This window comes from Dama dama, chromosome 12 (assembly GCF_033118175.1).
Source record: "Dama dama isolate Ldn47 chromosome 12, ASM3311817v1, whole genome shotgun sequence".
NCBI lineage: Eukaryota > Metazoa > Chordata > Mammalia > Artiodactyla > Cervidae > Dama > Dama dama.
In genome coordinates this window covers 35,149,412-35,376,461 of record NC_083692.1, presented here as the reverse complement: position 1 = coordinate 35,376,461, position 227,050 = coordinate 35,149,412, and the positions used below count along the sequence as shown (strand labels likewise).

Sequence of the window (227,050 nt, the reverse complement as noted above, 5' to 3'; positions counted from 1 at the left end):
CCGCTCTGCAGCTACGTGGCCCTCGCGGGTATCGGAGAAAGGACGGATGGAGGAGAGGGGAGTCAGAGGTTGCAGGGCTTTTAGTTGTTTTTCATTTGCAGGGCTTTTTAATGTCCTTGTTTAATTACATAAATCGGCTGAACTTAATGAAATATTTTCTTCGCTTAAAGTTTTAAAGAAAATTTTATTATCACACCAAATTCCTCCTTAAATCAATATTAGTTTTATTACTTGTTACTTGCCTTTTTTTCTCGTCTACTTTAAAAAATAGATATAAAGTAATTACATTCAAAAGCATAGGTTTTTTTTGTGTATAATTTGATGAGTTTTGCTAAATGTAATCAGCTGTATAACCACCAACCAGTCAGGATATGTGAGCATTTTCATAATCTTTGAGTTCCTCAAGCCCCATTCTAAATCTTCTGGCGTTTAGGTGATCACTCTTCTGATTTCTGTCACCTTAAAAATAGGAGTGGTAGGTACTCTTTCCTGTTTGCCTCTCTCTCAGTGTATTGTTTGCAAGATCTGTCCCTACCTTTGCATGAATCAGCCATTATTGCTTAATACGATGGTACCCACCTAAGCCAGACATCCTAGAATGTGAAGTCAAGTGTGCCTTAGGCAGCATCACTAGGAACAAAGCTAATGGAGATGATGGAATTCCAGTTGAGCTATTTCAAATCCTAAAAGATGATGCTGTGAAAGTGGTGCACCCAATATGCCAGCAAATTTGGAAGACTCAGCAGTGGCCACAGGACTGGAGAAAGTGAGTTTTGATTCCAATCCCAAAGAAAGGCAATGCCAAAGAATGCTCAAACTACCACACAATTGCACTCATCTCAGTATCAGTATCAGTTCCGTTGCTCAGTCATGGCTGACTCTTTGCAACCCCACGAACCACAGCACGCCAGTCCTCCCTGTCCATCACCAGCTCCTGGAGTTTACCCAAACTCATGTCCATTGAGTCAGTGATGCCATCCAACCATCTCATCCTCTGTCGTCCCCTTCTCCTCCTGCCCTCAATATTTCCCATCATCAGGGTCTTTTCAAGTGAGTCAGCTCTTTGCATCAGGTGGCCAAAGTGTTGGAGTTTCAGCTTCAACATCAGTCCTTCCAATGAACACCCAGTACTGATCTCCTGTAGGACGGACTGGTTGGATCTCCTTGCAATCCAAGGAACTCTCAAGAGTCTTCTCCTCTCACATGCTAGCAAAGTAATGCTTTAAGTTCTCCAAGCCAGGCTTCAACAGTATGTGAACTGTGAACGTCCAGATGTTCAAGCTGGATTTAGAAAAGGCAGAGGAATGAGAGATCAAATTGCCAACATCCATTGGATCATCCAAAAAGCAAGAGAGTTCCAGAAAAACAGCAACTTCTGTTTTTTTGACTATGCCAAAGCCTTTGACTGTGTAGATCACAATAAACTGTGGAAAATTCTTAAAGAGATGGAATTACCAGACCACCTGATCTGCCTCTTGAGAAAATGTATGCAGGTCAGGAAGCAACAGCTAGAACTGGACATGAAACAGCAGACTGATTCCAAATAGGGAAAGGAGTACATCAAGGCTGTATATTGTCACCCTGCTTATTTAACTTATATGCAGAGTACATCATGAGAAATGCTGGGCTGGATGAAGCACAATCTGGAATCAAGATTGCCTGGAGCAATATCAATAACCTCAGATATGCAGATGACACCACCTTTATGGCAGAAAGTGAAGAAGTACTAAAGAGCCTTTTGATGAAAGTGAAAAAGGAGAGTGAAAAAGTTGGCTAAGAACTCAACGTTCAGAAAACTAAGATCATGGCATCTGGTCCCATCACTTCATGGCAAATGGCAAAACAGTGGAAACAGTGGCTGACTTTATTTTGGGGGGCTCCAAAATCACTGCAGATGGTGACTGCAGTCATGAAGTTAAAAGATGCTTGCTCCTTGGAAGAAAAGTTATGACCAACCTAGACAGCATATAAAAAGCAGAGACATTACTTTGCCAACAAAGGTCCATCTAGTCAAAGCTATTGTTTTTCCAGTAGTAATGTATGGATGTGAAAGTTGGACTCTAAAGAAAACTGAGCACTGAGGAATTGATGCTTTTGAACTGTGGTGTTGGAGAAGACTCTTGAGAGTCCCTTGGACTGCCAGGAGATCCAACAAGTCCATCCTAAAGGAAATCAGTCCTGAATGTTCATTGGAAGGGCTGATGCTGAAGCTGAAGCTCCAATACTTTGGCCACTTGATGCAAAGAACTGACTCAGTTGAAAAGACCCTAATGCTGGGAAAGATTGAAGGCGGGAAGAGAAGGGGACAACAAAGGATGAGATGGTTGGATGGCATCACTGACTCAATGGACATGAATTTGAGTAAACTCCAGGAGTTGGTGATGGATGCGGAGGCCTGGCGTGCTGCAGTCAATGGGGTCACAGAGAGTCGGACACAACTGAGTGACTGAACTAAACTGAAGTTTTTCATTGAGTAACTTGTTGATGGATATTTGAATTGCTCCAGTTTTCAGGTATTATGAATAAAGTGGCTGTAAACAATCTTGTACAAGTCTTTTTGTGGGCATGCTTTATTTATCTTAGAGAAATATAAATATGGATTTTTTTAACTGTTCTAATTAACATAGTATTAGTTTCAAGTGTACAGTATAGTGACTCAATATTTCATACGTTATAGAATGATCACTACAATAAATCCAGCTACCATCAATCACCATACAAAATTGTTATAATATTATTTATTATATTCTATGATGTTTGTTTTGTAGTTGAAAATTTGTACCTCTTAATCCCCTTCACCTATGTGGTCCATTCCCCCCACTCCTTCTCCTGACAACCAACAGTTTGTTCTCTGTATTTATGAATCTGTTTCTGTTTTGTTTATTCACTTGTTGTTGTTTTTTTAGATTACATATATAAATGACATTATATGGTATTTGATTTTCTGTCTGATTTATTTCACTTGGCATATTACCCTCCAGGTCCATCCATGTTGCCACAAATGGCAAGATTTCATTCCTTTTTAATGGCTGAGTAATATTCCATTGTACATATGTATACCACATCTTAGTATACCCACTCAACCATCAGTGGACATTTAGGTTGCTTCCATATCTTGGCTATTGTAAATTAGCTACATATTGCAGTGGACATAGTGGTAGGGCTTCCCTGGTGGCTCAGTGGTGAAGTATCCACCTGCCAAGCAGGAGATATGGGTTCAATCTCTGGGTCAGGAAGATACCTGGAGAAGGAAATGGCAACTCACTCCAGTATTCTTGCCTGGAAAAATCCCATGGACAGAGGAGCCTGACAGACTACAGTCCATGGGATTGCTAGGAGTCAGACATGATTTAGTGACTAAACAACAACAGCAAACATAGGCATACCTATCTTTTCAAATTATGTTTTCATTTTCTTCAAATAAATACCCATAAGTGAAACTGTTAGATCATATGGTAGGTCTATTTTTAGTTTTTTGAGGAAACTCTGTACAATTTTCCATAATGACTGCAATAATTTACATTTCAACTAACAATGCAAAAGTGTTCCCTTTTCTCTACATACTTGCCAACACTTGTTATTTCTTATATTTTTGATAATAGCCATTCCAACAGGTGTGAGGAGGTAGTTCTCTGTGGTTTTGATCTGTATGTCCCTGATGATGATGGTGCTAAACACCATTTCATGTGCCTATTGGTTATCTGTATATCTTCTTTGGAAAAATATCTATTCATATCTTCTTGTTTAATCAGGTTATTTATTTATTTATTTATTTGATGTTAAGTTGTGATTCCTTTACATATTTTGGCTATCAATCCCATTTTGGTTTATCTTTTGCAAGTATCTTCTCCCATTCATTAGGTTGCTGTTTTGTTTTGTTGGTTTCTTTCACTCTGCGGATTTTTAGTTTGATGAGGTCCTCTTTATTTATTTTTTGTTTTTATTAACCTTACCTGAGGAGACATATTCAAAAAACATTGCTAAGAAGAGAGTCAAAAAGGTTACCACCTATGTTTTCTTCTAGGACTTCTGTGGTTTCAAGTTTTATATTGAAATCTTTAATCCATTCTGAGTTTATTTATTTATTTCCATGTTTTGGCCACACCATGTGGCATGTGGAATCTTAGCTCCCTGGCCAGGAATCGAACCTGTACCCCCTGGGCTGGAAGCACAGAATCTTAACCACTGTACCACCAGGTGAGTCCCATTCTGAGTTTATTTTCTTATATGGTGTAAGAAAGTGGCCCAATTTCACTTTTTTGCAAGTAGTTTTCCACTTTCCCCAACACCATTTATTGAGAATATCATTTCCCCATTTTTGTTCTACACTCCCCATTCTTGCCTCCCTTATAAATTAATTGGCCATATAAGCATGGATTTGTTTCTGGGCTCTCTATTCTGTTCCATTGATCTATGTGCATGGTTTTGTGCCAGTACCATACTATTTTGATTACTGTAACTTTGTAGTATAATTTCAAGTCTAGGAGTGTGATGCCTCCAGCTTTATTTTTCTTTTTTAAGTTTGCTTTGGCTACCTTTTAATTACGAATGAAGTTTCTATAGACATTCTTGTACAAGTCTGTCTGTGAGCATGTTTTATTTCTCTTGGGGAAATATAGATGTGCTATTTCTGAGTCATTCTGGGTATGCTTACCTTTATAAAAAATTGCCAAGCAGCCTTCGAAAAGTGGTTGTACCATTTTACACTCTCACTAATGATGTTTAAGAGCTCCCATTGTTCCACATGCTTGCCAATGTTTCGAGTTATCGCTCTTTAATTTTAACCCTTCTAGTGGGTATAAAATGGTATTTCATTCTCATTTTGTAGTTCCCCAGTAACTAATGATGATGAGCATTTTTTCATGTGTTTATTGACTACTTTTGTATCTTATTTTTTCAAATTCCTGTTCAAGTCTTTTGCCTATGTTTTTAAAATTGAGGGTTATCTTTTAAAATTTAATTGTCTTTTTAGTATCCAATTATAGAAGTTTTATCTATTCTGAGTCCAAGTTTTTTTTTCAGATATATGTATTGTTAATAATTTTCCTTTTTTTAAAAGGTTAACTTTTTAAAACAACAAACCTTTAATTTTAGAATAGCTTTAGATTAACATAAAAATTACAAAGATAGTAAGGTGAGTTCTCATATGCCCCACATCCATTTCCTCCTGTTACATTAGTATGGTATATTCGTTACAATTAATGAAATGATACTGATACATTATTATTAACTAAAGTCCATATTTTATTCATATTTCCTTAGTTTTTATCCACTGGTCTTTTTCTGTTCCAAGATAGCATATTACATTTGGTCATCATGTTGCATTAGACTTCTTAAACTATACATCTTCTCAGACTTTTCCTTAGTTTTGGTAACCTTGACAATCTTGAGGAGTACTGGTCATGTATTTTGTAGAATGACCCTTAATAGGAATTTGTCTGATGTTTTCTGTATACTTGGACTGGGATTATGGCTTTGGGAAAAATACCATAGAGGTGAAGTACCTTTCACATCATATCACATCAAGTATATAATATCAACATGACTTATTACTGTTAATGTCAACCTTGATTATTTGGTTGAGGTAGTGCTTGTCAGATTTCTCCAGTGTAAAATTACTCTCTTTCCCCCATTCCGTACTATACTCCTTGAGAGGCAGTATGAGCAGACCACACTTAAGGACTGGGAAGTTATGCTTCTTGAATACAAACTATGAACATAAACAGTTTGAAACTATTCTACATGGGAAATTTGTCTCTTCTCCCCAATTATTTGTTTAGGCAATCATTTACCTTAGAAGTTGTGGTCATTTATTTTACACTTTGGGTTATATGCTAATACTAACTTTATTTTGTTGCTCACATTGTTATAAATTCAGCCATTGGTAGCCTTTTCAGTTTGTTCCTCCATCACCTGGAACACGTCCCCATTGTTGAGGGTTTTTGTCTGTCGTTTGTCTGTTTTTGTTTTAGTATTACTTTACTTTCTGACTCTACAAGATGCCCTGTGCGTGTGTACTCAGTCACTCCGTCATGTCTGACTCTGTGTGACTCTTGCGGACGGTAGCCCGTCAGGCTCCTTTGTCCATGGGATTTTCCAGGCCAGAATACTAGAGTGGGTTGCTATTTCCTTCTCCAGGGGATCTTCCCAACCCAGGGATTGAATCTGTGTCTCTTGCATTGGCAGGCAGATTCTTTACCACTGAGCCAACTGGGAAGCCCATAAGATGCTCCACGTTCATCTTATATTTTCCTTGCCCACTGCTGGAATCAACCATTTCTGTAAGGAACACTGTTTCCTCTGACTGGAGCATCGTGCTAGAAACCAAGATCTGGGCAGTAGTTATACTCTTTGCTGCTAGGGAGTTTCTCAGGTGATAGAATGAAGGAATATACCTGTCTAGACTAACATATGTATATACATATCTATAAGTATTTCTATATATAAACATCTGTATATATTAAGCTAATCCTGAGTTCATGCTGATGTCTCCAACTCTAATCCATCACCACATGGATCATTCTAGCCTCCTCCCCTTGCTTATCTGTAACCTCCCACCCTTACAGTAGAAAACCTGGCTCTGTTGGTTGCCTTTGCATTTTCTTAGCATCATTGGTGAGCAGAGGGTTTAAGTTTGATGAAGTCTAATTTATAAATTTTTTCTTTTATCCTTAATGCTTTGTTTCCTCTCTGAGAACTGTTTGCCTAACACAAGGTCATAAAGTTTTCTCCTATGTTTTCTTCTTGAAACTTGATAGTTTTAGCTCTGATGCTTAGATATGTGATTCATCTTGAATTAATTTGTGTGTGGTATCTCCAATCTTTTCTCACTTTTTTAATACATTGTCCAACATCATATATAAATACAATTCATATGTATGGCTGTTTGTGGAAAAGTTCCCCCTTTAAAAGCCTTGGGTCATATTTTGGAGTTAACTAAAACTAAAACATTTTAGTACCTTACGGCATATAAAGCAAAACATGACATATGGAAGGATGCGGCCATTGCGTGTTCAATCCCTTTAGCAGCAAGCGTGAGACTGGCAGCCTTGGTGAGAACAATTTCAGCTAAAGGATGGTGGCATAAACCATACGGCAATGATGCAGCTTCAGTGGAAATTAGTGAAGGCTTCCCTGAGAGCTCAGTTGGTAAAGAATTCACCTGCAATGCAGAAGACCCCAGTTCAATTCCTGAGTTGGGAAGATCCCCTAGAGAAGGGATAGGCTACCCACTCCAGTATTTTTGGGCTTCCCTTGTGGCTCAGCTGGTAAAGAATCTGTCTGCAATGCCGGAGACCTAGATTTGATCCCTGGGTTGGGACGATCCCCTGGAGAAAGGAAAGGCTACCCACTTCAGTATTCTAGCCTACTGAAACACACACAGAGGGTATAACAGAGGGCTTAGCCATTTTAGTAATGGAAAGGATTTTGAAGATTAGTGACTTGTCCAGAATCTTACAGCTAACTAAGTAGCAGAGTCAGAACTCAAACCAAGGTATTTTCATTTTCCTGGTTGGAAACACAACTTGTTTAATGTTGATTTGAGAATGGAAAAGAGCATAGGCTTTGGAGTCAAATGGAAGAGTTTTAAAGTTGTTACTTCACATTGGGCAAGTTTTCTGCACTTCTCTGAATCTCCATTTCCTAATCTATCTCTTAGGAAAATATTGGGAAAATTAAACAAAATAATGAATTCCAATTCTGCTTTCTACCAAGATGCTGGCAAAGTAAAGTTACTAGCTCCTTTCCCCAAGATTAATCTCAAAGGACCTACAGAGAGAGAGAGAGAGAGAGAGAGAGCAAGAGAAAAGCAAAGTTGGCTGCCAAACACCCAAATAACATGGAAATAGAAATTTCTGGGACCATATGGCTGTTCTGAACTGGTGTTTATGGGACAATGCATACGGCATGGGGCAGGACACAGCGGAGGATAAAATCAGAGAGAAATTGTTTGGCTTTTGCATCATCCCTATTCTCTTGGAGCAAACTGCACCTGCTTCTATATAGCAGCAGATACAGAGAGAAAAATAGAAATAGAAATCTTAACATAAGCAAATACCTTTGAAATATTTGTTGTTATTTAAAAACTGCAACCAAAGGAAAAGGAAAACGTATATTTAAACTAAGCTAGAATGAAACTGTCTAGATAGTAATAAGATGTGGAAGTTTGAAGTAAAGAAAGAACAAGTGATATGAGGATGTCATAAAGTTCTTGTCTACTATATAATTTTTTAAGTGGAAAACACAGGAAAAAGTGAGATAAATTGAAATTGCAAATTAAGGTGACAAAATGTTATAAATATATCGATAATTACAGTAAGTATAAATAGAGTAAACAAGTCAGAAGATGGTTGGGATTTTGGAAATCCAGATGTATTCTGTTTAAAAGACATATTCCCAAAGTAACACATGGATATTAAGAATGAAAAATAAAAGGATGGTATATACTACATCAGGCTTCCCTGGTGGCTCAGTTGGTAGAGAATCTACTTGCAAATGCAGGAGATACGGGTTCAATCACTGGGTTGGGAAGAGCTCCTGGAGAAGGAAATGGCACTCCAGTATTTTTGCCTGGAAAATCCCATGGACTCCTGAGTCTGGCAGGTGGTCCACGGAGGTCCCTAGAGTCGGATACAGCTTAGCAACTAAGCCACCGCCACCACCACCACCACACATATTACGTCATGCAAAAACTAACCAGTAGAAAGCTGGTACATTGTTAAGAATGGAGAAGATCATGGTGGACTGATAAAAGATTCTGTTCACCAAGCTAGAGCAGCGTTGAGACACACATAAAAAAAGCGAAGGTGTTAGTCAGTCAGTCTTGTCCAACTCTTTGTGACCCCATGGACTGTAGCCTCTGTCCATGAGATTCTCCAGGCAAGAATACTGGAGTGGGTCGCCATTGCTTTCTCCAGGGAACCTTCCTGACCCAGGGATCAAACTCAGGTCTCCTGCATTGGAGCCAGATTCTTTACTGTCTAAAATCAACCAAGTTAAAACTTAATTCTTTCTAAAAATTAAAATAAATAAAACTCTAGCAAAACTAATTCAGAAAGAAAAATATTATCATGAATGAGGATACACAAAGGGGACTATACATACTATCTATTACTGTGTAACAAATTGTCCTTAAATATGTAGCATACAATGACAACCATATTACTTGTTCTTGATTCCATGGACCAGGAATTCCAGCAGATATCCATGGGAAAGTTCATCTTTGCTTCATGTCTGTGGTTACAGCTGAGATGGCTTGGTTAGGTGCTGGCAAGGATGGATGGAGTCTCTCTTTTCATTCTCTCATCTTGCTTTCCCAATAGAGCAAGAAGCTTCAAGATGGTCTTGCCCACCTGTGTGGGGTCTTGTTGCTGACCATCAACTGGAGCCACCCTTTCTACATGGTTATTCTCTTATTTTCCAGCACATTATTCATTTGGTCTCTCTCCAGCAGACAGTTTTGGACTTCTGTGCATGGCAGCTAAATTCCTTCTCAGCAAATGTAGAAGACCTCTTAAGATCAAGGTTTTGAAGTCCAAGAATGTCACTTCTGTCTTATTCTATTGGTCAAAGCAAGTCACAAGGCCAGCCCAGATTCAAGGAGGTTCAATCTTGTGGGAAGGGTAGCAAAGTCAGGTTCATAGGAGAGTGGACACAGGGAGGAGCAATTCAGTGGGAGCCAGTTTTAGCAATCTCCAGAAAGGCATAATTACAGATAAAGTTCTAAAAAGACAAGAAAAGAATACCATTAAGACCAACATGCCAATTTTGGGAACTTAGATTAATGAATAAATTCAATAGAAAGCTTAAATAAATATTCCTATAACCAATTAAAGAAGTGAAAACTGTGGTTACATATGTTCCCATAAAGAAAACAGCAGGCCCAAATGGTTTTATAGATAAGTTCCATCTAACAGATTCCTCCTCCAACTCAGTTCATAATAAATTCAATAAATGGAAGGAAGCTTGCATAAAAAAATGCCATTTTCCTTACTAAAAATAAAATCAAGAACCTGCAATTTTCCCACTGTAAGTGGTGGCAGTAACTACATTTCTCTGAAATATATCAACTTTTTAGGATCTTTAGCCTACACGGCCAGTCCATTGATTACTTGTAACTGAAACAAGTCTGGTTTATGTTCAAACAGGACTTTATTTTAAATGCCAGGGTATTATGAAGGAAAATGCCTGTCATACTGCATTTCTTAAAACATTTTCTGTTCTAGAGAAGGCCTGCACAGTTCTAGTTTCTTAGTAAAAGAGCCATTTCTTCCTGGGGTATGTGAGATAACTCATTCAGAGAAGGCCATCTAAATGGAGATGTGGCTTTACTCTTTCAATAGCAACAGGATAATCATATTTTCAGGCAACATAACAACCTCAATACTTAAGAAAAATGTACATATGTAGTCAGCAGAGACGGGTTCAGGTGTGTAGTATCATCTCATTTCATTACAGTAAAATGGAAAATTCCTGGCCAAGAGTTAAAGCTGGATTTCAGTCTTAAACCATACCAGGGTTCCATGCCTTCACTGCCAAGGGCCTGGGTTCAATCCCTGGTTGGGGAACTAAGATTCCACATGCAGTGGGGCATGGCTAAGAAAAAAGTATAGGACAATGATTGCAAATCTTAGACATATTCATGTTTATTTTGGGGAAATGGTGGCTAAAAACATTAGTTCTCCCAGATGCAAACCACGGGAATGATATCTATTTACATGCATACTTGATAGAGTTGTATAAAGGATGAAATGAAAATAATACATGTGACAATGTTCCAAAAACTGTAAAGTCTGTATACATAAAAACTGATGTTGTTGTTAAAGTACTTTTAATTGGAAAAAAGAAGGAAATGATGATTACAAGTGGCAGTCAATTTATGCTATTTTTTGAAAATTATTTATTAGGCTCTTCTGATAGAGGTCTTTGGAAAATATATGTTTCCTAACAGTTGTTGTCTGGGGATAATTGTTTCTTTTAACAAATTCAAAAATCATGCTGGTAGTTTCAACAAATACAATAGGAATGGAAGAAGATAGCGAACCTCTGGAACAAAAGAAATTATTGAACTTCTATGGAATTTTATTTATCTGTGTAATATTTAGGCACTTCTAGGTTAAACTACATAATGGAATTAGCCAAGGCAGCAAGTTCTTTTAGCTGAGATTTTTGCTATCAGAAGGAGACATTCTTCCCAGTTTCAGAAACATTTTTAAGTCAATAAGTACAAGTCTGCAAAATTCTTGTCCTTTCTATAAAATTAAACTTTGCAACACTTATGATACATTCAATGTAAAATAATGTTGACTTAAATTCAGAATGGTATCTTAGTGCTGAAAATTAATGAATAAGCAGTTATTGTAATTGTAGAAACCCTAAAATAAAAAACTGTCAAGAGGTTGTGGAAAAGAGTCACAGTGCCACTTAAAAATATATCAAAATTCTATTAGTATGTATTCTAGGGTAAATGAATATGCATAGAAGAAGGAATGCTGTAAATAAATTGGTAGTTTTCTGTGTGGCATGCAGAATTATTTTTAACTGGTGACACTGTAAATTAATATAATTTTGGGGGAAAGCATTTTGGCAGTATGTACCAAGAGCCACAAAATCTTCAGAGACTTTTTGACCCTGAAATGCCACATCTGATGGTTTACCACAAAATCATGCCTAAAGACATTCACCAGTTCCCTGAAAATGAAAAACCGGAAGCTATTTAAATGTCAACAATAGAGGAATGTGGTGATTAAGAGTCTAATCTACATGATGGCTTATTATGCAATCACTAAAAAACGTAACTGTGAAGGCCAAACAACCACATAGAAAAATGCAGAGGGTAATTCCCTGGCAGTCCAATGGTCAAGATTTTGTGCTTTCACTGCCAAGGGCCTGGGTTCAATCCCTGGTTGGGGAACTAAGATCCCACATGCTGATCACTTAATCAGCTAACCAGCAACTGCTATTGAATGCCTTCTATTAATGTTTAAACTAAAATTACTGAAATTTTAATGAACACTAATAACCTCTGAATGTTGTACTGTTTTCAGTTTTAAAAAAGGATATTGAGTGTTTTTTTTTTTTTAATTTTTAAATGAGTACAATCTCAGTTGGATACTGATGAATTGTGCCCTCCATAAGAACCTCCATTCTTCTAAGAAGAGGATTCTGCTTCTATCTGAGCAATAGCATTATCAATGAGGCTTTAAAAAATACTCACATAAGGAAAAAAACTGAATGAAATGGGAAAGTACCATCAAAGTAATATGTTTTAAAAGAAAGCAGAATACAAGTTATAATATTGTTTTAATCCAGTTTTAGAAAGTAAAAATATTTATATCTAATTATAATAATTGTTAATAGTTAATACGATCTTGCTTTCCTGGTAGCTCAGCTGGTAATGAATCCACCTGCAATGCAGGAAACTCTTGTTCAATTCCTGGGTTGGGAAGATCTGCTGGAGAAGGGATAGGCTACCCACTCCAGTATTCTTGGGCTTCCCTGGTAGCTCTGGTAAAGAATCCACCTGCAATGCGGGAGAGCTGGGTTTGATCCCTGGGTTGGGAAGATCCCCTGGAGAAGGGAACAGTTACCCACTCCAATATTCTGGTCTGGAGAATTCCATGGACTGTATGGTCCACTCACAAAGAGTCAGACACGACTGAGTAACTTTCACTTTCTTTCTTTTGTGCCAGACAGTGTCCTGAAAGTGCTTTACCCATTTAATCCTCACAAGAACATAATAAAGTAGTTAAGGTTAGGAAACTGAGATACAGAGAGTGTAAGTAATTTGCCTTAAGTAACCTCCTCCAGATCACACATAGAAAGTAAACAAAAAACATTTGAAGGAAATATAAAAATATTACTAATTCTTAGGTCTAGAGAATAGATAATTTTCATTTTCTTCTTTGGTTATATATTTTCCTATTTTTTTCTACAATGAATCTACATTGTTTTGTAATCACAGTGTTTAAAAATAAAATCTTGAAGTTTTAGAATCCATAAAATTGCTCAATATATAGTAAGTGGAGTGTTAAAAGTCAATATATTTCAATGAGCATGCAAAGAGCATTAGCATTGACTATTTGATGACTTTTTCTTGTAGCTTGAATGGGGAAATGAGTTTACTTAGGAAGTGCATAGACAAAATCAGAATGTTCTTTTCAGTGAGTGTAACAAACCTTAGGATTACAGTTGGACCCTATTTCATGCATATATCCTCCCATGGGAATATACACTATTTTAATTTTGCACAAAACTTCTCCAGAATGAATCTAATGTGTATGTATTAATCTGATTCTGATCTAAAAGAGCATTGCAGAATCAGCAGGACTGTTATACGGTAGCTGGTTTTCTACTTTAAGTCCCCACTATAAAGAACCACTACTGGTCCCTATCTAAAGGAATACCACTTCTTTGTGTGTGTGTGTGTTTTGTTTATTTTTAATTGGAGGATAATTGCTTTACAATATTGTGTTAGTTTCTGCCGTACATCAACATGAATCAGTCATATGCATACATATGTCCCCTCCCTCTTGAACTTCCCTCCTACCTCCCACCCCAACCCACCCCTCTAGGTTGTCACAGAGCACTGGGTTTGAGCTCCCAGCATCATACAGCAAATTCCCATTGGCTATTCTGTTTTCTGTATGGTAAGGTATATGTTTTGGAAAAGGAAATGGCAACCCACTCCAGTACTCTTGCCTAGAGAATCCTGTGGACAGAGGAAGCTGGTGGGCTGCTGTCCATAGGGCTGCACAGAGTCGGACATGACTGAAGCGACTTAGCATGCATGCATGCATTGGAGAAGGAAATGGCAACCCACTCCAGGGTTCTTGCCTGGAGAATCCCAGGGACAGGGAAGCCTGGTGGGCTGCCAAATGTGGGGTCGCACAGAGTCAGACACGACTAAAGCAACTTAGCAGCAGTAGCAGCAAGGTATAGGTTTCCGTGCTACTCTCTTAATTCATCCCACCCTCTCCTTCCCCCACTGTGTCCATAAGTCTGTTCTCTATGTCTGTGTCTCCACTGGGGATACTATTTCTTAATACCTTAACTATTCGGCTATAGATTTGAATCCACATCTCTCTGACTTCAGTGTTTATGTTCTTTCTGGAATACCAGGCTGCTTCTCAAAATACCATACCATACAGTTTCTCTTTGGCTTCTTCTTCTTCTTTTTAATATTTAGCTTTATTTATATATTTGGCTGCACTGGGTCTTAGGGCTTCCCTGGTGGCTCAGTGGTAAAGAATCTGCCTGCAGTGCAGAGCCACAAAAAAGTAAGCTTGATCCCTGGGTCAGGAAAATCCCCTGGAGGAAGGCATGGCAACCCACTCCAGTATTCTTGCCTGGAGAATCCCATGGACAGAGGAGCCTGGCAGGCTACAGTCCATGGGGTCACAAAAGAGTCAGACATGACTTAGCAACTAAACAACAACAAAATTTCAATGAAAATCTAAAATCAAAATTGAGATCTGCTATACTGGATTTTGAAGCCTTGGTATAAAAATAGAGCGTAAGGTGTACATTTTTTTATATTGATTCTCCACTTTTTAATGTGGCTATTAGAAATATTTAAATGGTGTATGTGGCTCAAATCACATTTCTATTGGAAAATGCTGTCATAGTTTATGAGAAACTTGGCCGTTTTAAATATCAAGGAGAATGGAATGTCTCACTCCCTGTGAGTTACTTCGACACAGGGAAGCAACCTCAATTTCCAATCCAGAGCTTCAGAAAAGAGGTAAATGGTAGTTTCCAAAGAAACAGGTGATCAGACTAGAATATTCCTAACAGAACTTTGAAAAAGGTGTCCAGCTGGAGGAGGCCAAGGCCATGTAAACAGTGTTTCTCCCCGGGCGATTCAGCTCCTTTCCTTTGGAATGATCAACTGCTTTTTTACCAGCATCCAAAAGAAAGACCACTTTTAATTATAATACTGAGAAATAAAATGCAAGACACATTGCTATCAAAAATAAGTAGGAACGACAAAATTAGCATTAGATGGTTGCAACTATAAACTGGCAAAGTCTTTCTGGAAAACAAGCATAAGAGATGTTTCCCAATCAGTCTTACTTGCTTAAGTGTGGGTAATATGCTGTCGTGTGTGACTCTTTGCAGCCCCATGCACTGGGGCCTGGCAGATTCCTCTGCCCATGGAATTTTCCAAGCAAGAATACTGGAGCGGGGTGCCATTTCCTACTCCAGGGGATCTTCCCAATCCAGGGATCCAACTCACATCTCTTGTATCTCCTGCGTTGGCAGGTGGATTCTTTACTACTGGCACCGCCTGGCTAGCCTGTAAGGGTGGGTAAAATTTCACTTTATTATTTACACTGTAAGCCATTGCTTTGGATCAGTGTTTTCCACCAGATGCCATTTTGAAATTAAAAAAAAAACTCATTCAAACTTTTCTTATTCTAATTATTGCTGCTTTTTTTCCACAAATCATTAAAATTTACTGATAATTCTTTACTCAGAAACTGAGAAAACATAACAGAAATGCACTTAATAGGTTGATTGGAAATTTTATTTGTAGATGCTTTATATAAAGTGACAAATATTTCATTTTTTATGGTGATGTGAACTCATAAAATATGATTAAAAACACTTTTAAAATAAGCTCTGTAGAATTTAAGCACACATCTCCAAAATCATATCTGAAAATATGTAAATACAGAGCTGACAGATTGCAAAGATTTCAAATTTCATTGACAAAGTCTGGAAGGAAATGCAAAATTGTGTGCACTTCTTTTGTATTTTAATTTCTAACTAGTGTTATAACAATAGCTTTTGTACAATAAATAATAGCTTTAAAATTCATGCAAATAGCTGAATCTATGTCCCTGAGGATCTGATTAAATGGTCAATTTTTTAGTTATTTAAAATAAAATATCTTTCTTAAAAAGAAAATGGTTTAGTTAATTGCTGCATAACTTATTATGTTTTATACATTACAAATCATTCTATTCTCATTAGTTATTTAAGCTATTTTGTTTCCTGTTGTAAATAATCCTTTAGTTAGCACATATTAAAATGTCAATTTTGGGTCAAGTTTTTTCATATCACAAAATTGTTTCTTTATTTCCTAGTTTTTAAAATGCGAGAGGAGAGTGGTGTAATTTTTAAAAACCATTTTTTTTAAGACTGAAAGAAGTAAAAATACCTGTCAAACAGTGCAAAATATATACATTTACCCCACCCCACCCCCACCTGTCACTCCCATCACTGTCATCTCCATCTGCATGTGATCCCTTTCAGTGTATTCAAATTCCTGATCACTTCTATGGAGAGCATCTCAGATAGGGAATTACTGAGTAATAAAGGATCAAATAACATAGAAATGATAGAAACAGTAATAATATCACATGTTGAATCTTAAAAAATCAAACTGGTGAATATGGCAAAAAAGAAGCAGACTCAGAGATACTGCTTTGTTAAAACAGAAGTTGAACGGTTCTATGAAGAACTACAAGACCTTTTAGAACTAACACCCCAAAAAGATGTCCTTTTCATTATAGGGGACTGGAATGCAAAAGTAGGAAGTCAAGAAACACCTGGAGTAATAGTTAAATTTGGTCTTGGAGTACAGAATGAAGCAGGGCAAAGGCTAATAGAGTTTTGCCAAGAGAACACACTGGTCATGGCAAACACCCTCTTCTAACAACACAAGAGAAGACTCTACACATGGACATCACCAGATGGCCAACACCAAAATCAGATTGATTATATTCTTTGCAGCCAAAGATGGAGCAGCTCTATACAGTCAGCAAAAACAAGACCAGGAGCTGACTGTGGCTCAGATCATGAACTCCTTATTGCCAAATTCAGACTTAAACTGAAGAAAGTAGGGAAAACCACTAGACCATTCAGGTATGACCTAAATCAAATCCCTTATGAATATACAGTGGAAGTGAGAAATAGATTTAAGGGACTAGATCTGATAGACAGAGAGCCTGATGAACTATGGACAGGGGAGGTTCGTGACATTGTACAGGAGACAGGGATCAAGACAATCCCCATGGAAAAGAAATGCGAAAATGAAAAATGGTTGTCTGAGGAGGCCTTACAAAGAGCTTTTAAAAGAAGAGAAGCAAAAAGCAAAGGAAAAAAGGAAAGATATTCCCATTTGAATGCAGAGTTCCAAAGAATAGCCAGGAGAGATAAGAAAGCCTTCCTCAGCAATCAATGCAAAGAAATAGAGGAAAACAACAGAATGGGAAAGACTAGAGATCTCTTCAAGAAAATTAGAGACACCAAGGGAACATTTCATGCAAAGATAGGTTCAATAAAGGACAGAAATGGTATGGACCTAACAGAAGCAGAAGATATCAAGAAGAGGTGGCAAGAATACACAGAAGAACTGTACAAAAAAGATCTTCATGACCCAGATAATCACAATGGTGTGATCACTCACCTAGAGCCAGACATCCTGGAATGTGAAGTTAAGTGGGCCTTAGGAAGCATCACTACAAACAAAGCTAGTGGATGTGATGGAATTCCAGTTGAGCTAATTCAAATCCTAAATGATGATGCTGTGAAAGTGCTGCACTCAATATGCCAGCAAATTTGGAAAATTCAGCAGTGGCCACAGGACTGGAAAAGGTCTGTTTTCATTTCAATCCCTAAGAAAAGCAATCCCAAAGAATGCTCAAACTACCACACAATTGCACTCATCTCACACGCTAGTAAAGTAATGCTCAAAATTCTCCAAGCCAGGCTTCAGCAATACGTGAACTGAGAATTTCGAGATGTTCAAGCTGGTCTTAGAAAAGGCAGAGGAACTAGAGATCATTCGCTGGATCACCAAAAAAGCAAGAGAATTCCAGGAAAACATCTATTTCTGCTTTATTGACTATGCCAAAGCCTTTGACTGTGTGGATCACAATAAGCTGTGGAAAATTCTGAAGGAGATGGGAATACCAGACCACCTGACCTGCCTCTTGAGAAACCTGTATGCAGGTCAGGAAGCAACAGTTAGAACTGGACATGGAACAACAGATTGGTTCCAAATAGGAAAAGGAGTATGTCAAGGCTGTATATTGTCACCCTGCTTATTTAACTTATATGCAGAGTACATCATGAGAAACACTGGGCTGGATGAAGCACAAGCTGGAATCAAGATTACTGGAAGAAATATCAATAACCTCAGATATGCAGATGACACAACCCTTATGGCAGAGAGTGAAGAGGAACTAAAAAGCCTCTTGATGAAAGTGAAAGAGGAGAGTGAAGAAGTTGGCTTAAAACTCAACATTCAGAAAACTAAGATCATGGAATCTGGTCCCATCACCTCATGGGAAACAGACGGGGAGACAGTGGAAACAGTGTCAGACTTTATTTTTTGGGGCTCCAAGATCACTGCAGATAGTGACTGCAGCAATGAAATTAAAAGACGCTTACTCCTTGGAAGGAAAGTTATGACCAACCTAGATAGCATAATTAAAAAGCAGAGACATTACTTTGCCAACAAAGGTCTGTCTAGTCAAGGCTATGGTTTTTCCAGTGGTCATGTATGGATGTGAGAGTTGGACTGTGAAGAAAGCTGAGCGCCGAAAAATTGATGCTTTTGAACTATGGTGTTGGAGAAGACTCTTGAGAGTCCCTTGGACTGCAAGGAGATCCAACCAGTCCATCCTGAAGGAGATAAGTCCTGGATGTTCATTGGAAGGACTGATGCTGAAGTTGAAACTCCAATACTTTGGCCACCTCATGTGAAGAGTTGACTCATTGGAAAAGACCCTGATGCTTGGAGGGACTGGGGGCAGGAGGAGAAGGGGACGACAGAGGATGAGATGGCTGGATGGCATTACCGACTCAATGGGCATGAGTTTGAGTGGACTCCGGGAGTTTGTGATGGACAGGGAAGCCTGGCGTGCTGCGATTCATGGGGTCGCAAAGAGTCGGACACGACTGAGTGACTGAACTGAACTGAACTGAACTGAGTGATTACTTTGTGGGGGAAGGGGAAACATAAGGGTGGGGATGTGTGAGATACAAACTGTTGGGTGTAAGATAGATTCAAGGATAGAACATGGGGAGTGTAGCCAGTTTTTTGTAATAACTGTAAATGGAAAGTAATCCTTAAAATTGTCTAAAATTATTTTTGATTTTTAAAGAAATTCAGGAAACAATAAAGGAAACTATTGGTGGCAAAACAGAAAATTCAAATACTACATATATACAATATATTCATATATATATACATATATAATAAATAGTTGCACAAAAGAAAACAAATGGAATAAGGTTGTTGTTTAGTCACTAAGTTGTGTCCTACTCTTTTGTGACCCCTTGGACTATAGCCCACCAGACTCCTCTGTCCATGGAATTTTCCAGACAAGAATACTGGAGTGGGTTGCCATTTCCTTCTCCAGGGGATCTTCCCGACCCAGGGATTGAACTCAAGACTCCTGCTTGGCAGGCAGATGCTTTACCACTGAGCCACCAGGGAAGCCCTGCAATGGGAAAACGTTTGCAATTAATATGTCAGATGAAAATTTGGTATCTAAGAGAACTGATAATACATTCTTTGGACAATAGCATCCAGTAGATAAGTAAGAATTTTATAAAGAAGGAAAATGAGAGCTACACATGAAGGAATTTGCCCTGTTCCTGAAGGAATTTGCCCTGTGACATCTGTGCTGAGTCTATGTGTTTAACAACTATCATATCTTATACTTTCTTTTATTCAGGAATTATGTGTATTTGCTATACGAAGTTTAGATTTCATGACTAAGTATATCATGTGATTTATATTGATAGAGAATGTATATATGAACTGTGATTTAATAGAGTGCTGGAAAATACTCTCTAAAATCGTTTTACTGGATCAAAGGATGTAGTCATTTTTGTGACTTTGATCACAAAAATGAATGATTTGAATGATTTCCTCCGTTGAAGACTGCATGCTCCTTCACATTGCTCTGTTAATAGGAACTGTTGTTATTTTGTGTTAGTGCTTCCCTGTAATTGTTTTCCAAGTGTTTCTTTGGGGATAAATTATTTGTTCATCTGTATAAAGCTAAGAAGATTTGTTTTTCAGTGTGGCTATTTTAGCATGTGTTCATAATATGGGAAGGAATTTAATAGTGAATTTTTAGAGTAAAGTCCTAGTACCCAAGGTATATTTTAGTGTGTGAGTTATTTATTAAATTTATCTCATAAATGTTAATCAGGTGGTATGTTTAACATAGTCTTATGTATTTATTATTAGTTAATCTAATTTTTTAGAAAAGAATTGCATTACATAAAATTAAAATTAAAAAGTTAAAATGAAAATAAAGAAGTCTCCCTCCTCTTCCCAACTATCACTTCTCCTCAGCCCCTAATTTGATTTTCAGAAATCACCTCTGTTAACAGTTTCTGCTTCATATTTCTTCAAATTTTGCAGAATCTATTGATATTCTACTATGAAAGATTAAGAATTTATCATGACCTAGCTCCTTTTTCATCTCTGGATTTTATTGCTTATTTTTTATATTTTTATTTTCTAGTGGCTGCCTTATTTACTTTAAATTACATATTTAAATAGTTAGGTCTTGATTTATCAAATTTCGTATGGCTTGGGTACCCTCAATGAAAAATGAGACTAATACCCTCCTTTTTACCTTTATCTACCTCTTAGTTTTTCTTAGTTGTAGTCATATGTGTCTGAGTAATTCTACTTTCCCTTTCCCATTTCTCTATTCAAACAGGTAACAGGCTCTGAATTTTATCACTTGAGGGGAGGTATAAGACAGGGAGAGAAGCAGAATTAGCCTGTAAAATTTGTCCTGGCTTTTGTTAACTCCACAGGCTTACACTCACTGAAGAGCTTAGGATTTGAGGCAGGCAGCATGCTGACCTGGAGAAGCGGGAGATGGGAGAGGCTTCTCCCCACTCCAAGAGGGTTGGGTGGTGGTGATAAGCTGTGTGAGACTCAAACCTGCTCCGTGGCGGAGTGCTGAGGAGCAGGCAAGGCTCAGACGAGGTAGCAGTGTCAGGTATCTGGGACGGGAGGACCCTAGCAAGGATCCCAACCTCCGCCAAGAATCCCATGCCACACATGGGACCTCAAAGGAGCAGAGACCTGCTGCACAGGAAACAATCACTTACTGAGGCTCTCAGCCACCTGGACGTGCAGATGACTAATGACTGGAGCGTCCCCCTTCTCGCTGCTGCTTTGGTAGCTGTGTACTTTGATGGGACCCGGGAGGTCAGAGAAACCCTAAGAATATCTGTGTTTACCTTTCCCATCAATCAGAACTTATGGGGGAGGTGGGAAGAGAAACAGTATTTTCAAGAGGTAAAAATTAAAGTCTAGACAGGAAAGTGATATTTCTTTCATATTTGAATGTGTTGCCTGAGATTTATCCCCTGCCACATAGTTTTTAAATTGTCATGATTTATGACTTGTATTTGTACCTCTGTAATATAATCATTAACTCTTCTGTGCTTTTGGGCATTTTTTGATACCCCAAAGTGAAAACTAATAGATAGCACATATGCTGATAAGTATTATTCATAGTGAACCAAATATTGTGCTTGGGCTAATTTAGAAGGAAACTGAGTCTTGTGACATTAAAAGTGTGCTGCTTAAATCTTTGCTTAATTTTTTCTGTTTCTGCTTAATTGCCACCGTGTTGTACAGCCTGATCCTGTGGATTTCTATTTTTACGCTGAAACGCTTCTTCAAGGAATTTTTTCCATGTATAGAATGTGAATGGTAAATTTTGAATTCCCAGATATCTTTATTTTGTCCTCATGCTTATTTAATAAAGTTAAACTTAATAAAATCTTCCCTTAGATCTTGGAAGGCATTATTTACATTTTGTCCAGCCAGAGATTAAGGGAAGTGAATTAGATTCTCTATTTCTTGTGTGTTTCCATTTCTCCTTATATCATCTATGATTTTTGCTTTATGAATATTGATACTATGTTCTTTGGTGCATAGATTTTATATCTCCATTGTAAATTTCCCCTTCAATACAGTAAAGTATCTTGTTTAATGGTTTTTTTGGCCCAAATTCTGAAGTTACTACAAATCTGGCTTTGACTTTTCTCTGTGGCACCAAAAATCTCACCAGAAAGCATCTTTCATGAATTGCCCTGATGGTTGCTTCACAAACAGCTCCTCTCTTAGAATTTGCTGATGCTGAGCCTCTTAGAAAGAACCTGGCTTGCTTTTGGTGTCCTAAGATACAATTAATTCCCTTTTGATTTCTTTCACAAAATTCAAAACCATTTACTTTCTATTTCCCAGGTAGTCCTCAAATTTTTTGGTACACTGATGATCCTCTAGTCATTTTTTACTGATATAGTTTTGTGTTTTAAAAAAAAATCTGTCATCGGAAAAAAAATCTGTCTTGAGATTCCCATGGCAGGTGGATGGGTATGGGGTTAATCATGTGTCAGAGTCTACACCATGATCTGGAATATTTCCTAGAGATTCTTAATAAACACCACATTTATAAGAATAAAACATTGTTCATTGTCTATACACTTTCCTCTTCCCTTCTTTATTCTTCAACATGCATTACATATGTACACAAAATCATTTAATTTATCATCTGTATACTTTTCCTTAGTATTCATTAAAATTCTCATTGTTTGAGTTCTTTTATTTCCCCACAAATGTAAACTATTAGAAAATGTGAAATACTGGAAAGAGCTATTTTTAATGAGGTATCACTAGTGAGCTTTCAAAAATTTCAGCATGCATTTTAAGACATCTTGCTGTTATATAGCCATTATAGAATGCATAATTCCATGGGGAGTTATAGAATCTATAGTCAGAATATAGTATAGTAATTTTTAAAAATGAATAAGTTCAAAGGTTTGCATAAATTACTTGTATATAATTTTATTCTTATACTTTCTGTACATTACCAGTTCTAAGGAACTTTACAACTAGCAGCTGATAGTATTTGCAATAAATCATTTTTTCTTTATATGCTAAATATACAAGGGCTTCCCAGGTGGCGCAGTGGTGAAGAATCTGCCTGCCCATGCAGGAGACATGGGTTTGATCCCTGAGTCAGGAAGATCCCTTGGAGTAGGAAATGGCAACCCACTCCAGTATTCTTGCCTGGAAAACTCCATGGACCTGGCAAGATACAGACCATGGGGTCACAAAGAGTTGGACACAAATACACAAGCAGAAAGTTATATCTTCAATTTAATTATAAATATATGTGATGTCATTATCTACCTCATCTTTAATCCTCATATTGGAAGGTAAATTCTTTTTCTTCTTTAATAGGAGCAATTAATTCACCTTCTTTGTTAGCTGCATCAGAATCTGTATTATCATTTTTCATTTTGGAAATTAATAATTGGAGTCCTTCTTCAAAGGATCAGTTGCAGTTCAGCAGACTTACCATGTGGTGGCATCCAAAAGCCCAGAAATCAGCATCACACAGAGGTATCAGGCCTGGATCTAAAAATTTAGGCAGACAGCTATCTTGTAGGTAGCAACAAGAAACAGAACAGACATATTAAAAGATGTTAAACATGTTCTGTAGCTTTATCGGAATTGTGGTTACACAGGTATGTGAAAGTGAAAGTCACTCAGTCGTGTCCAACTCTTGCAACCTGTGGACTAGTCCACGGAATTCTCCAAGCCAGAATACTGGAGTGAGTAGCCTTTCCCTTCTCCAGGGATCTTCGCAACCCAGGGATTGAACCCGGGTCTCCCGCATTGCAGGCGGATTCTTTACCAGCTGAGCCACAAGGGAAGCATATACATATGTAAAAATTCATCAAGCTATATATCTAAGATTTGTGCATTTTACTATATGTATACTATACCTTGGACTTCTCAGGTGGCACTAGTGATAAAGATCCTGCCTGCCAATGCAGGAGACATTAGAGACCCAGGTTTGATCCCTCTGTCGTCCCCTTCTCCTCCTGCCCTCAATCTTTCCCAGCAATCAGGGTCTTTTCAAATGAGTCAGCTCTTTGCATCAGGTGGCCAAAGTACTGGAGTTTCAGCTTCAACATCAGTCCTTCCAATGAACACCCAGGACTGATCTCCTTTAGGATGAACTGGTTGGATCTCCTTGCAGTCCAAGGGACTCTCAAGAGTCTTCTCCAACACCACAGTTCAAAAGCATCAATTCTTCAGCGCTCAGCTTTCTTTATAGTCCAACTCTCACATCCATACATGACTACATACATGACAACACAGACAGCTTCATAGCCTTGACTAGACACACCTTTGTTGGCAAAGTAATGTCTCTGCTTTTTAATATGCTGTCTAGGTTGGTCATAACTTTCCTTCCGAAGAGTAAGTGTCTTTTAATTTCATGACTGCAGTCAACATCTGCAGTGATTTTGGAGCCCCAAAAAATAAAGTCTGACACTGTTTCCACTGTTTCCCCATCTATTTGCCATGAAGTGATGGGACCAGATGCCATGGTCTTAGTTTTCTGAATGTTGAGCTTTAAGCCAACTTCTTCACTCTCCTCTTTCACTTTCATCAAGAGGCTTTTTAGTTCCTCTTCACTTTCTGCCATAAGGGTGGTGTCATCTGCATATCTGAGGTTATTGATATTTCTTCCAGTAATCTTGATTCCAGCTTGTGCTTCATCCAGCCCGGTGTTTCTCATGATGTACTCTGCATATAAGTTAAATAAGCAGGGTGACAATATAAAGCCTTGACATACTCCTTTTCCTATTTGGAACCAATCTGTTGTTCCATGTCCAGTTCTAACTGTTGCTTCCTGACCTGCATACAGGTTTCTCAAGAGGCAGGTCAGGTGGTCTGGTATTCCCATCTCTTTAAGAATTTTCCACAGTTTATTGTGATCCACACAGTCAAAGGCTTTGGCATAGTCAATAAAGCAGAAATAGATGTTTTTCTGGAATTCTCTTGCTTTTTCGATAATCTAGCAGATGTTGGCAATTTGATCTCTAGTTCCTCTGCCTTTTCTAAGACCAGCTTGAACATCTGGAAGTTCTCGGTTCACATATTGCTGAAGCCTAGCTTGGAGAATTTTGAGCATTACTTTACTAGCGTGTGAGATGAGTGCAATTGTGTGGTAGTTTGAGCATTCTTTGGCATTGCTTTTCTTTGGTATTGGAATGAAAACTGATCTTTTCCAGTCCTGTGGCCACTGCTGAATTTTCCAAATTTGATGGCATATTGAGTGCAGCACTTTCACAGCATCATCTTTTAGGATTTGAAATAGCTCGACTGGAATTTCATCACGTCCACTAACTTTGTTCGTAGTGATGCTTCCTAAGGCCCACTTGACTTCGCATTCCTTGATGTCTGGCTCTAGGTGAGTGATCACATCATCGTGATTATCTGGGTCATGAAGATCTTTTTTGTATAGTTCTTCTGTGTATTCTTGCCACCTCTTCTTAATATCTTCTGCTTCTGTCAGGTCCATTTCTGTTCTTTATTGAGCCCATCTTTGCATTAAAAACTGTCAATTGCATTTAAAACTGGATCATCCACAGCCTAACAATACAGTGGATGGATAAATCATGGATATACTCACATATTGGAACATTATTCAGAAAGGCGAATTAGGGAAGCACCGCTAAATGCATCAACATGGATAACTCACAATACAAAGTTAGGCGAACAAAACAAGTAACAAAGATCACTCAATATATAAACTTTTATATAAAGTTCAAAAATAGTCAAAATAAGCTATATTGTTTATGTACACATGCATAGGTAGGTAAACCTAAAGATGTACTAGCATGATTATAAAATTCAGGATAGTGGTTATTCCTTGATGGGAGAGAAGAGGATGGCATCTGCAGAGAAGAACACAGACAGCTTCAAAGGTCTTGGCATCATTCCGCTATATTTCTTCACCTGGGTGGAGGTTCCACGGGGGTTTGCTTTACATTTTCTCTTAAAGTATAAAAGAGGCAGATATAAAGTAAAAATCCCCAAAGTCAGTATTTTATAGTTCAGAAAGCTCAGGGGTTTATCCTCTGGCAAACTGAAAGTATTCACAAACACTTGACATTATATGTAGGGTTGGCAGATTTAGCAAATAAAAATAATAAACTATAGCAAATAGCTATAGGAAAGCTGGCTGGTGGCTCAGCGGTAAAGAAGCTACCTGCTGATACAGGAGTGCAGGAGACATAGGTTTGATCCCTGGGTCAGGAAGATCCCCTGGAGGATGAAATGGCAACCCACTCCAGTATTCTTGCCTGGAGAATCCCATGGACAGAGGAGCCTGGTGGGCTACAGTCCATGGGGTCGCAGAAAGTTGGACACAGCTGAATGACTGAGCATTCAGTATACATAGTAAATAACAATCAGGAAGCTCAAGGTGAATTTCTAGCTATTGTTTAATTGTTAAGTGGTGTATGAGTCTTTTGTGACCCAATGGACTGTACCCCACCAGGCTCCTCTGTCCAGGGGATTTCCCAGGCAAGAATACTGGAGTGGGTTGTCATTTTCATCTCCAGGCACCAAACCCTCATCCCCTGCATTGGCAGGCAGATTCTTTACCAGTGAGCCACCTGGAAAGCCCTGAATTTCTAGTAAACATCGACTAATTTTTTAGGATGAGTATATCCCCATGTAATATTTGATCCCATGCAGTATTTGACACACTCATGTTTAAAGGGAGAAGGCAATGGCAACCCACTCCAGTACTCTTGCCTGGAAAATCCCATGGACGGAGGAGCCTAGTAGGCTGCAGTCCATGGGGTCGCTAGCAGCCGGACACAACTGAGTGACTTTATTTTCACTTTTCACTTTCATGCATTGGAGAAGGCAATGGCAACCCACTCCAGTGTTCTTGCCTGGAGAATCCCAGGGACGGGGTAGCCTGGTGGGCTGCCATCTATGGGGTCGCACAGAGTTGGACATGGCTGAAGCGACTTAGCAGCAGCAGCAGTATGTTTAAAAATAATTCATTGCTTATCTGAAATTCACATATTATTGAGCATCCTATACTTAATCTGGCAACACTAATTATGTGGTGGCAACACTAATTACATGGCAAGTTACACAGTCAGAAGCAGTTCTTAGTGGCTCACTGAATGTACCCAGAGGAGGATCAAAGAAAAGGAAAGAGGAGGGAAAAAAGTTTTAAAATAAATTAGCCTGATTCTAAACCCCTATGTGGAAAACAGAGTGATGGATTTGCTGAGTTTAACCATTATTTCAATAGTTCAGAAATAATGAATTGACATAAGTTATTGAATGATTCCTACCAATGAAAAGCAATACCAGCAGCTATTTAAAAGAGCCATCAGCCGTGCAGCCCCAGTCCTTCCAGCAGATCCTCAGCTTCTGCTACACGGGCCGCCTGAGCATGAACATGGGTGACCAGTTCCTGCTCATGTACACGGCTGGCTTTCTGCAGATCCAGGAGATCTGCAACAAAAAGAATAAAATACTTAGGAGTATATCTACCTAAAGAAACAAAAGACCTATACATAGAAAACTATAAAACACTGATGAAAGAAATCAAAGAGGACACAAACAGATGGAGAAACATACCGTGTTCATGGATTGGAAGAATTAATATTGTCAAAATGGCTATTCTACCCAAAGCAGTCTATAGATTCAATGCAATCCCTATCAAGCTACCAACGGTATTTTTCACAGAACTAGACCAAAGAATTTCACAATTTGTATGGAAATACAAAAAACCTCGAATAGCCAAAGTAATCTTGAGAAAGAAGAATGGAGCTGGAGGAATCAACCTGCCTGACTTCAGACTCTACTACAAAGCCACAGTCATCCAGACAGTATGGTACTGGCACAAAGATAGACATATAGATCAATGGAACAGAATAGAAAGCCCAGAGATAAATCCACGAACCTATGGACACCTTATCTTTGACAAAGGAGGCAAGGATATACAATGGAAAAAAGACAACCTCTTTAACAAGTGGTGCTGGGAAAACTGGTCAACCACTTGTAAAAGAATGAAACTAGAACACTTTCTAACACCATACACAAAAATAAACTCAAAATGGATTAAAGATCTAAATGTAAGACCAGAAACTATAAAACTCCTAGAGGAGAACATAGGCAAAACACTCTCCGACATAAATCAAAGCAAGATCCTCTATGACCCACCTCCCAGAATATTGGAAATAAAAGCAAAACTAAACAAATGGGACCTAATGAAACTTAAAAGCTTTTGCACTACAAAGGAAACTATAAGTAAGGTGAAAAGACAGCCCTCAGATTGGGAGAAAATAATAGCAAATGAAGAAACAGACAAAGGATTAATCTCAAAAATATACAAGCAACTCCTGCAGCTCAATTCCAGAAAAATAAATGACCCAATCAAAAAATGGGCCAAAGAACTAAACAGACATTTCTCCAAAGAAGACATCCAGATGGCTAACAAACACATGAAAAGATGCTCAACATCACTCATTATTAGAGAAATGCAAATCAAAACCACAATGAGGTACCATTACACGCCAGTCAGGATGGCTGCTATCCAAAAGTCTACAAGCAATAAATGCTGGAGAGGGTGTGGACAAAAGGGAACCCTTTTACACTGTTGGTGGGAATGCAAACTAGTATAGCCGCTATGGAAAACAGTGTGGAGATTTCTTAAAAAACTGGAAATAGAACTGCCATATGACCCAGCAATCCCACTTCTGGGCATACACACTGAGGAAACCAGATCTGAAAGAGACACGTGCACCCCAATGTTCATCGCAGCACTGTTTATAATAGCCAGGACATGGAAGCAACCTAGATGCCCATCAGCAGATGAATGGATAAGGAAGCTGTGGTACATATACACCATGGAATATTACTCAGCCATTAAAAAGAATTCATTTGAACCAGTCCTAATGAGATGGATGAAGCTGGAGCCCATTATACAGAGTGAAGTAAGCCAGAAAGATAAAGAACATTACAGCATACTGACACATGTATATGGAATTTAGAAAGGTGATAACGATAACCCTATATGCAGAACAGAAAAAGAGACACAGAAATACAGAACAGACTTTTGAACTTTGTGGGAGAATGTGAGGGTGGGATATTTCAAAAGAACAGCATGTATGCTATCTATGGTGAAACAGATCACCAGCCCAGGTGGGATGCACGAGACAAGTGCTCCGGCCTGGTGCACTGGGAAGACCCAGAGGAATCGGGTGGAGAGGGAGGTGGGAGGGGGGATCGGGATTGGGAATACATGTAAATCCATGGCTGATTCATATCAATGTATGACAAAACCCACTGGAAAAAAAAATAAATAAAAGTAAAAAAAATAAAAAATAAAAAAATAAAAGAGCCATCAGTATTTCTGCTAAAAATTGCGTATCTCTCACTGCATCATCATCTCTTTTGATGATTTTGGTTAAAGATATCGTGGAAGATAACCTTGTTGATGCTCATTCTGTGACTAAAGTTTTTCTAATTCATAGACTATGACTAGTAAGAGTGGGAAATTGCAAGGGATGTTGTTTTGTTTTTATTCTACAAATATTCTCTGACAGCTCATCATGTACCAGGAACTCATCTGACACCCAAAGGACAGGATAATGAATGACACAGACAGTGTTTTCCTGCAAAACTCAGAGTCTAGGCCCTAAAGGACTATAAGTTGATGATAGATAGACAGACAGACAGAGAGATGGATGGATAGATAGATAATTATGTGCACTAGGGAAAACACTATCTAGCAATAGTAGATATCTGCTGTTTGCTGGCCAGCATTGCTCTTTCTTTTGGGAAATCACCAAACCCAATTCCATGTATTCAAATTGACCCCAAGCCCATGACCACATGCTTTCAAATTGTAGTGCTGGAGAAGACTCTTAAGAGTCCCTTGGGCTGCAAGATCAAACCAGTCAATCCTAAAAGAAATCACCCTTGAATTGGCAGGATGCATGCTGAAGCTGAAGCTCCAATACTTTTGGTCACCTGATGCAAGGAGCCAACTCACTGGAGAAGACCCTGATATAGAGAAAGATTGTGGGCAGGAGAAGTAGGGTACAATAGAGGATGAGATGGTTAGATAGCATCACTGACTGAATTCCAGGAGACCATGGAGGACAGAGAGCTTGGTGTGCTGCAGTCCAGGGGGTACAAAGAATTAGACATGACTTAGTGACTAAAAAACAACAAGTATGACCACAATTGATGAGGACTGATTCAAGGGTAGGAAAATAACCTAATCAGAATGAATGGACCCCTAAAAGACATTAGCAGAGGCTTCTCAGTAAACTAAGATCATGGCATCCGGTTCCATCACTTCATGGCAAATAGACGGGGAAACAGTGGAAACAGTGGCTGACTTTATTTTTCTGGGCTCCAAAATCACTGCAGATGGTGATTGCAGCCATGAAATTAAAAGACACTTACTCTTCGGAAGGAAAGTTATGACCAACCTAGACAGCATATTAAAAAGCAGAGACATTACTTTGTCAACAAAGGTCCATCTAGTCAAGGCTATGGTTTTTCCAGTAGTCATATATAGATGTGAGAGTTGGACTGTGAAGAAAGCTGAGCACCGAAAAATTGATGCTTTTGAACTGTGGTGTTGGAGAAGATTCTTGAGACTCGCTTGGACTGCAAGGAGACCCAACCAGTCCACCCTAAAGGAGATCAGTCCTGGGTGTTCATTGGAAGGACTGATGTTAAAGCTGAAACTCCAGTACTTTGGCCACCTGATGCAAAGAGCTGACTCATTTGAAAAGACCCTGCTTGCTGGGAAAGATTGAGGGCAGGAGGAGAAGGGGACAACACGGGGTGAGATGGTTGGATGGCATCACCAACTCAATGGATATGGGTTTGGGTAGACTCTGGGAGTTGGTGATGGACAGGGAGGCCTGGCGTGCTGCAGTTCACAGGGTTGCAAAGAGTTGGACATGACTGAGCGACTGAACTGAACTGAGCTGAACTGAGAGACTTCTGGGAAAAGTGAAGCATTCCCTCTTGTCTTTGGTTCCCGCCACTGTGTTGCTAGTTTGAGAGAAGCCATCCAGACCATCAAACCTTATAAGCAAAACAGAAAAAGAGACACAGATGTACAGAACAGACTTTTGGACTCTGTGGGAGAAGGCGAGGGTGGGATGTTTCGAGAGAACAGCATCAAAACATGTATATTATCTAGGGTGAAACAGATCACCAGCCCAGGTTGGATGCAGGAGACAAGTGCTCAGGGCTGGTGCACTGGGAAGACCTAGAGGGATCCGGTGGAGAGAAAGGTGGGAGAGGGGATCGGGATGGGGAATACATGTAAATCCATGGCTGATTCATGTCAATGTATGGCAAAAACCACTACAATATTGTAAAGTAATTAGCCTCCAACTAATAAAAATAAATGGGAAAAAAATAAAAAGACTGTCAGGTATACACCTCCAGATGGCATCAATTACATATGCAAAAGATGAAGTCAACTCCCAGAAAATCATCCTAGTGATACTGGAGCTGTGATTCAAAATGAACTAAAACTCCTCACAGACTTTTTAGTTAAGTTGAGGCAATACATTTCTTTCTTTTTTCTTTTTCTGCCGCTCCATGCAGCTTGTGGGATCTTTGTTTCCTGAATAGGAATAGAACCCAGGCCCACAGCATTGAAACCTTGAGGCTTAAACACAAGACCACTGGGAATTCCCTCAATTTGTTCATTTTTAAGGACAATTTGAGTTTTGGTTTTCTATCATTTGCAGCAATAGAGTCCTAACTGATACAATAAAAGTCTAAGAGGAAATAAAAGATTTCTCTTCTATTCCCCAAACTCATTTTATCCCCTGAAGATAATCACTGTTACATTTCTTTCAGACATTTGTTTACTTTTCATGTAAATAGGATTGTGTTCCACCATTTGCTTGTTTTAATCTTATGTTATATTGGGGATATCTTCATTTGTTGATGCAGAATATAAATATATAATCATCAATTTAATGTCTTCCACTGATAGAAATTAATTTTTCCTCAACTTTTGCCTTGATAAATAATACCTTTGTACTTATATCTTTGTGCATTTATGCAACTATAAACAATTCTAGAAATGGAAATCTTCTTTCAAAGGGAATGTACATTATAAGATTTGCCCTCCAGTATGATTACACCAATTCATAGTCTTCTCAAAAACAGAGTTCCTGCTCACGATTGCTAACCCTGTGTTTTGTGAAACTTCAGAAAATTTACCAAGATGACAATGAAAATCAGTATTATTTTCTTGATATACATTTATTTAATGCATGTATAACACATACAACACACATGGAGAGACCCACATATACTTGGGCTGTTTTATAAATTCACCGTTTTCCTATAAATTTCCCATTCACGTCCTTTGCCTTTTTCTCTTGGGTCATGTGTCTTCCTCATTGATTTGTCTTTATAAATTAAGAAACTAAAAAATAAAAATAAATGAATAAATTAAGAAACTAGACGCTTTTCTTACACATAGTTTGAATATATTTTTCCAAGTTTGTTTGTCCTTCAGCATTCCTTCCTTCCTTTCTTTTTCTTTCTTCTTTATTAAGTATAACATTTCAAACATACAGAAAACATGAGAGAACTATATAATGAGCACTTATTTGCTCACCATTTAACTTTAAAATGTTATCATTCTGCAGTTTTGCTTCACTTTTATTTTTTATTTTTTTTCTCCCCCCGCCCCCCTTTGCTTCACTTTTAAAAACAAAAAGAATAAAATGTCACAGATACATCAAAGCTTCTTTTTATATTCTCACTGATCCTGTTCCTCTCCACCCCTCCCCAGAGGTAATCATCACCTTGAAGGTGATGTGCACATATTTTTGAAGACCCTTTATATTCTTGAAAACCCTCTCTTGTGCACCAAAATTTTAAATATTTTCCTATGTCATTCAGAAAAAAAGGGGGGCAGGAAGGACAGCAATAACAAACTGTCAACAGTTGTTCTTAAGTTAGTCACATCAGAGATCTGCAGTATATTTTCTAAGATTAATTTCACATTATTGCAACAGCAGGGCTTGCAAAGGGCTTCCCAGGTGGCTCAGTGGTGAATCTGCCTGCCAGTGCAGGAGGCAAAGGTTTGATCCCTGGATCGGGAAGATCCCCTGGAAGAGGAAATGGCAACCCACTCCAGTTTTCTTGCCTGGAGAAGTTGTTGGACAGAGGAGCCTTGTGGACTACAGGCCATGGGGTCACAAAGAGTCGGACATGACTGAGTGACTAAGCAGGCATGCAAGACTTGCAGAGTTCCCATGAGAAACCTTTTACAAATATGCCAGGCTTCTGGTTAATGTTGCTGATAAAGAACAGCAAAGAATCTACCCATCAAACTTGCCTCAAATGAGGTTATGATTGGATATATTTATATAATTCTATGATTTATTTTGACCTCAGGAGAGGTCATTTTTCAAATGGCCATAGCACTCTTCTTGACCACTTTGAAGCATATGTTAATTGGGATCAAAGCCTACTATATAAATGGTAATGGTTATGGAGGCTGGGTTGTTTAGACTCACTTGAATATATGAAAAGAAGACATTTCATAAATAGAGTAATGAGACCAATGTATTCATGTCTGAACATTTTTGCAGAAAGAATTAAAAGACAGTTTAAAAAAAATCTTTGACTAATCTCTAGTCTTGAAAATATTCTGAAACTTCTATCTAATTGCTTATTTTTAAAACAACCCGTGGGGAATTCCCTGGTGGTCCAAGGGTTAGGATGCTGCACTTCCACTGCCAGGACCAGTTTTGATTCCTGGTCTGGAAAATATGATCCCACAAGCACAGGCAAAAATAAACAAATAAATAAGCCCAAATTATGCTTAGCATAAACAAGGGAGACACTTGTGATTTTGACAAGCATCTTAAACATCATACTTCTATACTTTTATTTTTTCACAGATCTCTTTTAAATATATATATATATAATTTCATAAAATTGTAAAAAGTTCATATAAATTGCACATACTGTGCATATCCTTCTGCAGCTCACTGTGGTTTTCAGGATGACTTCAAAATTTGTCCATGTTGATATGTGTATGAATAGATTGAGTTGATTCATTTTATCTATTCAATAGTATTCTATTTGTGAGTTTTATTTTCTATCTTAAGATTAATAAACATTTAGATTCTTCTTTTTTCTTCTTGTAAAAACAGTGCTGTATTGAATATATCTTCTTGTGCACATGTCTGAGAATTTCTCTACTTCATCTGACTCCAAGTGAAACTGCTGCTTTGTGAGTTCCACACCCCTGTAGAACTAGATACTGTCAAACTCTTCTTCCAAATGGTTGTATCATACAACTTCTATTTTCCCTGGAAAGTTCCTATTTACCCATATCCTTTCTGTCTCTGGTATTTTTATTTTGGAGTTGTATAATTTTAGCAGAAGTATATTTTATCAAGCTACTGTCTTGTGACTTGTAGCTTCTGTGTCCATGTATGAGTTGTCATGTTTAGAGGGTAGTTTTTGTCTTCTGGGCTTCCCTGGTGATTCAAATGGTAAAGAATTCGCCTGCAATGCAGGAGACCTGAGTTTGATCCCTGGGTCAGGAAGAACTCCTGGAGAAGGGATTTTTTTATTTTTAGATTAAATTTATTTTTTAAATTAATTTATTTTTAATTGAAGGATAATTGTTTTACAATATTGCGTTGGTTTCTGCTATACATCAACATGAATCAGGCATAGGCATACATATGTCCCCTCCCTCTTGAACTTCCCTCGAACTTCCCACCCCATCCCACTGCTCTAGGTTGTCACGGAGCACCTGATTCAAACTCCTTGCTTTACATAGCAAATTCACATTGGCTGTCTATTTTACACATGGTAATACGTATGTTTAAATGCTACTCTGTCTTTTCGTCTCACCCTCTCCTTCCCCCACTGTGTCCCCAAGTCTGTTCTCTACGTCTGCATCTCCTTCGTTGTCCTGCAAATAGATTTATCCATACCATCTTTCTAGATTCCATAAATATATGTTAATGTATGATATTTTTCTCTTACTGACTTACTTCACTCAGTATAATAGGCTCTAGGTTCGTCCATCTCATTAGAATTGATTCAAATGCATTGCTTTTCATGGCTGAGTAATATTCCTTTGTATACATGTACCACAACTTCTTTTTCTATTCATCTGTCGATGGCCATCTAGATTGCTTCCATGTCCTAGCTATTGTAAATAGTGCTGCAGTGAACTTTGGGATACATGTGTCTTTTTCAATTGTGGGTTCCTCTGGGTATATGCCCAGTAATGGGATTATTGGGTCATTTGGTAGTCTTGTTTCTAGTTTTTTAGGGAATCTCCACACTGTTCTCCATAGTGGCTGTAGCAATTTACATCCCCACCAACAGAGCAAGAGGGTTCCCTTCTCTCCACACCCTCTCCAGAATGTATTATTTCTAGATTTTTTGATGATGGCCATTCTGTGAGTGTGAGTTGATACTTCATTGTAGGTTTGGTTTGCATTTCTCTAATAATGAGCAATGTTGAGCATCTTTTCATATGCTTATTAGCCATCTGTATGTCTTCTTTGGAGAAATATCTATTTAGGTCTTCTGCCCATTTTTTTATTAGGCTGTTTTTTTTTTTTTTCTGGTATTGAGCTGTATGAGCTGCTTGAGTATTTTAGAGATTAATCCTTGTCAGTTGTTTCATTTACTATTATTTTTTCCTATTCTAAAGGTTGCCTTTTCACCTTGTTTATAGTTTCCTTTTCTGTGCAAAAGCTTTTAAGTTTAATTAGGTCACATTTGTTTATTTTTGTTCTTATTTCCATTACTCTTGGAGGTGGGTCATAGAGGATCTTGCTGTGATTTATGTCAAGAAATGTACTGCCTATGTCTTTCTCTAAGAGCTTTATAGTTTCTGGCCTAATATTTAAGTCTTTAATATATTTTGAGTTTAATTTTGTATATGATGTTAGGTGGTATTCTAGTTTCATTCCTTTACATGTAGCTGTTACAGCTTTCCCAGCAACACGTATTGAAGAGGCAGACTTTTGTCTATTACATATTCTTGCCTTCTTTGTCAAAGATAAGGTGCTCATGGGTGCATGGGTTTATCTCTGGGCTTTCTATCTTGTTCCATTGGTCTATATTTCTGTTTTTGTGCCAGTTCCATGTCTTCTGACTTTTTGTGAGTTTTTTAGTCATGTTTAGTTTTTGTAGCTATTGCAGCTAACTTTCAAATATACCTTTGCTGTTTTTCATTTTGTTTTATATGATGAAATTAAAAAAGAATAGTGCTAATGGCCCAGAAATTTGGTAACCCTGCATCATGATTCTTTCCAGACTGTACACTTCCTTGCCTGACAAATATTAAGGGGCTAACAGTAAAATTAAATTAAATTCAGAGAACTGTGATTTGAAAACTCTGCTAAACGTGATATATAATAACTGGACATTTTTCATGGAAAGGTTGTTGCTCACTGCATAGAACCGGCTTATCTAATGCAGTGTTAATAACTGTATCAGGTCCATGGTGAATAGCTAGTCGGTAGGGTTCCAGAACTGATGTTTCTTTCCCCCATCTTCCTCATCCTAATTTTTTTGATTAGTGTTCACTTTCTTTTCCTTTTCAGGTCAGTCATAATGTGTCAGGAAAGTTCTAGATGTCACAAAGCTCAGTTTAAAATTTTTTGCAGTGTAAGCTCATTCAAGGCACTAAACTTTCTTATACCATCCCAGCTAAAAATAAACTAAACTCCAGACCTGGGGATAACCAGATGTGACACGTGCTGAGCTGCCCTGTATAAATAAGCGATAAATCACAGAGTGAACAAGGACCATATAGCAGATGTAGTAAATCAGGAATGGCTTTTTGACACAAACTGATGGCATTTTTACTTCTTCTGGAGTAATCAGAGGCCTTTTGTTATTTTACACGCTCAATCTTTTTTTTGTGAAACATTGTTTCATAACAATATAAAATCTAACAACACTTTATCACATTATCACTAGGGGCGGGGGACCGGGGAGGTTGCTTTCTTTCACTATCTAAAATGTTCCTAAATGAAGGATTTTTGCCTCAAGATGTTCATTCGTCAAAATTATGCGTGAAGCTTTCTTTGAAGAGAGTCTAACTACTTTATAAAAGTTGAAATCTTGCACAAGGAAAATCATTTTGCTTTTTACTATTTCATGGTTTTTAGGAGGTGGCAAGGTCTTTAAGCCCATCTGTCCAGATGTGGGCTTTTTGATTTTGTTTTTTTAGCGAGAGTTGAAAGAAAACAAATCTTCACTCAAAACACATGGAAAAACATCCCTAGTTTACAAAGTCTTCTCAGACCATTTTCAGTAAGATATTCAGAATCCTATCCTTTCTACAGCAAACTGGAGGGCACTCTTGGTTACAATTTGTGTTGCAACTTCTCCTACTTAAATAGTATTTGTTGTGTCCGACTTTTTGCGCCCCCACTGACTGCAGCATGTTGGTCTTCCCTGTCCTTTACTATCTCCCAGAGTTTGCTCAAACTCATGTCCATTGAGTCAGTAATGCCATCCAACCATCTTGTCCTCTGTCGCCCCCTTCTCCACCCGTCCTCAATCTTCCAAACATCAGGGTCTTTTCCAATGAGTCGGCTCTTTGCATCAGGTGGCCAAAGTATTGGAGCATCAGTCCTTGCTAAGTCAGGTCCTACATCAGGACTTATGTATTATCTTTTGAATATTTAAATCTTGGAACTCACTGTTCCATAAATCTATGCTTGTCATTTCATCTTCCCTCTGTCTGATTCCTGACCTTCTGTCGACTAAAGCTCTCAGGTGAAAAGGGGAAACTCGTATGTATTAATGTATTTAAGATGCACTTAATGCCTTAAATTGCTTTTACTGTCATCTTCAATGATATATATAGAAAAAATTAATAGATCCTATCTTTCACATTGGGAACATATAAATCAATCCTGCTTGGTAGTATGCATCTCTCTGTGCTCACTAATAAACTCATAGAAGCTGATGGTTGGTATTAATCTCTAATTAGAGAAGCACATACTCACATGTCATTCTGAATGGGGCATTTAATTTGCTTCTCTGATCTTGCTCACTTTATTGTCCATTAATCAATACATGATGATTATATATCTTGTCATAGAGAGTATGGGGTGGTAGAATAACATGGGGTTTGGAGGAGATTGCTTGGAGTTGAGTCCAGGCCTCTGATTTAGCTCTGTGACCTCAGGCAAATTGTCTGATCTCTCTGAGCCTTAGATTCTTCATCAGTTAAACAAAGTCATTTCAGTTATTTTATAAGACAGTTATGATGATTAGATGAGATAAAACATGGGAATAACTAAAAAAACCTTTAAAAAGTTTTTGATTATTGAAAACTTCAAACATATTCTAAGACTGAGAGAAGAGGTTCATACCCTGATGTACCCACCACCCTGCTTCAACACTCAGGCATTCATGCCCAGTGATGTTCATCTATGCTCCATTCAGCCACCCTCTTTCCCCAATATTATAAAACAAATTCCAGATATTGTATTTCCATCCTTAAATATTTATCTTTAAAAAAAAAGCATAACTAGAAAACCATTATCATATTTCTAAATTTAACAAATATCCAGTCATTGTGCATTTCCCCAATTATGTAATTTTTCTACAATTATTTTGTTTGACTTAGGATCTAAATAAGAGCTACATAGCATTTGGATGGCCTGTCTTTAATCTACAATTGTTCTACAATCATTCTTTAATCTACAACAGTTCAATGTGGTAGCCCCTAGCCATATGTGACTGTTTAAATTTGAACTTAAATTAATTAAAATTAAATAAAATTAAAAATTCCATTCCTCAGTAGCAATCACCACATTTCAAGTGCCAAATGGCTATATGGATGTATGTGTGTGTGTGTTAGTCAATCAAGTCTGACTCTTTGCTATCCCATGGACTGTAGCCCACCAGGCTCCTCTCTCCATGGAATTCTCCAGGCAAGAATACTGGAGTAGGTTGCCATTTCCTTCTCCAAGGGAACTTCCCAACCCAGGGATGGAACCAGGTCTCCAAAATTGCAGGATATTCTTTACCATCTGAGCCACCAGTGCAGATATAGAACTTCTCCATCATTGCATAAGTATTATGGGACAGAGCTGATCTATAAGTCTCTCTTTCCTCTCTGTTCTGTGACTGCAAGGAGATCAAACCAGCCAATCCTAAAGGAAATCAGTCCTGAACATTCATTGGAAGGACTGATGCTGAAGCTGAAGTTCTAATACTTTGGCTACCTGATGCGAAGAACTGACTCATTGGAAAAGACCCTGATGCTGGTAAAGATTGAAGGCAGAAGGAGAAGGGGACGACAGAGGATGAGATGGTTGGATGGCATCACCAACTCAATGGACGTGAGTTTGAACACGCTCTGGGAGATGTTGAGGGACGGAGAAGCCTGGCATGGTGCAGTCCACGGGGTCACAAAGAGTCAGACGTGACTGAGCAACTGAACTGAACTGAACTGAATATAATTGTTGGAAGAAAACAAATCATTAGTCTTATAGAATTTCCTATATTCTGGATTTTTCTGATTGAATTCCCTTGGTGTCCTTTAACATAGTTCTTTGTCCTTGGTTTATAATTGGCGATTAGAGGTAGAAAGGAAAATCTGTTCCCCTGTTTTGTAAGCTCATGTACCACCATGTGACCTTAAGCACACAACCTTACCTATGTAAATGTTAGTTTCCTCATTTATAAAATGAGAATAATAACAGTACATATATCATGCGTGTGTGTGCTCAGTCACTGCAGTTGTGTCTGGCCCTTTGTGACCCTGTGGACTATAGCCCGCCAGGCTCCTTTGTCCATGGGATTCTCCAGGCAAGAATACTGGAGTGGGTTGCCATACCCTCCTCCAGGGGATCTCCCTGACCCGGGGATGGAACCTGCAACTCCTGCATCTCCTGCATTGCAGGCAGATTCTTTCCCCACTGAGTCACCTGGGAAGCCCTGTAAAGAGTATATGAGAGTATTATCAACATGGCACACAGTATGGATTAAGTATATGTTAGTCATTACTTGCAATACTATACTGATTATTAGGCAATGATTCTCAAATCCCAGTCTATATGGATTGGGTTGCGTTGAAATCCTCTACACAGGACTTTAAAGAAAAGTTTTCTAGAGATTCTCGTTCAGTAGATTGGAACATCGTCCTCCCAAATCTGTATTTTTTAATAAGTTCTCGAGGATACTGATGTGGTTATGGGTTTGGAAACTGATGACTCTATGATGTGTCAGCTTGACTACTCTGAACTACAATCTCCAGAATTTCTTTTCTAGTATGCTTCCCATTAAGGTGGATGACAGATTTCTTACGAGTCAGAGGAGGAAAGGGAAGAAGCAGCTATTTTGCAGCGTAAATACACCTTCTCCCAGTTATTCAATCAAATGTAACTTAGGTGCTACTGTGAAAAGATTTTGCAATTGTAATTAAAATCCCTAGTTAGTTGACTATAAATTAATGCAGAATGAGATTATCCTGAGCAGCCCTGACTTAATCAGTTGGAATACTTTTAAAAGAGGGCTTAATCCAGGCCCAGCTAGTTTCACTGGTGAATTTTATGAAACATTTAAAGAATTAATGCCAATGCTTTGCAAACACTTCTAAAATATAGAAGAGGAGGAAGCACTTCCCAGTTTACTCTATGAGGTCGATACTACCATGTTAAAACCAAAAACATCACAAGAGAAGAAAATTAGAGAGCAATATCTCATAGGAATAGAGACATAAAAGTCCCCAGCAAAATACTAGCAAACTGAATCCAGGAATATGTAGAAAGAAGTATATACCATAATCAAGAAATTTATCCCAGAAATGCAAAGTTGGTTTAATATCTGAAGTGAATTAATGTAATATACTTTACCAGTAGAATAAAGGACAAAGCCACATAATTGTTTCACTAGATATAGAAAAAGCATTGGATAAAATTCAATGCCCTTCATGTTAAAAGCATTCAATAGGGTGGGAGGTGGGAGAGAGGTTCAAGAGGGAGGGAACATATGTATACCTATGGCTGGTTCATGTTGACCTATGCAGAAACCAACACAATATTGTAAAGCAATTATCCTTCAATTAAAAATAAATAATTTTTTCTTTAAAAAAAATCAACAAACCAGGAATAGAAAGGAACTTCCTCAACCTAGTAAAGAACATCTACAAAAAACTCTCTTGGGAGTCCACACCTTCTTTTGTTCTTCTATTCCAAAAACTTTGCTCACATCTGATTTTATGCAGAGGCTAGGGATAGTCCAATGTCTGGAACTGGGTAAGACTGTCTTATAAGAGAGACTGTGAGATTCAGTTTTAAGACGTTTATTTGCCTATGGATAGATGCCATATTATCCACCCTAGTCTTTATTAATAATAAAAGTGATATTTAGACTCATCCCAGCCACTAATGCCTTGGACTCTATATTATTCCTCAATTGGCTCAGAATGAAGACAGGGAAGAGGGGGTGGTAGCCTTTGGTCCTTTTAAAGACCCCAGCATGACACAGTAGAAGGGATAATTTACAGACAAGTTTTAGACGTGCACAATAGTAATCCCCAGAGTAATGACTAGGATCTTAGACTGTTTTTCAGAAACTGGAAAGGATCCCAGAGATCATCTAACAGCTAGATTCTAACCCGCAGGGGTTAAGTAATGTGTACAAGACTACCCAGCCATCTAGTGACATATCACAAGTAGAATTCAAAATTTTCGTTCAGCCCACTATACTTTCCACCACACCCTGCTCCTTCCTTAGTATGCTGAGATAAAAAAAATGGCACATTAGCTATTTGTTATCATCTTATCTGCTTCCCTGAAGATCAGAATTTTGTCATGAAGAAATAAATGCACTTAAGTTAAATAACTTTCCGTTAGTAATAGGGCTTATCAGAGGTAGCCCTGGAAATGAAAAATAGTACTCTAATTTTAGTTCAAGGCTGTACTCATGAGATCATTTTTTTTTTTTTCTGTCAAAATGCCAAACTGAAATAAATAGGAGAGTAGAACAGCATGGAAATACAGCAACTGCAGCAGAGTTTGTGGCTGATATGTTAATTCAACTGACGATCTTTGGTTCCTTTTCTAGCATGATGTCAGTGTATGTTGTGGTACTAAAATTTCCTCCTGTAAGAATAGAAGGAAATAAGTAGAATGGGGTGTCACAGCTTAACTCCAAAGCCTGTGATCTTAATTAACTATGATATGTACTGCCTTCTCAGAGGAATAAGGTGCGGTGGCAAATGTTTAGACAATAAAATGAAAGTTTAGGTGAATATCTAGAAACAGTTAATTTAAATGTTATTCATAAAAGGATTTAGCACTTGGTTATGACAGATTTCTTTAAATAATCATCCCTGTGAATTTATTTTTGGTGGAAGCAACAGTTATGTAAAAGAAGCACATTAGATCACTGAGATGACACCAGATCTGTTCAACAGGCCAGAACTCTTAGATTTTCTACAAAATCTACCAATAAATTTGATTTCCTACAAAATAGATCTTTAATCCTATATGTTTGCTGTGATGAAAAATTATTCATTCTTTCATATGTAGTTTTGAGCATCTATTGAGTGTCAGGCACTGTTTTAGGCACTGGGAAAAGAGTTATAAATAGAACTAAGTCCCTGATCTCATTGAGAACAGGGTACTATGAAAAAATAAATATAATAAAATTCTTTATTTGCTGTTATTAGAGATAGGCATTAATCTATTTAATAAAGTTGCAATATTTGTGTCCTTAGAAAAGAAAAGAAAAGAAACTATGGTAGAATGAGTTTGGGAAATAATGCAACTATAGTTTCTTCTTAATGCTTAAAATTACACACTGGTTTATTAAAACCCCTAAGATATTAAACAATAAAAGAAACCCTTTAACTCCATTTTTCCTGAATTATTTGACCATTTAAACTTTTTTATTTGGGGAGAGGAAGGATAACACTTATTAACCTTCTGTAAAAATGTACCTTCCAAGGAAGCCAGTTTTAGAAAATACTGAACCATAAGAGCTCTTTGTATAGTTTTTGTTTTTATATGTTCTATGATTCTTTTTTAAAAACTAGAATTTATTTACAATATTGTATTAGTCTCAGATGCAGAGCAAAATCGTTCAGTTGTATATATATTTTTTCCAGATTATTTTCCATTATAGGTTATTATAAGATGTTGAATGTAGTTCCCTGTACTATACAGTAAATCCTTGTTGCTTATCTATTTTATGTATAATATTAGTTTGTAAGTTTTCTGATTCTATATCAGTTTCAGTTTTATTTTATATGGTTAAGTTTTGGAAGACAAAAATGGACCTGCACTAGCGCATATGCATAGTAATAATCAATTATATTCCAACAAACTCTATTGGACTTACTTTTTTTCTTACCTTTTCCAGGCTGATTTAGTTCTGTAAATCACTATAACTTTTAAAAAGTAGAGCTTAGTGACTAATTATAAGATTAGCACCTTGTAGCCACCATCCAGGTCAAGAAATATAACTTTTCTGGTCATCTTAGAAATCCCTTCCAATGCCACTTGCATCACAGTCCCTTCTCTTCCTCCAAAGTAACCATTCTTCTGACTTTCATAGTGATCTCTTTCTTGCATTTCCAAAAAATATTTATTTATTTGGCTGTGCTGGGTCTTGTTTGCAGCACTTGAGATCTTCCATCTTCATTGGGGCATTCATGATCTTTCATTGCCCCCTGCACTGGGAGTGAGGAGTGTTAGCCACTGGACCACTAGGGAAGTCCCTTTCTTGCATTGCTTTACAAAATAGTCTAGTTTTTCTCATTTAGAAAGAAAAAAAAACCCCATCTTGTTATGTCTTTTTAACCTCTTTTAATCTACGGGTTCTCCCTCTATCCTTTCTTTTCCTTACTATTTTGTCTGTTATAAACGCAGTCTGTTTGACGTATAATGTATGCTCAATCACTAAGTCACATCTGACTCTTTGTGACCCCATGGACTGTAGCCCACCAGGCTCCTCTGTCTATGGGATTCTCTGGGCAAGAATACTGGAGCAGGTTGCCATTTCCTCCTCCAGGAGATTTTCCTGACCCAGGGACTGAACCAGCAACTCCTGTGTCTATTGCTTTGGCAGGCGAGTTCTTTACCACTAGCGCCACCTGGGAAACCCCACTCAATGTCTAGATTCATTAATTTGTTGAGAGTTGCAAAGAAAAAAGATATATTTTTAAAATTTTAATTTATTTTTTAATTGGAATATAATAGCTTTACAATGTTGTGTTAGTTTCTACTATATAACAAAGTGAATCAGTTATAGGTATGTACATATCCCCTCCCTCCCCATCCCATCCCCATCCCACCTCTCTAGGTCATCACAGAGCCCTGAGCTGCGCTCCCTGTGTAATATAGCAGATTGTCTAAAGGCTTGTCTTTCTTTAGTGCTTGGAAATAATCTATTATTTATTTCATTCCATCCATTATTTCTCTTTTTGGAATTCCATAAGATGAATGTTGAACTCCTTGTGTTAATCCTCCATGTAATCAAAAGGATGATATTCTGTTTCTACAATTTTTCTTTCATGTAATACTTTAGATACATGATTGTATCATGAGATGCTTTCCTTCATCTATTGATACTATTTGGTTATCCAATGGAACGGTTTTTCCAGAAAAAGGTAGGACAAATGTTTGAGTTTTCCCTTTTACTTCCCCAGTTTTTGGTACAATGAATTGATTCTCTATTATGTTTTTTAAATTTTCAATGAGATTTAAAAAATATTATAATGAACCTAAACATATTTAAGAGATTTCAGTTTATTGCAACTCTTGCCCATTTATTTTTAAGATTGCACAGTGTGGCATCTTAGTTCCCTGACTAGGGATTGAACCCATGCCCCCTGCATTGGAAATGTGGAGTCTTAACCACTAAACTACCAAACATTTCTCTCTCTATTTTTTTTTTTTTTTTTTAAGCTGTGCTTCACAGTTTGTAGGATCCTAATTGCCCAGGCAGGGATCAAACCCGTGCCCCATTCAATGAAAGTACCTCATCCTAACCACTGGATTGTCAGGGAAGTTCCCAACTCTTATCCTCTTTCAAGGGTTTCCCAGGTGGTGCTAGTGTTAAAGAACTCCCTTGCCAAAGCAATAGACACAGGATCTATTGCCTGTTGGATCCCTGGGTTGGGAAGATCTCCTGGAGCAGGAAATGGCAACCTGCTCCAGTATTCCCGCTTGGAGAATCCCGTAGACAGAGGAGCCTGGCAGGCTGTAGTCCATAGGGTCACAAAGACTCGGAGGTGACTTAGCATGCTTCCTTTTTGATGCTCCAATTGTCCTGTGTTTGACTGTGTGAATCTTCAAATTGGCTCCTTGAACAAGATCATAATAGTTTTCAATAGCTCTCTTGCTGGCTAATATGTCAAGACGTTCCATTTTCTGCCCTAGACCTCAAACCTTGGAATCAGCCTTTTTCCTCAGGACTCCTAGTTTCTTGAATGGGAAATGTTTCAAGACCACAACATAGTTGCTATTTCTAAGCCTCTTTGGTAGAATATATACTACCTTACATATTTGCATTCATATTTCTATTTTAAATTCAGAACAACGTAGTTTTTACTTAACCTCTCCTATATTACATCTGTATCTTCTATCTTCCACACAAAGAACCCTGATTCTCAAGGTAACAGGGGATGATAGAGTTAGAATATTCCATAGTTTTCATTTACTTTTTCCCACCTTGGACAGCAAGGAGAACCAACCAGTTCATCCTGAAGGAAATCAGTCCTGAATATTCATTGGAAGGACTGATGTTGAAGCTGAAACTCCAAGACTTTGGCCACCTGATGCTGAGAACTGACTCATTGGAAAAGACTCTGATTCTGGGAAAGACTGAAGGCAGGAGGAGAAGAGGATGACAGAGGATGAGATGGTTGGATGACATAACCAACTCAATGGACATGAGTTTGAGTAAACTCTGGGGGTTGGTGATGGACAGGGAGGCCTGGTGTGCTGCAGTCCATGGGGTCACAAAGAGTCAGATAGGACTGAGCAACTGAACTGAACTGAACATAGTACCAACAACAGTTCCAGAATAACAATACTAGTTGTCTCAGAATACCAGTAGTAATACTGATTTTAATATTACTAATATTATCATCAATTACTAAAAAAAAAAATAGAAAAGCTATTAATATCTAACCTAACAGTGGTGCTTCTTTCTGTGTTTATGTAATGTTTAAAAAATTTGACTGCTTTGTGAGATTTCCTGACCCTGTTCCCCTCAACCATTTTTTATCTGGATCTTTTTACTTCATCCTCATTGTCACTATCCTGATTAATTTTTATTCTAAAGCCAGAGGTTTCTCCTCAGAGCTATGTCCTGGAAGGGAGGTTTTGTTGGTCAGCACTGAGAATTCACATGGGTGAGACTGTTTTTACCCTTTCAGGTCTTACCAGGACTTCGTTGCACTCATCTGTTATTGGAATGGATAAAACCAGTTTCAGTTGCTATTCTCAGATTTCATTTTCCAGCAAAATATCTGTTTCTCTGGGATTGTCCAGTTCTCTGGTCCATCAAATATCTGACTGATTCCCTTTATTCTCTTGCATAGACTCTAACTTCATGGTCTTGTATTTAGGTGATTTGGCCCCACCTGCTTATAATTTGTGTTTTGTGGGAATACCTAATTATCTTGTTTTGTTGTGAATATTATCCATGGGTTTTTAATTTTGCTTTCCAATTACTCTATTTATATTAGGGTTTTAAGAAGATTCAAAAACTATGCTGTTACTTCCTAGAGGCCCAATATAACTTTCCATGAATGGAAATTTAAGTATTTTTATATTACACATTTTGCTTTTTCAAGATAACTACTCTAAAATAATCTCAACCTTACAGAAAATTGTTAAGACCAAAATAAAAAATTTTAGTTTGCTCTTTACCCAGATTCTCTAGTCAGCTGTAAATATTTTGCCAGTTTGTCTTATTCTCTTTTATCTCTTTCTCTCTCAATTATTTTGTATGTATAGTAAATCCAGTAAAAATCAAGAAATAAAAACTGATACAAAACTACCATTTACTCCACGGCCTGCATTCAAAAGTAGTAATGTACCTGCAGTTCCCTTCTAATCCCAGATCCCTTCTAATCCATGATCCTGTGTTGTACCCAGTTCTATATGCCTTTAGACTCCTTCCTGGAGGATTTCCTCAGTTTTTCCATGTCTTGCATGATATCAACTTTTTAAAAGAGAATAAGCCAGTTATTTTGCAGAACATCTCTCAGTTTGAATTTGCCTTTTACTTTTAGTATGATTGGATTCAGATTATTCATCTTTTTGGAGAAGTACCACAGGCATGATGCTATGTTCTTCTCAATGCATTATCAGGAGGCAAATGAACACGTTAATTTGTCCCATTTCTAATAGTGTTGCTTTATCATTTCATTAAGACAATATCTGCCAAACTTCTTCATTGTAAAATTAACATCTTGTACTTGTTAATTAATATGTTATTAAGCAGTATTTTATGGAGAGCTATCTTGATATGATGTAAATATCCTGGTTTTAATGGCCATTGTTGGTTCTTCCCTAAACAAGTGATTACTATAATGACTGACAAATGGTGATATTCTAATTCCATCATTCCTTCTATATTCATTATTTTGCACTGTTCTGCTAGAAAATAAAGCTTCTATTCATTCCCATTTATTTATTTATATATATTTATATCAGGATAGACCCAGGATTCCTATTTTATCCAATAAGTCATAATCTGTCGCTACCATCATTCATTTTAAGTTTAAATCATCCCAGATTTAGTTAACGGAAACTCTGCAGTTTGGCTCTTTTCTAACAACTTCTCATCATTTTTGAGTACTTCCTTATTTTTATGCTCCACAAGATGTTCCAGGAACATATTGTACTTTCTCTGTCCCAGCCCCGAATTCAACCATTTCTTCAAGGACTCTTGGATCGTTTTAGTGGAGAACGATATTCAGAAGCTATACTTTGGCTGCTAGAAGTGCTCATTACTTCTAGGGGATCTCTTCTTCCAGGCCTAGTTTTCTTCCTTTCCACATTGAGAAGTCTAGCTTCCACTAGGTTGGTCTACTTACTTAACCATCCTGTATGCCATCAATCTCCTGGCCTAATAGCAGACTGACACATTAGCCTCCATTGAGGCCACTGTGTAGTAGAAATGAGCCTCTCCCAGCAGGCCAGCCCCACTGCTCTTCCCACTATAGTTTGTGAATTACATTAAACAAAGTAAATGAGATACTTTTTCTCAACTCATTCCTATTCTGTATGCAAAAGAGAGAATATGTGAAACTTGGGGCTCCACTTATATAATTTATTATAGTTTGAAAAACTCATTTTATGATAGAAATTAATGTCATAAATACTGTGACTCAAATTTTCTTTTCTGAAGTTTCTCATTTTGGGCTTTTTATGACATGGCGAGAATATTTGCTCAACTGCTTTCTAGGTATACATCAAACAAGCTGATAGATGAGACTTGACCAGCAGGAAACAAATACAGTGAAAATTTTTTAAAAATTCAGTTAGCCACAAAACTCACTTCTTGAATTGGAAAACTGATCTTAAAAAAGCTAACATGAGGACTTACCCAGCAGTTCAGTGGTTAAGACTCTGCAGGAGGCATAGGTTCTATCTCTGGTCAGGGAAACTAGGATCCTGCATGCCCTGTTTCAGAGCCAAAAGGCAAAAAAAAAAAAAAAAGTAGAGTAGATGATATTATCTCCATTTTACAGATATGATCACAGGCTTTTAGAGGTTACGCAACCTATTAAGGGTTGCCCAACTATTAGGTGGGAAAAACGGGATGTAAACTCCCTTTCACTATTTCATTCCTCTGACTTGGGAATGAATTGGGATTTTTCTCTCATCTCACTCCTGTCCTGGTTGCCAGATTACAAAGAGATTACAAACTTTTCCAAGTAGTTTACTAATTAGCCTGAGATCATTGAGTCAGCCCTAGCAGATCTCATTTTTTCAGAGTGGCAGAGGGTGTTTGTCCCCCAGTATTAATTTCCCCCTCATTCTACAGTAATAGAATGGTTAGCCTGGGAAATGGCTATCGAGAATAAAGTTCATTTCCTAGCCTAGTTGGCACACGGTAGTGGTGGTTTAGTCGCCAAGTTGTGTCTGACTCTTGCGACCCCTTGGACAGTAGCCTGACAGGCTCCTCTGTCCTTGGGACCAGGCAAGAATAACCGGAGTGGGTTGCCATCTTCTCCTTCAGGGGATCTTCCCCACCCACAGATGGAACCCATGTCTCCTGCACTGCAGGGGGATTCTTTACCACTGAGCCACCAAGGGATCCCAGCTGGCAGGTAGGTATAGTCATGTGATTAAGATAGCCATGGGTGACAGCTTCTAGAAACCTTCCTTCAAATGTGCCCCTTTGCCTGGTTTGGTTTGTCACTTCCTCCATGCTGCTGCCTGCGGCAGAGATCTTCCCTGGGATAATGAGAATTAAGCCTACACCCTAGGAATGCCATTAAGGTGGTGAGCTAAAGGGAGACTTCTGGGTCCCAAGGACATGATGGAGCAGAGCTGCTGTTCTAAGCTTGTGCTACAAAGCTCCAGGCTTCTAGTGGGGAGAGAGAGAAATTCTACCTTGTTTAACCCAATGATACTTGCCCAATCATATCCAAATTCAGTATCCATCTGTGGAATCCTAGTTGTCTTCCTAACATTCATTTAAGCCTTCTGGCATTAGGAACCTGCCCAGCAGTTCAGCAAGATTGACCACACACCTCATAACCAGAGGGCTCATGACTGATGACCTGTCAATCTGTGTTATTTCAATGTGCAGTGGTAAGTGTGATTGGTTCAGTGAGGATCACCTATGTCAATCAATTTATGCCTTTCCCCCTAGCCCCAGTGGCTCGTTCAGGCATGACACAAATAGTGCGATTTTTGGGTGGTGGTGGTTTAGTTGCTAAGTTGTGTCTGACTTTTGTGATGCCCTGGGCTATAGCCCGCCAGGCTCCTCTGTCCATGGAATTTTCCAGACAAGAATACTGGAGTGGGTTGCCATTTCCTTTTCCAGAGGAGCTTCCTGATCCAAGGATGGGGCCCACATCTCCTGCATTGGAGGCCCAAGTTTTTACTGCTGAGCCACCAGGGGAGAAGGATATAATCTTAGATGTAAACACAGAAACAGGTAGATTTTGCTAAACCAGGGTGAGGATATAGCTGGCTTGTGGACCAAAGTAAACCAAGAGAAATGAAGGAAAATGGTATTTTCCTTCAGTTTTGACCAACCTAAAGCCTGCCCAACTAGTGGTCTCTTCTGGAAAGTGAACCAACAAGCTTTCAGTTATATTAGTTAAGCTAATTTGAATTGGATTTTCTGTTATCTGCCTCCAAAGACATCTTTACTAATATACATTCCAATGGCTTCAGGATTATATCCTATCCAATTATGTAAATCAACACTTCCAGGGAAGTATTTTTGACTGAAAGTCCTAATTTAACAAAACATGTTCATATTGTTGACCTTGTTGCTCTATTTTCAAAACCTGGAAGGAAAAAAAAATCTTGAAGGATCCTTCTGCAAAGGCTGAGATGTCTGTGTTACAGTTCAAATGTATCCTTTCTGGAATCATCTCTTGATTTTCTTGTTGTTTTTATTTTTGTGGGGTTTGGGTTTTGTTTGGCCACACCCTGCAGCACGCAGGATCTTAGTTTCCCGACCAGGGGTGGAACCCGTGTCCCCTGCAGTGGAAGAGTGGAGTCTTAACCACTGGACCACCTGGGAAGTTCCATCCATGTTTTTCTTATGCTATTTCATTTCTCCACCTTTTTCTCTGTCCATTTTTCATATTGTTTCTGTACTGACTCCTTTAGTTTATTTTCTCTTCTAACTCCCTAAAGATCAGCATGTCCTACTGTTTAGCCCCGGGCCCCTGGTTTGATACGAAGCCTTTCTCAGAGGTGCTGCTTACTTTTAGGATTTCAAGTCATTTCTTCAGTTGTCTCTTTTTGTTTCATGCCTCCATTTCCACCTCTACTGGGAGTCACGGAGATACTTAAATACCATGTATCTAAAACTTAATTAAGTTTTCATCTAAAACTAGCTCTCTCTAAGAAAGGTTTTCTGTTTTTGCCTCTGCACCATCATTCTCTGTCTCTCAATTCCACAACTTGTCATCTTTATGTTCTACTTTCCCTCTTCTACCTCCTGTACCCTCTAACCAGGCTTCCCTGGTAGCTCAGCGGTAAAGAATCATTCTGCAATGCAGGAGACATAAGTTTGATCCCTGGGCTGGGAAGATCCCCTGGAGAAGAAAAGGGCAACCTGCTCCAGTGTTCTGGTCTGGGAAATCCCAAGGACAGAGGAGCTTGGCTGGCTATAGTCCATGGGGTCCCAAGAGTTGGACACAACTTATTGACTATACTACCACTACCTCATCACCAAAGTGTAGTTTCTTCCTTTGTGATGTTTCAAGGACCACTACCTGGCACAGACCTTTATAACCTCACATCTGGATAACTACATTTATTTTCTAACTGGTCATCCTGTCTCTATACCTCCAATCTATTTCATATGTGACTTTTGAAACACTGTCTCTTGCTAAGAAGCTTCAAAGACTCCTTAAAGTCTTTATCCTTGCATTTAAGGCCTCCCAAATTGGTACTTGGTGTGAGTGTACTAATTTCAAACAACAAAGTGTGTGGTGTACTAATTTCTTTCCAACTGCCACATTTATATCTTCTTTGCTCACATCCTTCTCCACTCTCTGAAATGCCTTCTTTCCTATCAGTTGTTTAATGTTGTTTCTCCCTTAAAGGTAAGCTCAAGTTCTGCTTCCTCAAAGAAATAGTTTTTAGGGTAGTAGGATAGAGGTCCCTCTCCAGTTCTTCCCTTTCTCTCCCCGAGTTAGACACATGTCAGGCTAGCCTTATAGAAGACATCCAGCCCTTTAGTAAATGTTCTAGCAACTGCAGAAAACACCTACAGGATTTTTAACCATACCCATGGATGATCTGATTATTTTGTAGATACCACAACCTGAGTGCAGTCCACTAAGTTCTCTTTTTTCTCTTCCCATCTTGAGCCTCCAGGGTTGGAAACCCAAGGGACTTGACTAGGTCAAAAAACTGACATTTGGCACAGAAGCAATGGGTTTCCGAAGTCAGGGAAAGGGAGTATGAAAAAAAGTTTGTAGCTACAGGAGAGGAGGCTTCTCTGATAAGGAGGTCAGGGAAGGGAGAGGTTGAGGTCTGGGTCCCATGAAAGAATTTGGGGAGTAGAAACTGATATAAGAAAACAGAGGAGTCACTCCTGTATCTCCAGTGCTTTTATTAAAGGCTGTTTTGCACATTCTTTCTATCTGTGTGAACTTGACCTGTCTCCAAATGGTAAGACTACTTGGGAACAAGTACAGTACAATCTCCTCCTTTCTAGAATATGAATATAATGTCACAGTCAGCATGCTGGCTGGAAAGAAATGGCACATTCAGCAGGTTTAGCCGAAGAGTTTAAGCAAGGACTATTGTCAGAGGTGTGAGCAGTGTTAAGACACAGCAAAGTACTGGTGATGCTCCCAGGGATTAGCAACAGCTGAGAGCTGTTACTACCATAGGTCTGGGAAGGCAAGAGAAGTGAGCAGTATTACTAGAGACCCAGGAAGCTAGAACCATGGAGAGAGACCACTTAGCAGTAGATGTGGCCAGAAAGTAACATGACCTCTGCTAGAAGCCCACAGTGTTGTGGGCAGTACGTTCCATATCTTCTTCCCTCCCTCCCACTATCAGGAGCAGTGCTTCTCTTGGCACTTGCCAGGGGAAAGCCACAGGATAAGGGAGTACAGGGCATGCGGTCCTTGGAGGTCATCCTTCTAAGGCACAGAAAGCGGGGCAGAGAAGAGCAGATAATGAATCTGTGGTGAGAGGACCAACCCAGAGTACCTCATACACTGGAGTTAGAAGAGCGATTGCTTTCTATTCTGAATCCCACAACATTTACAACTTACACCTTCAGTTCAATTTGCAACAAACATCTCCTGAGCACTTGCCGTAAATAGTAGATGCTTTGGGATGAAATTAACCTGACATGGGTCCCTTAGGAGCTCAAATCTAATGGGCAACCACTGGGACACTTGGAATTTGCTCTACCTTGGAGGGGAGGGGTTCAGGAGACTGTACATTTCATATTGCAGGAGTAGAGAGATGTGTTCAGAGATGTTTTCTCTTGGGAAGTGATTATGTCAGGCTCCATTTAGAATTAGAACGTTAGTTTGGATACTGTGGCAAATCAGGTAATGCCACAATGGCTTCTGCAAAAATCACCTCTGATCCTGGTGGTGTCAGTCTCTGTTCCCTGCTCTTATCTCTCTATATTCTTGTAACCTCACTTTTCTCTGTTTGCTAACTGCTCACCTCTTTGTATGTCTTACACAGATTCCCCGAGACAGGGTTATGTTGTTTCATGGTGCACCTATTAGAGTCCTATAAACCACTTCAAAGAGCAATATTGCCCTTATGTTTAGTCTTTAAATGAACCATTATGTTCTGAATAGCCAGGTCACATGATCCAATATGACAACTGTAATGAGCATCTGTAATTCATGGCTGCCTCAAACCTTCTGATTATTCTCTCTGCATAATCACAATTCTTCGCAGTAGAAATGCTGCCTTCTCAGTGTGGAACCATTTTCCTTTCCCCGCTTTCCTCCTTGTTAGGGTGCAGACATGTGGTATAAATTCTGCTAACCAGATTCAAAACTTTGTTTCCGAACGGAGTTCTATGCGCAAAGAGGGAGAGTGCAAGGTATGCATTTTGCCGCTGCGATCCTAGCAGTGGTGGTTCTGGAGCTGGTGAAGTAAACTGTAGAAACAAAAGCAGAGGTGGCCAACCACAGCTGCTCTTACTGTACATCCCAGTTCCAAACAGTTTCCCGGAGGATGAGGACTTGATGGAAAGAAAAGACCATCAAAACAGCTGTTGCTATCTCACAGCCAGAGGAAACTTCTTAAAATGCAAAGAGTCCTTCTGCCTCTGCCGTTGACAAGGGACAATGTGGCGGGGATTTTCTGCCATTCTAGGAGGAAGATGAGGGACAGACAGAGTAGAGCCCAGTGCATGGCAGGGTCCAGTCTGCATCAGCTTATTCCCAGCTGATTCAGAGATACACTGAGCCAGTCTAGCCCAATGCGCCCTCCGTCTGATGACCCCAAGGCACATGAGCACATCTAGCCAAGGTCAGCAGCATTGCCCAGATCAGCACAGGTCAGCTCATCCCCAGGTAACCTTGAGACATATATCGAGGTCAGCTCAGGTTATCAGACCTGCCCAGTTAAAACTGGCCAGTTCCCAGCTGAACCACAGATTCAAAAAGACTGAACTACTCATTGAGCTGGACCATGCCTGTGTCCCCCAGGACTCAAGGAGTAGGCTCTGCATTGATGAGATGCTCATATGGCCCAATACTACTGTCCCTGAGAGGAGCATCCATCCAGCTCCTGAAAGCCCCTGAAATGCTCACTGTGAACCAGTAGCACCTGAGAGCCTTCTGTGTCCTCATTTTACCACTCTGTGCAGGAATGGTTTGAAAATCATGCTGTTTTTGATCCCAGTTGGACTACACAGTTTCAAAATGTGAACACTTTGAAAATACCTCTTGCTTCTTCCTTAGGTCTTTTTTTTTTTTTCCCTAAATATTTATATATTTATTTGGCTGCATCAGGTCTTAGTTGCTACACGCAGGATCTTCGATCTTTGTTGATGGATCTTTAGCTGTGGCTGGAGAACTCTTAGTTACAGCACGTGGGATCTAGTTCTCTGACCAGAGATCAAACCCAGGTCCCTGCATTGGGAGCACAGAGTCTTAACCCCTGCATCACCAGGGAAGTCCCTCCCCTAGTTTTTAAAGATAAAGTTAGAGAAGTAAGTTGAAATTCTGTAACTGCTTCAGCACTTCTCCTTACTTGTATTCAAAGGCCAGTCAGACACAAGCCAAGGAAGGGACCTGAGAATAGGGAGATTTCTGTGAGCTTTGTGGGCAGGATAAGGCCTCCAGGACCACAGGACCATTGCCAGTGTTTTACTGATTCTTCTTCCCCACCTCCAACAAGGTCTGTGCCTGTTGCTAGTCACTAGTTAGGCTTTGGACCAAGTGATCTGGTGTGTTCTCTGCCATTTGAGGTAGCCGGCAGGGTCCTGGGAACGTGATGCTCTGTGTCACATGGGTCCCGGAGACACCGTACCAGGTGGTGGCAGCACAAGTAGGGGAATACAGACCTGGCCCAGATTATTCTGGATTTCTGTGGGAAATGATGTGCTTATATTCATAGTCATAGTTTTAATTATTATTATATACTACTCTATGCAAGAGAGAAAGAACTGGCCTCTGGAGTCTGTGCCCTTCTGGAGAAAGACATCTAGTTTTTCATAAGCTTAACTTCATTCAAAAAGAATTTAGAAAAGGCTACATGCTGTATGATTCCAACCACATGACATTCTAGAAAAGGCAAAAGTACAGATACAATAAAAAGATCGGTGGTTGCCAGGGGTTGTGAAGCTAAAAGGGATGAATAGGTAGGAACACAGAGGAATTTTAGGTCTGTGAAACTATTCTCTATGAAACTATAATGAGGGATACCATTTGTCAAAGCCAAACGAATGTACAACATTAAGAGTGAAATGTAAACTGTGGACTCTTGGTGATAATGATGTGTCTGAGTAGGTTCATCAGTTGTAAAAAATGGACCACTTCTGTGGGGGATGGTGATAAAGGAGGGGTATGTATGAAACAGAAACAGAGGCATGTGTGAAAGAGAACAGGGGTATATGGTAACTTTCTATAACCTTCTGCTCAACATTTCTGTGACCCTACTCTAAAAAATAAAATTTATTAATTAAAAAGTGATCTGAAATTTACAGAAGAGTTAAAAGTACAGTACAGATAACATTTTATCTTAAACCATTTGGGAGTATTGGAGTGGAAACTCCAGTTTCTACTCCAGTATTCTTGCCTGAAAAATTCCCATGGACTGAAGAGCCTGGTGGGCTACAGTCCATGGGGTTGCAAGAGTCCGAGAGGACTGAGTGACTTTCACTTTGGGAGTAAGTTGCCAACCTGATGACCCATTGCCTCCAAATAGTTCAGAGGTTTGTGCAGGACGTTCTATTTCATAGTCACAATACAACCATCAAAATCAGGAAATTAACATTCCAGATAGGAAAAGGAGTACGTCAAGGCTGTATATTGTCACCCTGCTTACTTAACTTATATGATCTGCATCATGAGAAATGCTGAGCTGGAGGAGGCACAAGCTGGAATCAAGATTGCCAGAAGAAATATCAATAACCTCAGATAGGCAGATAACACCACCCTTATGGCAGAAAATGAAGAAGAATTAAGAGCCTCTTGATAAGAGTGAAAGAGGAGAGTGAAAAAGTTGGCTTAAAGCTCAACATTCAGAAAACTAAGATCATGCCATCTGGTCCCTTCACTTCATGGCAAATAGATGGGGAAACAGTGGAAACAGTGGCTGACTTTATTTTTCTGGGCTCCAAAACCACTGCAGATGGTGATTGCAGCCATGAAATTAAAAGACACTTACTCCTTGGAAGGAAAGTTATGACCGACCTAGACAGCATATTAAAAAGCAGAGACATTACTTTGCCAGCAAAGGTCCGTCGAGTCAAGGCTATGGTTTTTCCAGTGGTCATGTATGGCTGTGAGAGTTGGACTATAAAGAAAGCTGAGTGCAGAAGAATTGATGCTTTTGAACTGTGGTGTTGGAGAAGACTCTTGAGAATCCCTTGGACTGCAAGGAGATCAAATCAGTCCATCCTAAAGGAGATCAGTCCTGGATGTTCTTTGGAAGGACTGATGTTAAAGCTGAAACTCCAATACTTTGGCCACCTTATGCAAAGAGCTGACTCATTTGAAAAGACCCTGATGCTGGGAAAGATTGAGGGCAGGAGGAGAAGGGGACGACAGAGGATGAGATGGTTGGATGGCATCACTGACTCGATGGACATGGGTTTGAGTGAACTCTGGGAGTTGATGATAGACAGGAAGGCCTGGCGTGCTGTGGTTCATGGGGTCACAGAGTCCATGAGTGACTGAACTGAACTGAACATGGACAATACTAACTAATCCTGAGACCCCATTGAATTTTACGAAGTGTCCCAGTAGTATATTTTAATGCAAAATAAAGGGTCCAATTCAGGGGGAGAAAAATTTAGAAGCCTTGAATCAACTTTAATGGATGCCACATTTGAGGAAAAATGATCAGAAATACAAAAGCTGGAAGTCATTAATAAAGAGCTGGAAATTTTCAACGCATTTTATGAGCTTAAAGAAATTGAGAAAAGGACTGAAAGAGAGAAATGTAAACACTTAAAAGAAGTTGAGCTGATGGTTGACGTTATAAGAGAGATTCAGTCTTTAGGATATGCATCAAAACATAAAATTTAAAGTAACTGCAACCAAAACAGCCTTCAATATACACAGCAAGAGTAAGAAACAATTTCAGAAGCACTGAAAGACGCTTTGATGAAAATTTTTATTTTTAAGGAAACATAAAGCTGCACTCACAAGAAAGGAAGAATAGAAAGGAAGAATGACAGACTGATCCAATAGAAGGAAAAAAAAGATGAGGAAATGGTAAAGTGCACTTGGAGCAAGGCTCTGGTGAGTGTGTGCTAATGATGAGCCACCAGGCTTCTGTTCTGAAAGACAACGTATGTCATGGGCACTTGGAATTGGATATGAGAAATGCTCTAGAAAATGTTCAGCTCCTAGAAGATGAAAAAAAGGGATTTTGAAGAAACGGATTGATGGGAGTTAAATACTTATTTAAAGCTTTTTGAAGAAAAAAGAAACCAAATGTACACAAAATTAATGAAAGAAGGTAAGTTAATTGATGCACTTAAAGGTTACATTAAAAGAGGACTTCCCTGGTGATCCAATGGTAAAGAATCCGCCTGCCAATGCAGGGGACACAAGTTCAATCCCTGGTCCAGGAAGATTCCACATGCCTTCGGGCAACTAAGCCCTCGTACCACAACTACTGAAGCTCATGCCTACAGCCTGTGCTCCGAATCAAGAGAAACCACTGCTATGAGAAGCCCTCACACGGCAACCAGAGAATGCCTTCATGCATCAGTGAAGACCCAGCGCAGCCATAAATAAATAAATAAACACATTTTAAAAAGAGCACATTAAAAGTTGGTAAATGTATAAGTGCCTTAAAGTTAGGGGGAAAAAAAAAAAGCAGGGAAAGGAGGAGGCCAATGGTCTGACTGAAACTCCAAGTTCTTCCTGAGTTGCATCAAGAAAAAGAAATGAATTTTCACCAAATAACCAATTTAAAGAGAATTTACCCTTTGAAGATAAAGGAGAATCTTTCCAAAGCAGATGTGAAGATGAGCCGTGAATGTGAAGGGCTGAACACCTATGAAATAGAAGCCAAAGTTCTTTCAGAAAAATTCAAAAGAACTGCTGGCTATTATCAACACTACTTTATTTTCCACTTAAGAAAGGCTTGTGTAATGGGTTGAGAGCTCTGTTGGCTGAGAGAAACTTTGATAATTCAAGAAGAGAAAATGCATGCTGTAAGATGTTTGGGAAAAGATCTTTATGTTCCCAATCTTCCAAATAGGATATTTGGCAGAGACTCAGGTGGGTCCAGGTCCTTTATGGACCAAATACCACCCTCATGGGGTTGTTACCGAACACAAGTTCACGTGCCTGATGAACAGTGAAGCCAAACAGAAACATTGGAGTTTGCAGCAGAGAAATGTTTATTGCAGGGCCAATCAAGGAAAACAAGTGGCTTGTGCTCAAAAACCCTGAACTCCTTCATGGTTTTTGAGGAATTTTTAATAGGTAAAATTTGGGGTGAGGGCTGCAGGGCGTGTAGAGGGCTGCACTCTCTTCTGATTGGTTGGTGGTGAGATAACAGGGTGGTGTTCCAGAAACCCAGCGCTCAGTCTTAAGTTACCACCCTCCTCCAGGGTGGGGGCCTTAGTTCCCCAGAAGAACTCAGAGATATTGCTTTGTATATTCCTTGTGGAGGAACCAGGACTCTGCCCCAAGGTTGCTCTGTTTCCTGACTCCTCCTCCGTTGTTTCTGCGTTCCCTCCCCTTCCTGATTAGCAGCTGTTTGAATCTGCCCTTTGGAACTCAGGGAAAGTCCAGGAGGCTGAAAGAAGCCTATTTCCTACAAAAAAGAAACAAATGAGGAGAGGGAGGGGAGGGAAGTGAACACAGAAAGGATTTTTACTTGGGAGGTTCCCACATTTCAGGTTCAGGATCCCAGAAAAAGGATCCATCCATCAGGCTAAATTCATCTTGAAATAGATCCTCTTCCAGAAGCAACACAGAGCTTTCCCTCTTTTCCTGGTGTTCCTTACAGTGACAGATGCTTAGGATTTTTTTGGTTTACCTTACCACTGAACTGGAAGACACTGACCCAGGCAGTTCCTCTCTCATCCTCCTGCCAGGAGTTAGATGTTGCAGAGCGGAGAGAACGCAATTCCTGAAAATTAGGTCCCCTTCCCTTTTCTTCCCTTGGGGCTTCCCTTGGTAGCTCAGCTGGTAAAAAATCTGCCGGCAATGCAGGAGACCCTGGTTCAATTCCTGGATCTGGAAGATCACCGGGAGAAGGGTTAGGCTACCCACTCCAGTATTCTAGGGCATCCCTGGTGGCTCAGAGGGTAAAGAATCTGACTGCAATGCGGAAGACCTGGGTTCAATTCCTAGGCTGGGAAGATCCCCTGGAGGATGGCATGGCAACCCACTCCAGTATTCTTGCCTGGAGAATTCCCATGGAGAGAGGAGCCTGGTGGGCTACAGTCCATGGAGTTGCAGAGTCTGACATGACTGGGTGACTAAGCACACACACGCAGGTCCTTCTTCCCTTACTCTGGAAAGTAAGGATGAAGCTCTCCAGGAATCCTTCCTACCCTCCTCTGGGGAAGGTCCCGACTCAGCACATTCTTCACTGGCAACAAGAAAGGACTGCGCACCAAGGCTCAGTCTCTAACCACACAGCTGGAAAACAAAGTGTATCATTTTCTAAGGTGGTCCCTTGTCAATGAGTCTACTTTTGTAGATCCAAGACCACAGCAGGTAACTTTTGTTCTCTCTGCTAAGCTAAATTATATTTTTTCTTTTAGTTTTATTGCTATGAAGTGTTTATATCGGCTACCCTGGTGGCTCAGATGGTCTGGGTTTGATCCCTGGGTCGTGACGATCCCCTGGAGGAGGGCATGGCAAGACACTCCAGTGTTCTTGCCTGGAGAATCCCATGGACAGAGGAGCCTGGCGGGCTGTGGTCCATAAGGTTGCACAGAGTCAGACACAACAGAGCGAATAAGCACACAAGAGATTATACATTGGCTCAAATGGAAGTTTGACAACATTATAAATTCTTAGAATAATGTTTTCTAGTGATTTGTTTGTTGTTCAGTCGCTCAGTCATGTCTATCTGTTTGTGACCCCATGGTCTGCAACATGCCAGGCTTCCCTGTCCTTCACCATCTCCTGGAGTTTGTTCAAATTCATGTCCATAATGTTTTACAAAGATAGAGTTTTAAATTGCGAATCTTAAAAATTAATTGCTTTCATTTTATAGTATTTGTGGGTAGAATAATTACAAAATTTTTGTTTTTGTTAATAAGTTCATTAAAATAATTTGGAAATAAGTTTTTGTCTTTAAAATAATTTTTTATTTTTTTCTCTTCTTTGTTTTTTTAGCTATGCTGGGTCATCATTGCAGTATATGGGCTTCTCATTGTGGTGACTTCTCTTGTTGCAGGGCACAGGTTCTAGGTGCTCGGGCTTCAATAGTTGCTGCCAGTGGCGTCAGTAGTTATGGCTCTCGGGCACTAGAGCACAGGTTCAATAGTTGTGGTGCACAGGTTATTTGCCCCATGGCATGTGTAATCTTCTCGAACCAGGGATCGAACCTGTGTCTCCTGCATTGACAGGTGAATTTTTGACCACTGGACCACCAGGGAAGTCCTCGCTTGGTTTTACTCTTTAACTGATTATACAATTACTGAAACAGAAAATTAATAGGACTATGATTCTTAGATTTTCTAAATGTATACTAAATGAATATGCATCTTATTAGTAAATTGTTTTCATTTTATTTGATTTCTAGATAGTTCATCATATTTTTGTGTTATTTAACAAACAGCATTGTTTTTTGGTTTTTTGGTCTCTCTTACAAAGTGGTTTTGAATTTTCTTGCATTTAGTTTCTCTGCTATAGTTGTTATATATTTGCTCAGAAATGAGCTTGATAGGATATAATTCAGAGGATAGTGTTTTTAAATGTAATTTACTTAAAAACGACTTTCACAAGTAAATGGTTTCCTTTTCTTCTATTTCTGGATAGTATGAGGACAACATTTCACTTCTCTTTAACAAGTCTTCCTTCCTTAACATGAATTGTTGTAGAAATCTCATGAGCTGTCTCATAAACAAAGACACTTGAAACTCATAGTTTATGTCCTTATACCGAAGACTAAATTTACTCTAGTTGTGAGACTGTCAGAATAATTATTGTAAAAATGACCTAATTTCAAATAATTATTAATAAAGTGGAAAAAGAGAATCCTCTTTATAAGACTGATATTTTAAAATAACTTTTGGTTTAGAAAAGAGTGGAATGAGAAAAAGCTGATGAAATGGTAGATGAGTCTTGGTTTAACATGTTAGTTTGTCCTCATATTCTTTAAATTGAGGAAATAAACTCTGACATGTCTCTGTGCTATTGTTTTCTCACCCTTGACTGTAACTTCATCATCGAAAGCCCCTAAAGGTCATTGCTAGGGCTAGCACTCAGGAGCTTGTGAGGGCTGATTATGCCCATCTGTTTCCAATTCCACGTTGTCTCTCTGAAACTATGTAACCCAGTTTAGGACTTGAACCCATAGTCTTTTAACTAAGATCACACACCTGGATTCAGGACTTAATTAAGCTCAGATTCCTGATATCTCATCAGAGAAAGAATTCAGTGAGAAACAAAGTGATAGGTAAAAAGTGGATGTATTTAGAAACACATTCCATAGACAGAATGTGGGCCATCTCAGAAGGTGAGAGGCCTGGAAATGTGGCACGATTAGTTTTTATGGGTTAGGTAATTTCATAGGCTAATGAGTGGGAGGATTATTCCAACTGTTTTGGGGAAGGGGTGGAGATTTGCAGGAATTGGGCCGCTGCCCACTTCTTAATCTTTGATGGTGGGCCTTGGAACTGTCATGGCACTGGTGTGTGTATCACTTGGCTTGCTGTTGTGTTACAGTGAGCGTATACTGAGGCTCAAGGTCTAGTGGAAATCAACTTGTCCACCATCTTGGACCTATTTGGTTCTAACCAGTTCTTGTCATATTCTATGGCTATGTCATTCTTCTAAAGGCTATGCCCTGCCCACTTCCCTCCTGTTTCATCTTCACATTAGTAGCTTGAAACTGGTCAAGGTGGGAGTATTTACACCAAGAAATAGGCTCACATTGTATGAATCAGGGCTCCCTGGAATAACCCTCCCCCTCCCCCAAGAACCAGTTTACCAGTGAATCCCTGGCACTATGGCAGCGATTCTTAACCTTACTGTGCATCAGAATCACAAATGCCGCAGCTCCCCCTCCCAGAGATTCTGATTCAGTTGGTCTGGGTGGCGCCTTGGCATCCTACTCTTCAGAAACTCCCTGGGTGATTCTAATGACTAGCCAAGGTTCAGAACAACTGCCTATAAATACTTTCAACCAGCCTTTGATCTGTTTATTGTGCAAGAGACCTTTGGATGTTTCCTTAATACTTCTTTATGAAAAAACAAATCTACTTTATCAAGCTCTGAGTTCTTATCTCCTGGGACCTCTCTCTCCTGAGTCAAGTAGACACAGTATGTGAGAAGATTGTAGAATGTCTTGCACAGAGTTACTGGCTTTCTTAGCTGGAAATCCCTCCTGAGGATGCTTGGGTGTCTCCTTCCCATCAGCTCTCTAACACCAGAGTGTGGTTACTTTATGTAGCATGTTACTTTTGATGTAAGTCCCTGGCACTAAGTCATTTTCAATAAACAGGACCTTTTTCTTCTTTCATAAGAATTTTAAATCTTTCAGATTTAAAGTAAAAGTTTTTAATGATAAATCAGGTTTTTGTTGTTGTTGTTGTTTAGAGCTTCCTGAGGCCTCATTAGCCCTAACAATATGTTTGAAATTTATTTTGCATGAAGAATAGAGGTCAAGGGTTTGCAAACTTGGTGGGGTGACCATAGACAGTGGCTTTGTCACAGCTCCATAAAGGCTCATAAGAGAATTCTGTGGGTGTCTCCTTATGTGTGTTTCAGCTCCCTCTGCCCTCCACGGTGTTTAGTCATTCAGTGATGCTGCTTCATCATAGGGTAGTCATATATTTGTGTGCTTTGTTTGTGTACAGTTCTGGTATGGAACCAGCCAGAAAAGAAGCTAATAGAAGGACGATGTAGGGATGAGAAGAGAACTTTGATACTCTGTCTCACTGTCAATTCTATGTGTGCTTTTTTTTTTCCCACTGAAAAATTTTTTTAAATTGCAAGATAATTGCTTGACAATGTTATGTTGGTTTCTGCCATACGTCAACATGAATCACCTGCAGGTATGCCTATGTCCCCTCCCTCCTGAACCTCCCCCTACCGCCGTGTTTTTCTTTCTGTGTTTTTGTTTTGTTTTGTTTTTTAACAGCATTACGGAAGCATTTGCTCCTAGAGTTCAAATTCCAGGTGGCTTATAAATGCCTGAGTTTTGTTATTGCCTTCTCACTGGAAAAATAGAGCAGTAATGCCAGGGTAAGTAAAGACAGAAATCTTAACTTCACTTTCTCCACTTAAACAAAGAAGTATCATTTTTATACATTAAGACTTCTGCATGTTTCACAAACAGTGTCATAAGTACTTTGGTATAAGAGGAGAAAAGAAGAATGAACTGAAGCTTTTTTGCTTTCATCACTATTACCTATAGGCAGTAAGTTAAATGGTTTTTTTCTCAAGGATATTCTTCGCATCACAACCTCTTCTAAAATTTTCAAGTGAAAAGTTTCCATTTACTTGTTACATTTATGAAATACATCTAAGATGCCAAAAAAAACCCTGAATAATTTTACAAATACCTCTGTAGTCACCATTTTTATTTATTTTATTTTATTGGCTGCACTGCAGGGCATGTGAGATTTTAGTTCCCCTACCAGGGGTGGAACCCATGTCCCCTGCACTGGAAATGCAGAGTGTTAACCATTGGACCACCAGAGAAGTCCCTCACCATTTTGATTTTTAAAAAGATTAGCTGTGAACATGGAGAAGGCAGTGGCAACGCACTCCAGTGCTCTTGCCTGGAAAATCCCATGGACAGAGGAGCAAGGTCGGCTGCAGTCCACGGGGTCTCAAAGAGTCAGAAACAACTGAGCAACTTCACTTTCACTTTTCACTTTCATGCATTGAAGAAGGAAATGGCAACCCACTCCAGTGTTCTTGCCTGGAGAATCCCAGGGATGGAGGAGCCTGGTGGGCTGCTGTCTACGGGGTCGCACAGAGTCGGACACGACTAAAGTGACTTAGCAGCAGCAGCAGCAGCAGCTGTGAACCACCCATATTTGGTTCAGATATTTTTTCTTAAATAAATAGAATATTCTATTATGATTGAAGTCCTTCTTTGTGCCTCTTTCTAACATTTTCTTCTCTCCTTCTCCTCAGAAATAATTATGATTCTGAAGCTGTTTTGGGCCCTTCTCACCCATATCTTTATACTTTTATTGCAATTATAGCTGTCCACAAACAATAGTTAGCATTGTTGTGTGTTTCATTTGCATGTTTTTAAGATTTGTGTAAATGGTAATACATAATGTGTATCCATTTGCAACTTGTTTTTATCACTGATATAGTCCATGGGGTCGCAAAGAATCAGACATGACTGAACCAATTTAAACTTTCACTTTTTATCACTGAACCCAGTGTTTTCTGAGAATCACCACATTGATACACATAGATCTAAATGATTGAATTCTAATACGGTTTCTTATTCCATTATATGAAGATACTCACATGTAGTAGTCATCTATTCCCTATTTTTGATCTTCTTTTCTTCATACCTACGAATAGGGACAAATTATATATGCATAAAAATAGTTTACTTTTTCTTAAGTATTTGAAAACAGCTTTCTTCTTCATTGTCCTCCCATTCCTCCTCTTCCTTTTTCATTAGGTACTAGGTAGTCCTGCTCTGGTTTTAAAGTTGACTGGCAGTTTTGTAAGAATGACAGGAGATAAAAGGGAAAGGAGAGCTTGACTGGAATAAGATTTAAAATTGGCAGGCTCAGTTCCTGCCTAAACGAATATTAAATTGTGCTTGAAAACAAATAAGAAAACACATATCATCATGGCTGATTCATGTCAATGTATGACAAAAACCACTACAATAAAAAAAAAAATAAAAATAAAAGAATTTTAATAAATAAAAGATAAATCAACTATACTAAAAAAAAAGAAACATGAAAAAAAGAAAACATCACAAACTCATTAAAATTTTTAATAGTTTTATTATTTAATATGAATAAGTTAGAAGATTCAAATAATTCATCTTTGACAATAATGTACAAATTATAGTCCACTACAGAATAAAACTCAACGTTAATTTAATGCATCAGGCTCTCTGAAGAGAACATGTAAATCATTTTACCTTTGAGAAGACACTGGGGAAAAATGTGAGCCTTTTCAAAAGACAACAAGCAGCACTCTGATCATAAAGACAAGTTGACCGCTTAGGAAAGGATCACAAAGCTATGACCATTGGAGAGGGTCATGCTGTTTAATTTTGGGGAGCTTCTATGGTGGTTCAGCAGTAAAAGAATAATCCTGCAATGCCGGAGACATGAGTTTGATCCCCAGGTGGGGAAGATCCCCTGGTGAAGGAAATGGCAACCCATTCCAGTATTCTTGCTTGGGAAATCCCTTGGACAGAGGGGCCTGAGGGGCTCCAGTCCGTGGGGTCACAGAGTCCAACATGACTCAGCGACTAAAAACAACAAAAACAACATGTTCTTTAATTTAGTTCCATTTATGTAAAATTGACAAGTTTGGCAGTTTAAGTATCATTGCCTTTAATGGAAAGATACTTTTACCTCTGAATATTTTTTGAATATTTTGATACAGTCAATAAAATTGATCTCTTAGCTCTTTCATTCATTCACTGATTCAACAGATCAGTTGTTTTTTTTCAACAGATCAGTTTATGACTTTAAAGAGCTCACAGTGGAGAAGGGAAGCTCTATACATAATAAGGCACATTGAAATGTTTTAAGTGGAGTAGCACAAGTGGAACAAATACCATGAGATCATAGATCGGGAGAATGACTAATTTTGTTTAGGGATTCAGGCAATGAGTCATAGAAGTCGTGATATTGTAGTAGGTGAATAACATGCCAGTGTGAACCACAGTACTTGCATCTTCTCTGGGCACCTGGATTGTAAGAGCAATCGCAAAAAGGTAAAAAAATGAACACCAATTTTATTCATTTTATGACTCTTAAAGGAAGAGTGGCTTAACCAATTATTTTGGAGCTTGAAAAACAATTTTTTTTCCTGTAATGTTCCAACAGGGCTTTTATCATCAGAGCACAACTTCCTCAGCAAAGCAGGAAATTAAGAATCAGATATGCCAACGTATAGAATAACACATATGTGGAAATACATTTAGGACATTTTGGAGAAGTAGTTAATGAACTTAAGAACAAGATTCTTACAAATATTAAGCACACATTGATTTATTCAGAGAGTAGAGCCCTAGAGTTTTGCCAATACTGGAAATACAAGAAAGATAATGCATTTAGTCATGCACAAGTAGGCCCTGAGTAGCAGGGAATGAAGGAAATCACTGAGAGAGAGGATTCAAACCTACACTCAGTATGTAGAGACTTGCATGGTATCGTGTAGGGACTAACAGGAGTGTTCTTCTCAACTAGTGGCGATTATAAAAGTCAGGTCATTAGGTAAGAAAATTTGGAAATATAGGAGCTATAGTGGGGGCAGAGGCTGGAGAAGTACAGCAGTAGTCAGAGGAACAGATGGCAAAGCCACAGGAGCAATGAATGGGGCCTTAAGGAGATATTATCTGAGTGTGAGAATAGGGGCTCTGAGATAAGAAAACCAGAGTGGTTCTGAATAAGAGGGAGCAGTCAGGTGCCCCCACTCTTTCACAAGGCCATTATGCCACTCTGAAGGCATGCTTTGGCTTTGTTGAGAGGGGGGGCATTTAAAGAACCCAGGGATTGAAACTGGGTCTCCTGCCTTGCAGGCAGATTCTTTACCGTCTGAGCCACCAGGGTAGCTCAAAGAAAGGACAAAACAAGCTCTATATACACATATGTGTTGTTGGCCACATGTGTCTTACTGCAGGTATTCAAAACATTACACATAGCCCAGCAGTTTTAAAAAGTGGCGAGGATCGAGGTATGAAAAAATGATGGGGTTCTCTGTTAGAGTAATGGTAAATCCTAACTCAGTAGAGGGATGAGTCCATCCCTTCTGAATGGGTGTGTTCAGAAGAAGCCAATCACCATATACTTTTCCAAGGAAAATATCTAGTTCATTAATGTCATATTAGTATATTACTCATTGATAAAACAAATGATTTAGCAAGGAAATGCTGGTAACTGAGCTCTGTACTTTTTGCAAAGTATCTTTGGTATTTCGAAGTAAGACTTGGCACTAAGAGCATAGTTATGCCTGGTGGAAAATGTCAGCAAATCCTAAAATTGCAGAATATGTTGGTGGGATTTTTTTTTTTAAAGAGCTCACTTTTGAGCAAAATCAATGCCCTGGACCATTTTAGCAAGCTGATGTAACTAGGTTACTTTAGCCAGGCAGCCTTTCCTTTGCTATAGCAGGTGCCTGTGAATTTGGTGTGCTAAAGCTGAGGAAGAAGGAGGACAGGCTGGCTAGTTTTGTGCTAATGCCGCAGGCTCCCCCAAAGTAAATGTCAATGATTTGAAAATATCATTTTCTTAAAGATTTCAAAGTGTCACGAGTTCCTACTCATTTATTTAAAGAACACAAACACACATTCACAGATAGATTCTTTTCCCACTGGTTTTATCAACTTCTAGTATCATTAGTTTAGGATTATTCCAGAAGCATAGCAAAAACAAAATTATTTTATTATTACACTATAGTAGTGCTTGCCCCCAAAGAAGTAGGTTAGTGTCCACCCCCCACCGGTTTATTTCCTATACAACAATCTCCCATCCATGAATATAAGTGTGTGTGTGTGCATGCTAAGTTGCTGCAGTAATGTCCAACTCTTTGTGACGCTATGGACTGTAGCCCACCAGGCTCCCCTGGGCATGGAATTCTCTGGACAAAAATACTGGAGTGGGTTGCTATGCTCTCCTCCAGGGGCTCTTCCCAACCCAGGGATCAAACCCGGGTCACTGACATTGCAGGAGGATTCTTCACTATCTGAGCCACCAGGGAAGCTCCCATATGTGTGTGTATGTGTGTGTGTGTGTGTATACACACACACACATATGGGCTTCCTACGTGACCCTAGTGGTAAAGAACCTGACTGCTAGTGCAGGAGACATAAGAGACGACGGTTCCGTCCCTGGGTCAGGAATATCCCCTGAAGGAGGGCAGGGCAACCCACTCCAGTATTCTTGCCTGGAGAAGCCCATGGACAGAGGAGCTTGGTGGGCTATAGTCCATAGGGTCACAAGAGATTCGGACGTGACTGAAGGGACTTAGTATGGCATAGCACACACATATATGTACTAGGATGTTTTTAGCTACCTTCAAAATTTTTAGGAAGCCCTATAATGTCTTAAATAGAAATACAATTTATTATTTTATATAAAAAGAAGTGTCAAGGATTATTTTAATCAGAAGTTCAATTATGGCATCAAGGATGCAGGACACTTCCATCTTTCTGCTTTGCCCTTCTCTCACGTCGTCTGCAGCTAACATCTCTCATGATTCCAGGATGGCAGTCGCGCTACCAGGCACCACACACGGCCACAGTATCTAGCAGCAGAGGACAAACTTTTTCTTCTTGTGTGTTTTTCTCTCTCTTTTCTTGTTCTTAAGTATAATTTTATTTATGAAAGTAATGCATTTCAGCAGAAAATAATGTCTTTTTCCTAAAGGTAAGCAAAACCTTTTCTGGATATATCTCGGGCTTCCCAGGTGTGTTAGTGGTAAAGAACCCAACTGCCAAAGCAGGAGACACAAGAGACTCGGGTCCAATTCCTGGGTCGGGAAGATCCCCTGGAGGAAGGCATGGCAACCCACTCCAGTATTCTTGCCTGGAGAATCCCATGGACAGATGGAGCCTGGAGGGAAAAACCTTTTTCAGGTATATCTCAGTAAACTCCCCTTTGCATTTTATTAGATAGATTTGTGTCACACACCCATGACTCAACCAATCCCCGACAAAGAGCTTGGGACCACTAAAGTGATGACTTTGCTGCAGTGTTTCTCACCTTTGGCTTTTGGGGAGGGATAATTCTTTGCAGTGGCAGTGCTGAACTGTTTACAACAGTAGCATGCTGTTGAGTAGCATCCCTGGCCTCTCCTGTTAGATGCCAGTAGCAATTCTCTCCAAGCTGTGGCAATCAGAAATATCTTCAGATGTTGTTGAATGTCCCCTGGGGGACAAAATCTATGCCCCCACTGAGAACCACTGGCTTAGGTCAGTCATTGTTCATCCCATGGATCTGGGCCATCTCCTCTGAAACACCCAGAGAGTCCCTAAGCCCAGGATTCTGTCAGCAAGGAAGAAAAGGAAAATTGCTATTTTATAGACAGCCAATGGACAGTGACTCCTCCCTTCCCCTATCATTTTTTTTCTTGCCATTTTTCAATAAACAGATCAGAGCCTTATCAACAATATGAAAGATATAAGAATGAGTTACCTGGTATTACCCGATGAATGCTAGTTCCTGTCTAAATGTCAGGTGTGTAGTATTAATATAAATATCCTTATGTTTATATTATTATAAGGCAAATATATTAATTATATGTAATAATTAATATATTAATTAATAATGTAATGATATATTATATATATATGATTAATTGGTGAATCAGAAAATTTGGTCAAAGGTAATTTGTATGGAAGCACCAAAATGATGACTGGTTGGTTGGGTTTTACAGGATGTTTCTACTGTTGGTCATTTTCTGGTACTAAGACCTTAGGTTTTGATTTTATTCAGGTTCTACTTCTACTGTACAAGACCTTCTACTCTTATTTTTATTAGTCATCCATTGATGACGAACTTATCCATCCTGGATTAAATTGTTTGGTGTGAGTAGGTATGAATATTTTAAATAATTCGACAGATATGTATTGGGTGCCCATTATTGTCAGGCATGGGTTCTGTGAAGGAAAGTGACAAGGCTGAAATACTGCACAGAGAGTTAGAGAAAGCTCTGAGGAAGTAACATTTCAGCCAAGACAGGGTCAGAATGGAGAGAAATTGAGGGAGGGGAAGTTGCTACGGATCTTTGTGTTGGTGTCGTTAGAAGCTGTCATCTGAATGTTGCTGAAAGGTCAAAGGGCACTTAACAACAACGGGCTTGTTCAAGGGCAATACCTTGGAGGGAGGAAGACCTGAGACCTTGATTCGATTTTGTCTTGGCATTTCCCTAGAAGAGGTTGTTGTCTTTTACTTCCCTTTTTAAGTGTGCAGGTCACCATAAAGCAAGTTGATCTAAGGGACTTTTTTTTGGAGAAGTTAAATTTATTTTCAAAATTATAAGACCCTGATGCTGGGGATGATTGAAAGCAGGAGGAGAAGGGGAAGACAGAGGACGAGATGGTTGGACGGCATCACCAACTCGATGGACATGAGTTTGAGCAAGCTCCGGGAGATGGTGAAGGACAGGGAAGCCTGGTGCGCTGCAGTCCATGGGGTTGCAAAGAATTGGACATGACTTAGCAACTGAACAACAACAATGAATTACAAGATATACTCATCTTTCTTGGCAGTTTGCTGCCCCGGTCCCTCTGTTTCCCTTTAGTTGCTCTTCTGTTTATCACAAATGAGGTTCTTTCTCCCGGCTGAGTAGCCTCTGCTGTCTCCCATCACCATCACCATGCTTCATCCGTGCACACCCCGGGCATAAGCCCAGCGCTTCACACACGCTCCAGTGACTTCATTCAAGGAGAGGTTAACTGCATGCCTTAACCTGTGTAAACCTTAAATTTTGGAAAGCACTTTCACTTTTCTCACTTGTTTGAGCTTCATGGTAATACAGTGAACTAGGAAGGGAAAATCATAATCACACTCAGGAAGCTAGTTTTGCAGTAAAGAGGGGCCTAGAGACAAAGTCCAATGGAGCCTGCCTTTTGGTTTCCTCTGTCCTGATGGAAGAAGTAGGTTGGGTTAGGAGTTTGGGGTTGTGGAGGAAGATCAGAACATGTTTTTCTTTTGAGGTAGGAGTGAGCTATTGAGGAGCTATGATAGGTTCTTAGTTTTTATCTGAGTGGAGAGTCTGGGTCTATACAGACAAGTCCATTGAACTGGGTCTTAATTTAATGTGACGTTTGCTTGTTGATTTGAGATGACTAAGTTCTAATCATTGATGAAATAACCAAAGTAATATATCAATACTTTATAATATTTAGACCTTCTCAGCTGCTGTGCCCCCTGAAGTCCCTTAATCTGTTCTTCTGTCAGCACTGCTTCAATCCCACAACCCCACTGTGCCACACTGGTACCCAAGCAGGTCAGGGAACTCCCTCCCAGGTGTGAGGCATTGCACTGGCTCTACTAGCTTTTTTCAAAGTTTATTCCCATTGTACAGATGGAGAAACAGAATCAAAGAACTTGTCTCAAGTGGTTTCACTGCCTCCTACTCTGATTTTTCTCTTAGACTAGTGCTATTCAAAGTGTGGCCCACTAGGCAGCTTTAGAGTCAGTCCATGATAAGAGCAGAAATGAGAGGAAGAGTTTCAGAAACTTTACTAGCAATTTGACAGAGTAACTTTATGTGTGCTGAGTTTAATAATCAAGAATTTGGGCTGTTTTAAACAATTTCACATTTCTAGTTTTAGTTAGTTATACTACATTTTACAAAATAGTTCACAATGCATTAAATATTAAAAAATCCCTGCATGACTGGTTCTCAATCAGAGACTGTTTGAAAAACACTGCATTAGACCAGACAGCCTTTAATCAGACTCTTACAATGAAGATGTACTGGCCACATGGAAACCACTGTCATTTAATTTTGATATTTGTGTTTTTTGCAGTTTCAGTGTCGTTAACCCATCTGCAATTTCCAGGAACAGTACAGTGAGTGATATGCTAAGAGTTCTGGGGTCCTTGTTCAGTTTGGCTCTATAATGAGGCAGGAGGTAGATGGGCCCCAGGCTGAACAGTCTCTCCCCTGAGGAGAAAAACAGTAGGAACTCCATAACAGCAGGATAATGGAGGAGTCTGGGGCCTTTCCAGATAGAAGACGTGTGCATGCTAAGTCGCTTCAGTCGTGTCCGACTCTGTGCATCCCTATGGATCGCAGCCCGCCAGGCTCCTCTGACCATGGGATTCTCCAGGAAAGAACACTGGAGTGGGTTGCTGTGCGCTGCTCCAGGGGATCTTCCCAAGCTAGGGATCAAACCTGCTCTCTTACATCACCTGCATTGGCAGGGGGGGGGGGGGGTTCTTTACCACCAGCGCCACCAGTAAGAGACCACATATTCCTCATTTTCAGAGTTAAGGAAAACTCCCTGCCTATCCATGCTCAGAAAAGGCTCCTTGGAGGTCAAGAGAGAGGGGGGGGGCATCAACCTCATAGTTAGTGATGTCAGCTGCGCATAAGTCTCTTGGCTAGAATTCATCATGGCTAAAAGATACACACATACATGGGAGGACCCTGAGAAATATTAAATACAGACTCAGAAACAGGGAAAGCAAGATGGTCAAAGGAAACCTGGAAGAAATGACCCATAAAAGTGACTGCAAACTACCATTAAGGCGTGACTTTTAAAAGTGGCAATACTCTTTCACCTAGAAATTCCATTTCTGGGTATTTATCTTAAAAAATTTACATCCATGAAAATGTCCTATGGTTTTCTTATAATGTCATAAAGGAAATAAGTCTGAGAATGAAGAATTTGGTAGATTTTGTATGTTCACTTAATATAATTTTACACAGCTTCTGAAGTGTTTATGAAGCTTATGTAGAACTAGGAAAAAATCGTTATAAACGCAAAAAACAAAAAAGCACCCCAAACCAACAAGGATCAAAAATTGTTTGTACACTATGAGCACAACATTGTAAAATAAATATGCATGAGAAAATGTCTAAAGGAAAATAAGCTGAATGCTGAGTGCCTGTTTTAGGGTGAAGGAATTTTTTTTATTGTCCTCATGTTTTATGATATGGTCAAAATTATTTTTACAGTGAACACAATTATCAGTTTATTTTATTTTATTTTTTTTTAATATTTATTTATTTGACTACACCAGGTCTTAATTGTGCATGCAGGGTCTTTGATATTCGTTGTGGAATGTGGGATGCTTTTTAGTTGCAGCAGGCAGGGTCTTTAGTTGTGGCGTATGGGATCTAATTCCCTGAGCAGGGATCGAACCCAGGCCCCCTGCATTGAGAGCATGGAGTCTTAGCCCCTGGACCACCAGGGGAGTCCCAATTATCAGTTTAAAGGCTGAGTATCAAATAGGGACTGGCACTCTCATTTGAAAGTATTAAATAAAGTACCAAAAACCTCCTTTGTAATCATTATTTACAATCCCTTACTCTTCTACAGATCACATTTTGAGACTGTCAACCTCAAAGTTTATCAAATTGCTGGTAGGTATTCCTGCCATTGAGGAGGGCATGACCACCCACTCCAGTATTCTTTACTGGGATTCCCATGGACAGAGGAGCCTGGCGGGCTACAGTCCGTGGGGTCACAAGAGACAGACATGACTGAAGCGACTTAGCATGCACTCACGCATTCTTGCCTTTATTTGTATAGAAAAAAACATAACGGACATTCCCAATCCCTTCATTTTACAAATAAGAACTCTGAAGCCCAGCTTCCCCAGATAGTAGCAGAACCAAAATATGAACCCAAGTCTACCAGGTTATCTACCAGTGATTTAACACCATTTATATAGTTCCACCCACATCCACTCACGAGTATTAACAGACTTGCCATTGCTACTGACTCTTGAACCCTGGCTTACTACCATTCTGGCTAGCTTGAGGGGTTGAGTCCTTTCTCTACAGGTCGTGCTCGAGCTTTCACTCTTCACCGCTTGGGGGCCCGAAGAAGCCTCACCCGGTTTTCTCCCTGTTTAAGTCCCCAACTCTGAATCCCCAGCGCCCGAAGTGCCGCAGAACCCCGGCAGGGGGCGTTGTGACCCTGACTCCGCGGCCCCTCCCCTGGCCAACCGTCGATTGGGCCGGCGCGTGACGTCACGCCGTTTTAGCCAAACAAATGGGTTTCGGGGCGAGCGTTGGGCTCCGCCGCGCCGCGCTGGGCGCTCGGTCTGTCTCAGCGGTGCGGAGCGAGCCAGGCCTCCCGCCGCCGCGGCTGTATAGGGGTGTGCAGCCCCGGGCCAGGCCCCGGCCGGGGCAGGAGCGCAGGTGGGTCCGGGCCGGGGTGGGGCGTGGCGCGAGAGCAGCGCGGTCGGGGTCCGGCGGCGGCCACCGTGGCCGCTCCCCGCCCCCTCCCGCCGCCCGCCTGCGCTCTTGGGGCGCCGGGCGGGTGGGGGCGGGGGTGCCGCCCGCCGGTCCGGGGCTCGGTCTGGGGCAGGGACTCGGTGGCCTGCACCTTGTCCGGGGACGGCCTCCGCCTGCACACGGGCCGGGCGCTGAGCGCCCCCGCGGGGCTCGGAGGGTCAGGCTGGCCGGCGGGCGGGAACGGGGTCCCGGGTCTGGGCTGAAGCCGAGGAGATCCGGGATAGGCCGTGAGGAGTTTCGGGATCGTCTCTCCCACCCCCGGGACTGGCGGCCGGTGAGGAAGTCGGGCCCTGGGTGGGGGTTGTTTTGGCCGGTCGCGCCCGCCAGGGCTCGGCCGCTCCGTCCTTCCCTGTCCCAGCGCAGGTGAGCTGGCGCCTGTCCTTAACCTTCTTTAGGGACCGGGCAGGACGGAGGCTCGGAGGCTTCTCTGGCCTCTGGGCTGGTGCGGGTCGACTGCGGTTCCGCCCCAGTCCGCGATGAAGTCACAGTGTTGTGGGTCCGCGTGTCTGTGACGTCAGGGGTTACGGGGAGATGAGCTGTGATGTCACTGCAGGCCCCGGTGGGAACCCTGGCGCGCAGAAGGGCCGGGAGGACCGGGAGGGGAAAAAAGGGAAGTTCAAGCTTCTGTCAACGCCTGGGGTCCCAGAGAATTTGAATCGAAAGTTGTTTGATATCAGCATTTTACCATTTTAATGTAGTAGTTGTCAAGTTCTTTAACTTCATTTCGAACAAGCATTGTTAAACACAGTTCAATATAAGACCCATTTGATTTAGGAAAATCTCAATCAGGAGGATTTTTTTTTTTTTCCGGTGGAGGTGGATGGTGGGTGTTTGATTTAAATGCTTTTCAGAAAGCTTAACTCATAGTTTGATAGCTTGTGATCGGAATTGCTAAAAAAGAACCAATTTGAGTGCTGATGATTTCCTTACTCTTTCTTGTTAGACAATTTTGAAATAATTTATCTCCCCGTTTATTTTTTTGTTAAGAGAGTGGCCTGCAGGTGGGATGCATGAGACAAGTGCTCGGGCCTGGTGCACTGGGAAGACCCAGAGGAATCGGGTGGAGAGGGAGGTAGGAGGGGGGATCGGGATGGGGAATACGTGTAAACCTATGGCTGATTCATATCAATGTATGACAAAACCCACTGAAATGTTGTGAAGTAATTAGCCTCCAACTAATAAAAAAAAATAAATAGAAAAAAAAAAAAAAAAAGAGAGTGGCCTGGAAGAGAGTGGCTTTTAAGTCAACTTTTTCTTTTGTAAAAAGGAAAGGAGGAGGTCTGAATTAACTCAATATTATTGTTAAATAATAATTATCTGGGGATTTAATTTATCCAGGTTGTCCCTACCCATGGATAATTGAGGGTTTCCTGCGGTTATAGCTCACCAAAAAGGCTTTTTCTTGTTTTCCTACTAAGACTGGGTGTAACAGTAAAATAACATATACCAGGAACTGCTTGCCTGGACAAGTAACTAAAATTTTGTCTGTAGTGCTTGCAAATATGAAACTACAGAATTTTTTAAAATGCCTTCTCTGTAAATCCTGCTTTTTTTCCGAAGCTGTCCAAAGAGATCAGGCTAGAAGAGGAGCTAGACCTGCCGTTACTAGCTTCAAGTATTGCAGCATATCAGTACTTTTGCTTATCATTTCTTCCTCTATATAAAGCCATTTAAATAGGATCTAGTTTGAGAGATGGAGAAGGAAATGGCAACCTGCTCCAGCGTTCTTGCCTGGAGAATCCCAGGGATGGTGGAGCCTGGTGGGCTGCTGTCTGTGGGGTCGCAGAGTCGGACACGACTGAAGCGACTTAGCAGCAGCAGCAGTTTGAGAGGTGGATGGCTAAAATTGAAGCATAATTGCAATTTAGGGCCTTCAGCAGGAAGCTAGGAAGGGAGTCCTCAGTCCCTCCTCATTGACCTTGACTTATTAGGGGTTTTCTGTTGTTAATACTTCCTTCTCTTATTTGCTCTTTAAAGGTGATTGAAAAGGTATTGTGTCTCTAGATTTTGAATCAGCATGCTGGTGGAAGTTGTACTGTGTTTCTGTGTTTACACAGAAAATGAAAGCAGAAATTTACCCTTGTTAATTGCTATTAGATTTGACTGGAAGTTTACAAAACAAGATGTTCTTGAAAATCTCATTTTAATACTCACCATACTTTGGACATTCTACAGTATTGTGTGTACTATTTGAAAATTATGATATACATATTTTAAAACATTAGGAATTGTGTGGTGACAGTGTTAAGGCTCTGAAGACATAATATGGTTTTTTGGATCCTCAAGACTGATAAGCACCAAATTAATGAAATTGCTAATTTTGAGGGTGTTAACCAAGCTACATTTTAAAATGGAAGGATCATAACAAGATATTATGTAATGGAGTTGAAGGAGGTACAAAAAGGACACTTTAATGTATCTTTTCCAATGAGCCTTTCTGGGGGAGGCCACATGGATGTGTGCAAATTAAATGTACTAGTGTACATGGGAAGGGGTGAAAGCCAAACTGTGTGTAAGTTGAAAGACACATAAATGATGATAATAAAATAGCTTCTCCTTGGCAGTGCATTCCCCCACCAACCCATTGTGTTTAGCAATTTAATGATTTTTTTTTTTTTTTTATTCAAAATGAGTTGATAGGTGGTGAATAAAGGTCTTCATGTATTCTGATATGACTGAGAGACAATGAAAAGTATTAAAAAAACAGCTTTGAATAGTTGTATAACTAAACCAGCCATAACACGTAAACATTTTTACAGTTTGTTTCTACTTTGGGCAGGTCATTTTTCACCCAGGCCTTGCAGTTTCGGGACTCAGAAGCAGTTTTTACTTCTTATAAATGGAAATTTATTTGAGATCGGTATTATTTTATTATTTTATCCAGTTGCTGTATTTAAGGGACTAAGTTAGCCAATCATTAGTTATACAGCATCTTTCTGACAGATAAAAGCAAATATAAACAATAAAAGTACTAGAAATTCTTTAGGATATGTTTATTGTATCAATTATTCTATTAACACATAGAATTAAAATTCTTATACACATTTTTTACTTCATTTTCTAATAAATTTATGCTCAGCCAGTTTAATTTGTGCAATTTTGATACTCTAGTAACCCTTAATCTTATTTTCATACTTGTTGGGGAGAGAACATACTAATGGTTAGAGACATCATTCAGTGTTATCTTCCAAAATTTGCAGCTGTTTCGAACCAGACACTTGAGAGAAGCTACTATGGTAGAATGAATGCCTTCCTTGTTAGGTCATGTGTGACAAAGGCAAAATTCAGCAAGTGCATAATCTGCAGTCCTTTGGAAGCAACAATAACAAAAAAGAGCAAATGAACTCCAAATGCATTTAGGTCATTGGAAATTGAATTCCTGTCAATTCTTACCCATGCATAATTTATTTCCCCCCCACCCCCGTTTAGTTCATCTTTATGGTACTTTGAAGCTGATGAACATACTGTATTATCTGGGGAAAGCATTAATGATTTATTTATTTATTTGTATTAATGATTTAAATGTAGGTGTTTCTTAAAGTCAGTTGAAAGAGTTTGTCACCTTTTTGTTTCTGGGTCCATCTTCTAGTTTGCTTTCCACAGAAGAGGCTCCAGATCTTCCCTTTTTAAATGTTCAGCTCTGGAAACAGCACAAACATTTTTCAACCCTCAACACAGTGTAGATGTAAATGTGAAACTAAACTCTATTTATGCATCATGTTATTATCAAGCATGGGTTTTACTCATACAGCAAGCATTTTTGGGTACTCTCTGCCAGGTCCTCAGCCGGGGACTGTGTGACCTTTGTTGTAACATTCTGTTGGTGTGGAGGCCCGTGAGTCTGAAGGGCAGGAATTGGACCAAAAGGATGAACCATTTATGTTATGCAGATTGGTCACAGGTTTAGTCTAAAGGTCAGTCAAGGAGGTATTAGAAACTCAGGTAAAAAGAATGAGAAACAGATTATTTTATCCCACGACAGACAAAGGGGTTAGGCTCCACAGATTTGGATTGTTCTAGAATGAAGGGAGCTTAGTGAGTGTGCATTTTCTTTCAGGCAACAAGTACTCAAGACCAGAACTAGCCTGTGTAGTCAGTCTAAGACTAGAGAGAGAGCTAGAGAGAAGGGGAATAATCTAGACATCCCTCTAGAGGAATGTATATACCTTCCTTTTCTTCTTAAGATCAGTCCTTTAACTGTCTAACTTCTGAAATAATGTGAGCCTCTCACAGCCTCATTTCCACTCTGCTTTTTCCCCCTATCATTTTATCATGAAAATTTCAGTCACAGAAAAGTTGCAAGAATTGTTTATACATTGAATACCTAAATATCCACAACCTAGATTTTGTAATTCTTATTTTGCTATATTTACTTTGTCTGTCCTTCCATTCTGACCTCTGTCAATATATTTTATCAATCCATCTTATGTTTTGGTTGTATTTCAGAGTAAGTATACTTTACCCTTTAGTTGAGCATTCCTATCATGAACTATTTATTTTGTAAATAAACAAATAGTTTAACTTGTCCCTTAGTTTGAACAAGTTCATACATCTCTCTAACCCATAACCCTGTCAAGATATAGAACATCACTATCCCTACAGAAAGTTTCTTTGTGCACCTTCCAAGTCAATTTAGGTAAAATTTTAATCTCCTGCAATCTTAACTCCACCCTTCTGAAACTACCTGTTCAAAGGGCCTGTTTGTTAGCAGTGAATGTGGCATTATGCTGGGGGTTCAGAATATAAAGAAATGAAGAACACAGCCCCCGCTCTATTTAAGCTTATAATTTAGTTTGGATTTTAGTTTGGTGTCTAATGAATAAATGTTACATGAATTCAGAGGAGGCAACTTTGACTGCTGTGAAAGCTTTTTAGGTGTGGGTCTTGGGTTGGACTTTTATTTTAGGACCTAAAGAAGAGATCTTTTTTTTTTTCTTAAAGACTGAATAAAAGTTGTGATATTAAAAAAAAGAGGGAAGGACTCCCTTGGTGGTCCAATGGTTAAGAATCTGCCTACTAATGCATGGGTTCAGTTGCTGGTCTGAGAAGATTCCACATGGGGGGCAACAAAGCCCCAACTATTGAAGCCTGTGCTCCTGGAACCTGCGCTCTATAACAAGAGAAGCCACTGCAGTGAGAAGTGCAGTGCTTGCCACAACTAGAGAAAGCCCACATGCAGCAGCGAGGACCCAGGACAGCCATAAAGAAAGAAAACAAAAATACATGGTATAAAGGAACTGTAGCAGACAAGGGGCCCAATTTTGGAGGGAGTTTGAGCATTATTTTTTGTACAGGACAATCTTTGAGAAAGGAAGTAATAGGAAAAGTGGGTCTTAACCCAGTTTGTCATCTTTGGTGTTTAGTTGAACAGAAGACATCTTCACATTTTTTGAATTCTCTCCTCTCTTGGTTCTTGTCTCTTATTTCTCCTGATTTACCAGCTTTGCTGGCTTTCTCTTCCAGATCCAAACGATCTAAACCTCGTTTTTTTAAAATTGAACTATAGTTGCTGTACAATGTTATGCAGGTTATAATATAATGTGTACAATTCTATGCAGTAGTGTACAATATAATGATTGAATCACAGTTTTTTTGGGTGGGGGCCATGCTGCACAACATATGGGGTCTTAGCTCCCCAGCCAGGGAGTGACCTCACTCCTTCTGCATTGGGAGTGTGGTGTCTTGACCACTGGACTGCCAGGGAAGTCCTACAATTTTTAAAGGTTATACAGCACTTATAGTTATTATAAAATATTGGCTATACTCACTGTGTTATATAATAATCCTTGTAGCTTATTTTTTACCTAATAGTTTGTACCTCATACTTCTCTCCCCCTGTGTATCCTCCTCACCCTCCGCAGCTGTGGACCACTAGTTTGTTCTCTAGATCTGTGGATCTGCCTAAAGCTCTGTGTTAACTCTTTACTGTGCTCCTTGTAATCTGGCCATTAGCCTTTTAGGCTTTTCAGTTATAATGCTTTCCAGGTCAAGCCTGTATCTTTATCCATAAGCTGTTAACTCTTGTTAGGTTTCTGACTGCTAATAGGATGGTGCTTTTTTTTTTTTTTCCTTTAATATTTATTTGTCTGTGTTGGATCTTAGTTGTACATGCAGGATCTTCATTGTGGCACCTGGGCTTAGTTGCTCCATGGCATGAGGGGTCTTAGTTCCCTGACCAGGACTCAAAGCTGTATCCCTTGCATTGCAAGGTGGATTCTTAACCACTGGACCACCAGGATAGCCCCAGGATGGTGCTTTTTTTTTTGCATCCCTGTTTACTTTGTACTTATTTTACAAGAATCTGTAGCAAGAGCATCTGCTGTAAGTAGGTGTAGCAAATGGGATTTATTAAGAAAGAGGTAAACATTGAGTAGGGTGAGTGAACAGATTAGACTGAGTTTCTTGGAATAAACCCCATAAGGACGTTATAGAACTTGCCTGAGAAGGGGCTACTGCCATTATGGGCTGTGTTGTTGAATCAGAAAGCTGATTCATACCTGGCAGAAGTTTCAACTTCTTTGGACAAGAACATCATTACATGTTACTTTTCACTTTCTATATCGTAAGTGATCTGCTTGGCCACACTTTGGTCTTACGTGAAACCTTTGCTTCAAGGGCATCTGAAAAATGTAGTTTTTAGCTATCCAGCCTCTGTAAAACAGGACGTCCATGTGAGAATAGATCGGAGTGAATATTGAGTGCGTCTACATCAGGAAGCTTCCACAAGCCTCTTGTCCTTATCCATCAGAGGGCAGACAGAATGAAAACCACAGTCACAGAAAGCTAACCAAACTGATCACATGAATCACAGCCTTGTCTAGCTCAATGAAACTATGACCCATGCCATGTAGGGCCACCCAAGACAGATAGGTCTTGGTGGAGAGTTCTGACAAAACGTGGTCCACTGGAGAAGGGAATGGCAAACCGCTTCAGTATTCTTGCCTTGAGAACCCCATGAACAGTATGAAAAGGCAAAAAGATATGACACTGAAAGATGAACTCTCCAGGTTGGTAGGTGCCCAGTATGCTGCAGCAGAAGAGTGGAGAAATAACTCCAGAAAGAATGAAGAGACGGAGCCAAAGCAAAAACAACACCCAGTTGTGGATGTGACTGGTGATGGAGGTAAAGTCCTATGCTGTAAAGAACAATATTGCATAGGAACCTGGAATGTTAGGTCCATAAATCAAGGTAAATTGGAAGTGGTCAAACAGGAGATGGCAAGAGTGAACATCGACATTTTAGGAATCAGTGAACTAAAATGGACGGAATGGGCGAATTTAATTCAGATGACCATTTTATCTACTACCGCGGGCAAGAATCCCTTAAAGGAAATGGAATAACCCTCATAGTCAACATAGTCCAAAATTCACTACTTGGGTGCAAGCTCAATAACGCCAGAATGATCTCTGTTTCCAAGACAAACCATTCAGTATCACAGTAATCCCAAGTCTATGCCCCAACCACTGATGCTGAAGAAGCTGAAGTTGAATGGTCTGTGATGACCTACAAGACCTTCTAGAACTAACACCAAAAAAAAAAAAAATGTCCTTTTCATCACAGGGGGCTGAAATGTAAAAGTAGGAAGTCAAGAGATACCTGGAGTAACCTAGGCAAATTTGGCCTTGGAGTACAGAATGAAGCAGGGCAAAGGCTAGTAAGAGTTTTGCCAAGAGAATGCACTGGTCATAGCAGACACCCTCTTCCAACACCACCAGAGAAGACTCTACACATGGACATCACCAGATGGCCAACACCGAAATCAGATTGATTATATTCTTTGCAGCCAAAAATGGAGAAGCTCTATACAGTCAGCAAAAACAAGACCGGGAGCTGACTGTGGCTCAGATCATGAACTCCTTATTGCCAAATTCAGACTTAAATTGAAGAAAGTAGGGAAAACCACTAGACCATTTAGGTATGACCTAAATCAGATCCCTTATGATTATACAGTGTAAGTGAGAAATAGATTTAAGGGACTAGATCTGATAGAGTGCTTGATGAACTATGGACGGAGGTTCATGACATTGTTTAGGAGGCAGTGATCAAGACCATCCCCAAGAAAAGGAAATGCAAAAAAGCAAAATGGCTGTCTGAGGAGGCCTTACAAATAGCTGTGAAAAGAAAGGAAGCGAAAAGCAAAGGAGAAAAGGAAAGTTATACCCTTTTGAATGCAGAGTTCCAAAGAATAGCCTTCCTCAGTGATCAGTGCAAAGAAATAAAGGAAAACAGCAGAATGGGAAAGACTAGAGATCTCTTCAAGAAAATTAGAGATACCAAGGGAACATTTCATGCAAAGATGGACTCAATAAAGGACAGAAATGGTATGGACCTAACAGAAGCAGAAGATACTAAGAAGTGGTGGCAAGAATACACTGAAGAACTGTACAAAAAAGATCATCACGACCCAGGTAATCACGATGGTGTGATCACTCACCTAGAGCCAGACATCCTGGAATGTGAAGTCAAGTGGGCCTTAGAAAGCATCACTATGAACAAAGCTAGTGGAGGTGATGGAATTCCAGTTGAGCTATTTCAAATCCTAAATGATGATGCTGTGAAAGTGCTGCATTCAATATGCCAGCAAATTTGGAAAACTCAGCAGTGGCCAAAGGACTGGAAAAGGTCAGTTTTCATTACAGTCCCAAAGAAAGACAATCCCAAAGAATGCTCAAACTACCACACAACTGCACTCGTCTCACACACTAGTAAAGTAATGCTTAAAATTCTCCAAGCCAGGCTTCAGCAATACATGAACCGTGAACTTCCAGATGTTCAAGCTGGTTTTAGAAAAGGCAGAGGAATCAGAGATCAAATTGCCAACATCCACTGGATCATAAAAAAAAATGTATATTAAATAATTAATAACATAAAAATTGCCTATCTGAAGCTCTGAAAACACTCTTGGAACTACCGTAAGAAATTGATTAGCTGGAGTTTCTGAAGATGATTTTGAATTTGGTAAGGAAGTCTCAAAGGACACATTTGCTCTGTTGTCCAGGAACCAGGAGAGACAAACTTGTTTCCTAAGTAGGGCAAGAGATTTTATTTCAAGTTCAGTCATCAGGATTGTTCTCTGGAGGTTCTTGGTACTTTCTACGTATCACTTCAGCCCTTGGGGATAAGTTTCTGTGGCTCAGGCTGTCTTCTAGTTGAAGATCTATACTATCATCATAGTAGTCTGGCTTATTTGGGATGCTTATGAAGACTGTGAAAATGGGTCCTGAAAGTAAACACATAGAAAGTCTATAGATTTCTACTTTAGGAATCATATCTTTCATTTGACATTTTCTTTGCCTGTGTTTTATGAAATGTTACATGGTTATCTTGATAAAATAGTTAAATACCACCATTTTTAACTTGTGGAATTTCAAGTCCTATGTATTTATTCATTTACTTAAAAAAAGGGAACATGTTTTATATGCCAGGCATTATGTACAGTGCATTAGTTAACTTCTGTCACTTTTTCTCAGCACAATTTACAGACCTTTATATTCTTTGGCAAGTACCAGTCTTAAATTTAAGAATTTATCCTTTTGTCTTTTTTTTTTTTTTTTTGGAATATATCTTTTTATTTATTTATTTGGCCATACCAGGTCTTAGTTGCAGCATGCGGGATCTTTGATCTTCATTGCAGAATGTGGGATCTTTAGTTGCAGCATGTGAACTCTTAGTTGGGGCATGTAGGATCTAGTTCTCTGACCAGGGATCGAACTGGGGCCCCCTGCATTGGGAGCATGGAGTCTTAACCACTGGACCACCAGGGAAGTCCCAATCCTTATGTCTTTTTATTGTTTATCTTAACATCTTGTGGATTTCCCCCTTTATGGCAAATATCATTAATAAAATTGATTATTAAAGTCCAAGTAAATACTAACTTTTCTGGGAAATTCCCATTTTTGTTGTATAAGTAGGAGGTTGTATGTGCGTGTGCGCTCAGTTGTGTCTGACTTTTTGCGACCCCGTGGACTGTAGCCCACCAGGCTCCTTTGTTCGTGGAATTTTCCAGGCAAGAATACTGTAGTAGATTGCTATTTCTTACTCCAGGGGATCATCCTGACCCAGGGATTGAACCCACATCTCTTGCATTGGCAGGCAGATTCTTTACCCCTGAGCCACCAGGGAATCCCATTTATTTATTTATTTTTGGCTGCATTGGGTCTTCATTGCTATGCTCTGGCCTTTTCTAACTGTGGTGAGTGGGAGCTACTCTTCCATGTGGTTCGCAGGCTTCTCATTACGGTGGCTTCTCTTGTTGCAAAGCACAGGCTCTGGGCTCTTGGGCTTCAGTAGTTACAGCCCTTGGGCTCAGTAGTTGTGGTGCACCAGCTTAGTTCCTCTGTTGCATGGGAAATCTTCCTGAACCAGGACCAGGGATCGAACTCTTGTTTCCTGCATTGGCAGGCAGATTCTAATCCACTGTACCACCAGGAAAGTTCAGGATTTGCACTCTTAATTAAAGAAAAAAGTAGATTAAGGTATAAGGTTAAAGTGTGCTACTTTTTTTTTTCTTCTTGGTCTTCTGTTTTTTCTTGTGTACATTCCTTAATATGTAGAAGCATATTTCAACTAATCTTAAAATGTCCTTTAACGTAATTGGGGAAAATAATCAATAAATACATTTTTTTGGTTCTTTTTATATATTTCTTGTGGGTCTCTTTCTAACCTTTTACTCTCCAGTTGTTAACTGGGCTTAGATAAATTATATAAAGTATGTTCTGGAAAAAAAATTCTGCTAAAGTAATTTTTTGTAGAGTGTTTGTAAAATGTGTTTTCAACTCTATAAATACAAGCTTTTGGTTGTGACTTGAGAGAAATAGAATTCATAGTATTTTTCTTTTCAACCAAATGGTATTCTGAGCTGTACTTACTTTCGAAGTAATAAATCCAATGCATGTTTTCCCATACCGCTTGATGAGGTCTTGGAGGTCAGAGACCTCTTACTTAGCTAGTGCATGTCATATAGCACCTTGTACTTGGTAGATCACATTTTTTCTGTAATCGAAGTGGATCTTGAGAAAGTGTTAGAAAAATTATTAGACTCCCAGTACCAATATTTTGGCCTGCTGCAGTCAAGGAGAGATTATAATATCATTGTTTGTACTTTTGAAATTTTTCACTCTTCAGGTGAAGAAACTTAAGTGGCCAATATTTGTGCTTTAAAGAATAGAGACTGAGCTATTTTTCATTGTGTTTTCGATCACTGGTCCTGGTTGAGGAAGATTTCCTACAGCAGAGGAACTAAGCCAGTGCGCCGCAACTCCTGAGCCCAAGTGCTGTAACTACTGAAGCGCAAAAGCCTAGAGCCTGTGCTTTGCAACAAGAGAAGCCATTGTAATGAGAAGTCTACTTTTCATCATCCCACTTTATCTGGAGGACAACTTTCTATATAGATCTCTGCTTGCTTGCTTTCTTCCCTCTCCTTCTTTCCTTTCTGAAAGGAGTGAAGACCCAATAAGCTAAATAACAGAGGAAAAAAGTATATCTTAACACTTAAAAGATCTTTGTAGTCAACTTTAGGCCCCTTGCTGAGGTCTTCATAGTTTAGGATAGAAAGTGGTGCATATCATGTTCTTTCCTGTGTCCTTAGCTAAACATTTGTTGAATGAATTTATATATGCTTAGTCGCTCAATCGTGTCCGACTCATTGTGACCCTTTGAACTGTAGCCCGCCAGGCTTATCTGTTCAGGGGATTTTCCTGGCAAGAGTACTGGAGTGAGTTGCCTTTTGCACCTCCAGGGGGTCTTCATGACCCAGAGATCGAACCCACATCTCCCGAGTTTCCTGCATTGCAGGCGGATTCTTTACCACTGAGTCATATATGTATTTTGCTAGCACAATTTTTTTTTTTTTTTTTTGGAGAAGGTGATAAGAGACAAAATTTTTGCTTATTTGTTAGGTAATGGTGGTGCAGGCAAGTGCTTTTCTTAGCCTGTCCCATGTTCCTAGATAAATTTTCATTTCTTATTCCCTCACCTCTTCCAAATCTCTTCTTAAACAGCACCTTCTCAAGGAAGCCTACTCTGATCACCCTGTCTAAAATGGCAATTGCCACTCTCTTCCTGCGCTTCCAAGTTCCCTTACACCAGTCAGTTTTCTCCCATAATCGTTACCTCCTTGAAATATGTACTGTGAACACTACTTATTGTGATTATTGTTTCTTTTACCACCAAAATGTAAATTCCTTGAGGGCTTTGATAATTTGTTCACTTTATTCCGGGAGCTTCATAAGTGCTTATTTAACAAATGCTTGTTGAATGAATGAAGGTTGGAAAGAATATAACATGATAAAGTTAGCTATAAAATAATTTACATTAAAATTTATATTTAAAAGTACGTCCGTTGTTTAAGAAGGTTTGCTTTTGTTGACCTTTGTGTTCCATAATGATGTGTGCGTGTGTGCTCAGTCATATCTGACTCTTTACAACCCCGTGGACTATAGCCCGCCAAGTTCCTGTGTGCATGGAATTTCCCAGGCAAGAACACTGGAGTGGGCAGCCATTTCCGTCTCCAAGGGCTCTTCCCAACGCAGGGACTGAACCTACGTCTCCTGCGTTGGCAGGCAGATGCTTTAGACTAGCGCCACCTGGGAAGCCCAAGGCAAACAAATGTGCAGAATTTAAGGATTCTTCTCTTGGTGGAAAAGGGTCTGAGTTTGGCTTGCTGAAATGCGTTGTCTGCTTCATGTCTGTAGCATCTTTTTGGTGAAGTTGCTTTTCATAACCTTCACTGGTAGTTTAATAAGAATGAATCTCAGAGTGTGTTCCACTGTGTGCAGATGAGGCATCTCTTCCCTACTGGATGTGGCTTTCCATGAAATAAGGCATGACAGTATTAATAATTGTCTTCTTTCTTCCTTCTTTTTTCTTTTGACTTGGTCTTATGCTAAAGCTTTTGTGTGTATTAAAAAAAAAACTTTGTAACAGTTCTATGAGGAAAGTATTCCTGTCCCTTTTTTCTTGTAGAAAACTGAGTCTTAGTGGTTTGGCAACTTGTCTCAGTAGAGTGTAGGTGCTGGATTTCAAACCCATGCAGTCTGACTGAGGAGGAACTTCACTACACAGTAAGCCTTCTTAGTGAAGAGCAGCTAGATGTGAAAAAGAAGTTAGCAACATTGCAGTGAAACTAACTTCACAGAGCTCTTTTATTTGCCCCAGCTTCTCAAAAGTTAAGTAGTTTGAATGAAACCAGTATGATTGAAGCACATGTATGTTGTTGTTGCAGAGTCAGACACGACGTAGTGACTAAACAACAATTTAAAGTGGATTTTAAATGAAACCAGAGCTGACTCCTAATCAGATCCTTTATTATTTAGACTTATAGTTTAGCCCAAGAACAATTTAGCTTATCTCAGGAGCAGAATTTGTATATGGCCTTTCTTCATCATCCCTAAAAATTAGGTTCAGCGGGAGCTGTATAAGAAGTATAATTTGGTGGAGAAGTAGACAGTGAATAGGCTTTGCTATTTTGGATTTTTAAGAAAAAAGTTATACTAAATGGAACTAGCCATCCCCTACCAACTATACAAAATAATTCCAAATTATTTTTAATTGTTTTAATTTCAAATTTTGGTTAGAAAATTCTGATTCTTTAATGTGAATTACTTTTGGACCATTAATTAGCTGTTTGTCTATTTTTTTCCTTGTAAGATGACATATTTTATTCTCTTCACCATAAAAGTATTTCTTCTCATAATTTTAATTGCACTTTTAAAACACTGGTGATTTAAGGGGTAACCTAGAATCTTATTATTGCAGGAAATCATGCTTAAGGATACATTTATATGCTGAAGCCCATAATATGCTTTCTATACAAGTTGTAGGACACTGTTGTGTACATCGCTAGTAGAATCATAAAAAAAAAAAAAATTCTCCAAAGCGAGACATGACATACTTATTTTTGGAGATACATTGAAACTGTTTTCTGGCTTGAGATGATCATTGGTGAGAGACTTTCCCTTTTAGATTTCTAGAACTGTGAGGAGAACGTCATGCTTAATTAGTGCTTTTCTTGATTCTCCCATCCAATTTTAGTGGAATGAGTGCTAAAAAGAGGTTTTTCTTCTAGTTAATTTTTACTGAAACACAGTTGCTTTACAGTCTCGTGTGTTTCTGCTGTGCAGCAGAGTGAAGCAGTTGTGCGTGTGCACGCGTCCTCTCTCATGCGAGTGCACACGTCCTCTCTCATGCGAGTGCACGCGTCCTCTCTCATGCGTGTGCACACGTCCTCTCTCACGCGAGTGCACGCGTCCTCTCTCAGACGTCCCTCCGGCCTAGGTCACCCCGGGTCACTGAGTACCAGGTTCGCATTAGTTGCCTGTTTTGTACATAGTTGTGTATATATGTCAACCTCAGTCTCCCAGTTCATCCCATCCTCTTGAAAAGAGGTTTTTTTTCTTGTACACTTCTTTTTTTCCCCCTTTAAAGAAGCCAAGAAAGGCTTCTTTTTTGAATGCATGTTCATGGTGGGTGGAAAATGTAATAGTTCAAAGAGTTTCTGATGAAAGCAGTAAAATCCCCTAGTCCTCTGCCTTCCCGATCCCCTCCCATCCCCCAGGGAACCACTTCAGTTCCTCCTTTATTTGATTCTTCTAGTGATAATCCCCATATGAATGTGCTTATGCTTCCGTTTCTAGATTTGTCAATTTTAAGCATTGTCTATAGTGATATTCAAGATTCAGCTCTCATTTATCATCTGTCCAGAATTACAAAGGATCTGAGGGTTTACTCTACTTGAAGCTAACAGATTAGCCTGTCACAGTTCCATGGATGCTGGTGGAAATATAGACTGTTATGGTTGGAGGCAGAGTCAGAGATGAAGTACAGTTTATTTTTTATAGCCTTAGCAGTAGCTAGGGTATCAACATTCATTTGTGCCTGTATCCCGAGCTGCACTTTGCACAGGACGCTGCAGAGAGGGCCAACACTGTTCATGTAATGGATTTTGTTACTGGAGAAAACTCTTGATTTTACAGATTTCAAATATTTCATAATGGGCAGTAAGCATGCTTGCTCTTTGCTTCAGAGGGAGACAGTAGTATACTGAAGACAGAGCTTCTGTCTTCCAGGATTCACTATATGAACATCCTTGAGAATATAGTTCAGAACAAAGAGCAGACAGTGCCTTGCTTGCAAGACACAGAAAACCTGAAGAATTATTTTCCAACACCACTACCCTGTTCCCCACCTTCTTTCTGATATAATTATATATCATCATTTTTAGCTTTCTGCTCACCTTAGTAAATACTGTATATTTTTATTTTACTAACAGTAGCTGGTGTCTTTTGACTTCCTGCTTTGAAAGAGGAGTCTTTTGGTTAGGGATCTTTATTAGCGTTAGAAAACTAGTTCAGTTAGAGCCTAAGTAAGAAGGAAATAGAGTTCAGTGGGATAGAATGGGATTGGATCCAGGTGCTTGAATGTTTCTTAGAATAATTAGTCTCTCCCTGTATCCCTTTGCTTTCCTCGTCTGGCTTTATTTTTGGTACCCTCCTTCACCTCTCTCTCACCAGTACTGATTCTTGGCTCTGTTTATTTCTGAACAAGTTGCTATGGCAAGGTGGAGAGACTAGATTAGAGTAGCTTGAGCCTGGTCCCATGCCCAGATGGAGATGTATGTTGGGGGTGGGGAGAAAGTAGTTCTGCAGAGATAAAACGGATGCCATAACCTCTCCATATCAGAGTTCTCAGTTGTACTTTTTTTTTTGACGAGGGTTTTGTTAGTTTTTATAACTGACCTTAATATTTTTCATTTTCTTAAAGATAGAATGAATTTCTGGTATCTCCCTTTTTCATAGTTATCCATCTCTTGATGTCCTGTATCCTTCTGCTCCAGTTTTATATAGTCCTTTTTCTTGGTGTATTGCCTTGTTTTGCTGGAATGGATACTAAGGTAAGATGTGTGGGAGGTAAATTTTGAGTACTTCCTTGTCTGAAAATGTTTTTATTTTGTTCTTAAAATGGAATGTTAGTGTGGCTGAGAGTAGAATTGTAGGTTGAACATAATTTTCTATCAGCGCTTCAAAAGCATTGATTCATTCTTTGCTAGTATTCTTCATTATTGAAAAGAAGTCTTAGGCCAGTTTTATTATTATTTTTTAATTGAAGTCTGGTTGATTTACAGTGTTGGGGTAATTTCTGCTGTACAGCAAAGTGATTCACATACCCTGTCTGTACATTCCTTTTCATATTTGTTTCCACTGTGGTTTGTCACAGAACATTGAATAGTTCCCAGTGCTATCCAGTAGGACCTTGTTGTTTGTCCATTCTATAAATACTAGTTTGCATCTGCTAATCCCAGACTCCCAACCTGTCCCCCCTCCCCTGCTCTTGGCAGCCAAAGTCTGTTCTCTGTGTCTGTGAGTTGGTGTTTGTTTCATAGATAAGTTCATTTGTTTCATATTTTAGCTCCCATATATAAATGATATCATATGGCATTTGTCTTTCTGTCTTTTAAATTTATTTTAATTTTTTATTGGAATATAGTTGATTTACAGTGTTGTATTAGTTCAGGCCTACAGCAAAGTGATTAGTTACATTAGCAGCAGCAGCATACATATATCCACTTTTTTAGACTTTTTTCCTGTATAGGTTATTACAGAATATTTAGTAAAGTTCCCTGTCATATAGAGTAAGTCCTTGTTGATTATCTGTCTTATATATAGTAGTATGTATATGTTAATCCCAAACTTCTCATTTATCTCTCTCCTAGCCTTTCCTCTTTAGTAACCGTAAGGTTTTTTATTTTATGTCTGTGAGTCTGTTCCTATTGTGTAACTAAGTTCGTTTGTATTATTTTTTTAGGTTCCACATATCAGTGATATTAGATGGTATTTATCTTTCTGTTTCTGACTGACTTCACTTACTGTGATAATCTTACTGTGGCCATCCATGTTGCTGTAAATGACACTATTTCATTCTTCTTAATGGCTGAGTGGTATTTCACTGTATGCACCACATCTTCTTTCTCCATTCCTCTGTCAATGGACATTCAGGTTGTTTCCATGTCTTGGCTATTAGTGCTGCTGCAAACATTGGGGTACATGTATCTTTTTGAATTATAGTTTTGTCTAGGTATGCCCAGGAGTGGAATTTCTGGATCATATGGCACTTCTATTTTTAGTTTATTGGAGGAACCTCCACACTGTTTTTCATAGTGGCTGGACCAATTTACATTATCACCAACAGTGTAAGGGGTTTCCTTTTTTCCACACCTTCTCCAGCATGTTACTTGTAGACTTTTTAATGATGGCCATTCTCACCCATGTGAGGTGGTGCCTCATTGTAGTTCTGATTTGCATTTCTCTAATAATTAGTTATGATGAGCATCTTTTCATGTGCTTGTTGGCCATCTGTGAGTTTTCTTTGGAGAAATGTCTGTTTAGGTCTTCTGTCCATTTTTTTGATTGGGTTGTTTGTTTTTTTGTTATTGAATTGTTTGTATATTTTGGAAGTTAAGCCTTTGTCAGTTGCATTATTTGCAGATATTTTCTCTGCAAATATGGTAGGTTGTCTTTTTGTTTTGTTTATGGTTTCCTTTGCTGTACAAAAGCTTGTTAAGTTTCACTAGGTCCCATTTGTTTATTTTTGGTTTTATTTATATGCTGTCGGAGGCCAGTTTGATTCTTGTTCCTTTGCATATGAGCTACCTTTTCTCTAAAAGCGTTTATTGTCATTTTTTGTCTTTGTTGCCTGAAATTTCCCAAAGATATTTGGGCATGGGTCTTTATTCATTTGAGCACTGAGTGGGCCTTATTAATTGGAAGACTTTATAAATCTTTTAGTTAATTAAATCTTTTAGTTGTAGAACATTTATATTTCTCTGAAAATGTTCTCTCTTCAATTTTTTTTTTTTTTTCTTTTCTTTCTGTAATTTCTGTTACTTAAATGCTGACCTCCTGGACTGATGCTGGGTATCCTTTGGTTATTTCTTGTCTGTTTCCTGTTTCTGTCTACTTTCTAGGTTTTGCCTCCACAATATAAAACCTTATACTACCTTTTAAAAAACTTGTTTTCAAGAGTCTTTTCTTGTACCTTTTTGCCTTTTCACAGCTTCCTTTTTTGATTTATGAATGCACCATCTTTCTGAGGATCTCTGAGAGCTTTTAACAAGTTCTGTTTTATGAATTGTTTATTCCTTTGTCACATTTCTTGAACTTTTTGTTTCCTTATCTCTTTCATGTTACAGATGTTTGATTCTGATTTAACCAATCAAATGAAAGAATGAAGCGATGTAAAACTGATTGACATCTCTTTACCTAGACAGGATCTGTTGCTCCCTCCCACCAAATCTTGACCTTTATCTGAATTAGGGTTTTAGTTTGGATTATTTATATTGTTTTTTCCCCTTCTCTCACATAGTGGAGAAAGTTCTTAGAATCTGTTATTTTTACTGTTGCTATTATTATAATGTTATTTACATCTTAAGATGGAAATACACACTACCATATAGTCCCTGAGCCCCTATGTATGTACCAGGTAGTTTCAACATTTTGCCATGCTTGTTTATTCTTGTTCTTGTCCCAATTAAAAAAAAAAATTTAAAGCAAATTCTAGACATGTCATTTTTTTAGCTGTAAATACATCAATATTTTGTCTTTTAAAAAGGCAGTTTCCCTATAACTACAATAACATTATCTTATCTAACAAAATCAATAGGTTGACCTGACCCCTAGCTTCTGAGTTTTAGTCTCCATCTTAGTATTGTCAGATTCCTTTATGTCATTAAAACCCACATATATTCAAGTTATATGTGGTGTCATTTTTAAATGATTTGGTTTTCTTCATTTATATAAAAATATTTATATCTTGCAAATATTTGACTTTCTAGCTTGTTATGGAAGATTTTAATCACACAAAAGTAGATGCAGTGCATTAATAAACCCCCATGTACCTGTCACAGCTTCGTATTCGTGCTCAGTCACTGAGTTGTGTCTAACTCTTTGTGACCGCATGGACTGTATAGCCCACCAGGCTCCTCTGTCCGTGGCGTTTCTCAGGCAGGAATACTGGAGTGGCTTGCCGTTTTCTGCTCTGGGGATCTTCCTGACCCAGAGATGGAATTCGATACTCCTGTGTCTCCCGGACTGGCAGGTGGATTCTTTACCACTGTGTCAAATCATTCCCGGTTTTATTTCATTTATTACCCTCTGGCTTCATCCTTCTGGATTATTTTTAAGCAAAACCCAAGTATCATTTGGAGTCTAGGGTATATTTAAAAGATAAGGACTCAAAAAATGTATATGTATATCACCCCCTTAAATTCTTAATATCATCAAATGTCCATGTTCAAAGGTTCACCTATCTCAGATGTCATAATTTGAATCAGTATCCATATAAAATTCCTAATTTGCAGTTGGTTGGTAATGACCTTTAAGTCCCTTTTAATCTACTGCTCTCATTTTCTCTCTCCCTTGTGAATCTGTTTATTAAAGAAATCAGATTTTATTTTATGGCTTTTAGAGTTTCTCAGTCTGGGTTTTAATGACTGTATCCCTGTGGTTTAGCTTAATTAACATGTTCTTATGTCTTCTGTATCTCCTGTAAATTGGAGATTGAATCTGGAGGCATACTTATACAATACCTAATACATGCACATGGTAAATGATTTAAATGATACTAAAGGGTATATATTGGAAAGTCAGTCATTTTTGCACACTGTACCTTTCAGTGTCTTCCCCAGAAGCAGTTATTGTGTCTAGAATGAAATGTTTTTATTAAGCTCTTGTATATCACCAGTAAGCATTCTAAATATCCTAGAAATTCTGAAGATAACAAAGATTACTAATTTGTATGTTTTAGAATTTTATTAAAATTTAAAAAAATTTTTTATTGTAATTGATTTACAATGTTGTATTTCTGGTATACAGCAAAGTGATTCAGTTATGTATTTGTATTTTTCATATTCTTTCCATTATAGGTTATTCTAAGGTATTGAGTGTAGTTCATTGTGTTATACAGTAGTACCTCATTGTTTCTGTTTTATATATAGTGGTTTGTATCTGCTAATTCCTGACTCCTAATTTATCCTTCTCGCCTCCTTTTTCTCTTTGGTAACCATAAGTTTGTTTTCTATGTCTGAATCTGTTTCTGTTTTGTAAATAGTTTATTTGTATCATGTTTTAAAGTTCACATTGAGTGTTAGCATATGATATTTGTCTTCCTCTGTCTGACTTACTTCATTTAGTACAGTAATCTTGGGTCTATCCATGCTGCTACAGATGGCATTATTTCGTTTTAATAGCTGAGTAGTATTCCATTTGTGATTGTCTGGGTACCACGTCTTTATCCACCTGTTGATGGACATTTAGGTTGCTTCTATGTCTTGGCTATTGTATATAGTGCTGCTTTGAACATTGGGGTGTGTTTATCCTTTTGAATTATAATTTTCTCCAGAAACATGTCAAGCAGTAGGATTGCAGAGTCATATGGTAACTTTTTTTAAGGAAGCTCCGTACTGTTCTCCATATTGGCTGTCCCAGTTTACATTTCCACTAACAGTATCAGAGGGTTCCCTTTTCTCCAAACCCTCACCAACATTTACTGTTTGTGGACTTTTTACTGTTGGCTATTCTGATTGGCGTGAGGCAGTACTTCATTGTAGTTTTGATTTGCATTTCTCTAGTAATTAGTGATGTTGAGCATCTTTTCATGTGCTTGTTGGCCATCTGTAAATGGAGAAATGTTTGTTTAGGTCTTCTGCCCTCCCCCCTTTTAAGCTACCTTTGTTGTTTGTTTTAAAAATGTGCTTATTTCTGGCTGCACTGGGTCTTTGTTACTCTGCAAAGTCTTTCTCTAGTTGCGGCAAGCAGAGGCTGCTCTCTAGTAGCAGCATCTGGGCTTCTCATTTTGGTGGCTTCTTTGGTTGCGGAGCTCGGGCTCTAATGTGCGCGTGCCTGTAGTTGTGGTGGGCCTGTAGTTGTGCTGCATGGCCTATCTGCTCCGTGGCGTGTGGAATCCTCCTGCACCAGGGATGGAACCTGTGTCCCCTGCATTGGCAGGCGGATTAATAACCACTGGACCCCAAGGGAAGTCCTCTGCCCATGTTTTAATTGGGTTTTTGGTTTTTTTTTTTACTGAGTTGTATGAACTGTATATATATTTTGGAAATTAAGCTCTTTTTGGTCACATCATTTTCAGATATTTTCTCCAGTCTTTAAGTTGCCTTTTTGTTTTGTTTATGGTTTTTTTTTTTTGATGTGCAAAAGCTTGTAAGTTTTCTTTTTTTTTAAGGATTTTTTTTTTACTGTGTTTATATACTCTGGTGGTAATTGCATGCACATTTTATTTTTTAAATGTATAGCTTTATTCTGATCCATTTGTAACACAGATGTACTACTCATGTGTTCAGCTAAAGCAAACAACAATTAAAAATAACCTGTACTCTTTATTCCAGTCAAAGTTTTGGGTAACTTTTATTCTTTGGTTTCCTGTCACATTCCAGGCTATTTGTGAACTATCCTGTTAATTCTAAAGTTATAAGAAACTGGCCATCTTAGGTGAAAGTAGCAGAATTTTGCAGCCTTAAATGAACTTACTGACTTACCATTTGCCCATTCCTGCACATCTTTTCAAGAAAAAGTAGATTTGCTAAACTAACATCATTGGGCAAGGGACACAAACAAAGCATTATACTTTGAAAGATAGTGGCTGTGTTAAATCTTTGTTATTCTTTTTTGAAAATACTCAAAATACTAAGTAACACCAAAGAGGAGCTTTGCTATCACTATGGAGTTGAATGTCTTATTTGCAAACACTTTTAAGTAGTGTATATAATGGGCTTCTCATATTAGCTTGTTTGAATATATTGGTGCCTCCCCCCCGCCCCGTTTATGGCTCATCAGTGAATTTGAACGTTTTTAAAGTTTACCTTAGAGGGTCTTATAAACAAATTTTTTGTCTGTCTGTCTTTTTGTTAGTGAAAGAGTTTAAACAAATGTTGATTCTAGTCAGAAACTTGAGACCAGAAGAGATGAATTTAAAGTGTTTATGAAGATCCATTTTCCTGGGTGCTCACAAGCATTTTTGCTAAGTACTTTATGAGCATGCGTGTAAGGGACATAGAACAGGATAAGTAACAGGATTATTGTTACCATATTATTACTAGACTTATGAGTGAGTTTTTGTTTTTTTTTTTAAATTAAAGCTCCTGGGAGTTCTAGTATGCAGATAAGGTTGACAACAGTTGCTCTAGGAAGAGTCACAGATTTCTGACTTGGTCCTCTGGGTGGATAGTTGTGCATTTTGAAGAGAGAATATAGAATGAAAGAGGCGTAGTTTGTATTAATAAATATATGGTTGGTAGTCTGTGGGAAATAGGATCTGAAGCCCAGAGGCAAAGTCAGTTCTAAAGATGAGGTGTGGGAGAATTATTGGCAGTTAGATGGTACTCAGAGGATTAGGTGAAATTGCCTTGGGAGAGCTTGCATGAAGAAGAGAAGACTCAGAATTCTGGGGAAATCTTGAAATGTTTTGAGTGGGTGGAAAGAGAGAAACAAGGTAACACGTGTTCGAAAGAAGTAGCAACAAGGGAGTGAGTGATATTTCAGAAGCCAAGGGAGAAATAGGGTCAAGTTACAGGTAACAGATTTGCCTAGCATATGGTAGGTGCTCCATACATTTTTGTTTCAAGTAGAATTTAGTTTGAAGTTTTAAAGAGTCATATGTTTCCACTGGATTATTAGTTATGTTGCTGGTAACCTTGATAAAAAATAATTTAATTGGAGTAGTGTATCTCCTGCCTTGCTCTGGGCTCCTTTTGGTCTCCTTTTAAATTCCTAATCTGAGAATTATCAGAGTTCTGTAGGGCTTTGCTCTGGGCTATTGGTTCTCAAAGTGTGGTTTGCCAGACTTGCAGCATCAGCATCACTTACAGACTTGTTGGTTTGGAATGTGAAGTGAAATGTGAAATGAAAATTCTCAGGTCCTACCCAGACCTACTGAGTCAAAAACTCTGGAGATGGGACCCAGCCATCTAGGTCTGGTTAACAAGCCCTCCAGGTGATTGTGATGCTTATGCAATTGGAAAACCAATGTTTTAAGATCTTTTCTCTATCTGTGCTTTCTCCTTAGGCATTTAATCTGGTATTAGGTTGGTGCAAAAGTAATTTCGGTTTTGCCTTGTTGAACTTTGCCATTTGATATTGGAATACATTTTAAATAAATGTGGTTATGTTATACATCTTTTAATGTACATTTCTTGCTTTATGTTTTTTGCTAATGAATTATTACTTGCTGTTTATTTTACATGTATTTTAGACTATGGAAATGATGTTAGGCAAAAAGCAAATTTGAGCGGTTTCTTATTTGAGTTCAAAATGGGTCATAAAGTTGCAGAGACAGTTTGGAACATTAACAAAACACATTTGGCCAAGGAACTGCTAATGAACGTATAGTGCAGTGGTCATTCAAGAAGTTTTGCAAAGGAGACAAGAGCCTTAAAGATGAGGAAAGCAGTGGCCGGCCATTGGAAGTTGACAATGACCAACTGAGAGCATCATGGAAGCTGATCCACTTATAACTACACAAGAAGTTGCCCAAGAATTCAGTGTTGATCGTTCTATGGTCATTTTGCATTTGAAGCAAATTGGAAAGGTGAAAAAGTTCGAAAAGTGGGTGTCTTCTGAGCTGACTGCAAATTAAAAAAAATCATCATTTTGGAGTGTTGTCTTCTCACTGTGCACAACAACAGTGAACTATGTCTTGACCAGATTGTGATCTGCAACAAAAAGTGGATTTTGTATTACAACCAGCAACTATCAGCTCTGTGGTCTTACACCAAAAAAAAGGTCATGGTCACTGTTTGGTGGTCTGTTGTCAGTCTGATCCACTACAACTTTCTGAATCCCAGCAAAACCATTGTATCTGAGAAGTATGCTCAGCAAGTCAGTAAGATGCACCAAAAACTGCAATGCCTGCAGCTGGCATTGGTCAACAGAAAGGGCCCAATTCTTCTCTGTGACAATGTCTGACTGTACGTCACACAACCAATGCTTCAAAAGTTGAATGAATTGGTTTATGAAGTTTTGCCTTATCTGCCATATTCATTGAACCTCCCACCAACTGACTATCACTTCTTTAAGCATCTTGACAACTTTTTGCAGGGAAAACACTTCCACAACCAGCCTGATGCAGAAAATGCTTTCCAAGAATTCACTGAATTTCAAAGCATGGATTTTTTTTTTTTTTTGCTATGGGAGTAAACAAACATTTTTCATTGGCAAAAATGTGTTGATTGTAATGGTTTCTAGTTTGATTAATAAGGATGTGTTTGAGCCTGGTTATAATGAATTAAAATTCAGGATCCAAAACTACTATTACTTTTGCATCAACCTAATATCATGGCTTTGAGCTACCATGCTGTATGCCTAAACTTCCAAGTTTACCTCCTTGATCCAGTTTTTCTGAGGACCAGGTCCACATATCCAGCTATTATTTATTTTGACTGTGATGTCTCATAGACATAGGGACTATCATCCATGCAGATATTTATGCTAGGAACCCAAGCCTGATCTACTTTCTTACACAAATACTAAAACATTTCTTTACCAAAAGTTCTAACCACATTCTCCTTTACTGGTTTATGCACTTAAATGGTAACGGTGATGATAATATAATGAGTAAATACCCCCTCAGTTGTATGAAACAGATGTCTTTCAGGAAGTCTTCATTCTCAGAGCCACTAATAATCAATAAAGCTGTCTTGCTGAGTGTGATTCCAGAGTTTAAAGGTTAAAAGTGTTATAAAACATGGTCCCTAAACCCAAGTTAAGTACTTCACCTAGTGCTCAACCAAAGAAACTTGTGTATAAATGTATAATGTATCTGCTTACTGTACAGGATTGATTATACAAAACTATGTTGTAATTAATTGATCGGCAATTTCCAGGAAAGGGTAGGTAATGAAGTATTAGAGTATGGGGGACTTTGGGGCCAGAATCAGAATGCCTTTGTTCAAGTCCTAATAGCACCACTTGCTGTGACTTTGGGCAGGTTACTTTCCTTCACCATGTCTCAGTTTCCTTATCTGTAAAATGATGATAATAACTGCCCATACCTCAAAGGGTTATTAGGATTACATATAACAATTAAGGGTTTGGGGACTTCCCTGGTGATCCAGTGGCTAAGACTTCACACTCCCAGTGCAGGGGGCTGAGGTTTGATCCTTGGTCAGGGAACTGGATCCCATGTACTGCAACTAAAACCCAGCATCCAGATCTTCACCAAACTCTCCTGATTCTCCAGATTAGATGAAGCTTCCTTTTATATGTTTCTTAATACCCATTTTTTAAAAAAGTAACAACTTTATTGAAACATAATTCACATACCATGCAATTACCCTGTATAAAGTATACAGTTCAGTGCTATTCACAGAGTTGTGTAATCACCACCAAAATCAATTACAGAACACTTGATTCAAGTCATGAGAATACTACCTGCTGTCATAAAGATACTAAAAAGAATCCCTGTAGTCATTAACAGTCATACACATTTCCCCCATCCCTCCAGCGACTATTAATAACAACCACTAAATCTACCTTCTGTCTCCCTAGATTTGCTTATTCTGGATATTTCATATAAATGGAATCATACTTTATGTGATCTTTTATGTCTGACTTCTTTCACTTAGTATAATGTTTTCAAGGTTTATCCATGTAACACATATCAGCACTTTTTAAAGTTCCTTTTTATGGCTGAATAGTATTTCAGCATATGGGTACACACTGTTCATCAATTGATGGGCATTTAGGTTGTTTTTATTTTTTGGCTATTATGAATAATGCTGTTATGAATATCCATGTACCAGTTTTGTGTAGAGGATGTTTTCATTTCTCTAGAGACCATAAGTAGGAGTGGAATTGCTGAATCATATGGCAACTCTATGTTTAGTCTTCTGAAGAATTGCCAAACTGTTCTCCATAGCTGCCACATATTTTACATTTCCAGCACCAGTGTATGACAGTTCCAGCTTAGCCATATTCTTTCCAACAAGAATTGCCTCTTTTTAATTCTAATCATCCTGAGTGTGTGTGAAGTCGATCTCATTGTGGGTTTGATTTGAGTTTTTCTGGTAGCTAATGGTGTTGAGCATCTTTTCATATGTCTTTATTGCCATTAGTATATCTTCTTTGGGGAATTTTCTATTAATATCCTTTCCTTTTTAAAAAAAAATTTACTTATTTGGCTGCACTGGGTCTTAATTGTGACATGCAGAATCTTTAGGGGCAGTAGGTGGGATCTAGTTCTCTGACCAGGGATCGAACCTGGCCCCCTGTGTTGGGAGTGCAGTCTTAGCTACCGGAGCTACAGGCAAGTCTCCCTTCCTTATTTTTAATTGTGCTATCTCTTTGTATTATTTATATTACTTTGTATTATTATTGAGTTACAAGAGTTCATTATATTCTATATACTAATCCTTTATCAGAAATATTAATTGTACATATTTTATCCCACTCTGGGAGGCTGTTTTTCACTTTCTTGGTAGTTAAAAAAGTTTTAAATTTTGCTGGAGTCTTTCTTTTCTTCTGTTGTTTGTTGTTTGTACCTTTGGTGTCATGCCTAAGAAACTATTGCTTAATCCCAGGTCCTGAAGATTTAAGAGTTTTATAGTTTTAGCTCTTGTATGTTTGTTTTATAACTGTTTTTCTGCCTTCCCTGTTAGAATGTCAGCACTATAGGAGGGCTTAGATGATACTTATCCAATTTATTTGTTGTTTGGGCTTCATTTAAGTCTTGGAAAATAATAAGTGTTCAATAATGGTTGTTAGTTATTTGGAAAGACTAAGGAGCTGTTATCAAAATGTATTAAAACACCTAACTTGAAACACTTTTTTTCCAAAAAAATAGGAACTGAAGCATTATATTTTTTGGTGGTGTGCCAGGAGTTGTATTTATACTTCAGAGGTTTAGGAGACCTTAAATGATTGCCTTCCTTAGTTCTCAGAACTTGTCTCTCTTTAGCTTACAAAATTGGACAAGTTACATTTACATTGGACTTGGAGAGTTTTATTACTCCGGTCTCCATCAGTGATTCTAGAATAAACCAATGATCAAGTCCCATGTTCCTAAACTTCTGGGTTTCCTTGTGGTAAACAAAAGATTTCATGCCGCTTTCCAGAGGTCTGACACCACCACTAGTAGATAGTGAAAGACAGATCCTCTTTACTGATTATTTCTACCAGTAAAGAGGATTTTGTGGGGCTTTACTACCATAATTTGTTATTCAGTCTGTAATACTAGATGTGGAGTTAGGGTAGCATCTGAAATGAGGGCTTTGGCATATATTAAATTCAACTGCTGTGACTTCCTCTCAAGGCTAGTGTATGCTTTGTCATTATAAAACTGTGTACTTAGTTAATCTTTTGAGGAGAGTGAATTGACACTTTGATATTGAGTGGTTTACATCTTAGACTATAAAATCTGTTTTTAGGGTTTTTTTTTTTTTAGTGGATTGATGTTATAAAATTTTAATATGAAAAGTGTCATGAACTAGTGCATTAACCAAATGTAGGTATATTGCTATACTTTGGACAAAATCCTGGAGGAATATTCTTAGGATTAAGCTAAATCATGGAGGGAAATACCATCTCATCTAACTTTTTTTTTTTGGTGGGTTTAAGAAGGCCTCAGTAATGGGTGTTTGTAAAAAGCATGTATATGTTTGCATTAAACAAATTTAGGATTTTATATCAGAAAATAAAGCAATCTGTTACCTTCTAAGGATGTACAAGGGAAAGAATAGTATTTGAATTTACTGCTTAGTTACAATGATATCCCTGCTGGTAAAAGGATGAAATTGTTTAATATGAGTTAGTATATGTCTCAATTCTAATGAGATTGGCTCTAGGTTTATGTTTATGCTTGTGACTTTAGCTTTTACTGTGATAACCTCCATTCTATCATTTAAAAATTTTAAAAGACCCTCCAGAATTGAGTGCTATACTTTTCATGTTGGGAATTACAGATCATCTCAAATTCTTGGAACACCAACCCTGAATTTCCTTAATACTGTCACTGTCATTCTCATTCATGAAAAAAATCTTTCGGAATATTTAAGTTTGGATACTAATTAGATATAATTTTAAGTCATTTTTGAGCAGAGTGGAATCTTTCAGTGAATTCTATATATCAGTCTCCTTTTCCTCTCCCACCACTTTATTTTATTTTGAACTTGAGTAATTCTGTGTTTTCGTATCATCTTTCTTTGATCTGAAGCAGTCATTTAATTGCAGAGCAAAAGCACAAAACAAAACACCCCAACTGAAGCTTCCACAGATGTTGGGGGATTAGCAGAGTTTCTGCACTTCAGAGTAGTGAGGATGAGACGGGGGTTTGATTGAAATGAAATATTTATGAGTTGTCTATGTTCTGTTCAATTACGCTGTTTTTTCTTTTGACCTTTAATAGCTTTCAAATACTGGGTCAGCCAAAAGGTTCATTTGGATTTTTCTATGTTACAGAAGAACCCAAATGAACTTATTGGCCAACCCAGCACATAAAACAGATTGAAAATTTTATTTCCTTATTTTGCTTTAAAAATAATTTATTATTGTATATATAAGTAATTTAGAAAAGATTTGCAGCATTATACTTGCTTTAGGCAGTTTTTGGAATGCCCACAGATGTGAAATGTATCTTTGTTTTACCTTTTGCAGTACTTTGGGTAAGTGCTAAACTTTTGCATCATTCTCATCAAATTTACTAGATAAATTGACAAGTATGGCCTCTTAATATGCCAGCAAATTTGGAAAACTCAGCAGTGGCCACAGGACTGAAAAAGGTCAGTTTTTATTCCAATCCCAAAGAAAGGTAATGCCAAAGAATGTTCAAACTACTGAACAGTTGCACTCATTTCACATGCAAGCAAGGTAGTGCTCAAAATCCTTCAAGCTAAGCTTAATAGTATGTGAACTAAGAACTTACAGATGTACCAGCTGGATTTAGAAAAGGCAGAGGAACCAGAGATCAAATTGCCAGTCCTTGTTGACTCATAGAAAAAGCAAGGAAATTCCAGAAAAACATCTACTTCTGCTTCATTGACTATGCTGAAGCCTTTGTGTGGATCACAGCAAACTGTGGAAAATTCTTAAAGAGTTGGGAATACCAGACCACCTTACCTGTCTTCTGTGAAACCTGTATGCTGGATAAGAAGCAACAGTTAGAACTGGACATGGAACAACTGGGCTAGTCCAGGACTAGAAAAGGAGTACATCAAGGCTGTATACTGTCACCCTCCTTTTTTAACTTATATGCAGAGTGCATCTTGTGAAATGCCAGGCTGGGTGACTCACAAGCTGGAATCAAGATTGCAGGGAGAAATATCAACAAACTCAAGTATGCAGATGACACCACCCTTATGGCAGAAAGGGAAAAAGAACTAAAGAGCTTGTTGATGAAAGGGAAAGAAGAGAGTGAAAAAGTTGGCTTAAAACTCAACATTCAAAAAACTAAGATCATGGCAACCAGTCCCATCACTTCATAGCAAATAGATGGGGAAACAATGGAAAGAGTTAGAAACTATTTTTTCTTGGGCTCCAAAATCACTGCCAACGGTGACTACAACCATGAAATTAAAAGATACTTGCTCCTTGGAAGAAAAGCTATGACCAACCTTGACAGCATATTGAAAAGCAGAGACATTACTTTGCCGACAAAGGTCCATCTAGTCAAAGCTATGGTTTTTCCAGCAGCCATGGCATGGATGTTGAGAGTTGGACTATAAAGAAAGCTAAGCACCAAAGAATTGATGTTTTTGAACTGTGGTGTTGGAGAAGACTCTTGAGAGTCCCTTGGACTGCAAGGAGATCAAACCAGTCAATCCTAAAGGACATCAGTTCTGAATATTCATTGGATGGACTGATGCTGAAGCTGAAACCTCCAATACTTTGGCCACCTGATGGGAAGAGCTGACTCTTTGGAAAAGACCCTGATGGTGAGAAAGATTAAAGGCGGGAGGAGAAGGGGACGACAGAGAATGAGATTGTTGGATGGCATCACCAACTGGATGAACATGAGTTTGAGCAAGCTCCAGGAGTTGGTGATGGACAGGGAAGCATGGTGTGCTGCACTCCATGGGGTCGCAAAGAGTCAGACACAACTGAGTGAGTGAACTGAACTGAACTGAATGGCAGAAAGTGAAGAGGAACTAAAGAGCCTCTTGGTGAGGGTGAAAGAGGAGAGTTAAAAAGTTGGCTTAAAACTCAACGCTCAAAAAACTAAGATCATGGCATCCGGTCCCATCACTTCATGGCAAATATATGGGGAAACAATGGAAACAGTGACGGATTTTATTTTCCTGGGCTCCAGAATCACTGCAGATTGTGACTGCAGCCATAAAATGAAAAGACGCTTGGTCCTTGGAAGAAGAGCTATGACAAACCTAGACAGCATATTAAAAAGTAGAAACATCACTTTGCTGACAAAGGTCCGTCTAGTCAAAGCTATGGTTTTTGCAGTAGTCATGTATGGATGTGAGAGTTGGACCATAAAGAGGGCTGAGCACCAAAGAATTGATGCTTTTGAACTGTGGTGTTGGAGAAGACTCTTGAGAGTCCCTTGGACTGCAGGGAGATCCATCCAGTCCATCCTAAAGGAAATCAGTCCTGAATATTCATTGGAAGGACTGATGCTGAAGCTGAAGCTCCAGTACTTTGGGCACCTGATGCGAAGAGCTAACTCAACAGAAAAATCCCTGATGCTGGGAAAGATCGAGGGCAGGAAGAGAAGGGGGCAACAGAGGATGAGATGGTTGGATTTCATCACCAACTCAATGGACATCAGTTTGAGTAAAGTCAGGGAGATAGTGAAGGACAGGGAAGGCTGGTGTGCTGCAGTCCATGGGGTCGCAAAGAATTGGACATGACTTAGCAACTCAGCAACAGCAGTCTTAATGATAAATGATTTTGCCCAAAGTCACTGTAAATAGCCTATAATTTATGTGGTCAACCTATTTTTTATTTTAATTTTTATTTATTTTCTTTTTTGACCATGCAGTGTGGCATGTGGAATCTTAGTTTCCTGACCTGAACCACTGGAAGTCTCCAACACTTTTTATTTATTTATTTTTGACCTGCTGGATCTTCTTTCCTGTGTGAAATTTCCTCTAGTTGCAGCGAGCGGGGGCTACTGGCTAGTTGTGGTGCGCAGTCATTGAGGTGACTTCTCTTGTTGGGGAGCACAGGCTCTCGGGCACAGGCTTTGGTAGTTGCGGTTCCTGGCCTCTCGCAGGCTCAATAGTCGTGGTGCACAGGCTCAGTTGCTTTGCAGCGTGTGGGATCCTCCCCGATCAGAGGTTGAATTTGTGTCTCCAGCACTGGCAGATGGACTCCCCAGCACTGAGCTACCAGGGAACCGCCCCCCCCCCCCCGCCTATTTTTATTTTAATCATTTTTCTAGGTTTGGAGCTCTGTGTAAACCTGGTTTTCAAAATGTATATTTTTAAAAGTTTTGTTAAAATTTTGAATTTTATGTACCTTGCAATTTTTGGCAGAAATTTTCATAAATGGTTCCTTTTCTTTGAGCAAAATAGGGTAGTAGATACTATACCTACTGAGAAGCTGCCCAGGAAGAGCTTAAACTCTTGTGGGGTTCTTTTAAAAACAGCATATCTGAGAAGACACTCCTCTTTCAGTTTGGTTTGAGCAATAGATTTCTCTTGTACTAGCTGTTGACCTAACGTATAAGTTCTAATTAGTGCATTAAAATTATATCTAAAAACATCTTTCATAAATATGAGTCTTAAATGCAAGCTAGTAAAATTGTTGTATAAAAGTTTTCACTGAATCACTTCGGTAGTGAGATTTCTCATAAGACTTGAATTTTGTCCCTCATTTTTCCATTTTACTACTAATAGTACAATGTCTGTGTATAAGGTTATGTTCATGTAATTATAGTCCTATCATTGTTTTAGCTCTTTCTTTGTTCCTTTTCTGATTTTTGCCTTGAAGCCAGTTAACAGAGCATTAACTAACATAATTCATTTAGACTGAGTACAGTTGATTAAAATATTGACATGCCACAATGACGAATAAAGTGCATTTTAAACCTGTGTAGTCTAGTAGTAAAGAATAGCTATTTGTTTTATCAAACAAACTTTACATTCTTGCTGAAAGGCCTACTTAAATATGTGTTCATGTATATAACACATAGTCCTCCTCTTCCTAGTTGTTTAAAAAGCAATTCATTTATTCTCTGAAAGTAAGCCATACAATTATGCGATTACTAAACTTTCAGAAACAATTGCTTAGGGATTTCCCTGGTGGTCCAGTGGTTAAGAACCTGCCTCCCAATGCAGGGGACTAGGGTTCGATCCAAGTTCCCATGTGCCTTGGGACAGCTAAGCCCATGTACAGAAACTGCTGAGCCTGTGTGCCACAACCAGAGAATCCTGACTAAAACAATTGCTTAATGTTTTAAACTTCATTATAATTAGGAAAACAGAGCCAGGAAACCCAGTGGGAGAATAATTTGTTTCCCGAGGAATAGAGCAGTAGAATAACTGCAACAAACAAAGCATTAGGTTTTATTGTTACTTGTTGCCTTCATTCAGTTTTCACTTTCATTAAGTGTTTATAAAACACCTGATTTTCTTTAGTGTTATTAGTGTCTATCTTTAAAGGTTTGCATTATATATATGTGTGTGTGTATATAAAATTTTTGGCTGTTCTGGGCCTTTTGTTGGTGCACAGGCTTTTTCTCTAGTTGTGAAGAGTGGGGGCTACTGTCCGGTTGCGTGTGTGGGCTTCTTACTGTGGTGGCTTCTCTTGTTGCAGAGCGCAGGCTCTAGTCACACTGGCTTCATGAGTTGGGGCAAGTGGACCCAGTAGTTGCCATCCCGGGACTCTAGAGCACAGGCTCAGGAGCTGTGGTGCACAGGCTTAGTTGCTTCATGGCATGTGGAATCTTCCCAGATCAGGGTTCAAACCCACATCTCCTGCATTGACAGGCAGATTCTTTACCACTGAGCCACCAGGGAAAACCCTGTGCTTATATTTTAAGTTTACATATTATACAAGGAAATAATAAGCATCTTTGTGCTTAAAAACAGGCTGTGTTTAGGTCTTAGTAATTGAAATCTTTCTTGACTAGTGCTTTTCAAATAGTAAAAAAAAATTTGTGTGTAAAGGAGGAAGGCAATTTAGCATCGGCATTAGGATCATTTTTTCCCATATCCTATTAGTTAATTCCAAGATTGTTTAATATGGTATCCACCCATTTCATTTGGCTGCAACCTTTGCTTTTATGAAAGTAAGACTGATTGTTCTGAATTGCTCTGTATATGTGCTTTGGCACATCATGAAGGTACCCTTAATAACATTGCCATTGTCTTTAAAACAGCTTGCAGTTATGACTACAAATAAGAGGGTGTGACAGAAGGGCATGACAGATAATGATTCTTTTTTCCGTCCTTAGTTGAACAAATCTCCTTTAGACTATGATCCTTTTGTGTTCCCAGGACTACCTACTGTATTTTCTGTATATTGTTCCTAGTCAACTAAAATGTTTGCATATAACTTTGATGTGTCTACAGTCGGCCACTGAATTTTTTTTGTGGAGGCAGGCAAGACAGAATATGTGGGAAGAAATTGAGTTAGCCTTGCCTTTATTGCCATTTTTAACCCCACTTGCATACTTAAATATGTGCTTAAATTATTTTGTGTGACTATTGTCTTCCAAATGTTTGTTTGCTTTTGTCTGGTTTAGAAGTTTGGGGATGGCCTTTGGTTTTAATTCCTTTCCTTTTTCAATGCACAAGTAATATTGTCTTTAATATGTAATTTTTTTAACACGGAGTTTCAATGGGAAAAAAATTGCTGGCTATTTGATTGGCTTTGTTTTAGATTACTGAGATTCTGCACTGAAGTAAGGATATTACTTGTACTATACTTTATCCTATTTTAAATAATCTTATCAAGTAATATGGAAGAGAAAGTGAATATTCATAATGCAGAAATCAAAAAAGCTTCCTTACTATGTTAAGAGGTTATCTTTGAATCTTATATTCTTCGTGGACTGACATTTAATTATGGTAGTCTTACATATATAGTTAGCATTTATTCTTAATACTAATTGAGAAATGGAGGATCAGATGAAAACAAGCATTTCGAATAGAATTACATTCTGTGTAATTCTATGCATATATTACTAGCTTGTAATTACTACTTGTAATTACTAGTAAGTACTTGTAATTACTAACTTGTAATACTGACTCCAAAGCCAGTACTTTTCTTTCTAAACACATTTTCTGCTTGAAGTGTCTTAGTTTTAGGGTCAGTTTGTCCTTTGGGAGACTTGATAGCATATTTAATATAGTAAATAAATTAGAATTTGAGGATATTTAAGGTATACTAAGGAATAAGAATAATTTGCCTTTGATTTCTCATGGAATTAATTGCTAATTAGCCTTACCTTTAAAGGTACTGCTGTAGTATATTAACATGGATTATTAAAGTTCTTCCAAAGTTGGATTATTATCTTTATTTTACAGATGATGTCATTGAGGTGCAAGTTTGAAGCAAGTCCTAAGTAGGCCTAGATGTGAGATTCAGGTTTTCAGAAGAAAACAGTGGTTTACTTTTAAATAGAATTTAAATGATTTGGAATGAATGTACTTCAGGCAATCAGTGTAATCATTCCCTTACCTTTAAAATGAAGAGGGTGAACTAAGTGATCTCTAAATACCTCTTTAAATGCTCCAGAGTGAGTATGCTTTAAAAGCCTCAAGGATCCGTGAGCTTGAATGAGAAAAATGTTAGTTACTTGTTTTCACTAATCTCTGACTGAAATGTACCTGCAAACCACAGCAAGTTAGCAATCCCTGTGACTGTCATCAATTGACATCATATTTTTATATTACATTGTAATATCATTTATGTTGGTTATAATTTGGAAATTATGGTAGTTAACAGACTTGTTACTTCTTGTTATATGTTAAAAAAGAAATGTATTGAATATTGTATGAATTTTAAATATTTTGATAACCATATAATAGGTTTTCTCAGTATATGTATTTTTGCTTTAAAAAATATTCCAGTTTATAGTCTTTGCATACTGCCAAAGGAGTTTATAGCACAAAAAAGTTACATACCCCTGAGTGACATATTCTCTGCCTTCACTGCAAAATGGCCCATGTTGATTTTGGTTGATGTCAAAGAGCTTTTGGACATTGATTTTTGGGGGAGTTGTGTATGGATGGGGGAGTCATCTCAGCATTGCTCTTTCACATTTCCAGAATGATGAACTATGCTTATGTAACTTTCCATGAATACTAAGTAAGCTAGATAGAAGCAAAATGATGATGATGAAAATAAATTCATGATCATCTTAGTTTGGATATCTTTTTTTTGCAAGAATTAGGTTTCCAAGTAGTTGTTCCATTTGAAGGATATAGGAAAAGACCTCTTACTTTAGGTTATCTACTGTTGATTTTCCAAGCCAGGAGCACTAGCTTGCCAAGAACAAAAGTTACCCACACAACACATGTACTGCACAAAATATTTCTGAAACAGGAGATCAGTTGGAAGGCAGTATTACCTTAAAAACATAACGGCATTTGCTGCTGAGTTTTTGTGTTGAGTGTGGGTTGTGATTTTTTTTCCCCTTTTTTCTTTTGTGCTTGCTTGACTCTTAGTAATTTACATATTAATTGGTTATGAGGAAGGTAATGGTAAATTCTTCATAGTAGTAAGAATTAGGATTACACAAGACAATAGCTTAAATGGAACACAAAGACTGCTTGAGTTCTGTCCTGTGGTGAGTCTGTTATTCCATTTGTAATACATTTATCTTTAGATTGGTAGGGTGGGATTTGCATTCCTGAAGTTACAACTAGTTTCCAGATTCTTATCAGTCATTATTAGGAGTGACTGTTTTTAATAGTGATAATGAGGCAGCTATTCCCATGAGGAGATTTAGTCACTGGCAGAATTGTCAGAACCCTGAAATATTTTGGGAAAACCTAGGGTGGAAAAAGCAAGCTGTTTCAAAAACAAAACATGACAGAAAAAGCTGCTTTGGTGGGCGGGGTTAGATGGGGATGGATGAAGGTAGCAAGAAACCAAATGAACTTTACTAAGGCTGTAAGCTACCTAGAAGCCAGAAGAGATTAGTGTTATTTACCTAAAGCACTGTAGTGTGGACATGAAGTTTTGAGTGTTCTAAGATTAAGTTGGTTAACAGCCACTCATCTGAAAGTATGTTCTTTGTGTGTACTGGCAAAGTTTAATTTGACTTTGACAAAGAGATTCTTCTGGCAGCAGCTTGTTTTTATTGACAGTTTGAGAAAAATTTGTTTTGTTTTTTTTTTAAATGTCAAAGACTTATTTTACTGGCTTTAGAGGTGTGTGTGTGAGGAGTGTTCATAATCCTACAGGCCGCATTACCATGCTAGGGTTTACTAATTAATAATGAGGACAAAATAGTCTTTGCCATGATTAGGCAAAACAGAGATGAGAAATGTAAATAGACTATGACTTCAGGTATGCCTGTCCCACCTCAGTTTTAAGTGCAAAAGGAATCTTTTTAGATTAGAATTTCTTCACAGCCGCTTGCCTACCAACATTTTGTTGTTGTTCAGTCGCTCAATTATGTCCAACTCTCTGCGACCCCATGAACTACAGAATCCCAGGTTTCCCTGGCATTCTGTAGTTCATTCACCACCTCCCAGAGCTTGCTCAAACTCGTGCATTGAGTCAGTGATGCCATCCAACCATCTCGTCCTCTGTCGTCCTCTTCTCCTGCTAACATAACATAACAAGCTGTAAAACCTTGTCTCATTTTCTTTAAATCCAGAAATGATTCTATACCAAATCCAAACAAATCAAATCACTCTTAAAGGAATAAGTGAAAACATGTGTAGTTGCTTTGACTGGACTACATCTGTCTACAGATTGGCTCAGTTCTCTGTGGTAAGCAGATTCCTCCTTAAATATCCTGTGCTGACCATGACTACCATCATCTGGAGGTGCACAAGAGGATGTGACAGCATTTACTTATCTGAACTGTGTTTTGTAAACTGACTGTATAATAACTTTGCTAGCTAGTTAAGGTCAGCCTGACAGCTATATAAAGAAAGAGTAAAAATAAAATGCTATCAGTTGTATTTAAATAAAATGTTGTATATTGTAATTTATATGTACTGAAATCTTTTAGTGTCTAGGGTAATAAAGAGATGAAAAAAATTGAATTTGTTGCCCCTTAAAGGCACATTCTAGAGTTTTTTATTTGAATTGTGTTTTTTATTTGAATTTCTCACAGGGTTAAGTGGAAAGTCTTTTTGTAGTGTTTTGGCAGAATTGTAGGCTTGCGGAGGGAAACCCTTTGTGAGATAGGGAGTCATTTGGTATATATTGCTGTGGTAACTCCGTGAAGGATAACTGCCACCTTTTCCTGAATTGGGCCAAGTTGGGTATCATATGATATAGGAATATCCCTAAATAATAATTGGAGTTGCAGATGACTTAGAATATCAGACAGTAGTAAGATGATTATTAACTTTTTATTATATGAGTAATCAATTGTAGAAAAATGGGAAATACAACAAATGAAAGGAGAACAGTTTCTTATTGGGAAACTTGTAATCTGAAAAAAAAGAATCATGAATTCAATCAAGCTGAACTTGGTGCTAGTTTTTCTCATGTTTTTATTTTGTATTTTTTCTATCGGTGTGTTAAATGTGCATAGTTTAATGATTCAGTAGCTCTATAAGACTTGTTTTGAAAAGCAGCAGTTCTCCCACTTGATCCCCCACTTCTTCCCTAGAGGCAAACGCTTTAATTTCTTATAGCTGATTCTTACCTGTGTGTTCTTGGAGGGGAGTAGAAATTCTTTTTCCTACTATCCTCCTAGGTTCTGTAGCTAGGATCCTGTAAATGGACTGACAAGAGACATACTAACAAAGGAAAAGCATACAAATTTATTTATTGATAATATAGATTTTGTGTGATAAGGAAATGAAAACCTGAAGAAGTGGTTAGGCCTGAGCATTTTTTTTTTTAATGTGTATATGTAGTTATTTGTGGACGTCCCTGGTAGTTCAGACAGTAAAGAACCTGCCTGCAATGCGGGAGACCCAGGTTTGAACCCTAGGTTGGGCAGATTCCCTGAAGAAGGAAATGATAACTCAATCCAGTATTCTTGTCTGGAGAATTCCATGGATATAGGAGCCTGGTGGGCTACAGTCTGTGGGGTTGCAAAGAGTAGGACTGAGTGACTAACACACATATGTATTTATTTATTTTTGGCTGTACTGGGTCTGTGTTGCTATTCATGGACTTTCTCTTGTTACAGTGAGTGGGGCCTCTCTCTCGTTGTGGTACATTGTCTTCTCATTGCACTGTCTTCTCTTATAAAGTCATGCGAGTTCTAGAGCACAGGCTTAGTAGTTGTGGCACAGGGGCCTTGTTGCTCCTTGGCATGTGGGATTTTCCCGGAACAGGGATCAACCCTTGTCCCCCACATTGGCAGGTGGGTTCTTAACCACTGGACTACCAGGGAAATCCAGGCCTGAGCATTTTGATACTGAGTTTGAAAGAATAGAAAGTCATGGAAGAATGTGATAGGACAAAATAATATGAGCTCAGGTTAATAAATGGGAAGCTTAACAAGGCCAGTTACTTTGAATTTCTCTTTATCTATTCATCTTCAGAAATAAGGATCCTCCTTTCCTCCAGGTGTAGGGAAGGCCTTTCTCACACAAGGGTCTTAGGACCTGCTTCAGAGTTCAAAGAGGTCAGATAGTCCTTCCTGCACCTGTCATTTCTCAAATTTCTTCAGCGTAAAATATTCACTATGCCAAGGCACTGTATTTGGGGGTAGCAAGTTCTGAACCTTGTCATTCTTAATAGCATTCTTATATTCTGATTTCTTGATTTCTCAGCTTCAGGTATTAACTTTATTTCCCATTATGGCAGATGAAGATTTAGTTCTTTTTCCTCATCCTTAGGTAGCTTTTTTTCTTTTCCCATCTTGGTATAGGTGTTCATAACTGCTTAGATCAGTGTTCAGTGTTTACACAGTTAAGAGTGAATGTGCTATTCACAGTTAAGCCATTTAACAATCTGTGAACACTTTTACTTTTCTATACAATTTTGGTTGTCTGTGAAATTTCTGTTTTTCTTTGTTGTTGCTTACTTTTATATTAATGCCTTTTATAGTACAGATTGCAACTTGCCCAAATTTGCTTTCAGGAAATCCTAACACTTAAGGTGTTCTATTAGCTTCTCATATTCCTGAAGATATGGTCCCATATTGACTGGTTGCCCATTGTTTTTATGTGTACCTCTTAGCCTGGGTCTTCCCTTCACCAGCATCTTAGGGTTACTCTTTTCCTCTTTGTGTTGAGTTCTAGTTTTCTAGATCTCATATCTTCTTGTGTCTGTCTTTGTCAGAACATATTCTCCAATAGCTTCCTGAGAAAGGGAAGGTTTGCTTTTTAATCATCTTGGAGACTTTGAATGACTGAACCCATCTTATTCTGTCCTTACTTTTAATTGATTGTTTGGCTGGGTATAGAATTCTAGCTTGCAAATTTTCAAGGCATGACTTCATTGTTTTATAGTTTTCTCCACATTTACTGCATTGCTCTTGAAGCTGAAGTCATTAAGTTCCTAATTATTTATGTGATCAGTTCTTTTGTTTCTCAGTGTTTAAATTGCACAATTATATACCTTAGTGTGAGTTTGGTTCCATCCATTGTGCTGAGCATTTGATGAATCCTTTCAATCACGGAACTGTTTTGTTGATGTGTGTTCGACTCTTTGTGACTCCCATGGACTGAAGCCTGCTAGGTGCCTCTGTCCATGAAATTCTCCAGGCAAGAATACTGGAGTGGGTTGCTATTCCCTTCTCCAAGAGATCTTCCTGACCCAGGGATTGAACCCAGGTCTCCTGCATCACAGGCACATTCTTGATGACTTCTCCCTTTTTCCTTTTTATCTCCTTTTGAACTCTTATTATTCAGATATTGGACCTCCTGGACTCATCTTTCAGAATTCTTATGCTATTCTATTGAGTTTTTCATTTCAGCTCTTACATTTTAAATTAGCAAGGAAGTATGCTAGTGATCACTTTCTGATTCTCTCTTTTTTGTCCTTTTTTTAAAAAATACTGTTCTTCATGTTTATATTATTTTGTGCTATATTTCTGAAAATATTAATATGTCTTTCTCCCCAGAATTTTCTTCTGCCATTATAGTCTTTGTCCGGACTAGCTACATAATTTTCAGGGCTGAGTACAGAGTGAAAATGTGGGGCCCTTGTTTAACATTATTAAAGAATTCTAAGACAGCAACAGCAGAGCATCAAACCTAACATGGAGCTCTTCAAAGTGCAGAGTGCTGTGTGACTGCCCAGGTCTCTCAGCTTGCCTTTTCTATTTCCATTTCTATTTTTTATACTAGAATGTCTAATGACTCTTGGCTGTTTCCTGATATTTAAGAGTGGGATCCTAAGAAGCCGACTGGAAGCTCTGAACATGCAAGTAGGACTTATCAATTGTAAGCGTTGAAGTAGGATGATCTGGCTGGTCAAATAGTTTGAGGACTTGTCAATATTTTTATATTTTTCCTTGTAGACTAATCACTGGGCAAAAAGAGACGTCTCTTCTAATCACTGCCTGGAAGTGAAGGCCTGGCTGTCAGTCTTTTGAGAAAGGTATTGACAAGGGTCTGGGGTTAGTGGGTAGTACTAGCATGTCAGAGACAGTTGTTTTCAGGAACTTTGTGAGTGAGTTGCTACATACAACAATTATTAAAGATTATACAGACTTATGAAATGTTCTATTAAAATTAATAAATTCTAAAAGCTCACCACTTTATGTATTACATTTTTAATTGTGGATGCTCTTGAGAGTATGTACATCTATCTATAGAGTGGGAACACCATGTTGTCATAGGCATCTCTTCTGAATTCTGCATTCAGTGACATTGTTTGGTTGCTTGAAGCAGCTATGGTAAGCTGCAAATATTACAAATAACTACCCTTGTTTCCCCTCTTCCTCTGCTCCCCAGACCCCAGCCAGTTGTTAGACATTTGTTTATCAGCATACTGGGGACTGGAATCTAGTACATATGTTAGCTTAAACTGTCTTCACCATACCTAGTGATCTCCAGTCCATGTAAACTTGTTTATTTATAAACCTCCTTAGATTATTTTCAGTGTTGCATGGGTGAAGGAAAGGCATTTGTCTGCCTGCCTGAGAGAGTGGAAGGGTATCTGAGAATTGCATTTCAGAAAGATTTTCTATTAATTCTTCCCATTTATCCCCACTGAGCCTTTTGGAGGCCTATTCCTTGATGCTTACCTTCAGTTCAGTTCAGTCACTCAGTTGTGATGCTTACCTTAGGATTCAGTTTTCTTGGGTCTTTGGGTCTTTTACCTCTTAACCATTTATTTTCCAGCTTTCAAAAATTTGTGGCTGTAATCTTCAGTTCTCTTCATCTCTGTGGGTTTTCATATTAAAAAAAAAAAAAAGAAAAGAAAAGGAATCCCTTGGTGTTCTGGGAAGGATCAGTGAATAGCTGTGTGTTTAGTCCATCATCCTTACCCAGAAGTCTGGCATCTAATTCTTGGGGGAAAAAAAAGATTAGGTAAGTAGACTCAGCAATTTAAGGGAGTTCTCAGTAGGCTTAGTCAGCCTCCTGATTTGCAGATCATGCATAAATGCAGTCAGGAAAAGATTCTACTGATTCTGGAATATTTTTCATCTCCAAAAAGAAGTAACCATCTGTAAGTAGATGTTATTGGCTTTTAATATAGATGTGTGGGGACATACAGAAATACAGGGCAGTTTTAGGTCATATAGTTTGGTATTACAGAGAATTGGAACCATAGTACCTAATTGTCCTAGATTCTGTAGCCATTCCAGTTGCCCATCAAGTGGCTGGATCTGGCAACCTGGTCACCTTATCTACTCTGTGGCAAATGTTTATTGCTCCCTCATGTAGTGAGTCTTCCAATTTTATGACTTTGTCTCCCCTCTTAACTTATGCTCAAATTCAGTGCCCTCCTCTCCCCATTAGATTTGATGTGTTTGGGTTGGTTAGACTCTCATTACTATTAATTTTACACCAGGCCACCCCATGGTCCATTAAGTTCTCCTTTGTCTATTGGTGGTTACCTTTTGGGTAAGGCAAGAGTTGAAAGGTGTTCAGTTACCAGTGTAGCAACTACAGTGAAAGAAATTGTTTGTAGTCTCTCAGAAGGGAGTTGTGGGCCTCTCAGACACTTCCTTTTAGATTCAAGGAATGCAGCTATTTACATACATTAAAAATTTTTTGTGTGGCTCAGGGCAGTGACAGTTGTGGCTAAAGGGAACAGATATCTGACGGGATGTAAAAGAAATAAATATTTGATGTTCTGCATGTGAAATTAGATTAGATGTCTAGGTGAACCTTCTTTTTCAAAGCTGTGAAGCTGGTTATAGCAATAGCCAGTTGTTACATATTCCTACTCAAAGGGCTCTGGTAAGTGCCGCTTATTGCCCCCTTTTTCAGTCTTCAGTGTTTTCTCCTTACCTCATCGTCTTTTGTGTTTTTAATTAGAGGGTTCCCCCCTCTGTTTATGAGATAGAGGTCAGTCACTTTGTATGTGCTGTTGACTGGGGGTTTTTTGTTGTTGTTATTTGTTGTTCAGTCACCAGGTCTGACTCTGCGACCCCAGGAGCTGCAGCACACCAGGCTTCCCTGTCCTTCACTGTCTCCATGAATTTGTTCTGACTTGTGTCCATAGAGTCAGTGATGCCATCCAACCATCTCATCCTCTGTTGTCCACTTCTCCTCTTGGCAAAGGAGTTTTTTTTTTTTTAAAATCCATTGTAATTTCTGGTGATCGGTCTGGGAAGAAATGCTGCTCTCTCTCAGGATGGCTTGGGGATTAGGCCAGGTTTTTTCCATATGATTATATGTTCTTTACAGAGAGTCTGAGGCTTCTCTGATGGCTCAGCATTAAAGACTCTGCCTGTGCAGGAGACTCGGGTTCGATCCCTGGGTCAGAAAGATCCCTGGGAGAAGGAAATGAAAACCCACTCTGGTATTCTTGGCTGAAAAATCAATCCCATGGACAGAGGAGCCTGGCAGGCTACAGTCCAAAGGGTTGCAAAGAGTTGGACACAACTGAGTATGCACCACCAAGAATCTGAAAAGATTTTTTTCTGGGGTTTAAACTTTATTCTTATTAAAAAGTCTTTCACAAGTATAACTTAAATCATCTTGAGGGACTTGTCCAGTGGTTAAGAATCCACCTTCTAATGCAGGGGATGCAGGTTCAATTCCTGGTTGGGAAACTAAGATTCCACATGTAGCGGAGCAACTAAGACCACATGAAGCATTTAGAAAAGCCCAAGCAATGCGGTGAAGACCCAGCGTGGGCAAAGTAAAACAGTAAATAAAAATAAAATTAGGGTGAAAACCATCCTGACTAACCTATTTAAACAGGCATCTTATGTGAAAACAATAAAATACTGTGAAGTTGGAACTGCCTTGGGGTATCTAGGTCTTGACTGTCATGCTTGCCATAATCACTTCCTCAGAAACTGACGTGCATTTTGCTTGGCATTGCCCACAGCATGCATTTGAGATAGGAGTTATAAAAATGGGGGACCTTGTTGGCATGGTTTGGGGAGAATTGTAGCATTACGGTACCTTTAAGAAAAGCTCGTTCAGGCAGTTGACTTTGTCAAGGTGATGGTGATTGCCTGCTTAACCAGCAGCCTCAGCCCCAAATATTTAAGCAGTTAGCTCTCAGGTAGTGGTATAACTTGGAGCTGCTGCCACACCTCTCGTGTTTTTTACATACCCTAAGCTAAATGGTGGGAATTTTCCAATGGCTCAGTGATAATGAAGCTGCCAGTGCAGGAGCTGCTGGTTCCATCCCCGAGCTGGGAAGATCCCCTGGAGGAGGAAATGGCTATCTACTCCAGTATTCTCACGTGAAAAATCCCATGGACAGAGGAGTCTGGCAGGCTACAGTCCAAAGGGTCACAGAGCGACTGAGCATGCAAGATAAATGGTAGGATGAATTGTTTGTCAGTTATCAGCAGAGTTTTTTGTTTTTTTTCGTGCCTCCCTTCACTTGGTGGACACTTTTTAAAAATGTGTTTTAAGATGAGAAAGTTTAAAATATTTTTTATGTATAGTCATGGTCTTTTGTTAAAACTGGCTTGCTGTTGCAATAGCAGATGGGTGTGATAAAATGGGAACATGTCAACTGTAAAAAGAAACCAATGCAGATTAAATCACAATTTAAAATATCTCTAATATGAGTCACTAAAATGTTTTTCCTTTGGGTTAACTCTTAATATTGTGTCCTCTTTTTTTAGTCATCTTTTGACAAAACCAAGGAATGAAAAAAAAAAAAAAAGATATGGAGAAAATGACCAGGGGTGGCTTTGAAATTTCTTTATTCAAAGATTTTTAGAACATGGACTTTATCAAGTCAGAGAATCTTGAAAACAAGACAGTTACTTGTAGGAACAGGCTGATATGGACTTTTTGCTTTTTCGAGTTGTCAAAAAATGGATTATATTATCAGGAATATCTGGTCCTCTTGTAATATAAGGAGTATCAGAAGAATATTATCCACAGATGCCTTTCACATGGTGCCTTACATCCCTTATACCAGGGCACAAAGTATAATATATCTAGCATACTTGATCTTTTGCTGAGACAACTTGCAACATTTATAATTGGTCCCAATGCTTAGCTCAGTGCCGAGCCCCAATAAGTGTTCAGCATTTGTTGAATAGAGAAATGAATCATTACGAGTCATATTTCCAAACTGGTCATATTTCCAAACAGCTTTTCTTTGAAAAGCTGTTCCAGGGATTTGTCAGAAAAACTAATCCAACCATGCTATACTTCCCTTTAAAAAAATCCTTCAGTGGCCCTCATCTACTTCAAGTTTTGCCTTTCAGACTTTCCTTCTAAAATTATTTTGACATTATAAAATTAGCATTCTGTGGTCAGAAATTCAAACAACGTTGAAAATAGATATGAAAAAACACATGTCCCTAACTCACCTTCCAAAACATCCAGTTTGCTGGGCATTGTATACCTTTCTATGTATTTTGCAGACTATAGTCTTTTCATTTTTGTTTTACACCATTATGCTAAAATATTGCTAAAATAGTGACACCTTGTCCCTCCCCCATTGGCCCGGGTGAACTATTTAATGTCATGGAAGTTAACCTTTTGTGTGTATATTCTCCCAGTCTTTTGCTTGTCTTTAACTTTATGGTGTGTTTGCCCCAAGTAGATACTTAAAATTTGTATTTAGTCAGGTATTTCAGTGTTTTGTGTCTTTTGCTTAGGTAAGGAATTATTTCCCACTAATACTTTAAAATCATTTCTCATAACTGACAGTATTAAATTTTGCAGTTTATTGTCTGGCACTCTTATGTTTTTATGGTGTAGTAGGTATCTACCTTTTTACTCAGATATTTGCTTTTCTCAGTTTATTCAGACATTCTGCTTTTCCACTCACTGTGCATCTTTAATCATTTAGATTGCTGTTTTCTTGAACTCCTTACGTGTTTCTGCTCTCCTTCCATACTTTTTTGGTTACTGTAGTCTTAGCATATTTTTTTAAAAGAGTTTTTATGTTTTTCCCACCTCAGATCTTACTGATTGTTCTTTTCCATCTACTTTTTAAATGTAGATAAGAATCACGTACCATAAGGTTCACCTTTTTAAAAAAATAATTTTTATTTTGGCCGTACCGTGTGGTGTGCAGGATGTTAGTTCTCCAGCCAGGAATGGAACGTGCACTCCCTTGAGAGGAAGCAGATTCTTAGCCACTGGACCACCAAGGAAGTCCAGGCTTTTCTTTGGTTGCGGTGTGTGGGGGCCGCTCTCTAGTTGTGGTGCACTGGTCCCTCATGGCAGCGGCTTCTCTTGTTATGGAGCACAGGCTCTCGGGAGTGTGGTTTCAGGAGTTGCCGCACGCAGGCTCAGCAGTTGTGGGGCGAGGGTCAGCTGGGGCTCCCCTGGTGGCTCAGATGGTGAAGAATCTGCCTGCAGTGCGGGAGACCTGGGTTTGACCCCTGAGTCAGGAAGATCCCCTGGAGGAGGGCATGGCAGCCCACGCTAGTGTTCTTGCCTAGAGAATCCCATGGACAGAGGGACCTGGTGGGCTACAAGTTCATAGGGTCGCAGAGAGTCAGACGTGGCTGAAGCGACTTGGCACTCCTGCACACACAGGCTCTGTGGCTTGTGGGATCTTCCCAGATCAGGGATTGAACCCGTATCAATTATGAAATAATAATCCATTATTTGTTTATATTATGATTTATCTATTCATCCACTGGTGGAAATCTGGGTTGTTTTCCCCTTTGGCTATTCAAGTGTAGTGCTGCTATAAACGTGTGCATGGTGTTTTTTTAAGTACCTCTTCTGGGTACATACTTAGGAGTTGACTTGCTGGGTCATGTGGTAATTCTTTTAAAAATGTTTTTTGTTTTTAATTTTGGTCTTTGATAAGTTTTTGTACTATTAAACCAAATAGCTTTTAATTTGATTGTTTAATTTGAAAGCCCCATAACATGTAGTGTGCAAATAATGACAGATTTTTGTCTTTTCCTTGAATGTTTCAGTCTTTTTTTTTTTTTTTTTGGTAATATGATGGCTGGCATCTTTATTCTTGATTCTGAGAGGGAATATTTTTAATGTTTTGCTAATGTGTATGCTATTTTCTGTAAATTTCTGGTAGATTCCTTTTATTAAGATAAACTTTTACTCTCTCCCTAGTTTGCTAAGAACTTTTTTTTAGAATCAGGAATAGGTGCTGGAATATTATTTTCTTTTAAGGATTTATTGAGATGTGGCATCTCTCCTTTAAACTGCTAATGTTTTGGAAGCATTAGGCTTGGTGCTATAATACTGGTGCTTTGGTTGATTCTTGGGTACTTCAGTGGAGTTTTCTTCCTGTTCAGACCAGTCTGAAAACCAATCTGACAACCTCTGTTCTGGATATTTCTGTAGTGCCAAGTTCAGTGATGGTGTAGAGCTATACATGTTAACATACACTCTAGCATGCTGGGAAGGATTGAGGCCAGGAGGCAAAGGGGGCAACAGAGGAAAAGATGGTTGGATGGCATCATCAACTCAACAGCCATGAGTTTGAGCAAACTCCGGGAGATAGTGAAGGACAGGGAAGCCTGTCATGCTACAGTCTGTGGTGTCGCAAAGAGTCGGACACAACTTAGCGACTGAACAACAACAACAGATGTTTATTTTCTTCAGTCCTCTTATTCCCTTCATTTTTTCCTGTAAATTAAACAATTTAAAATCTTGTTATTCAGAGTTAAGAAGCATACTCCTTTACATGTTTATAAATATACTCCATAATTGCCTCTGCTGCTCCTCCTACCTCATTCCTGATTAAAAAAACAAAGCTACAGAGTGCTTTGAATTTTTATTTGGAAATTATATCTGTTTCTAGGGCTGTCATCACCCTAGTAACAAGGAGCCAACTCCATTACTTTTCAAAAGGACTTAAAAACAATCCAAATACCTTTTCATAGGTGAGACTGCAGGCCTGCTCAAGGTGTGTCTAAACATTCTCAGCATGCACGAAATACAACTGAGGTAGTTTGCAAAGGAGAATAAGTAAAATCTAAAATCTGGAGTTGAGAGGCTCCATCACATTACAAAGACTTCCAAACAAATCCTGGTAGGCTCTACTTTTTGCCTGAGGATGATCAAGTAGCTTCCTGTTAATAAGGCTCATTAATATGATTACCACACTCCACCCTCTAGTCCACATTGAAGATGACTGGTAGAGAAGGTCTAGGGGACTAGAGAATCAAAGGATGTGAAGGTTAGAAGTGATATTTACTTTTTATTTGATGTACTACGTAGCATGCAGGATCTTAGTTCCTTGACTAGGGATCAAATTTGCTACTCCTTTAGTGGGAGCTGAGTCTTAACCACTCGGCCACCAGGTGGGGGCCACAGGTAATCTTTGGTATAAACATGTGGTTAGATTTTGAAGTGCCTTGTCTTAGATCTTTCTATGGGACAACGTTGTTTGGGGCCTATGTCTTTAGAGATTTTCCTGAACAATTGGTTTAAAGCTAAGATCTGAGAAGAAGGTTGGTGGGAAGAAAAAAGACAGATCGTGATTTGAGATTTGTCACCTGAAACATCTACCCTGATTTTATCTAATCTTTTAGCTTATGAGTAGAATTAAAGAGCTTAGGAAAATCCAAGTATAATTCATTTTAGACTAGCCAAATAATTTTCTGTATGGATAATAATGACCCCCCCCCCAAAAGCATAAGTTTAATTGTTATATCAGGAAAAAGGGAAAGTTTGAGATGCTTATTAGATATCCAGGTAGAGATTTCAAATAGTCAGTTTACAAATCTGGAGTCCTGCAGAAAGGTTGGGGGCTAGCCACTTTGCGCAGTGTGTTGGTTAATTTATTAACCATTACCCCTGGGGTTGTGGGGAGCCTAGACTGTTAGTTCCCAAACTGTTCGAGGAGCCCTGAGGTATCATAGCTAACTTGGGCAGAATGTTTCAAATTTCTAGGAAAACAGTACAGATGGTGCATGTGCTTGACATGTGTTTTTTAAAAGTTTTAAAAAAGATGTTTGAGTTCTGTGCATGTGTGTGTGCCCTATGCTGCTGGCATCAACTGAGTGCAGTTTTTGTATGTGCACCTATTGTTTCTTGGAGAAGGAAATGCCAACCCACTCCAGTATTCTTGCTTAGAGAATCCTGTGGACAGAGGAGCCTGGTGGGCTGCCATCTATGGGGTTGCGCAGAGTCGGACACGACTGAAGCGACTTACCATGCACGCATGCATTGGAGAAGGAAATGGCAACCCACTCCAGTGTTCTTGCCTGGAGAATCTCATGGAGGGAGAATCCCATGGAGGGAGGAGCCTGGTAGGCTACAGTCCACAGGTCGCAAAGAGTTGGACACGACTGAGCGACTTCATTTTTTTTATGCCTGAATATATTACTAGTGCAAGATGCATATACCTCTCGCTTCCATTTCCCTCCATATATACCTTTATGTATCGTATATGTTTTATTCATGTCTCCCACCTAGAACACAGGTTTGATGAGAATGAGGATTTTTGTACTTGCCCAGTGTTATACCCGCAACTTCTGAAATATTTCCTGGTATATGCTCAATACATGCTCAGTAATACTGAGTGAATTATTGAAAGATCTCTTCTACAACTTAGCTTTCAAACTGTAAGATTTGAATAGAAGGAGAAATAATTACCCTTTAAAAAAAATTGTGTTTATTTTTGGCTGTGCTGGGTCTTTGTTGCTTTGCATGGGCTTTCTCTAATTGCGGCAAGTGGGTGTTTCTCTTCCTTGAGGTGTGTGGGCTGCTTATGGCGGTGGCTGCTTTTGGTGCAGAGCACGGGCTGTAAGATGCTCCAGCTTCAGTAGTTTCCGCTCCTGGGCTCTAGAGCGAGGCTTTGTAGTTGTGGCACATGGGCTTAGTTGCTCCTTGGCATGGGAATCTTCCCAGATCAGGGATCAAACCTGTGTCCCCTGCATTGGTAGGTGGATTCTTATCCACGGGGCTACCAGGGAAGCCCAGAAATAATTACTTGAACATTCAAATTAGAGACTAGAAATGGTTCTATACTTGTGAAATGGGAGAAAATTCACCAAAGGTGAATTTTTTAGGTTTAAGATTGGTGAAAATCCTCAAAGTGAAGGGGCCCTCTTTCTTTATGCCCCTGTAGAAAGTAGCAGTTTGAGTGCATCACCAGTGTTGCCCATCTGGATGAGGATGGACCAGCCTTTTTTGTAGTTTTAATCAAATAACTGTGGTATATACTTACAGATACATTAACAGTTTTTTCTATGCTGTTGTCATCCTCTTTTTCACTGTATAACTTCTGGTCTTGGGAGCAGTATCTTGTAAATTTGAAGAACGTATGAATACCATCTGAAGGAAGAACTTTATTGAGGCCCTTCAGTATGAGTAGAATTGAAAATTTTTTTACATTATAATGTAATTAAATATACATGAACAAAACTAGTAAACTTTGTATGCTTCTCGATTTACATAACTGTCAAGAGAAAATAGATGCATAATGTATACAGTACTTCAGTATTGTTTTGATGTTACTTTGAATAAAGTTTGGAAACTAAATTGACACATGCAATACAAATGCTGCCATTCAGTCTGCAGATTCTTTTGTGTTTGTCATGTTTTAAAGATACTGTGGTTACTCACACACTACTTTTTCGCCATTTGAACTGCTGCTGAAACCTTTGTTAACATTGTTTGGCTTTCATTTTGAATTAGAGTTTCAGACATATTGGAGCATATCTGTAGGTATTAAATAATTATTTTCCAAGCGAATTCAGGAACTGAGGAATGTTCTGTTTAATCATGTGTTAGTGTTTTAATATTTTTCTCACACAGACATTCTGCTCAGTAAAAGAAAGAATTAGAGTGAATGTCACTCTGCATGAGGACATTCAGTGTGTGTGCAACACTCAATAGAGGTTTTTTGTTTTTTTTTTTAAAAGAAAAAGAAGTGTTGACTTTTCATTTATTTATTTGCGGCTGTGCTGGGTGTTTACCGCTGCACGCAGGCTTTCTCTAGTGGTTACTCTTCATTGTGGTGTGAGGTCTTCTCATTGCGGTGGCTTCTCTTGCTGCATAGCATGGGCTCTAGGTGTGTGGGCTTAGTTGCCTCTCGGCACGTGGAATCTTCCACACCAGGAATCAAACCTGTGTCCCCTGCATTGGCAGGCTGATTGCTAAGCGTTGGGCCACCAGGGAAGTCCTGAATAGGCTGATTTTAAAATGTCTACTATCTTCCCTTGTAGCTCAGTCGGTAAAGAGTCTGCCTGCAATGCAGGAGACCCGGGTTCGATCCATGGGTCGAGAAGATCCCCTGGAGAAGGAAATGGCAACCCACTCCAGTGTTCTTGCTTGGAGAATCCCATGGATGGAGGAGCCTGGTAGGCTACAGTCCATGGGGTTGCAAGAGTTGCACATGACTTAGCGACTAAGCCACCACCACCAAAGTGTCTACTTTTAGTCGGACCTGGGCTCAGCACTATCACCTCTCCCAGGTGATGCATGTTAGCTTTTGGTTTGCCCCTGGAAATTTTTAGTTCTTTGCTAATCACTGTAGAAGATGTTTTGGATACAGAGCTTTTTTACATTGTCTTAAAACTAGGAGGGAAGGGTTTAATACAAGATGGGACTGTCAGTTCCTGAAATAAAACATATTGAAGAATGTTTTCATAAAGAGAACTCGGTGAGTCTCTTTATTTATTTAAATCTTTTATAACTTAAAATATGATGTTTTAAATTTTTAGCATATCAGAAGATGTTGACCTCTGAAGTAATGACTACATCACTACTGTGATCTTAAGCAGGTTTCAGTTTCTGGGCTTTTATCTCCTTTTCAGCACAGTGGTTGCAGGCTGTGAACTACAAAAACACTGAGGAATATGAAGTTTGTGGTGACATGAGGACCTCAAGGGGATAGGTGGACATGCAGAGATCGGGGAGAAAGAAGGAGCAGCTGGCTCAAAGACCCCAACATGCACGTAAGCTGAGGGACAGAAAGAGGGCTCAGTGAGATGCTTATGAAAGTGCTTTGTAGATACAAAACATTCCTTGCAGCTCAGGTGCTGTTTTGTTTAGGAAAGATGTTTATTTTCTTTTTCCGATGGATTGGTTTGTTAGCTACAGGGCCATCTTGCCTGGCGAGTAGGATCCTGCTTTGAGGATGGAAAGCAAGAATTATACCCATGAGTCACAAATTCTAGCAGTTTGTGAATTAAGATTACTGTTATGTTATTGTATTAAAAATCTTGTGTATAAGATTGGGCAGTAGGACAGAGGAATAAGCTTGTTAATAAAAATTTAGGGGAGAGAATTTTGTTTGGCTTTGCTGTTTGGTATCTGTAGTTTTGCATCTATTTAACCCAGCACTGAAATCTGATCAGGTTTTCCTTTGTGGTTTGCTTTGTTAATAATTGAAGTACCTCACGGTTCTGGGTGTGAACTCTGCATGCTTTATCTAACTAATTTAGAACCAGGGAAGTTAGGGCTTTCTATTGAAGTAATTAAAGCATTATGGTGTTTTTTTAGTGTAAGTTATATATATATTTCTGTGTAAGTCATATATATATATAATATACATAACTTACACAGAAAAAACCAAAACATTATAATAGGACATACTTTATGCTTTTATATACCTTAAAGATGGAAGCTCTAAAAATTTTGTGTCCTCTTTCTAGTTTGGATGTGCAGGAGCCTGTTTATCATCAGTTTTGTTAACACTGATGTTTGGGTTTTTTTTAATCTATATGTAAACATGACCTTAGACAACTGTGTTTAATATCCTAAAGAATCATGTGGAGACTTCATAGTGTTTCTTACTGAAACTTAGAATCTATTTATTTTAGTATTTAAAGGATGTGATTGGGGCTTTGAAAATGAGAAGGAGGTTGCCTAACTCATAGCTGAATGCCTGCATATCTAGATTGTTCTGTTCTGGAGGTTCTTAGTAACATGAAAGTTTTTATTGTAGCTAAAGTGACAGTATATGGAAATGTGTGTTTGTGCATGGCTGGTGAGCAGGATTTTCTTTAAAAGCTGATACTCCATAGGAATGTTTTAGGTAACTAGAGTGCTGGAAAAATGCTGCTGCTCAAGCCCAGCTACGTTTTGTTTTGCAGAAAACTGACCCTGGGCTGGAGAACCTCTGAGTCTCCACCTCACATACCTCCCATCTCTGAGAGAGCAGGGTGCTAGATCAGGAAATGATGGGTGGAGCTGCTTAGTTGCATCAACTTCCTGGGCTGCCCAAGCATTGATTAATCAGACACGCCTAACCTTCCAGTTAAGAGGTTATGCTGATTGGCTGACTTCTTTTAAGTCCTCAGGCTTGACATTCATGCTTGCCATGTGCAGGGCACTTAGCTGCATGCTTTATAAGAGATACAGAAGGGAGTAAGATTATTCTTACCTTTCAGGAGCTTAAGTGTAGTAGGGGAGATGGAGACAAGGTAGACATGGTAAGTGTCCCAAGAGAGTATTCTGAGAATTCAAACAAGGCTTATAGTAACCATTGGTGGGTAGAGGTGAAGCTGTGGATGAGACCTAGGCAGGGAGGGACCCAGTTTGGTTTCAGTAGTTCTATGGATAAAGAGCGATAAAGATACTGACAGGTGGGGAAGAAAGGTCAGATGGCTACTGTGAAGGTGAAGGGAAAAGGAGGAGGAGGAGCCAGAGCAGCAGGTATTTAATCATCAGCCCTGAGATTTCCCAAAAATTCAGTCCAAAGTTGTTTTTGTGGATATTCTGGCATTTTTCTGGGGCAGAGAACTCAAGACGTTTTCTCAGATTCTGAAAATGATCCAGGTTCCAAGAAATTTGAGAACCACTGTGCTGAGTTTTCAACCTTAGATGACTGAGAAGATGTTGAGGCTTTGTAATGAAACAAGGAGATCATGTGGCACAACTTTTCTTGTGGGAGGTAAGGTGGAATTTGGGGCTTATTTCTAAGATTATGAAATAGTCCCCTGAGTGGGGAGGTTGCCTTGTCAAACTGGGTGTCCCACCTAGCAAGTTAGATGGATCCGTTAATGATCTGGTACAACTCCGAAGGGCAGGTGTTTTCATTCAGAGGAGTTCCTTAACATTATTTGCCCCTGTATTTGGAGTCCAGATTGATGAAGATGTGGGAGACGAGGATGCTACTGTAGAATAATTCTGGCATTTTTTCTTAGAATTCCTTTGTGTAAAGTGATTTGCACTTGACCCAATGAGGGATTTATAAAATTTCAGACAGGGATATACTCTTAAGGAGTTGATGATATGTAATGCTTTTTCTTTGGCTTTTTGTTCAGCTTGGATCTGTGTATGTTCAGTTATCTTTGGGTCTTTGATTATTTCCTGGGCAAGAGAAACATTTCTGTTAAAATGAACTTAAAGTGAATGTGGTCTGTGACAGTTGTAAATACACTGTACTTGTAATTAGGAACCTGTGTACAGACCATTTAGTGACTTTGTAGACAAATCATTTGATTGTTTTACTAATTGTTATATACATATATGTGTATATACTCATACATGGCCTCATATAAAATATTATGAAGCACATTTTAAAAATGACCCAGCAGGAATTCCCTGGCAGTCCAGTGGTTAGGGCTTCGTGCTTCCACTGCAGAGGGCACAGGTTTGATCCCTGGTCAGAGAACTAAGATCCTCACGTGCCACGTGGCAAAGCCTAAAAAAAAAAATGACCTAGCACTTAGTATTTGTTATACTTAGTTGGTCAGCTTCCACAGGATTCGCTTCCACATTGGTGAAATGGGAATAATAAATAATAATAGTAATTTTATGTATCTCATAAAATTGTCCTGAAGATGAAATTAATACATATACATATATAATCAAACTCCATAGTGTACAGCTTAAGTACTCAGTAAATATCAATGGTTACATTATTAATAATATTAATATTTTAATATTAATACTGTAATTTCCCCCTTCCCCATGAGTGAATGTGGGGGGTGACTGTTGTTAGAAAAGAATTTGCAATAAGATATCTTTAAATAGCAAAATTTCATGTGTATTTATTTAAATATTTATATTTTTCTTTAAAGTTGTGAAAGTTAAGAGCATTTTTTGCAAGGCAGATTCAGGTATTAAGCTGCACATTTAGGTTACAGAATGAGGGACTGACAGCCGTGTTTGTTTGAGAAATGAGTTGGTTGGTCTTGACCACTGTTGTCTTTCAGTTCTTTTTTATTTGACTGCCTGTGTGTTTGTCTCCCTTTTCTCATCTTTTTTGTGCCTTCTGGTTTATTTCCTGTTCAGTTTTCAGTAAAGGGCATGAAGAACTTCTGTTGGTTGGTGCCCTGGGTGTGAACCAGGAAGGAGTACTGCATCAAACAGCCTGGGACTTATCCGGGACGGATTTAACAATAATCCCTGCAGAGCTCCCTAACCAGGGAACCTGTGAATTCCAGTTTTCTCCCTCTAATCAGAGGGTATGCAGGTCCAACTGTGTGTGCATGATGGACATTTCTGGACTTAGCCATCCATCATTTTCAGATGCTTCCATTTATTTATTTCTCCTTTTAAAAAACCAGTAATTCTGAGAAAATTTAGTTAGGTAACAAATACAGAGGTGGTTGGATGGCACCACCAACTCAATGGACATGAGTTTGAGTAAGCTCTGGAAGTTAGTGATAGACAGGGAAGCCTGGCATGCTGCAGTCCACGGGGTTGCAAAGAGTCAGACATGACTGAGTGACTGAACTGAACAAATATAGAAACAATAGAATGATAAACCCCACTTTGCTATTGCTCAGCTTCAATAATTTGTCATCTAATTGCCAATCTTGCTTGATCTGTGCTCTGAACCATTTCTCCCCGCCCCCCTTTTTTTTTTGATGTGGACCATTTTTAAAGTCTCTATTGAATTATAATATTGCTTCTGTGTTTGTGTTTTGTTTCTTTTTTTTTCCCCCCGCTCCACACCCCCTGCATTGGAAGTCAAAGTCTTAACCACCTGACCACCAGGGAATTCCTTCCCCCATTTTGTTTTGAAAATGTATCATTTAAGCTTAAAAGATTTTAGGATGTATATCTAAGAGATGAGGACTTAAAATTACATACATACATGCACACATATATATTAATTTTTTCTGTCTCCTGTATTTCCTCTGAGACTAGCGCGAAAGGATTGGCCAGAATAGAACTGAATTTTTTTTAAGTGTCTTTTTTCCTCCATCAGGAGTATGTAATGTCTGGTTGTGTTTCAGTTTTGTGATGTTAGCAGCTACTGATGATCGTTGCCTAGATCCATTAATTCAGTAAAATTTGGAAAATGGTGATATCTGTTGTCCCTTTTGTTTATTTTGAATCAAAACCCGTCAGGAAATAAAATTTTACTTAACACATTTAATGAATTAAGCATTTTATTTTGAATTAATATTTTTTTTCTCTGACTTTGTAGCAGTGATTAATATATAGTATGTGATTTGGTGTTGAGATGTTCTACATGCTGTAGCTGATTACTTCAGGATGACTTCAGACCCACCTAGTTCATCCAGTTATGAAATTGTCTTGGATTGCTTACTGGTGGTTATTTCCTAGCAAGAAATAATTATTAGGGATAAATATGCCTTGTAATTAGTATGTACTTGCCTACTTGTATATTATTAATTGCTGTTTTAAAGTCTTATTTGCTTATGTAAGTCATTTCTTTTAATGAGCTTATGCAATTAATTTTAAAAAATCATTTCTAGGCAAAAAATATGATTGATTAAAAATCATTTCTGGGTCAAAGATATGTCTGCTTAGTGTAGTTAACTGTGGGATTACTTACTGAAGACCTTGGTTTCAAAATTGGGCATTTTTTTTGGTAAAATTGTAGAAGGGAGGCTTGAAGGTGATCTGGCTTTGTTGAGTTTTGTAGTTTATAGTAACTCCTGTTTCTTAACCTGCATTTTTACATTTGAGTATTATTCACTGGGTTGTGGGGCCCACTTGATATCTTTGATGACCTTCCAGATATTCCTATTAATATGTATTATATGAGTATTCTTGTCAAGCTCAGTGCTCCTCAGGTGAGCGGAATTCCCTTTCTAATCATAGCTGATAAGTGGGATTGAATTTATTCTTCATATATATTTGCAGTGGGGAAAAAACCTGATTTTTTCAATAGTATTCCAGATGGATCTTTAGTAAGTTAATTTTTAGGTAACTCTTTAGAAAATAATAGTATAATAAATCATTTTAACAAATAGCAGTTTTGTTTTCTGAGACACTTGCCACACATTCTTCTTGCCACTAAATACCTTGTTGAATCCAACAGGCTATAGCCATCCAGTTGAGGTGCTTGTGCAGTAGGGACGGATGTTACATTCTCACTCTGGTTTCCAGATTCAGGCTGTATAATGTAGAATACATCATTCATTCAAATTCAATGAACATTTTTTGAGTAAAATTCTAGGGCAATAGTGGTATACCAGGTAGACAAGGGTCCCTGTCCTTGGGAGCTTACATCTTAGTGAAATTATATCCACAGAGTTCCCTCGAATTCTATATAAACTTATCCTTTGCCCAGTTGTCTGAACAGGTCCAAAGCTTCTTTTTGAGGAAGGTCAAAGAAAGTACCTTTGCATAGAGAGTAGCCAGGTTTAAAAATTTCACAGTACAATGTTATTTTTGCTGGCTGACTTTGGCATATACAAAATAATGGAGCTTCTTTCACTAAACAAGACCTGCTAGTGATTTCTGCCTATTGCTATTTTCTCTTTTTAAGATTTTCTGCTGAATTGCAGTAGGTTTTCTTGGTTTTGTATGTGCTCAGTCGCTTCAGTTATATCCAACTCTTTGTGACCCTGTGGACTGTAGCCCATCAGGCTCCTCTGTCTATGGGATTCTCCAGGCAAGAATACTGGAGTGGGTTCCCATGCCCTCCTCCGGGGAATCTTCCCAACCCAGGGACTGAAACAGAGGCTCCTTCATTGCAGGTGGATTCTTTACTGTTGAGCCATTGGGGTAAGATTTTGTGCTGAATTGCCATAGGTGTTTTCTTAGTTTGCTGCCGCTGCTGCTAAGTCGCTTCAGTCATGTCCGACTCTGTGCGACCCCACAGACGGCAACCCACCAGGCTCCCCCGTCCCTGGGATTCTCCAGGCAAGAACACTGGAGTGGGTTGCCATTTCCTTCTCCAATGCATGAAAGTGAATAGTGAAAGTGAAGTTGCTCAGTCGTGTTCAACTCCTAGCAACCCCATGGGCTGCAGCCTACCAGGCCCCTCTGTCCATGGGATTTTCCAGGCAAGAGTACTGGAGTTTCTTACTTTAGATTTTCTGTAATAATGTTTTTTTTCTCTTCTCCCCTCTGCCCACCTTTAGTATTGGCTAGTAGGATTAAAAGTTACTCTGATACTGTTTGGTTGATCATTAGCTACTTCCAGGCCTTTGGAAGGTAGCTAAATGTAAACATGATTACTTTTTGTACTCAAAGAAAAGTTTTATATGAGATGTGTTATACAACTGCATAAACCCAGTGTGTGATTTTTGTTGTAACACAACAATTTGGTCTCCTCAGTGCCTAACAATTGGCTTTCTGTAGTGTACATTTCTCACGTTTCCCCTTGGAAAAATACTGATTTTTCACTTCCGTATTTAAACCGGCTATGGTAAGCTCCAATAACAGCCCCAAAGCAACTTTCTCTGTTTTCTACTGATCATAAACTTCATTTTTTTACACGTGGTAATTCTTAACACCTTGACCACCCAGTGAAGACTGCTGCTGCAGTCTTGATTCAACAAATTATACAGGGATGTGGTAGAAGAATTACTAAAACAGCTGGGCAGGACTGAGATTTGGGCTTCTTTCTTTGATAAACACTGTAGGTCAAGTAATCCCCTCCCTGCTCCCACCTCCACCCAGGATTGCTGACAAGAATCTTACATTTGTCTTCATTGATAATGGAAGCAAACTATTTTGCTTGATGCTTTAATATTTGTTATCCTGAATTTTTACCTTTTTCCTCCTTCCTGAGGGATAAACCAATTTTAAATTTAGTGGTTTACTATACAGAAATAGATAACTAATAAGGACCTACTATATAACACAGGAACCTCTTCTTAATACTCTGTAATGACCTATATGGGAGAAGAACCTAAAAGAGTAGATACATGTATAACTGGTATACTTTGCTGTACAGTAGAACTAAAGCAATGCTGTAGATCAGCTGTACTTTAATAAAAATTGAAAATAAAACTTAGTTGTTTATAGCAGTGTTAATGGGCCAGCAGTGCCCAGTGGGCTGTTAGGTTGCCGGGCTGGGGATGGAGCGGTGAGGACGCTGCAGACAAGCACAGTGCAGGTGCTGCATTTACCCCTGAGAATTAGTTGCTGTTCTGATCTGTTTTCCTATGAAATGTTATTTGGCATCTAATGGGTTTTTAAACTGTGGTCATGACTGGCCTTAGACTCTCTAACATTTATTCCCTAAAGAAGATGACATCCTTATGTCCAAGTTACATTTTAATCAAATAGGACATATGTTAAAGCTCTGATTATTTCTTTGAATATATGGCATATGCAAATGATGTAAAAAATTGCTGTTGGTTTAAAAATATAAATTCACATAAAATAGGTATGGAAGAATGATTGGTTTCAAAATTTTAAAAAAGCACCAGCAGATTCAAAGAAGTAACAATTTATTATGTAAAAGAATAGAAGTCTTCCTTTGTTTTCTGTAAGAAATATTGGAAATAGGAAAAATAAGTATAATATTAAAAGACAGTAAAGGATTTTTCCATGAAATTATACACTAGTAACCATTCAATCCTTCTGAGAGAAGTTCAGAGTTCCCATGAAGTGACTCTAGGCAGTATTACTTTTAAAAAAGGAGTGAACACCCTCCTGAAAAAAAGCCAGTCCCAAATATTTTGGAGCTCTGTTTGAGAAATATGGTCTTTTCTGGCTTAGAGTTTGTTCTGTTTTGTTGTTAAGATACACTGAGAGTTGGATGCATTCTGTCAATGCTTAGAGGTTAGTGGGAGTCTTTTTTTAAAAAAATGTCTCTGCCTGTATTCACACCCTCCTGATCTTGGCATTTTTTTCTGCTGTAATAGCCATAGAAGAAGTTCTACATACTTGTAGGTTAGTGTGGCTTTTTATGACACATCTGCTTAAATCATCACAGTTCTGAGTAGAAGTTTTATGTGGCACTTAAGAAAAACTGATCCCAATTTGAAAGATAGAAGCTCTTTGAATAGATCTTTGAATCAGTTCAGTTCAGTTCAGTCGCTTAGTCGTGTCCGACTCTTTGCTACCCCATGAATCGCAGCACGCCAGGCCTCCCTGTCCATCACCAACTCCCGGAGTCCACCCAAACCCATGTCCATTGAGCCGGTGATGCCATCCAATCATCTCATCCTCTGTCGTCCCCTTCTCCTCCTGCCCCCAGTCCTTCCCAGCATTAGGGTCTTTTCCAGTGAGTCAACTCTTCACATCAGGTGGCCAAAGTATTGGAGTTTCAGCTTCAGCATCAGACCTTCCAATGAACACCCAGGACTGATCTCCTTTAGGATGGACTGGTTGGATATCCTCGCAATCCAAGGGACACTCAAGAGTCTTCTCCAACATCACAGTTCAAAAGCAACAATTCTTCAGTGCTCAGCTTTCTTCACCATCCAACTCTCACATCCATACACAACTACTGGAAAAAGCATAGCCTTGATTGGACAGACCTTTGTTGGCAAAGTAATGTCTCTGCTTTTAAATATGCTATCTAGGTTGGTCATACCAAATTTTCATCTGACATATTAATTGCAAACGTTTTCCCATTGCAGGGCTTCCCTGGTGGCTCAGTGGTAAAGCATCTGCCTGCCAAGCAGGAGTCTTGAGTTCAATCCCTGGGTCGGGAAGATCCCCTGGAAAGGGAAATGGCAACCCACTCCAGTATTCTTGTCTGGAAAATTCCATGGACAGAGGAGTCTGGTGGGCTATAGTCCAAGGGGTCACAAAAGAGTAGGACACAACTTAGTGACTAAACAACAACCTTATTCCATTTGTTTTCTTTTGTGCAACTATTTATTATATATGCATATATATATGAATATTTGTATATATGTAGTATTTGAATTGTTTTGCCACCAATAGTTTCCTTTATTGTTTCTTGAATTTCTTTAAAAATAAAAAATAATTTTAGACAATTTTAAGGATTACTTTCCATTTACAGTTATTACAAAAAACTGGCTACACTCCCCATGTTCTATCCTTGAATCTATCTTACACCCAACAGTTTGTATCTCACACATCCCCACCCTTATGTTTCCCCTTCCCCCACAAAGTAACCACTCAGTTCAGTTCAGTTCAGTTCAGTCGCTCAGTCGCGTCCGACTCTTTGCGACTCCATGAATCGCAGCACACCAGGATTCCCTGTCCATCACAAACTCCCGGAGTCCACTCAAACTCATGCCCATCGAGTCGGTGATGCCATCCAGCCATCTCATCCTCTGTCGTCCCCTTCTCCTCCTGCCCCCAATCCCTCCAAGCATCAGGGTCTTTTCCAATGAGTCAGCTCTTCACATGAGGTGGCCAAAGTATTGGAGTTTCAACTTCAGCATCAGTCCTTCCAGTGAACATCCAGGACTTATCTCCTTCAGGATGGACTGGTTGGATCTCCTTGCAGTCCAAGGGACTCTCAAGAGTCTTCTCCAACACCATAGTTCAAAAGCATCAATTTTTCGACGCTCAGCTTTCTTCACAGTCCAACTCTCACATCCATACATGACCACTGGAAAAACCATAGCCTCGACTAGACAGACCTTTGTTGGCAAAGTAATGTCTCTGCTTTTAAATATGCTATCTAGGTTGGTCATAACTTTCCTTCCAAGAAGTCAGCGTCTTTTAATTTCATGGCTGCAATCACCATCTGCAGCTATTTTGGAGCCCCCCAAAATAAAGTCTCTCACTGTTTCCACTGTTTCCCCATCTATTTTCCATGAAGTGATGGAACCAGATGCCATGATCTTAGTTTTCTGAATGTTGAGCTTTAAGCCAACTTTTTTCACTCTCCTCCTTCACTTTGATCAAGAGGCTTTTTAGTTCCTCTTCACTTTTTGCCATAAGGGTGGTGTCGTCTGCATATCTGAGATTATTGATATTTCTCCCGGCAATCTTGATTCCAGCTTGTGCTTCTTCCAGCCCAGTGTTTCTCATGATGTACTCTGCATATAAGTTAAATAAGCAGGGTGACAATATACAGCCTTGACGTACTCCTTTTCCTATTTGGAACCAGTCTGTTGTTCCATGTCCAATTCTAACTGTTGCTTCCTGATCTTTGAATAGATGCAGATTATTTAATTTTATTTGTGTCATAATTGAACCTAGGATTTTAATTTTTTATTTTTGTGCAAAGAAAATATAGATCCAAGAGACTTATCTAATTCTGATCTTAATTCTACTACTATCTACCTGTGGGGCTTCACAAGTCATTTAGTACTTTGCTGAAGCTGCTAATCCTTTCTGTAATGGTCCAGTGAAGAAGGCCATCATAATAAGATGTTCTCTGGAAGCATTTACATTTTAAAAGAAACAGTGATTTATTTACTCTCTACTTTTTTTCCTCCTCTAAAGGAAAACACTTTTTTATTCCTCTAGTCTTTTGTAAATAAAGAGGAGCTCCTGTTATACTGATAAATGACTCCTCTTTGGAATTAGCATTCCTGAAACTTGAATAAAGTAGAAAGAAACAGGAAACGCCTTATCTTCCAACCTGTTTAGGTAGGCAAGGCCACAGACTAAGAGCGACAAGTTAGAAAACAGGCCTTTGATGTCAGGAAATGTTGTTCCTTTCCTCACTCTACTCCCATATTGCCATTTGATTTCCTCATGATCAAGTTCACTTCTCTGTAGACTAGAGTTAGTGTGATTCTTTAGACTCTAACATTTGTCTAGACGTCCCCCCCCCCAACCCCCCCCAAGCAAAGTTAAATTCTCTTCCATGGCTTCATTTTCAGATTGTACAGTTTGTTTGGGTTAGAGTTTTTTCCAGCTTTTTTGAACTGAAATCAGAAATTGAATTGATAAAGAAGACTGGAATTACTTGAAAGCAAGATTTTGGCCTTTACTGGAGGAGGAAAGTTGTTCAAGTTTTAATTGATTCATTGTTATATCTCACTTTATTCCTGGAAAGGACTTATGGTAACAGTTGTGTACAAAGATCATTTACAGCCAGACTTCATGAGAGAGTTGCAAACATTTACCTTTTCACCTGTCATTCACTCCATGAATTTCTGACTCTCCTCTGTTCCTCTGCTGCAGTTCCTCACAGCAGAGCACCAGGGGATCGCCATCACTAACTGGACTCTTTTTTTTTTTTTTCCTGCTGCACAGCTTGGCTTGTTAGATCTTAGTTCCCTGACCAGGGATTGAACCCCAGCCCTCAGAAGTGAGAACACAGTGTCCTAGCGATTGGATAGCCAGAGAAGTCCCCTGAAAAGAATTCTTTTTATGGCTTTGCTGTAGGGTGTGTGATTGCTCTTTACTTTTATGTGCATTTTTTCTGATTATAATAGTAATATATGCAGTATATACTCGTGAAAATTCTGGAAAAAGACATCATAATCTCTGTCCAGAAAACTTTATCCTCATTGAATTTCTGTTGCAACTGTCTTGTTCCTTCCCTCTTGTTTCTCTTGGTCAGACTTGGATGCATCATTTCTTAAAACTGAACTTACCTTTTCCCTTGCTGCATACTAACAGCTCACCTGCTTTTGTCGCTGTCTCACTAAAAGGTGCCACTCTTTATCAGGTTGCTATAGCCATGAGGAGCCATCCTTGATGCCCTCCCTCAACCTCTATTTATAATCAGTCGCTAAATAAAATGGTGCCTATTTTTCGTTTCTGATCCATTTACTTCTGTCTCTTCAGTTTAGCTGGGATACTGGTTATTTCTCAGCTGCCTCAGTTTCCCCAAAAGCGTCCTCTAACTTTTGAACTCCTAGGACTTTATCTTCCTTCACGGCTTTTCTGACCTGTCTGTGTGCCCTCAAGACTGAACTTGGTACTGACGGTCCCTCTCCCCCTTTCACACACTCCTTCCTCCTCTGTCCTCTCCCTCCGCCTTCTGCCCTCAGGGACCCTCACAGCACCTGTACCACCCCGTATAACACATACCACACTCTATATTGTAATTGCCTATTTGATTTTTCTGTCTCCTTAAACCCGTGTTCGATCCCTGGGTCAGGAACGTCCCCTGGAGAAGGAAATGGCAACCCACTCCAGTGTTCTTGCCTGGAGAATCCCATGGGCAGAGGAGCCCGGTGGGCCCCCGTCCATGGGGTTGCAAGAGTTGGACATGACTCAGTGACTAAACCAACCAACGGCAGTAACTATGTCTTATTCATAATTGCACCACTAAATTCCAGCCCAGAGTGTTTATTAATAAATTTTGGATAATAAATGGATAGAAAGAAATGGGTGGCAGTTAGTATGAAAAAGGTTTGAAGCTGTTTCCTTAGTTTTATGGCTCTGCCTACCTTAAAATTTGTATCTTAGGTGATACATTTGGCTTTCATCTACGTGGTCCTGTGTTAATGGTCTGTGAACAAGCTTCCGAAGTTTGAATTATGAAAGGGCAAGGCAGGAGTGGGCTCCATGACCTTGCATCTCACTGATTCAAGGGGTTAGGCTTTTAGCTAACAGCACAGCAGAGAGAAAATATGGCAGCTAAAACTAGGGATGAACAAGAGGAAGCCATTTTTAGCTTTAGTGATGGGAGGAGTCGTCGAAGTGATTTCGACTCTTCTGGAGTGGTTGACCAGGTACTTGGTGATGTCATTAAGTAGTTGCTTTGATTTTGGGGATTCTTTTTGACATCCAGGTGAGTATGTCTGTCAGGCATGTCATAGCATATGAAGCTTGGGAGAACATACCACTGGAGCGCCATGAGTCTGTGCTCATTAAAACTGAGGTCATTTAGATATATAGGTTAAGAGTAATAATGGTCCAGAGAGAGAACTATGAGGAATACATAGTGTTTAAAGGCTGGAGAAGAAAAGAAGAGAGCTGGGAAAGCAAAGAAAACTCCTCAGTGCAAAGAAACTGAAGAGTTGGAGTTGGACAGAAATTTGGCAATAAAATGGCCATTGACTTTTGTGTGTATATTTTAAAGAGAATAAAAAATAAAAAGATGGGTCTGTCTTTACCCATCTGTCAGAGTAGATGCTTCAGTGTGGACTGAATGGTGTTGGGCAGTTCCACCTCACGCCTGTCAGTAGCCCAGCCCCCCAGCCCCCCAGCCCCCCAGCCCAAACCAGAACCCCACTGACACTCTTGCATCTAACACATGACCGACCTTTAAATTCTCTTTCAAATTAAATCTAAGGTTAAAAACAGATTCTTGGCCCAGTCCCAGAAATTCTGATTCAGCGGGCACAAGGATCTTAATTTTTTTCAAGGACATTTCTGAGCATCTAACAAACACTCATGTGTGGGTAGGTGCTATAACCCACATTTTATTTAATTGCAAGGAGTCAGGAGTTTATTGTGGTGAACTTTTAAAATACAGTTGTATGAAGAGATTGGCAACCATGGAAATCTGACTGGAGCTTCCTGCAGTGCCTATCTGTATTTAAGAGAGTGAGATGGGGTGGGCAAAATGCCACTGTCTGACATAATCGCTCAGAGATGTAAAATTTTTATTTTACGGATTTTTGCAGTACATGCCCTCTATCATCCTTGTGCTTCAACACTGATTTCAACCCAAACTCTCCATTTTTGCAAGTTTCTGAGTCTTGCCAGCATTTTACTGTCTCAGGGCCTCCAAGCCCAGCAAAGGAAGGGCAAGCGGTTAATACCTCAGCCATCCTTCAACCAGTGGAGGATTCCAGCCTGTGCCAAAAGGTTCTGCTTCCTTTGGGGGTCCCACAGAATCACCATTTACTCCTAGCAGTCAACCTGGTTGCATCGAATGACCTTACTGGCTTTTTTCCTTCACTGTTGGACCTTCCCTCACTCCTGTTTGGTGGGATCATCTCCTACTTTAATCCTACTAAAACTTGTCTATTAGTAATGTGTTAGTTGAGCTGACTTTGCAGGTTAATATACACAAACAAAAGCCTTCTGTAATCACATTAGTTTCTTCCAAATATCGCTGGCTATCAATAATAGCACCTAAAATACTGTGTGGAGGAGGAAGGCGAAGAGAACATAATGTGCAGTGCAGAATGGCACACACATTGCTGAAGTTTAAATTTATTCACAGGCATTCTGTAATGAGATCATTATGTGCGAATTAATTGGATTTTTCAACACCTCAATTTCTTACATTTTACATGGAAGGGATTGAAGAGATATGAAGAACCAGAAAATTGTTGACACAGAGAGAGGGCACTAGGAATATAAGAGAGGCCTCTTATATTCATTTTATTCATATATATCTTTATCGTCTTCTTAAGGAATTCTGGGTAACCCCTTGTAAAACTGACTTGTAGAATCTAATGATTCTGTATTCTATAAAATATAAAGCTGTTAAAAATGCTTCAGTGCACACAAGGAGGTGATCTCAACAAATGTAGACTGTAGGTTGCCAAAGATCAGAAACAAATTAACCTGATCTATTTCAGGGTATCTCTACTTTGTGTTAAAAGTAAGGTTTCTCTTTACCTAGCTGGAAGATATTCATATCCATATTTCTTCTTTTAGCTGAGACTGGACTCTAGGAATTAAATTTGAAATGAAAAGTAAATATGTTCTGGATGATCACTTTCATTCTTGATGGATAACACTGCTATCTGAAAGCAATCACTCTGAAGGCTGCCTGTGCAGGCCCTGGGTAACTGTTACGGAGCGAATGAGAAAGGGATGTGATGGACTGCCCCATGTGTGTGGCTTAGACTGTATCCCTAGGAACAAGAGTGGGTTGAGAGCCCACATGCTTAGACCTGTGAAAGCCCTTGCTTCACTCCCACCAATCTGTGACTGCAGGTGTTCATTTTGGGCTGTAGGTTTATTTTATGGGAGACCAGGCATCCTGACAAGACTTGTTTTTCTCAATCCAAGGTGTTCTGTGTAGCAGTGGGATATCTTGACATACAAACTAACAAAAATCATTAAATAATCTAGTATCCCAGTTCAGTTCAGTTGCTCAGTTGTGTCCAACTCTTTGCGACCCCATTGACTGCAGGACGCTAGGCTTCCCTGTCCGTCACCAGCTCCTGGAGCTTACTCAAACTCACGTCCATCAAGTCAGTGATGCCATCCAGCCATCTCATCCTCTGTCGTCCTCTTCTCCTCCTGCCTTCAATCCTTCCCAGCATCAGGGTCTTTTCCAATGAGTCAGTTCTTTGCATCAGGTGGCCAAAGTATTGGAGTTTCAGCTTCAGCATCAGTCCTTCCAATGAATATTCAGGACTGATTTCCTTTAGGACGCAGTGGTTGGATCTCCTTGGAGTCCAAGGCACTCTCAAGAGTCTTCTCCAACACCACAGTTCAAAAGCATCAATTCTTTGGCGCTCAGCTTTCTTTAGAGTCCAACCCTAACATCCATACATGACTACTGGAAAAACCATAGCTTTGACTAGACTAGTATCCCAACCCCTCAAGTTAACATTTCAACTCAGACCCGGAGAGGAAGTGACTCACCCAAGGTCAAATCAACCTGTCTAGCCATTAGTGATATGACAAGGACTAGGAACATGTATCTCTAAATGTAATTATCTTTGTGATTTATAAAATGGTTCCCATCTCCATCCCTGGCCAGGGAACAAAACAGGAACTTTTTTCTTGAACCAGTGAATTAATGAAGATTGTGGACTTTGTATTTTATTTGCAGAAAATTTGACAGTTAAGAGCTTATACAGATAGATTGTTTGTTATAGATGTCTAAAATACTCAACAGTAACAATAGGTTAGAAAGCAATATAACAATTCTGATATACTGTTTTGCAATCAATAAAATGCTAGTTATGGTGACTTAGAAAAGCGTTAATATACCAGGGATTTTGGATGGATTTCTTTTATACTATTGTTTCTTCTATACTGTGTCTTATACTGATACTTAAGTGTCTTTAGTAAGTTCAACTTTTTTTACATTTAAAGTACTAATTTTATGTATAGAATGTTAATTGATGCCAGCCTGAAATTCCTTTAGTCTAGTCACTCAGTCTGAAATTTATTTTCCAGCATGTAAACCAGGGAAAATAGTTGTTTTTGCTTTTGTTGTTCTTGATTTGTATATGAAAAACTAGTGGAAATGAGAATTGGTAGAGATTTAGTGAACTGAAAGACAATGTTTCTATTACTTGCTAGAACCATGTGAGTATAAGTTTTTTTAAAAAAAGCTTTTCTAAAAATAAAATCAGACTTTTAATCAAATGTGTATTTCCTTCTTGTAGAACCTCTGTTATGCACCTTAAGCCATACTGGAAATTCCAGAAGAAAGGGCAACCTCTGGAAATCGGCACGCAAACTCTGAGAACTCCTATGAGCCACCAACGGGCTATCAGCGATGAAGAATGCAAAGCTAGCTGTATGAAATCAAGTGTCTTTCCTTCAGCTTCTCTTGGTAAAGCATCATCTCGAAAGCCTTTTGGAATCCTTTCTCCAAATGTTCTGTGCAGCATGAGTGGGAAGAGTCCTGAAGAGAGCAGCTTGAATGTTAAAACCAAGAAGAATGTACCATCTGCAACAATCCACCAGGGTGAAGAAGGGGAAGGGCCACTCGATATCTGGGCTGTTGTGAAACCGGGAAATACCAAGGAAAAGATAGCATTCTTTGCAGCCCACCAGTGCAGTAATAGAATAGGATCTATGAAAATAAAAAGCTCCTGGGATATTGATGGGAGAGCTACTAAAAGAAGGAAAAAATCAGGGGATCTTAAAAAAGCCAAGATACAGTTAGAAAGGATGAAGGAGGTCAACAGCAGATGCTACCAGCCTGAGCCTTTTGCATGTGGCATCGAGCACTGTTCTGTGCATTACGTGAGTGACGGCGGGGACGGCATGTATGCCGGGAGGCCTCTGTCGGTCATACAGATGGTGGCCTTCCTTGAGCAAAGAGCCAGCGCTCTGCTAGCCAGTTGTGCGAAAAACTGCACTCACTCACCTGCTGTGGTGCGGTTTTCCGGGCAATCCAGAGGTGGACCTCCAGCCCCCGAGCCTTTGTCCGCCCCAGGAGCATGTGAAGAACCTGCAGAAAGGAGAAATCCTGAGGTTGGTGAACCACAGGGCGAGCCCGTCCGTGTCCTCGACATGGTAGCCAGGCTGGAGTCCGAGTGCCTGAAGCGGCAGAGCCAGCGGGAGCCCGGGAGCCTCTCGAGGAATAACAGCTTTCGCCGCAATGTGGGCCGCGTGCTGCTTGTGAATGGCACCCAGGCTGAGGAAAGCAAAGCAGAGAAAGGCGCCTTGGAGGTTCCTGACACTCAGGTGAAAACTGTGGGGTCTGTATCTGTGGGCTGCAGCCCCTTAAGAGCTGACCGTTGTTCTCCTCAGGGGGACCAGGCCTGGGACGGTGCGCCTCGAGGCTGTCCCTCGTTGCCGGCAGGCCTGAGTTTGCACACGGACAGTGCAGAATTAGAGCCAGATCAGCAGACTGCCATGAAAAGCAGCAACAGGCATGATGTGGAAATGACAGAGGAACTTGTTGGCCCACCTTTTCCTCCTCGCACCTGTCCCCAAGCCATTGAATTGCCCACAGATGCTGTTGATGGCATTAGTGAAGAGCTTGTGCCACTTGCTAACCAAAATCCTGATCAGCGCAAAAAAGAATCTTTGTGCATTAGTATCACTGTGTCCAAGGTGGAGAAAGACCAGCCTTCCAGATCAGAGTCTTGTGAAGACCCACTTCCAGGGATGTTGTTTTTTTTGCCATCTGGTCAGCACCAGTCAGGCCATTCCCAGTCAAATGAAGCCACAACAGAAGAGTCTTCCGAGGCCAGTCAGCTTGAAGAGGTTGCTGAAGGTGACAGTGCACCTGAGGAGAAAAGCGCCTCAGCTGATGCATTTGTCCCGCTGGCGTCTCCTGTGGAAAGTACATTACCAGTGCTCGAGGCATCCAGCTGGAAGAAGCAGGTGTCACATGACTTTCTGGAGACCAGGTTTAAGATCCAACAGCTTTTAGAGCCTCAGCAGTATATGGCTTTTCTGCCCCACCACATCATGGTGAAAATCTTCAGGTTACTTCCTACTAAGAGTTTAGTGGCTCTTAAGTGTACCTGCTGCTATTTCAAGTTTATCATTGAATATTACAATATCAGGCCGGCAGACTCTCGCTGGGTGCGGGATCCACGCTACAGAGAGGACCCATGCAAGCAGTGCAAGAAGAAGTACGTGAGAGGGGATGTGTCTCTGTGCCGGTGGCACCCCAAGCCCTACTGCCAGGCGCTGCCCTACGGCCCGGGCTACTGGATGTGTTGCCACCGGTCTCAGAAGGGCTTCCCTGGCTGTAAGCTGGGGCTCCATGACAATCACTGGGTCCCTGCCTGCCACAGCTTTAATCGGGCAATCCATAAGAAAGCAAAAGGGACTGAAGCTGAGGAGGAGTACTGAAGTGTATGTGCGAGGCAACAGACCAATTTCAGAAACTGCAAACACCACCTAGATACACCATTTCAGTGAGTGTTGCCTCTCAGTCATCACTCCAGGAGAATCTCTGCTACTCCATCAGGACCGCCATTGCTCAGGCATCTTAAATCTCTGAATTTATGATCTGTATAAGAAAACTGGTCTCATCATTTTATAGTGGTGCCTCACGTTTGATTCAGGGTTGTATCCCACCGTTTGATTCACCTGTCTGTGAATAACTGTGCCTGTTTTCCCAAATCAAATCCTTGAGGACGAAGACTTGCCACCATCAAGAACATTCAGCAGAGTTCATCACAGACTATGCAGGCAATCCCCGAAAAGGGGTTCCGGGAATGTTTTGAGCACTGGCCCCATATTTGAAATAAGTGAATAGTGTCCTATGAAAGGAATAGCAGTACTCTTGGATGAAAAGTATGCTTACAAAGGAAAAGTCAGGCACCTTACTTAGACCTTGTATGCTTGATCTGTGAGGTTGATGTTTGTGAGTGGAGACAGATTTCATGGCCTGTGGTGTTTACAGTGTATATAATGGTTATGTTTTCCTAGGGCTATGAAAGTGCACATTCAACCCGCGCGCCTTTGCTTTAGATAAGTGCTTTGGCCCCTCTGTAAATAACACAATTAAAATTCAGTTGTAAATAGTGGATGCTGACTGAACATAATCACCACAATGCAGCTAGGATAGCGTTGCAGCTACAATCGTGTGGGTTGTTTTGGTTTTTTTGGGGTTGGGGGGGGTCTCATCTCAAATTTGTACATCCTGTGTAAAATATGAATGTTTCCCAAATAAACTATGAATGTTTTCTGTATAATATATGAATGTTTCTGAGAAGAAACTCTAAATAGTTAAGAGGTTAACCTGTTGAAAGGATACCAAATAATGGTTTAACTGGACAACCTTAAAAATTAGCATAGAGAACAATCCTTTGTTATATTTTAGTGATTCACCAAGAATGAGAGAATATTATATAGTCAGATTATAACATTTTTGTCTATTTTATTCTTTCTGTCTGGTTACAAATTTTTTTTAACTTCAATAAAAACATGCATCTTAAGTGGAACTTGAGTTTTGCAGATTTGTTTTCTTTTTTGAGGTAATACTAGAGATATTATAAACTGAGTCCTAAGAATTTGTTTAAAAAATTGAGTTGTTGGGAGGGGGAAAGAGAATTCTACCACTGGAAAGAGGCTATCTTAAAAATGTGAGCTTACATTTTTACAGACCTTTAACACTTATTTTGCTTTCATCTGCCCAGGACTGCCTTTATTTCCTGTTGGATGAGGCATTATTATCTAAGCATGATGAGTTAATTGTTTTGAAGTCAGTGAGGATATATTCAGACCTGTGTTCATGTAATGCTTTGTGGGGCTGGAAAGTATCTGGCCCCAGAAAGCTGCTGTGGAGGACCTGCAAGCTAGGTAGGCTTGAATTGAGTAGCCACCAACACAGCCTTGCAGCCGCATCAGCTCCTGGCTGTCAGGAGGCCCTGGTGAGTGTTCCGGGGGCGGGGTGATGGCAATGATGATTAAAGACCGCGGGTTCTGCGGGAGAAGCATGTGAAGGTGGAGTGAAGCTTTGGCCAGGGCTGCCAAGCAGTGGGGCAAGGCTGGAGTCGAGGGAGCCAGGTTCACCTGTGGTGGAGGTGGTGTGGCCACAGAGCGGCTTCTTTCTGCCCTTACCCTTAGGCAGTAGCTGCTCCTCCCTGAAAAGGGGAAACTAGCAAGTGTCTCTGGATGCTGAGCAAGCAGGCAGGCACATCATGATACCTCCGACAGGACCAGACGAGGCTGAGGAGGCTGACGTCCCCCTCAGGATGTCCGTGTCCTTCCTCGTGACTCACCCCAGCCGACGTGAGGGCGAATGCTTTCCATCCCCAAGGCTGAAGTTTCCAGTACTCATTGTCCTCCCCTGTGGTTTGCTCTGCAGCGGCTGTCTCGGTACCTCCCTGATGTGATAGGCTGGTTTCACTCCTGACTCAGGAGTGAAGGAGGTGTGCACTCGCGGGACTTCATACAGTGCGGTGTGCAGAAAGTGCCTAGAGTGAGTCAGCTTTCACTGTTACTGGTGCCTGGTTCTACATGTGCCCAGGGTGCTTCTCCCAGGTCAGCCATCCTGGATCTGGTTTCACGTGGGACACAAAGCTGTGAGTGTGAGGGCCTGGACTGACAAAGAGCAGAAGACAAGGCGGCCCAACCCCATCTTGGCATGCAGTTCTTGGGGTCCTCAGAAATCACTGATGACCCCTTTTGAACCCCATGCAAGACCCAGTTCCCAGGACTGTGTGAATGGTAAGAGAAGCTTGGCAGGTGGCGTCAGAGGGCGCCTCCTCCCTGGTCTTCATTTCTAGACAAGTGTAGCTTTTCCCCTTAGGAGAAAGATGCTGTGCCTCAGAGCCCCCTAGTGCCAAGCTGGGGAAACCAGTTCACTTCTCACTTGTGCAGCACTGCAGTGCTCCCTGCCTGACTGTAGAATCCTAGACTTATACGAAAGGAAATAATGTAGGCGTGAGGACCCTAGGCTCACCCGAACTCCGCCCCCGTGGGGACCCAAATAAAGAACACTAACCCCTTCAGCTTTTGCTTAGAGGGTCTGAAATACTTGGCCTAGCAGCTCTCTCCCACCCCTCACTTCACCGTTTGAAAGAAAATCCAGACAGGAAAGGGCAAAAGGGCCAAGGTTAAAACATTTTTTCAGGCCTTGTCAAAATGCCTCTGGCATTAATATGGCCACGTAGAAGGCTCATTCACAACTGAGCATGTTCCCTGCCCTAACACACTGCCAACTGCACAGGCGGCGTCTCCTCGGCAGCCCCCACCTGCCCTGCCCAGCTGGTTCGCCCTGGTAGTTCCTCTCTGCTGCCTCTTGTGTGCCTGGACCTTGCTCTGCAACTCCACTCAGGGCTCACAGAGGGCGGCTTGGCCAGGCCACCCCTCAGGGCCACACACCCAGGACACGCACATGCCACGAAGTTTATAGTTGTCACGTTGATGTGAGGGGTGCTGGCCGGTTCTGACTGCGCTCTACTTAACTCCTGGTATAAGAAACATGAAAAGGGATGAAGGGACCTGGGAGGATCTTTTCCTCTGGCCACAGCTGGTCCCAGGGAGCTTTCTTGGTTAGGGTCGCTTCCGCAGCAGCCTTTGCAGTCTTGCTGGGTGACTGCCGGCTGTGTTTGGTGTGATCTGGGCCTTGTGATGTCTTCCCTGGCAGCGGGTTCCTTTGGGCTTCCCGACTGTGGAAGGTTGTGAGTTGATAGTTAAGCTTGATCTCGGAGTTCCCTTCCTGGACTCTGTCCAACCACCCTTCTAACTTGGACTTGTCAGGGCCTCCCTGCCAAACTTTATGAACTGGCCTCAGATTTTTTATTATGTGGGTTTTCCTGGGCATTCCCCATCCCACCCCCACCCCCCACTGCTTTAATAGCCTCTATTCCTTCTTTACTCAGCAGACTGGCTATTCTTCCTCTACCTCCCACAGCCTACCTCAAAAAGACTAAAGCCCGTCTGTGCCAAAACCCTGCTGTACCATAGACTGCGCCAGGTACCAGAGCTGGCATTACCTGCCCTTACTGTCAGGCACCATGCTGTGTTTACATAAAGGCGTTCTCTGCCATGCACAGCAACGGGCACTTAGGGAATCTGACAGTTTCTATCCCGGGTGTCGCTTCGGGTTCAGACAAGCTAGTGCTGCCATCTCCGTGACTGGCGAAAGGACCTTCATGGGAAATGTGCAGTCCCTTCTATGACATGCACCGAAGCGTGTGGCCATAGTTGGTGTCTGCATAACCTCATGGGAAGAGCAAACATCACTGTGGTTATGAACCCTTGGGGGACTTCCAGTGTATATACATCTAACTGGTTTAAGCAAAACCCAGTTAGGCAGTAACACCTATTCTAGGTGGTTTGCTTGACCTGGTGTTATTCAGTATCTCAGATGGTAAAGAATCTGCCTGCAATGTAGGAGACCTGGGTTTGATCCCTGGGGTGGGAAGATCCTCTGGAGAAGGGAATGGCAACCCACTCCAGTCTTGCCTGGAGAATTCCATGGACAGAAAAGCCGGGCAGAAAAGTCCATGGGGTCGCAAAAAGCCACACATGACTGACGTGACTAATATATACATACATAATCTTAAAGGAGCAGAGCCACTAAAATCGGCAGTTGGGAAGGGAGTGGGAGCAGAGAGATGCCCATCTCCTCTGCTACAACCCTGGTGAGACGTGGTGCTCCTCTGATTGAAATGCAAAGTGAAACCTTCCCCTCTCAAAGGTCCCTCAGCTCCTCTTCACTTAGTAGAGAACAGACCTCAGAACAAACTAGTTTTGGGACCTGTTGTCTCAAATTCTTTTTGGATTAAGATTCTTTTAAGGCTATAAAAGTTTAAAATTAGAAACCTCTACTTAAATGTTTTGCTTTTCTCTTTGGAATGACAAAACCCAGCAGGGATTAGGTTCAGAAGTCAGCATTTATGGAGAAAATGGCATACAGCTGAAATGAAGTCCTGCATGTCCATCTCCCACCAGGAGAAAAGGATACATACCAAGCACAGTGGTGGGAAATGTGCAAGTCCTGTAAAAGGACTTGTGCTTGCTGAGTGATGAGCAGATCATGTCTCCTAATTAACTCGGGCAGAATCACTTGTGCTATTTTAATTATTTCCCTCCTTTATGTCCACCTCCCCTACCACCCCCATCAGAGAATAAAACTGCTTTACTCACTGGTATTTTTAGATGTCTATTAAGTAGTTTGAAGAAGCTGATAGAAGATTCAAAACCAGATTCAAAATCGACTACTTGCCAATCAGTAAAATGCAGAGCCAAGTTGTATCTGTTAGTGGCCTATCCATTAGGAGGGGAAACGGCCCCTCTGTGTAACTGCATGTTTGCAGCCCAGTGGGAAGGCAGGGGTGGACGGGACTCTCTTCTGGGACAGAGCCAATAATGACCTCTGCTCTTCCTCACCAAGTCTCCTGTACGGGTAGCCAAACACGATTATGCTGCAGGGTGTGTGGCCTGCCACAAACAATCCTTCCTCCCCAGCCTGGATTGATTCTTCTCCGAAGCAGAGACAGTGCTCTGGCTGCCCTGGCGTCTAAGCTGGGACCTCTCACCCCATCTTTTCCCAGGTCAGCAGTCTTCCTTCAGGCTTCCAATGAGTGCTCTGCTGAAGCTCTTTATTGCATACCTTCTCAGCAGGACTGTGGACACACCCCAGAAAAGAGTGAATTCAAGGAGGGTTTAAGTGTAAATAAAGGGGTAAGCCCTCCCCAGCTTTTGTGGCCGAGGGCAAGAATACAAATGAACCTTCCTACAGCCTCCCCCCAACCGCCCCCGCCATTTTAATATTTTTCACGCTAATTAGATAAAATAGTATTTGGGGGTATCTTGAATTAAACTATATTATACATTTTACCAATTTCTTCTTACCTTTTTAATGAGACTACCAGAAAGTTTAGAATCACATATGTGGGCTACAATAAATATTACACTGGACAGCACTGCTATAAGGTGAGTGTTTCTGAAACATTAATGCACATGTGTTTTGGGCACTAAAGGTCTTGGTCAAGAGCATTCCAGGCCTCAGCAGACTTTTTCTCCAAGGCCATCAGTGCAGAACTTCCAACGTAAGCCAGTACCAGTATCCCTAAGCCAGGAAATAACTGCACCATTAGGGTGCAAGTCCAGGGTGCTAGACATGGTCCTTCCTACTCTGACGGCAACTATTACTGAATACATTACTGATGCAGAAGATATACCATTTCTATCATTATTAATCATCCTGTGGTTAGGAGACGTGTCTCTCCCATTTACTACCTTCCAAACCACTTGCCCCTCTGTTGTTAAAATCAAGAGCCATCTACTTGCTTATGCTCTACAAATGTCTTCCTCATAATGTTTTAAATTTAGGGAAATAAGTTTCTGGGAAGGGCAGGAGAGCCCTTTCCTCAAAATCCAGGTGTCTTCTGAAGTCATAAAGTAAATGCTAAAAAGTCATGTCCAAGGGGGGGAGATGGTGAACAAGCTGATATGGACCTGAAGGTATTAATGTGCCCTCATGACTGAGCTGCTTCCACCCTACTGACTCCCACCCACTTTTCAGCTTACCTAGTGCTGTCAGATACCCCCTGCCTATTTCTCACTTTTTAAAGGGACCATTTGAATTCTCCATCAGGTTTTCTCCCCACCAGACTATTACCTCATTCCTTCCTACAAAACACAACAAAAAAGTCACTGATGCACCTCTTGCTGTTTTACCATCCCTTTTCTTCTAGAAAAGATGGTCCCACTGGTCCTTTTTGGTTAAAAAAACAAGACACTTCATCTTTGGAACTCTAAGCATACAGTGAACCCTTTTTATGGGGATACTTTCTCACCAGATCCTTGGAACAGGGTGCTACTGGTGGCCTTCTCTTGAGTATTTCACAGCTGGGGTTCAGATAACTTGCCCAAAAGTTGGTTTCAAATTTCCTAGTGCATGCTGTTGAAGCAATTTTCAAATGACCTCCCAACCACTGAGGACAAATTTATCCTTAGTTCTTTCCATCTGCTTCTACCCGACTCCTGCATCAATCATGATCTAAGTCTGAGGACTGGGAATCTGTGTGTACCCATTAGACGGGAGGATGTTTTTAACTGTTACCCAGGGAGGTGAAGGACTGACATGGAAGCACATGCCCTATTCAGGACTCCTTCCATTTCCCTGCCTGTTCTGCTACTGCTGGCTGGCCTCTTCCTGCAGGTAAAAAAGAGTAGGATGACCACGGCAACAGTGCTTCAGCATTTGTCTGAGCTGCTCTCGCTCTTTTGCAGTCATCACTCTCGGTATCCCCATCCACCTTGCACATGGCCCCTCTTCACAGTAATCTAACCTGAAAGGTACGGATTACCCACCTGGCAGAGACTACATAGTTACCCAAGCAGAACAAAACACAGAGGGGAAGGATTCTGCTGTTCTCACTGCCTGACAGATCGCCTCTAATATTTCCCTTTCTCTTGTTCTGAAGAAATCTTAGGCAGATTCCATATGGGCAACCCAGAGGCCCCATCCTTCCCTCCCTCCCTCCTTAAAGGGCTGTTGCAAGACACCAAAAGTCACTGTTGGTGATCCGCATCAAATGATAGCTACCAAACAAAAATGCATCTTCAGAGCAAGTATGCAACTAATTTTCAAGCTTACTGAAGATGGGCCATTACTGTAATACCACTAAATACTTTTTAAAAAAAGGATTAACAGGCATTTTTCATCACATGGCAAAAAATTAAAAAAAAAAAAAAATCCTACAGTTTGTATAAAATACTCCAGTTAGATCTCATTTTTGCTACCCTCAATTTATTATCAGTAGAAATGAGTAATCAGAGCTTGAAGAAGACATACATATTTGCAAAGTACTGTTAAAAGATTTATTGCAATAATACAATAAAAGTTTAGAAAACATTTATTTGTATGACTCAAACTGGTTTGGAAGTCACAGAGCAGTGGGGAATCCCTGCAATGTGACGCCTCGAGGAGATTCTTTTAACAGCATGCCACCAAACGTTCTTCCCCATATTATCAATGCACAACTCCTTACATGAATTCTGTCCACTCCCCGATGTTGACACTGTTCTCCCCCTGAACTTACAGATGTGCAAAACTTTTCTTTGTTACACCCCATTACAAAAACAGTCTTTAACAGACCATTTAAAGCAGCCTATGTGGTGCCTGTGAGTTTTTCTAGTATTACCTTGTTTCAACAAATCATTTTACTATGGAAAACATGACCAAGTTCTATGGCTTTTTTTGTTTAGGAAAAAAAAAAAAATACCAGCTTCAATTTTTTAAAAAGCTGTTTACATATGGTTCTGGCACCTCCATGAGAGATTTTAATGAGCAGCAAAGAGAGTAGAAAAAACAAACAGTGGTTGAAATGTATATTTAAGAATATTTACAGGGTGGATCCAGTGCAAAATAATGAAAACCAAAATATCTCAGCAGTGTTAAGCCAGTATGTTGGTGTTCAAAACCATTAAAGGTTTGACCATTTAACCCTAAGTAAAGTGCCTCTATTTGATATTAACAACAAAACATACCCTATCAATCGCTACATTTCCCATATCCATGTAAGTTTTATTGAATTACTCTAGTTTGTGATACCTTCTTCATAAGAAGATTACTTGAGAAGAACTGTGACTGCTGTGCATTTTTTCAGCTAAAGTTGTTTTCTACCCCCAAGCCCCAAATCCCAGTGTTCCAAGACTAAGCTCTTTGAGGGTCTGAATGCCTAGACAACTCTCATCTCGTGAGATTTTAAGTTCATCTGGTATTTGTTCAAGTCTACCGCAGCCACCCTCTATGAACTTACTCTTTAGACATGGATGGGGCGATGCAACCCAGCAATCACAAAGGCCAGCACTTAAAACCCGTACTGGCTGTAATAAGAACCCACAAGGGGAAAAGCCTGTTTCCTCCCTCAGTGGAAAATTCATAAAGTCAGGGAACTCAGGATTCCTGGGTAGGAATAAACATTCTTCTCTGCAATTCTACCCCAAACTCTACCAAACACAAAGTATACCAAATAGCAAGAGCTATATATAGCACCTCAGATTTGGAGGCAAAGTATCAACTATAATCATTACAACGAGAAAAGAAGCTAGGGCGGGACAAACCTCCAAGTGATTTATGAGGTACTATCATGCCAGTCACACTAACAAGATATGGTGATAATGCCTGCTAGGAATTTTTCATAGGATTTCATTTGTAGTTATTACATAGGATTTTTTTTTGTAGTTATTAAAAATAAAAAACTACTTACATATTTGTACATAATGCCTCTCCACGGTTTTCTTATGAGATTGTCACTAAGAGAAGGACAAGACACATTAGCTGAAAATGATCTCTTGGTGAGAGAAAATTCTTTCCATCAGAGCTTTCCCAGGATAGAGAAGAGCAGTATTAGCTGTAATGATGTGCTCTGCATTTCAGAGCAAAGGTAGTGTCCTTAGAGCAACAAAGACCTAGGAAACAAACAAGCAGGGTGCTTTTCCCTGGAGAAACCTGCTACTTACTAAAGCCCTTAGGAAGAAACCAGACAGCAGAAGAATGACCAGAGGCCACTTCAGTGGCTTTTAACCTGTGCCCAGGCAGGCATTTGGCTTCCATAAGGGAACAACCTTAATGACTTACTTTTTACCCACGGAAAATAGTTCAATTTCAAAATGCACACAATGTGGGTGGTAGGAATTCAGTCTAGGTAAGAATGAACTTAATTTCCCTCAAAACACAAGAAAACAGTTCTTAAATCTCTAGGACAGTATTGCAGCCAGCATTTCTTCTCTTCATGGATATGGGTCCTAAAGAAAAAAAGACCTTGGTTTCTTTGGTGTGTGGGGAGAAAGAAAACAGGAATGTCCGACGGGCCACAATGGAGCAGCACAAGTGAAATCAGTTTTAAACTACTTCTCTCCCTCCAAAAAAACAAAAACAAGACTAAACCAAAAAAACCCACGCTTTTAAAATGAAACAAAAATCCTTGACCTAAAAACCGAACATGACCAAATTATAAAGAAACACGTGTTTCAAATTGCCTGCCGATTCTCTGAACAAAAAACTAACGGCATAAAAACGAACTCATATTAAACAGTTTTCCTCTTTCAAGTCCTAATCATCAGGAATCACTTCCTTGTGATTCAATCTCTGGAACAAAGTATTTAGCAACAGTCTTAGCATCACAAGGACCAACATGTCAGCCGTGTCTGTGGAGTCCATGGCCTGTCCTCAGAGGGAGCTCCCTGCATTTCTGCCTCAATAAAACTGACCAAACAGGGCCTTCCTCCATCAGCACTGGTCTGGGAGAAGGACCTGTGACCCCTCTGTTCTGTTAATTATCATAAGCATGTCGGTCATCACCATTGCCCAGTTGACCAAGAGAAATGCTAGACTCCCTGCTTTAAAAAACAAAAAACCCCAACAGCTTAACCTCTTTTTGTTCCAGGCACTATCTTAGCTAAACACGTAATGTTTACTAGAGAGTGGAAGAAACGCTTTCTCCAGGCTGTAGTGGTGCCTCTTGGTCACTGCCCGTTAACGGTGTCCAGTGTAAGCTTTAAACCAGGAGGTGACGGAGGCCGCAGCCGACGAGATCATCCCACCAGCACTGCTGCTCGCGATGGGCGGGGATGCCTGGCTGCTCTGGCTCTGGGAGACTTCCACGGGCTGGGATGGGATGTCACAGAAGCGGGGGCTTGGCAGGTTCTCCCAGTCCGTGCCCAGGTCAGTTTCCTCGTCACTTACGTGCTCATCTCCACTCTCGTCTGATTCTCCAGCGACTCCGGGATCCACAAATTCCATGGACTCCTCCAGATCCGCTCGTACTTCAAAGGGCCCCGACCTGCAGGCAGACAGTGGGACAAGCACCACTCTCAGACGGAAGACCTGGTGGGGCGCCGGGGACCAGCGCCACCGCCGCACCCTGCACTGGCCTGGAATTGAGTGCTTCTTTACCTAAGTAAGCTGCTTCCCAGGCGGCTCAGTGGTAAGGACTGTGCCCGCAGACTTGGGTTTAATCCCTGGGTCAGGAAGATCCCCTGGAGTAGGAAATGGCAACCCACTCCAGTATTCTTGCTTGGAAAATTCCATGGACAGAGAAGCCTGGCCGGCTACAGTCCAGGGCAGTCGCAGAGAGTTGGACACGACTGAGCACGCATCAGTTACCTAAATGATGATGGCCATCCAAGTAATGAATAAAACCACCACGTGACACCTTCCCTCAACTTGACCTACTTGTGAAGACCCTGAATGGAAAAAGCCCATCCACTGAGACACGGCATGCTTGTCCAACATGTGATTTCCTGTTTCAAACAACTGCTGTATCTATGCATTCCAATGAGAGAATTCTAACAGTCAGCTGAGGTATACGCTGGTAATTAGTGGAACAACAGAACTGTACAGGTGTTTTCTGCCTTATGTAAGCTCCCAGTTACTAAACTCCTAACACTCACAGGGGCTAAATGATAAAAGAGTTGTATGCATGTTAACAACGCTTCCTTGGATTTATGTCAACAGCAAGCTCCTGCATACATTTTAAGATATCATTACATAATTTTCTAGGGACGCATTTATAGCATTGAAAGAGATACAACTATTCAGAATATATTCATCTGGAATAGTGTGTATTTCTGTACTATATTTCAAGAGAAAGCTATTTTTATTTCCCAAAGGTCCCCAATGACATCATCACCTCCAAACCAAGCCTCATTGCCTGTGATGGTTCCTCAGTGCCACCATGGAACCCTTGTCAACAAATTCCACACTGCCCCTGCTCCTTCTCCTTGCCCTCTTCCCAGCTCCTGCCCACAGTAGTAGATATAATGGTCATTTCAGTTAAATTCACCCATTCGAGTCCATTTTAGTTCGCTGATACCTAGAATGTCGACATTCACTCTTGCCATCTCCTGTTTGACCACTTCCAATTTGCCTTGATTTATGGACCTAACACTCCAGATTCCTATGCAATATTGCTCTTTACAGCATCGGACCTTTTCATTATAGGGGACTGGAATGCAAAGGTAGGAAGTCAAGAAACACCTGGAGTAACAGGCAAATTTGGCCTTGGAGCATGGAATGAAGCAGGGCAAAGGCTAATAGAGTTTTGCCAAGAGAATGCACTGGTCATAGCAAACACCCTCTTCTAACAACACAAAAGAAGACTCTACACATGGACATCACCAGATGGTCAACACCGAAATCAGACTGATTATATTCTTTGCAGCCAAAGATGGAGCAGCTCTATACAGTCAGCAAAAACAAGACCAGGAGCTGACTGTGGCTCAGATCATGAACTCCTTATTGCCAAATTCAGACTTAAACTGAAGAAGTAGGGAAAACCACTAGACCATTCAGGTATGACTTAAATCAAATCCCTTAGGACTCTACACTGGAAGTGAGAAATAGATTTAAGGGACTAGATCTGATAGACAGAGTGCCTGATGAACTATGGATAGAGGTTCGTGACATTGTATAGGAGACAGGGATCAAGACCATTCCCATGGAAAAGAAATTCAAAGAGGCAAAATGGTTGTCTGAGGAGGCCTTACAAATAGCTATGAAATGAAGAGAAGCGAAAAGCAAAGGAGAAAAGGAAAGATATTCCCATTTGAATGCAGAGTTCCAAAGAATAGCCAGGAGAGATAAGAGAGCCTTCCTCAGTGATCAGTGCAAAGAAATAGAGGAAAACAACAGAATGGGAAAGACTAGCGATCTCTTCAAGAAAATCAGAGATACCAAGGGAACATTTCATGCAAAGATAGGTTCAATAAAGGACAGAAATGGTATGGACCTAACAGAAGCAGAAGATATTAAGAGGTGGCAAGAATACACAGAAGAACTGTACAAAAAAGATCTTCATGATCCAGATAATCACGATGGTGTGATCACTCACCTAGAGCCAGACATCCTGGAATGTGAAGTCAAGTGGGCCTTAGGAAGCATCACTACGAACAAAGCTAGTGGATGTGATGGAATTCCAGTTGAGCTATTTCAAATCCTAAAGGATGATGCTGTGAAAGTGCTGCACTCAATATGCCAGCAAATTTGTAAAACTCAGCAGTGGCCACAGGACTGGAAAAGGTCAGTTTTCATTCCAATCCCAAAGAAAGACAATCCCAAAGAATGCTCAAACTACCGCACAATTGCACTCATCTCACACACTAGTAAAGTAATGCTCAAAATTCTCCAAGCCAGGCTTCAGCAATATGTGAAACATGAACTTCCAGATGTTCAAGCTGGTTTTAGAAAAGGCAGAGGAACCACAGATCAAATTGCCAACATTCGCTGGATCACTGAAAAAGCAAGAGAGTTCCAGAAAAATGTATATTTCTGCTTTATTGACTATGCCAAAGCCTTTGACTGTGTGGATCACAATAAACTGTGGAAAATTCTGAAAGAGATGAGCATACCAGACCATCTGACCTGCCTCTTGAGAAACCTATATGCAGGTCAGGAAGCAACAGTTAGAACTGGACATGGAACAACAGACTGGTTCCAAATAGGAAAAGGAGTACGTCAAGGCTGTATATTGTCACCCTGCTTATTTAACTTACATGCAGAGTACATCATGAGAAACGCTGGGCTGGATGAAGCACAAGCTGGAATCAAGATTGCCGGGAGAAATATCAATAATCTCAGATATGCAGATGACACCACCCTTATGGCAGAAAGTGAAGAGTAACTAAAAAGCCTCTTCGTGAAAGTGAAAGAGGAGAGTGAAAAAATTGGCTTAAAGCTCAACATTCAGAAAACTAAGATCATGGCATCTGGTCCCATCACTTCATGGGAAATAGATGGGGAAACAGTGGAAACAGTGTCAGACTTTATTTTTTGGGGCTCCAAAATCACTGCAGATGGTGACTGCAGCCATGAAATTAAAAGATGCTTACTCCTTGGAGGGAAAGTTATAACCAACCTAGATAGCATATTAAAAAGCAGACATTACTTTGCCAACAAAAGTCCATCTAGTCAAGGCTATGGTTTTTCCAGTGGTCATGTATGGATGTGAGAGTTGGACTGTGAAGAAAGCTGAGCACCGAAGAATTGATGCTTTTGTACTGTGGTGTTGGAGAAGACTCTTGAGAGTCCCTTGGACTGCAAGGAGATCCAACCAGTCCTTCCTAAAGCAGATCAGTCCTGGGTGTTCACTGGAAGGAGTGATGCTGAAGCTGAAACTCCAGTACTTTGGCCACCTCATTCGAAGAGTTGACTCATTGGAAAAGACCCTGATGCTGGGAGGGATTGGGGGCAGGAGGAGAAGGGGACGACAGAGGATGAGATGGCTGGATGGCATCACCGACTCGATGGACATGTGTTTGAGTAAACTCCGGGAGTTTGTGATGGACAGGGAGGTCTGGCGTGCTGGGATTCATGGGGTCACATGGAGTTGGACACAACTGAGTGACTGAAGTGAACTGATTTCTGCCCTATTTTTGTTTTATTGCTATTTTTCTGTAAATTTATTTCAAAGAAGAAGTTTATTTTGGGCTCAGGATGGGATCCTCAGTGCAGCTAGTCTTAATGGAAGCAGCCAGAACCCAGGTTCTTGCAACAACCTCTCTGAAGTCTTAATTCCAACTGAGGCAGGTGTGAAAGGGGACCTGACTCGTGAAACTTACTTCCCGCCCTTCTGGTTCACAGACACGAGCTCAACAACCTGGCTGTGCATGTGTACTCCTGTCAGACCCAGCCCTCAAAATGGAGGGCAGCCCAGAGAAAGCTTCACACCCACCAAGGGAATCTGCCCTAGAAGAAAGGTGTTTGTTTTCCAGCAACACTGCATACTATCAAGCCTTTCCAGTTTTGCTAAACTTATGGCTGAAAACTATGGACAGAAAGCTATTTAGAATAGTAATTCTTTACTCTTGATTGAGGCTGAAGATTTTTTCATTTGAATACTACTTGCACTTCTGTGTGAAATTCCCGCCTAAATCCTTTGTCTATTTTTCCATGAGGTTCGTTTGTCTTTTACTGATTTGAAAGATTTCTTCAGTCTAGATTTTAATCTGCTGCCTATTATAAGGGTTACAAAACACACCTGCTGCTTGTCTTTTAACTTTGTTTATGGTGTCTTTTACCAGAGACATTTAGTTTTGACGCAGTAAAATGTGTAACTCCTTTCCTTTATGGTTTTTGGGTTTTTTGGGTTGCTTGTGAATTCCCTCCCCACACTGTCTTTCCTCCTAGTTCCTTTATAGGTTGTTTTGTTTTTTTAAATAAAGTAATAAGGTCTTTTATGTCATCTGGAATTTATTTTTACATATGGAATGCAGTATGATTCCAACTTTTCCCCCACAGAAATACCCAACTGGCCCACCACCATTGAGCTGCTGTTTTTATCCAATTCAACATGGCACCCTATCATCTATGATATTCCTACACACACACACGTACACACATGCACACGCGCACACACACACGGACACACGCATGTGCCTGTTTCTGGACTCTTTGTTCTCTTCCTCTAAGTGCTCCACCTATCTGCATGCTGAGGGAATAAAGGTTTTAATTACCTTCATGCTATGTTTTAAAGGAGCCAAGCCCATCCCTTGTTCTTTTTTCAAAATTTCCTTTCAGACTGTGCTTCTAGCTGAACCTTGGAAATCAACTTAAGTTCCATGAAACATCTGCTGAAATTTCCCATCAGGTTTCCTTCTGGGCAGAAGCGGCATTCTTACCACACCGAGTCTTCCCATCCTAGAGAACGCTCAGGGCCTTCACAGCCTCGGGCTTGCTTTCACTCTGTTCAATACCTCACACAGTTGCCCAGCAGACATTCCATAAATATGTGTTGAATAATTTTCATATTTTCTTCATATAGACTTGCAAGTAAGGTAAGTCTTATTCTTAGGTAAGGATTATTCTTAGATAATTTATATTTTTTGTTGCCACAACAGAAAGGACCTTTTATCCGTTACATTTTCTAACTAGTTGCTGTTGGCATATAAGAAAGCAATTGCTCTTCCTATGGTGAACTTGTATCTAGTCACCACTGATCAATCAATTCCAACAGTTTCTTAGTTCTCCTGGATAACCAGTTTGATAATCATACCATCTACATTGTCACCTTCTTCCCAATATAAACACACCTTCTTTGTAAAAATGTTTTGCCTTGGCCAGGCCTCCAGAGCAGTAACACAGTAGTGATGGTAGGCATTCTTGGACTTTTCTGACTGTAAGGGGAAGACTCTGTTAAACATTTACCTAAGTAACATGTCAGTAAGTATACTAGTTTCTGATGTAGGTTTGTAGTAAATATCCTTTATTAATAACCTATTTAAAAATTTTTAATAGTTTTTCTTTAATTATTAATGAGAACTGAATTTTATTCATTGCCTTTTTCCCATCTATCACGTCAATCTTATACAGGTCAAGCAGTTGGCCCACTGTCCATATATGTTGGCTCAATAAATATTAGCAGTTATTATCAAAGATAAATTTCCTCATGTGGAATCCTTTACAAATAATGTAGAGAGAAGACAGCAGCAAACTCACAAAAATAGGCATCAACCACTAAAAATGGGATGGCTACCTTAACAGGTTCCTATGGCCTGTGAACTAATGCATGTGATTTGGGGTGAGGCAAATAACCTCCCTATAAAATGAAGTAGAATTCTAGGTGTAGGTGCGGTTCCCTGGAGAGATTTCACAGCTTTCTCCAGAAGGCTCTATGTCCCAGAAAAGTTAAGCACTGTTTTAGGTGGGGGGAGAGTTGAGAAGACACACAAGACAAGATTAAGAGCAGATGACCAAGATTAGGCTCGCTGCAGTTTGGAGGGAGCCAGGCACCCTGGTCAGTGGGGGGGTCTCCCCTAGAGCCATGGTTCCAGTAACAAAGAAAATGAATGATAGGGGAGGGAGTCCCCAAAGAACTTTCCCACCTTTTATTTTCCTTTGTTCTCTTTCAAAAGTTCAAATACATTAACCAAGTCATATCTGCAGAAATGTACAGACCAACTTCTCAGAGCAAGGGAAAAAGATAAGCACCCAGAGAACGGGTGCATGGATGGCCCCAAAGATAAGTCTCATCTATGTTGTGCTTCCGTGGGCTGAGAGACTAGAAAGATCCCACAGACCAGTCCTGATTGGTCATTTTGGTGAACTTACTCCTTTTAGGATAATGGGGTTTCAAACTAGTTCATTTCATAAACTTTCTAATGCCCTTTATCTCCAGCAAATGGCAGCCAGATAGACTCAGCAACAAAAAGAAAACAGGGAGGGATTATTATGAGGGGAAAGAATGAACAGGCACAAAAGAAAATGCATAAGAATTGGGGGAGACACTAGGCCGAGCTAAGGAAGAAACAGATGTGGATTCAAAGAAACAGCCTCTGGTCTTCAGATACAGAACAAGAAGTCCCCACTCCAGGAACATATGGCTTCTATTCTGCTGTAGGTGTTAAAAAAGGTTGCCATTTATTTCCTCTTAGAAAAGATTATGTAAGGACCACAAGGGATCAAACATGACTAACCCTTGTTTCTTTCTGCACAGGACTGTTATCTCTGTCCCATCTAGAGAGTTTGGGGCTGGGGATCAGGCCCCTGCACCCTGCTCACAGGTATAGCAACTCTACTTACAAGTCATCACAATAACACCACTTAGAGAAAAGCAACAAACACCCTTCTTACCTGCCTAAGTGTTCAGAGTTCGGACTGACCAGGTACATTAGATTCCTGAGTGTATGCAGTGGCTGTAATTGATCTAAATTTACATGCTAAAAAAAGTGGGGAAAAAAAAAAAGAGATTAATATTTTCAACCATGTAACAAATTAAAATTGAGCTCACGGCATATTTTCCATACCTGGGAAAAGCACAGATAAAGAATATTTGCATTCAGTTTCTTCACTGCTCGAGTAAATTTCTGTCTGCTGAGGTTTTCTCCACAAAATTCACTGCAAAACAAATGGACAATTTGTAAAGTTGTGATTCCTGAAAAAATTCTGTTAAAATGTTCATTTTAAAGAGTACGCTTTACACTACAGTTAGCACAAGACACACCCCAAGTCCTCTGCCTCATAATAAACTGCACTTATCAGGAACTTTCTAGGAATGAGCTACTGCTCTCCCGAAGAGCAACTTCACTGCTTCCAGAAATTACACATGCATGTACCCTATGACCAAGCAGCCCTACTTCTGAAAACTTACTCTGCACAAGTATCTGCACACTAATGAAACAACGAATGGACAGGATTATTCTCTGAGGTATGAGCAGGAGACGCAGCAGATTGGTAAGATCTTGGCATATTTGTACAAAGGAAAACTTTGTGACTATCCATGTTAGGCAGAGGGATGGCTAAAGCCAACAGTGGCTCTACAAGGTCCCCACGGGATCTGCAGACTTGGATCCCCACTGCCTCATCCTCTCCCTCTCCCCGGGCTCTGCACCTGCCCTTCTCCTTGCCCAGGGATCCCCGTGGCCTGCTCCCAGCCTCCTCCAGGTTCCCACAGGATCCATACCCACCCTCTCGGATGTGGTAAACCCTCCCCTGCCCCACATTCCCACTCTTTCACCTGCTCTAATGTTCTCCCCAACCCTCATCACCAACTGACACAATGTTCATTTACTATGTGTCTTTCTGTTAAAATTAAGTACCAAATGGGCAGAGATTATATTTTCATCACCAGTGTACCCCCTCCAGTGCCTAGAACAGTGCCAAGCACACAGCAGATACTCAAAAAATCTTCATAAATAAAAACAAATTTAAAAAGCAAGGCGTAGAGCACCTTAGTTTAGCACAATACCTTTTGTGTTTAAAGGGAGGTGGTGGTGGTGGTGGTGGTAATAACATACATTAACATTTACTTGAAATGCAAGGATAACGTGGGAGGTAGGAAGATCTTAGTAGGAACTGGGTGGACTATAAACCTTTACTATTAAATAAGAAAGTGTTACAATTTACTCAGTTCTTACACATAAGCACACCCTCTGTGTATCCTGGTTTTCCCTTAAATTATCTTTTCCTATGAGAGAATTCTGTGGTCTTTTCAAACACGTCACATGCAATTTTAAGGTAATGACACAAATTTGCACATTGGGCTTATGAAGTATTTCACGGTCAGATCTTTTCTTTTTAGAAAATCCTTCAATTCTTTTTTTTTTTTCCTTTCCTGGCCAGACATGAGGCATGCGGGATCTGACCAGGGATCTAACCCATGCCCCCTGCAGTGGAAGTGCAGAGTCTTAACCACTGGACCACCTGGAAAGTCCCAATAATACTTAAATTCTTGTCCTTCCCCAATTCCCCTCCCATTGTTTTAATTAGAATAAAGAACACAACAGGAATATGAGAGAGCCATGATAAAGATGACATCACTGCTTTCAATCACTTGCCTGTTGCACAGCTTTTTGGGAAGATTTATGTCAAGTATATGAGACAAAATGTTGACCAGCTGAGTCGCGTAGCACAATGCAGCGCTGATCGTGTAAGCAGGGTTATTATGCTCCATGTCTATAAAGTAGAAAACAGCCATACACAAAAAACTTCAATTTCAACAAAAACATTAATGAACCTGGATTTCTGGGATGTGTGGTTTTATCAATACATTACTGACGGCTAAGCTTTACTCTTTATTAATAAAAGGTCCATAGCCGGACATTAATATTATTTATAATTTTTGATGAGTGGAATATAACCTAAGCAAATGGGCCTAACCGGGCCCAGCATAAATGAAATTGAAGTCTGAACTGCTTGGATAATGCGTTATTTATGCAATTAATAACCAACTTAAAAGTCATCTCCTCAGAGAGGCCTCCCCTGACGACCCTACAGAGAAATAGTCCCTTCCTCTGTAGCCCCACCCCATGAAGTGCTGGTTCTGCCCACAGCCCACACTCAGAGTGTGATGCCTTTGACCATGAGTTGCTTCCTTTCCTCTCCACAGAGAGGCAAAGGGCTACACCTGCCTTGGTGACATAGCCTTGTGCATGACACCAGCACGTGCCTGACAGAAAGCACTCAGTAAATACTTGCTGGATAACTAACTGCATCATCTCTCTCCACCAAAGAGAAGCTAGTGGCATTTTAAAGGGTTTTTCTACTGGGGTATTTCAATCTCCACTTAGGACTGGTTAAAAAAAAAAAAAGTTATTTACAAAGTTAGAAGCTATAAAAATGGGAACCAACAGGCTAAATACACTTCTTTAAATAGTGAGATCTTTTTATATAAGTAACACTTGACCCCAAAAGGTGAAATATCTAAAAAAATATTAACACATGTTTTCAGTCCATTCATCAATTAACAAAATATGGCAGAGCCACACAAGGAATATTATCCAGTCGTAAAAGGAATGAAACGTATATGGCACAATGTGGAGGAACTCTGAAAACCACATACTAAGTGAAGCAAGCCTGACACAAGGCCACACATTGTATGATCCCATCTCTGTGAAACAAACAGAAAGCGTCCATGGAGACAGAAAGCAGGACAGTGTTTGCCAAGAGCTGGGAAGAGGAGGGAATGGGAGTGACTGATTCGAGCCCCAAAGCTTTTGTCTGGGATGAAAAAAGTGCTTTTGATCTTGACAAAGGTGATGGCTGCACAACACTGTCAGCTCGCTGACTCTATAACGTTCATTTTGTTACATAAATTTCACCTCAATTAAAAAAAAATTTATAAAAGTTTTCTAACACTATCTTGCTTCTCACCAGGCCCCTGCGTGGTTTTCTTCTCTTCCACCCAGTTGTAGTAGGCTGAGTAGTCCCCGTTGTTGGGAAGGCTAATCCAAGGCCCCGTGATGCTAATGCTGGTATCCCCGTTGTGATCATCACAGACCCATCGCCCCGAGAGGTAAGTCGTCCTCCGCGCTTCAGCGAGTTTGCTCACGGTGCTAGAGGTCATGGCGCTGTCGCTCTCTGAAGACACGTCTGCAGGATCTCTACAAACCGAAGATCATACGGATGGTAAAGGCACTGGGTTTTAAACAGTGTGCAGTTACTTGGCAGGTACATGGAACACTGGGATGATGCATGAAAGGACAGGGATTTAATTGGAAAATACAGAGGTGAGCAAGTCCTTCTAGAGGTGAAGGACAAAGCAGCCATGCAGAGAAGCTCACAGCATGTGGGCATGATGGGACCATGAACAAGGGTGTCAAGTGTTAGGTTCTCAAACCATGTGATCTTAAGACCCACTCATGTGCTCAAAAAATTCTAAGGACTCCAAAGAGCTTTTGTGTATGTGTGTTAGATCTATTAATATTTACTGTATTAAAAATCTGAGAAATATTTAAATTATTAACTCACTCAAAAATAATAAATCCCATTACACATAAGTAGCATGTTTTTATGAATGAAAAACTGTATTTTTCAAAACAGGAAAATTAGCGAAGAGTGACATTATTTGCTGACCAGCTGAGTTGCATAGCATAGCACATGACTTTTGAAAATCTCTTTAAAACCCAAGTTTTTCTACTGTTCTTTCAAGGGGAGAAAGTGTCCCATAGTAAAAAAAAAAAAAAAAAAAAAAAGAACAAAAAACTAGTTTCACCAGCAACTCACTCAAGGGCCTTTCCTTCAGCCTGGTAGCTTTCAGCATGCAGCAAACATGCTTTCTACAGACTTCCCACCACACTGCACAGCAGTCTAAGGACGGGCATACAGCGGCCAAGACTTAATTTAAATAAAATGAATAGTTTCTACTGCTTCATCAATAGTGTTCTTGATGTGTAACTGGTTGGTTTTTGCACTGCGAGGCAATCCAATGACTATTACCACAGTCTGGTGTCACTGCCCTGAAACCTGTCAAGGTGACGGAGATTTTCCCACCACGGCATTTGAGCCACCAGTACAAATGTCAAACAGAGTGAAAAGGGAAAATAAAGTGTTAGTATTATTATGAAAATAGTTTTGACTGCACAGATGCCCTGAGAAGGCCTCAGTGACCCAGAGAGGTTCACAAACTACACTGGAGTGCTGCTGGCCTAAAGTGTGGAAGTGGAATGAGAAGGCCCGGCAGGTACCGTGCAGGTGGCGAGAACGCAGGGTGTCTGGGGAGCAGAGAGGGCAGTGTGGGTGTGTGTGGAGGCACGAGGGAAGTGCCAGAAAACGGTGCTGGAAGAAGAGGTGGGAGATGCCCAGACAGGGCAGGGCCTGCCGTGCTGCTCTGCGTTTAGAACCCATCCCCTGGGCCACCAGCTGCACATGAACCCAGCCCTGGCGGCCCTGCACAGGACACTGCGGCCAGTTCTAGGCCGTCCCTCTACTTCCGCCTTCCCCCACTCAAGGCAGGGTGAGAAGAAATGTGACAGAGCAAGGTATCTTATCATAGGGATAACTTCAACACTGCTAGCTTAAAAAAGAAGAATGATACATAGCAATTTACACTAACAGAAAAGATTTAAACAGCACAAGTATGGAAGAGAAAGTTTTTCTCTGAGTCTTAGTATCCTACAATCTGGAACAGTATCCTAGTCTTGTTGACCATGTGTTCTAACACAGGTATTTTGGCTCATATGTAATTTAAAAAATCTAAAATGTAATCTGGCATAATGCTTCTGTTTGTCAGTTTTTTCCCCCCTCAAAGGCCTGGCCAGCTGTCTTTATACCAATTTGGGGAAAATCCAACTTTTCCCCACTGATTCAGAATACCACTTTCCAGGTCTATTTCTGAGCCCTGAGTTCTTCTCTATTTTGAATCTGCCTTTTTCTCTCTATATTTGCTAACCATCACTAGTGACAAATGACTTGTTAAGTGTCAGAGAGTAGGCTGTAAGTCAGAAGCACAATCAGACCTTCAGGCTTTGAGGAAGCTCACTCTGGCAACAGGTGAAAGGACAGACTGAAGTGGAGGCAGTGAATTCTAAGTCCTAAGGAGCAAGAGTCCACTGACGGTCCAGCGCCAGGAAAAGGTGCCAGAAAGTGAAGGCAACTGCAGAGAAGGAAAACCCTCAAGGGCAAGGGCCCGATGGTTAACCAGAAAACAAACCAAACTCCTCAGTGGAAGTTTCCAAATCTGTGTGATCACCAGCATCATCTGGGGAAGTTTAAAAAATAAAACACTCTAAGAGGGACAGGGGGGCTGGAGCTCAGTCCTCTGGGACCTGTTTTCTCCTGAAGCTCCTGAGTCACTCTGACAGTCAGCCAGCTGAGAATCCCCATCCTGTTCGTCCCACTGGCTCCTGAGGGCGCCTGAGCCTCAACCTAGCTGATCCTGAGCGAGACGGGACGGTTACAAGGGAAAGGTGGAGTCAGCATGTCTTGCCCACCAAGTAAGAGACCCAGGGGCTTTTTCTTCCATCTAGCTCATGATTTCTCTGTGAGGTAGGCGTTTATTATCCCCATCTCACAGACAAGGAAATAAGACTTGAAGGCGCAAGAACTTGCCTAACAGCATGTGACTAATGAGCAGCCTGACTGGCCCTGCAGCCACATCAGATGGTTCCGGATGAAGGGTGTGAGCCCGGCCCTCCTCTGGAAGCTCTAAGAGTCCATAAGCTTGGGCTTCACCTCTCCCAGGGCCACCACCCTTCCCCCTGACTGCCTCCCCAACTTCATGCAGTGTTTACTATAGACTGAAGCAGATAAGACTTAAGTTTCATCACCAGGAAAACCCAGAATGAGGCCCAATAAATGTGCTGACATGCTTGAAAGACACTTGATCTTTGGAAACTGGGTTTCCCTAGAGTCAAAAGACTTGCTTACTGTACCTCGCACCAGTCTTTACTTCCTCGATGGGAAAAATGACAGACGTGAGCTCTAATATGTGAGACCGCCGTAGATCTGCCAGACGCTCATAATGACTTCTTAAGTCCATGTTTTTTTTCTCTACCAGGTCACCAAGTTTGCGATTATGCCTCTGGATCTTCTCCTTCTTTTCCTGGTGCCGTTGTGCTCGAGTATAAAGTTTCTGATTCTTTTCCTTGGTTTTGAGGAGGCCTTCAGTATCTAAAATAAACAAGTCACACCCAACAATAAGCTCTGGAAACAGTTTCTGGGTACTGCATACTAATACTCCCCCACCAAGGCCTCCAGAGCATTAAGTGTCTTCCTGCATTATGTCTAAATTGAAAGCAAAACCTCAATAACATTAATGAGATGATGTTCACCAAGTATGGAGACCAAGAGTTTAGTTCAAGGAGGTATTATACACAGAGCAAAGGGGACCACCACTAAAATGATTCTGAGTCTCCATTTGTAATCAACATTAGTAAGCATCACTCAAGACTATCAAGTTCAAGTTAGGGAAGGTGGATTGTGTTTGGAGTTTAGCACACAAAGCACCTGACTTTCTTAAAGTAAACACTGAAGAATAGGCACGTTGGGCAGAAAAATACCTAAGTTTGAAAAACTCACTGGAGACCTGATTTTCCTTAGGAAACTATTCAGTGTGCCTTGGGCTCCACTCAGAGAATCCAAGGACAACCTCACGGCCGGTGGTCGTGCAACAAAGAAACAGACCACCACTCTGAAAAGTCACAGTGGGGAGCAGCACCCCCAGCAGGGTGGAAGTACCCACCATACACTAACATTTTAACCACTGCAAGGGCCACCAGAGCCTGGCCACACAGCCGAGAACACAGACACTCATCCTGCCCAATATGTGCCCTTTTTATGGAGGTCCTAGGGCTTCCCAGGCAACACAGTGGTAAAAGTATCCCTGCCAATGCAGGAGATGCAAGAGACACGGCTTCGATTCCAAGGTTGGGAAGATCCCCTGGAGGAGGAAATGTCAACCCACTACAGTATTCCTGTCTGGAGAATCCCATGGACAGAGGAGCCTGGCAGGCTACAGTCCATGGGGTCGCAGAGAGTCAGACAAGACTGAGGACGCATGAAACTAAACCTAGGTTATTTCACAGCAGGCATAAAGTTTCTTTTATACACACACACACACACACACACACATCTTCTTTTTCTTCTTTGATTCATCTCTTCACCATTCCTGATCAATATGAATGTCCCAAAGGTTAAGTCTATGGTCCTTTCACACACTTTCCAGTAAGTTCATTCATTTTCATGATCTCTACTGAGTTCTTTACAAGTACTCAAATGTATCTATCAATATCTAGCCATGGCCTGAGCCATATGGTGGTTAGATTTTTTAAATGACACTTTCCAATGTAATACCGGAACTCCCTGAAGGTGACAGGAAGTCATCACAGACACCCAACCTGCACTAATGCACTCAGGTTAAGTCACTCTTCTCTCCATGTCATCTTCCCTGTCTGTAATCTACTCTTGCTATTTTGGCAAATAACAGATCAACTCAACTCTGAAATTTCAAATACAATCCAATTTCCCTATCTATGCCATATTATCATGTAATCATAACGTGTTAAATCGAAAGATTCTGGAGAAATGTTCATCAGGAGCTACAGTTTATAATTGGTACTTTAACAGTAAGATTCTGTTTTTTTTGTTTTTTTTTAAAACACACAACAGGCTATTTCTTGAGTAGCAAACTCTTAATCTAATCTATAAACTTGAGCTTCTGGAATTCATTAACTGCCTTGAAATTGTTTGCAAAATTTTCTCAGTTTAATATAGATGGTGGCAAACAGCTTATGAACCTGGCAGGTCATCAGAGTAGAGCTACTACTCAAAGTGTGAACCATGGATCTGGCCCAAACCTTTACCAAACAAAACAAGTACAGAAATAGAGAGCAAATTTAGAAAAAAAATATTTTGACATGGCTATGTGACATTACCGTGGCATCCAAGTATGTAATCACTTTTCTAGTAACTGATTTTACTGTATTTTACAAAATTATTGATGTTGGCTTATGACACATTGGAAATGAAGGAGAAAAAAATAGTCTTTTACTACAGACATGTTATGAACCATTGACCCCAGTCCCCATGAATGAGATTTTCATTTTCTAAGTCCAAGGCAGGGCCCAGATTCTCTCTGGAGTTTAAAAATGGTTATCAGGTGACACCAATCATCTGCTAGGGATGGAAATCACAGCTATAGAGTCCACTAGTAGAGACCATATCTCTTGTTAATATTTTCCATGGTTGTTGCCTTCAGTATTTTGGGGCTTTGCTGTTATTGTTCAGTCACTAAGTTGTGTCCAACTCTTTTCCACCCTATGACCTGCAGCACACCAGGCTCCTCAGTCCTCCAGTATCTTCTGAGTTTGTTCAAATTCACGTCCATCAAATCAGTGATGCTACCTAACCATCTCATCCTCTGCCGCCCCCTTCTCCTTCTTCCTTCAATCTTTTCCAGCATTAGGGTCTTTTCCAATGAGCCAGCTCTTTGCATCAGGTGGTCAAAGTATTGGAGTCAGCTTCAGCATCAGTCCTTCTAATGAATATTCAGGGTTGATTTCCTTTAGGATTAACTGGTTTGATCTCCTTGCAGTCCAAGAGACTCTCAAGATCTCAAGAGTCTTCTCTGGCACCACAATTTGAAAGCATCAACTAACTCTTTGGCACTCAGCTTTCTTTATGACCCAACTCTCACATCTGTATATGACTACTGGGAAAACCATAGCTTTGACTAGATGGACCTTTAGCAACAAAGTGATGTCTCTGTTTCTTAATATGCTGTCTAGGTTTGTCATACCTTTTCTTCCAAAAAACAAGCATCTTTTAATTTCATGGCTGCAGACACTATCTTTTGGAGCTGAAAAAAATTAAGTCTGACACTGTTCCACTTTTTCCCTATCTATTTGCCATGAAATGATGGGACCAGATGCCATGATGTTAGTTTTTTAAATGCTGAATCTTAAGCCAGCTTTTTCACTTTCCTCTTTCACCCTCATCAAGAGGTTCTTTAGTTTCTCTTCATTTTCTGCCATAAGGGTGGTATCATCTACATATCTGAGACTGTTGGTATTTTTCCTGGCAATCTTGATTCCAGCTTGTGATTCATCCAGCCTGGCATTTTGCATGATGTTAAATAAGCATAGAAGTTAAATAAGCAGAGTGACAGTGTACAGCCTTGCCATATTCCTTTCACAATTTTGAATCAGTCTGTTGTTCCATGTCCAGTTCTAACTGTTGCTTCTTGACCTGCATACAAGTTTCTCAGGAGACAGACAAGGTGGTCTGGTATTCCCATCTCTTTAAGAATTTCCCACAGTTTGTTGTGATCCCCACAGTCAAAGGCTTTAGTGTAATCAATGAAGGAGAAGTAGATGTTTTTCCACAGACAGAGGAGCCTGGCGGGCTACAGTCCACAGGGTTGCAAAGAGACACGACTTAGCGACTAAACTGAAAGGATAATTGGGGGGGACAGGAGCCTATTAAAAGGAGCTGATCAAAGTTTTAAACTTTTTCATCAGAGAAACACACAAACTCAGTCAATTCAGCAATTTCAGGAGGTTCACAGATGCCTGGTGGCAAACTCCTACTGTGAACATCCAGGGAGGAAGGGAAAGTGGGTGAACCCGTGGTAAGTAATGAGTCCCTACACTGCTGCTGACCCAGAGCCTTTGGACAGTGCAAGCCAAACTCAGCACAGGAGGGGCCGGCTGTAGCTCTGAGACGTCTTCATCAGGATGCCCTGTTTCTCTAGCTTATTAATCCTGTGAAACTCCACGCAGGCACTTTATTAGGACAAGTTTTTCAAAGGCGGCTTTTATACCATTACCTACCACTATAAAATACTTGCTTCTAAAAGCAATGAGTAGATAATAAAGGGACTTACAAGGTATGACAGCAATCCATTTTAAATTTTAAACAGTGATCTTCAGAAATATATGAACCTTTTTTTATCCCCTAAAATTTATCTTTGGCCACATGACATGTGGGATCTTAGCTCCCTGGCCAGGGACTGAACCCCCACCCCTTACACTGGAAGCTCAGTGTCTTAACGACTGGACCACCAGGGACATCCCAGCATGCACTATGTCTAAGGACACAGGATTTCTAAGAGGATTCTCTTAAAATCTGGCAACTACTTGTGATAAAATATGAAGTACAAAATACAAAATTAATACAGATTAAAATATGTATAAGACTCACTGATGGAGAAAAGGTCAATATTTGCTTCTGGTTGAAATAATAATTATACTTGATTACCAAGACTGACTCTGAGCCTCCTATCAGCTAAGGGAAATGGGACACATAAAGTACTCAACTTTTTAAACTGAGATAAGTAGTTTATAAAGGTCATTACATTTGCACATGTGTTTATGTATATATGCACACATTTGTAAATATATATAACACAGATATATGTTTTATATACATATACTTGAAATAGATATATATATATATATATATATATATATATATATATATATATATATAAATTCCTTAGACAAATGTTTTATGAACAGTAAAAGGCAACCAGTTAACTTTTCCAGGCTGCTATTGCCTCTACCACCCCTTCCCCTTTCTCTCCCTAGCTGATCAATCCCATGAAATTACACATGAGTCCTTTATCAGGGTTGGACAGAGGTGGGAAAATTACTTACTTTTCTTCATCTCTTCATTTCCTTTACATATAGTTTGTTTCAGCTGTTCAATCCTCATCTTGCAGGACATTATTTTCCATCTCTTAAAAAAGGTATGAAACAAATATCACAGATATTGGTCTCTTACAATTAATATGATTATCTACTAGGGACACTACTTATCCTGAGGTGTATCTTAGAAAATGCAATGAAGAAAAGACCAGTATATTTATTACAGCTTTTGTAACCAGTGGATTACAAAAAAGAAAAAAAAATTTCTGGTTCAGTACAGAAGCTGCTACGAAATTAAGAGAGAATGAGAAATTCACATAGTTCTTTTCTGTGTTAGTTAAGTATAGAGAAAAATGTTGAAGCATATTCTCTTAACCTGTCCTGTCCAATACAGAACTATCTATGTGGCTATGTTCTATGTGGCTATCTGAAAATCAATGAGATTATGTAAAATTTTTTAAAAATTTGGTTTTTACTCCCACTACCCACATGTCAGGTGGTACATGTCAACACCACCTATGGCTAATGCCTACCATATCGGGCAGTGCAGAACATTTGTATCATCAGAGAGTTCTATGGATGCACTGCTCTAAACTCTCAGTGCTGGTTACTGAGGAGCCTATCAGCTGTACTATCTCACTGATACAATAAGCAAATATTACTTACAGAGTAATAAAAAACTACAACAGAGCAGAAGTCTTTTTTTTTTTTTTAAGTGTATATAACTCATATAAGATTTCTGGAAAAGCCTGAAAAAATTTTATGAAACATGAAACTGCCTTTTCCCATTACCAAGGTTTAGGTACGGTTTCCCCAAAGAGAATAAAGGATAAGTAAAAATCTGACATACTAGTTGGTTTTTAGAAAGTATGATTTATCTATTCCATGATGTCTCCATAAATGGGGACAACTGAAAGCTTACAACATTCAAATGTTTATAATGTTTAACACTTGTCTAAGTAGTGTGATAGTACAAGATACAGAACACATTACAGGACTGTTCAGTGGGGAAAATGCTCCCCTCTCCAAAGCGGTGTGAGAGACATCTGAGAACAGATTCACGGGACCTGTGATCAATTTAGGAATAAACTGGCAATGAGACATTTTCACTTTTAAAAGATATTAGTCTTTAAGAATCAATATTTAAGTTTTTGATAGAAAAACTAGAAAACTTAGAAAGGAACTTAGAAAAACTGGGATGAGATTCTTTATAAATAGTCTTTTATGACTTTTTCCCATACAACATAATTTGATTATAGAACATTCAGAACATAAGCAAAATTCACTTATAAGTATTTAAAAATTATGAATGATGCCTATTATAAAAAAAGCAAGCATCACAAAAGAGAAGAATGAGATTGTTAGCCTGACTCCTTCCCACTATTCAGGGGTAACTGTGTATCTCTTCAGACTTTCAAGAGCATTTATATTTAAAACACACACACAAATGGAATCATACTTTACCGGAGCCTACTATTTGAGTTTTTTTTCATTAAAAAAAAAAATACCTTGGATATCATTCCATACCAGTGCATATAGACTGACCACATTCTTTTTAACAGCTACACAGTATCATAATTAGCTTATTCTGTTTGATGAATATTTAATTATATATTAATTTTACTAAGAACGATACAATCAGAATCTTTACCTGTAAATCTGTATATTCATGTGTACTTTCTTAGGAGGAAAACTACTGGATGTATATATACCACATATGTATTACAAAAGCAACAAACTACCACCAAGCTGTCCCTCAAACAAATATGCCAATATGCACTTCCAGCAACAATGAATAAAATTGTAATCAATCAAACTCCTTATTTCCATATGTTGTACACATTTTGTCTCAGTTTATATTCATCTTGCCAGGGTCTTCAACAGATACAATTTTTAAACGTTTATGCAGTGTATCAAATGTTTCACTTTATGGCTTATAAAGGTCTGCTCACCTTCAGATTATATAAACACTCTCCCATATTTTCTTTTACTATTTTAGCTTATTTTTCAATTAACCCATCTAGAAAGTGTATGTTCATGATGAGTAATTTTTTTTAAAAAGAGCATCTAACTGTTCTTGTATATTTCTGTCAGCATCAGACCTCATAATTATTCATTATGGTGGTTCCATAATTAACTGCCAATACCCTGTTTTTGGTATCTAAATGAAATATGTGAGAAGCCTGCCCTAGAAATATATTCACAGAGAACTGCCAAAAAATGATCACAAATAAATTTAAGTTCAAAATCATTTTTTAAGTTCTGCCAATTTAAAAACATGTAACCTCAAGTATAAAGAATATTATTTAAATACTTCTTCTTCTTACCAATTGATCTGTCATCCATTTTCCTTCCATAGCTCTTAATACTCTGTATGGAGAAGAGATAAAGGAAATAAGCTCTTAAAATAATAAAATTGGTAAAGCTCAAAAATGCAAAATCAACAACTTTTTAAAACAAGGTCTTAGAAAACTCTGGATACACCAAAGTGGGGTGTTAAGTATTTAAAAATGTTTTCCAAATCCCCTGCTTTCTGCAATTTTTTTTCTTACCTGCTTCCTTTTGCACTTTTAGTATGGCTCAGAGCCTTTCTGTAAATACAATAAACTTCCATAACAGCTATCGCCTTTGCTCTCCATCATAATCAATAATTTCCATCAGTCGTAAGTAATAATAATGAGACCCTGATGTTGGAAAAGATTGAAGGCAAGAGGAGAAGGGGGTGACAGAGGATGAAATGGTCAGATGGCATCACCGACTCGATGGACATGAGTTTGAGCAAACTCTGGGAGATAATTAGGGCAGAGAAGCCTGGTGAGCTGTAGTTTATGGGATCACAAACAGTTGAACACAGCTTAGTGATCTAACAACAACATAAGATAATTCATGATCTAAAATGCTATTGTCAGTTCCCCCACTTTAAAATGGCACAAGTCAGTGTAGGCTAAAATTTGTTCTATAGAATGAAGTGTTCTATAGGAAAAAAGTTAAGTTTCTATGACAGAGTAAAGTCAGAGAAATGATGGAGTAAAATAAATCCAAGCAGGTTTCTCTAATGCAGGGCATCTCTGAAGAGTTAATCTGCTCATAAATGTGTTAATCATGTCTGGGGTATGGATGGAGAACGGTGACTGGACCAATTTGGGACAAAATGTTCTACAGGACAATTCCCAAATCCAGAGTATAAGAGATCTGTCAGGGGTGCTTGCTAATACTCAGATTCCCGGGCCTCCCCTCAGACCTATCAAATCAGAATTATCTGAGGATAGATTCCAAGAATCTACATTTTTAACCAGAACATCAAGTTAATTTAATCTTAAGTAGATGATCTGCAGACCACACTTTGCAAAACCTTCATACAGAAGAAGAACAAAGAGAAGCAATAATGTCCTACATGAGCCACCACCACTAGTGTCACATGCTTTCTGTACTGGACCCATTCACCAGGGTCAGCTCTCTGATTCACCCGTTCAGTCACTGTGCCTGCTATTAATCAGGCCCCATGTCTGATCCCACTGTTCTCCAGAAACTCGACAATCTCTTATTTTGGTTTCTCCCAGATACAGGGCTCTTCACATGCTGAGACCTGTATCCTAAATTCAATAAATCAGCAACCCACATATCTGCGTACCATAGCACTGAAATAAACCATGCAGTGACCAGATAACCCCCACAAATTAGAAAGCAAAATGAAAACTCACTCTTTTTGAAATTCTTCTTGCTTGCTCTTAAGCTGGCTTAATCTTTCCTTCTTGTCTATAAACCTGTAAGAAAAAAATGCAGCGTTTTATTTAAATGTTCATTTTTTTTTCAGGCAAATGAGATTATGCAAATTCCTGAGAGCCAATCATTTCTGCAGACTCATCTGGAAATGTCACTATCCTGAACACATCTTCTTGATGGGATGCACGCGGCTGCCCACCATTTTACTTAAAACTAGGTTCATATTCTCAGCTTTAAAACTCTTTCATGGATTTATAAAATATATCTATAGGTTTCTTCACCCCGAGGTTAAATTATCTTCCAAAACAGGCAAATCAGAGCACTAAAGTGAGTTTGAATACAAGGAAACTGAGGCTTCCATTATAAACAATTGTAATTATTAAACTTGACTGAACCTTGCTCTCATCTCTAAATTGGCACCTCAATTCAGTTCGGTTGCTCAGTCGTGCCCGACTCTGAGACCTCATGGACTGCAGCACGCCAGGCCTCCCTATCCATCACTAACTCCCGGAGTTTACTCAAACTCATGTCCATTGAGTCCGTGATGCCATCCAACCATCTTATCCTCTGTCATCCACTTCTCCTCCCACCTTCAATCTTTCCCAGCATCAGGGTCTTTTCACATGAGTCAGTTCTTTGTATCAGGTGGCCAAAGGATTGGAGTTTCAGCTTCAGCATCAGTCCTTCCAATAAATATTCAGGATTGATTTCCTTTAGGGTTGACTGGTTGGATCTCCTTGCTATCCAAGGGACTCTCAAGTTTTCTCCAACACCACAGGTCAAAAGCATCAATTCTTTGGTGCTCAGCTTTCTTTACTGTCCAACTCTCACATTCTTATGTGACTACTGGAAAAACCATAGCTTTGACTAGACGGACCTTTGTTGGCAAAGTAATGTCCAATTTTTTCTCACTAAATTTATCACTAGTCATTATGGCTAGCAAGTCACTATTAATAAAGTTACCAAAAGGAAAGATTATCACATCACAGATCATTTTTTATATTTTTCAGTATTCTACCCTTATTCTTATTTTCTTCCTGCTACCTTAATAGGAATTTAGTTTTCTTTTTTATTTTTTGGAGTGTAAGGTAAAAACTTTAATCATCAAATTTAAGCCTCTCCTTAAGTTACAAATTTCCACCAAAGTACTGCTTAAAGCTAAACCCTTAACATTTTTGCAAATGCTGTATTTTATCATTTAGTTGGAAATTTCTAATTTTCCATAAAATTCCCTCTGATCAAGAATATGTTTATAAGTGTATCACTCAATTTCCAGATATACCAGCTTTTTAGGTAACTTACTGTTATTTTTCTACTTTAACTCTGACGTGGTCCCAGAATATGAGATTTCAATCTTGTGACTTGAGACTGTCTTATGGCCTTGCATATGATGCACTTTGCCTTGGTGAAAGTTCCATGTGCACTTAAAAGAATGTATATTTTATAGTTCCTGGGTACAGAGTTCTATAAGCGTCAACCAGCTGAAGGTGGCAAGCAGTGATATTCAAATCTTCTAGATCTGTGCTGTTCAACACGGCAGCCATCAGGCATGTGTGGCTACTGAGTACCTAAAATGTGACCATAATGGCCCTAAAAATCTCTTCCTTAAAATAATAGTAAAATAATCTCTTCCTTAAAATAAGAAAATTTTTAAAAAATGTATGAGTAATATCACGCAACAGACTGGTTCAAACTGGGAAAGGAGTACATCAAAGTTGTATATTGTCACTCTGCTTATTTAACTTATGTGCAGATACATCATGCAAAATGAGGGACTGGATGAAGCACAAGTTGGAATCAAGACTGCTGGGAATCAATAAACTCAGACATGCAGATGATACCACCCTTATGGCAGAAAACGAAGAAGAATTAAAGATGAATGTGAAAGAGAAGAGTGGCTTAAAACTCAACATTCGGAAAACTAAGATCATGGCATCTGGTATCATCACTTCATGCCAAATAGACGGGGAAACAATGGAAACAGTGACAGACTTCATTTTGGGGGGCTCCAAAATCACTGCAGACGGTGACTGCAGTCATGAAATTAAAAGACTCTTGCTCCTTAGAAGAAAAGCTATTACCAACCTGAACAGCATATTAAAAAGCAGAGACATTACTATGCCGACAAAGGTCCATCTAGTCAAAGTTATGGTTTCTCCAGCAGTCATGTATAGATGTGAGAGTTGGACCATAAAGAAAGCTGAGTGCCAAAGAATTGATGCTTTTGATCTGTGGTGTTGGAGAAGACTCTTGAGAGTCCCTTGGATAGCAAGGAGATCCAACCAGTCAACCCTAAAGGAAATCAGTCCTGAATATTTATTGGAAGGACTGATTCTGAAGCTGAAGCTCCAATACTTTGGCCACCTGATACAAAGAACTGACTCATGTGAAAAGACCCTGATGCTGGGAAAGACTGAAGGCAGGAGGAGAAGGGGATGACAAAGGATGAGATGGCTGGATGGCAACACCAACTTGACAGACATGAGTTGAACAAGCTCCAGGAGTTGATGATGGACAGGCAAGCCTGGCGTGCTGCAGTCCATGGGGTCGCAGAGAGTCGGACATGACTGAGCGACTGAACTGAACTGAATATCATGCACTGATTTTGAATTGAGCTAACAGTGGTTTATTAACTACTTTCAAAGAAATAAAGGTAATGTTACCCACCATGGTAACATGGTATGGAGTCCAGAATTAGGCTTTTGGCTATCTCCTGATTTCCCAGTCTAAATGAAAACAATTCAACAGAACCATAACATAAAACCAGAACCATATCAGCCCTAAAAATCTCTTCCTTAAAATAATCAAAAAAATAATAATAATAATACAGACATAGAAGTCTAACACACTATTTTTATAGTCCCACATCTGAAATATCCCCAGATATCTAGTTCTAAATGGAAGGGATAAAATGCCCTAATTATGACTCTGCTATTTCAATAGTCATTGAAAATGTACCACATTAAAAAAAAAAAAAAAAAGAAAATGTACCACATATATTAAAGAAAGCAAATCAGACAATATTATATGTGACAGAATTATATACTTAAGTGGCTAAATTAAAATTAAATTAAAAATTCACTTTCTCTGTGACACTCTCACATTTCAACAGCTACGTATGGCTGGAGGCCACTTTACTGGATGCACAGATATGCAGCATCATCGCACAGAATTCTACTGGGCAGTACTGCAATGGCCCGTGAGGTGGTAACGACAGGAAACATTAGAAAACTCAGAAACCAATGTAGAAAGTGGACAAATTCATAGGTTCACCAAATAACTTATCAGGCTTTTACTATGTGCCCACAACTTACTACAGAGCATTTTACAGAATGTTAAGAAATCTAATCATTCATTTTCTGCAACTGGCTGTGTACTAGACATAGTACTTGTTATATGCTTCCATTTCCTTATATTGAAAATGAGAAACAAATGTGCTATTTTCTTCTCCCTTACTGAGGTAACGCATGATTCATGCTCTTGGTAACCTGAAAGGAGATGACAAACTCACAAGATTCATCAACCTGTGTAAACAAAGGACTGACATAAAAGAGAAAATCCTGCTTTCAAAGGCTATAAAAGTGCTCCTTTCGGATCTGTTGTAAAGATGCCACTTTGCATTAAAACAAATTGGGATGATGACACTGTCCAGCTTTATATCAGGCTGGTTAGTTCTCCTAGGTTGTTAGAAACAAACCCAAACTCAAACATAAAAATACAGATGACAGCAGGAATAACAAACAGGAGATAGCAATTCCTCCTGTACCGAACACTTCATGAGTAATGTCATTCTTCATGAAGGAAATGAAAAAACAGGTAGTGTGAACAGAGCAAAAGAGCAGATGGTATCAAGGAATGTGCCTGGTCAGCAAGCCAACTGCTCACCAGCACCTCATCCATTCTCTGCATTTTCCAATCCAGGACTCATAGAGATAGCTTAGGGAAGGAAAAAAAAAAAGGAAAAGGGGGAAAGGCATATTTTATTTCATACACTGTCTTTCAAGCTGGGTTTATTACATAAAATGTTTTGTATCTTTTTCCACGTCAGAACATAAAGACGTATCTCATTATAGAATTTCACTGAATGGACATCATATAACTTATTCACAGAAACGCCTACTGATGAACACTGCCACTGCTTCCAAATTTTCATTACTATCAATAATGTTAGAAATGAATATCTTAGTGCACAAACCTTTTAAGCTTTTAGGTTTCTCTACAAGAAATTCTTACAAATAAACTGCTAGGTCAAATATTTACATGCAAACCTTTGGCAGTTATCTTTAAATTTCTTCTGAAATCATTTCATATGATATTTACAACCCTACCAACCTGTTCTCATTCTCTCTCAGCACTGCACATTTTATTCTTTACTAACCTGACTGGCTTCCCACTCCATTCCTTCAAAGATAGTTTACAATTCGTTTATTTGCCTTTCTGCATTATTTCTTATTGGCTACTTTTCATTTGTTAGTCTATGTCCTTTGTTCACTTTTCTATAGATTTTTTAAAGGGTTATTAGGAAAATTAGCTATTTTCCTTTCATACATCTTGAAATTCTTTCTCAATTTGCTTAGTGACTACTTATGATTCTGCTCTACAAAATTTCCAAAATTTTGTGCAGATACATTTATCCATTTTCTTGTTGTTGCTGAATGGCTCTATAGTTTTGTATAGTTTTCTGAAAAGAATCTGCCAGTGAACCTGTACCATGCATCAGGGCTTTTAAACACTTTTTAAATATTTTCTTTCCCAATTAAAAAATGTCTTCTATGTTATTTACCAAATTCCTCCAGACTTGTATTTGCTTTTCTTCCCCCCTAAAAAAGGATTCCCTTAAGTCAACTTTAAACAGTGCCCCTGTGATAGAGAGTGGTGAGAACCAGGAGCAGGTGGTCACACACAGTCTGGTGCTATCAATCCAAGAGACGATACACAACCCAACTCAGATTCTGGAGTCACGTCTGCCCGAGGACGGGTTAGAGGTGGCCCTGCTAAGGGAAGGAAGGCATTACAGGCAGAGGAGATTCTGCTGTTTCACAAACTAAGAAGTTACTCTGTCCTGCCCCAGAGAACTTCACCACACCAGTGGGACAGCAGGGTGACGAGGATCAGTTACAAGTGTGACCGCATCACTCCACGCTGCGCCATGGCCACAGATCGTCCTGGGTGACTCAGCGGATCTGGCCACAAGCAGGACTTGTCACCTAAGTCTCTCCCCTGAGAGCAGAAAAGGGGCATCAGGAATCCTACTACTGATTCTGTGCAGATGATCAATAACACCGTCAGACCACCGACTACACCTTACTGAGCACTTACTTAGTGCCTTTCATAAAATAACTCATCCTTCCGTCTGCCTGCCCAGTCCTTTCCCTCATCCTAGTGGTTTACATTCACTTTGTGCCTAGGGTTATGGCAACAGAAAAGTCCAAGAAACACTACTCCTGTATTTTAAGAAAGGCAAACCGAACAATCCCACAAAACTTTCAAATATGCAACTGAGGGCCTTAAGAATTAGTCAACCCTTATATTCCTTGGGTTTCTTAAATCTGAAAGGAGAAAATAAGCACTGACAGCTTTCAAATTAGCGGTGGGGAATTTCCCCCAGCTCCGATTTGGACACAGGTTTGGTGAAGAGTTGATGATTCTGGCTCTAGAAATAAGGCAGTGAGACTTATCGGGTAACAAAGAGCATGAATTTTCCTGGAGAAGAGCACAGCGATCTCTGTTACACAAGCAGAAACGGTCAGAGAGCTGAGTATTCTTGAATTAGGATGCTATTAATAACACACCAAAAATCACTAGCCTTCATATTTTTCTCCCTTAAGTTCTTTTAGGCATTCAAGGGTATGACGTTTACGGACAAATGCAATATGAAAAAACATAGTCCTTATCAGAATAGTTCTTCTAACTTATGTTAGCATACTTAAAGTATGAGAAAATACACAACTTCAACAATGCAGGTTTCCATCAACTGTAAACACTACAGTACCACACGGTCTGAAGTTGATTCAATCTGTGGATGCAGAGCAACCGCAGATAAAAAGAGGGCTAACTATAAATTATAGGTGAGTTAACCCCTGTTGTTCAAGGGTTAACTGTAGTAAAACATACTCCACTGGCGGGAATGAAGGTTAAATCATTAGTAGAAAGTACAAACAGAGCACTGTTTGGTTTCCTCACTTGTAAAATGAAAATAATGATTATCCTACTTGAGTATAGGGATTAAATAAGATAAATGTGAAAGCATCAGGTACAGGCACTTAACACGCAATACAGGCTAGTTTCCCTTTTCTTCATTGCAATGAGTGATTTTGCACTTAATCCTACAAATGTATTAAACTGAATATATACTAAATATATGCATATGTATGTATGTATGTATGTATTTCAGATCTGGAGGTCAGTCAATGTAAGAATTAGCATAGCCCAGCAGTAAGTAAGGCACAACTACTCTGAGCTTCCTCATCTTAAAAACAGGTTAATAACTCTTGGTTTTGTAGCAGGGAACAAATGAGACAATACTTGTGAAATCCTTCCAAATTCTGAAGGGTACACATAATGGTTAAGAGTAGCCAGTGATACTGATTGAAGCAAGTATTATACTTTCTTAGGAGATCCACATGTATTGTTGTAAATACAATTAATAAGCTACATGGGATGGGAGCTGTGACCCTTCCTGAAAGAGATAACCAGAGTCGCAGGTTGATAAACTCTTGTCTCAAGATGGGGAGTCCAGGTACCTATGGAGCTTTTATTCTGCTGAGTGGGGTATACAGATGTGGGTCCAGAACTGAATCCTCACGAAAACAAACTTTTATAAGCTAAAGACTGACAACTAGAAAGATACTGGAGGGGAACAGAGTTTTTAGGATGTATCTTCCTCTCAAAATCTTCAGTAACGTCTAAAATTTCTTGCTTGTCCTCTATCCCACTTCTCAATTTGTCTGGTGCCCATATTTCTTTTCATGGTAAAAATGTAGTCCTACATTCCTAAAACTCATCGGTGAAAGGAGTGCTGCATCATTCCTGATGCTGTGTATGTATGAGAGCAATATCCATCTGCTCATAAAATGCCTTTCTTAAAAAAAAAAAAAAAAAAAAATGCCTTTCTTTTTGATCCACACTTTAAAATAACTGGTTTCTAAACCATCATGTAGATGTTCCCAGGTATGCTCAGATTTTCCCCACTGTCTCATTCTTACACCCTATCATAAACTGGTAAGCAATTTTTTCCAGTTTTGAGTGGAAAGATTATTTCAACTTGTCAGTTATCTATTGGGTAAGAGTGTTATTTCTAGTATCAGATAAATGTTTAATCCAGAAAACTACATTCTTGTTAAAAGACCTGCAATTTTAAAATGTTCTCTGGTACAAGATTCAAAGGAGATGGTGTTGAGAGTACTGCTTAAAATTATTCCTCTTCATCTCTTAAGGAAGCAAACAAGTCAAAAGACAGAAGGAAAAGCAGAGACGTGGGTACTGTCTCAGGACTGGGCCAAGGTGGGAGATGAGGAAAGGATAGTGGTACCAAGGTTATAAGGAAGTGTCCCACTGAACAATAGCCAAAAAAAAAGTAGCAAGTTCAAGTATTTTTCAATCTAACTGCCAAACTCATACTGTCCACGAAATTACATAAAGATGCATGTTCCCTTCTTAGAAGTCAAAAGCATTATTAGGATACACATTTATTCTTTAATATTGAATTTTCCTTGAACTGCTAAACCATTAGAACCTGTATATTTAGCTAGTCTATTAATGAAACCTGAAAAAAATACATCTACATTTATAGGAACTTTGATATGTACATCACATTCAAGATCCTTGCAGGCACAGCTAATTTGGTTAACTTACTGAAAAGAACCAGGGGGTTAAACAAGGGTATTTAAATCATGCTGAGGCTTCCATATTTTATTTCCAGGTGGTTTCCCACAGTCAGTGAGTTTCCTCATAAAGTAAGAGGGGTAAAAAGGGTCTGAAAGTAAAGTACAGAATACAAAATTTTTCATAAGTACTGAAGACCAGAGAATATCTCACAATCAACCTTTGGCCCAAGATATTTAAGGCTTATTAGTAGTCAGTGTAAATCCTCGCGTGCAGAAACCTGCCTGTCTCTTATCTGCCGGAATATTTCACACCAATAACTGTACCTAATGAGCTCGATAAGACTGATCTGGCCATCAGGAGAGGGTCCTGGGTCTCAAGAGATTCTTGCATCCTACTCATGCTGGACACTGGTCAGGGAATGAAGGAAAACAAACAAGCAAACTCCTCTTCTTTAGAAACACACACTTCAGAAAAGGGATGACTGAAAGTGAAGTGAAGCTGTCTGTTATCCCTAAACCTTAACTTTATTTTTCATTTCTAAATTCTGAATGATCCGGTATTTATTTTTCACTTTTCTGCTTGGTCATAAAAAGAAATCCACTGTAACACATCCCTCTCCTGAAAATAATTCGTATTTCAGTTTCTAAAATGGTCTTGCCTTTACCATTCCCTTCAACAATCTGCTTATTACGTTCCTCCCCAGTGCTGCACTAACCACCAGGATGGGACTGAACAAAAGCAGAATTCACTCCTGTGTGGAACTACTGATACATTCTGGATGCAGTTACCTTCCGCAGATAAGTGACACCACTTATGGCGTTTAATACCATGAAAGAACTGAGAATTGTGATAGAAATGGGGGGAGAGATGGAAGTGGGGACCTACCTTAGTGAAGGTCAGGGAGAGTCTCGCTGAGGAAGTGACATTTAAGTTGAGACATGAAAGGTAAAATGCCAATCAGGAGGAACAGTGTTCCCAGCAGAGGGAATAGTAAAGAAAAAGGCCCATAGGTGGAAGAGTTCCATGTGTTTGAGAATGTGAGAGAAAGCCCAATTACTGAGCTGTGAACATGAGAGAATGTGGTGAGAGTTTACTTTTTGAGTCCTTAATACATTCTAGACATCATGTTAAGTAGTTCAGTGCATGCTCTTATGTAATTACTACTAGTAATCTCTGAAACTTCAAAATCACATAACAAGTGGTGGAGCTTGGATTCAATTCAATGCAGCTTGAATCCAAAGATCACATTTTAAACTCAACCTTACAGCCAAAATTAGAAGGTAGGCAGTAGCCAGATCACATAGGGCTTAATATGCACAGTAAGAAGCTTGAATTTTATTTTCTATAAAGTGAAAAAACACTGAAAGGTTTAAGCAGAACAGTGACATTAACTGATTTACATTTCTACTGTAGCTGTTGTGTGAAGGCCAGAGGGTGGCTAGGGAAGAGCTGTAGGTGTAAAAGAAAGAAAACAAATTAGTGGCCAGGAAAGAAATGATAGCAGTCTGGACTAGAAGTAGACAGATTCAAGATCTATTCTGAAGCAGATCAAACTATACCTGTCAGTGATTTCGATACATGGAATAAGGAAAACAGGAAAAAGCTAGGACAACTTCCAGGTTTCTGGCTTAAGTCACAAACGGGTCATGATGTGTAACAGTGAAGTGGTTCGGGATGAGACTAAGTTTGGGAAGGAAGGGTAGATTGATCCAGTCATTCGACAAATCTTTATTAAGCTTCTACTATGAGGATATAGCAGAGTATAAAACTGTCTTGTTCTCACAAAGCTAACATCAATGGAGTGAGAGGCAGTTAAATATGGAAAACAAGAAATCAGGTTGAGTGGGGAAGAAAGTTACTATTTTAATTGAATGAATAGTCAGAGTTTCTCTGTAAGGAACACAGACCTAAGGAGTCAAAGAAAGTAGCCTGGAAGACTAGGAGAAAGGAGCTCCTGGCAGTCTGAATAAGACTGAAGCAGGAGTGTTTTCAGTATGTCTGAGTACTGGCAAGGAGGCCATGATGTTTTGCAGAGTAAGTAAGAGAAAAGCAACAGGAGAACAATGAGGGAACAAACAATATAGAACTTCAGATAAAGACTTTGGCTTTTTCTTTTTTAAACTTTGGAAGATGTGAACAGAGGAATGGAAGGATGGTATTAATCTGTCTGCAATATGGGAAATTACACTATGAAGGAGAAAAGGTGAAAGCAGAGACTCCAGAGGCAATAATCCTCAGGTGGACCAGACCAGGAGGTAGTGAAATGGCTGGGATTAGGATAGGTTTTGAATGGCAGATGGGATTTGTTGATGGGATAAGATATGGCAGCATTAACAGAGGAGTCAAGGAAGACTGGAAGGCTTTTTTTGCCTGTTCCAAAGAATTGGGTCATCATTTACTGGGTTGGGATGACCATGAGAGGAATAGATTTATTATGGATAATCATGAATTCAGTTTGCCATATGAAGATGGAGATTCTCACTACAAATTTAAATACAAATAGAGCAGGCAGTTGTTTTCTCAATTTAACAAAGGCCTAGGTTGGAGAAACAAGTCTGGCAGTCTTCAACCTATAGATGATATTTAAATTATAGGAATGGATCTAGGAAAAAGTATAGAGAAGAGGATCCAGAACTGAACCCTTGAAAGACATTTCCATCTCATACCTAGTATTTTTATAATAAAACAACTGCTTTAATTCTTAAAGCTATTACTACATCAGCAGTTTCTAAATTCATCAACTACATCAATGAGAAAACAGTGATGAACCAAATATATACAAATCTTTTCAAAAGGAAAAGTAATGAACTCCATTCATGATCAGAAGACTATCAGAAACTCAAAAACACTTCCAAATACAGATATTATATAATCCAGTGGTTTAGTGCATGGCATATGGGTTCAGGCTGCCTGGAATTTTTTGGTCCCTACCCTTATTATTTGTGTGACCCAGGGCAAGATACTGTGCAGCTTCCTTAGCAGTAAATTAGGGATAATAACTTATTGGGTTGTTGTTAAGGCATTAATATCTGAATTTTTACACTAAAAAAATTAGCTGGCTTACTGTCACTAAGTTATTGAAACAAAAGTTGGGACTGAGAAACCTTGCAGCTAACCACACTCATTTTACAATTATTTAACCAAAGACTTGTTTTAGTCGCTAAGTTGGGTCTGACTCCTTTGCGACCCCATGGACTGTACCCCGCCAGGCTCCACTGCCCATGGATTTCCCAGGCAATACTGGAGTGAGTTGCCATTTCCTTCTCCAGGGCATCTTCCCCACTCAGGGACTGAACCCAGGGCTTCTGCATTGGCAGGTGTATTCTTTACCACTGAGCCACCTGGAAAGCCCAGGACTTGTAGGCCTCTTGTTTAAATTTGAAAACAAGGCCAAAATGTGTTCTTAAATTAAATTCTCCTAACTAAGGGCTTGCAGCTCCCACTCGTATTTTAAAACAGAGGAAACACATCCTCAAACTCCTTAGCATTCAAAACAATCTGCAAAAGGGAGAAACAGGCTAGACTAGTTCACACATTAGAGTAAGTATGTCTGATAACAAGATCCATCTGTGACACAAGCTACCAGGGCCCGAATCCCTCTTAACCAGTTATTTGATTCTCTTCTGGCCTCTTCTCTAGAAAATGAATGTTCTTTTGAAAAATAAAGATTAAACCAAGCTTTTGCATGAGGCAGTAACAAAGTACCGAGAATCCAAATCTATGGCAATAATAGGAGAAGACCTCTCCACAGGCATCACCTGTTCCTCTTCCCTAGTACCAGAAGCACCGTGAGGTCAGTCTCTTCTCGAGTGGGTTAGGAAGAAACTGCGACCTCTCCTCTTGGGCCTCTATCCCCGTCCCCATCCCCGTCCCCAGGGAGCAAAGCGCCGGCGCGAAGGAGCTACCCTCGCTACCTCCTCCTCTTTTCGCTGGGCTCCGCGGCCCATACTCGGCTCCAGGCTCCAGCCTCCAAGCCGGTGGAGACACCCAGAGAAGACAATAGCGCAGTGGCGGCTGCCGTACCTTTCGCGGTCGCGGCCGTCGAAGTAGACGAAATCGCCGCTCTGGATGCACTTGGCGCAGGTCAGCCGCCGGCGGGTGGTGTTGCACAGCGGGCAGCGCTCGACCGCCACGTACAGCCCCTCCGCGTCGTCCACAGAGTCTACCAGGTCCCGGGCGAGCGGTTGGGGCCCGCAGCCAGGAGCCTCCTGCGCCTGGGCTCCCTTCCCACTGGGAGACGCCATGATAGCCTGAGAGCAGATCCAGTCACGTGGGATTTTGTTTTCAACCAGGTGCATCTTGGGTGAGGAGGAGGGGCCTGGGAGGGGCCTAGGGAGGCTCCGGGAGCTCGGCGGGAATCCCGCGAGCACCTCGCCCGACCTCGCCTACCCCTCAGCAGCAGCTGGGTAGGAATTAGGTTGAAGGGGGGCGAGGCAGCGCAACAGTGTCATCAGCGTCTCCTTCACGTCCAGGCTACAAATTAACGCCACAAACTTGTGCAAGAGATAGTAATACAGTGCCCTCAGGATTTGGGGAAAACAGATTGGGAACGCATAAGGGAATTTCTGTCATTCGCTGTGGATTTGGCTAAAACTACCGCAGAGTTGGATGAGGGAAGTGGGTCTTGGAGCGAGGTGGAATTTTGGCTCATGTGATTTTGGGGCAAATTCCTCACCTCTCCCGTGTTCACGTGGAGAAAACTTCAGTGCCCACCCAACGTCGTGAGGATTAACAAATCAATCCGTTTAATAGTAATCTGATAGTACTTTGCCAATAATAACTAACCAGTGGAAACAACTGTACTGAACGTGTACATCACAGTTGTACCTTTATGAAAAATGAATTTTAATGTCCAGCATTCCGCTTCTATTCCGGGCCATATTCTAAGAATTTCAACTAGGTAGTATTTTAACATGACTTGATTACTCCAAATTTCTTTCTGTGAGGATAAACAGGGTGGGTCAGAGGATTATATCAGAGTAATTGGTGTTTGAATATGCCTGTAAACTACAGAAGAAAAAAAATTGGGGCTCATAGGTCAAATGATCCAGACCAGTGACTCAAAAGGATTATTTTGGCAGGCTATAAATTAATGACTGCCTTAATTTCTCTCTTCAGCTAGGGCGTCTCTCCCAAGTTCCATACCCCCAAATTCATAACTGCCTACACTAAGCTTGAGGTAATGTACGGTGACCAATTCACTGTACAGAGTTGGTCTGAAGCAATTCAGAAACAAAACTGAACTCTCCCTCTCCACAAACGTTTCCTTATTTTGTTGTTGTTCAGTCGCCCAGTCGTGTCCGACTCTGCGACCCCATGGACTGCAGGCCAAGCCTCCCTGTCCTCATTTTAGTGAAGGACAATCCCCGCCCACATGGGAACAAGGTCCAAGACTCCTATTAGCCCATCCCCCTCCCTGTTAATCTCCACTTCTCCATCAAATGCGCATGATTCCCACAAGCTAATTGGGTTTTGAAGCTTAGCTCTTTGCTCCAGCCTCTTAAGTCTTATTTGATCTATTTTAATACAGTTACACAGGGTTATGAAGGTACAAAAAAAAGCACAAAAATCCCTAAACTGTTTTCAAAATAGACTTTATACTAAACCTGAATGGTTCCTGAAAGTTGAAGATTTATTTTTAGGGAGAGAGAAATACTTCTCTCCGATCATTTCAAACAAAAGGATATGTAATTCTTTAATTTTTCTTTAAGTTTTCAGACTTTAATGTTTCATTTGTATTCTGACAGGATCCATCACAGGCCTGTACCTGCTGGCCAGGATCATCTATTCAGTATTTAAAACGGCAAAAAAAAAAAAAAAAAGGACAATAGACAATTTCTATCCTGTTTTATACAGATATTTTAAATTTCTATATATTGTTATGTATTTTTAGAGAACACATGTTCATGTACTACATCTTTAACAAGAACAAAGCATTAAATTTTAATGATGTTAGAATATCATTCTAGCAAGGCCTTAACTCTTCAAATTCTGAAATCATTACTTTTTCCATTTTAAAAATAACATACAACAGTCATTTCGGAAAAAAAAGGTGTCATTTCTTAGGCATGGTTACTCATACAGAATCACACTTTAAAGTCAAAATGTACATGGAACATCTACAATCTAGCTGTTTCTGTTGCTGGACTTATGCATATATTCAAACCAATATACTGTGAGATGTTGAATGATATATTCAGGCTTTTTTAAAACCCTTTAGAATAGGATAGATGTTTTCAAATGCTTCACAGATGTCAGAACGTTTTTTGGCACCTATAAAGAAATCCAAGTTTACATAATCTTTAATATAAAAGCAATGCTAAAATTTTCTTAAGACTAAAATTTCCTTGTCACTTCCAATTACTTTTAATACTTTAGGTGTACCTGAGAAGTACCTTATTCCTGGTAAAGACAAAAGAATTTGGTGACTACAGTCACATTCCCACAAAAACATACCCTAGGGCAGAGTTTTCTAATATTTCTGTAAAGTGGGCGCATCAGTGTGTCTTTAGCCTCCTGGGGCACAGTATGAAATATGGAATGTTATCTCTCAATGTGTCATGGACATGACCACAGAACATGACCTTCAGCAGCAGTTGTAGGCACTTAGCTACCAGCAAAAGGGACTTCCTTTGATCTACTCAGCTTTAGTTAACATCCTCATTCCCTAGTATTGACTAACAGAGTGAGACAAACTGGAACTGTTCTAAAGTTTTAAATTTCAATTTGGGAAGGGATTAAAGGGAAAGACTCTACCATTGTTACCCTTAGAGTTAAGTTTCACGAGGTCTTTAATTACAACTGCTCTAGGAGTTAAAATGGATAAAAATATGAATTAGACACAGCGCCCACCCTTGAGCAAGATTTTCAGTCAGCCCTACTAACTACCTTCACTTTCAAAGCTACGCAGGCATGTTATGTTAAGAGTTAAGGACAGGTAGTACTTATGTGGAACTGTCAGTCCATCAGGGGACTAGAATCTGATACTGGGCAGGAGGCAAGGAGATTAATGAAAAGAATATTAAAAACTGTTAGCATGAAGAAAAATGGAAAATAGTTTAAGTTGGTAAAGACTTGTTCTTAGGAGTTATAAACTTAGCTAGGAGAAACGCTAGGTAAGACAGCAGAAATAACTTGTGAGAAGTAGTTACCTGGTTTAAGGATAGAACTAATGAGAGGGAATTCCCAAAAGGAGAATCAAGAGATTTGAGAAGTAGGTAGAAGTCAGGATTCAGAATCTAGGATGAGCTAGAATAACTTAAAAAGTGGAAAATGGCAAGTGTTGGTAAAGAGATTGAGAAATTGGAACCCTCATACATTGCTGGTAGAAACATAAAATGGTTCAGCTACTATGGAAAATAGTTCAGCAGTTCCTCAAAGCTGCTAAAAGAAGAATTACCACATGACACAGTAATTTCTCTCCTGGGTACCTGGGAATATACTCCTCAAATTGAAAATAAGTACTCAGACAAATAATATGCCTGTAGCTGCATATTCATTGCGGGCAATGGAGTATTATTCCACAAAAAGGAATAAAGCACTGAGACATACTACAGTGAGGATGAACCTCAAAAACATGTTAAAAGAAGTCAGACATGAAAGGTCACATATTATATAATTCCATTTATATGAAATCTCCGGAGTAAGTAAATTCAGAGACCGGAGACTGGGGGTTGCCAGGGGTCAGGATGAGAGAGGAAAGGGGGGAAACTGCCTAATGATATAGGACTTTATTTTGGAATAGTGGAAGTATTTTGGCACTAGAGTTGGTGATTGCACAACATTTGGGATGAACTAACTGTCCCTCAATTTTTCATTTAAATAGTTATATTTGCGCCATTTGCATTTCACCTCAATAAATTTAAAAAAATTTAAGAATGAAAAATGAAGTACTTATTAGCTTAATATGGGCAGCGGGGGTGGGGGGGGTTGCGGTATGTAAGGGCAAGAGTTACTCATTCACTGCCAAAGAGTTTACTTTCTGAGCCTCTACCCTCAAAGATGTCTGGTAGAGAGGCGGGAGGGTGAATCATTGAATGGTAATAGGAACTTGGCACATTTGAGGTAGGAAAAGTCCCTTAAGTCTCAGCAAATTTTAGTTATAGTAGTAAAATTTTAGTTTCTAAAGAGACTGGTTTCGTAGAAGCCAAACTGTTAGCTTGGGGAAAAGTAAGACATCGCTATAGAAAGACTCTCTGCCTCTGGTTTGATGGACTTTTTCAGGTTCTGGATACGTTTGAATAGAACAGCCTTAATTGGGAGACAGTGAAGTAGGAAGATCTCCTGGAGGAGGGCATGGCAACCCACTCCAGTATTCTTGCCTGGAGAATCCCCATGGACAGAAAAGCCTGGCGGGCTACAGTCCATGGGGTCACAAAAAGTGGGACATGACTGAGTGACTAAACACAGCACACCACAGAAATAGAGCAGGTATAGCAAACACAGATGCACATTCACCTAATGGCCCCCCTCTCAAATCTAAAGTTCTTTTTTTTTTTGTAAATAAGTTTCTTTTTATATGAGTAACAGATATCCAGGTCCAGCATTTTGGGTAACCAGGTACTTCAGTTTTTTCATAACACTTGAAAATCATACCTAGGGACTCCCCTGCTGGCCCTGCGATTAAGACTCCAAGCTCCCAATGCAGGGGGCACAGGTTCAATCCCTGGTGAGGGAACTAGGATCCTACATGCTTCCTGGGGCAGCCAAAAGTTTTTTTAGAAATACCAAGAGCTTTACATTCAAGCCCAAAATAGTATAGTGTCCCCTAGAGAGTAGAAACCCATTGCCCAAGAGGGAAAAGACATTGAGAGTGATCATTTTTTTAATATCATAGAAAAACAACTTTAGACACAAAAAGGCTTTAGGAAAATTGTCTAGTGCAATTTCTTAAATTTACTGTGTGGGAAAGCAAGGCCCAAGAAGTTGAAGATCCCCTGAATCATGAGTATCAGCTTTGAGAGAAGATTTTATGTATCTGTGTTCCTTCCTTTACATGGAAGGTTATCAAACAAACATCTCCAGGAATTGTAGATCCCAATGAGGGAATCTGGTCAATTTAGTGAAATATTTCCTTACTGAAATATTGGCATAAAATTTTTGAGGAAACCTAAATTGGCCCCACAGTCCTATTAATAATCAGTCTATAATCAAACATCTCAATTTGGAGGACCAGACTCCAATTATATGACCCTTCTCTTTTAAGTGAAATCTACCAGATCTTTCCTTCAAGTTATGATGACCACCAATTTCCCTGGTAGCTCAACTAGTAAATAATACACCTGCAATGCAGGAGTTCAATTTAGTTCAGTCACTCAGTCGTGTCTGACTCTTTGTGACTGCAGCTTGCCAGGATTCCCTATCCATCACCGACTCCTGGAGCTTGCTCAAACTCATGTCCATTGAGTCAGTGATGCCTTCCAACGATCTCATCCTCTGTCATCCCCTTCTTCTCCTGCCTTCAGTCTTTCCCAGCATCAGGGTCTTTCCCAATGAATCAGTTTTTTGCATCAGGTGGCCAAAGTATTGGAGTTTCAGCTTCAGCATCAGTCCTTCCATGAATATTCAGGACTGATTTCTTTTAGGATGGACTAGTTGGATCTCCTTGCAGTCCAAGGGACTCTCAAGAGTCTTCTCCAACACCACAGGTCAAAAGCATCAATTCTTCAGTGCTCAGCTTTCTTTATAGTCCAACTCTCACATCCATACATGACTACTGGAAAAACCATAGCTTTGTCTAGACAGACCTTTGTTGGCAAAGTAATGTCTCTGCTTTTTAATATGCTCTCTAGGTTGGTCATAGCTTTTCTTCCAAGGAGCAAGTGTCTTTTAATTTCATGACTGCAGTCATCATCTGCAGTGATTTTGGAGCCCTGAAAATATAGTCTGTCACTGTTTCCATTGTTTCCCCCATCTATTTGCTATGAAGTGATGGGACCAGATGCCATGATCTTAATTTTCTGAATGTTGGGTTTTAAGCCAAATTTTTCACTCTCTTCTTTTACTTTCATCTTCAATTCTTCTTCATTTTCTCTCATAAGGGTGGTGTCACCTGCCTATCTGAGGTTATTGATATTTCTCCCAGAAATCTTGATTCCAGCTTGTGCTTCATCCAGCCCACCATCTTGCACGGTGTACTCTGCATATAAGTTAAATAAGTAGGGTGACAAGATACAACCTTGATGTGCTCCTTTCCCAATTTGGAACCAGTCTCTTGTTCCATGTCTAGTTGTATTTCTTCTTGACCTGAATACAGATTTCTCAGGAGGCAGGCAAGGTGGTGTGGAATTCCCATCTCTTGAAGAATTTTCCACAGTTTGCTGTGATCCACACAGTCAAAGGCTTTGGTGTAGTCAAAAAAGCAGAGGTAGATGTTTTTCCGGAATTCTCTTGCTTTCATGATGATCCAACGGATGTTGGCAATCTGATCTCTCGTTCCTCGGCCTTTTCTAAATCCAGCTTGAACATCTGGAAGTTCATGGTTCACATACTGTTGAAGCCTGGCTTGGAGAATTTTGAGCATTATTTTGCTAGTGTGTGAGATGAGTGCAATTGTGCGGTAGTTTGAACATTTTTGGCATTGCCTTTCTTTGGGATTGGAATGAAAACTGACCTTTTCCAGTCCTTTGGCCACTGCTGAGTTTTCCAAATTTGCTGACATATTGAGTGCAGCACTTTCACAGCATCTTTTAGGGTATGAAATAGCTCAACTGGAATCCATCACCTCCACTAGCTTTGTTCGTAGTGATGCTTCCTAAGGCCCACTGGACTTCGCATTCCAGGATGCCTGGCTCTAGGTGGGTAATCGCACCATTGTGGTTTTCTGGGTCAATGAAGATCTTTTTTGTATAGTTCTTCTGTGTATTCTTGTCCCCTCTTCTTAATATCTTCTGCTTCTGTTAGGTCCATGCTATTTCTGTCCTTTATTGTGCTCATCTTTGCATGAAATGTTCCCTTGGTATCTCTAATTTTCTTGAAGAGATCTCTAGTCTTTCCTATTCTATTGTTTTCCTCTATTGCTTTGCACTGATCACTGAGGAAGGCTTTCTTATCTCTTCTTGCTATTCTTTGGAACTCTGCATTCATATGGGTATATCTTTCCTTTTCTCCTTGCCTTTTGCTTCTCTTCTTTCTTCAGCTATTTGTAAGGCCTCCTCAGACAACCATTTTGACTTTTTGCATTTCTTTTTCTTGGGGATGGTCTTGATCACTGCCTCCTGTACAATGTCATGAACCTCCGTCCATAGTTCTTCAAGCACTCTATCAGATCTAATCCCTTAAATCTATTTGTCACTTCCACTGTATAATTGTGAGGGATTTCATTTAGGTCATACCTAAATGGTCTAGTGGTTCTCCCTACTTTCTTCCATTTAAGTCTGAATTTGGCAGTAAGGAGCCACAGTCAGTTCCTGGTCTTATTTTTGCTGATTGTTAGAGCTTCTCCATCTTTGGCTGCAAATAATATAATCAATCTAATTTCGGTGTTGGCTATCTGGTAATGTCCATATGTAGAGTCTTCTCTTGTGTTGTTGGAAGATGGTGTTTGCTATGATCAGTGCATTCTCTTAGCAAAACTCTGTTAGCCTTTGCCCTGCTTCATTTTGTACTCAAAGGCCAAACTTGCCTGTTACTGCAGGTATCTCGACTTCCTACTTTTGCATTCCAGTCCCCTATGATGAAAAGGACATCTCTTTTGGGTGTTAGTTCTAGAAGGTCTTGTGGGTCTTCATAGAACCATCCAACTTCAGCTTTTTCAGCACTATAGGTTGGGACATAGGCTTGGATTACTGTGATATTGAATGTTTTGCCTTGGAAATGAACAGAGATCATTCTGTCGTTTTTGAGCTTGCACCTAAGAACTGCATTTCAGACTCTTTTGTTGACTATGAGAGCTACTTCATTTCTTCTAAGGCAGATGGTTTAACTTCTGAGCTTCTATTTCCTCACCTATAAACAAGGACAACAGTCTTCTCATAGGGTTCATGCAATAAAAGTTGCATGAACAAGTTTTTGCAAAAAGTCCTTTTCAAACAGTAACATTTAACAAGACCTCAGCCATTTTTACTGTCCTAAAAGAGTGTACTTCAGGATTAGGGATGCTGGGATGGCTGGTTCACGCACTCATGGCTTATCATTTGGTTCTGTGAGAACCAGTATCATGTAATTTGTCTGTCTCCTTCACCAGGGTTGGATTTTTGCCAGATAAGGAGTATGTTGTATTTGCTTTTGCATCCTGAGCACCTAAAACAGTATATATATCTCATAGGCATCCAAAGTTTATTAAATATCTATCATCTAATAAGTTTGCAAGCTCATCCATAACCCTTGCATGCATGCATGCGTGCTAATTCGCTTCAGTCATGTCTGACTCTTTGTGACCCTATGAATTGTAGCCCACCAGGCTCCTCTGTCCAAGAAGTTTCCAAGCAAGAATACTGGAGTGGGTTGTCATGTCCTCCACCAGGGGAATCTTTCCCACCCAGGGATGGAACCCACGTCTCTTATGTTTCCTGCATTGGCAGGTGGGTTCTTTACCACTAGCACCACCTGGGAAGCCCTCCCTACCTCTTAGCCAGCCCCAGTATCTCTTCCCAGGACTACCTGGATTTTCTAACTCTATTCTTACACCAAGTCACAAGTACACATCTTATTTTCCCAAGGGATACCATATGTGTATATACACATAAATGAAAGTCTTACAAATCGGGGAAAAAATAAGCAGACTTGAACCTCTCAAGGTATACATTTTGCAGTATATACTGAGTCACTCTTAGTGGTAAATTACCAGCAATGATCGACAGGGATATGCTGTTCTCTGCCTGGCTCATTCACTATTAAATCTTGCCATTTTTATGGTGTCCTCTGACCCACTAATTTCCAAGAACCACTGATATCCAGCTGATCGAGAGTGACCCTCGGTAACAAAGACCCAGCTTCTGCATCTTTTATGCCCAAAGGAAATAAGTGTAAAAAGCATTTTACTAAAGCCTCTGTAAACTTCATATTCCTATCATCTGGGAAGACATGAGAGCAACAATTCATCTTTTTCAGTGCTAGGGAAAACACAAGAAGAGTGGGCTTTCACAGAGGTAATAACAGCTGCCAATACTGTGTTTACCATATCTCAGGTCTTGTTTTTAAGCCTCATAACACTTAGCAGGTAGCTTCTCTGGGCACCTGCCTTTTACATATATAGGAATCAAGGTGGAGCATAAACTCACCCAAGGTCAACGTAGCCAAGAGATGGTAAAACTTGGATTAAAACTAGATGACTGGCTTCCAGAGCTTAGCCTCTTAGCCACCACACCTGCTGCCTCTCACCACTAAGAGTATTTGCCATTCCTTAGGTGACAAGGAGTATTAGGAGGAAGGTGTCCAAAAGACCACACAGGTGTTTTCATAGACATCTAAAGAGCTGGGGGATAATGTGTGTACATGAAGATGGTGGGTTCTGAAGCCAGGCATGTGCAGCATGAACAGCTGTTTGACATTGTTAATGTTACTTAAGCTCTCCATTTTCCTCATTTTACAGGTGAGGAGACTGAGATATTAAGCACAACCTCACAGAATTAACTGTTGTTGTCTGGTCACTAAATCAAGTGTGACTCATTTGCAGCCACATGGACTGTAGCCTGCCAGGCACCTCTGTCCATGGGATTTCCCAGGCAAGAATACTGGAGTGGGTTGCCATTTCCTTCTCCTGGGTATCTTCCCAACCCTGGGATCGAACCTGCATCCCCTGCATTGCAGGCAAATTCTTTACCACTGAGCCTCCAGGGAAGCCCACAGAGTTAACTAGAACCCACATAAAAGCCCTTACTTATCATAATGCCTGGTATATGAGTACCTAACATGCCTTTATTATGTCTCATCTTAGAAAATTGACATATATACTGTCACTGTATATTGTTCCAGCAGATCCTAGCTAGACTATTCATTTTACCATGGTCTGAGAAAAAGCATGGGTCCTCAATGTCATATTAGCCATAGAAAAGCAGCACGGACCTGAAAAAGTTGTGTTAAGGTCCCTTTGCTGTTTGCTCTCTGGGACCATGACCAAGGACAAAGTAGGAAAGTAGGTCCTCTTTGTTCTCAGCTCATTTAACTATTCATTCATTCAGTTGTAGCTTTGGACATGCTGACTGCAGCTTTGGCACCTCAAGGGAGTGAGACAATTTTACAATTACCTATACCTGCTGAGCACATTGACAAGCTTTAAGGGAAGGATACTGTATGGTCTTCAGTACCCTGTGTTGACAATCTTTTACTTTTGTAATTTGAAACTTCTAGCAAATGTGCACATGAAAGTATATTTTTTTTTCCTTTTTATTTGGGATAACTAAGAAAGTTGGTCTGAATTATGGGTATTGAAAGAAACTTATTCTTGTATACCTACAATAGGAACTTAGCCTGTACTTGGCAATTTGTACTTGTTAATAAGACAGATTCATAATGATACATAACACATAGATGAAAGCATCCATCCAAAGGTCTTAAAAATTTTTTTTTTCTTGGAGGAAGACATATATTTGCCTGCAGTATCTACACTATTCAATGTACTTGGCAGGCTTTTCCCCTTTCTTCAGGACGTATAGAGGGAAACTGTCAATTACTAGAGGGAGGGTCTTAATTATTCCAGACACTAAACTGGTTGCATCTAAGCAGTTGTTGCATTGTTGTATTCAAAAGGTTCTTGAATTCTAAACAAGCTTTCCCCATTTTGAAGACACATTATTTCTGAAAGAAAAACTGTAACACTTACTGGGCATTCTAAAGATTTAATAACAGACACTCCATGTTTTTGGATGCTGAGTGATAACTTTATCGATGTTTCTCAAATTAATTCAGCTAATGCAGAAATCTTAATTGGTTTTAGATGGGGCAAGATATTATTAAATTTTAAAGTTTATTTGGAAGAAGAAATATTTGAGGGGAGCTAATACAAAGAGAAGCAACGACGGGAAACTGGCCTATCAGATATAGAGCTCACTAGGATTAATGCACATTCATAACCACAATATAATATAAATACAGTGGGATTATCATAGTATAATTCAGGAGTAAAGGCGGAACTGGAGACCAGACCCATATTTTAAAATAAAGGCCAAAAAGAAGTCATCACAAATTAATAATGAGAAGAATATGTAGTTTTAGGTTGGCTGGCTAGCTACTTGGGGCAATAGTCAATTTGGCTCATGCCATGTAAACCGGGTATTCATCCTGGTCCCAGAGAGTAAAATGTGTAAAAAGTCAGACAAACTAAGGCAAAACCAGCAAACTTCAGTAGAATGGTGTGGAAAAGAGCCTCAACCATTTACCTCAAGAATTTTAAAAACCTTTATGTAAAAATAAGTCAAACTGGAAAAAAATCATAAATAAAATGAAGAGTAATTATTTTCAATACTACGGTGATCTCACACAAACCCTTAGGGAGAAAGCTAATAAAAAGTAGACAAAAAGCAGTAAGTTACATACACGCTATTTTAAAAAGTTGAAATGCTATTTACTATGCTAAAAAGTGATCAATTTCTATTTCTGATTACCAGTGAGATCCCTTTCACGTACACAGTTAGAGTTTTCTTTTGTAACTTACTGTTTTGAATGTTGCTGAGAGTTTGTAAAAGATATTCAGATACATTGCTGGCAGCAATGTATGCTATAGAAAAACTGCATTGTATAACCCTTTGCAAAACAATTTCGTAAAATAATTTGTACTAAGAAACTTTAAAATGGTCTGTCTTTAGACAAATATTCCCCTTCTGAGCATTTACACTAATAAAATGATTCTCTACACATAAAAATAGCCAAACTTTTGTCCCGTTAATAAGCAGCCAACAAAGAAAAAGCATAATCTGACAAGGGAGGAATCAGTCTGATGCAGTAACATGTTGGAACAGAGGTTGGGAAACTTAGGTCTGCTGGTCAAACCTAGCCTGCTACCTGGTTCTGTATAGCCTGTGAGCTAAGAGTGATTTTTATACTGAAATGGTTGGGGGGAAAAAGAAGAAAATTACTTGATATGTATAAATTAAATGAATTATATTAAATTCACAGTTCAGAGCCTTTTTCTTTATGTGGTGTTCACAGCTACTTTCACAATAAAACAAGGCTCAGTTGTGACAGAGACTCTATGCCCACAAAACCTAAAGAATTTAGTATTTAGCTCTTTGTAGAAAAAGATTTGTTGACCCCTTTGTAGGAACATTGTTCGGACATTGAAAGCCTTCATTAAGAATTTGTAACAGTGAGTTAAGCTACATATGTTATAATAGTTATTCAAAAGATAGGATGTAAAGATGAATATCTCTGGAGTAGGAAATAGCTATAAACTTCAATATTCTTGCCTGGAAAATTCCATGGACAGAGAAGGCTCGTGGACTACAGTCTGTGGGGTCGCAAAGAGTTGGACACAATTGAGCGACTAAACAGACATATAAACGAATACACATATATATGTGTGTATATATATATATCAAAATGACATAAAAACATGGAAAAGGTTATATTGTTTAACTATAGGGACCAATGTATGATGTTATTTTTCATTTTTCTTTTCATTTTTTTCCAGGTATTCTATAATACCAAGAAATGCAGTATGACAGCGAACAAAGCTATTTAAAAGGTAAAACAAAGCATACGCAAAGCATACGCAAAGCTGTTGAATTTTATCAAAGTCAGAATCTTAGAACTTACCTGTCAACACAACTTTTCCAGATACAAAGATAAGCAACACAATTCGTGGTTTCACCATTCTATAAATAAGGCCAGGAAACAGTTCAGGTTCATAACTGTTAAGATACAAAAGAAAGAAGTTAAAAAATAGCACTATTCAACTACTTTATTTGAGACCCAGTGCACAAAAGCAGTTTTCAAAAGCCATTTTACCAAAAACCTTTTGGCCATCTTGACAAAAGTAGTCTTGAGTGTCCTAGGTAATTTCTGTGGCAGTCAGTGACAGAATTCACTTTTAGTCATAATATTTTTCCAAGTGCAGACATCCTAAGCTTTTAGAAATTAAGGAAACTTAGAGCATCAGATTTAATATATTAAGATCTTCTTAAATGTTCTCTATCTTTCCAAAAAAGTCTATCAATAGCAATATATAAACACATTTTTTAAAGTTTCCAAGTTCCACAATAATGAGCACATTGTGGAAATATTTATAAACTGCTAAAGTTAACATTTTTAGTAGATAGAACCTAAAAACATTACTAGAATATTTTGTCTTTGGACAGATACCATATACTAAATCATACCAAGTTTTACAAATTCAGAATTTGCTTCTATACATAGTAACTCACTCCTTCCTAGAAAGGCTTGAGGAGCCTACAAAAAAGATGTCAGTAGTTAAGAGGATGTTGATGAAATAAAACTATTCTCAAAACAATGGCTAATGGGGATAGAAGAGAAAGAAAAAAATCTAGGAAATTGAACACTATAATATACATGGGGAATTCCCTAGTGGTCCAGTGGTAGGACTCTGCACTTTCACTACTGAGGACACAGATTCAATTCCTGGCTGGGGGAATAAGATCCCTTAAGCCGTATGGTGCAGCCAAAAAAAAAAAAAAGTTTTTGCTCTTAAAGAGTGGTTCCAGATCACACAGAAAAACTCCATTCCATTCTGCAATGGCTATGACCTCTTAATGGCACCAGAGAGATGCATGACGGTGGTGAGGGTACCATCTGAAGTATATGGAGGTCGTTATGTGTAGTCATGTCTTCCTGGGACATCACTCTATTTCCTGCAGAAAGCCTGTCAGGACTTCTGCCTACAAACCACTTCCGAACACTGGGGAGACAAGGATGCTAGCTGGAGCCCTGAAAAACTTCTATGGGAACTATGAAGTTCGAGTCAAGAAAGTGAAGACTAAGGGCAGAGAAGAAATGTTTTCATTTGATTTTCCAACCAAATCTGAAGACACTAAAAGGGAAAAGAGCAAATAAAAGTCTTTGGTATGTAAATACCTGGAAATGTCCCTAACCCGGGAAAGGAAACACATCCAGGTCCAGGAAGCACAGAGAGTTCCAAACAGCATCCACCCAAAGAAGACCACACCAAGACACGTTGTAATTAAGATGGAAAAAATTAAAGATAAAGACAGAATATCAAAGGCAGCAAGGGAAAATCAACAAGTTACATACAAGGGAACTGTCGTCAGGCTATCACAGCTGACTTTTCAGCAGAAACTCTGAAGGCCAGAAGGCATTTGCACAATGTATTTAAAATGATGAAGGGGAAAAACCTACAACAAAGAAGACACTACCAAGCAAGGCTGTCATTCAGATTTGACGGACAGAGCAAAAATTTCGTAGACAAGCAAAAGCTGAGAAATCAGCACCACCAAACCAACATTAAAAAAAAAATGTTAAATGGACCCCTCTTCGTGAAAAAGAAAAAGCCACAACTAGAAATGTGAAAATTAGAGAAGGCAAAAGCTCAGGTAAAGGCCAATAATGCACAGTAAAGGTAGTAAATAACAAAGCTAGCAGGAAAGTTAAAAGACAAAAGGAGTAAAATCATCTATATCTACAATAAGCAGTTAGGGAATTCAAAAAAGAAAAAGAATGATATCAAAAACAGTAATCATGGGGTGGGGAGTAAATATTCAGGGTTCTTAAAATGCCTTTGAACTTAAGAGATCAGCAACTTAATTATGTGTATACACACACACACACATACAGATTGCTATATATAAACTTCATTTATGGTAACCACAGACCAACAGACCAACAATCTAATAATACATATACACAAAGAGAAAGGGCTTTCCTGATGGTCCAGTGGCTGGGAATCTGCCTGCTAATGCAAGGAACACCGGTTTGATCCCAGGTCTGGGAGATTCCCACATGCCTCGAGCAACTAAGTCCGTGTACCACGACTACTGAACTCGTGCCCTAGAACCCCGGCTCTGCAACAACAGAAGCCACGGCCCATGAGAAGAATGCACACTGCAACTGGAGAATAGCTTCTAGATTGCCACAGCTACATAAAGCCTGCACATAGTAATGAAGACCCAGCATAGCTAAAAATGAAATTAAAAGAAAAGAAAGAAATCCAAACATAACATTAAGGATACTCATCAAATCAGAAGGGAAGAGAACAAAAGGAAGAAAGGAACAGAAAGACCTACAAAAACAACCCCCAAGCAATTAACAAAATGGCAGTAAGAACATGAAAGTGAAAGTGAAGTTGCTCAGTCCTGTCCGACTCTTTGCAACCCCATGGACTGTAACCTATCAGGCTCCTCCGACCATGGGATTTTCCAGGCAAGAGTACTGGAGTGGGTTGCCATTTCCTTCTCCAGGGGATTTTCCTAACCCAGGGATTGAACCTGGGTTTCCTGGATTGCAGGCAGACACTTTACCATCTGAGCCACCAGGGAAGCCCCAGGTAAGAACATACGTATCAATAATTACCTTAAATCATAAATTGACTAGGGCCTTTCCTGGTGGTTCAGTGGTTAAGTATCTGCCTTGCAATGCAGGGGAAGAGGGTTCTATCTCCAGTCAGGGACCTAAGATCCTATATGCTGCAGAGCAATTAAACCAGTGAGCAGCAACTACTGGGTCCAAGTGATACAACTAGAGAGTCCATGGGCTGCATGAAAGATCCCAAGTGATGCACAGAAGAGCCTGTGTGCTGCAACTAAGACCCAATACAATCAAATAAATACATTCTAAAAAATTAAAAATAAAACTACCATATGATTCAGCAGTTCCACTCCTGGGTATATATCCAGAGAAAATAAAAACATTCAGAAAGATACATACACCCCAAAGTTCAGAGCAGCATTATTTACAATAGGCAAGATATGGCAACAATGTAAGTGTCCATCAACAGATGAATGGATAAAGATGATGTGATATATATACACAGTGGAATACTACCCAGCCACAAAAAAGAATAAAATTTTGCCATTTGCGATAACATGTATGGACTTGGAGGGTATTATGCTAAGTGAAATAAGGCAAAGACAAATACTGTATGATGTCATTTATACATGGAATCTAAAAAATACAACAAACTAGTGAATGTAACAAAAAAGAACAGAATCACAGATACAGAGACCGAACTATTGGTTACCAGTGGGGAGAGAGAGAAGGGAGAAGAATAAAGAAGAGATTGAGAGGTGCAAATTGCTATAATTTAAAAAGAAATAAGCTACATGGATATATTACACAGTACAGGGGATATAGCCAATTTTTATAATAATATTAAATGTATAATCTATAAAAATTTGAATCACTATGTTGTACATCTGAAACTAATATTGTAAATCAACTGTACCTCAATAAAAAACAGATACATACATATATATACAAAAAAAGTCTGCGGTATGTAAATCATGGTGAACTGTTTTTAGCTTCAGAACCAGGATTTTAAGGTACTAGCATGATGAACTCCCAACTAGAGATTTACTTCATTTTATTTACTCTCTACTTCATTTCAAAAGAAGACTGAGACAGAAAGAAAAGAGGTTTTGGTGAGAGATGGAGAACATTTCATGAAGATTGAAAACAACAAATAGCTGCCAATCTCTTGGACCAAACCTGCTCATTCAAATCTCAGTTTAAATGTCACTTGCCTTAAGAAGTCTTCCTTATCTTCAGCCCTTCCCCAGTTACATTAAGTGTCCTAATTGATGGTACCAAAACAGGCCAAGAGGTGTTCACCTTCACAGTTACACCTTCATAGTTACATTTCATTATTGTCTTTGGTTTCTCTGTTTTCCTTTTTAAATAGTGGTTCCATAACTGCAAGGGCCCATGGCTGCATTGATTGCCACTATCACCATAGCATCCACTATACAGTAGCCACCTAGATTCTACTCATTTAAGAAATATTTAAGATAACTTTGATTTATTGGATTGGCCAAAAATTTCGTTCGGATTTGTCCATGAGATGGAACAAACTTTTGGGCCAACCCAATAAAAACTGAACGGAAGGGAAAAAAATTGCTCAGGGAAAGTGGAAAACAATTATGGCATAGAAAGACTGATGGAGAAGGTACCCAGTAACAAGTGAGACGCATATTATCAGATGCTGATATACATATTTGTAGAATCAGGGGAATTAAATGAACTTGAAGTTTTAACATAAAGCAAACTTGACTTGACAATTATAAGTGATATATTGCCATGGTTCCCCCACAGGGCTACAGGCAATTAAAGAAAGTCTTCATTTTAAAGATACAAATCTGCTGAGAAAAAGGTATTTTAATGCCCCAATGTCACAAATACACACACTGGAGTTGTAATCCATAAGCTAAGGATGGAGGGCATTTTGGGGGAGGCAAAAGTGAGACTGGAAAGAGATATCTGTGAGAGTATCTGGTCAAATTTTTTAAAAAGATGAGTGAGTGGAGAACAGTGTGGAGATTCCTTAAAAAACTGGAAATAGAACTGCCATATGACCCAGCAATCCCACTTCTGGGCATACACACTGAGGAAACCAGATCTGAAAGAGACACGTGCACCCCAGTGTTCATCGCAGCACTGTTTATAATAGCCAGGACATGGAAGCAGCCTAGATGCCCATCAGCAGATGAATGGATAAGGAAGATATGGTACATATACACCATGGAATATTACTCAGTCATTAAAAAAGAATTCATTTGAATCAGTTCTAATGAGATGGATGAAACTGGAGCCCATTATACAGAGTGAAGTAAGCCAGAAAGATAAAGACCAATACAGTATACTAACACATATATATGGAATTTAAAAAGATGGTAACGATAACCCAATATGCAAAACAGAAAGAGACACAGATGTACAGAACAGGGAGTTCTGTGGGAGAAGGCGAGGGTGGGATGTTCTGAGAGAATAACATTGAAACAAGTATACTATCAAGAGTGAAACAGATCACCAGCCCAGGTTGGATGCATGAGACAAGTGCTCAGGGCTGGTGCACTGGGAAGACCCAGAGGGATGGGATGGGGAGGGGGGATCGGGATGGGGAACACATGTAAATTCATGGCTGATTCATGTCAATGTGTGGCAAAAACCACTACAATACTGTAAAGTAATTAGCCTCCAACTAATAAAAATAAATGAATAAATAAATAAAGCAGAAATAGAAAAAAAAAAAAGATGAGTGAGATCACTAAAGTGGCTCATGAGGAGGGGGAAACAGTGATGGATCCACTCCAAGTGACTAAAAGCAGTGCATCAGATGAATTCTCGTTTTGCCCTTCTGCAGTTTCATTTTTCAGAGGTAGAAGTACTGACAAGGGGGCACTCCCACTCCAGATTTAAATTTGACCTACAAAGACGACAATCTTGGTGAAAAAGAAATGAAATTTGGGAGGAATTGCACACATCATTTCAGAGCCCTAAGTGACTAGAAAGGGGAATGCCAAGACTAATACAGACATGTACCTCAAAATTGGGCAGACATCTTTCACATGTTCATTAAAAACTGTCTCAGAGAAAGACAGACAGGAGGTCCAAGGTTGAGGATCTAGAAGATAAGATAGAGTATGTGTTCAGAGACTCTTAAAAATGAAGGTTTTACTATGAATCTATGAGTCATTCTAAGATTGAAGGAAGAAAAGGACACATAAAGAGGCAATACATCTTCCATCGGCTGCTTCTCAGTGAAGTCAAAGGGTACCTCATAGGCACTAAATAAACATATGCTGAAAAAATTGAGGCAGAGGAAAAAATGAAAATACAATCAAGGTCAAGATATTGCTTAAAGAGTATCATAAAAGCTAAATCTTAGAATGAACAAAAATTTTTTGAAAGTTAGGGAAAAACAAGGCAGTTTTTAACTTCAGTTTAGGTCATATCTCAATGGAGAGTTAACAAACATTAAAGAAAACACAGCTCTATGATCCCTCTCTATTATTAAACAGAATGATTGCTCAAAGGCAAAGGGAAGGAAAAGCAGAGTGAAAGGATTTCAGTTCAAGTTAGATCACAAGAATTTAAGAGCATCTGTGATGCTAAGCCAGTTCAAGTGCCCTGGCCTAAGGGGTGGTGGGATTTAGTGTTTGTCGGTCACCCTCCATCACCACTTTCTGAGGGCCTGAGCAGGCTGTGAGAAGCACAGAAGCAGCTGGAGGAAGAGCATTTGCTGTGGAGATGGGAAGTTTCGTTTGAAGAAGCCAAGCAGGCTAGAGATACTCCCCAGGAAATATGAATCCATGAAAGAAGCTGTGGTGGGTGCTACAGCCACACACAGGAAAAGAAAACTCTCAAACAAACTCAGTAGGACAAAAACTAGATAGGATTGCCTTCATAAAATATGCTACAGCCATTCATTATTATTATAATATTATTTTAAAATCTTCTCTCCAGCCCCTTTCCCCCCTCACTGGCTGTCAGCCCTTCCTACTTACCTAGTCTGTATCATACCCTTTCTCTTCCTGCCATTGCCACTGCCCCCAGCCAGGTGTGACTTTTTTTTTAGAAATCTATACATCAGTGAGTCTCAACGTGTGGGCCTCTGGCTAGCTGCAATGGCATCACCTGTGAGCTTGTTAGAAATGCAGAGTCAAGCAGAATCTCTGGGGACTGCAGCCCAGGCAGGAATGTGTGTTGATAAGCCATCCAGGTGATTGCTATGCAATTTAGTTTTGAGAACCACCATTTCAGAAGATTAGACACATACGGTAACCGATGAGGACTTAGGTACAGCAACTTCACCCTTTCACTCATTGTGGCTTAAAAATAATGTACACTTTCTCTGAAAGATATATTATATAAGCAACCCAAATAGAATTTTAATATTTTGGTAAACTCAAAGTGAAGCTACACAATCATACCTACTGAACTGCTGATGGGTTAGCACCAAACCTTCCAGACTGATAGGAAATCTCACATCACAGCTTCCAACCATGTTCTGAATTGTAAAATCGAGGAATCTGGCAGGAAAGCCCAGCTTCTGCACCACACGAGCATATTTTCTTGCTGCAAGTCGAGACTGCTCTTCGCTGGGGAGGGGCAAGACATTAAAGATGTCTTAGTCACTGTGACTGCTGATAAGTTGGGCTATATTCAGACACTTCTCTGATTTTATTTTTAGCATCTGTACCATGTTTATCATTCACTGTATATGAGGAAGCTGCAGACTTTGAGGAGAAGGACCCACCTCCCCTACTACTGTCCCTAGCACCTAGAAAAGGGTTTGGTACAATGGACAGTTGTTGAACTGAATCACAAACACATTTGTGTCTTCCTAGCCATCTTTTACATATAATTTTTTTCTTTTACTTGTTTTAAGTGCTATTAGATAAAATTAACAATTTCCACCGGTTCTCAAAAGGTGTCTTCAGGTCAGCAGCAGTATGGTCACCTGAGAACTTGCTAGAAATGCCAAGTCCTAGGTCCTACCTCAGCTCTGGGTGGGGCCCAGCAATCTATGTTGTAACAAGCCCAGCAGTGACTGTGGTGCTCATTAAGGTGCTAGAAGCATCCATGTGGTCTAAAAGTGTGTGCCATTTAGATGAAAACAACAGCAGCAAAAATAAGGACACGTGCATACAAAAAATGTCAACATGAAAAAAAGTAAGATATGAGCCATCTGAGTGGTATAGATAGGATGTCAGGACTTGGATCTTTATGGGGCAAGTTATATACTTATAAAGAGAGTCATAAAATTACCTAAAAATCTGTCCAGTTTTGCTTAGACTTTCTTACACAACTGTCATTCAACTCATGCTCAAAATGAGAAAGAAATAAATTCACCCAACTGTGTGGCTATGTTCTTCTAACTATTTGTCCAGCTCTGTCCTTAAATCTATGGCAGAGAATGTGAAATCCTGAGATTTGGGGCTTTTTCTTTCAGTGGTCACTACAGTCACTACCAAAATAAAAACAATGAGTAGCAGGGGTTGCCAAACAGGGCCAAGCCCTGGTAAGTAAAACCTACAAATTCTACCCTCTGTTATGGTTTATCCCTATCTTTAAGTTGAAAATCAGAAAGCACATTAAAGAAAAGCCAGATTGAATTTACTTGCCTGGACCAAAGGGACTGGGAGAGCTTCTTTCTATTCTAGATCTCTCACACCATAGTCCTATTTTCACATCACCTCACTTCATGTTGATTCTCCACATCCTTTTCCAACTCCTGAAATGTCCCTAGCAGGGCCATGTCCCCATAGCAGAAGTGAAATAAGTGGCTCCCATTTTTAAAAAATATATTTCACCTAACTGACCCATTACATTTCCTACAGTGCTAATATTTATAAGGTCAAATTTCAAGAATTTTCATAGCCCTATAGTTTCTTGTATCACACAGAAATTCCCATTCAAACAACTAACAGTTAAAGTTTACATATATGTTCTTGTACAAACACTCGAAACTAGGTTAGGAACCTTGAAATTTTAACACCAGTGGTGATTACCACTGATAAATTTAGCCCTTCTGCACTTTTCTGTGAAAAGACAGGTATCCCTCACTCTGTAAACTCTGGTTATTACAACTAAAGAAACTGCACTGGGATACATTTTTGGAGATAATTCTATATCCCTTATACTAACCAAACTTTCACAACTCTCAATCCAAAACTTAACAACCTCAATATGTGACTATTAATACTACATGTGGCTAAATAATTTTATTTTTGATTGAATCAAAACTATCTTCCTAGATATTTGTTCCCTCTGCTCCCATTTTGAACAATGCTGAAATGAACATCTTTGCAGAGTTGTCCAAAAATGACTTCAAAATGGAAATTTCTAGATCAGAGGATACACAGATCAACAGAAGAGAAAGTCCAGAAACTTACTTGGACACAGGTAAAGAACATGCAAAAACAGGTGGGGGAGAAATAGATAAAATGGATTCTTTGATAAATGTATTGGGACATTAACTGGCCATTTGAAAATATTGAAATGAAATTCTAGACTTGCTGTGCCCAATATGGTGGCTACCAGTTACGTGTGGCTATTTAAATTTGTGTTAATTTTAAAACAAAATAAAAAAGTTCAATTTCTCTGTGGTATTAGCCATATTTCAAGTTCTCAGTAGCCACATGTGACGAGAGGCTAAAACACTGGACAGTACAGATAAAGAACATTTCCTTCACCCAGAGAAGGCTCTAGATGAATCAAAACATTAATTTCCTCTCTTCAATACAAAGCAAGACTTGAAAGAAACAAGAAAAACACATGGAGGTCAATACTTACATGTGGGGAATGCCATCCTAAGCGTGAAGCCAAACACTGAAGCCATAAAGAGAAAGATTGGATAGACTAACTATAAACACACAAAATTAAATTGTGTATAAAAAAAACAAAAAAATCACTAACATTAATATGGGAGAAATACTTATAGTACAAAATGGCAAAAATACTTAAATACCAAAAGATAAATATCTCCATAGAATATTGGGCAAAAGAAACAGTAGACAGTTTATATCCTTATGAAAATTTAGTCTCACTAGTGAATAAAAAGAAACATAATTAAAACAAAGCAACTTTTGCCAATAAATTTGACAAATATAAAGAATATTAACACTCAGTGTTCATTGAAGAAATTGGTACACCCTTTCAGGAGGACAATTTACTACTCATCTACTAACACCTAGAGGGAAGAGCAGCTCTCCTACTAGTTTTATGGCGAACGGATCTCCATCAGCACAGGGCTACCTCGGCGTGAGATCCAGGAAAGAGAAGCCTTTTAAGAGATCCCTCCTGAGTGAATGCTCAAGCTAATGGGCAAGAAATGTCTCATTTCCCTCCTTTGAAAAGTTCTATCCATGTATCTGCCTGCAATGAGGAAAATACACAAGAACCACTTCCCCAGATTTATAACAGGCTTTACTACTACTATAGATTTTCTTTTTTTCATTTTAAATATTACCTTAGAAACAAATTGTAATAGCCTAGTGAAGTCCCCTTCACGATGGGAGACTGTAAAGTGGGATATGTCAGTGTTATGAGGCTGAATGTTTTTAACCCCTAACTTCGCATTTCATGAATTTAACTCTTCAGCAAAGTATTGTGCATCTACTATGTGTTTTAGAATGTTAATGCCATCCTTCCTTGTTTCACATGCTGAATTGTTTGTCTGGTTTTGGAGGAGGGTGGTTCCTCTTACCTTTTGGCTCCTGTGCAGACCATTTTCCCAGAGCTAAATATGAGGGCTGTAGTCCTGGGCTCTCGGATCCTCATTATGACAGCGGCAAACCTCTAAAGACAGAAGCCAAAAGAACAATTAACCTCCACTAGGGGTTAACACCTGCTGAAGCTGAAACTCCAATACTTTGGCCATCTGATGCAAAGAACTGACTCATTAGAAGAAACTCTGATGCTGGGAAAGATTGAAGGTAGGAGGAGAAGCGGACGACAGAGGATGAGATGGTTGGAAGGCATCACTGACTCGATGGACCTGAGTCTGAATAAGCTCCGGGAGTTGGTGATGGACAGGGAAGCCTGGCATGCTACAGTCCATGGGGTTGCAAAGAGTCAGACATGACTGAGCAACTGAACTGAACTGAAGGGTTAGCACTATTCCAGTTGCAAGAGTGAGCTGGACATGAAAAGTGTTGAATAAATTGAAATTTAGTGGGAAAACTAAAAAATGTCTGAGTCTATTCTCCTACCTTTAAGGTTAAGAAAATGATCATGATTCTAAAATGTACATGATTCTAAAAGGTAAGAATAATAATAGTAAAGGTAAAATTTGAGTACCTGTTATGTTTCAGACCCTATGCTAAAGCTTTACAGGTCTTATTGCATTTGAAGTGCTGACAGTAAAAAGAACCCTCAGTCAGCGCTACACACAACTGATCAAGGCCTATTAATGTTTTCCAGGTGTTTACTAAAAAGTGGCACTCTCACCTCATATTCATTTTGTTAAATTCTTAAGACAACTGAAATGCCAAACCAGAATTTTTCCGGCTGTCAAGTCTAAGTATGGACAAATCCTATGCACCAAATTGAGAGGAGAGCTGAGGACAGTAGAGAATAAAATAGGCTCAAAATGTTGATTGCTCAATTGTGTAGTTAATCATAGCTACATCCTTAAAAATCCTAGCCCATCAATGGGTTTCTGTCCTCATAATAGCCAGCAACACAAAAGATAAATAGGAAAGCTTTGTAGCACTAGGTAATATTCAGGTAATATTTAAATTCAGATGTCAATAGCACCACTACCACAACAGGAAAAACAAAGACTTTATCCATAAATAGTTGATGTTGGCAAGGTCCTCTGGGTTCTGACTAATATGGCCTTTCTCATCTAACTCCTTAAATCCTCCACTACCCAAGACAGTGAACTTTTCCCCAGTAGGCACCAGGCCTTACTCATCTTTGTACTAAGTAATTTAACTAATCATTTAATGTTGATTGAATTAACAAATCCTAGGTAAACAGACCACTGAAAATGGGATGCCTGGCCTTGGAAAGACACAAAAAAGAATAGATTTTATTAAACTTTGATTTTAATAGATAAGATAGAATTTAATAAAATAGATTTTATTAAAGCCAGAATCATACACTTCAATTTTGCACTTTATACAATTGAGATTTCCCAGGTAATAGAAACTATAAGTGAAAAAATACATGTGTCAGCTAAATGGGACAACAATTAGAAAAAATTATTTCCATGAATATGATGACATTGTAAGAAAGTTAGCATTTCCATAGTCAGGCTGAAAACAGTCATACTGAAAGGTTTTTCTGAATAACAAGGAAAAGATCTTAATATTTAGAACTGCTTAATAAGTATTCAACATGGAAAATGAGATTATTTTTATAAGTTCAAAACAGAGAATGAGGCAATTAAACTTTCAAATTGCCAAAAGTCTTTCACCAAACATTTTTTCTTTCTTAAAAATAGGGTGAAACAGATGACCAGCCTAGGTTGGTTGCATGAGACAAGTGCTCGGGCCTGATGCACTGGGAAGACCCAGAGGGATCGGGTAGAGAGGGAGGTGGGAGGGGGGATCAGGATGGGGAATACATGTAAATCCATGGCTGATTCATGTCAATGTATGACAAAAACCACTACAATATTGTAAAGTAATTAGCCTCCAACTAATAAAAATAAATGAAAAAAAAAATTAACAAACGAATGAGTCAGTATCATGATCCTATGAAGGAAAGAACATCTACATAGAACCTAATTATTGAAAAAATTACTGAGAAATCTTACCTTTGGGTTATATTCTGCATTTTTTGCATGCAAAGCTATTTTCTTCAGATCCAATTTACAGGCCAGGTTTACAGTGGAAACTATGTTCCTAAAGAAATAAGTCAGCCTAAGTTATATCAGATTTAAAAAGTAAAAAATAATAAAAACCTATTAACTTCCTCATTTTATAGGTTTAGGTGACTTCCTAGGGGGAGAATTATTCTAAATGTGAAATATATAGTTACACAGTCCTTAGTATGTTGTAAAAATCCTAAAGGACTAAAATAGCTTTTTTCTAAAATTTCATGACTGACTAAAATTAAGTTTTAGATCTTTTTCAAAAAGCCTCAAAACAGAAAGCACAACATCAAATCAACTTGCAAATCAAATTCAGTTTTACATTTTTTTAATCCTTTGTGTTATTCCAACTCCAACCACAATTTACAACAACTAAAGTGCTTTAGTGTAAATAATACAATCCTTCAGGAATATGTAGACTAACCTCTCAACTCTAGGAGATCAAGAGTTAGTGCTCATTTTTCAGGTAAACAGTCTAAAACCAAGTCCATTAAGAGCTGATAAAACAAAGGATACTGAGATCTGCAATTCTCTTCCCTACACTATTACGATCCCATTCAAGAATGCAAAACCTATACTCAGAAGCATTACTCATTTAGAACAATAGCGACTTACTGTAGTTGAGGCGCAATCCCAGAACGTTCTGAAAGAGGGGCCACTGGTGTCATAGGGGCTATGGGCGCCAGAGGCAAGGAGTGTGGTTTCTCAGGAGAGGGCTGGGCCGAGTTACCATCAGCAGGGTGCAGATGTGAGTGGGAACTTGACCCACTGCTGCTGTCTGAGGCCAGGCCAGTGTCCAGCTGGCTGGGTAAGGGCAACCTAGTTTGCCGACTTTGAGTTCTACAGTTTTCTTCAATTTCATGCTTGCTCCTAATGACAGTCTGGTCTTTCTTTTCTTGGGAGAGCTCATCCAGTAAGAAGCTCAGATCCACAGCTGAGAAACTGCCAGATGTTTCTGTGACTTCTTCAAGCTGGGGATGAAATGCAGTCTCTGGATTGGATGAAGTAAGCATGTCCACATCATAAGGCACAGCTGGGCTCAGCAGGGGTGATCTGGATGGGGTAAGGGCATCCTAGGCCGTTCCCAGAACAGACAAAACACAACAGACAGAGCATCATGTCACACCCAAAGGATGCCACCTTGGCTGGCAGGCAGTGTGTTCAGGAGGAGGCTGTTCAGATGGCTTATATCCACACCCTGCCCTTTCCACAAAGTCTCCTTAAAGTTCTATTCTAGGGTTACAACACACTTCATGAAAACAGGAAAGTGTATCTTAAAATACAGAAAAGGCATGTTTCATAAAACATTTTTCTTTGGTTAGATTTGTAGTAAGTTACTACTCTAAATCCATTTCTGTAATTCAGGTAAGTTGGCAATCATGCTTTAAATCTGTATTTTGAAAAGTACAGATTTTTCTGTACTCCCTAAGTTGATTATAAACTTAAGTTGACTTAAAGGTGTTTTTTGTTTTTTTTTTTTTTTGAGTTTTAAAATCATATTTTAAAGAGAAGAGCAGTAAATGAAGGAAGTTGAGGATACAGCCTTGAGTGCTAATCAAGCCTCCACAAAGGACTCATCTTTATTCCTTCTAGTCAAAGGAGAGATAAGAAATCATTCCATTTATGTGCATAGGGGGAAAGTTATTGAAATTTAAATGGAAAGACTAGTTTAAATCAATGTATTGTATTTCCAGCCCAGGGAAGGCTGATCAACTTCCATTATCATCAACCGAGGGAATGAGGTATGCAACTGAGGGAAACAGCTAATATAAAACTCATGGCCTTTGTTATGGAAAAAAATTGTTGGTATGCATTACCACCCACATCACCCAAGTTGCATGCCTGGATTCTATATTTTGACCACTAGCTGGCAGGATAACCTCACCTGTCAGGAGGTCTTACTTCTAACAATTGAACAGTCATGAATGCCTCGTGCTGTGTCTTCTCCATGACAGAGTTATCTCAGCTAATATGTCTGGCTATAAGTGTGTGCTCAGTCGTGTCCGACTCTTCGCAACCCTATAGACTGTAGCCCGCCAGGCTCTTCTGTCCATAGAATTTTCAGGTGGCCAAATTATATATATATAATCTGTGTGTGCTGTGTACTAAGTCACTTTAGTTGTGTCTGACTCTGTGAGAACCTATAGACTGCAGCCCACCAGACTCCTCTGTCCATGGGATTCTCCAGGCAAGGATACTGAAGTGGATTGACATGCCCTCCTCCAGAGTGTCTTCTCAACCCAGTGATGGAACCTGGGTCTCCTGCATTACAGTCAGATTCTTTACCATCTGAGCCACCAGGGAAGCCCATAAGAAGTCTGGCTAGATCCTACTGGGACGAGGTGGCTGAGTGGTTAAGGCGATGGACTGCTAATCCATTGTGCTCTGCACACGTGGGTTCGAATCCCATCCTCGTCGGCCTGTGGCTTCTGTGGCCCTCTTTGCATTTTATGGGGCTTCCCTGATAGCTCAGTTGTAAAGAATCCGCCTGCAAAGCAGGAAACCCTGGTTTGATTCCTGGGTGAAGATCTGCCAGAGAAGGGATAGGCTACCCACGCCAATATTCTTGGGCTTCCCTTGTGGCTCAGCTGGTAAAGAATCTGCCTGCAATATGGGTAGACCTGGGTTCGATCCCTGGGCTGGGAAGATCCCCTGGAGAAGGGAAAGGCTACCCACTCCAGTTTCCTGGCCTAGAGAATTCCATGGACTGTATAGGCCATGGGGTCGCAAAGAGTCAGCAGGACTGAGCGACTTTCACTTTTACTTTCAGATCCTATTGATAGTGCTGTTACCACAAGTCCAACAGATGGCAGCGGTGACTAAATGTTAGACAAAAACACTTAGAAGAATGCAGTTATTCTCTTAAAATAAGGTTTGACCTTATTTCATTTTGAATTATGTTATTAGCCCCTATCTCCCTCCACCCCCACCCCACAGGGTGGGCCCTAGGGAAAGTGAGGTGGGGACAGCGGCCCAGATTCCTCTCCATTGTTTCCGTGGCCTCTTCTGTTCTAGCCAGAAAAGATTCCATCAGCCGATTTACACTAAAGCCCTAATGTCTGCAACATCGGTGACTCCCCTCCTTTTTCCCATTGTGGCATTTTAGCAGAAAGCAAAACTCCCACCCAAAGAACTGAACTTCAACAAGGAATTTGAGGCAATGGCAACGAGATATTGAAGAGGGATGTTTTATGTCAGTGGAACCCTGACAGCCTCCTGTCTGAGTTCACTTATAGGAACACACTTAGAGAACAAGCTTACAGAGTATTCCCTAAGTATACACAGTATAGCCTTATACCTGAAGAAGCTTTTTGTTAAACTGTCTTTACAGAGCCGTTAACTCATCTTTCACGGAATCTTCCCAGCTTGGGCTCTCCTTTGCAATGTTAAATGCTGTGGGACTTCACTATTTCTACTTCACTGCTAATCACTGGTCTATTTAATCACCCCCAACCACCACCACCCCCTCTACAAGTTGCTGTCTTGCTTTTTCACTTGTTTTTGGCTCTGCCACATGCATGATCTTAATTTCCTTAGCGGTGATGGAAACCCAGGGTCCTACAATGGAAACTCAGAGTTTTAACCACTGAACCAACAGGGAAGTCCCTTGTTTTTCTTTTTGAGGACTCCTTCCTCTGTGTTCTACAGTTTTTAGATTAAAAAGCAAAAACTCAAAATGTAAGAATCACAAACTGAAAGAAGCCACAGGTGTCTCCAATTGGTATCCACACTGGACCAGCAACCTTTAGTAAGTTAATTCATCTCTCGAACCTTCTGGTTTTTCAACTGAGCGGTGGGGATAATGAAGCCCACCTCCTAGGGTTGCTAGGAGTTTTGCTAGAGATAAAATAAAGGCAGACTCCTGGGTGCGCGGGACGTGGGCCCTGACTCTGGGACAGTGGCAGCGGCTTCCAGGCTCACCTGGGCAGAGCACTGGTCCAAGTAGAGCTCCAGGTACGTCTTCTCCTCCTCCATGGGTGGAGGGCTCACTGGTGGGAGTTGAGGGGTTGGGAATAGGGGGAAGAGCCAGCGCGAATAGAGCTGTGGCTGAGCTGGCCAGGCGTGTGGGGCCCAGAAGCCATTTATTGGCCCGCGGCTGCTTGTGGCGAGGCGGGGCCTGGGCCGGGCTGGGAGCAGGGGAGCAGGGGCTGGGCAGGGGGCCTCGCGGGGTCCGCCCAGCCCACGCTCCCGCAGAAGGCTGGAGGGAACGGATGATGAACCAGGGAGGGGGTTGCAGAGCTCAGCACCCGGCCCATGAATCCCTTACCTTGCTGGGGAAGGAGGGCTGGGGCGGGAAGACTATTCTTGCCTGAGTGTAATCACTGCACTCGGCCCACAGCTGAGAGGCAATGGGCCTACCAATCTGGAGAGCTCCTTCCACCTGCAAATGCTGCCTTTGCCTTCTCTAGGCGGAAAGGTCTCAGTGTTGTTCAGTCACTAAGTCATGTCTGACTCTTTGGGAGCCCATGGACGGCAGCACGCCAGGCTTCTCTGTCCTTCACAATCTCCCAGAGTTTACTCAAACACATGTCCTCTGAGTCAGTGGTGCTATCGGAGCATCTCATCCTCTGTCTCCACGCCACCCACCCCTTCTCCTCCTGTCCTCAATCTTTCCTAGCATCAGGGTCTTTTCCAATGAGTCAGTTCTTTGTATCAGGTGGCCAAAGTATTGGACCTTCAGCATCAGTCTTTCCATTGAATATTCAGAGTTGACTTCCTTTAGAATTGATTGGTTTGACCTTCTTGCCGTCCAAGGGACTCTCAAAAAATCTCCTCCAGCACCACGATTCGAAAGCATCATTTCTTTGGCGCTCAGCCTTCTTTATGGTCCAACTGTCACATCTGTACATGACTACTGGAAAAGTCAGCTTTGACTATGTGGACCTTTGTCAGCAAAGTGATGTCTCTGCTTTTTAATACACTGTCTAGGTTTGTCATAGCTTTTCTTCCAAGGAGCAAGCGTCTTTTAATTTCATGGCTGCAGTCACCATCTGCAGTGATTTTTGGAGTTCAGTGTTAGTAGCATGAAATGGGTTGGGCAGTGAGAAAAACATTTTTTAATAGAATTTTTTTTTTTTCCTTGAGTAACGTAAGTGGAATTTTAGGCATTTTACCCAGTCAGGTGTTGGACTTTTGTGTTGTAATCACTCTTCACTTTCAAATCCCAGCTGGCTTTTTTTCAATTTCAGAAAATTCAGTCTAAAGCCACATATAAAAGAACGTGTTGCTGCACAATTAGGGTTGTGCAGTGCTAAGTCTCTGCAGCCGTGTCTGACTCTTTGCAGCCCCATGGACTATAGCCCACCAGGCTCCTCTGTCCATGGAATTCTCCAGGCAATCATACTGGAGTGGGTTGCCATGTCCTTCTCCAGGGGATCTTCCCCACCCAGGGATTGGTGATTATATCGCGTCTCTTATATCCCCTGCATTGTCAGGATGGTTCTTTACCATTCGTGCCACTTGGGAAGTCCACAGTTAGGGTTGATGCAATTCAGGAAGGTAATGTAAAACCAAATAACCAGAAGATTTTCTTCTTTCTTGAAATTATTATTTTAATTTTTATTTTCTCAGCTTTCATAAGAACTTACATGTGCAGAATGGGTCTATAAATACAATTGATACTCTTAATATGAGATATTTCAAAATGGAGACATGCATGTCCCCATTCTAGCCTATGCTCTCTGAGAGGAGGATTGTTAATTACTCCCATCTTTGTGCCTTTGAACCAAGCTCATAGGTAATCAGTAAAATTTGATCAGTGAATGAAAAACTGTCCTCAGAGTGTAATATAGTAGAGACGGAGAACTCTAAAAATCAGGTCTAAAAATCAGTTACAATTTCTAATCAAGAATATAGGATATATTTTGACAAAGCTGGGATTTTATATAATAGTTATACTAATGCATTATTTAATCTAATAATTTATATTTAATAAGATGCTTATAAAAAATGTTTAGCATAATACCTGTTTAGTAGCTCAAAAAGTTCAAATATTAGCTCTTAGTTTTATTATTAGACAGATAAGGACCAAATTGTGTCTTGCCCCTTCCCCCCAAATTCATATGCTAGAAACCTAATCTATGTAACTTGTGTCCTTAAAAGAAGAAAGAGAGAGACATCAGACCCTGTGAGGACACAGTAAGGTGGCCATCTTCAAGCCAAGGAGAAGGGCCTCAGGAGAAACCAGACCTTCTGACTCCTTGATCTGGGACTTTCAGCCTCCAGAACTGTAAAAAAAAAAAATAAATTTTTGTTGTTTAAGCCATTCTGTCTGTGATATTCTGCTGTGGCAGCCCTAGCAGGCTAAAATACATGCTTATAAAGTATCTCATCATATGTGGTAGGTGGAATCCTGAGATGATCCCCCAAATTTCCACCTTCTCCCAGTTATTCAAACAATAATTTAGATGCTGCTGTAAAGGGATTTTGCAGGCTTAATTGAGGTCCCAAACCAGTTAACTTTAAAAAAGAGAGACACATTATCCTGAGTGAGCCTGACCTAATCAACTCATTAGGCAAGGCCTCACAAGGACCTGGGCCCTTTCTTGGGAGAAAGATCCAAAACTTGAGAAAGATTGCCATGAGGGAGATTCTCCATTGCTGCTTTGGAGATGGATGGGGTCATGTTGCAGAGAGGGTGGGTGACTTGGAGGAGCTGAGAGTGGCCCACACTTGACACCAGCAAAGAAATGGAGACCTCAGTCCTACAGCTTCAAGGATCTCAACAGAGAAAGGAGTCCCTGAAAGAAACTCAGCCTAGCCATGACCTTCATTTCAGTCATGTAAGCTCTGAGCAGACAGTCCGGTCATGCTGTGCTCAGACTTCTGACCTTATAAAAGGTCAGAATCTTATAAACAGATGTATGTGATCTTATAAAAAGGTATGGTTTTGAACCACCAAACTTGTGATTTGTTACACAGACATCATAAGTTATGAATAAGAAGTAGGGACACAGATTTGCAGTGATCTGCTGGGCAAATGATAAGGTGAATGAATGAAATGTTAATAATTCTGAGTTTGAAGTTATTTTCAAATAAAGAGTTTCAAAATAAAAGATGAATGACTGTTTTGGTAGATGTTTTCAGCTATGGTAAGAGTTAATTTATTCAAAATCTTAAATTGTTTTATTTCTGAGAATCAAAGATTGGTATGGTTTTGCTAAATAATAACATTGCTGGCATTTGTTCACCTCTTACAACGGGCCAAGCTATATTCTAAGTATTTCATATCTATGAACTCACTTAAATATCACAGTAACTCTGTGAGATAAAGTGAACGTGTTCGCTCAGTCGTGTCAGACTCTGTGACTCCATGGACTGTAGCCCACCAGGCTCCTCTGTCCATGGAGTTCTCCAGGGAAGAATACTGGAGTGGGTAGTCATTCCCTTCTCCAGGGGATCTTCCTGACCTAGAGAATGAACCCAGGTCTCCTGCATTGCACATGATTCTTTACCTAATATTTTTTTTATCATTTTACAGTTGAGGATACTGAGGCACAGAGTGGTTAAGTAACTTGTTCCAGGTCACTCAGTTCCTATTCAAAATATGTAACTCTGAAGCCACATGCTATGTATTGTTCCCACATCAAAGTCTACCTATGCCATTTCAGATTAGTAGTTTGTTTTCATTTGCACTGCGCTTGCTAATCTGTTTTTATTCTGAAGATTTTTTGTCTGTTTTGTAGTTCAGAATTTGTAATATTTTGTATTTTGACAAAAAAATGGGGGGGGGGGTGTATAAAAAGCCCACTGTATCCAAGCATTTTAATTCATTATTTCATAATTTATTATTGTAAAGATGAAATGAGTTAAATGGGAGTATGTGTAAACTTTTACCAAGCACTTTGCATGAAGTATTGTTTTTAATGTCTTTAAGAGAGTAATGCCAAACCTGAAACATTGTAAGTCAACTATACTTCGATAATATATATATATTAAGGAAAAAAAAGGAGAGTAACACCAAGACTTAGATGGACCATGTCAATGATCATGAACACTCTTTAAGATAGGTCAACTCTGTGAAAAATAGGCTTTTAACTCTTACTTTAAGAGGTTGTCCCTCATCGTAGAAAATATTAAAAAGAACCCACATCTCACATTAAATGTAATTTATATGTAACTATTTAATAGCTGAATTGCTGTGATTAGTTGATATGTCACATATTATAAACATTTAATCTAATGTGCTAGTTTCAATTTTGAATTTAAAAGACTTTGGAGCCAATGGATTTTTCTCAGCTCTCAAACAATTTTATTGGCCCTTGTAAAGCTTGTAGGCCCTAGGTGCTGGGCCTTAGCTGCTAAAAGGCAATCACACTGCTTGCTGCAGAATGGAGATGGAATTTCACTGTTGATTAAACTTTAGGAAACACTGTTTCTAGGTGTTTCCTAGAGGGTGCTCTTTCCTCTCCAGGAAGGAACTCCTTGTTTGGGGAGCAAACAGCTTTTGGAGACAGAATACAAAGGTGTCCTTGCACCCCTAGATGTTAAAATAAAAAGTGAATATTATTCAGTGCTCAGAAGACCAGGGGGTACTTCCAAAAATATTGCTAACTAGAATTAGGGAATTCCCTGTCCATCCAGTGGTTAGGACTTCAAGCTTTCACTGCCAGGGGCAAGGGTGCAGGTTCAGTCCCTGGTCAGGGAGCTAAGATCCTGCAAACTGCAGGGTATGGCCAAAAAAGAAGAATTAGGATTTGTCACTGTACCAATCAGTGCAAATATATTTTTACATAATTATACAAGGGGATTCAATTTTTTCAGTGGCTAAAACAACTGAAAGTGCTTTAGAGTAATCTATGTTCATACCACCTTGATAGGTGCAGAAGTGAGGGGCAATTTTGCTGCTTAGGAATAAACTGAGAAACGAGAGTTTGCAAAGTCATTAGGTTTCTTGAGGCCATGTTAGGAGAGAACGTTTTTTAACCTGGTGCCAGTTTTGCTAGGTGCAGCCTTCTCTTTCTTTTGGGAGCCCTGGACATTCATTGTGATGAATCTCTGCACTGAAATGTCAGTGCTCCTAACAGGGATTTTATACACAAGAAGAGGTAGGTGGATTTGAGCACTGCTTGAAGGTCTTGTATAGATCAAAATTTGATGAATTCTCTTCCTTTCAGTAATTATTTGAAATAAAAATATCCTGCAATAACTCATCCTTTCCCATTACAGTGGATTTGGAGCATAAAAGTCAGCATCTGGGAAGGAGCCCGGGTTAGGACTTAACCGAGGAGGCTCTGAAGCACAGTCACAAATACCCTTCTTAGTAACCACAGCCTTGGCTCACCACTCTCAGTCCATGGCAAATCTTGCATGGTGACCACGCCACAGTGCCTCCCTGATAATGCCACTGCTTTCCTCCTCGGCTGGCACTGTGCTCAGCATGAAAAGAAGACTTGCTGTGTTATAATTTTTGTAGAAAAATGGCTCAATTTCTTGTAAAATGAAAAAGTTAAAATTTCACAAGTTCTCTTCTCTTTTTGATTCATCCTCATTATTTTCTTTCTACTTGTACCATTAGAGAGTTTCTACGATAAAGAATACATGACTTTCTAAAGCCTATAGATAGCAAGTGTTATGTATGAGCATAGTTTCGGCAGTTGTTACATGGAAACAAAACCATATCTATCAGTACTGATTCTGGACAGGATGGAGTTGCTTTATCATTTCCCAAACTGAATACATCCAGGGAAACCTGATGGCAGAAGCCTGCTCTACCTGCCCTATCAGGCACAGCAGATCAGGTTTTCCGGCATCTGCTTGGGAAAATATGTATAAGGGTTTCCGCTTCTGTCTTCTCTTTCAACTACGCTTTGTACACACCTTGCTAAAATATGAATCTTTGCACATGCCTGTGCTTGCATGCTGTATAATTAGAGGCAAGTTGGGAATGACTCTCCAACACTATCTTTCCTGCCTCCAAAATTAACATTTAAAATTTTAATTCTGATACGCATTCTCAGGAAACTTAAAATGTGTTTATATTTCTTATGCGAAATCAGGTAAACTTCTGAGATTGCAGCTGTTTACCCATCTGTGAAGGGTCTGCCTCAGTATTTTTAACCTGGGAAATGCAAGAAGATTGTTTTTGTTCTCTGCTTGGAAGAGAGGAATATCTGGATGCATATTAGGAGATAGTAGTGTTCGGTGGTTAAGAGTCTGAACTTGGCAGTTAGATCCAGTTGGAATCTTAGTTTCATCGTGCACAAGGATTGTGATTGTAGGTGTTATTTATTATCTATAAGCCTGAAGTTTCTCCCCTGTGAAATGGAGCTAATCACAGATTTCTCTTAGATTTGTGGTGAGGATTACAAGCAATAATCAGTAGAACACAGTGCCTGGCGCTTACTAAGTGCCCAGTCAGTGATGGTCGGGTTACCAGGAATATGATCTGCAGCCAAGTGGCAGGGATTGCCAGCCCTCACATCTAATGGTGAACATCTTTTAGAAAACTTTAGAGTATTCTAAAACAAAAGAAAAGCACCATTTCTCAGGAGCCTTGACCCTTTAGAAATAGCACATGAGATCACGTTGGGGAGAGTATCGTGTGCTGAGAGAACCAGCAGGGCAGTGAAGGTTTCCACATTCCCGAGAGGCCCTTGAGGGGAGCAGCCTTTGGGAGATGAGTCAGCACACCTACCCAGTTCTGAAGAGGCTGCTTAGGGCTACTGAGTCACTTTTCCCTTAAACCAGGAGCCAGCCCCTCCCCACCCCCCTTTTTCCCTTCTATTTCAGAGTCACATCAATGCTAAGAGGTACAATGAGAATGATAAAATATAATTACCATGATGACAAATCCACAGATGATGCTTTTTATGAAAATGAATTCTCCTTGGATGTGCTATGCTTACTCAGAAGGGCCACCGAGTGACAAATCTCCCAGTTGTGCTTCTTGTAAGTCACAGGGAGTAGCTGTTGGCAGCAAGGTCCTGGGAGTGGCCAAGAAGAGACTCCCCACCTTTGGGGAAGACTTGAGCACTTCACTGCTGATAGGGGGCTGGATAGAGTGCTCACCCCTTCACAACATTTCCAAATATGTCTCTGTGATGACTGTTTTATTTCAAGGCAACTTATCTATCATTTTCCCCCAATATTCTTTACTCTGTGCAAGACACTTCTTAGATGCCATGGAGGATACAGAGATGTCTGTCTTTAAGGAACTTGCAATATTAGGGAAAATGATAAAATCCGCCACAATAAAGATAATAATAATAACAACACTTACTGATATTTTACTGTTTCCAGGCTCTGCCTTAAGGCCCCTTCAGTATCTTTTTATTTGGACTTCCCTGGTGGTCCAGTGGTTAAGACTCCATGCTTTCACTGCAAGAGGCATGGGTTCCATCCCTGGTGGGGAACTAAGATCCTGCAGGCCATGTGACTAAAAAAAGAAGTGTTTGTTTTTTTTTTAATCAAAACAGTGCTATAAGAAAATGTAATTATCATCTCATTTTCAAAGATGAGGAAACTGAGGTCTGTGAAAGTAAGGGGCTTCCTTGGTTTCTAAGCTGATAAAGGATATGCCTGTAATGCAGGACACCTGGATTTGATCTGTGAATTGGGAACATCCCCTGGAGAAGAGAATGGCAACCCACTACAGTATTCTTGGGCTTCCCTGGTGGCTCAGACGGTAAAGAACCTGCCTTCAACTTAACTAAATCCTCCTTGGTGTTATTGCATGCTGGTATGCAGGCCTCAGTGTGAGTTACTTGGAAGTTACTTTCTGTGAAGTAACTCACACAGAGATGAGTCCTGCATACCAGCAGGCAGTAACACCAAGGAGGATTCAGTTCAGTGTCCTGATAGATTGTAACAGGGAAGGATTACTTCCTGTGTATCGCCATCAGGGCATTCTTCACAGAGGAAGCAGCGTTAAAACAAAGTATTGGAGAACATAGGGGGAGTTGAATGGGCTTCCCAGGTGGCGCTAGTGGTAAAGAACCCACCTGTCAATGCAGGAGACGTAAGAGATGCTGGTTCGATCCTTGGGTCAGAAAGCTCCCCTAGAGGAGGGAGTAGCAACCCACTCTGGTACTCTTGCCTGGAGAATCCCCATGGACAGAGGACCTTGGTGGGCTGCAGTCCATAGGGTCATGGAGTCGGACACGACTGAAGCGACTTCGCCCACAGGGGGTTGAATTGTGGCCCCCCGAAAGACACATCCTCTTCCAAACTGGGAATGTGACTATCTGGGAAAAGAGTTCCTGTAGGTGTAATCCAGATAAGGAGCTCGAGATGAGATCATCCTGTGACAAGCACCCTTTTAAGAGAAAGGCAGGGGGAGATTGGAGATACTGACGCACAGAGAGAAGGCCAAGAGGAATGAAGACAGAGATTGGCAGCCCTAATTCAGGGGTGCTGGCAGCCACCAAATGCTAGGAGAGAGGATGAAACAGATTGTCCCTGAGAGAACCAACCCTGCCAGCACCTTGATTTTGGACTCATGGCTTCCAGGATTGTGGGAGAATAAATTTCTCTTGTTTAAAGCCACCCAGTTTGTGATAATTTATTGTGGCAGCCCTGGGAAATGAATACAAAGGGTATGTGAGAATCTCTGGGAAACAACAGCTCAAGCTAAGACACTAAAGTGGAAAAATACAGAGATGTGCTTGTGTGTCTCTTTCAGTTTGGTTGAAGTATAAAGATCCTGAAAGGGAACAGGGTGTTGAAGATGGAGGTCATATCATATGATGGAGGGTGGTGAATTTCAGGTTAGGCAATCTAGATTTTATTTGCTGAGCAATGAGGAAAATTAATTAGAAAATTAAGGTATCCCTGAGCTGGCAAGAGGTGGTGCGTGTGTGTGTACTCAGTCATGTCTGACTCTTTGTGACCCCATGCAGGATAGCCCGCCAGGCTCCTCTGTCCATGGAATTTTCCAGGCAAGAATTCTGGAGTGGGTTGCCATTTCCTTTTCCAGGGGATCTTCTCAACTCAGGGATCAAACCCACATCTCTTTGCATCTTCTCATTGGTACGTGAATTCTTTATCACTGTACCGCCTAAAAGCAGGAGATAATGGGTATGTGTTAAGTTGCTTAGGTCATGTCCAACTCTTTGCAATCCCATGGACTGTAGCCCTCCAGGCTCCTCTGTCCATGGAATTTTCCAGGTAAGAATACTGGAGTGAGGTGCCATAGCCTCCTGCAAGGGATCTTCCTGTCCCAGGGATCAAACCCACATTATCTGCATTGGCAGTTAGGTTCTTTACTGTTGAACCACTGGGGAAGCCCAAGAGGTAATAGGGGCCTGAAATAAGGCAAAGGGATTGGAAGGGGAAAAAAGGGACAGAGGAAGGTATCTTGTAGGAATCCAAGAGACTTGGCAATGGGTAGATCTCAGTCTGACTTGCTAAGTAGCTTGATTCATATTTTACCTGCTATTGTTTATGTGCTTTTGTCTTCCGGCCTGCATCACACCCACATGTTAAATGAGCTACCTCAAGTCTTTTGGCTGCCTGTCAAGTCAGATTATTAACTTGTTCTGATTTTCGGGCAGTCAAGCTGCACTCTAGGTTGGGGACTTTTTCTGAATCTTAGGACTGTTTCTTTGACTAGATCTACCCCTGCTCCTCCTAGGTGAGCTGGACCTCTGGAAGCTTCGGAAGCTGTTTCAGCACCCTCGGTCACCGCTTCTTGGCTCCCATCCTGCCTGAACTGGGAGCAGGGCCTTATTCCTGCTATGCTGACCTTATTCCAGCATTCTATAATAGATCCTATCTTAACATTTGATGTAGAGTGTGATGGAGAGACGGCATTGATCAAGCCATGACATCTGGAATAGATGAAAATCCCAGAGCCTTTTCAGAAGTTGGACATTGGCCATGCCTCGGAGACCTTTAATGTGGTCTGA

At 39.8% G+C, this 227,050-nt stretch overlaps 4 protein-coding genes and 1 non-coding gene across 10 annotated transcripts; 2 read left to right on the top strand and 3 right to left on the bottom strand.

Annotated features, from left to right (window-relative positions):
• Positions 1 to 74,303: 74,303 nt before the first annotated feature.
• Positions 74,304 to 145,673, top strand: FBXO34 (F-box protein 34). Of its 5 annotated transcripts, none has more exons than XM_061156996.1 (3): positions 74,304 to 74,447; positions 115,108 to 115,187; positions 142,420 to 145,673. In XM_061156996.1, exon 3 carries the CDS (start codon positions 142,430 to 142,432, stop codon positions 144,569 to 144,571), a length of 2,142 nt encoding a protein of 713 aa, XP_061012979.1. In that variant the 5' UTR covers positions 74,304 to 74,447; positions 115,108 to 115,187; positions 142,420 to 142,429; the 3' UTR covers positions 144,572 to 145,673. The 5 variants fall into 5 exon arrangements, with proteins under 5 accessions (XP_061012979.1, XP_061012978.1, XP_061012980.1 ...); XM_061156997.1 differs by lacking the exon at positions 115,108 to 115,187 and adding an exon at positions 125,935 to 126,075 and having other exon boundaries at positions 74,317 to 74,447; XM_061156998.1 differs by lacking the exon at positions 115,108 to 115,187 and adding an exon at positions 125,940 to 126,075 and having other exon boundaries at positions 74,325 to 74,447.
• LOC133066813 (proline-rich protein 2-like) lies at positions 74,356 to 75,279 on the bottom strand. The gene is made up of 2 exons (XM_061158229.1): positions 75,229 to 75,279; positions 74,356 to 74,892 (listed from the first exon to the last, which is right to left on the bottom strand). Exons 1-2 carry the CDS (start codon positions 75,277 to 75,279, stop codon positions 74,356 to 74,358), a joined length of 588 nt encoding a protein of 195 aa, XP_061014212.1.
• Positions 145,674 to 151,917: 6,244 nt separating the features above from the next.
• On the bottom strand, positions 151,918 to 188,297 carry ATG14 (autophagy related 14). 2 transcript variants are annotated; one of them, XM_061156994.1, is made up of 11 exons: positions 188,060 to 188,297; positions 176,188 to 176,250; positions 174,814 to 174,856; positions 172,496 to 172,577; positions 167,774 to 168,011; positions 164,775 to 165,004; positions 163,460 to 163,577; positions 161,930 to 162,020; positions 161,757 to 161,842; positions 154,875 to 154,971; positions 151,918 to 153,442 (listed from the first exon to the last, which is right to left on the bottom strand). In XM_061156994.1, the coding sequence occupies exons 1-11, from the start codon at positions 188,278 to 188,280 to the stop codon at positions 153,440 to 153,442; spliced, it is 1,272 nt and encodes a 423-aa protein (XP_061012977.1). In that variant the 5' UTR covers positions 188,281 to 188,297; the 3' UTR covers positions 151,918 to 153,439. The 2 variants fall into 2 exon arrangements, with proteins under 2 accessions (XP_061012977.1, XP_061012976.1); XM_061156993.1 differs by having other exon boundaries at positions 151,918 to 154,971.
• Positions 188,298 to 190,232: 1,935 nt separating this feature from the next.
• Positions 190,233 to 217,178, bottom strand: TBPL2 (TATA-box binding protein like 2). Its single transcript, XM_061158374.1, has 7 exons — positions 217,125 to 217,178; positions 213,819 to 214,276; positions 213,147 to 213,234; positions 211,089 to 211,180; positions 207,811 to 207,978; positions 200,729 to 200,823; positions 190,233 to 190,309 (listed from the first exon to the last, which is right to left on the bottom strand). Exons 1-7 carry the CDS (start codon positions 217,176 to 217,178, stop codon positions 190,233 to 190,235), a joined length of 1,032 nt encoding a protein of 343 aa, XP_061014357.1.
• TRNAS-GCU (transfer RNA serine (anticodon GCU)) lies at positions 215,540 to 215,621 on the top strand. Its single transcript has one exon. It is a non-coding gene; the product is annotated as a tRNA-Ser (tRNA).
• Positions 217,179 to 227,050: the final 9,872 nt, after the last annotated feature.

Bases quoted from the DNA above. Each gene is read 5' to 3' on its own strand.
- LOC133066813 (XM_061158229.1), bottom strand. From the start codon at position 75,279: ATGCTTGTTCGAAATGAAGTTAAAGAACTTGACAACTACTACATTAAA. The intron at 74,893-75,228 runs GTAAAATGCTGA...GCGCTGGGACAG, and splicing joins ACAACTACTACATTAAAATG to GGAAGGACGGAGCGGCCGAG.
- FBXO34 (XM_061156995.1), top strand. From the start codon at position 142,430: ATGCACCTTAAGCCATACTGGAAATTCCAGAAGAAAGGGCAACCTCTG.
- ATG14 (XM_061156993.1), bottom strand. From the start codon at position 188,280: ATGGCGTCTCCCAGTGGGAAGGGAGCCCAGGCGCAGGAGGCTCCTGGC. The intron at 163,578-164,774 runs GTGAGAAGCAAG...TCTACTTTATAG, and splicing joins GAAAACCACGCAGGGGCCTG to ACATGGAGCATAATAACCCT. The intron at 162,021-163,459 runs GCAAGTGATTGA...TTTGTTTTGCAG, and splicing joins CCCAAAAAGCTGTGCAACAG to TGAATTTTGTGGAGAAAACC.
- TBPL2 (XM_061158374.1), bottom strand. From the start codon at position 217,178: ATGGAGGAGGAGAAGACGTACCTGGAGCTCTACTTGGACCAGTGCTCT. The intron at 213,235-213,818 runs GTAAGTCGCTAT...TTATTTCTTTAG, and splicing joins GGGATTGCGCCTCAACTACA to GAACATAGTTTCCACTGTAA. The intron at 200,824-207,810 runs GTATGATTGTGT...GTATCTTAACAG, and splicing joins ACCCATCAGCAGTTCAGTAG to TTATGAACCTGAACTGTTTC.